This window comes from Dermochelys coriacea, chromosome 17 (genome assembly GCF_009764565.3).
Source record: "Dermochelys coriacea isolate rDerCor1 chromosome 17, rDerCor1.pri.v4, whole genome shotgun sequence".
In the NCBI taxonomy this organism is placed as follows: domain Eukaryota; kingdom Metazoa; phylum Chordata; order Testudines; family Dermochelyidae; genus Dermochelys; species Dermochelys coriacea.
In genome coordinates, this window is record NC_050084.1 from 4,649,981 (window position 1) to 4,937,713 (window position 287,733).

At 44.0% G+C, this 287,733-nt stretch overlaps 4 protein-coding genes, 1 long non-coding RNA gene, 3 other non-coding genes and 1 pseudogene across 8 annotated transcripts; 4 read left to right on the forward strand and 5 right to left on the reverse strand.

The window, feature by feature from the left end:
- Window positions 1-4,613: 4,613 nt before the first annotated feature.
- DOC2B (double C2 domain beta) lies at window positions 4,614-134,236 on the forward strand. The gene is made up of 9 exons (XM_038376239.2): window positions 4,614-5,026; window positions 34,495-34,574; window positions 61,050-61,124; window positions 75,097-75,206; window positions 106,107-106,233; window positions 108,761-108,918; window positions 130,147-130,228; window positions 131,485-131,581; window positions 132,773-134,236. Exons 1-9 carry the CDS (start codon window positions 4,711-4,713, stop codon window positions 132,907-132,909), a joined length of 1,182 nt encoding a protein of 393 aa, XP_038232167.1. The 5' UTR covers window positions 4,614-4,710; the 3' UTR covers window positions 132,910-134,236.
- On the forward strand, window positions 69,196-69,295 carry LOC119844878 (annotated as a pseudogene).
- Window positions 124,241-132,868, reverse strand: LOC119844853. Its single transcript, XR_006276198.1, has 3 exons — window positions 132,729-132,868; window positions 125,892-126,049; window positions 124,241-124,302 (listed from the first exon to the last, which is right to left on the reverse strand). It is a non-coding gene; the product is annotated as an uncharacterized LOC119844853 (long non-coding RNA).
- Window positions 134,237-143,123: 8,887 nt separating the features above from the next.
- LOC119844850 (pinopsin-like) lies at window positions 143,124-148,779 on the forward strand. The gene is made up of 5 exons (XM_038376240.2): window positions 143,124-143,551; window positions 144,940-145,122; window positions 145,805-145,950; window positions 146,251-146,490; window positions 147,609-148,779. The coding sequence occupies exons 1-5, from the start codon at window positions 143,203-143,205 to the stop codon at window positions 147,747-147,749; spliced, it is 1,059 nt and encodes a 352-aa protein (XP_038232168.1). The 5' UTR covers window positions 143,124-143,202; the 3' UTR covers window positions 147,750-148,779.
- Window positions 148,780-156,040: 7,261 nt separating this feature from the next.
- On the reverse strand, window positions 156,041-227,279 carry TEX14 (testis expressed 14, intercellular bridge forming factor). Its single transcript, XM_043499348.1, is given in 33 exon segments — window positions 156,041-156,684; window positions 157,177-157,240; window positions 159,383-159,492; window positions 160,604-160,699; window positions 161,917-162,034; window positions 163,626-163,703; window positions 164,841-164,927; window positions 165,362-165,461; window positions 167,571-167,761; window positions 168,211-168,338; window positions 170,477-170,539; window positions 172,485-172,575; window positions 173,460-173,538; window positions 174,111-174,230; window positions 176,639-176,739; window positions 178,216-178,488; window positions 179,947-180,026; window positions 182,058-182,164; window positions 183,874-184,871; window positions 186,109-186,259; window positions 188,076-188,266; window positions 190,080-190,231; window positions 192,388-192,566; window positions 201,367-201,490; window positions 201,956-202,069; window positions 203,635-203,765; window positions 204,379-204,460; window positions 205,363-205,499; window positions 206,445-206,610; window positions 207,974-208,088; window positions 225,202-225,220; window positions 225,222-225,339; window positions 226,642-227,279. Coding segments are annotated over 33 exon segments (4,785 nt in total). The 5' UTR covers window positions 226,827-227,279; the 3' UTR covers window positions 156,041-156,647.
- Window positions 211,373-211,589, reverse strand: LOC119844891. The gene has a single exon (XR_005289436.1). It is a non-coding gene; the product is annotated as a small nucleolar RNA U3 (small nucleolar RNA).
- LOC119844892 lies at window positions 215,986-216,202 on the reverse strand. The gene has a single exon (XR_005289437.1). It is a non-coding gene; the product is annotated as a small nucleolar RNA U3 (small nucleolar RNA).
- On the reverse strand, window positions 219,520-219,735 carry LOC119844893. Its single transcript, XR_005289438.1, has one exon. It is a non-coding gene; the product is annotated as a small nucleolar RNA U3 (small nucleolar RNA).
- A 1,700-nt stretch (window positions 227,280-228,979) lies between the features above and the next one.
- RAD51C (RAD51 paralog C) lies at window positions 228,980-249,192 on the forward strand. The gene is given in 11 exon segments (XM_038375527.2): window positions 228,980-229,225; window positions 231,750-232,008; window positions 232,289-232,328; window positions 232,330-232,456; window positions 233,085-233,218; window positions 235,663-235,794; window positions 237,997-238,063; window positions 241,819-241,879; window positions 244,721-244,781; window positions 248,332-248,456; window positions 248,659-249,192. Coding segments are annotated over 11 exon segments (1,146 nt in total). The 5' UTR covers window positions 228,980-229,107; the 3' UTR covers window positions 248,681-249,192.
- Window positions 249,193-287,733: the final 38,541 nt, after the last annotated feature.

The window sequence follows — 287,733 nt, forward strand, 5'->3', positions numbered from 1 at the left end:
ACTACTGTCCAGGCTGCCTGTGTATGGCTTCATGACCCATGGCATTAATGGGTAGGCTGGGTCCCCAAGGATAACTATGGGCATTTCAACATCCCCAACAGTTATTTTCTGGTCTGGGAATAAAGTCCCTTCCTGCAGCTTTTGAAACAGACCAGAGTTTCTGAAGATGTGAGCATCATGTACCTTTTCTGGCCATCCCACGTTGATGTTGGTGAAACGTCCTTTGTGTTCCACCAGTGCTTGCAGCATTATTGAAAAGTACCCCTTGCGGTTTATGTACTCGCCGGCTTGGTGCTCCGGTGCCAAGATAGGGATATGGGTTCCGTCTATGGCCCCACCACTGATAGAGAATTCCATTGCAGCAAAGCCATCCACTATGACCTGCACATTTTCCCAGGGTCACTGCCCTTGATATCAGCTGATCTTTGATTGCATTGGCTTCTTGCATCATAGCAGCCCCCACAGTAGATTTGCCCACTCCAAATTGATTCCTGACTGACCGGTAGCTGTCTGGCTTTGCAAGCTTCCACAGGGCTATAGCCACTCGCTTCTCAACTGTGAGGGCTGCTCTCATCTTGGTATTCTTGCGCCTCAGGGCAGAGGAAAGCAAGTCACAAAGTTCCATGAAAGTGCCCTTACGCATGCGAAAGTTTCGCAGCCGCTGGGAATCGTCCCAGACCTGCAACCCTATGCGGTCCCACCAATCTGTGTTTGTTTCCCGAGCCCAGAATCGGCATTCCACCGCATGAGCCTGCCCCATTAGCAACATGATGCCCACGTTGCCAGGGCCCATGCTTTGAGAGAAGTCTGTGTCCATGTCCTCATCACTCTCGTCACCGCGCTGACATTGCCTACTCTCCCGGTTTCGCTTTGCCAGGTTCTGGTGCTGCATATACTGCTGGATAATGCATGTGGTGTTTAATGTGCTCCTAATTGCCAAAGTGATCTGAGCGGCCTCCATGCTTGCCGTGGTATGGCGTCTGCACAGGTAACTAAAAAAAAAAAAAAAAGATTGTCTGCCCTTGCTTTCACAGAGAGAGGGAGGAATGGGGGTCTGACAATATGTACCCAGAACCACCCGCGACAATGTTTTAGCCCCGTCAGGCACTGGGATTTCTACCCAGAATTCAAATGGGCAGCGGAGACTGTGGGAACTGTGGGATAGCTACCCACAGTGCAATGCTCCGAAAGTTGACGGTTGCCTCGGTACTGTGGACACACTCCGCCGACTACATGCACTTAGAGCATTTGTGTGGGGGACGCATACAATTGACTGTATAAAAACGCTTTCTACAAAACCGACTTCTATAAATTCGACCTAATTTTGTAGTGTAGACATACCCTAAGGTACAGAGATGTTAAGAGACTTGTCCAAGATCACAGACTAAGCCAGTGGCAAAGACTTTGATTTAGGATTTAAGCACATGTGCTTTCCATTTCCATTCAGGGTAACACTTCACTTTAACATTAAGCATGTGCTGAATTGCTGTCCTGAATTGGTGCCAGAGTTGGAGAGATGACTGACTCCCAGTCCTCTTCTTACTAGAGGACCTCTTTGCTTTGGATGTCAGCACGTCGATCAATGCCATGATCTGAAATTAGTTGCTGAACTTTGCTTTTGCTTAGTGTCGCTCTGAGGAGCAACACAAGTTGCTGATCTGCAAGACCATGTGTACTGAGGTGGTGCTGTAATTGCCAACAATATACAGCTGTACATTAGGGTTGATGTATTTACTTCTCCATCATGGGGTTACAGCTTTGATGTCAATTTCGCCTTCTCAAAGGGATAACGGTCCCCCTCCCCCACTCTTCCCAGGATAGGATCTCTCAGTGCAATAGCAGCAGGGAGAGTCTGTGCTGAGAGTCTCTTCCTTTCACTGAAGAGTTGTCAGGCTGCTGAAGACCGCTCTGTAATATTTAAATGATCACGTATCTTCCTCCCTTTCATTAGGAAGGGAACATTCACCCCTCTCAGTAAAGAAGGAAGGTCCGTGCAGTATGGTAGCAGTGAATCGTGCTGCTGGAGCTAGGAGTCAAATAATGTTACTTTCCAGGCATTAGACAGACGGTGGGAATTAAAAGCTTTACCTGGAAACTGGCTCTTTATCCCCAAGCCTGCTTTTGTCTCCCGGCCCAATTAATACCTCTCACTATTTTTGTGTCTCTACCTACTGTATTGTTGGCTTGTCAGCATGTGTGTAGGTCAGGTCTGCTACCTGATTATGTAGACAGCCTAATCCACACTCAAAGAAGCACGTGGCAAGTCTGGTTGAGTACAGTACTCTGGTATAATCCTGTATACTGTGGCCTGGACATTCCAGCCTGTGTAAGTGTGAGCAAGGGAGTGAAATGCTAGGGGGATGAGTTGGTTGATAGGAAGAGTTTATTGTAAATAATCCTATACTTTGGTTTCCAGGTCATAAGATCTGATTCTAAGCACATTAAGATCAATGAAAAGACTCCCATTGACTTCAACAGGCTTTGGATCAGTCCCACAGGCTATAAAGATATTAGGTTATCTAGGCAGTTTCCAGCAAGAGATTTTTCTAATACTTCATCCAGCCCAGTTCTAAAGGTCCCCAGGACAGGGCTCCCATCTCTTCCTTCTGGGAGACAATCCCATAACTTAGTAGAGCTGGGACTAGTTAACCTAAACTTCCCTTTTCTAAATTTGATCACACTCCTACTTCCACCCTCTTTGTAGAACCCTATTCTGACCTTGGTGCTGTTCATACCCTTCCAGTCATGGTGCGTAGTAACAGTCCTATCACGCCTTAGGGCCTGATGCTGACAACCTCCTCTGAGTTTCTGAGCACCTGCTGCTGCTCCTGCTCGTGGGAGCTTGGGAGTCCCCCATTTAGCCCCTGATCCTGGCTTTGCCAAGTTGATTAGATTTCCAAGAATCATAAATTTACTACTCTAGGTTACATGGAGATACAGGATGGCCTCCTGGTTAAGGTTAAGCCAGGTTGGGCCAGTCATTCACCTCTGTGGGTCTGTTTCCCATTTGTAAAATCCTCCCTTTCTTGTCTATTTTGAAGGTAAGCTCTGTGAGGAAGCACTGAGAATAAGGGGGCATTAGTAATACAAATAATGATTATTTGGGCTTTTTATATAATGAATGAGAGAATAACCGCATTTTCCGGACCTCAGGCCTAATTCTGTCTGAAGTCCAAAAGCAGCCCCTATGCTGCACCTGGAAATGGGCACTGGATAAATGAATACATACTACCAGAACCAAGCCTAGAAGCAACTCTCCTTCCTGCTGTTCGTAATGTTCCTGTAGTGTGACCTTGTCGGTTTGGCCCCTAACCATAGGGTCGCTCTGCCTAAATGCCCTAAACACGAAGTATATATCTGAGGCTTCCATGTGGACAGTGGCCACCTGGGAATGAAAATATTCTGAGTCTCACAGCCGTGCGGAAACAGCAGTTGCAACCCTTAGGGTAGGGACCAAAGGGCAGCATTAATTTCTTTAAGCTGCAACCACAAACCATCTCTGTGCAGCAGGCCAGAACAGCCTTGAAGAGGGACCGCCCCTTCCCCCCAGCAGGAGATGGAGGTAAGGAGAGGCTCGCCTGTTTTCATGTCTGATATTCATCCCCAAAGCATCAGCTAGGTGGGAACAAGGGCAAGTGCGGCTGCTGCAGGCGAGGAATATGCTAAACGCGGAGCAGGTCAATTAGGCTTCGTGGGCGGGGTGTTTGCCCTGTGACTCCGGGACACTCATGAACGCTTCTCAACAGCTGCCTGAAAGCTGAATTGTTCATTAGGCAAAAAGGTCGAGCCTAGGTTTCCAGGGCACTTACCCTGCAAAGCTTGTGTGAAGGCGCGTATAGGAGCCCAGAAGGCCGTTAGTGATCCCAGCCCAGGAGCGGGAGCCGAGTGCTGGGCTTGCCTGGAGCACACTCCCTCTGGGGCTTGGGGGGGGGGGGGGGGGGAAGAAGGGCTTCTGTGTCTCAGCTTCCCTGGCTGGACACTGGGGCTGATCTGCGGTTTCTCTGTAAGGAAACCTAGTTTCCCTTCGGGCCTCCCTACCTTGCCCAGGTGCTGGGGCGACGCTCAGGGCTGGCAGGGGGCAAGAGGAGCGCGAAGGGTCCCTGCTGCGGTGCGCTGCGCTGCCCAAGACCCGCTCCGGAGCGGGGCTCCGTGGGAACGCTCTCCCCGGTGGGCGCTGCAGCCCATCTGGGCCGAAGTCCCCCTGCGTCTTCACAGCCCCGCTCCCCCCGGCTGCAGGGGAAGGCGAGGCAGGACTGCTCCAGCCCGGCCACCGGAGGAAGCCGCGAGCCCCGCACCGCGCGGGAAGCGACGATCCTCGCCCCCCGCGCAGAGGCTGGCGCGTGGCTGCCCCTGTGGGGCGCGGGAGCGGGAGCCGGTGCCCGCCTGGGCACGGCTGGGGGGGGGGGGGTCCGAGCCGCACACCCTGCCCCGGCCGCGTTCCGGAGCAGCGCTTGGCGGCGAGCCGGTGACATCACCCGCGTGCCGCGCCCCCCCTCCAGCCCCCCCCCGCCTCGGAGCCGGCCCCCTCTCCCCCCCGCGCGCGCGGGCGGCGCGGGCACTGTCTGCCAGGGCGGCCGGCGGCAGCGCGCGGCGAGGCTGGCAGGGGCCCGAGCGCCCGCCCGAGCTGCCCCCGGGAGCCCGCCCGCCTCGCCTCAGCCGCCGCCGCCGCCGCCGCCGGGGGGGGGGCGCGTCCCGCCCGCAGCCGCCTGCATGACACTCCGCAAGGGGGAGAGAGCGACCATCAGCATCCAGGAGCACATGGCCATCGACGTCTGCCCCGGCCCCATCAAGCCCATCAAGCAGATCTCCGACTACTTCCCCCGCTTCCCGCGCGGCCTGCCCGCCGCCGCCAGCCGCCCCGCCAGCCGCCCGCCCCTCAGCCCCGCCGAGCCGCCCCGCGACGACGACGAGGACGTGGACCGGCTCTTCGGGGCGTACGGCGCCAGCGGCCCCGCCGAGCGGCCGGCCCCGCGCCCGGCCGAGGAGGAGGCGGCGGACGCCGAGGGCTACGAGTCCGACGACTGCAGTAAGTTGCCGCGGCCCCGCCCCGCCGCCCGGGTCTCCGTGCCCGCCCGCGGCGCTCCCCGGCCGGCCGGGCCCTGGGCTCGAAGCTCGCCTGGGGCCGGAGGAGGGACCGCGCCGCCGGTGCCCTCGCCCCCGGCTGCAAAGAGCCACCAGTTGCCGCGCCTCTGCCTGGCCGGGGCGGGGGCGTCGCGGCTCAGCTCGCTGCGGGGTTTCGGGCTCTCCAGGCTCGCGGACCGGGGCTCTTTGTTCCCAAGGGGCCGCTGCCCGGCAAGTCTCCGGCCAAACCCCCTCGGGCAACTCCGCACGGGCTGGGCGTGTTAAGTGCTTCCCTTGCAGAAGGCACCGTCCTGTTACATGCGGGTGTTTGCGGCTCGGTTTAACCCCTCCCCACCCGCAGCGTCCTTCCCGCCCGGTTTTAGAGCCGTGGAGGTCTGGCTGCGTTGAACAGGGCGGCTGCATGAGCAGCCGCCTGTAGTTAATGAAGAGGGGCCCGATCCTGGCAGGCATTGACGCCTATGGGACTTGAGGGTGCTTGGCTCCTTTCAGGATCAGGCTCAAAGTGTGAAACAAGGAGATGACTAGGGAAGGAGACCTGTTAAGAGCCGACATTGCCCGGCGGTGCTGAGCCTCACTTGGAGGAAAGGAGGACCCCCCCCCCCCAGGAAGCTGCAGATGCTTTTTAGCGCCCTGCATTAGAAGTTCTCTTTGAGAAATGTCATAGCCCTCTATTGCTGCTTCTATGCTTCCTTGCCAGTAGCTGGCTAACCTCAGGCTGCAGACAGGTGAGCCAGATCCTGATCACTCTGGAGTAACTCCCCTAAAGTCACTGTAGTTACCCTGGAAATTGTGCAGCGACCTCTGAGATCAGAATCTGCCTAGTATGAATCCAGTGGTCCAAACTGCTGGCAAAGTGGCAGAATTTGGGCTTTGGTGACTCTGAGCAAGTGTGAACCCCAAACTACTCTTTTCTGTGTTCATGGCCTTGTAACCTGGGTTTGGTGGCACGTGCCCTCTGCTTGGGAGCTGTCTTGCTGAACCATTCTGGTCTGCAAGTGAGGAAAGTGCAATATTAAGCTGAACTCCCAGCCAAACTGTTAATAACAACTTTAGCCGGATTTGGGTTATTTGCTGCTCTAATTATTGGATCATCTTTGTTCATCCTGACAATAGAAATTGGAGCATTTAGTGGTAGGGGCAGAGATGCATGCAGAAGCAAAGTGCTAAGGGGCTCTGCATCTCTTTTCTTGGCTACTGGGAGATCAGGATGTTCGACTTTGGGCTCTAAAACCCACTTCCCACCCCCCACTAAGTAGTCATTTGGAAGGACTAAGGGCATCCTGGTCCTTCTCATTGACACCATGGAATCAATTAAACTGGTTTCCAGTGGGCCAGCTGGTGTTTGTCTTGTTGCAGTTAAAGTTAAAAATATGTTTCTTACAGTATAACAGGTGGCAGCAAAACTGCTGATGCTGGTTTGCCAGATGTGGTTATTTTTCCACTAGTAAAGATGCAAGAACTAATAAGCTCTTCCTGCTTGTGAGAGATCAGTTAATGCTTGGTGGTTATTTGTATGACAGCAGCACCTAACCGTCCCAACCGAGTTCAGGGCCGCATTGTGCTAGGCACTCTACATACACATAGTAAGGAACAGCTCCTCCTCTTCAGAATTTACAATCTAAATAGAAAAGACAGGTGAAGGAATGATTATTATCCCTATTTTAGGGATTGGAAACTGAGGCACAGTGAGGTTGAGGGACTGGCCCAAGGTCCCACAGGAAGTCAATGTCAGAGCTGGGATTTGGACACGGATCTCCTAGGTCTAAGTCTGGTAGCTTAACCTCACATCTTCACTGACTGATGCATGAATCTGGAATGCCCTTGAACACCTAGATTAATGTCTTTGCATAGAAATAACAGTGATGATTTAGAAGCGTTGGTGCCTTTACTCCTGGAGCAGTAAGTGCTGTGAGCAAAGTGTCTGTGCAAGATACAATACAAGGACCTTCTGGGGTTACAAAGGTCAGAACACTTCCCAGCTGATTGGACTCTCTACAGGCTTTTCCAGGGAAATAACATTACCACTGAGACAGCATCTCGCCAAGCCCTGGATGATCTGAGCGAAGAGATGTCAGGCATCATCTGCTCAGCCCAGAGGAGCAAGGTCACTGCCCCACATGGGCCTCAGTGTCAAAAGCTTCTCTCCTGGCTTGTGAGATTCCTTCCTGACCATGACATAGCAATGCTAGTGATGCATCAGGTAGATACAGGCTGCTGATCACATCTTGCACTCAGCCTCTCTTGTTGAAATGCAAGTCTTGCCCGGCAGGAATCCTGCAGGAACTCAGGGAAACGTCTATTACTAGATATTATCTCCCACAGAGAGGATTCACAGAGCTCTCCCTATGGCTGCACTTCTCACCTAGCTCCAAGGAGATGCTCCCAGTGATGGATAACAGCATTCAGCCTTCGCTGGGGATGAACTGTGGGTATTGGCACAGCCTGAAGGGGAAGGATGATGCTGTGGCTAAAGTCTGGTCAGGTGATGTGGCTGCAATTCTTGGCTTGGCCAGTGATTCACTGTGATTTTTAGACAAGTCACTTCACCAATCCGTGCCTCAGTTTCCCTACCTGTAAAATGGGAATAATGAAATTTACCCACCCTTCAGGGGGTAGTAACTCCCTTCTGTTTGGAAGGCCCTTTGGGATTATCAGGCAGCCTTGTTCTGGAGTAGCCCAGAGTCTCCTTTCCAGCTCGATTTACTTCTCTAGCCTGATGTTATTTCATCACCACCTTTCTTTTTTGCTCTTCTCAGTTTGACCGTTCCCCTTTGACACTGGGGTGTTTCCCAACCCTGCTCCTGATAGTTCTAGAGGTAGTAGGAGGGGGATTGGAGGTGGCAGGAGGTGGCCAAGTGGACCAGCAAGCTGCGGCCCCCCCCACTGAGATCTCTGTTGAAGAATCAGTTCAGACAGAAGAGAGAAATGGAACAGACCGGTTCAGTCTTCTGGCCCGGCCCCCAACCCTGCCACCCATATAAGAATGTCTCCACTGTGATCATAGAAAGAGACATTCCAGAAGGACCTGCCAGGTCCCATCTGGTCCATTCTCTGGACAGTATGGGTTTGCTCCTTACAGTGGAGATTCCAGCCCTCAGTCCAATCCCATTTGAAAACGCCATCAGTAATCTACTTTAACCTATCTCCTAGACACCCCCTTCAAACGGTCTGCTTCTCTAGCAGGCAACTCCCCTCCTTCCAGAGGAGTGCAGCCCTCAGGCAAACTCTTACTGAGGTTGGGGGAGTTTTTTCTCTGAGCAAGAAGGGAAGAAAGACTGAGTAAGGACTCCACCAGGGTTTCAGCCCAGGAGGCAGAAGCCTTCAGTTACATTTTGTCTCCTTCCTAGAGATTCTTCTAAATTTCCAAAGGCTTAGAGAATGCAGGGAGAAAACCTGCTGTCTGCATCATTGCTTTTAAGAGCAGAACTGTGTGTTTAATTCTGGTGCTTTGCTAAATCAAAACCATAAGGAGCAAAGAGGAATAAGGATTCCTTCAAGGGAGTGATGCAGACAGAAGGCTTAGGGGTGCAGAGAGAAACCCACTGGGACTGGAATTTACAGCTGCCGGAGATGGTGCATACCGGATGGGACCTGCTGCACTGGGTCTTCTCCACCAGGAGAGAGGGGCCCAAGGCTCAGCCTGGGCTTTACCCTGACTGGCAGAGAGCAAGGAGGAATAGACCAGGGAGAGAGCCCCCAGAGGAGGGAGCAGACGCAGATTGCAGTGAAGGGGAATAGAACAGTGGCCTGGTTACAGCAGCTCTTCAGGGAGCTGTGGAAGATTTCAGAGGAGCTGAGGAAAACAACTCCAGTCCCCACAGACCAGCGAAGGAGAGGCGATAATCAGCCTGTTGAACGCCAGCTGCGAGAGCTGCTGTGAGCAAGCAGGCCTGGAGAGGCCCAGTGGAGTGGATAATGAGGGGGAAATGTCAGGGTGGCTCTGGGAGAGATGGGAGTAGCGTGGAGCCAGCCCTTACCATCACATACATGATGGACATGCTGGTCAGGGCAGGGGACACTTGCAAGGTCCTTTATCATACTATAATGACACTGGGTCTTTCTGCAATACCTGTTATCCCTGGATCACCAAGTGCTTTGCGAACCGGGGTGAAAGAAACCTCGCAAATCACTGACAGGCAAGTGGGCCTGATCCCTGGCTTACAGATGGGGATGCTGAGAAACAGAGAAGGGAACAGCAAAGCCCAGACCATGTCTCCTGCCCCCTTGCCCTGTGCTCTGGCCCCAGGGAAAGGTTGATGCAAAGGCAGGAGAAGCCAGTGAAGTAGCTGTGACTGAGGAATAAAGTTCCTGATGGATCAAAGGGGTGAAGCTAGAAAGTTAAGGTCAAAGGAGAAATCTCTCCCAATGGGGTAGTTTGTGGCACACCAGGCCAGCGGGAGGGAGGAATAGCACTAGACAATTGTACTCTGAGGTCCACAGAATTATTATTATTTATTACTAATTGCATTATTATAGCCTGTAGAGCCCAGTCATGGACGGACCATGACCCCATTTTGCAATGCTAGGGGCTGTACAAACACAGAACACAAAGACGGTCTCTGCCCCAGATAGCTTACAATCTAAGTATGAGACAAGAGATGGAAACAGACGGGGAGCAAAGGAAAACATTGAGACAACGTTGGTCAGCATGCTCAGCAGTGGTCTCAGCACACCAACAGCCTAACATTGTCAAGAAGTGGGTTTTAAGCCTCAAGTGCAAATGCTGCCAGCCTAGGGGTGGAAGGGAGCCCTGAACTAGGACTCAAACAAGATTCTTTGGTTTTATCACTGCTCTGAGTTTCCCTGAGACCTTGGATAAGTCACTCCCCCCTCCCTGTGCCTAAAGTGTTTTGTAGAGATAATAGAAAGAAAAGGAGGACTTGTGGCACCTTAGAGACTAACAAATTTATTTGAGCATAAGCTTTCATGAGCTACAGCTATCCGATGAAGTGAGCTGTAGCTCACGAAAGCTTATGCTCTAATAAATTTGTTAATCTCTAAGGTGCCACAAGTACTCCTTTTCTTTTTGCGAATACAGACTAACACGGCTGCTACTCTGAAACCTGTGGGGTCTCAGTACCAATGGAACATGCCGGATTTTTATTCCTGTACTCAGGTTGCTTGCTATGCATGATTCAAAATCTGGCTGAGACTTTGAGAAGTACTACCCTTTGTTCCATTGAGTTTGTTTTCATCAGATGGTTTTCATTGTTCATAATTGAGCTGCTAATGAGGTGTCAAAGCACTTATGCAAATTGAGGAGAAGAGAGAGTTAGAGGGTAGTGACTGGAGGGGTGGAAAAAAGGCAAACACCCAAAAAATCACAGTTTGGTGCATTTGATCAGATCAGAAGTAACTGTAACATAATGTTCTTTTGACAGTGGGGAAGGAACTCGCTATAGATTTATTGGAACATCATAGTTCTCTCTCTACTTCCCAGTAGCCTGCAACCTTCCAGTGAAAGAAGTCTCTGTATTGCTCCCATTACCATGGTGTCTGGGCACCAACATAAGTATACGCAAAAAGAAAAAGAGTACTTGTGGCACCTTAGAGACTAACAAATTTATTTTAGCATAAGCTTTCGTGAGCTACAGCTCACTTCAGCTCATGGATGCATTCAATAAATAAATAAATTTGTTAGTCTCTAAGGTGCCGCAAGTACTCTTTTTTTCATTTTGCGAATATAGACTAACACGGCTGCTACTCTGAAACCTAACAAGTATAGAAAGCAAAATAGATTGAAAAACTGTCTTCTATGGTGTTTCCTTTATAATACACTGCAAAGAGTGCATGTGCATGGATTTTATTATCAGTTATTAATTATTGCTATAGTATTTGCTGCTGTTAGGGAAATTATGCCAGATCATCCTTCAGGGTTGCATTCACATTGTTACAGCTGTTGCTCATGTTTCCTTTTGCTGCACAATCAGCTCGCTAGTCCAGAGTAATTGGTTATTCCCAGATGGTCTGTCAAACACTAATGATATCTTTGTTTACATATAAAGTAAGCCAATCTTAGCAGCATGGCATCATGTTTGGGGCATAGGGCTGGGAGCCAGGGAAACTGGGTTCTGTTTGTGACACCATCACTAACTGTCTGTGAATTTTGGCAAGTCCCTTATCCTCTGCTGTAGTTCCCCACCTGTAAAACAAACATAATAATACCTAACTACCTTAGTAAAGTGCTTTGGGATCCTCTGATGAAAAGTGCCATACGAGTGCAATATAGGTAGGCATCATAGGAACACTGTAACTCTCAGAATTGTTAAGGCAGGAGTCACCGGAGGGCACTGTTACACATACTTTAATAATCGTTTTTCATAGTGTGCGAGTGAGCTTTTAGTTTTTGAAGAAGTGCTGTGTTGTTGTTCGTGATACGCTGGTCTTTGCCAGAGAGAAGCTGTGGCAGATACCGTAGAGTTTGCTCAGTGCTTTATCTTTGAAGGCAGTTCTTGCGACGAGGTAGTTTCTTGGGAACATGGTCATTGGCAGGTGGGTTGAGATTTCTGGAAGAGGAGACTGCTAATGCTGCTTGTGCCTGTCTCTGTCTCATTGTGGGTGTGTATGTGTAATCGAAGGAAATTACATTTAGAATATACCCAAACTCCTCCGACAGGAAGCTGACCTGCAAGGCCCTGCAGAAGAATTCTGCTTCCACGCAGCACAGCCATGATAGTGTTATAAATATCAGCTGTAGAAAATATTATTTCTAGCCCAGATCGCAGGCCTATTCTGATGTATTGTATCTTGTGACATCTGCTACAAGTGATTCACTGAGAGAGGTTTCTTAGGAAGACACTTACTTTGGGTGAAGAAAATCATTAAGCAGCCAAAGTCATAATGAAGATATTAACTATCAGCTGTTTAAAGGTGGTGATAAGAACCAAAGTAGCAAGGGATGCAGAATCTACAGATGACACGGCAATGTTAGCAGACAACACAGAGTTGCTAACATAGATGCTGAGAATAAGCAAGGGGGAGAGAAAACAGTTTGGAAATTATCAGGATATTTACATCCGCAAAGCAGCTCCTTAGCATATGTTGCTGCTGCTATTAATAACCTTTCATTTGTCTTTGCAATCCAGATTATGCAAAAATAATATTTTTACTACACAAATTGCCATTGATTTCAACAGGCGTCTGGATAATATTATAGTAATTTTATTGACACTGTATCAAGTCCAACTTGCCAGCAGTCCATAAAGTCAATGGAAGTGTTTTATATGCACAAGTGAGATGTTAAATCCAAGGTTTAAGTGCATTAAAGAGCTTGTGACCCTTTTTTCCAAGTAGAGAGGTGTTAAACCTAGGGGGCTGGCCAGCTTCTAGCTTGAGTAATGAACCAATCAGACCTGGAAGTCTCCTTGCAGTTTCACTTGAGATATTTTACTGATTGAAAGGCATTTATATGGGATAAATATATATCTTCTTTACTACTTACCCTGAGACATAGTGCAGTGTTGCTGCATATTGTTGAAAAGCTGCCATGTTCCACACTAAGTGGTGGCTGCATTTCAGTAGTGGGGAATGTGATCTGTGTACATGTATAACGACATTGTCAGAGTAGCAGCTGTGTTAGTCTGTATTCGCAAAAAGAAAAGGAGTACTTGTGGCACCTTAGAGACTAACACATTTATTTAAGCATAAGCTTTCGTGAGCTACAGCTCACTTCATCAGATGCCTTGTGGCACCTTAGAGACTAACAACAAATAGCTCACGAAAGTTTATGCTCCAATAAATGTGTTAGTCTCTAAGGTGCCACAAGTACTCCTTTTCTTTTTGTGGCACCTTAGAGACTAACAAATTTATTAGAGCATAAGCTTTCGTGAGCTACAGCTCACTTCATCGGATGCATCGGATGCATCTGATGAAGTGAGCTGTAGCTCACGAAAGCTTATGCTCTAATAAATTTGTTAGTCTCTAAGGTGCCACAAGTACTCCTTTTCTTTTTGCGAATACAGACTAACACGGCTGCTACTCTGAAACTTTTCTTTTTGTGTACATGTAGTTCACCAAGAGCTCTGGTAGCCTGTGGGCTCAGAGCTTTTCTTTGGGAGTAGGCCAGTGTTCCTTTCTGAGGTGTTTTTTGCTGCAGTTTTCAGGGGGGGCACTTGTTGGCACTGTAGCTACTGTGAGAAGCGTTCAACAAAACAGCTCAGAGGTGAATGGATTTTGTCTAAGTTAATCAGACTCTTTCCTGATAGAGAACTGTTAGGCTGGGACCAGGCTGGAATTCCCATCTATCTGAGGTGCTTATTTGACCCCCATTATCTTTGTATCTGAGCACCTCACAATCTTTAATGCATTTCTCTTCACTACACCCCATAAGGTAGGGCAGTATTATTATCTCCAGTATATAGAAAGGAACTGAGGCAGAGAGAGACTTGAACCTGGTCCACACCTAAAACTTAGGTTGACCTAGCTATATCAGTCAGGGCTGTGGAAAACCCTTTGTGATGTAGTTAAGTCAACCTACACTGCACTGTAGATGCAGGTAAGTTGTTGGAAGAATTCTTCCGTCAGCCTAGTTACCCCCTCTCAGAGGAGAAAAACCCCATCCATCGACATAGACGTACCCTTGCCAAAGGTCGCTCAGGAAGTTTGTGGTGGGCAAGGACTTGAACCTGGGTCTCCTAAGTCATAGGCTAGTGCTTTAATCACTAGACTGTTCTTCCTCTCTACATCCAGCTACATCTTCTGTCCTGACATGTCCCCAGCTGGTTTACAGTCGTGAGCCAAACTCAGCCCCCAGAGAAACCAGGTGCTATTACCATGTAAGACAGTGGGAGTTGCCTCCACTTACACCACGGTTGAATTTGCCCCAGCACATCTTCTGTATGAGCTAAGGGTGGCGTGTGGGAAAGCCTGATATTATCTGCCTCCACAAAGTGGTAGGGGTCGGGGATCAATCTAGCTTGTGTTCTGTCTCCCCAATTCCCAACCTTCCTCCTGAGACCCCAGGCGGGGAGACTCGGGTAGGATCTCTAGGGGCAGTCTGCACACAGTGCTCATGTCTGTCCACGTGTCCATCTTCGTCCTCCTGGCTGCAGTGAAGATCTGAGCACAGGCCTGGAACCATTTCGCTGGTAGCCTCAAGCAGTTCAGGCTAATGAGTGGGCCATGTGGCATCATCTTAATAATAGGCCTAATTTTGAGTGGGCGGGCTCTTCCCACCCCCTGCAGTGTGCCATTTGTTTAATCTTTTCATCCCATCTCCTTCAGCGCAGGCTGTGCAGGAGATCAGCACTCCAGACAAGCTCCTTTCCAAGGCAATTGCTAGTAGCAAAATAGGTAGCAATGGATCAGAAGGGATTCTGTAATCAAACTTGCTGACTGGAGAGAATCATCTCCCAAGCCATGGATTTTACTCCCGTTGGCCATGAGCCTAAGCAGAGTGGATAAAAATCAATGATTTAAAAAAAAAATTAAAAAATGAATTTTTTATATTTTAAATTGGATTTTTTTAATTAAAATACTTTTTGAGGGAAAAAAACCTATCTAAAGATAGTTTTAATTGAGGTAAATTATAGCTCAAAGATATCTCATCATGGAATAGGGATTATAAATTCTAATTCTATAGTATGAGACAATATATTCATGTAATGTTTAAGAAAAGTTTTGTAAATGCATTCCAATAGTTCATGGATTAGGGACCCCAATCTTATGGGGTTCCAGGGGCTTCTGTATAGTTTATTTAGGTTAATCTTTCTAGCTACCCAATGGGACTCAGTGCTAAGTCTAGAAGATACTATCAGAGATGCGTAATTTTGCAGTTCTCAAACTGTGGGGTTGTGTCTCCAGAGATAACATGCTTGTTAACAGCAAAAATGTTTTAAAATAAATAAATAATATATAGAGGTGAGAAATAACAGACTACAACCTCAAATTGTCCCTCTGCAAATTTGTGTACACAGAGTCCATCTCTTACCTCTCTCTAAAAGTGCAAAGTTTCAAAAAGCTCAATGAATAGAAGATCGTTGGGGACGGAATAGATCTGGACAATGAGAAGTCTGGAGATAAATGTGAGAAGGGAGGGACAGGCAATAGAAACAAAAGTGAAACTGTTTGAGCAGCATATTCCAGAAGTCTTGAAGTCTTTCTGACTGTAGCCTTCATTGATTTGAGATCTACCATACCATTCTCTCACTAGACACCAGTTTGGGTCTCATCTATCTCTGAGTTGTGAAGAATATGTATTAAGGTTATAACAATCAACAAGAATGCACTTTTATGTAGAAATCCATAATTAAATAGTCTTCCTGTCTAGTGATTTAAATCATGATTTAAATCAAATCCACCCTGAGCCAAAGCCTACTGGAGTCAATAGAAGATTCTTGCCAACTTCAAGAAGCTTTCAGGCAGGCCCAGGTAATGCAGCTTCCTCCTTTTCCCCCTTCTCAGCTTTTTGCATGTGCTCCTGGGCACTGCATCTTTGTTAAGCATGCCTGCAGCGATGGCATGGGTGATCATTAAGGATAGTGCTGTATTTTCTTAATCCACCAAAAATAGCTATTAAATTGCATCTGTGTACACTGAGACCACTACTGCACTGCCAGCAAGAGACTTCCCAAGGATATGGTCTTCCAAAATGTCACACAGGTCCAGTGCTGAAAAGCAAAATGACCAGCGTAGCAGGATGTGCGCACAGGAAGGAGAATCACAGTTGTGATTGCATCTGCCTGATGACCCTGAAGAGAGCTGGAGTTAATGGGAGTTGAGGGCGCTGCAGGAACAGGCCCTAGGGACTGCCAGGCGCTGAGTGCCCTCAACTCTCACTTGGCTTGTAGAGAGTGAATTTCCACAGGCAGCTCCTTGAAGACCAGTCACTTGGTTTTGGTTTGTATGAGCTTGTAGCTATCAAAGATTTCCTCCTCCCTATATTTCTGCAGGATAATTTCCTGTACTTTGCAGTTATTCTCTTGTTGCTCAGCAGTCAAACGCCGTGGAAGGTAGGAAGAGCATCTCATCTCAGTGTGGCTCTTAATGCTGAGAATGATCAGTGACCCCTGTGCATGGTGTTGTGCCTCTCCTCTGGCCCCTTAGCAGCAGCACTGCTGTTGTACTGTGTTGGTGAGTCACATTGCATGTGTGCAGGAACCTCTTACCAGCCGCTCCATGACTGATGTGTTCATTCATCGCTCGGATATTCCAAATCCCAAGTGCTTGCTAAGCTTTTCATCTTTATATTTAACACTAAAGGCAATTTTTTTGGTTGTTAATTGCAATGCTGAATTTCATTAAAAAGAGAGAGAGAGATTTGAAGGCCATTTCTAAATTGAAATTGCTGAAAGTGTAATTGCTCATGACATCAGGGACCATTTAGTACTGTAAAACATAATTGCATCTCTGAACTGTTCTGAGCAGATAAGTGAATGCTCCTAGTTTGAGAAGATAGAAGACTTATGAGCACTCCATCATCTGGCTACACAAAGAATGGGCTCAGCAGGCGGGAGCCCATCAGAGGTTCGACATTATCTTGGTCCGTAACCTCTGGAAAATGGGGAAGTAGTCATTAAGTCTGTAGGCTTAAGCTTTTTTTGGGAAAACAAACAAACAAAAATCTTCTGAGAAGGTGGAAGCTTGAAGAGTTTTGTTACTTTCTCACTCCTGATTCCACTGAAGTAAACAGCAAAACATCCTTTGTGGCCGAAAGGAGTAGAATCCGTTCCCACAGGCAGGAAAGGACCCCTGCCTTGTGTGGTAAATGCTGCTCTCTCCTGTTTGCTTGAAGGCATGCACTCTCTGAATTGAAATGTTTTCTCCTGTGTCCCAAAGAGCCTGCAGTCAGCCAGCCTTGGACTCTGACCTTACCAGAGCTCACCAGCTCAATGGAGTAAACCAGGGGCAATCCAGGGATAGGAGACCTGCATGGAAAACTCAGGTGTCGCAGCAAGGGGAGGTTGGTAATCCAGAGGAGGGTCCTGTCCTCTGAATCTGTGCTGAACCCATTCCCAAGGATAGTGCTAGCATGCCTCTTGGATAGTCTGAAGGGCAGGATTTTCAAAAGCACTCAGTTTCAGCCTAACTCTTCCCCCCCCCCCCCCCGCCCCCATTTGGAGTCAATGTTAAAACTAACATTGACTTCAACAGGAGCAGTTAGACCAATGATAAGTCCCACCTTAAAGCCCTGACTGCTTATGGTCATCGAGGTCTAGAGGTGTTGTGGGCACACTCCACACTTGCAGGATCTGTCCCCAGAAGTCCTTTGGAACTTTTTACCAAGGTAGACATGTTAGTTGCAGTGTCATGTGCAAACTGTTCTCGTTCCCTAGTAGCTTCGGTTCCCTTACCTACCACGGACCCGCAGCAAGTGCTGTGAGACTATGCAGCGGTCACTGTTGGGCTGGAGAGATCTCCCTTTATACTTCAGTCTGGAAAGGGCCTGGGGTTCCTGTCTGTATGAGAAGCGCTATAGATGTAGAGGGTGTTACTGTTCTGACTGTAATCACAGCTGCTGTGGAGAAAGCAGGCAGCTCTTCAGTCATCCCTAGTAAACTGCTGGGCTGGATTACACAGTGTAACTCCATTAACTTCCATGGATTTATTCCTGATTTACACCAGAGCAGGCCGGGGTGAATCAGGCTTTGCAGCTGTGTAAAAAAACAAACAAACAAACAAAAAACCCACCCTGTGGATGTGCAACAGATACACGAATGTACCTACATGTCAGCTCGCAGCATGCAGTTGATTCAGAATGTAGCATTATCTCATCCCCCAAAAGTCCTTGATGTTCTGTAATAAGGTTACAAAGAGAGGCAAGAGCGCCTGAGCCTCTACCTGCTGAAGAGATCTTGGGTAATACTTGGCTGAAATTGCAGCAAATTATCTCCATTCCTTCTGAGGAGTCATGTACTGACATTTGCATGGGGCTCTAAATTGACAGCTTTACTTATTGCTTTTCGGGGCCTTAAAAATTAGTTCCAATGCGGGGAGGAATTAAAGCAGCAGAAGAACAGGGACCTATCTTTTATAGTGCATTTAAAAAACCCAGTTTCTGAAGGTTACTGAACCTGTGCTTTCTCCGAGGGCGAGCTAATCCAGCCAACCCGCTCGCAGTCTTTTCATGGCTCCTCTGATCTGCCTGGCACAAAATCCATGAGCAGATTATCTTGGGAGCAGTATTGCTGATAAGTGTAGGGACTTAAAGCTTACAGACTCCCTTGTAATTAGTTCTACAGCATTTTTTGGTACACACCTCCTTCTCTCTGCCACACAACCTTGTGGGTTTTTTCCCCAATAGTCGTTAGTTCCTGAAATGTAAAATTTAATAGGAATGGCGGGGGGAACCCCTCTCAAGTCATAAATTCCTTCCCCTTTAGTTGGAGCAAGACTGTTCCTTACAATTGCTTTGCTAAAGTTTGGTCCAGTTATCCAAACAATAGGGCTTCGTCTGCATCCCACTAGGGACCTATTTCACAGCTGAATAGATCTCACCATCAGGAACATTTCACCTTTACTGAATAGCCTCCCATTGCTTCTAATGTCAGCACCTTGCACTGGGCTAAATAATTCTTCTTCCTTTGTGTCATGGACACCCTGCAGATAGTCTGAGATGGTTCTAATATCCTCCAGCTGGTTGCTGCTTAAGCCAAGTAACACCGATGCAAGTTCTTTCCATCTTTCCTAGGCAGTCAAGCCCTGTAGCCCTTTAATTGTTTCATTTGCTCTTCTCTGAATTCCCTTGTGTCTCTGGTAATGAGATGCCCAGAACTAAACCCAGTATGATGCCTATCCATGTCCAGCTGGATGGCCAAGGTTAGCCAATCAGTTCTGCCCTATGTGGTCCTGGTTAGCTGCTGTTTATCCTCGAAGGTTGAACCTCAATGCTGCTAGTTGAGCGTGTAAAACATTTTGTTTGCGTTGTTGTTGTTGTGTTGGTCCCAGGGTATCAGAGACACAAGGTGGTGGGTGAGGTAATATCTTTTATTGGACCAACTTCTGTTGGTGAAAGAGACAAGCTTTTGTGCTGCACTGAGTTCTTCTTTGGCATTATACAGCAAGAGGGCACCTGACTTATATTGCAAGGGAGGCATTTTGGTCCCAAGATGAGAGAGGGCCTGTTTAATGTCTAGACTGAGGTGGGTCAGAACGGTTGTCCTTTCCCTTGGGGTGCTCAAGATCCAAATCTCAATTCTGTGGCAATCTCTAGCTTTAATTGATTCTGGCAATATTCCAGCGCCCTTGCACCTTTCTGACCTGTTGGTCAGTGAAAGCTATCTGAAAGAGCCTATGCATTCTATCATCCCTTATAAACTGAGGCCCTAATAGTTTAGGAGACAAATAGAAATTTATTGTTGCACTTGCCTGTTCATTCAGAGGGTATAAATAGAAGCCGCCTGCCTCCGCCTCTCAGTCACCCAGCTTGCTGATAGGAAATGCCAGCAATAAACAGTTTATCTGGACTTTGCCAGTAATAGCCATATAAACTGCTGCTCCCTGACACCTCATTGGCTGGTAGGTTCCAAAACAGATGAGAGGTATCTCAAGGCCAGGTTCTGAGATGCATCAGCATTTTATTCCACCCTGTAATTCTTTTGTGTCCTGTTGAATTAATCCTAATGTCCAAGGACCGTCAATAAAAGAGACCACATTCCTGTGCACTTCAGATTTATTTCCCTTTTAAATCCTGTGTTAAATGCCAAACTTGGCTAGCACCTTCCCATCAATCTTTCATAGTTCATAGATGGAAAAAGGATCAAAACCTGCTAATGAGTTCAGGTCTCCTAATGCTTATTTTATCATAGGAGCAGAATTATAATGTAATAATGTATCCTGGCTATTGTCTTGAGATTTCTATGTGGTAGTTTTATAATTCCTTATGGAGGCCTGTTTTATTTTATTTTAATTTTTTTTATTTGTGGTCTGTATGATTAAAGGTCAGTGCCAGGAATAGCCCAGAACTTTCTAAAATATGTCTAGTAAGCAGTGTTTCCGGTCTAATTGCTGTCCTTTCATCTTTGAGAAATTTGCTTCTCAAATGAAAAGCACCATCCTAGTTTTCATCTCAAATGTGAAGTTTGGTAAGAACTGGGGGGGGAGGGGGGGAAATAACAAAGCAAGCAAGAATTCTGCTTAGATTCACTAATGGCCCCATTCAAAGCCTACATAGCCATTGGGAGTCTTTCCATTAAAGTTGATAAGCTTTGGATTCTAATTCTGTCCTCTAATAGAGAAATCCTGCTGCAGGTCCTGATATATGAAGGCCCATCACTTAAAGGTGACTTGAAAAAAAAGGGGTGGAAGTACTGAGGTTGGGTGCACATTGTGCATTGCCTGCTGCTTGTCTGTGGTGTAGGTATTTTGGCTGTGAATTTTTGCACCATCTGCTTCCATTGCTGGGTTGGGGATATTATACTCCCTCAAGTGCATTTGCTGTCTCTTGGCTTTGAATAGTTTGAGTGCAGAGGCATCTCAATTGCATTCTCTCTCGTGAGATCTAAATTTGATGGCATCTTCTAAGTCCTTATCAGAAATGCCAGCTATGATTTTGACCCAAATGTGCTTACTTTTACTGGCCCCAAATTCCCAGTATTCCTCTAACTCCTAATAGACTTCTAACACATGCTTTGACTGGTTCTCCGAGCTCTGTACTGCCCTGGTGAAAGTCCTTTCCTGGATGACGGTATGTTTTGGCTGACAAAGCAACCATCTGATGAAGTGAGCTGTAGCTCACGAAAGCTTATGTTCAAATAAATTTGTTAGTCTCTAAGGTGCCACAAGTACTCCTTTTCTTTTTTCCTAAGGACTGTGTCTCAGTCCCTCAGATGTGTTTGTTCCTCCAGCACATAAGTGCTGAAAACGTACTTGGCTTCTCTACACAATGTATAAATGAGAGAGCTCACCTGGAAGCCACCTTTCTCTCTTCTGAGCTTGATGGTCACCTGAAAGCATGTGTCACGCTGCTTCCATTCTGGCCATTCTGCAAGTCTGGTAAAGTTTAGATGCTCCAGCTCAACAAATGTAGGCATCTTGTTTACAGTCATGAACACTCAGTCTTTCACAAGTTTACTTCTGGCACCATGTCATGATATATGGAATCCACAAGTTTTCTGAAACAGTAGGTATTTATTAAAGAAAACAGCTACAGACACAATCAAACAGATGCCCAGCATAGCTTGAGTTCCAGCTTTTTCTCCTTTGTTTACCACACCCTGCTTGGAACTCTGTACAGCACACAGAGACCTCTAGTGGCTGAATAATATACTGCAAGTAAACACATGATTACAGGAACTGTCATCCTATCCACTATAAAGCCCTTTTCTCAGAGATATGCCATTATAATTTTCTCCCAGGTGGGTTGCTGAGGGTGGAGGCATTAGGGAGTCTTTCACAGAGTCCTTCTCATGTGCACCTTTTAGAGCTGCACAGTCATACCCTTTCATGGGAATGGTCTGCATACGGGTAGGGTCTGGATCCTCAGTGTCAAGTTTTGACCTAGAGAGGGGAGTTTGACTTTTACCCCTCTGCACTCCCAAAACATGGGGGCTATGCTCCAGTCTGAGCTCCTCTCTAGATGAAGACTGATGTGTTATTCCAGCCTTTGTGCTATGTTGCCCTCATAGATACCCCAGTAAAAAGGGGAAAATAGCCATCCAAAGACTAAACACATGCTTCGTGGAGGGTCCTTTAAATTAATTACACCAAAATGCTTTGGGGTCAGGCATATAAAATTCAGTAATTTCCTGCGGGTATACTAGCTCTTTGTGTCTTGACATGTGAAACAAATACAGCTGGATGTCACCAGATAGACCTGTTGCCACAACCAGTGAAACAGGATAACTATCTTTAATTAACCTTCCAGGGACTTCTTTATGGTGGGTCCTTTTTTTCCCCCCTTCCAACAAAAGAGGATGCTGTATGCATGAGAGTTCTGGTAAGTGAGGCTGGCTGTGTGGACTGTCCAGACCTTTAACTTTGAGTCGCTGGGTAAAGGAGGCTTTGCAGTGAGTGGAAAGGGCTGTGGGAACCCCAGAGGAAACAACTGATTCAGTACCTGATATCAGGGAAGCCGAGCTGGAGAAATTGGGTATGGATGGGGAAGGAACAGACAGACAGCTGATGCTAATGAGCGGTATCTTGTGAATGCTTAAATACGTTAGGTGGAGCAGGTGAGCTGGATCTGTCGGGATGAATGATTCTCACAGAAGGCAGAGAACTAGTGTAGTCCAGTGGGTGGCGTACTGGGTTGGCAGAGGGGAGACGTGGGTTCTATTCCCAGCTCCACCACTTACCTGCTGCATCCTGGGGCATGTCATTTCAACTCTCTGTGTCCCCATTTCCCCTTCCACTCTTAGCTTAGCTTGTCTATGTAGACTGTAAGCTCTTCCTGGGTGTCTGGGCAGCCCAATGGGATGCAGCACTCAGCTGAGGCCTCTAACAGCTGTACAATCTGAATGATAACATTTGTAGAGCAAAAGCTGTTTCTAGATTGGCATCTGTGCTCTGACATGGTGATTGGTAACAATGGGGGAGTCTTAAAGCCACTAAAGTCAATGGAAGGACTCCCAGTGATTCCATCGAGAGCTAGATCAGACCCTAAAAGGTTCCGAGTCTGAGGATGATCTGCAGGCCAGTTTGACCTGTAACAGAGGTGCCAATATGGACAGCTGCCTGCCAGGAACTGTGCTGAGACCTCTGACCAGCCTTGAAATAAAAGGTTCCCTATCCCATTGTCAATCACTACATAAGAGTTTGACTTTTAAGACCAGTCGCTTAGCTTGCGGTTCCACTCAAGTACATTAGTAAGGTGATAATACCTATCTCTTGTCTTCACCCAGCTTTTCATCTGTAGCTCTCAGAGCCCTTTACAAAAGAGGCTAGTATTATTAGCCCCGTTTTACAGATGGGAAAACTGACAGGTGAAGTGACTTGCCCAAGGCCTCACAGCAGCAGAGCAGAATAGAACCCAAGTCTCTGATTCCCACTCCAGTGCTCTGTCCACTAGGTCATGCTGCCGCCTCTTAGAACTAACTGTATGGTGCAAAGGCGCTATAGGATATAGACTGCAACTTGTCTGCTTACAACCTTTATGGAACAGTAGTGCTGAATGGATACAAACAAAAGTTTCAGGCCCCACTCTGCAGAAAGTGCTGATCTCAGTAGTCATGATAAAGAGGAGGCCAGATTCTTCCACCAAGGGGAGAGGCTGCAGTTCTTAGCACGCTTCACTTGTTTGTTAAAAGAAACGCAGAAACATATGAGCATCTGCTTCAGTATTTTATTTCCTTTAAATTTTGTCTGCCTTGCTGGAACTAGGATTTCTGTGATCCAGCAGCACCTGAAGGCGAAGAGTCGTTTCTGGGAGGATGATTGGTTTGTTCATTTCCTGGCCAAATTCCGGTTTCAAGCCAAGCCTATAATTTGTTTTTTAGATTACAGAATCCGTCAGGCTAAAAGCTCCCTTCATGAGATTAAACTATTCTGCTGAGCTCAGGACAATTAGAATTCAGGGATCTGAGCAAATGAATGATTAAGGGGCCTTCTCAGCAAACACGTGGAAATAAGCAAACTCCAATTCTGGGAGATTTCTTCAACACCTAAGGTGACCTGAAGACTTGTGAAGTTCGGCTGACTCAGCTTTAGCAGATGGGATAGTTGGCATTGGAAAATGGGAGCTATGTGTCTCAATCTGCTGCTGGGATGCCTGTTTGTCATGGAGGATTCAACTAATTATAGCCACAGCTTGGAGGGCTGTGCAAGACTTGGATGGAGCCCACCATTTTCTGGCGTCTGAATAATAATGATCTTATGTTCTATAACTCCTCATCTCCAGGATCCCAACGTGTTTTACAAACTATATGCAGAGATCACTTACCTGCTCCTGAAGTGCAGCCACCAGTAGTTGGCAGCGTGGCAATGTATGATATGGGAAGTTACTCTCTAGAGAATAATAACTAGACTCTGTGGGCCAAATTCAGAAATAATGTGCAAGGTGATGTAATCTAGTCCTCATCCTGCTTTAATTTACATCTTCAAGCTCTCTGTTGTATGTTATATTGATTTAGGCTCTTCTGCAGTAACAATTCCAGACTAACTCCCTGCATGGATACAGTATTCTGGAATAAAAGTGGATTTGGAAGCACACTAATTATTCTGCAGTAAATTGTGGCTATAATTAGCTGAATCCTTTGTGGTAAACGGGCACCCCTGCAGCAAACTGAGAGACATAACTCCCATATTCCACTGCAAACTAGCCCAGTTGCTAATGCTGAGTCAGCAGAACTTGACAAGTTTTCATTTTAATGTAGGGGTCTGTCGTGGGCGTGCTACTGTTCTATATTTTCATTAGGGACTTGGATAAAAGCATGGAGAGTATGCTTATAAAACTTGCAGATGACCCCAACCTGGGAGTGGTTGTTAGCATTTCGGAGGAGGATTAGAACTCAAAATGACCTTAACAAATTGGAGAATTGGCCTGAAAGCAACAAGATTAAAGTCAGTAAAGATAAGTGCGAAGTACTACACTTAGGAAGGAAAAAATCAAACACACAGCTACAAAATGGGAAATAACTGGCTAGATGAAAAAGATCTGGGGGTTATAGTGGGTCACAAATTAAATGAGAATCAGCAATGTGATGCAGTTCTGAAAAAGGCTAATATCATTCCGGGGTGTATTAATATGAATGTCATATGTAAGATGCAGGAAGTAATTGTCCCATTCTACTCAGCACAGGTAAGGCCTAAGTTGGAGAACTGTGTCTGGGCACTACTCTTTAAAAAAGATGTGGACAAATTAGAGAGAGTCCAGAGCAGAGCAACAAAAATGATACAAGGTTTAGAAAACTTGACCTATGAGGAAAGATTAAAAATCTGGGCATGTTTAGTCTATAGAAAAGAAGACTGAGGAGGGGAACCTGTTAAGTCTTCAAGTATGTTAAGGGCTGTTCTAAAGAGGACTGTGGTCAATTGGTCTCCATGTCCATTAAAGTAAGTAACTGAAAAGAAGTAATGGTATTAATCCCCAGCAAGGGAGTTTTAGGTTAGATATTAGGAAAAACTTTCCAACTGTAAGGATCGTTAAGCTCTGGAATAGGCTTTCGGGGACTTGTAGAATCCCTGTCATTGAAGGTTTTTAAAAACAGGTTAAATAAACACCTGTCAGGATGGTTTAGGTATACTTGGTCCTGCCTCACTGCAGGGGACTGGACGAGATGACCCCTTGAGGTCCCTTCTAGCTCAATATTTATATGGTTAGAATCATGTAACTGATTCTCTGAATAAAGTCACTTTTATTGCAAAATGGAGTGTCCACATAAAGAGCTACTCTGGAATCACTGTTGTGGAATATCTAATTTTGCAATAGCTATTCTGCTTGATTTCCTAGTGTAGACAAGCCCTCAGATTCCTTTGGATATCACTGGAGTGGGTACAAGTAGGCCTGATTACTCACGAGCTCTAAATTTGTGTGTATGTAAAAGTATACGCATATGGAATATATGTGATGGTTGGGCCTGGATGACTGCTGGTGCCCTCAGTGGTCTGTGAGTGACAGAAGCATCCTAATTCGAGAGGGAGATGCTGTGAATTATGCAGTTCTTTCCTTGGCAGTCAGGTCCTCTCAGCACCTGTAATGTGCACATTGCTTAGATTATCATTATTTTAGGCATGCAGAATTCATAGATTTTAAAGCAGAAAGGATCATCTAGTCTGACCTCCTGACTAACACAGGCCACATAATTTCACCAAGTAAATCCTGTTTCGAGCCCATATCTTGTGGTTGAGCTAGAACACATCTTTTAGAAAGACATCTGATCTTGGTTTAAAGACTTCAAGTGATAGAGAATTCACCACCACCCTAATTTAATTGCTCTCCAATGGTTAATTACCCTCACTTAATAATGTGTGCCTTATTTCTAGCATGAACTTGTCTAACTTCATCTTCTGGTCACCGAGTCTTGTAATTTTATTGAAAATGCTTTGCATGTTGGTTTTGATTCTTTCCATTATCTGAAGCCTGTATATGATGTCGAGGAGAGTGCTGTTACCTAGAAAACAGTTGTGGGATTCCATTTGTGATTGGGTGTGGTGTTAGATCAGAGGGTGGAGTTCGAAAGGGTAGATGTGCGTGTACAATGCACAAACAGAAAACGTGCCTGCTGGTGAGTTCATGTCCCTTTGAGCTTGTGACCTGAAAGAAACTTTGTTGAACTTGAGGAACTGCTGGCAGGCTCTGCTGTACTTTGGAAAATATTGTTAGGGGATGAGTGAAAGTGCTCGAATCCAGGGCTTCATTTGGCTGGAGTAGGGGAGATGGTTCTGAGTGCTCTGAAGAAGGACAATTTTAAAGGGACACCTTAGAATAACCATAGAATCCAAGAAATGTAGGATTGGAAGGGACCGTCACCTAGTCCAGTCTCCGCCCTGAGGCAAGACCAAGTAAACCTAGACCATTCCTGACAGAAGTATTACCTGTTCATAAAAGCCTCCAATAACAGGGATTCCACAACCTCCCTTGGAAGCCTGTTCCAGTGCGTCTATCCTTAGAGTTAGATATTAGGAAGAAAGCTTTCTAATTTAAATTTCCCCTGCTGCAGATTATATAAGTATTCTAAAGGACAGACGTCCAGCTCTGGGTTAGTGACAATCCATCTGATCATCCGAAGAGAAAGGAATTTAAAAATCCAGTTTGCTTTTCACCACTCATGCTGTTTGTTTGCTGTATTTTGCATTCCACTCATCTGTGACCATGAAACTTGGCCACTCATTGTCACTTTGGTTTCCTGTCAGCTTTACTTTCATATTCTTATGCATTTTACTGGTGCTGAAGTGTCTTGGTTGCATGTACTTCAGGTGAATGTTGATTTGTTTAAAATATATTGTGTTTTTATTTATTTAACCCCAAAATATTTATATCTTTTTCAAGTTTAGTTTTACATTTGGGGTCCAGCAGGATGTCAGAATAGTGCCCATTGGTGGATCATTTGGCTAGAGGGGTTAATATACAAATGTGCATTCTGTTTATGCCAAGAATGGTGGAAATTACAGCAGGTGTGTGGAGCAGTTATTTCAGCTTACTGTGGAGTCGTTTCCAGCATGTGTATGTGGGAACAGATCTGATCCTACCTCCATGGACAGGCATGTGGTCAGTGCATGGACAAGATCATATTTCAAGGCATGGTCTCTGGTGCAGAGCATTCTTTAACTCTTACCAAGATGGAAAATAATGAGTTTGGCTCTCTTAACAGAGCGGCTCGGCAGAATTTTGAGTCCATGTTAATAGATTGCTTGCCTCTCATGTGGGGAAATGCCAGATTCCTCCTGACTGAAAATTACTTATTGGAGCTCTGTTTGTTTGGAGCCTCGTGGTGTTTGCAAAGACTCCTGGCAGCAGGTGCACTTTTAAGACTGGGAGCAGCACATTTCAGCTTGAGGCAATGGACACTGCTGCCCATAGTGCACCTGCCTCTGTCCTATTAAGAACAACCACCACACTGAATGGCATTCACAGCAGTGCTAATTATTCTACATCTGGAGCCATTAAAACCTGCAATAGCAAACGACACGACGGCAGGGCCATGCGCTGTTTGCTTCCTTCAGGGCAAAAGGTATAATACTAAGAGCAGGAATGAATTCCTCTCTGCAGGCTCAGCAGCCATCTCTCTCTGTTTCTAATCTCTCGTCTGTGTTGTATCCCTCTGACGATTCAGGAGCAGTATTGATGGTAATTTCCACTCCATTTACCCAAGGGAACGGTGCCTATAGCTGCAGTGTGGGTCACCTCCTCCTCCAGAGGATGTAAATCAGGGGGTAACGGGGTTGGGGCAGGGTATTCGGGGCTCCAACATGGGAGGCAGAACATCCTTGGAAGGGAAAAGGTATTAGTTATCGTGCAGTGCAGGTTCTGTTTTAAAATAACAGCCAGGGACGTATTGTTACCTGGTGCATGGCAGGGATGGGACAGGCCAGTGAGCCAAATCTGTGGCAGTCTTCTCTATCTTAAGGAGTAGGGACTTGTGTGTTTGGAGCAGAAGAAGCTGAGTTGTAATCCGTCTCCCCAGGAGAGTGCGTGGCTTATTCAGTAGCTGCATCTGTTGCATGCAGCAGACGGATGCACTGTGTGAAATTCTTTAGCTTGCGTTCTGCAGTCTAGACAGTTGTAAAGATACTTGTGGCTTTGAAATCGATGAGGCTATCAGGTTAGCTGGAATTCTGTGGAGACGCAAGCTCCGATTCCAGCAGCACTGGCTCAGTCCTTCATCCTTCCACAAGAGATGAAGTGAGCAAACTGCAAACGGTGTGTGTGGCTTTTGGAGGGGACCTGGTAGAGTGAGGTCCTTTCATTCAAGATCCCACCCCCTGCACCCCAGAGGCGGCCACATTTCAATGTTAGTGACTCTGGGATGCCTTTGTGGGCATAGTAAGCTGTAATTACTATTACACCTGAACAGTTCTTAGGCTCAGTGGCCAGGCAGTGAACTGTACCAAGGGGATGGTGGTTGTGCAGTGGGCACGCACAATTACTTTGTTGCGCTAATTGCTCTCAGTTCTTGCTGTTTCGGCAAGCCGAACTACACACAAGCCCCCGCTTCACCTTGCACCAGTTGCATCAAGAAGGAGTAAAAGATACTGGTGTCCAGGAAGGATGTACATGAAACTTAGCAGCAGTTGTGGGGGAAAAGCCTCCATGTAGGAGCCTCGTACTTAGCACACAAGGTACAGAGAGAAGTAGACTTTCTGTCTTAGCATGAGAGTCAGGAGTATGGGGAACAAGGAGGATCTTGAGGGTGACAGTGGATAGACTTTTTTAAAAGAATTTGGGACCAAATTCTTTGCTAGTGTAAACTGAAACCAATGGAGCTACATCAGCCAGCAGAGAGCTTGACCCGTGAACTGTTATATTTGTTGATGAAGTTGACTTGACAATCAAGTAAAGAAACAAGAGGGGGATGGGTCAGCGTTCATGCTGGTAGCTGGAGGGTACGAAGCCTACAACCTGCCTGAAAAAGGGCACGAGAATGCAAATGTTTCCAAAGAGAATGAACAAGAGCCAGACAAAATTGCTGGCCCTACATAAACAACCATCTGGGAGACCCTGTGTAAACAAACCACAGGTGTTCTCTCAAGGATTACAGGCTCAGCTCCCCTAAAAAGCAGGCTGTGAGCAACCAGCTTGGGGGATCAAACCTGCATCTCCCATGTGGCACTACAGAGCAGTGCAGTTAAGCCAGGCCATCTGGCTCTGACTTGTTTTAAAGGAGCAGCGAAGTAAATAATACCAAGGCAAACACCCTCTACAATTTCCACAGGTGCTGAAATCCGGATGGCATCCTCCTGCTCATCCAGCTGGAGCTCTGAATGAAACGCAGATTTCCTTTGTGCCCTCAGACCCGCCTAGACTCGAAACCAAGGCACCACACAGAGTCAGAGTTTAAAAAGCAACAACAACACAGGATGTTATTCTGTTCCCATTAAAGCCTATTCATCATTTTCCCCATCTCATCATTATTATTGGTGCTGTTCAAATGCTTTCCTCTGACTGTTTATGCTAAAACCAGTTAAATTTAGCAAGTCAGTTCCCCCTTGTTTTTAATCTTTTCCCTGCATTCAGCTATGGCCCAATCCAAAGCTGCTTGAAGTCAATTAAGGTCTTTTCACTGATATCACAAAGAGAGCGCAACCCCTGCCGCGGAACATGCTTGGTGCTGTGTCTGGAAAACCCACTCCTTAGCTAGTAAGGCAGTCACAAGCTCTTTAACATGAGTCCTCTAAACTCCTGGGTGATCCCAGGCTAAGCTGATGGGACGGACAGTTAGGAAAAACATCTTGTAAACTGACTGAGTCTGATCTGAGAGGCACTGAATATGGGACTTCATGGTGCTGTTTATTTGGTGATGATGTGTTGTGAACGTCTGTTTCCTCTTGGGGAGACGAGTGGATGGGTGGTGCTGTTAGGCTGAGTAGTAGAAGGTGGCAATGTGGTCTAGTGTTTACAGCCTGAGCCTGGGAGTCAGAACTGGGAGACTCAACATGCAACCTGGGACAAGTCATTTAACTTCGATGCCTGTTTGGTAAAATGTGGATCGTAAGGTGTGAATTCTAATGTGCCTCTGTTTAAACCATCTGCAATGGCTTGATAGGTCAAAGGTAAGTACACAGCATAGTGTTTAAAGCATACCTGTTCTTAGACCTACATTGCGTGGCTCCTTCTCAGTGCTTACCTTGCTTGGAAGGGGACTGTCATGGGGTGCCTGCCCCTCTAAGGGCCAGGGTACCTGGGGAGAGCCAGCCCTGTTCAGTTATCAGACCCAGAATTGGGAAGGGGTTAGGTCAGGCCAACGGGAGCTGCGGGGGCGGTGCTTGTGGTGGTCGCGGGCAGTGTATGGAGACTTGCTGTCCTTCTCCCCACAAGGGGCGCGCAGAGACGTGCCAGCAGCAACTGGCCGCAGACGCTTCTGGGAGCGGCATGGGGCCGCGGCATGCAGGCAGCCTGCCTGAGCCCTGCTACGCTGCTGGCCGGGAGCTGCCTGTGGTAAGCTCCTCCCAGCCAGAGCCTGCACCTCACATCCCGTCCCGCACCCCTAACCCCTGCCCCAGCCCAGAGCCCTCTCCTGCACCCAAACTCCCTCCCAGACCTCGCACCCCCTCCATTAATATAGTAGAAATGTGTGGCCCATGATGACTTACCAGAATTTGTGGAGTGGCTCCCCCTGCAAAAATTCTTGCCCACCCCTGGGTTAGGTGATCCCTATAAAGGGCTGAGAGAACTCAGTTGAAGGGGGAGCTGCTGGAGGGAGGTTTGCTTCTGTGGCTGGCCCTGGAGCAGATAGGGGTGCACAGGGCAAGGTCTCTGAGCCCCTGTAGCTTGTGGGGGTATGGGGATAGCTGTGTTGAGTGTTTTAAATTTATAGACCATGGTCTGAGGGAGGGCCTGAAAGAGACTTGGGTTGAGGGAGGCAGACCAGGAGGAGCTTTACAGGAACCAGAAGGGTACAGAGATTCAAGTGCATCTCATGCTATGCCTAGGGCTGGAGAGCATGTGCATGGGAGGTTTGTATGGCAAAAGCTCTCTGAAAACTCACCTTGGGGTAGTTATTTATTCTAGTGATGGCCCAAAATAAGAACGATTCATCTAAACCCTCACAGCTTGGAGATGTGGATAAATGACATCCGGATCCCAGGAACTCCAGTCTGGGTTTTGTGGAACAAAACTTGCTCTGAACAGATTTGGGGAGAAAATTACCCCCCACTCATTGTACCATAATTATCCATTTGCTGCCCAGAAAGCTGTGGGACACCTTTCCCCATGACAAACCTCAGAAAGTGAGAGACACTAGACTCGGGTGATGGGCGCACGAGGGGTTCATAGATAGCTAAACTGATAGAGGAGATTAGATTGGACTGGATGAAATAGAGCACAGAACATTTGGGAAACCTTGGAGAGCTTTGGCTGTTCTGAGCTCTCAGACTCTTGGATGCTTATCCAGGCCTCTTGGCTCTGCAGAATTAAACTGGAAACTGTGGTGTTTGGATTGGAACCTGGGAGCTCGGCAGCACAGAAATGCTGAGCAATGTTATCTCTGATCTTGCTGTGTTCAGGGAAGCTTTCCCAGGTGCCTGGCTTCATTCAGACCTGGGCCCTCGTCTGCACACTAGGACTACACTGGGGCTGGTGTGCCTGATCAACCTTAACCCCAGAGGATTGACTACAGGTCACCCCAGCCTCCAGGAATCCTCGAGTGGTGTGAAGCCTCCATAGTTACTCTTAGGGCCCTCCCTCCCTTCCACTGGCACAGGGTGCCATGGGAAATGGGGGTGAGACCAGGGCATCCTTATCCTCTGGCTGTCAGAACAGCTCCTTAGGGCTGTAAGCAACATGGTTACCCATTGGCTGCTCTAATTTATGCTGGAAACTGGTCCAGCTCTCAGGTGGCCTCAGGACTGGGGGTAGGGGGATGTGCAAAGTGGGGTTTAGCTTACATACACATATGCACACAGGTGCACAGGCATACATGGACTTGTGCTGAGAGCTGCTTGGCTGCACTAAGGGGCCTTACTGAAGTCCCTGGAGCTGCAGCTGCTCATGCCTGTTCTGGATTTTACCTATCACCTGCAGTTATCGTTGCCCTTGGGAGCCAGTAATCAATGATCCAAGAGCCACACCCTGCAAACCTCAACACATGAAAGCTGCACGATCTGTGCTGTCTAGAGACAATCCTGGAACAGAACCTCTCCCTAAAGACTGGGAGATCTCAGACCTGCTGTGCCCCACTAATACTTTAGAGAAGGAGAAGGCTTTGGATTGCATGACTGAGAAGCCAGGAGATTTTCCATTTATCAGCACCGCTGGGCATTTGCTGCCCTTGCTGGTTCCTAATGCCACTTGTGGTTGATAAAATGGGGATCAGTGGTCAAGGAAACAGCATCCTTAATGCAGCTAAGGCCTCTCGTGCAGGCCTGATCCCTGAGGGTATATCTACGCTGTATCTGGAGGCGAGCTTCCTGGCTCAGATCTACAGACTTGTGCTGGCAGGGCTTGCGTTAGCATGCTAAAAATGGCTGTGTAAATGTTGCGGCTTGGGCTGGAGCCAAGCCTGGGGAGATGAGCTGCAATGTCTACATAGCTATTTTTAGTATGCTAGTGCGAGCCCTGCTAGCACAAGACTATGGCCCTGGGGTGGGCGGCTTGCTCCCAGATGCAGTGTAAACAACCCTTCGTGATTTTCTTTTCATGGGCCCCAGCGATGGCAAACCCAGCTGGAAAAAGAGCAGCATTAGGAGGTGGCTGGCAAGAACGAGTTTGTTGGAGTAGATGAGGCCAGCGAGGTTGCAAGGGGAGGGGGAAGTGAGAGTAGGATCTGGCACCCCCAAAGGCAGCTGCTGTCATGGGTGTTAGTTTGCACCCATCTGCTACACCAACTGTTGAAGCTGCTGTGCAGCCAAGGTTATTCTGGGTTTCGCTCGTTATTCAGGGCGATCACAGATGGCAGCTCTGCGGTTCTATCAGCGGGTCTCCCATTTTCTCAGCTGCAAGGAATGCTTGGGGCCAAACAAGGCAAGCAAATTCCCATAGCTGTGGGTCAATTGCAAACTGCCAGCCCTCCCGATGCAATGGTAAAGCGCATCTTTCTTTCCCTGAGGGTGGAAGGGTGTGCTTGCTAGCCCACTGACTCCCAAAGGTCGGGAATGATTGTTTGTGGTTGTATTGTGTGTTCGCTACCTGCCCCACACTGTAATATCCAGGCACCTTGACCTAAATTGAAAGTGCATCCAGTGTCCTGTCAAGGGCTGGAGCCAGTTCCCACGGCACTTGCTCAACGCTCGCGGGAATAGCAAGAGTGTCATGGTCTGGGAGGTGCCTGGCAATCGGCGGCCAGGGGGATTTTGTCTGCTGTTCCTGCTTTGGCCACTAAAGTCTGCTTGTTGAGCTGTGGTAGCTGCTGCCCGCAGTCCCTGTTTGCTCTCAGGAGGGCACCCTCCAGTAGTGAGAGCACGACAGAGCTGAACCCTGCCACTGAGCTCAGCAACAGCTGCCCTCTCTCTCCATTACACTGCAGTAAGGTAGGGGGATCCCAGCAGGGTGCCTCCCCTGTTTGCCTCCTGCACAGAAGCCTCCCCTTGGTGGGAGTGGGGCTGAGGTAAATCTGGAACATGGGATGGGGGGGCAGTGGAGCTGACTCCTTGTTGGAACCTGGGAGGAAGGCAGGGTGGGGGGTACAGCTGAAGCCTGACAAGGAGTGGGATTGTAGAGTGGCTGGAGCCTGCCAAGGTTGGGTGTGAAGGAGGTGGGGGCTGTTGTGGGGGGGAGTGAGGAGTAGGATTGGGGTGGCAGGAGCTCAAGGCTGCCGGGGTGGGCGGAATCAAATGGGTGGAGAATTAGCAGTTACATTATGTTAACCAAATTCAGCCATGGCACAGGTGGGCGGAGCTCCCATTACAATGGAGGGATGTTATGCCCGCTTGGTGTGGGTTGAACTTGTGCCATAATACAGTGTTACAGGAGAGAAGGGTCGGGACTTATTCCCAGTCCAGCAGGGGTGACCAGCCGTCCTGTAAGGGAGATGGCTTTGTGAGAGTGGGAGCTCAGTTTCCTAGACCCAGCTGAGGATGTCCATGGTCTTGGGCGCAGGTGGCTGAAAGCATCAGTGTCTTAAGCGTCATTGTATATGCTAGTGTCCGATCTGGTTCCAATGGGAGTTTTGTGGATTGCTCCTTGGAGTTGTATGTGTCTGGTCCGATTGTCAAAAGTGCTGAGCACTCACCGTGAGTTGGGTCAGCGGCACCTGGGACTGGTTAGCATCTCTGACAATCAGGCTCTGAGTTTGCAGGCTATTTTACACCAGGCTTGTAGCGGAATCTTTTGCATCTCCCTGGGTCGCTTTCCCCAGCAGTCCTCCACTTTATTCCCCTTTAGTGAGAGTAAAAACAGCATTTGCTGGGCAGCTCACATTAACAAGGCTCTTTTGTCTTTTTCAGCTACGCTGGGAACACTAGATTTCAGTTTGCTGTACGACCAAGAAAACAATGCTCTCCACTGCACAATCAGTAAAGCCAAGGTATGTCTCAGTGCTAGTCTACAAGCAGCAAGAATTAAATATGCATAGATCTAATGACCTCTACTCTGGCTCCTATCTGTTACGGAGACAGTGACTCGTGGATCTGTAATAAGCAATAGGCTGCGATGCTCTGTGAATTTCCATTGCACGGGCTGCAGCTAAATCCCCAGAGTTCTAGGTTCTCTTTTTTGAAGTATTTGCTAAAATTAAAATGCAATGTGGGAGTGGTGCAGGGGCTGAACATGCTGTGGCATTGATGGGAGAGTGGGTAGTTAGATGACTGGTCTCCCTCCAATCTCCAGGGCAGCACTGAAAGGCTTCATATCAGAGTTGAAGGGAGAAAGGAGCGGGGAGGATGAGTAGCTATCCCTTGCCTTGATCTATCACTGTCTCTCTATCTTGCTTTCCTTTACCCTCATCTCCCTCTCTCTTTTCTTCTGGCCTCATCTCAACTCGTTCCTTTTCCTGCTTCCCTCCTCCTCTTTCTGTTTGTGTTTTTGATGCTCCTGTATATCTTTTCTTTCCTTTGCCCCCTGGTCTATGAAAGATTTCTATGGGTTTGACTCTCATCCCATAGCATTTGCTGATGTTAATCACCCCATTGGCCAATGGCCGTTTGCTGATTCAGCCCTTCAGGAGGTAGGACCCACTGACAAGCAATGATATGTCCAATGGTACTGACTTGGCAGAGAAGATGATCAGTGGACTCCTGAAAGCTGATGCTCTGGTTGTTCCTGCTAGGACATGTGATGCCTTTGGCCAGGTATCCCATAGAACTCAGTTCATGGATAGGTGATCATTGACCCTTCCTGTACTGTATAGCACCTTAGTTGAGTTGAGAGGCATTGAGCTGCCACGCTCCCACCATGGCAGACACAAGCTATGCTACTGGCAAGCCCAGGGAATATGCAATCCAGAAGTAGTGGGGCATCGGTGGAGATCACATGGTAGATGGGATCTAGTATATCCTATGCGAACAACAAATCCGATTGCTTAAACTTTTGATTCCTCTGTTTTCAGAGGTAGGAAGTGCTGTTGGCATAATCACTGGGCCCATTCTTAGTCTGAATTTGCCTTCACAATCCTATCTAATCCCTGGCCTCTTTCAAAAGATCCCTCATATGATGGAGTGTCTTGAGGTAAAACCTCTTAGCCCAAATCTTGAGTCAGTTCATGGCCAACTGGAGTAGCTAGGCCATCGGTATTGACAGCAACATTGCCCTGTTTAGCATCATGCAACCAAGCCCAGATTCTCAGCTGGTGTAAATTGACATCCATGGAGAGAGACCCATTTAGGCCATCTGGTCACTAGGCACCTGGATTTTCCTGTGGTGTGTGAAGAAGCTGTGAAATGGCAGCGTACAGATAGGAGCAAGAGCAGGGATGGTCCGGTGATTAGGCCTCTAGATGGGTTCAGTTCCATTGCAGTGAAACCCCTACCATTCTCATGTGCAAGTAACTGGGGGAGGAGGGTAGGTGTCTTTGCAGGTTCAGAATTCCCACCAAGGATCCTAATGGTGGCTCTGCTATTCCAGTCCCCAGGCCAGCCCAGGCAACCCTTCCCCAGCTCCCCTCCCTCTGGTTTTGTTGTTCTTGCTGTGGCATTTTCAGAGAGAGATTGATGGCCATTTGCTTTTAATGGTTTTTAAACTAGTGCATCTAGGAGATGGTTAGAGCTGGGGGAAGGAATAGCTCAGTGGTTGTAGCATTGGCCTGCAAAACCCAGGATTGTGAGTTCAATCCTTGAGGGGGCCATTTAGGGATCTGAGGCAAAAATTGGGGATTGGCCCTGCTTTGAGCAGGGGGTTGGACTAGATGACCTGAGGTCCCTTCCAACCCTGATATTCTATGATATTTATACCAAAAAAAAAAAAAGAGAGAGAGACCAATCCAACATTATGATTATTTACTTGACGCTGTGACCGGCTGTCAGTTTATAAACGGCTCTGTTAAATGCTGCTAATCGTTGCCACAAAGCACTCTGCCTCAGCGCCTTTGCTGGCGGGGAAATTGAAGCGATTAGGTTTTTATGCTCATTTTGGAGCAGAAACTGCCTACGTAGGGCCTGACTCTGTTCCTGCCGAAGTCAATGAGAAAGGCGATCAGTAGGTTTTGTGAGAGGATATGATAGCCAAGCCTAGAGCGGTTCAATAAATAATCCAGTAAAGACGATGGTGATAAGCTGGCTAGGGGTATGCCACCAAAGATGGTGGCTGGGATAAGTGAAATTGTTGCCTTCTCTCTACCATTCCATTTAACTCCTGGGGGTCAGCGTCTGCAGGCAAACTAGGGCTCAGTTGTCATCACAGTAGGGATGAATTTGGCCTCCTACTGAGTGCCATTGGTCAGTACATTGTCAGCATATTAGTTAAACTGCCTGCGCCAGAGCAGGGGTCCATTTCAAACAGCTGGCGGCTTAGAAAGAGCATCTCGAGAGAGGATAGATTTTTTTTCCATATTGCAGCTGATTGCTGCTCTGTAGAGTGGAGGAGAATGTTGCCTATGATTTCCTGCCTGCCTCCTTTGATTGAAGATGATGAGATTTTCACAGATGGAGGGAGTTAATCCCTGCTGTGAGGAGCACAAGGTCTGAAAGGGGACAGTGCCAGGGTGCTAACATCCTAGTACAAGCAGCTCTTGGGCATCCATTGCAAGTTGAATCTGCCTCGTGGTTGCCAAAAGGACTGAGTTAGTCTCCCAGGAGTAAGTGGCGAAGTGGGACTGAAAATAATGAGAATTGTTTTATAGTATTCTCCCCACCCAAGCCTGATAAGGTTTTTATTTATTTATTTGTACTTTATGGTCATGGGCCAGAACCTCATTGTTCTTGGAGCTGTACAGATGGAACAAAAAGATGGTCTCTGCCCCAAAGAGTTACAGTCTTAAGCAGGATGTCTTCTGGCTGACAAGGATCTAGGATAGCAGGACCTCATTTAATGTGTGAATCTGGCAGGATTGTCCCTTGTAATCTGGGCTATCCAGAGAACTACCATCCTGCTATCTATCTATGGTATGCGTCCCATCCTTTGCTAGTCACCCAGCCTTGCCTCTCAAACAGCTGCAGTGAAATCAAGTAGCTCCCGGTATTTCTAACAAGTTGCCTCCCAAATTTTGCTTGATCCATTGTATGTGGCGCAGTGCTACATTTGTTCTGTCAGCTTTAAGTCAATTTTCTTTAAGTCAAGAAAATACAGCTTCCTGGAGCTCTGAGGAGGTAGATTTTGACCCTAAAAAAAACACTGTGAAGGAAAAGGTCTTAATTTCATCCTGCAGGTGGATATTCTATGTACGTGTCAGATAATACGTGTTGCTTCAGCACCATGCAAAGTGGAGCAGTGCTGTGTCTTTCTGGACAAAGGCGATGATCCGCCCTGTGCACAGAACATGTCCAGATACTGTACCCGCTATGCCATCTCCAGCTCTAAAATCAGTTTTCCCCTCAACGTGATAGGCATCAGAATTACTGCCTTCCTCCTTAAAGAAACCTCCTCTTAAACTCTGGGTCGGAAGATGTCCTGTTGTCTAATCAATATCCCGTTTTTGATCCTCCAACACCTTTTTTTTTAATATGAATGTGTAACATACAAGATGTTATTTATCCCCCCTCCCCCCATAGCATAAATGCTTGAGGCAGGGAAAAGAGAGAATGTGGTTGAATGAATCTCTGTGCTGTTTGAGTCAGGTGGCTGAGTGGAAAGCATGGAGCTGCATTCCTATAGCTATAGAGAGGTGTAGCTGTAGAGGCAGAATTCAGGGTAGTATTATAGATCAATAAGAGAAATGAATGGTGGGATTTCTTTTCCTGTCCTCCTAGCCATAGTGAGTGAATTTAATATGCTGATGCTCAAGCAGTCCTCATTGTCAGGCTGCTCCTTGGTTTATTTAGAGAGCTGTGCTGAGGAAGATATTTATAATTGGGTTTGTAATGGGAGGAAGACAAGGAGGAAGGAGACCTCAAGGCAGAGAGAAAAGGAGTACTTGTGGCACCTTAGAGACTAACAAATTTATTAGAGCATAAGCTTTCGTGAGCTACAGCTCACTTCATCGGATGCATTTGGTGGAAAAAACAGAGGAGCTCTCCTCTGTTTTTTCCACCAAATGCATCCGATGAAGTGAGCTGTAGCTCATGAAAGCTTATGCTCTAATAAATTTGTTAGTCTCTAAGGTGCCACAAGTACTCCTTTTCTTTTTGCAAATACAGACTAACACGGCTGCTACTCTGAAACCTATCAAGGCAGAGAGTGATATATACTGATGGTGAAGGAGAAGTTGACACAATTTGCAGGTATGGGAGAGGGGAACCCATTCCTGTTCCAGAACGAAGCCATCTGCTAAGGTCAGAACTTATTACCCGGATGCTCAGTGTCTTTCAGCTCGTTCTGACAGCAGCCATTGCACTCTTTTACTGTTTCCTTTAGTGGCCATGGTTGGGTTTTTTTAGTTTTTCCTCTTCTTGGTGCTGCTGCACAGGCCTTATTCACCTGATCGGCGCAAAATGAGGCAGACCCAGCACACAGCTGGGCGTTGAAGGGGTAAAGACAGACACACGTGAAGCCCGAAGTTATCAGCTATGAGGACTGATTTGTCTATAGAGCTCATCCCATATCCCCTGGTCGTGTCAATTGGCACAGCTCCATTGGAATCAGTGGGCTCAGATCCCCAACTTGTGTAAGTCAGCACTGCTCCATTGGAGCCAGTGAGCCAGATTCGCAGCTGGTGTGAACTGATGTCGCTCCCATGTGGCGTTTCAGCGCAACCATAATACAGATAAAGAAGAATAAACCCCTGCATCTGTGAAACAAGCCCAAACTCCAGGCCATTTGAGGTGCCCCCATTGTTAGGAAGTGCCACAGCCATCCTGCCTGGCGAGACAGCTGGAAGGGACCCACCTGCAAACTGCAGAAGGCAGGTCTTGTCTACAGGTGGAAATTGACTGGAATAGCCACTGCAGAGTCATGTCCTGTATCAACACTCTCCTTCCTGAATAGCTGTAGCTATTTAGATCCCACCCCCCCTTCCACCTTATTCCGGAATCAGTTCTCCATGTGGACAAATCCATAGCGAAAACAAAAAGTTTCATTGTCATTGGCCTCGAAGAAGAATGGTTGTGTCTGTGACCAGCCAAGAGCGGCACAGCATGGGCCATTCCCCACCTGCTGTCAACCTGCCATGACCATTGATGGGCTCTTTGATAACTGAACAGGGCCTGTTAAGTCTGCTTTTGATCTTACCACCAGTCTCTTCACAGGACTCAACTCCCTGAACCAAATTAAGCCCATCCCGAATGACAAAGGGTTTGTTTTTCCGTAGCCTGTCTTGGATCTGAAACAGAGGGGTTTTCTTCCCCCAATTGATCTTGTGGAACTGTTAGCTGGGCAAAAAGGGATTCAGAGCCATTTTAATTTATTCTGAAGGCTGTATAAAATTATGGGCCCCCTTGAATTTTTCCCATTTCTCTGGTGCTTGGCAGCTTTTGGGTACCAGCAAGAACCCTTGTTTACACACAAAGGGAGATGCGCACAAAACTGCCCTTCCATTTTCCCTGCATTGAGCACTCTTCGGTTTATGAGCTCGTACAATAATAAAGGAGAGTGAAACATGAGTGAACCTATTAAAATATGCAAAAAGAAAAGGAGTACTTGTGGCACCTTAGAGACTAACAAATTTATTAGAGCATAAGCTTTCGTGAGCTACAGCTCACTTCATCGGATGCGTTTGGTGGAAAAAACAGAGGAGAGATTTATATACACACACACAGAGAACATGAAACAATGGGTTTATCATACACACTGTAAGGAGAGTGATCACTTAAGATAAGCCATCACCAACAGCAGGGGGGGGAAAAGGAGGAAAACCTTTCATGGTGACAAGCAGGTAGGCTAATTCCAGCAGTTAACAAGAATATCAGAGGAACAGTGGGGGGTGGGGTGGGAGGGAGAAATACCATGGGGAAATAGTTTTACTTTGTGTAATGACTCATCCATTCCCAGTCTCTATTCAAGCCTAAGTTAATTGTATCCAGTTTGCAAATTAATTCCAATTCAGCAGTCTCTCGTTGGAGTCTGTTTTTGAAGCTTTTTTGTTGAAGTATAGCCACTCTTAGGTCTGTGATCGAGTGACCAGAGAGATTGAAGTGTTCTCCAACTGGTTTTTGAAAGTTATAATTCTTGACGTCTGATTTGTGTCCATTCATTCTTTTACGTAGAGACTGTCCAGTTTGGCCAATGTACATGGCAGAGGGGCATTGCTGGCACATGATGGCATATATCACATTGGTAGATGCGCAGGTGAACGAGCCTCTGATAGTGTGGCTGATGTGATTAGGCCCTATGATGGTATCCCCCGAATAGATATGTGGACAGGAGAGTACCCAGAAGTCACCTACTACAGGACAGGCCCAACAAAGAAAACAACAGAACGCCACTAGCCATCACCTTCAGCCCCCAACTAAAACCTCTCCAACGCATCATCAAGGATCTACAACCTATCCTGATGGACGAGCCATCGCTCTCTCAGATCTTGGGAGACAGACCAGTCCTTGCTTACAGACAGCCCCCCAATCTGAAGCAAATATTCACCAGCAACCACACACCACACAACAGAACCACTAACCCAGGAACCTATCCTTGCAACAAAGCCCGTTGCCAACTCTGTCCACATATCTATTCGGGGGATACCATCATAGGGCCTGGGAATGGATGAGTCATTACACAAAGTAAAACTATTTCCCCATGGTATTTCTCCCTCCCACCCCACCCCCTACTGTTCCTCTGATATTCTTGTTAACTGCTGGAATTAGCCTACCTGCTTGTCACCATGAAAGGTTTTCTTCCTTTTCCCCCCCCTGCTGTTGGTGATGGCTTATCTTAAGTGATCATCTCCTTACAGTGTGTATGATAAACCCATTGTTTCATGTTCTCTGTGTGTGTGTATATAAATCTCTCCTCTGTTTTTTCCACCAAATGCATCCGATGAAGTGAGCTGTAGCTCACGAAAGCTTATGCTCTAATAAATTTGTTAGTCTCTAAGGTGCCACAAGTACTCCTTTTCTTTTTGCGAATACAGACTAACACGGCTGCTACTCTGAAACCTATTAAAATATGACAGGTTTCAGAGTAGCAGCCGTGTTAGTCTGTATTCGCAAAAAGAAAAGGAGTACTTGTGGCACCTTAGAGACTATTTATGCTCAAATACATTTGTTAGTCTCTAAGGTGCCACAAGTACTTCTTTTCTTTTTATTAAAATATGCTTCATGGAAGGGCAGTGTGCAGTGGGGCAAGACATCATGCACCCAAACCAATCTCCTGTGGCTGGAACTTTCCTATCAAATGCATCAAATTACCTTCAGTCTGGAGCTCCCAGGAAGCCAAGTTTCAATAACTCTACTGGTCTGGAGCTGGTGCAGCTGCTCTTGGCATCCCACCTGAGGGGGGTGGGCCTGGGGGCCTCACCTGAGGGAGCTCCCTTTGAGAGATGAAGCCTTGAAGCTGCCATTTTGCCCCTCTGGTTGATCCTGTGTGTTTGGGCTAGTGAGGGGCAAGAGATTCACTCTGAATAAGCACCCCAATATCTGGATGCTGATTGACAGCTGATCCAAACTGCACTGATCCAAATAGCCCGTGGTCTGGGCTGACATTTTCTTGAGAACCAGCTGTCCAGGGACTTTGAAAAGCCCCAAGTGTCTGAGTGGGTTGGTTGGTGATCTTCTGGGAGGAGCCTTTCCCATGGAGCCTGATGCTTCTGTTTCCAGCCCCTTACTCCTGTGGCTGGGTCAGAAATAGCTTTGTCTCATTTCCAGATAACTAGCCGTATCCTCCTGCTCCCTTAGAATGGATTCATGCTTCCCTCTTCCACACCCTCCTTTGCTCTCTGCATGCATGACACTGGGTCCTTAGGAAGTGAGATTGAAGCAGCAGTCGGAATACCAGGATTAACATGAGGGTTGGGGGAGGTGCCATCCTTTGGCCCCTGTGCAGGGAAGGCAACTTGCTGCAGGTTGCCTGAAAGGATCCAGGTGTTGTGGGTGATGTGTAAGCTCTGTGGGGCAGGGATTGTCTCTTTGTTCTGTCCTCTTTTAATACAGGAGGCCTAGTGCCATCCTGTGAAATTCAGGCTTGGGGCGGGAGGGGGGTGTATTGGCAGGGAAGGCCCAGTAACTATACAGGCAGTGAAAGAGGCCAGATCCCCAGCCATGGAAGGGCTCCCACTCCCAGTGCCTCCATTCATGGACCCAGGGAGGAATGATGGTCTTCCCCAATGGCTATAGCTGGGGAGATGTCCCAGCTGCCTGCTCAGTGAGTTGCAGATACCCTGCTGGTCATCCTGGGGTGACTCCCAGACATAAGCCTTGCTCCACCAGAGTAAGGGTTGCAGATTCTCCTCTCCTATTATTCTCCTCCCTCCCTTGCTATGCTGTGGGGAGCTCCTGTTCTGATTAACATGAGGGATGCCCGTGCATCCTTATTTGTACTGCAGTCGCTGCTGGCAGCCTCCGTCAAGATTGGGGCCCTGTTGCGTTTGGTGCTGTACAGCACTGTGAATGGTGGGGACAGGCCTTTTGATACTGGGAAATCACTTTAAAACTCAGCCTGTTTGTGCCATGACATTCAAATGTTACTGTTCTGTTTATTTCTATCCTTCTCTCACTCTCTCCACTTTTCTGTTTTATTTATTGTGCCACCCATCCACTCTCATTTCATCTCTTGGCTGGGGAAAGCTGCCAAAACTCACTCACAGAAAGGTAAGGGTCAGGATCCGCATCTCCCAGATGTAGCTTTTATGTAGATGCAGAGATGTAAAACTAGATGTAGACCTAGAGCTGTAATCTAGTTGAGCTGCACCCAGAGCCTTGCTAATCCAGTTGAAAGATGTGAGTGGTATTCGGTAATGAATTGCTCTGATAGCATTACAAATGCAGTTTGCTGGATTGACCCAGTGTGACTGTGTGTAGATATTGGGAGAACCTTCACGTTAAAGCTTGGTTTGGATAAAGCTAATGGAAAGGAGCATTCTCTTGACTGCCAAAGCTGCTGAAGCTTATTATAGGCTCCTGTCTATGGCACTAATATGTATACTCTAGTCTTCCTGCACAGAGAGAGAGGGAGGCTGAGTATTAGCTGTGCTGAAATGTACAGGGTTAACAAACACATGCTGCACTTGGTAACAGTTAAGGCTGCAGCAGGATACATCCCATTCTTCCCAAGCCTTTAAGTCCTGGAAATAAGTGGTTATGTGGCAAGACTCTTGCATTCTTGGCTCCTTCCAAGTGCCTGCAGTGCTGTCAAGTATGAATTCCAGCATGCCCTCAGGCTTCCATTTCCATCTCCAGTGCGTATCCAAAAGCAACGTGTACCCCCAGCATCATTCAACTCGCATCCCAGTGACCTCACTGCTTTTACATCCACTATCTCAATACATCATCAGCACAGCTGACTGTCACATACTCCATGCATTTGGAGGTGCTGAGGTCACTGTTAAAGGTTTTGCCTTTGAACGTGATCAAATCTAGACAGATTGTGAGAGAATTGGGGGCAGAGGAGGAACGGGTAAGTCGATAAGGAGGGAACCATTTGGATGATCTGTGTTTGTACAGCGCCTGGCATCTGGGCACTACCGCAATGCAAATTAATAGTAATACCACCTTTGGCCAGGGAGATTGTTGGGACAACTCCGTGTACGTCCATTGGCATCAATGGAGGCTACACCAGGGACGAGTCTAGTTTGTTGTCTCTCCAGTTCGACACATCCTTGAGGCTACATCTCTGCTTTTACAGTCAGCATTTAGAAGCCTTCAGTATTTACATCCATTCTTGGAACATTCCCCACCCCCTCTTAGATAAAAACTCCTTCCCCTTTGATCTGCTCCTGCTATTCTCTATTTATTTTGATCTTCTGCTGTTTTATATCTGTTTATGAGTATCTCCTGAGTCCTTATAACCGCTCCTTGCTGGGGCTAGGAGGTCCTGGCCTGCATTTACTGCAGGTTGAATCAATTAACGTGTGATGTACTGAACCCTATTGCTGGCAGTTCTTTCCTCTGCAACCTTTGTCCATTGAATTCGTTGGAAGGTTAGGCCATTCAGCCAGCACAGTGCATGTGTTCTGTGGTACATTTCCTGGTACTGGTTAGGGGATTTACTTTGTTATTATTTATTGACAGTGGGACCATCCGGATGCTTGGTGCTTTTCAGACGTTCAAGAAAAGGCACTACTGATTTCCAAGGGTTCCCAATGTAAACGTGCCGTGAGTTAGATAAATGGGAGGTTTGGGCAAGTGGAGAGGTGGAGGAAGGGTTTTCTGGTAGTTAGGCAGGACTAGGGCATGCTTAGATGCTAAGAGTCCTGAAGCTGCTTAATTTACACTGGAAGCTCGGCAGGGTCCTTCATGGGCCCTGAATTGTGGGAGTGCGCAGGTGGCTTAAAGTCCTCCCACTCCATCCCTTCCGCTAGCTCAGGATGCAAGTAACTGTAAATCAGGCCTGTTGTGTTCTCAGTCATACAGAATGTGCCTCTCGGGAGGCAGCTCTGGCTGGACTAAGAGTCTCTCTTCCTCCATGCTCCACCCCTGCCTTCTGGCCTGTATCTTGGGCAAGTCGCTTCTTCTGCGGGCGGCTCAGTTTCCCCATCTGCAAAGTGAGATTCATAACGATACCAACTGATCTTTGCAAAAGCGACTTGAGACGGATGGCTGAAAAGTGCCGTTTGGTGGCCAAGCGTGATTGTTATTGGCGATTAGATGGTAAAAATGCTTAACTCTTATATAGAGCCTTCCAACTCTAGAGCTCCGCTTGTTTTGCATAGAACAGCCAAGTGTCACTGTCCTCATTATACAGGCAGGAGAAGTAAAGGACAGAGGGGGAAGTGACTCATCTGTAGGAGCTACTGGAAATGTGAATAAATAGATAGATACCCGGGCACTGCTTGAGCATTTTTAAAAAAATAAATAAATAAAAAGTGCTTTTGAGTGGCATCGTTTCCCAATGGCCTGTGGGCTAGATGGAATTTACTAGAGCATGGAGTGGGGGGTTGGGCAGAAAGTGAAATGAAGAAATAACCCAATAAACACTGCTGTTCCATCTGACATTGCTTTCCCTGATACCCCAAACCTGCAGGAAGCGCCATGCTGCCGCATGCAACCCCCACTGACTGAAGCTGGCCTCACGGGACCATACAAGCTTTTGCCAAGCTCTTTTCCTCCAGAAGTTCCAGTTCAGTGAGCTGGCCTCTGTACAGACCAGTCTCTCCTTAGTGTCCATAAATAAGACACATGTTTAGAATGCGCCAGGTAACGAAGCCCCCTCCTTTCCCCTCACTCTGCAGATGGTGGTTTTTATTGTTGGAACTCAATTTGTGCCCATGTGGCAGGTGGAGAGGGATGGAGAGCAGTGTCCTGCAGACTCTCCTGGGCAAGTCAGGACACATAGCAACTTCTGGGCTCTGCTTGGCAAGAATTGAGTTACTATGGTTTCATCAGCAGGTGGTTTGTGTTTTTTTTTCTTTTTTTCTTCTATTATATTAAAAAGTTGCCAGAATGAATTAGAGAGTTGACTTCAGCAGGTTGTGCTTTATATTGAAGGCACAGTTATGAATAGTTTATAAAGGATTAATAAATGATTAATAGCTGTTTAATTAAATAGTTAATCAACTGATATAGAATCCAAGAGTCTAACCATCTAGAATACCTTCTACAGATGTCTTCCAGCCAGCTGGAATACAGACTGTTCAGGTCTGTAACATGCTTGTAATGTCTAGCAATTGTTTATTAACACTTTATCAGTTCTTTATAGATGTAACCTCAATATAAATTGTGAGCATTAAAGGAATTAGGCCATGATCCTGCAATTCTACTTAGATTGTTAGCTCTTTGAGCAAGTGTGTCTTTTTGTTCTGTGTGTGTCACAACCTAGCACAATGGTGTCCCTGTGTGGATCCCATTACACGATTGGGGCCCTAGATAATTATTGTTTTTAAAAGTACATAGAAAAATAAAACGAGCAGAAACATGAAGGTCCTTTTCTCAGACAGCAATGGGTAGGAGTTGTCTGTCAGCCTGGAATATGGTCTTGGGACACAGTCATGATAAAATCATAATTCCATGACCTTTGTCCTTGGTCGAGATGCGTTGCTCATGGCCATTCCATTCTAAGTGTGTGCGCACCCACGTGTACAGTTGTCGGTGTTTGCCTTAGCAGTATCCATCGGGTCAGCAGTGGCACCCTCTGGACTGCCACAATCGTGCGCTGGTATATTAGGAGCCGCCGACCCTATGCCCTCTCACTTCCTTCTTACCCCCTCCCATGAGGGTTGGTCAGAGCGCCTTGTCTTGCTTTGCAAGAACGTTAGCAGTTCTTAACAGCCCATTGTTATTCTCTTTATGACAGGTTTCAGAGTAGCAGCCGTGTTAGTCTGTATTCCCAAAAAGAAAAGGAGTACTTGTGGCACCTTAGAGACTAACAAATTTATTAGAGCATAAACTTTCGTGAGCTACAGCTCACTTCATCGGATGCATTTGGTGGAAAAAACAGAGGAGAGATTTATATACACACACACAGAGAACATGAAACAATGGGTTTATCATACACACTGTAAGGAGAGTGATCACTTAAGATAAGCCATCACCCACAGCAGGGGGGGGAAAAGGAGGAAAACCTTTCATGGTGACAAGCAGGTAGGCTAATTCCAGCAGTTAACAAGAATATCAGAGGAACAGTGGGGGGTGGGGTGGGAGGGAGAAATACCATGGGGAAATAGTTTTACTTTGTGTAATGACTCATCCATTCCCAGTCTCTATTCAAGCCTAAGTTAATTGTATCCAGTTTGCAAATTAATTCCAATTCAGCAGTCTCTCGTTGGAGTCTGTTTTTGAAGCTTTTTTGTTGAAGTATAGCCACTCTTAGGTCTGTGATCGAGTGACCAGAGAGATTGAAGTGTTCTCCAACTGGTTTTTGAATGTTATAATTCTTGACGTCTGTAGCTGTAGCTCACGAAAGCTTATGCTCTAATAAATTTGTTAGTCTGTAAGGTGCCACAAGTACTCCTTTTCTTTTTGCGAATACAGACTAACACGGCTGCTACTCTGAAACATTTAGTTCAATGTTTGTTGATAGTTTAATTGTTAGTCAGGGCTGGGACTTTGCCCTGGAGCCGGGCATGCCCCGTTCCCGGGCTTCAAGCCATGTTCTTCATGCAACAGGCTGATGGCTGTTAGAGACCCCCACAGCAGCTGTTTGAAGTGCTTGGGGGAATCCCAAATAAAGGACAAGTACAAGAACATCCCAGAACTCAGAATGAGCGGGATATCCTCTTGAAGGCCCTCCTCATGGAGGTTGCACTCCATCCAGCGTCAGAGCCCTCTTGATTGGACTTCACTCCTATCAACTCCTTGGCGTTGGTGCAGAGCACCCCGCCGGCACTGGGCTCTGTTTGGCACTGTTCCCCCTCGCCAGTGCCCAAAAAGCTGCAAAAGAAGAGGCTCCTCAGTGGTGTTTAAGGAGGGGAAGGAGGCTCAAGGGCAAAGGACCTAGCTCAAGCCACCTGCCTGCCCTGGAGCTACAAGGCGGTACTGCTACAGTTGGACCCCCCAACCCAATGAGGGATCCGATTCCTGCGAGTGGCAGGGGACCCTGGCTCCTATTGGGACCTTCAACACCCAAAGCTGCCCAGGCGGCCAACAACCTCATGGGCTTGCTGGTACTGCCAGCCATGGGACCCCTCCCCCAGAGAGTGGTGAAGCGCCATCAGTTCCCGGATCATAGACATATATCCCCATCCCCACAGCCTAGGACCCTGGCCCCACAACCTTGGTCTCCGGCCAGAAGACCCAGGTCTCCGGCACCACGTTGTCCTTCCGCGAGGCATGCAACACCAGAACTGAGGCACCAGTCTCCATATTCTCTGTACCAGCCAGCCTCTTGACAGAGATCCCCCCCGGTGTAAGTACCTATCGCCTAGACAATCTCCCAGGCGTTGGTCTTGCTGTTGCGGCACTGATCTCCACTATTCCGGTACCGCTTGTTGGACAGACGCCGCTCTCTGCCTCCTAGGCATTGGTCTCTGACAAGGGTCCTCCTGCAGATTTAGTCTTCCACAGCCCCGCCTTGGTCACTGGAAGGGGAATGGTCCGAGTCAGAGCCAGAGTTCAGCCCCTTGCTGAGAAGACATGGATCCCTATTGGCCTCAGAAACTGGCCCAGCATCCACCGTGGCAGCGGTGTGGAAGCAGGGCCAGTGGCCTGCTCAATGGCCTTTTGGAACCCTTGAGGTGTGCCCATGATGCCGGTTCCATATTCCCACTACTCCTCCGTGACCACCTCAGACAAACAGTCTCCAGCATTTTGAGGTTACACCCCCGTCACATTCCAGGATCCATCCTCCTGTTTTTTCCTCAATCAACTGCTCCCCTTTTGGTGGGCATATTCGCGAGTAACTTTGGACCATTAGGTGCTTGACATAATATCTTCGAGTCGCACTCTACAGTTCCGGCCAGACCTGCTGTCTCAGAACCAGGGCAGCCTCCTGCACTCGACTCTGGCAGTCTTGCACCTGGTGGCTTGGCTGCTGCATGGTTGAATGTGGAGGAACAGGAATGCTCAGCCCATGCCCAACAAGTCCTGTTGGGAAGCAGAAAGCCCTCCTCCAGGGCGACCTACATGGCCAAATGGAAGCAGTTTATGTGCCGGACCTTGGACCAAGGTATTCAGCCTATGCGGGCCTCACTGCACTCAATCCTGGACTACCTTCTGCATTTCAAGTTCCAGGATCTGTCTCTTTCATCTATTAAGGTCCACTTGGCTGCCATTTGGGCCTTCCATCCTCTGCTCCAGGGGAGGTTGGCTTTCACTCAGGACATGGCAGTCAGGTTTCTCAAGGATCTGGCACATCTTTACTCTGACAGCCAGGACCCCATCCCTAAGGCAAAAATCTCCGACAACTGTGCATGTGGGCGCGCATGCACCTAAAAGGGAATGGACATGAGCAACGCATCTTGAAGAACAACAGTTACGAAAGGTAGGTCACCTCAGATTTTTTACTGCGGATGTTTTAGATTTAGAATTGAAATGCGTTTTGCAGATTTGAATATTGAAGAAGCTCAAATAGCGCAATGTTGCCATTAGGATTACATGCATTATGGTAGCTGTTGGGGCCCAGCTCACATCTTGGCCCCATTGTGCTAGATGCAGCATACACACATAGTATTTGACAGTTCCTGCCCCAAACTGCTTACAGGCTAAACAGACAAGAAGGGTGGGAGAAGGGAACCTATGGCAGTGGTGAATTAGGCCCTTTGATGCCACTGGACAGCCTTGGTAGATGGATTTCCCCTTCTCTCCTGCGTTGGGTCTGCCCCTTTGGCTCTCTGCAAGGATCTAAACTCCAGCACTTCCAGGTGGCGAAGAATGGGTGTCTAGTCAGGAGAAGCAGCATGTCTTGGATTCAGGAACTCCTCTCTTCCAGTCCTGCTCTTGTCGCTGATTTGCAGTGTCACTTTAGGTGCCTAAAGTTGGGTTCCTAAGTCCATAATGGGTAGCTTGATTTTTCAGAGCTGCTGTGTACTATGAGAAGCTGGGGGGCCTCAGTTCCTTTGGAAATTAGGCCTGTTCTTTACGTGCCTAATTGTGGACTTGGGTGCCGAACAGTTGAGCTGTCTCATCTCCGTGCCTGAGTTTCCCCAGCTGTTGAATGGGGAGAACAGCATACACCCACCTCGCATGGATTTTGTGCAAAGGAATTCCAGTTTGTAAAAGAGCTTTGAAAATGAAGAGCGCTTTCGAGAGCTGACTATGATTCTGAATGTATTAGCAGAGGGCGTTGGAGGATGGAGGTAGTAAAAGAGCTGGGTCGAGAGAGCAAGGAATGCTCTCAGTCCAGATCTGTCTGTCTGATGTTAGAGGATGAGTCACTCACCAGCACTCCAGGGGGCTCTGCATTTTAATTTAATTTTAAATGAAGCTTCTTAAACATTTTAAAACCCTTATTTACTTTACATACCACAATAGTTTAGTTATATAGTATAGACTTATAGAAAGAGACCTTCTAAAAATGTTAAAATGTATTACTGGCATGCGAAATCTTAAATTAGATTGAATAAATGAAGACCCGGCACACCACTTCTGAAAGGTTGCCAACCCCTGCTGTAGAATATAACAGAGAATTATACCCCTGCTATAGAAATTCTTTTGGGTTGCTCAGTAGAAAGGATATAGTTCTATGTTGCATACTATACAACCCTATTGGTTTCATTGCTATTAAATGCCATAGAATTTTTTCCTAAGTGTTGACCTTTCTAGTCTTGTTTCTCCTCCAGGACAGTGGTCACTGTCTTGATGCTTCAGAGGGAGACCCATTCATCCCTATTGTGAACCTTGTTAATTCTGCCATGCTGGAGAAGAGATTGAATTCCTTTCTGATCTTTGCAGCCCAGCAGCTCATACCCTGAAGCACGAGCTCTGATGATGAACCTTATCTTAGCATGCATAGCCACAGATGTTCTTGATGGTTATAAAAATTATCCAGCTTTTTCTCAATGCTCAGTAGGGTTACTGTTATTTGCTTAAGCCGATGGGACTATTCCATTTGATGAGGCACCAAATCCTGTTCCTATATTTTCAGATAAGTTTATTTATGAAACACGTACATCAGCAGAAAGAGCAGATCCAAACAGCTGTACTTGCCTTAATAGATGCCAAGGTTTGTGCCAGCAAAGGGTTTTTCATTCATTCACTTTTATCTCATTAGGATTCATCTTCTCATGGCTGCCTCCTCATTGGTTCCACCTTCAATTACCCCAGTATAAATTCAGGTTTCAGAGTAGCAGCCGTGTTAGTCTGTATTCGCAAAAAGAAAAGGAGTACTTGTGGCACCTTAGAGACTAACAAATTTATTAGAGCATAAGCTTTCGTGAGCTACAGCTCACTTCATCGGATGCATCCGATGAAGTGAGCTGTAGCTCACGAAAGCTTATGCTCTAATAAATTTGTTAGTCTCTAAGGTGCCACAAGTACTCCTTTAGTATAAATTCAGAGAGTCACTCTGAATTCACAGTGGGTAACTGAGAGCAGAATGTGCTCCCCTGTGTACAGACTCCAGTCAGTGTTTGATGAGGAGAGGGATAATACGCTCTCTCCTTGAATAGAGGAAAGACCATATGAGCCCAACTGTAGTGAATCGGGCAATTGCCTTAGCACTAGCTTGTAGGGAAGAGGCAATGTTAGCTGGAAAAATCCTTTTTTCAGCCAGCTCAGACTTTGGCTGTATAAAGTTGGCTCATTTCATTGAGCAAGAGGCTGCAGGGAGCCTTTTGAACTCAGAAGTGCAGAGACCTGAATTGTGAAATTCTGAGTAATTTTGAGCAGGCCCTGTAAAAGTCTGGTAATATCATTAGGTTGGACTTCAAACTCCTGGGATATTGAAACTGCCCCCAGCCAAGGCTTGCCTAACTTGTCACATTATGGTGACTTCCCATCTTTGGAAGCTGCAGGCTCAGCATGCTCACTCCAGAATGACATGCCAGGGGCAACACTCACAACAAATGAAGAGAAATAGCCAGGAAAACCATTAGGGATGATTTCACCCCAAGGTAAGACTCTGGGGCTGGATGTTTCCTTTATTAAAATGCACAGTGGATCCTTGTGCAAAACTACATTTGGAACTGGGGTTGGTAGCACTGCAGAGCCCATGTTGGCTGTACAAAGGGAGTATGGTCTAATGATTAGAGCCCGGCAGCCTCTCATTTTCATGTTGTCAGGCAGTGGGGGTCCATGCAGGGAAAGCCCCATTATCTAGCAGCCAAAGCAGGGGACTAGGAATTGGGAGCGCTGTGTCCCGTTCTCAGCTCTGCTGCTGACACCACTGAGTGACCTTGGGTAAGCCCCCGAAGGCCTGCTTTGCGGAGCGGCTGGTCACCTCTAGCATCCATTGAATTATGTGGGAGGCCAGGACTTCTAGAAACCAGGCTCTTAATCCCTCTGAGCCTCCATTGTTAGTATGTCTTCCCTACCTATGGGGGTGTTAATTCATACCCCCGCCTTACACTGCCGTAAAATCCTCTGACGGGAAGGACCAGGAGTATGGCTAGATCTCTAAGGCAGTCTAGGGAACTGTTGTGGTAACTTGATTAATGGCAGGAGCCCTCAGGCTCTGAGAGAGAGGTTGCTAGGCTGCCTCTTAACTGCCTAGAGTGCTCACTGGAAACCACCTTGTGTGCATGTCAAGGGTGGTGGAATCGATCTGTCTCCTGTGATTTCTATACAGTTCTAACGTAGTTAATAGACAGGCTGATTAGCGCTGCTTGTAATTAAATGCTATTGATCTGCCGTGAGCTATGTGTCATGGGTTCAGGGAGAAATGGGCAATGGCTAGAATTCAGCGAGGCCGTTGATCTCTGGAGAGTTGTGCGGTTTTTTTGCAGTTGGAAAATGAAACTTTTTCAGGAGAATCCCTCGCGGCCTGGCAAGGAGCATGGTAGATTGCATTGTTATGTTCTTCTGGGCTTGAATGGATTTGAATTCTCATGAAAGTGGGGGTGGATTCAACTTCTGTTGAAGCCAATGGGAAACTACATTAAAGCCCGTAGGAGTTTGTCCATTGACGTGTAAAAAGGAGATGGATCAGGGTATAATAGGATCACATAGATCCATGCATGCTATGATCAGCCAGCTTTGTCTGTGCAGCTGAACTCTTCTGTCCTAGTATACTTTGGTCCTAGGCTCCCTCTACCCAGCCCTGCTGATGCTGCTCAATTTCAACTCTCAGCTCCCCACGTGCAGCTCCGTCGATGGATATCCTCCCGGACTTGGAGCCCCCAACCTCTGCCATTCCTATCCTACGTCTTTTTCCTGAGTAGCCACGATAGTCACATCAAATAGTGCATTGACCTTGTGATGCATGACAAAGGGGCCTGGGAGGAGGTCAAACATGTTTTCACGTGTTGACCTTCTAAACCAGCATGGAGACTCGGATTCCGAGATGTGAAAGCTGCCTTGGTGACCCACTCCCCCAGTGAGGGCAGTCAGTATCCTTACCATCTAACTTTTTCTCCTCCCGAAAAAGCCTGTTTTAATACTGCAAATCCAACTGACATCACCCACCATTTCAATTGAAAGGTGTTATGCTGATCGGATTGTATCGCTTAAACACTGATCCGGCTGCAGCTGAGTCTGCACTTCACTGTGGGGATGCAGGGCTGGGCAAGGCACATTCGTGTGGGAGCGAAAGCACCTCTAGGGTATGCTTCGAGTTAATTACTTTGGGGAACTGAGCAGCCCAGATTGCAAGCTTCATTTCAGCAGGAACTGACCCCAGATCTGTCGATCCCTGTCCAGAGCCCTAAGCTCCAGACTCAACTTTTACCTTGACCTTTCCTAAGGCTTTGTTGCTCCAGAGATGGGGCAGCAAGAGCTGGGATGCTACCCGAGAGCTTTCGTTGTGGCACTGCTTTGGGTTTCTCTGAGGGCAAGATTCTGCAGTGAGGATGTGGATGGGCTGGGTTCTCACAATGGGAGCGCTGTGTCCCGTTCTCAGCTCTGCCTGGGGAGCATTTGCTGGGAACAGGGCCTGTGCTCCCCAGTGAGGTTCTGGCCAGCCCTTGTGCCAGGCACAGGAAGGTGGGGGAACTCCTTGTGCTTTCTTCCCTGCCCCATGCATAGAGGCTGCCCAGAATCATCTAGCCTTGAATGGGGATGGAGCTAAGGCCTCTGGTGGGTGCTGTCTGATCCTAGTGCTGGATGCACATTGGCCCAAGCTTCAGAGGGACCATTAGGGAGCTGGGGGTGTTTGAGGTCAGCTGGGAGGGGACTCACAGCAGACATGAACTGCAACTACTAGGCTGTAGCAAGGGCTTGTCTATTTCATGCTAAAATTAGCCATACCATGTGCCTAAATCACATCAAGCAGTTTGGGAGGGAGAGAGGAATGACATCAGGAGCTTCTGACCATTTTCCAGACCTCTGTCACTCAGCTTTCCTGGCTGCATCTGTTTAAAAAGCCCTTAATAGCCTACTCTGGAGGTAATTTAATTGAAATGAATCAGTGGGTGAATTACAATGTGGCTTGTCTTCCTCCATCTATCTTCATGAGGGATTCGCTCATTTACTTCTTTATTTGCAGCTTGGCATGACTGGCAAGTGCAAAGCACCTTACAGAGGGAGGCTGTGAGCAAGGCTGGCCCCCAGGGCTGAGACTATCAGTACTGGGGATCCCCCTTGAGAGCAGGAAGGGCGTGTTGTTTAGTGATAAAAGGCAAGCAGTAGGAATCAAAGCTCCTGAACTTTGGGCTTGTCCAAAACCTAGTAATGTCTCTAGAAAAACTCTGACTGAATTCAGCAGGCTACAGCTCAGGTTCTCTGTTCTCGGCAATGCCTTCTTCCCTCTGTGCCTGCTGTTGGGGTTCCCCTGAGATCTCTTTCACTCGGTTCCCCAAGAGGTTAGTCTGACTTGAGTCTCGTCGCTCAGGTTTTTTTATTTGGCATACAACAAAGTAGGTGCAGTTAATCAATGGGTATAGGGCATACCACACATTCAAAGTTACACAGCAGACCTCTTCCTTTATATACATTGACCCATTACATTGCATTTCCCATATATTGCATCACACGTTTTGGGATTGACTTGATCACTTTGTAGGAACCAATCCTTGTACAGTATGCTCTGTCCATGCACGACTTACTCTTTACCTCATCTTTGCATTCCTGACTTCTCTTGTCCATTGTGAACAGTTCCCTGGGGGTTCCCCCCTTATCTTCACTAGTACAGACATTCTGTTTCCAGCCTGCTGCTCCATTTACCTTCTTAATCCCGTCTCCCAAGAAATGAGCCTCAGCCATGTGTCAAGCTAGGTCTACCCCTGCATTAGCCAGTCTGTGAAATGGGGATAATACTGCGCCCAGTCTCACAGGGACTTTTAGTGTTTGGGAAAGACTTTCGGATTCTTGGTTGATTGGAACAATTTGTGCAAGGAGAGTGCTTTCCCCTGTGTATTTTATTAGCTAGTGTAAATGGGGGAGCAACTGCTGTCAGGTGATAAACACCAATGTTGCCTCCATCCCCAAGTTAACTCCATTGTCTTCAGCAGAGCAACTCCCGATTGACGGGGCAAGTGGGGGTAGAATCAGGCCATTCTCTTCATTAGCATGGTACTTCATGCGTAAGTAGCGAACTTTTCCGGTTAAGACAAGGGGTTAAGGAGAAGAGATTATGGCTTTCATTTCCTGTTTTGCAGTAGCACCGGGAGGCCAGGGCCCCACTGAGCTACACTCGTGCCATTTTCTATCTCAGTCACCTTCATTCAAGAGGGTTCGGGATAAAGCCATCATTTCTCTCTCCTCCTGCAGCTGGATTCTCAGCAAATTACCAGGATCCAAGCTGAAACCAGCGTGGGGTAGCTATGGTATGTTGTTGTAGGTTGGTCTTCTAAATTGGCCTAGAAACTCCTGAACTTGAATTCCCTTTTCTGTGCTCCTGAGCAGCTGCTTCTAGGCTTTATATTGCAAATCCTTAGGACCGAGATTGTCTCACACCTGTGTTTGTGCAGGCCCTGTGCCCTGGGGCCCTGATCCCAACTGGAGTGTTCGGAAGCTCACGCAAAATAAATATTTACTACTGCTGCTTCTATCTCCTGACGGAGGGCAACCAAGCTGGGGGGGAATTATGGGTTTGAGAAGGAGGATTTTTTAATTTGATGGGGAAGAGAATGGGAATTGATGGAGTTAACGGTCGGTTGGATTAATGCAAATGAGATGATGCATATTCATAAAATATTCCTAAAATTGGATCATTGCATCATTTACAAAAAGTATCTAGACCTGCGGCCTTTGGGTGTAACAGTAACAGCTTTGTGGGTTTGAAGTCACACGCATCACAAGCACCACTGGTTGCTCTCTAGTTCCCCCCAAGCTTTACTCTGTCAGTGAATAAATACTGCAAAGAGAATGCTTCTGCCCCCCATCCCCAGCTCTGAATCTTGTCTGCTACAGTGTGTTGTCAATAAAGCTCAGTGCTGGCTCAAAGTCTCTCTTGCAGCCATCTGCTTGGAATAAACAGTCTTATATACCTCCCTAATTATAACCCCATGGATTTGCTTGGTAATGAAATGTCAGAGACTGAAGAAAACGGTGAGTTTGGTTTATGAGGTGGATTATGGCGTCGTCTTGCTCTGCTGAGTTCACATTTGGCAGGTGGAATGGTGACACATTGTGAGAGGAAATATCTTTTATTGGACCAACTTCTGTAGGTGAAAGAGACAAGCTTTCGAGCTACACAGAGCTCTTCTTCAGGTGAACCAGTAACGCGTGCTGTCAGAGATTGGAGACTCCCCTATCTTATCCCACTCCAGCTTGGTCTCTCCCATCCTGTTCTTTATTATTAGCAATGGAGATTGGGGCACCATTGTGCTAGGCGCTGCACAAACACACACGGCTTGTCTACACAGGAAAGTTGTTGCAGTGGTATAAGCGAAGATGTGAATTTAAACTTATTTTAGTTAAATTGGTTCAACCCCTCTGTGTGGATGCTCTTATTTTGGTTTGAGTGTTTTTTCTCAGTTTAACTTAAACCTGTTCCCAATTGACTTTTCCTTAAGTTGACAGAGAACAAGTTTAAACTAAATCAAAGCAGGCCACTCTTAAGCCAAAATTAAACTGATGCAAGTTCGTGTGTAGACAAAGCTATACAAAGAGACATTCCTTTACCCAAAGCACTTACACTCTCTAAAGAGACATTACAGACATAGGATGGGAGAGAAAACGGGGGAAGAAAACCCAGCTCTTCTAATTCCCAAGCCAGTGCCTTACCAACTAGACCATGCTGCCACCTGTTATTTTCTTCTTGAATCCATAGAGTCAGATCGTTGATTGGTATTGGTAGAGCCACTGACGCTAAGCCAGTTTGTACTAGCTGAAGATCTGGCCCCAGGTTTTACAATAGAGGAGATCTGCTGTTCTGTGGTGCATCGTGAGCCTAGCTCCGGAGCTGGGAAGCCTATCAGGCAGTGGCTCCATAACTAATGTAATCGCCTTTCTCCAGTGGTTCTCTTTCCTTTTGTTCCTCACTTGCTGGGTTGAGGAGATTAATTGAAATGCAACATTGTTAAAGCAAATCCATTTAGCCTGTGTTCACCAATGATATTTTCATCCCTTCAACTGGCAGTTATATGGCTCTGATTTAGAAGCAAAATTCACTTTTCTGCAGACCAGAATGCTGTTTCGACTCACTCCCTGTAGGGTAGAGAGAGGTCTGCATGCACCAAGCCCACAAGAAGCATCATACTCCTTGCAAGAACCCTCAAACCAGAGACAGCCAGAACTCTTGCTCTGCAAATCCAGGACATGTGAGAATAAAGGACCTCCCCACCCCGAGGTCATGCACAATGTATGGAGCTAGGTGGATTATTCTATTGTACCCCAGTGATTTAACCCAATGTTTCTGCTTTGAGTTATCCACAAGCAGGCTTTGATCTCCACAAACCTATTAATTGTGTGCAATCAGTTGACCAGTAGTTGATGTGAATATTTTTCTGCCAGTGGTTTACTCTGATTAAACTTGGACAATACATATTTTGTCATGCAGGGGTTTGGTGGGTTACTGGGTCACATGGTATGGTTGCTGCTGCCTGACTGGATGATGGGAGGAGAGTGAACTGTTGAATACCCTGAGCTGGTTGGAGGTATAAAATAGTTCCTCCGAAGCTGTCTTATGTGGGCAGAAGCCATTCGCTCCAATGTTCGTGAAAAGTAACAAAGAAGGACTCGCCATGCTCAGATGGTCCCTAGGGCTGTTGGCAGCATCCACCTGGCTCCAGCCCCCACTCATATATTCAGCTTTCCAGCAAATGCCTGTTACAGGGTCCATGGGGTTTGCAGTATGGGAGATGATCAGGGGTTTTGGCCCGTGTACATGATCTGAACATTGCTCTGCACTTCCAAAGGTCACTGCTGACCTTTGCTGTTCTGCAGTTGTTTGGATGCCCAGGTGACTTTTGGGAATACAGGACCATCTGGACTGCATACCCTAGCAAGGAGCCTGACTGGGGCAAGTGAGTAGAATGGGGAAACCACGTAAGAGAGTAATCTGAGAGAGTGGTGCTTCCATGGGGCCATTTCATCTCGGGAGGGGAAGCTCCCTGGAATGTACGGGGATGGTTTATAAGGCCTGGAAGGGGACATGGTATCAGGGAAGGACCTATGTAACCTGCGTGGGTAGCTGCGTTGCTGATGTCAGGACTAGTGAGGCTTCCGGGGTGGGAGAATGCACCCATGCTCTCTCCTGGTCAGAGATAACGGGCTTTGTTCATCCCTCTGTTGGCACAGGGGCTGAAGGGAGGCCGATTGGTGCCTGTGCTCTTTGGCGGCTGTGGTGCCTGGTGTGACCATGAGCAAAGGGCCTGAAGGGTGGACATTGCAAACAGCCAGGAGAAGGAGAGAGCGGACAGGAGGAAGTCCTGGCAGGAAAAGGAGAGAGAGATGCACCAGGACATAATAGGGCTTCTCCAGCAGCAAAAACAGATGCTGCAGACTCTTGTGGTCCTGCAGGTTCAGCTATTGCAGGATCGCCTCCCTTTGCAGTCCATGGAGAACTCCATTGTAGCACCTCTCAACTCCCCCTTCAGCCTTCCACATGGCATCAGAGGCCACAATTCCTGCCCATCCCACTCCACCTGAGGGGACATTAAGGGGAACCACTGCTTCACAGAAACTGACCTGTGAGACCCACAGTTGCTAGATGTGTAGGTAAAATGGATAGGAATGTTCTTTCCCCTTGTTAAATTCTCTTCCATTAATTTACTAAGTTTTTAATGTATTTGCCTTTAAATTGCCCAGATTTTTCTTTGTGCTGGTTTTGTTACTGAATAAAATTCTATTATTTGGAAAATAAGTCGTCTTTATTAGCTCCCAACGTATGCTGCCGAGTGCCTGGCAGTTCTGAAAGCACTCACTTATTTGTTACTGTACAGTGTGACACAACTCACAGGATCAGTAACAAACACAGTGTAATCATTATCAATGCACAGCAAGCACCGCAAAATTAACAAGAGCACTGACAGTGTTATATTCACAGATGTACACCAAGCACCACAAAATTCCTAACAGGCTCCAGAACAGGCAGGGCCAGGTAGAGCACAGTGCACCACGATGCATTACTGTGGCTCACTGCCCAAGTGTTTTTTCAAACCCTCCCGGAGCTCTATAGCTCCGTGCTGAACTCTTCTAATAGCCCTTGTGTCTAGCCGTTCAAACTCAGCAGACAGTAGCTTGCCCTCCACCCCAGTGGCAGCTTCTCCCCACTTTGCAATGAAGTGAGCTGTGGCTCATGAAAGCTTATGCTCAAATAAATTTGTTAGTCTCTAAGGTGCCACAAGTCCTCCTTTTCTTTTTGCGAATACAGACTAACATGGCTGCTACTCTGAAACAGATTTTATGCAGGACACAGCAGGCAGCTATAACCATTGGGATGTTTTTTCAGTGAGATCCAGCCTTGTGAGTAATAATGCCAGCGTCCCTTCAGTCTTTCAAAAGTGCATCCAACTGTCATTCCTCACCTGCTGAGTACATAGTTGAATCTTTCCTCCGCGCTGTCAAGGTGGCCTGAGCAATTTGTCTCTGCCCCACCATTCATTGCCAGAACTTCCCAAAAGACAGTGCACTGGATGCGGTGGGACACTTACCCATAGTGCACAGGACTGTACATTGACATGAGCACTCCTGGTGAGTCCTTGCATCGGTGCTGTGTGTAGCCAAGCATGCATGCACAGACGTGATGTGCTAACTGGTGGCTTCATGCCAACATCACTTGTGTCAACCCAGATTTGTAGTGTAGACCTGGCTTTTCTGATCACAATGGTCTCCTTTAGCCTTATAATCCGTGTAAGGACTGTGAGAGGTTCATTACGTACATACTCTCTTGCCTCTGGGGTCTCACTGCAAATAAAGCATCAGGCGGTTGAAAGCAGCTTCCTGCTTGTTTGACGGCTGTTCTTTCCTCACACGGTGCTTTAATAACGGGGATATTAAATAGGATGGATAGATGGCATCAGCCCCTCATAGTGTACACTGAGTACCGCCACAACAGCAGAGGTGTGTTTGCACATAAGCAGTTATGGAATGGCAGAACCCTGTTATTTTATCTCCAAAATTGCTGAGCTGAGTTATCTAACTCTTGAATTAATTCTAATTTGGGTGCCAGGATTGGCTACTAAAATAACAGCAGAGATGCGATACAACCAATGCTAAATACTGGGAGTGAAGTCTTCCAGAGGCTCTTTCTTGGTCAGAATTGCACCCTGCATTTGACTTCCAAATGTCTGGCTTTTTGCTGCACAGCTTGGGTTCCATGGCATTGATACATTTCCATCAACCAGTTCCGGGGAAATGACATAATTGTTAGGTGGGTATATTTCTTGGTGTAGAAAATGGATTAGTAAAGAGCTGGCCTCTGTTGTAATTACTGTAACCTTTCTTGCCTTTTTTTTTTTTAATCTCCTCTTCAGGGCCTGAAGCCAATGGATCATAATGGTTTGGCTGATCCGTATGTCAAATTGCACTTACTCCCGGGCGCTAGTAAGGTGAGTTGTCTTTTAAATTCCATCTGAAGTCTGTGTTGTGTGCACAGTTCAGCTACACAATTCTGCCTGCCTTGTGAAATTATACCATATACTGACTAGCATATAGCAATATATAATGCTGCTGTTGTGGGTTGGGATCTATTTTCCAGTGCAAGTTGGCTATGTAAAATAATGTGCTGTATTTTAGGGGGGAGATTTTCAGCAAGCCTCCTTTGAACATGCATGCACAATCTGCAAGTACATCTATGTTCTAGCATTGCCAACGTGCTTGGAGCTGTACCGTACAACAAAAGAGAGAGTCCCCAAAGAGAAAAGGAGTACTTGTGGCACCCTAGAGACTAACAAATTTGTTAGTCTCTAAGGTGCCACAAGTACTCCTTTTCTTTTTGTGAATACAGACTAACACGGCTGCTACTCTGAAACCTGTCATTATGCAAGTCCCCAAAGAGAGTCTCTCCTTAAAGAGAGAGGGGCTGAGCTAGCACACTGATGAGTGACCGTGTAAGCAATGATATCAGTAGAGAGACATAGGTGAAAGGGTGCACGGATTAAATTGCATACACTCAAAATGTATATTGACCTTTTTCATTTACTATCTTAGTAAGCATCTCTGTTAGAAGCACATAGATATCTTGGAACCATTGAAGTCAAAGCTACCCAATCAAACGCCTCCTCCTTTCCAAAAACCAGAGAGGCCTAGCAGACTGAGCATGGGAGTTTTTGCCATTGACTTTAATGGAAGCAGAATTTTCACTTTTGGGGCTTAGTACAGCATCCAGCAAAAACTACAGAGCTCGGATTTGAGTTTAGGGTGTCCCTCCTAAATGTCTACGGGGCCTAAACTCTCCAATCAAAGAAAGAACCAGGCACAAGCAACAAGGTACAGTCAGGGCAAAAGTCTGACTGCACAAAAATGTAGCGTGATCTGGAGTTCATGGGCAACCTGAGTAGTGAGTGGAGCTGGTTGAAACAGTTTTCTGTCTGAAAATGTCATTTTGACAAAAACAATTTTTTTTTTTTTTGCAAAATTCTATAGATTTTAACAAAATCTTGTTTAGAGGAAAAAATTGGAAAAATTTCAAAAATGTCAGTGTCCCATGTTGATGCTTTCAGAACGAAGCTTTTTTATTTTTTATTTTGAAAGTTGCTTTCTTTATGCATATCTATGTCTGTTTTAAATGGTCAGATTCAAAACAATGTGCATCAGTTGACCCCAAACAAACAAACAAAATTGCAAATTTGTTTTGTGAAAAAAAGAGATGTGACTGTTTATTTAGAAAGTATTAACAGGTTTACAAATTCTTTCCATGTAAATATCTGAAAGAAAACAATAATTCTTACACCAGTGAGCTTTTGTTTAAAGAGACACTACACAGGAATATAGTCATCAGATCTGGTTTTCTTTTTCTAATGAGAGGCTATTAGTAGTCTAAAGTAACTAGAAATTTTGTCTTTTCATCTTGATCCAGAATGAATTTTGTTTTAAAAATCTCTAAATTTGTCATGGAGAAAGAAAATCCAGTTTTTGACCAACTCTAGTAGCAAGTGCTAACAGGAGAGGGAGGCCTTTAAATGAGACTGTGCCACTATCACCATCAAAAAGCTCTTGGCTGTTGCAACAGACGCAAACACACTCTTTTTAATAACTGGGTCCCAGACATGCTGGGCTTTAAAGATGATCCCTAGTACATTGAATTTCACCCAGGTTGGGGACGGTCACCAGTGAGATGTATAGATGTTATACCTGCATAGTGACCCACTCCATGGAATAGCTGATCATTGTCCACATGACAATCTTGAGCGATGGAAGTGCTCACAAGCTTCCTGGGCCCAGTAAGAAGCCTGTTGAAAACGAGCTGCTGAGTGACAGTAGAGCAGGCTGCCAGGGAAGTCACTAATACAGATGCTTATGTCTGTCATAGCTCACAACTCTGCAGAGGCTCCCTTCCCTCAGCACGGAAAGTCCTTCCCACGGTGAGCCTAGAGTTGCATGTTCACTCATGCAGTGCTGGCACGATCAGCAGAGCTCCTCTAGCTCACTACTGGGGCTGAGTGGATTGAGTTCAGGAGCTCGTTGGAAAGCAGCCAGGTGTGGAAGTGGTGTAAAGCCTATACAAGCTAGGCAGAAGGGCGTTTCTGGAAAAACAGCTCCTTTCTCCTCCTCTTTTGCATTTTAAGATCCGCAGTCCATAATAAAACAGATTACAGACTGGAAGGAAAATATTTCCATATATGTATGGTTTGAATTTGCTGGCGAGCGATGTAATTAATGATGCTGCAGTATAGTGAGAAGTCAGTGTAACTGATGAGGTAGATGAATTTAAATACTGTATGCATATATATAATGAATAATAATCTCGCTCTCCTTTTCCACCAAAATAGCCAGGCCTTTTTGGGGAGGTATATTTTTGTTGCAGTTCAGTTGAATTAATTCATAACTCCCAGGGCATTAGAGGGAGTTTTTACCATGGCGCATTTCCAGTTTCATTAAAGATAAGGAAAGCCATGAGCACTTTCATCAGTATATATTATCTGTCCCTTTTATTTTTGCAAACCCCCTGATGGAATTTCTGCTGTAGGTAATGAAGAGCAAATGAAAGTCTCCACATTTCCTATCCCATTTCCTACTCTTCGGTAGCATGGGCAAAGTAGGAGCAATGGAGCAGTCTTGAGAATGGCTGAATTTAAAAACGATGCAGCTGCACCTAGAATAACTTGCATTCTGAGTGTCCCGTTTGCTGCAAAAAGTTCATGTGCCAAAGATTTCTAGTTTTTTATAAGGTGCAGTAGTACTGTGCACTTACTATATGTAGGGCCTTTCATCTTCATAGCTTTGTGCTTTGCTTTGCTAAGCTTCATTAGGACTATTTACTCGTTGTGTAGCTGAAGCTAAAGATGTTTTAGAAAGTTCAGCCCTAAAGCTCTGAGTGTTAGGCCTCTAAACTCCATTACCCGTCAATAGGACTTAGGCACTTAACTTCCTCCAGTGTCTTTTAAAACCCACCCCAGTGACTGGCTCAAGGTCACCCAAGAAGTCAGCGGCAGAGCCGAGGTAGAACCAGGAGTCTTGGCTTCCAGTTCAGTCCTCAAAGCACTGGGTCATATTAGGAACGGGTCGGAGGCTCTTCTCAAAGAGAGGGAGCTCATTATAGCCCAGATGTGAACAACCCCTTCTCCCTTACAAGCTGTCGGGGTGCAGACAGTTTAAGGAAGAGCCAGCATGAGTTTGAAAAGGAGGATGCCTTCATTGCCTTGTCCTCCAGCAACAGAGTGGTTCTTAACCTTCTGCTTAAGGTAGTAGAATAACCTTCCTAGTGCACCTCCTCCTGCGGGACAAGATTCTGCTGGGGCGTGGAGGGGAAGGGGTCCGTCATGCCTTTTCTGTGTCTCGAAACTGGGATCCTCTTGGGAAAACAACCTGAAAATAAGGTCTGCATTAACCCTTTGTCTCCAAGGCACATTAAAATGGTGCATGGAGGGGAAAGCTGCTTTGATCAAAGGCTTACAGCACATTGCTTGGGTAGCATCACTGGCTCTGCAGCTCCATTTACTTCTCCTCCTTTTCCGTCTTAGACCCACCTCTTAATACCTCCCCACCACCTGCTTCTGTTCCACAAACTGCCCAGAACACCCCCCCACACACACACTCACACACGTATCGTCCCTCCACACCTTCAGCTAACACTTTAGCTCTTGTTTTCTTTAATTTGCTGGGCCTAATTTTCATATGGGGTGTAGTGCTCCCTCACTCTCCAGTGGGGAGGGAGGCCACTCTGCCTCTCTGTCTTAGGGTTTAGTCCTCAGCCTCAGGTTGCACTGGCAGGGCTGAGGGGCCAGAAGTCTAGAGCTCTGGGACAATCTGACAGAGGCAAACACACAACAGCAGTCTGGGCCCCTTGTCCCTGTCCCTGGGCTAGGTAGTGCCCTGTGTAGTCTCTAGTTCGCATGCCGCCCTGCAATAGGCAGGACTGGGCTAGTAGCAGGATGTAGCCTAAGCTTTCCAGCACAGGCAGCCAGCAGACATGTCAAGTCAATAAGCTCTAGCCCTTTGGGGCGGGGCAGAGCAAGGGGCAGGCTTTAGCCTCAGCTGGGAGCTCAGGCAGCTGGCAAAGAGGGGTTTAGGTAAGGGGGAGCGCCCACACAGTCTAGGGGCCCTGAAAGGACTTTGTGCCCCCAGCAGACGGTCTAGGGTGCTAGCAGGGGGATTCATGGAGCATAGGCCTCCTGGTCTAAGGTGGGGAGTCGGCCACCCCGGGGTGGGGATGGCAGGGGGACACGGGTCCATCCTACTCCACCGTGTCCCAGCCCAGGGCCTTAACAATGGCAGAGTGGTCCGCTGCTGGGTTGGCAGGGATCCAGCCACAACACGTCGAGCTGACTGAGACGTGGTCAGCCCGGCAGCCGGCCAGTCATCAGCTGCCTCTGGGCTACTTCCTACCTCCCCAGGGTTTGGTACCTCTGGCCTCCACAGGTCCTTGGGCGCCTCAGGGTATACAGCCAATGGTAGTCCTGGCAACTCCTCATCTGCGTTAGTCTCCTGTGGGGGCAGAGCACGGCAGAGTGCAGGTTCCGTTCCTGGGTGCCGCAGCAAGGCAGAGGCACCCATTGGCTCCAGTCCACCTGAGCTGCAGAGCCTTCCTTTTATACTTCTAGCCAGGGGGGTGGGGTGGGTTTGGCTCTACACACCAAAGGGAGTGTAGCGCTCCCTCACTCTCCGGTCCACAGGGAGGCCACTCTGTCTCGCTACATGTGGTCACCTAGGTCTGGCATCTGGATGTAGGTTCTCCACTAGCAGTTGGCTGGGCATCACATTTAGGTGCTAAATTGGGCATCTACATGTAGGTGTTCCAATACCAGTAGGTTGCAAAGAACATTTAGGTGTGTCAGTACCAGTCCTCAGTTCCCAGGGGCCTGCTTCAGTGCCCAGGTTTGAGATTTGGGTGCCCAGGTATGCTCTGTAACTGTGTTTCTGCACTTGGGGGAGACTGAGTTGCTACGAAAGACGCTGGGCAGAATTAAACTTGCTGTGTTTATATTTTGGAGGTGGGAGAAGCAAGTAGAAAAAGTGACCCAAATAGGAACTTGAAAGTGGGGGGGAAAAGGGAAGTTGAGCCTCTTCCATTACCCTCACCTAACCACCCCTGGCATGTCTAAGTTAGATTCTACCTGTGCAGACAGGCAGGGTAACTGTCACGCTGCTAGGTAGGCTGGCTTGCCCCCTGAATCCCCACTCTCCATAAAGCAAACCTCTTCCAAATCTTTTATACAACCGCTGTGGGAAGTGAACTGGAAACCCCAGGCATGAACCAAACAAACCAGGATTAGTCATGGGCTAGGGCTTAACAGCTGGGCACCTTTTAGCTGCTGGGTGATGAGTGATGATTGGCAGATTTCCCCTGTCTGTTGCTGATCTTGGTTTCCTTGATGAATTAGTAATGTGTTGGCTCACAGCAGGTCAGGGGATGGTGCTGGCACCATGACAGCACCGGCTCTCCAGGACTGGTCTGATGCTTAGCACACCGCCCATGCTGTTGTCACCCTGATGCAGCTCTGCTGGTTACTGTGCTCTTTGCAGCTTCTTCCAGGTCTGCAGGAGGAAACGCTGCCATCCGTTGTCTAAGTATCACTGTGCTTCGGGGACTAGTGATGTGTCCGTTACCACCTGATATCCAAAAAGCATCTCCTTAGCACCTGAGCCTGGGAAGGGATCACTGGAAACCCAGCTCGTTACAAATAGATGCCCCCTCTAGCTGGTTCTGTCCCATCCTGTGTGCTTTTTCTTTTTCCCTTTCTCTTCTCTTCCTGCAGTTGGGAGGGTGCATGTAAATGCCTCCAGTGCAGCAGCTCTCAAAATGAGAGCCACAGGGCCACACTGGTGATGCTCAGAGCTGGCTGGGCATGAGGTGCTAGCTCCTCTTTGCCTCTGGCTGCTCCTTGCATTAAAAGAAGCTACACAAAGGCATGGGAAAGGTCTCCTGATGTTACTCTGCCATGCAAGCAGCGACGCGGTGATGTGGGGTTGTGGCAGAGAGAGGAGTGGTCTGCACAATGGAGAATTGGAGAAGAGGTGAGGCCATTGTGGCTGGCACGCAAGAAAACTTCTCTGTTATGGTGCGCGGAGAGTCTGAGACAACTTACTCTAGCAGATCAGACCTCCCAAAGCAAGCCAGCCAGCTAGCCAAGCGATCACTAACTAAGCATCGGAGGTGCCCTAGAAGGAGCCTGACTATAACTGTAGATGATATAGTCTTTAGTAAGTGCTTGGGAGAGAAGGCACAGCATGTATTCACTGCCTTGCATGGTGACAGGTTTCAGGGTGGCAGCCATGTTAGTCTGTATCAGCAAAAAAAACTAGGATGACACCTTAGAGACTAACAAATTTATTTGGGCATAAGCTTTCGTGGGCTAAAACCCACTTCATCGGACGCATGCAGTGCAAAATACAGAGAACGTGAAAAAATGGGTGTTGCCATACTATAATTAGCATGGGGAAATAGTTTTTACTTTGCGTAATGACCCATCCACTCCCAGTCTTTATTCAAGCCTAATTTAATGGCGTCCAGTTTGCAAATTAATTCCAATTTTGCAGTTTTTCATTGGAGTCTGTTTTTGAAGTTTTTTTGTGGAGAATTGCGACTTTTAGGTCTGAAATCGAGTGACCAGGGAGATTGAAGTGTTCTCCGACTGGTTTTTGAATGTTATAATTCTTGATGTCTGATTTGTGTCCATTTATTCTTTTGCGTAGAGATTGTCCTGTTTGGCCAATGTACATGGCAGAAGGGCATTGTTGGCACATGATGGCATATTTTTTCCTGTACTGTTACTCACATCTTCTTGTCAACAGTTGGAAATGGGCCATCCTGATTATCACTACAAAAGTTTTTTTTCTCCTGCTGATAATAGCCTGTCTTAATTGATTGGTCTTGTTACAGTTGGTATGGCAACACCCATTTTTTCATGTTCTCTGTGTGTGTATGTATATATATCTTCCTGCTGTATTTTCCACTGCATGCATCTGATGAACTGGGTTTTAGCCCACGAAAGCTTATGCCAAAGTAAATGTGTTAGTCTCTAAGGTGCCACAAGTACTCCTAATTTATTCATTATATACTGACTCAGATCAGCTGGCTCTCCCCAGGTTTCTGGCAGTGCCCATTCCACTACGTGAAACAGCCAGCCTTTGATCACTGTCCGTCGGAAGATAGGCCCAAGTTTCAGATTTATAATGAAACCCAAGCCTGGATGAGCATTGCCTGCTTTTGAATTTCCTCCTCTAAGCTTTACTCAGGTCCAGGATCACGGCCCTGACTGCCCAGGGAGAGCCTGGGTTTGTGAAGTATGTTGGAAGAGCCACAGTGCTATGGGATGGTGTGTGGGAGAAGGGTTCGCACCCTAGGACCTATTCCAACTCCCACTAAAGTCAATGGAAGGAGTCTCTAGGATTGCAGCTCTCATTACCAGGCACTAGTGTGGAGATGCTGTACAGTAAGTTACATACAAAGGCATCAGTTGCATTTCCCTCCCAGTCAGCTGATCGGTGCTGGAATATTGGCCCTAGCAGAGCTGCTGGTCAATCTGTGTGGCTAGAACATGTCACGTTATTGACAGGAGAGGGAGGAGGAACCCCCAGAATGATCCACAAGATCAACAAATAAACTTCTACCTCCCTCCCCCAGCCAGCAGGCGTCCATGTGTTGGTGGGCCTGGTGAAGCACTAGGAGCCGCTTCTCTTGAACCCTCTGCCTGGAGATTCAAGGGCCATTCAGGAATGATGCCTCAGTCCCAGCCTAACTGCAGTTCAGGTGATGCTAGGAAAAACTGACACAGCACCAGCAACCCCCTCCCCCCATGGGGCCCTCTACAGGTTGCTAGTGCAATGTCAGCCCTTTCCTCCACTGATGGATAGAAGCCCTTGCATGTTTTAATAACCCCTTCACTTTGCCTCTGAGAAATGAAATAAATACTGACATCTTCAGTGAGTGTGGCTGAAAGTGGGCCATCCCTCCCACTCCCGTCTTCAGCCCAGTGTTCCCGCTGAATGGTGCTGCTTGTGCAAATAGGGGAGAGCAGGCTCAGGCAGGGGGATATCAAAAATTGGAATGATACAGACAAGATTAGCATGGCCCCTGCGCAAGGATGATACGCAAATTTGTGAAGTGTACCATATTAAAACAAGAAAATTAACAAGCAGGCAGAGGAGTTTAAGTTTAATCCCAGGTGGTCATTAACAGCCAGGAAAGCCCCAAACTGCAGGCCACTGTTATTGTAAAGCAAATAAAATCTCCACAGCTGGTTTGTCTCCCTGTTCTGAGTGATGCAGTTTTCTCAAATTGTCTGTTCTGTTCTCTTGCTAACGGTTAATGCTCTGTATGAGGAACCTTCGTGACCTCCTGTAGTGGGTTATTGCAACGCACTCCTCCTGGAGTCTGATGGGAAGCTTCAGTTAGTGCTTCCAACTTACTTGGCTGGGTTTCATGCTTGGATCCCCAGTCAATTGCTGGGTACAATTTAGGATGTTATGTTTGATCTATCATATAAAACACTGCGTTTTAGGTCCTTGGAGGCCACCTCCCCAGCTGACAGTCCCTCAAGTCACTTCTCTCTGGACATTGGAAGCTGAGCATGTCCTTGCTCTGACTGAATCCTGACTTTCAGCGGGTGCTGTCAGGCCTGTTAACCCAGGGCTTTCCTGAGGAAGTGTGTAGTTCCTTGCCTTGTCCGGAAGATTTTCTGTATCATTAGCTGATGAATGATCAGAGAGTTACTTTTCTTGTATCCACACCTTGAGGACTTGTTGATGCATTCGCCTATACGTTGAAAATGATAAATAACCCCCCGGGGGCTGGGGGGAGCAGAACTTCGGTATCATTGGCCTGTTAGGTACATGATGCAAACAAGCAGCCAGAGATCAAAAATATTCCACACACACCAACTGTTTAGCATGCGTTTTCCTCCGTGCTCATTTGGCCGTTCTGTCCTAATGCAATTCCTGCCTGTGACTGAGTTACTCTATCTGGCATCTTTCAAAACACACTGGTAATCAGCCTTAATGAACAGCTTATCTTGTGCCAAGCGAGCCTGGAGACTTACAGCCAGTCCTCCCCCTGGCCTGTGGCTCCCAGACATGCCTGGTGCCGCTGATAATGATACTAATAAAATGAAGATGATTAAAATGGTAGGGAGTGGTGCAGCAAGGTGCCCCACACTTCTGCTGCCCCACCAGTGGGGAGGAAGGTGGCTTGTTCTCCAGGGCCTGATCCAATGGCCAGTTAAATCAAAGGGAATCTTTCCACTCACCTCAGCAAGTTCTGTCTCAGGCCCCCATTGAGTACTTAGCCCCTCTCCAAAGAGACTGTCAGCTTGTGCAGGTTGGGATAAGCAGCATCTATGATGTGGCCACCTATCCCCATGGATGTAGCCTGAGACCCAACAAACTCATTTCATGCAGGCCCCTGGCTGGAACATCTTTCAACTCAAGTTTAAAGCAGGCTCTAGAAAGGACCATGAAGGGTGGGGATAGGTGGGATAATTTGCCATCCAGTATTCCTCTGAAAGAGCCTCTTTTGCTCCCAAATGGGCTGTGCGCAGAGGTAATAAATTTCCTCTAGAATAAGGGATGAAGCCGTCTTCCTCCCTCGCTTGGAAAGCGCTGGCGTTTCTTTCATTTGTGGAGACAATGGGGCACAATTGTCACACCAGTTCTCTGCTGCTGTGGTTGAATGAGCCCGGCCTGGGAACGTATTAGTAAACATCATCCATCTGGATCCCCCTGCCAGCTGGAATTGCGGTGCTGCGACACCTCACTTTGTGCTGCCAGCAGAGGGGTACATCTGATGCCCAGTCAAGTAGGTTGTTCTGTGCGGGAGATGTGGGTGATGAGGTGTGTGGCTTTCTTCCTAGCCCTTGGGAGGTCATGAATTTATGCCCCAATGCATGAGGTTTGGTTAGTCCATCTTACACCCAGCAGCAGTATTTGTGTCTGTGGTCCCCGCTGGCTGACTACATGCTGGGTAGGGAAGTATTGCCTTGTATTTGTTTGAATTCACATTCTGATCATTCGCTGACATCCCTCTTCCCCCGTGCCTCCCCCAAAAAAGCCTCTTTAGCCGACAGACCCAAAAGCTATGTCTAGCTTTTTCCAGGGTTTCACTGTACTCACAGGCTTGGCTTTCTTGCTTTTGCCTCTCTCTCGGGGTTTGTCTGTTCTCAGTTTCTGTGTGTTCTGCCTTCCTTCACACCCGCTTGGTCACAGTACTCATGCGATGCTGGTTTCTGGGCAGAATCTATTAGGCCTTGTTTTAGGTGTTGCACCCTAAGTGTTTCTTACAAACTATCTTAAGCGAAGGGTGAGTTCACACATCAGTTTGAAGAAGGTTTTACCTCAGCCCATGACAAGGTTTCACCCAGCTCTGAACACGTTTTCTCTGGTGTTGCGTCTTTTGTTATTTGTTCCTGTTACTTTGTAAATTAAAAAATAGAAATAAAAAACAAGGCTTAATTTATGCCATCCTACAGCTTGATAATGCCTCTACTTTTCCTGTCATCTGCTTTTATTTGCTGCAGCAGCACTTCACATCAGCCTTTGCTTTGGCCATGTGCAGCCTTGCCAAGAGTGCGATAGGATATCCAAAATACAGAACAACGGAAGTAACTAGTCCGTTAGTCTAGATAGCATTGTTTAAATCAGGCTTTGTTTGGCTTGTGCTGCCATTGCTGCATATTCTGGGCAGCTGAGGGCCTGCACCCAGTTTATTCCTGCTCTGTATTTTCCTACCGTAGCTAGAAATTGTTTTAAGTGACATGAATTATGTATCCATTCCCTTAATGCTTTATCGTTTTATTGCCCGTCGTCATCGCATTTTTGTTTTATTCTGCTGGATATTCTTCCTAACCATTCCATCTACTGTTCCCAATGGTTATACAATGGCAACATATGTATTTTCTTTTGGTTACCCTGGTATTGTCAATTCCAAGTGCTCAAAAATTACAAGTCAGCTCCTCCTTTCCCCCCAGTATCATGAGATTTTTTAAAAAAATGTTGGGTTTTGGGTGGGATTTTCCCTCCTACATTTTCAAGCTTTTCTATGCAACCAGAAGGGCTAGAAAGTTGCATTAAAAAAAAAAAATCTGAGGTTCTAACGTGATCACCTGACTCCAGGAGCTGGGACTTTGAGAAAATCACCAACTATCGTAAGAGTTGTGAAACAATCATCTGAGTTTACAATACTGCCCTGAAAGAGCAATTATAAGAGAGAATTGACAAGTCTCACTTTAAGATGATTTAAAAGGACTTCAGAGCTGGGGAAAGATGCAGGGTTGACAGTCCTAGAGTGTGAAGTCCCCTCTCTGGTCTTGATTCTAAGCAAGTGTGTTTGCTTTTAAAAAGATGCTGAGGTTCATCCTGTTACAGCATATGCACAAATCCCACTGAAGCCATTGGGGCTCAATCATTTGCTTGTAGTTAGGTATGGACTTAGGCCCTGATCCAGCATTCTCCTTTTCTCCACAGAGCAGGTACAGCATGGGCAGCGGCAGGCCAGATTGCCCTTCAGTTTCCCCTGGCTTGTTCTTTAAAGGACTGCCATAACTTAGCAAAGCCAATGGAAAGAGTCGTTATCCAGAATGATGCTGGCCCTTTACACGGGCCCTGCTCCCTCTTACCTGTGTTGCATCAGCTGATCCAAATTAGGCTTTTAAAGGGGGCGCCTGGGGGCTGTGGAGGGAGGCCTATTAATGAGCAAGATCCAGTGAGTCAGAGTTAGGAAGCTATAGGCACAGGAGCAGCAGGACAGTGGGAGTCCTGGGAGGGGAGGCAGTGGGAGCCTGAAAGCTAAAGCCTAAGGGGAACCATCCTTGGGTTTGTAGCCCACAGGGAACTAGGATATGGCTTTGTTTTGTTTAGGTGGGGACAGTAAAACTGCCTAAGAGAGACTGTGAGTGTGGTAGTGGATCCTTTGCAAGCTGGGAAGAAGCCCTTTTTACTGTCCCGTCCACCCACTGCAATGGGCTTTGGATCAGACCCATAGTTAGGAGATCGGTGTCGTCTCCCTTGCCTCTCTGTCCTGGGCACCGCTACCGAAAGTGCAGGTATTCAAGTCAGCTGGGGAGGTGGTTCGTGATGTGGCTTTTCTGTTCTACAACTTATGACCTGTAAACGTCCTGCTGGTCAGCAGGATTGGCCAGAAGCCAGTGCAGGGAAAGAGGCAGCCTCTTGTTTCACTGTAGTGGTATGGGGCTACTAAGTATAGATTTTCCACCATCTGGATTTGGACTCGGACACTTAATTTTGGCCTCTACATTGGCAACCCCTGGGTTTATTCAATCTCTGGAGCAAACTGAATGATCTGGCAGCCTTTTCATCAAGCGGTTCAGCCAAGGGGTATGAAAATGAGATCCTCACAAGCCTGTTTTCTGGCAAGGTTCCATAGGACTTGTATGCTGACGAGAGACCCTTAAACAAGCCAGTGCCTTGACTCATTTCATAGGCAGAAAGCAGCTGGGATGCTCTGGTGATCTCCATTGGGAGTGGAACACATTCCCAGTAAGCTTCCTAGTGCCTGTTCCAGGCTAACATTTAGATATCGGGTAGCTCTGTGCCCTAGGATGTAGCCAGTGCATGTAAGAAGGTGGAGCTGACTTCCCATGAGGCCTCGCAATGATTTAATAATGTGCATTGAGAGAAGAACAAAAAAAGGAAAATAAATCCATCCAGACAATGGCTCTTGGAAGCATCTCAATAATGCAGTAATAAAATATACTCATTGGGATGGTTACTTATTTTCAGAAATGGATCTGATGTAGTGGTACAGCAGTTTGCTTTTTAGTGACATTCAATTATGGTGCCAATGCTTTATGGAAAAGGCCCTGTGCTGTTTTAGAATTACATTCTAGTATCCTGCTGCACAAGGTGTTGTCCCTGGTTTGACACTGTTCTGCAGGAGCTGGACTGACAGTTTCTAGCTGTTATGGCCTTCTCTGTGCTAGAAAATTGGACCACCAACATTGAAACTGGTGGGTTAGCATCCCTGTCCGCATAGCCGTGCTGCTTTGGGTCCATTGTGTTTTTCTCCATGCCCACATTAGTCCTGTGAGACATTTTAGCTGTCACAATGTCCCTTGGGTTCCTAGACTCTGCTTTCCAGCGCAGTTTCTTGAAAGCAGTGTGCTAAGTGTAGTGAATCGGTCAGGCCTGTGAGGAGTTGCTGTGAACACTTGGGGACTCTGGAACTGTGGGTGGGATTTGGTAGAACACCATCACTGTCCCTCACAAGCTCCCACACTAAGCCTTGGCATGTCTCTCTAGTTTCTTCTTGCCTTGTTAGGATGGTAATTGCCCTCTGCTATGGTGCTGTGTCATGTCCCTCCAGTACAACCTAGCACTGTATTAACAGGCCACGTTGCAATCTGGAGTTAAAACAAGCTGCCATATCTAATAAAATGTGCATCCAGGAAACGGTTCTGGGTCTGCCAGGAACTGTAGCTGCACGAAACACAGGGATGCACATAAACATCTAGACTAGCAAACTATTGTTTGTTTTTTAAATAAGCCTGAGTTAATTCTTCCCCTGTCACCCCCCCTCCCCCGCAAAAATGATGTCCCTAGTGCCTTACTGCTCTTTTCCAAGCTGCCCATGATCTTGCTGCTTATTGTACAGGGTGTTGGATGGATAATTGGATTGCTCTATAAATGACCCACAAGGCCACTGTCTTTGTGCACCTCCAGATACCTGCTGCACCAGCCTGGTTGAGGGGGATTTTTGCCATCCCTTGCAGGGTGGATCAGCAGGGTGGTGCAAATTGGCTAGATATGTATTGGAACTGAGGGTCAAAGGAGAGCTGCTCGGGTATGTTGTGTCATCATTTCATGGACTGTGTTTCGTTTCCCAAGGGTTTATTCATTGCCTGCATCCTGAAACCAAAGCAGTTACCTGGGGCAGGCTAACTAACCAGGTGTATTATTTGCTTTTTCCAGGCAAATAAGCTAAGAACAAAAACTTTGCGGAACACTCTGAATCCCACCTGGAATGAGACCCTCACTTACTATGGCATCACGGACGAGGATATGGTTCGTAAGACGCTAAGGTAAGCGTAACCCTGGGGACATCTCGTGGAGATGCAGGCGGAGTGGGTCGTATGTCTCATTATTTGGAAAGAAAGCTTTCTTTATACTCACTTGAGTTATGTGTGGGAAGGGAAAGAATGCATATCGCAGTGATGCGTTGAGAGGGGAAGCCAGTAAAATCCCCACTCCATACTCCTGCTGTCACCAATCTGCACTGGTGTGAATGGCCAGCCAAGGTGCAGAGCACCAGAAAATCAGGCCCATTGTATTTCAGCTAAATCTGAGCACCTTCAGTCAGCCACATAGCGCATTGCACCAAGGTCCACCAATTGAGAATAGATGTTTCATTCTTTACCGGGCATCCAGCTTCAGTGGTCTAAAACTTTCACTGCTAGCAGCCATGGCTGGGATGCTCAAAAGAGCTGAAGGGAGGTAAGTGCCCAGTTCTCACTGAAATTAATTGGAAGCTAGGTTTCAGAGTAGCAGCCGTGTTAGTCTGTATTCGCAAAAAGAAAAGGAGTACTTGTGGCACCTTAGAGACTAACAAATTTATTAGAGCATAAGCTTTCGTGAGCTACAGCTCACTTCATCGGATGCATTTGGTGGAAAAAACAGAGGAGAGATTTATATATACACACACAGAGAACATGAAACAATGGGTTTATCATACACACTGTAAGGAGAGTGATCACTTAAGATAAGCCATCACCAACAGCAGGGGGGGGAAAAGGAGGAAAACCTTTCATGGTGACAAGCAGGTAGGCTAATTCCAGCAGTTAACAAGAATATCAGAAAAAAGAAAAGGAGTACTTGTGGCACCTTAGAGACTAACAAATTTATTAGAGCATAAGCTTTCGTGAGCTACAGCTCACGAAAGCTTATGCTCTAATAAATTTGTTAGTCTCTAAGGTGCCACAAGTACTCCTTTTCTTTTTGCGAATACAGACTAACACGGCTGCTACTCTGAAAAGAATATCAGAGGAACAGTGGGGGGTGGGGTGGGAGGGAGAAATACCATGGGGAAATAGTTTTACTTTGTGTAATGACTCATCCATTCCCAGTCTCTATTCAAGCCTAAGTTAATTGTATCCAGTTTGCAAATTAATTCCAATTCAGCAGTCTCTCGTTGGAGTCTGTTTTTGAAGCTTTTTTGTTGAAGTATAGCCACTCTTAGGTCTGTGATCGAGTGACCAGAGAGATTGAAGTGTTCTCCAACTGGTTTTTGAATGTTATAATTCTTGACGTCTGATTTGTGTCCATTCATTCTTTTACGTAGAGACTGTCCAGTTTGGCCAATGTACATGGCAGAGGGACATTGCTGGCACATGATGGCATATATCACATTGGTAGATGCGCAGGTGAACGAGCCTCTGATAGTGTGGCTGATGTGATTAGGCCCTATGATGGTATCCCCTGAATAGATATGTGGACAGAGTTGGCAACGGGCCAACCGCATTTGCTCCAACCCCTCAGACAGAGACAAACACCTACAAGATCTCTATCATGCATTCCTACAACTACAATACCCACCTGCTGAAGTGAAGAAACAGATTGACAGAGCCAGAAGAGTACCCAGAAGTCACCTACTACAGGACAGGCCCAACAAAGAAAACAACAGAACGCCACTAGCCATCACCTTCAGCCCCCAACTAAAACCTCTCCAACGCATCATCAAGGATCTACAACCTATCCTGATGGACGAGCCATCGCTCTCTCAGATCTTGGGAGACAGACCAGTCCTTGCTTACAGACAGCCCCCCAATCTGAAGCAAATACTCACCAGCAGCCACACACCACACAACAGAACCACTAACCCAGGAACCTATCCTTGCAACAAAGCCCGTTGCCAACTCTGTCCACATATCTATTCAGGGGATACCATCATAGGGCCTAATCACATCAGCCACACTATCAGAGGCTCGTTCACCTGCGCATCTACCAATGTGATATATGCCATCATGTGCCAGCAATGCCCCTCTGCCATGTACATTGGCCAAACTGGACAGTCTCTACGTAAAAGAATGAATGGACACAAATCAGACGTCAAGAATTATAACATTCAAAAACCAGTTGGAGAACACTTCAATCTCTCTGGTCACTCGATTACAGACCTGAGGGTGGCTATCCTTCAACAAAAAAGCTTCAAAAACAGACTCCAACGAGAGACTGCTGAATTGGAATTAATTTGCAAACTGGATACAATTAACTTAGGCTTGAATAGAGACTGGGAATGGATGAGTCATTACACAAAGTAAAACTATTTCCCCATGGTATTTCTCCCTCCCACCCCACCCCCCACTGTTCCTCTGATATTCTTAAAAAGAAAAGGAGTACTTGTGGCACCTTAGAGACTAACAAATTTATAATGCTCTAATAAATTTGTTAGTCTCTAAGGTGCCACAAGTACTCCTTTTCTTTTTGCGAATACAGACTAACACGGCTGCTACTCTGAAATCTGATATTCTTGTTAACTGCTGGAATTAGCCTACCTGCTTGTCACCATGAAAGGTTTTCCTCCTTCCCCCCCCCTGCTGTTGGTGATGGCTTATCTTAAGTGATCACTCTCCTTACAGTGTGTATGATAAACCCATTGTTTCATGTTCTCTCTGTGTGTGTATATAAATCTCTCCTCTGTTTTTTCCACCAAATGCATCCGATGAAGTGAGCTGTAGCTCACGAAAGCTTATGCTCTAATAAATTTGTTAGTCTCTAAGGTGCCACAAGTACTCCTTTTCTTTTTAATTGGAAGCTAGACATCTTATCTTCTTCAGACCTCTTTGAAAGTGCCAGCCCATGTAACTAGCAGATCTTTTAGGCTATGCCAGGCCTGGGATGTGTTTATAATGGAATATCAATAATTAGGGTACACCACAGAACTCTCCCTTTGGCCTGTGTCAAGCAGTCATCTGTGCACGTGCTGTTCAGACGAAATCCTGATAGGACATTCATAGCTCCTTCTCTCCAGCGGATCGAGAGATAATTATTATTTCCCAAGGCCCCTCATTTGCACACGCCTCCTGCAGGGATCAATCGCAGCCCTTCGGTGACAGACATTTGATTTATAAACTGCCTGGATTTGAATAGCTGGTGAAGAGCCCTGTAGCATTTCATCATTATAAGCTTCGTAATTTATCAACTTGGGGTCTGAGCTGCAATTTTTTTAACCTTATAATTCCCAAAGCTGCTAAACATACCTTATTTATTTATTGCTTCTTGCTGAGTTGCTGATCTCTATTTGAAGATGAGTTTTGGAGGAGGGCAGAAATGCATTTGTAAATTGCTGTAAAACTAAATGGAACTTGGTTTAACTTGGCAAAAATGAGGAATCTGATATCTTGCAAGCAAAGCAGTGTCCTGACTGGTCAAGAAGTGCAGGGAATGGTGGCAGTGGGTTCAGTAGATGGTATTCCTTTTTCTGAACCTGGTATGGCACTGGCAGTGTGGAAATGCTGCCTTTACAATGGGATGCAACACTGAAGTCCCTTTAGCCACTCAGAGATGTTTGCCACAAAGTCTTGGCTAACTTCCAGTTTGGGATAACTCCCTGCTACCTAACTACATCCCCTCACTTCAACTGGCTCTGCTTAACTGAGCCCCACTCATTTAACCCTTGCTCTTGCTATTAGGACCTGATCCAAAGACAGTTGAAATTAATGGAGAGACTTCTATTAATCTTTAGCTCTGGCCTTTTAAACCATTGCCGTGCTCAGTCCCAATGGTGGGTGTATTGAATCCTTATGTATATAATCTGTAAATCTCTTTGTTCTAGTGAGCTCCTCCATGTAGAAGGAAATCAATGTAAGATGTATTAAAATAAAGAAGGATTTTGCATATCGCATCTAGGATTGACAACTTTCTAGCTCCATGGCTGAAATCTGAATGTCTTTACTTAAAGTATGTGCTGTAAATTTATTTTTGCACGGAAGCCATGAAAACATATCACTGTAACAAAGTTATTTACTAGTAGGTGAATTTGGATTCTGAGCTTGCCTGTCATCCATAACTCACGTACTGATGAGAAATTTATCTCCCTGGATTATTAGTTCACATGGAAAATATTAGTCATGCTGAAAGTGCTGTGGGTTTCTCAGGCTGGAAAGCCTGTGTTTCATTATTTTTTTTCCTCCATGCCTTTGAAGTTTTCAGCTAGTTCGAGTGTGAAAATTGGTTTATAGAAAGATGTCTGGCTGAGTTGTTTGTTGAAATGCACTGGGAAGAAAAAGTGTTTTGGATCCAGACTTCACCTTTCCATCAATTCTCTTAATTGTTTCTTGCTGAGGAAATGCCATCTGGCCAGCCCCACTGGGGTGGTGTGATCATCTCTTAGGACCAAACAGGTGCAGTGTAGGAATGGAGCCTCCGTGTTTGAAAGTTTTTAATCTCTCGGTTCTCCTCCTGGTGGAATTACAATTCCTAGCACATCCCTGATCTTGGGATCTGACACAGCTATCATCTTCCTCGTCAGCTGGTGATGTGTTCGTACAGCCTCTAGCACAAGGGAGTCCTGGTCTGTGACGGGAGCTCCTATGCACTATGGCAATACAAATAATTATTAGTAATAATAACTGGCAGAGAGGATTATCTCTCTCTGGCTTCCCTCAGCAGGGGTCGAGAGCCCCAACTTTCACATGTGAGAAGGGGCTTTGTTACAGCTTCCTGCTGCCTCAAGCTGTGTTCTCTGTTCCAGGAGTCTGGAAGCAGGGATGCAATAGAGAATTTGAGCCACAGATGTGGGATGCTTTGGGGGAAGACGTTAATAAAATGTGGGGAGTGGCACCGTCTCGGTCCGATGGCAGATCCAGTGGCTAGAGCATTGGAGTGGAGCACTGGAGACCTGGGTTCTGCCGCTGGCTCACAGTTGGACCTTGGGCAAGTCACTTTCCCCCTCTAAGTTTCCCCCATCTGAAATGAAGATAATGATATTTACTAAAGTATTTTTGAGATCTATAGATTACAAAGTGCTGCTAAGAGCTACGTGTATATGTTGACGATTTTCCTACATCACATCTCAGCACGTAATTTGCTGCCCCAGATGATACCAGATGCTCTATCATCCCCAGATCCTGCATTCAGCAGTAGCCTCCCTCTGATGCTTTGGAGCACAATTAGAATCACCGGAGAGTGCAGCTAGGTGTGCAAACCCCTCTGTGAATTCCTTCCCAATCTCTAAGGTGGTCAGCTGAAAACCTTAATCGTGAGGCGCTGTTGCCCTGCCTGAACAGGTGCAACCTCATATGTTGTTGGTTATTAAATTATCCAGGGTTGGTGAGTCCAGATACAGGATCTAACTATAACTTCCAGCAGCAGTGAATTCCACAGGCTTCTGAGCATGCGTTAAGCAATGGTCTCCAAACTGTGGGGCCTCGGGGGATGTGGAGGAAAGTCTGGGAGGCATGGTGGGGCCCGAGTCAGCCCCCATGGAGGGTGGGAGGGTGCACTCTGGCCAGCCCTGTTCTGCCCCCTGCTGCGCTCCGGCCCCGGCAGCAGCTCCAGCCCCCAGCCCAGGGGGGCGCAGACACATCGCATTACTGGTAAGGGGGGGCATCCAAGGAAAAGTTTGGGTAGCTCTGGCATAAAGGGCTGACGAGGGCTATCTTGATCCTTATAACTAAGGCTGCGATTCTGTCACGGAGGTCACAGAATTGGCCGGCGCGGCTGACCCCAGAGCTGCCTGAGCTGCGGCTGACCCTGGCGGTCGTCGGGAAAGCAGTCCCTCGGGGCCTTGGAGCAACAGGCTGCTGAGGGCAGTCAGCCCCCACTGTTGGAGCAGGGGTTCCCAGATCAGCAGAGCCCCAGGGTCAGAGATTCAGTCTTCATGGATATTTATAATAAAAGTCATGGACAGGTCACAGGCAATAAATAAAAATTCATGGCCCCTGACCTGCCCATGGGTATTTTTAGTAAAAGTCACGACTAAATTTTAGCCTTACTTATAACCACACCAATGAAATGACAAAAAGAGACAAAAGAAAATGACATGAGGAAGCAGAGTGTCAGTGACTGGTGAGATGAGATATCTGGACCCCATGTAACAGCCTGAGAGGAGCAGAGCTGTGGTCTTGTTCTGTCACCGTCTTGTTGCTTAGGAGATTCTGGACCACGTCTGGGTTGGAGTCCCAGTGTCTGGCTGATGAGATTCCAAAGGCGATCTTTGGTTTATTTTACCACCACTTTGGTGCCTGTTTAACAGGAATCAGTCTTGGGAAACACACCAACACACGCAGCGCAAAGATTTTTTGTTTTTTCTCTCCTTTCCTGGGCAAAGTTTGACATTTCTCTCTTTATGTAACATCTCCGACTCTAGCCTATGGCATAAAACTTCTATGCTGCTTGATTGCACCCTGCTAACATTATGTAATAACAACTACAGTCTTTGCTAGCTGACTGGGAGACCAGTAACACCTCTTAGATGGCAAACCAGACCCTGTAGGGATGTGGTCAAGCAGCTGAGACCCCCTCTGAGTACCATCTGGGCTAGATAGGAACCTATATAGGAATTGCACCCTGCAGTTGCATATGGAGAAGAGGAGTCTCATATCCCCCAGCGCATCCATGCAACATAGCTCAGGATTTGGCCCACAGAAATTTGAGTCTCCTGAGCCTGATTCCGATCCATGTATACTGGTACAAATTGGGAGCAACTCCGTAGAAGTCAGGGAGTGATGCAGGTGTCGGTGAGAGGAGAATCAGTTGTCTTGTCCATGCATGTGCCAGAGAAGGATTGTGAACAGTAGTGGCAGCACATCAGCGTCCTAACCGTTGTCACTGAGTGTTTTGTAGGTGTTACAGGAGAGGTGAATTTTCAGGGTTTTAGTGCTTTGTGGTGCACTTATGGCATTGCCCTCCCCCAGGGCGAGGTTCTGGCTTTATCTGTGCATCAGTTTGCTTTCTAGGGATAGCTCATGAACAGTTTGGATGCCCAGATGGAGGAAATCAAAGCAAATCAATTCTCGCTTTTTGTCACTATGGTAAACAGGGACCCCCTAGAATTCAGGCAGATGGAATTTGAATGTGAAACATAGTTATTCTCCATTTGTGTTAATTAAGTTTCCCTTCCCCCTCACTGCTGCAGTCAGAGAACCTCTTTTAGCTTGAGTGTAGTCTCATTGCACCAGGCCCCTTTTCTACCCCATAGGATATGGGAGAAGATTGCTCCGCTACTGATACTAAACTGATCTAATTAGATATCAGATCCCACAATTTGCTGCAGTACTGGAGCTGTCCCTTTCATATACCAGGTAGAGGCAACTCTTCTGGGAGCTTGAGTGGTGAGTTTAATTCCGGTAGCCGATTATGGAAATCTCATGCGTCCCATTAATGGGCAGTTACACAGGATGCATTCACATTGAGGCTATGTAGCCATAACCTATGCTACTGGGTCAAAGAAAAGACCCAAGTTTTGGACAGGGTGTGAAATTCAACCGTGTGCGTGTGCGCCTCTGCCTCTTGATAAGATATCGAGAGATGGATACAGTTGCTAACTATGCTAAGATGATTGTAAAGCTTTCTGAAAAGCTGTGGTGGCTCCTCTAATTAAAAGAAACCCTTCAGCTAGGAGTAACCTCTGCTTGGATGAAAGCTCTCTATACAATTTGGAATCTTAAGCCACTTGCTTGTGTGACATTTTGAGCCACCTCCTTTTAGGAAAAGTTAACAACCAAACTTCTGAAAGTTTGTTCTTCTCTTCCCCGTTAGGTATTAAGATCACATCTTTGCAGCTGCAACTTCCTCAATTAATTAGGTGATAATTAAGGATTGAAATTGTGTCTCTTCTTAGCTCCACACTTCCTAGGAGCACCTGGAATACAGTTCTCACTTCTTGGTGTTTGCAGATAACTGACTGAAAACTTTTCTGGGCTCCTGCATCATGAGGAACCATACAATTTGCTCAGGGTAACGAATTGCCCACCCACACTACTGTAAGGGTGTGTATTGAATGGTAAATTGGGCACACCATAAGGGGGCCAAACTTCCCCCAACTTTCAGATTAGCTGCATGGCATACCATCCCTCTCGTTTTGGAGGGAGTGGAGTGTGCTTGGAGCATGGGAATTGGGAATCATGGATACTAGTCCCAGCTCTGCCACTAGTGCAACATGGTGAGACCTTGGGCAAGTTCCTTGCACTTCTGTATCTGTAAAATGGTAGTAGGACTTCCCTATGCTAGTGCAGTGGTAGTGGAGAGACCCCCACATATGGGGCAGGGCTTCCTGAGTCCCCAGCACTGCTCCTGGGAGCACAGCTCATGCTAGCCTGTTTGGCTCAACACAGAGCCAGCAGGGAGAGTGCCCCACTGCTGTGCTACAGAGTGTGACAAAGATTTTGGCTTTGGCTGTTGTTGGTCCTGGAGAGCCTGGCTCCTTGCCAGAGAGTGATGGAAAATCCAGAACAAGTGACCTTTATTCCACGTAGCCAGGCTGTCAGGAAACGGGGCCATTGCATTGGTGCCCAACCAAAGCTACCCAAAGGTTAGAAAGTCTGCCTGTCTGTGAGGTGTGTCGATCAATAGAGTTTAAGGTCAGACGGGACAATTAGATCATCTAGTCTGTCCCCTCCGTATAACACAGGATTTCACCCAGCTACCCCTGCACTTAGCACCCTAGCCTGCTTGTGGACACAGAGAGCAGGGACAGCCATTCTCCAAAGGGTGTTAGTGGACTTGTGCAAACTGATGCCCCGTGTTCCTGAAGGTCTAAAGCTACTGTCCTTCTTGCCCTTCTAGGAAGCAGAGTTGCATCCTGACAGGCTGGAGAGGAGGAAACGTTACCTATACAAGCCAAAGAGCTTGGCAGGGGAAGCTAATGACAGCAGCTTCCAGCTGGGGGGAGATCAGCTGCAGCAAGCCCCATTCCGTAATTCTGTTTGATACTGGAGCTCTGCAGTACAGCAATTGGGGAAGCCGGGTGGGCGTTGGGTTACAGCTGGCATTGGGAGTATTGAGTCCCTTCCGCCAGGGAGCAGTTCTGCTTATTTTAACTGTGGTTACATTTGCACTTGAATTTGAGGGTGTAATTCCCAGCATAGGTAGATGTAGCTGCACTAGCTCCCATCCAGCTAGCAGGCTAACAGCGTAGCTGTGATGACGCAAGTTGCAGGCCTGGCTAGCTGACCCAAGTCCGTACCCATCGGAGATGCTAGGCAAGTGCATGGGGCAGCCAGCCTGTCCCTCCTCTGGCTGCACGCTAGCTCAATGAGAGCTAAGCGCAGGTACATCTCTCTGCAAGCTGGAAATTTCACCCCCAGCTCCAAGTGGAGAGCAGCCTGTTACCTATTATGTAACCCTTCTCCAATCCTTTGCCCCTTTGGAGATATTGTCTACCCTTCCACCTCCATTTACTGAGGGTGGAGTTGTATGCATAGGAATTACCAGGGGGCCCTTCCAGTGTCCCATCACCTTCAGTGACAAGCACCATATGCCACAAGGGGAAGATATAAGACGGCCTGTGGGAAGTTCCTTCCTTCCACCTTAGTTAGAGGGTGACTTGTATACCTGCAGCTGGGAGTGTGTGTGTGTGTGTGTGTGTGTGTGTGAATCCACACAGCTGAATTCACTGCAAATCTATCCCCACCCAAAGCTGATGTGACAGCCTGCGTTGAGAGACTACAAGCCCACTTGCCATCCCCTGCATGCCTGGCATGAAAAATGCTCCCAGCCAAGCAGCCATTTGGAAAGGAGTAGCTGGCTGAATGTTGCCCACCCTGAGTCACTGAGATGCCCATCCTACCATCATTATTCAAGGCTCAAAGTTTAGGAACCCTCGCCGGCATCCCCCTTCCTCCCCCCCCACATGCAATTTAAGAGGTCTTTTCTGCATTGCTGCACCAGTAGTTAGGCTGATGGATTAGCATTTTATTGCATGGGATGGAAGGGGAAATTGCATTCTTGATATGTTACTATGGTGACTGGAACCACAAAGATAACCTAAACCTCAGAATGAATGTACCATGGTTTAAACAGGCTTAGATTCTCCACCATCTCTGCCTGAAGATTTTGTGAACAAAAACTGGGAAAGTTTGACTAGCGGTGCTTTGTTTGTTTTCCGGAAGAGGCTCGAGGAAGGAATTAAAGAATTGCAGTCCCTGAAATCAGCAGGGCAGAACTGCTCTTTGCAGCCACAGCTCTTCGCACCAGCAGTCTTTTTTTCTGGCCTGAGGTTTGTTCTGGTGCACCACTCTTTCCATCCCTCCTACCATGACACTAGTCTACAAGTGATGCCAACATTAATTTACTCATTCATCTAGGCACCGTTCACGAAAGCACTCATCATTCAAGACAACACTTAAGCACGTGCTTAACTTTAAGCATAGGTTTAAATCCTATTGAAGTCAATGGGATTTATGCACCTGCCTAAAGTTAAGCATGTGCTGACATGCCTTGCTGAATTAATTTAGCAAAATTCACATGGAAACGTTCACCGTTTTGGTGGCCAACACATTAACATGGCAGAGTGAAGTTTTCCATCACAGTGATCCTGTTTATCACGTCCATGGGGGAGCCAAAAAAAAAAAAATTCAAGTAGTCCTCATTTTCCTTAAGAATATTTCCCAACTTGCTCGTTCCTTTCCAGTTGCCTTGTAAGTGGGGAATTCAGTCAATACAGATTTTATTAAGTTAATTATCTTATTGTCAACCTGCAGATGAGATCAGACTTCTCACAGATTTGCTACAATGTGGAAATTTTCCTTTTTCCCCTCCACAGCTTGAGTTTTCATGGAGGATGTTAAATAAGGTGAATGGGTGTAAAGTTATGAAATATTGCACCTCTGCATGCAGCGAAGGTGTAAACTGCATCCTCAGACCATATGTTTGAAAGATCATTTACCTTTTCCATGAAGAGGAAGGACAGCCGTGTGGTTAAGGGGCTGGATGGGGCCTCAGGAAAGCGGGATTCAATTTCGGGCCTTGCCATAGACTCCCTGCATGACTTTAGTTGTTACTTTTACCTTTCTGTGCCTCAGTATAACAGACACAGAGACACCTCCTTTGTCACGTCTACTTAAAAGCACAGGCCAGGGCAGAGACTGCCTCTGACTATGTGTACGTACAGCACCTAGTGCAATGGGATCCCAATAGGGCCTCTAGACACTGCTATCGTACAAATAAATAACAGCAACTCAGCATGCAAAATAAGATGCTGCAGCTTGCACACAACCACACCACATACAGTGTGTGCATGTGTGTGCAAATCTAATGTGAAAGTAGCACTTGCTGAATATTGCCTCTCTCCAGTTCTTTGTATGACCATAATCTAATGAAAAATTCCTGGTGCTCCGTGGGTAACAGTGCGCTTCAAAGCAGCAGGGACGGCGGATATGCTCGTTCCAATCAACCCAGCTTCATTGAAAGGCAGCTGTAACAAGTTGGAAGCACCTGGGCGACGCCTCCTTGGTTTCAGAGGAGATTGCTTGCCAGGTGCCTCTTTGGTGCTGAAATTCACCGCCTGGCAGGGAAATTGATGTTGGAGTCTCTTTAATGTAAAAAGAACGGACCCAATCAGAGCTGCCGCCAGTCCCCACCTCCCTGCCGTTTGGGAGGCTGGGTGACTCAGCAGAGCAGGAATGGAACAGGAGCCAAAAATCTTCCTCCCCTCCCAAGCCAAGTCCTCCATGGGCTAGCGGACTCCACACTTGTCTTTAAAGGTTGATGGACTGGATCATGCCTTGGTATAATGCAGCAGTGTAGGGGTGAACATGCTTCCTTCATGGAGGCATTAATGCTGCCTGGATTATCCCTCCAGACCCTCAGAGGGAGAGCAGGGGCTGTTTGCCTCATGCTTTCCCTCCCACATGCTCCCACCTCATGAGCGAGAGCATGTAGAGCCATGGCTAACCTGCCTCCTATGCACCCCCAGATGATCAGAGTAGGGGCACCTCTGCAAAGGGCTGAACCAGATTACTCTCCCCCACACTTCGCCCCCGGGGCAGCAGAGACATTATGTCTCCAGGTGGCAGAGGAACATTGCCGCTTGCTGAAGGCTGGGCACCGGGAAAGTACCGGCCATTGTCAGCTCAGAGTATCAAAATTCAGCAGCGCTTCAGGGGTGGCTTTGCTCTAACAAACTGAGACACAGGAAAAGGCGACATTAAAAGAGAACAACGATGCTTTGAGGATGTGCTTTGGCTTCATCCAGCTCCGCAGGCCAGTGCAAGCCTCCACAAGAGAAATAAAATGAGGAAACAGCCTAGGAAATTCCCTTGGGAGAGAAGGTTTTATTAATGAATCAACCCCCTAAAATAACACTTCTACTTCATGGACTGCCTTAGCACTCAGGATTTTGAAGGGCCTGATCCAAAGCCTATTCATTGAATTCAGTGGGCTTTGGATCAAGGCCAAAGTGCTTTGCTAATGGTTAACCCATCCACCAGCCTGGGATGATAGGGAAGTAAAATTCAGGCCTGTAAACAAAGGCACAGAGAGATTAGGTGACTCTTTCAAGGCTATGCAAAAAGTCAGTTGCAGAGCAAGAACAGAACCCAAGGAGTCCAGTTGTGTGCTCTAACCGTTTGGACAGTGCCACAGATTGGTGCAGACAGTGTGCTGAAAGCTACCGTCCGGGCAGCTTTTTGCAAGACAGTGGGTTGTTTCATGACTTGCATGACTCTCGTAAACGAGGTGACCACCCCCTGCTGTCCTGGTGATGCCTGGGGTTGATCACCAATCTGGGCTGGCGGGCTGGCTGGCTTGCTGTTTTTAAAGTGCTTTTGAATATTGTGTTCGGGCTGGGGCCTTGCTCCTGAGAACCTGGCAATGAATGGAATTGCTGCATCCTGCTGCCTATTCATTTCATTTGGTGACCCCCCTCCCAGTTCTTATATTATGAGAAGGAGTAAATAACACTTCCTTATTTACTTTCTCCACACCAGTCATGATTTTATAGACCTCTATCATATCCCCCCTTAGTCATCTCTTTTCCAAGCTGAAAAGTTCCAGTTTTATTAATCTCGCCTCATATGGAAGCTGTTCCATACCCCCTAATCATTTTTGTTGCCCCTTTCTGAACCTTTTCCAATTCCAATATATCTTTTTTGAGATGAGGCAACCCAGATCTGCAGGCAGTATTCAAGATATGGATTTATGTAGAGGCAATATATTTTCTGTCGTATTATATATCCCTTTCCTAATGATTCCCAACATTCTGTTAGCTTTTTTGACTGCTGCTCCACGTTGAATGGCTGTTTTCAGAGAACTATCCATAATGACTCCAAGATCTCTTTCCTGAGTGGTAACAGCTAATTTGGACCCCATCATTTTATATGTATAGTTGGGATTATGTTTTCCAAAATGCATTACTTTGCATTTATCAACATTGAATTTCACCTGCCATTTTATTGGCCAGTCATCCAGTTTTGTGAGATCCTTGTGTAACTCTTTGTAGTCTGCTTTGGACTTAACTGTCTTGAGTACATCTAATAAATAACATACATTTTTAATGTTTTTTTTTTTGTTACTGTAGCACCTAGGAACCTTTATGGCCCCTGACCCCACTGCTATTGTTAGGTGCTGTACATTACAATTGGTATTTATTAGGAGTATTACAGTAGTCCCCAGGAGCCTCAGTCATGGCCCAGGACTCCACTGTGCCAGGTGCTGTACAAATACCAGACAAAAATCAGAGCCTGGACCAAAGAACTTACCATCTAAATATAAGACAAGAAACAACAGATACAGACAGAGAGGATGGGGAAAGAGGGTATGTTTCTGGAGTATCTTTCACTTGAGGTTCCCAAAGTGCTTTACTGACTTTAATGGGGATACCCCTAAGCCTTGGTTAGTGGAGCCCTTGGTAGTGGCCCATGGAGTCACAACAACACCTTGCTGTTATATTACACACAGACCCCAAAGTGCTTCACAAGGCAAGTCCATATCATTGTCCCCAGTGTACTGGCTGGTCACCTGACACTGGCTCCTCCTCCTTGTTTCTGGCTGGCAGATGTCCTTAAAGGACAGCTAGGCACAACCTGAACTCCTGCTTCTCCATTTAAGCACAGAGACACGGAGGGACTGCAGCTAGGAAGGGATGTGTTCATGAAAGGCATTATCTGTAAGATGTGAATCACACTATGAATAAGTTTGAGAACCCCGATGGGAATGCACTAAGTGCCCAACCTCTCCCCTCCTTCCCAAGCTTACGTAGGTTGTTACATCCATTATACAGTTGTGTGTTCTGATTTAGAGGTGGTGATGAGCCCAGGGTCACATAGTAAGTCAGCAGTAGTCAGAAATAGAACCCAAAAGTCCTGATTCAGTGGGAGGGAGAATAAAGTTTAATGAGCAATGATTGTTCACTTGTTTCTTCGTTTTCTCCAGAGATACTTCTTACTGTGACTAACCCAAGGAGCCAAAGACAGGAACAAGTCCCTATTAAAAGCCATCAAACCAAAAGGGAGACTCGATGGAATATGATTAGGGTTAGGGGGCTGGAATTTTTTTTAAAGGACTCATAATGGCCAAGTCAAACTGTCTGACAGATGCTCTGCTACTGCAGTTTGTCATGGATCAGATTTTATAACCCACAGCATACAAAAATCCATTGCATTGATTTCTTGTAATAAAATTCAAAAAAGTGTAATTGAATTACATCTGTTACCAAAGGGAAGGGCTAGGTGGGGAGCTGCAAACAGATCTGACACTCTCCCTGCAATGAAATACAAGACTCATACACTTCTAGTATAGCATGTTTAAAAAGCCCTGATAGGCAGAGAAGATGACATTAGCACACTTAACGTCCACATCCTAACCTGCAAATAACTCAGGTGCACCGAGCAGGTCAAAGGGATCGTGGTTGCTGATGTGAATTAAAGAAAGATCCTGTTTCAAGAAGTTCAAAGACACAAAAACTCCTGATACTCCTTGATAGATGGCTGTAGCCAAATGAGAATGTCGACGGGACCTCATCCTGTTACATCTGTGTCCATTTCCATTGCAGCCTCTGCTATCTTATTAACCCAGTTCTTACTGATGGGCTAATAACTGCATCCTTGGAGGGAATTGACTTTGCAGCACTTATGATGAATAGCTTTAATTCTCTTGGAACCCAGAGGGAATTCCCCACCCTGCCTCTCTGTTTTTTATAAAAGCCTAGGTTTTTCTAGCTGTCAGCCAACAGGATCCCTTCTGCTTGGGTGAAGAGCGTACCTGGTCTGTAGCAATGTGATATGGCTTGCTTGTGGGCGGGTTGACTCTCTCCACCCGTTTTTGCTGTCTTTGTCCATCCTGATGAGTTGCTTAGGGTGAGAATTCAGCTTTAGTGGGACTTGAGTTTGAATAGTTTTAATGGTTTGGCATCATTCAACATTTGCAACACAAGGAAAGAGGACTTTCTGTCTGTCCAATGCAGATTCAAGTGCTGCCCCTGGTGCTCAATGCCATCTCATGTCCAGTGCTCCGATAATGAAGTAACTAATGAACAGATGGTTGGTCAAACTTTTCCCCTTTACTGGTTAATGAAGTGACTGATTTTAACTTGGTTAATGGTAAATCTCTTAAGACGCTGTCCTCTTAATTTAAATAAATAGGTTATGTATTTTCAGCCTCTTGGGGATTGGTTGAAGGTTCCTAAACTCAAAAACTTGACACACAGAATTTCTGTTTTCTAAAGGGTTTTTTGCCTCACACTGTGACTGTCAGAGCCTGGATTTGCCAACCTTCCTCAAAGTAAAGAGTTGGCTGCATTTTACTGGTGGATAAGGTGTAAACTGTCCTTGGGCATTTGAGAAAGGGACAGGCTGAGGACTGGATGGGGTTCTTGATTGGTCAGGGATAATTGGGTTTTGGCACTGAACACGATGGCTGGATGGGCAGTGAATTTAAACAGGATTATGATTTGTTATATGCTTGCACTGTGCTTAGTAGTGGGGGCCTCCTGCCTCTGTCACAACGGTAGCTTCTATTATCTAACATATACTTGTACTAAGAAAGCTGAAAGCGCTCTCATCTGTTAAATGCTTCCTTCCCTGCGCTTCTAGTTCCCTTTCCCATCCTATCATACACATAGTAAGAGACAGTCTCTGCCCTGGCCTGTGCTTGCTAAGTAGACAGGACAAAGGTGGTGTCATTATGCCTGTTATGCTAAGGCACAGAGAGGTAAAGTAACTCAACTACAGTCATGCAGGGGGTCTGGCAGAGCCCAAAATTGGTGTGTGTTAACATTGTGCAGCTTAAGAGGTGTTCCAACACAGCATCCTTTCACAGCGTTGACAGGCCCTGATGCTGTATAGATCTTGCTGGGGACACAATTGTAAACAACCTAGAACCAGTTGTGGCACCCTGCCAGTAGCCCTTGCTCCCATCCTCTTGCCCAGTGTCTGTGGACACACAATAACAGAATGAAGCATGCCATGTTCAGCCTAAGACCCTTCCTTCCCTCCAATGGATCCGAAACCCTTTGTTTAAAGCCACTTTCGCTGAGAGCACACAGTCTTGAGCTGTTTCTTTCCTACCCAAAGGGGCTCACGTTCCTCCTTGTGTGTGCTTTGCCCTCTCCCTGCTCCTTACCATTTTATCTCTGCACTTGCTCTCTTGCAAGGCTGCCTCTGTCACGCACTTCTGCAGGCTGCGGGCTCAACAGGGGGCTGAGACCATTGTAAAGCCTACTTCAGATCACGTGCCATCAGCCCAAGACATCCTGATCTAAGCAAGCATACACAGCCTTTGTCGGGAGCATTCAGCACTCACAGTGTGAATCATGGACCCTTGGCCTTAAGTTGATTCAAGTAAACATCCATCAGTTTTGAAAGCATCACAGTTTAAGATGCAGCAAGGGAACATGATGCTCCACGTGCAGTGAGCATTTATCGTTCCACTGGTTTCTCTCCTGAAGCTCAGAGTGGTCTCTGCAAAGTAATGAAGACATGACTCATTAGCTGCCAGTGTGGAAAAGGCATTATAGATTTAGCATGGAGATGAAAATTCTCTGAGCACCACTGAAACTCTGTAAGCAAATTATTGCCATTATGTGTAATCAGCCAGCACCTCTGTTTGTTTGCTGTTAAGAGAGCCGTGTAGCTGGAGATACCTAATTGGTGGAGGATCATCAGCAGGATTGGAACATATTTGGGATGTGGTTGGCCATGTCCAACGTTAAACTCACTCTGAACTCCAGACCCCAAGAGAAAACCCTCAGCTCGCTCCCCACAGAATTCTTGGAATACAAGAAGGTGGATTCATGGCTCAGCAGAAGGAAAAACTTAATCACTGTCAGTAAGGGCTTTTCCTGAAGGTCTGGTACAAAAAAGCAAAACCATGAGCAGAAAGAAAATTGATAGACTCCTCAGCTTGTGAACAAGCTGGTCCTATGGGCCTGGCTGTGAAAGCCTGGTGTCCCAAAGACATTCCCCCTACCTTGTTTCTGGGGCAACCCATGCCCTCTAAGGTGCGAGAGCCTGAGGCAGTGTGTATCATTGCTCCTGTCCTGATGTCCTCCTGGACAGGACCCTTGGCACCTCTCCGCCTGCTTTTCTGCTTCATGACTTGTTACAACTCACACTTGCAAAGCAGTTTAACTGCACTGTGATAATATTGGCAAATCCTGTCCCCCTCCCCCAAGTTTGGAAAGCACTGATCACTGGGTGTTAAGCAAGGAGGCCTATTGCTTCAGCGCCTGCAGTTTGAAATGAGCCATTTGTTAGTTAACTGGCTGGAGCCCTCTTAGGAGTTTATAGCTGGAAAGACGTGCAGTCAGCAGACTCCTTGTATTAGCTGGACGAAAAGGAATTAATTTAAGGCAGTCTGCGGTCTCTGTTCAGCCAGGGTAACTTCATTAACAGCAGTGGGTTTACTCTGGATTCACACTGGTATAAGTGAGGTAGCCTGGGTGGCGAAGGTCTGTCCAAAGCAAGACATTAGAAGCTGCGCTTGTGCAGACTTCATTAAAGTTTAATAAAATTCGATCTATTGCTGAATGAAATCATGGTTCTCCTGCCCCTGGCGTTTGAAGACAATTTAATAAGAGCCCTCTCTGGCAGCATGGTCAGGCAGGAGAGGAAGCAGCCAGCCTGGCTCTTGGCTCAGAATAATTTTATTTTAGTCACAAATGACTTGGGTATTCCAATAGAGGAAAGGTAACAAGGCGACCAGCCCAGAGTTGCATGACTGCTGCTCGCTGTGCCAGGCTGCAGGCTGCTGGAGTCAGTTTGCTCTTAAGATATCTTGGGGGGCTGCCTCAGCTCAGAGTGAGTCTTATCAAGTGTGCTGTGTGTGTCAGGTGATTGGTCCCACTGACCACCCTGGTAGGTGTCCATTGCTAAATGCATTTTAGAGCTTTCCTGCTGCCTTGTCCATTTTTCTTAATTAGAGCTCTTTTAATGAAGCTGCTTCTGCAAAGGTATTGTCGCTACTCAATAAACTGCACCGTTGTCTGAGAAATCTCTCTCCACAGCTGAGGATTCTAGTGTCAGGAGCAGCTTAAACCTCTAACCAGCTAGGTACTAGTGTTTGATGTCACCTGGTAATAGCTGGAAAAGAAAGACCTTGCAGGCACTCGGGGCTCCCAAATTGTGGGTTTTTAGGGTTACCTTGTAGAAGGTATTGGGGTAGAGGAGAAGCATCCTGTGGGTAGAAGTGGAGACTGGGAAGGAGGGTTTCTAGATTCTTTTATTATTTAGTGTTTGCATTGCGGTCACACTTGGGGCCCCCGTCCTGGCCTGGGACCCTGTTGAGCTAGGCACTGTATGAACACACGCAAAGAGATCATCCCAGCTCAGCTCAGTTACTGACTCACTGTGTGACCCTGGGCAAGCCATTCAAAGATCCCAGGAGGAGGAGGTCCAGAGTTGTCATGATTAGTGGTGGTAACAATTCTGGAAGGGATATTAAACCTCATGCTTCATGGGCTTAAGCCAATCTAGAACTATCTAGACCAGGAAGAGACCTAATGGTGAGGGGGTATATTATCCTATATCTATTATTGTGGGAGTCTTCCACTAGGGATGTAAATATCGTTTAAAAAGTTAACTGTTTAAACCATTAAAATTATATTGTTTAATTGGTTAACTGATTAAAGGGAGAGGGGCTGGGGTTGCTCTGGCTGGCTGGCCCAGGGCTCGGGTTGGTGGGCCGGCCCAGGGCTGGGGTTAACGGTTAGGGTGGGTTAACCAGTAAGACTCATGCTTACCGATTAATCATTTAACTGTTTAATATTTTACATCCCTGTCTTCCACCTCTCTCTGAAGCATCTGGTGCTGGCCTCTGTCAGAGACAGGGCACTGGACTAGTTGGACCTGGGTTCTAATCCAGTCTGGCCATTCCTATGTTCTCTGTGGCTACATTGCCCATCAGTAATAAGCAGGCACTGAGTTATGGTTATCAACATATGTTGACCTGAGAGGTCGTTATTGACTGAGGCTTGGTCAATATTTTCTTCAAAGGGTAACAAACACTGATGTTCACTGAATCCTGAAGTCAGAGGATGGATTGCATGCCTGCAGCAGGAGTGTCTGAAAATCTCACCAGTACAGCCATGAATTTCAGAGGCATAACGGGGGGGTTTAATTTAGGAAAAAAATCATAAAGAAGCGTTAGTGGAACTTTTGAATCAACATTGTCAAAGGCAGGTCAGGTCCAAGAACCGTAGGGAGCATTACCTCTTATGAACAGATTAGGAAGTCGAGATTTACGTAGACTATTTAGCTTGTCGGAGGTAAATACTAATGTTCGCATAGATTCATGCGATGGTGTTGTAACTGTGCTGGTCCCAGGATATGAGAGAGACAAGGTGGGTGAAGTAATATCTTTTATTAGACCAGCTTCTGTTGGTGAGAGACAAGCTTTCGAACCACACACAGCTCTTCTTCAGGTCTGGGTAAGCTTGAAAGTTTGCCTCTCTCATCAACAGAAGTTGGTCCAATAAAAGATATCACCTCACCCACCTTGTCTCACTGGTTTTCACATAAACAGTCCCACTCTGAATCTCTCCTGAGAAGATCTAAGGTTGGAAATAGCTACATCTCCTCCTTTTGGTAGTGGCTGCTTGTGGATTTCTAGCACCGAAACTAGCTTGGCTCAGTTGTGTATTGAGTGTGGGTGTTGTGTCTTTCCTCATCCAAGCAATCTTTGATGCCTTGCGATTCAAGTGAATTGGCCTCAATGTCATTGCCAGATAGGGCTGGCTAGGGAAGGGGATTTCATTGGATTCTGTGGAGATGAAAGGCTTTTGGAAATGGTGCTAATGCAGCTCGATTGAGGTGGAGGAGCTCTGCATTGATCTCCAGCATCCTCTGACAGCCACAGGCGCCATGAAATAGAAAGGAGTCCAGCTAGAATTTTATAGGCTAGAATTGCCTATAAAATATCCCACCCATCCCTGCTTGGGAATGGCTGGGTGGGGGCACCCCAGTTGGATGCACCTTTCCCTCCCCTTCGCCTTACCCCGTCCACAGCTGTGATTAAAGTTAAGGAGAGTCGCCTACATAAATCCCTGTGCTTTTCATAACCAGGGGCTGGGCTCAGCACGTGAGCATTATGGGGGAGAGCAGGGTGTGGGGTTGGATTTCTCTGCCCCTGGTGGATTTTATCCCCTGTTCTGCACGTGTGTTCACACACAAGCCATTAGGGACTGACTTATAATGCTGCCTCCTGTGAGTGCTGGATGCATCAGTTGGGATGTATTGGGGAGGATGCCCCAGATCTTACCAACCCCCAGGTGTCAGCAGGGTGCAAAGTATCCAGGCTGGGATTTTCAGAGAGGCCTAAAGGAGCAAGGTACCCAAAGGCATGAGATTTGCATGCCCTAGCTGCCCTCTTCCCACTCCACACTGGCCCATGCTGGGTTCAGCTGTGGTGCAGCTGAGCCCTGTGTGGGTGTATCTGGAGGATTGGGGGAGGTGATTCGCAGGCCACCACAGAGAATGCTCCAACAATTCCAGCTGGTGACAGATGGCCCAGCTGGGCTGTACCAGGGAACAGTCCTCTGCTGACAGCAGGAAGCTTAGGAAACCCAAATGGCTCTCTTCTGTCTTTCATAACTCTGGGTCCATGGTGGAAAGATAAACCCCTAGCTGAGAGGCTGCTGTGTTTGGGAGCTTAGCGCTAGCCTCTGGAGTGAGGACCAGCCGCACATGGATAGCAGTAACTGGTAAAAGGTTAGCATTTGTACAGTGCTCCAAAGCGCTCTGCAAACAGAAACTCATTACTGAAGTCTGCCACATTAATTCTTCAGAGGGTGAAATAAGCAAACAACTAAGCCTTCAGCAAGGTTAGATATGTAACAAATCCTGGCTTTTGTCTCAGGTATCGCACCTCTGCACACCCTGACCACTCAGAATCCCAGGGCAGATTCTAGCGGGGCTAGAACGCAGATCCAGAATTACAATCCCCCACTTGAGCACAAGGAGATTCCCCGCTAACAGTACAGGGCCTGTGACCGACAGCTGAGCAATTCTGTTTCCATCCAGTAGAGGGGGATGATGCCCATATATGCTAGGCCAGTGGTTCTCAATCTGTGGGTTGGGTCCCCAAAGTCGGTCAACTCAGAGCTGGCATTACACTGGCTGGGGCCTGGGGTTGAAGCCAAAAGTCCGAGCCCCACTGCCCAGGGCTGAGGACTTCAAGGCTTCCCGGGCCACCCCCTCGCCCCCCTGGCTTTGGTTTTTGGCCCCTTGTCCTGGGCAGAGGGGCTTGGTCTTCAGTCCCCCTTCTCAGGGTTGTGTAGTAATTGTTGTTGTTAGAAGGGGGTTGCGGTGCAATAAAGTTTGAGATACCCTGCACTAGGCAGTTCAGACCCTTATTCTTTATGGGCGCTTCTGGCTGTGCTTTCTGTTTTTACTCAGCAGCTGAGGGAAGTTACTTTTGCAAGAGGTCAGCTATAATAATTGCTTAAAGAAAGTACATGGTAATTAAGTTACTCTGTTAATTTGCTGCTGGGCAAAGAATGAGAGAGGTCTGGGAAGCTTACTGGGCTCCTGCTTAATGACAGTAGCAGCCAATTACCACAGGAAGAAGGAGAGGGTTAAACGAAGGACTGTAGAACCCCGTGGCCCACTAAAGCAGCCACAAACTGCCTGCATAGCCCCTAGTTAGATGTGACTTTTCATCTTGCAATTGAAATGACTTCCTGGCTGTTGTAGGGGGAAAATAACATCATGGCAGGCTGTGATTCTGTATTGCATCAAGGAGGCTGATTTTGTTCTACCTGCCTGCTGTCCCAGAAAGGGAGCAAAGAGGACTGAGACATGCGCCTTGGGGGCTTACATTGTCTCTATGTACATGCCTAGGCTCAAGGGAAGGACAGACCAGTGGTTAGGGAACAGGCCTAGGACTTGGGAGAGCTGGGATCAATTCCCTGCTCTGCCACACACTTGCTGTGTGGCCTTGGGCAAGTCACTTACCCTGTTTGTGCCTTGGTTCCCATCTGTACAGTGGGGGTAAGAGCCCTGCCTCACGGGGCATTGAGCGGATAAATCCATTAAACGTTGTGAGGTGCCCAGATGTCGGGGCAGATAAGTACCTTGATAGGAAGCAGCAGGGGAAGAGAAGGTGCAAAGAGCCACATGCAGGCAAAGCCAACCAGAATGTCAGAGACTGAGCAATCCCAAAGCATAGCAGGAGTGGGAAGATAGAGGCTGGTGAGCTAGCCTGGCATGAGTCAGAGCAGGAAAGCTTGGGGCGTGGCTTCTTCCCCACCTGCTAGCACCCAGAGGCATGTTCTAGGACAGCATCCTTGTAGGTGCTGCTTCTGCACATGCAGTCCTTGGAGGTGAGCCGTCCCCTGGACCCATTCTCACACCAGAAGTTCCCCATCTCCTCCCTCCCCAACCCCTAGCCCAGCGAGTTGTAATGTTTTGGAGCTGCATCCGCACTTGGGGTGCTTTGCTTTAAGTTCATCTCTTCTAAGAGGGGTTCTCCCTCCCTGGGAGCAAAGCGGCCCTTGTTAATGTGGGGACTTTCTTCGGGGGTTACCTTGGGGTCCTTTCCTTGACATTAACCTCAAAAAATTCTATCCAAATTCAAGTTTATTCTAATGGGAAACAGAGGGGGGTGAGATGGGGGGAATCTGTCCCCTGCTGGATTTGTGCTGGATTCTGCTAGTAATTTGCTCCCCAGCACGAAATGGAGACTAGACTCCAGTATGATAAACCAATCTCTGGTGATTTCATTAGCTGCTAATACAGGCTCTGGAATTGTTAGCATACACATTAATTAGCACTCTTGCTGCCTTGATCATTTAGACTGGGTCACGTTTTTTCTTAATTGTTCTTCCCTGTACAAAAAAAAATGTATCCTACATGCATGGAAGCACTCGTCGTAACATTTAAATTACTCCAATTATGTTGGTTTTGGCCCCAGTTCCTCATGGAAAAGAACACTGAGCCACTGTAATTAAAATAAATGTGACAACCTTATCACATCAACTATCTCCGTGACTTGGAAACACAGGAGTTTGGTTCTCAACTTGATGCACAGGGAGGGCTCTCATCCCTTTTCGCCTACACACAGAGAGAGCATGCTCTGAAACCGGAGGGAGAGGAGCAGCAAGGTCCATATGCAGTGGCAGCCCAGGTGGGATGCCTTGGGTAGAGTGAGAAACCCAGCCACGTTGTCAGGATTTTGCGCATGTGCTTTGCAGGCAGTCTGCGTGGACTGCAATGCAGCCAAGCTATGGGATGAAAGCCCGGTGTTAATGCAGGTGTCTTGAAACTAAAGGGGTTGGAAACATTGTTAAAGCAAGCAGGTGTCTGAAGCACTCACCTCCAAAGGAAAGCGCCGACACCCAGAGCCATGTGACCCAGCCACGTAGTCCAGAGGGGAGTGTACAGCTAATGGGGTTTACTGGATTTCAAACTAGGGGGCTGGGACCAAATTGGCGTGTGGGCAGTGAGCAACAGTGTGTCTGTTGCTTGATGATCTACACTTAAAAGTTGCATTGCCTAGCCACATCAGTCAGGGATGTGGAAAAAAACCCGACTGACAGGGCTATGCTGACAAATCCCCCAGTGTAGACACAGCTGTGTTGGCTGGAGAAGGCTTCTGTCCACATGTGGTGCTCCTACACTGACAAACAAAATCCTGTTGTCATAGGCTCTCTCTCTCTGTTGAGGGGCCATGCCTGTGTGGATCCTTGGAGAGTGAGAGAGAGAGGCGAGGAGAGGCAGAAAGGCACCTGGCCTGAGGCTCTGGGCACAAGGGAGCTGTCTGCAGGCGGGTCTGTTCCCAGTACCATTCCAGGAAACAGGAGCTTGTGTCAGCAGAGGAATGTTACCCTGCCTCGCTTCACTGATTCCTCATCCAAACAGCAGTTGCCTTTCCAGGCCCTGAATTTCAGCCAGAAGCAGCGCTTGGGAGAGGCAGTGAGCTGCAGCAAAGGAGCCACGGCAGGTGTTGCAGCTCCACTGCCTGGGAGCCTGAAGCCTTGCACACACAACACCGCAACTTCTGCACCTCAGTGGTCCAATTGTTCCAGCCTAGCGCCAGCCACAGGAACCCTGAGTCTCATCCCCTGTGCCAGTGACTCACTCACACCTCGGGCAGCTCACGGAGGGTCCGATCCAAAGCCCGCTGAAGCCAATGGGAATTTTTCTGTTCACTTCAAAGGCGGCTGCATAGGCCTTGTCTCCTAACTTTCAAATCGGCAGCTGCCACTAATTTGCTGGGACTTGTGGCTGCTCAGCATCTCTGACAGTGGGTCATTAACTTTGGCCTTTCGGAGTCTGGCTCTGTACAATGGGGATCAGGCTGTGAGGCTGGCAGACTAGGTGGTGGCTCATGCCAAGGTCCCCAAGGCCTCAATGAATGCTGACAGTTACAGAGCATGGGAATCAGTCTGGCTCAGCTGTGTGCTGGTGGTGTTAAAGTAGGTATTAGAACTAAGAATTGGTTTAGCATTTAGACTTCATTGAAGGCTTCTGAGTTGCTGCCATCTATATCCATATTGTAAGGCATAAGGCATATTTGAGCATCTGCATTGTAAGCCACCAGACTGTGAAGAGGAGACATCAACTCCTGTGAAATGCTGGTCCCCCAACCAAGGTGGTGTGTCCTGCCTGACAAGGAAGCCTATCAATGCCAGACAGGCTAGACTGGAACATTAAGAGGACAAAAGACTTTGTTGTTACTCCCCCCCCTCCACCCTCTCCATACACACATGAAGATGAGTCTTGCAAGTTATTCCTCCGCATCAGCTGAGTTTGCAGCTCAGAGCAGGAGGGGGAACAAGGAGGAACTGGATCGCATTGCTGCTTGACTCTTGGAGGCAAGGGATTTCTAGGCATATGCAAGGGATCTTTCAATTGCTTAGCCTGTGGTTAGCCCTGTCAAGGTTCCTTCCCCACTCTGAACTCTACGGTACAGATGTGGGGGACCTGCATGAAAACCTCCTAAGCCTTACTTTATCAGCTTAGGTTAAAACTTCCCCAAGGTACAACTATTTTATCTTTGCCCTTGGACTTATCGTTGCCACCACCAAACATCTAACAGGTATATAACTGGGAACAGAGCCCATTTGGAAATGTCTTTCCCCCCAAAAATCCTCCCAAACTTTACACCCCCTTTCCTGGGAAGGTTTGATAAAAATCCTCACCAATTTGTATAGGTGAACACAGACCCAAACCCCTTGTATCTTAAGAACAATGAAAAGCATTCAGATTCTTAAAAGAAGAATTTTAATAGAGGAAAAAGTAAAAAGAATCACCTCTATAAAATCAGGATGGTAAATACCTTACAGAATAATCAGATTCAAAACACAGAGAATCCCTCTAGGCAAAACCTTAAATTACAAAAAGACACAAAAACAGGAATCTACATCCCATTCAGTACAGCTTATTTTCTCAGCCATTTAAAGAAAATCAGAATCTAACACATATCTAGCAAGATACTTACTAAGTTCTAAGACTCCATTCCTGTTCTGTCCCCGGCAAAAGCATCACCCAGACAGAGAGAGCCTGTGTTTCTCCCCCCTCCAGCTTTTGGAAGTATCTTGTCTCCTCATTGGTCATTGTGGTCAGGTGCCAGCGAGGTTATCCTAGCTTCTTACCCTTTACATGTGAAAGGGTTTTCCTCTGGCCAGGAGGGATTTTAAAGGTGTTTATCCTTCCCTTTATGTTTATGACAAGCCCTAAAGGACATCTAGAGCTTGCTTCTATTAACTTCTGAAACTTAAGACTTTAAACTCATTTGGGTGTGTACATTTACCTGCTTTAACCTTGTAAATAATTCTCTTATTTCCTTTTCCTACTAATAAGTCAGTACATAGTTTATTATAGGATTGGCTACTAGCGTTGTTTTTTATGTGAAATCTAAGGTGCAATTGACCTCGGGTGAGTGACTGGTCTTTTGGGACTGGATATAACCAGAATATTGCTGTGATTCGTGGTGTAAGGGCCCATCACTCATACAGACAGTCTTGTCTAGATGAAGAGACAGATGGGGATACCCAAGGGGGCTACTGTGACTACATGGTTTGGCTATTATACTGCCTGAGGAATATATACTCGATACTTGGTTGATGAAATCTAAATATAGAACTCGGCTCACTTGGGGGTTGTGCCCTGGGTCTTAGCCGTCTGCCGTGAGGTTGGTACTCATGCTCTTGAGGCTGCAGGACAGCTTGATCCGGGCTACCCTGTTTGTTGTTAGTTACCTGAATTGTGGTAGCTCCTGGAAGACAGACAGACAGACCCGTGCCAGTCCCAAGGAGCTTACGGACACACACACACGCACACACACAGCAGTGCCACCCTAAGGAGCTTACAGACACTGAGTGGAAAGGGAAGTGAGGTTCCCAGCATCCATGATGGGACTTGGGGATGATATGGGGACTGTGAGCTCTCCTGTCAGGAACCATTTTTTACGTCTATGCATTCAGCACAATGGGGCCCTGATCCAAATTGGGCTGCTGAGCACTAGTGTGATTGTGATTGTGTTTTTAAAGCACTTTGGAAATGTAGGACCCATTCACTTCAGGGGGCCGGGGCTGCAGGATTGGGCCCATAAATTGTTTGTTGTTTCTATTAACCAGTAGTGGCTAGAGACCTGCACAGAGGCTGGGCCCCATTGTGCTAGGTGCTGTGCATACATATAGTAAGAGGCAATCCTGCAAATTAAATAGTTTCCATAAGAAAAAATACCTGGAGATCAACGATTGGGAGCTGCACGTTGGCGGCTGGGAAAGTTTTTAATGTCAAATGTGAAACCTCTCTGAATACATGAATTCTTTAATTAAAATTAATGTGGCCATTTCTGCTCCTGGGCTCTAAAATTCTAATAAAACCCACATAACTTCTCTCAGACACAAAAATTAAAGTGTTCTGGATACAGATGGATTTTTCCCCTCAATATTTAGTATTTCTTTCCACTCGGAGCCAAGGAAACCTTAAGAAATAGGAATTTATATGGCACCTTTTAAACTGCAGGATCTCTTCAAACACCAACTGAGATACAGGTACCACTGAGGTGCAGGACAGCACCAGTTTGCGACAGAAAGTGAAGCAGAATCCTTTACCCAAATGAAACGCGAAGAGGATTTAGCTAGGCAGAATGTAATGTTCCAGAGTTGAAATGTGAGTAGACCTCACCAATGTTGTGTTTTTATTATTTGGTCGGTGGTCATGCCTAGGAGCCGCGTCATGGGCCAGGACACCATTGCACGAGGTGCTGTGCAAACGGAGGTGGTCTCTGTGCTCAAGAGCAAACAATCTGTTAGGGCCTTATTTTTGCCAATAGTGCTTTGTGATCTTTATGGATCAGCCTCTCCCCAAGAGAAATCTTATCTGAAGGGGACCAAAATATGACTGGAAATAAAACGTACATTTTTGATAGTGAGGGTAATTAACCATTGGAACAACTTACCAAGGGTCCTGGTGGCCCTGTTGCTGACCATTGTTAAATCAAGATTGGACATTTTTCCAACAGATCTGCTCTAGGGATTATCTTGGAATGCTGGTTCTCTGGCCTGTGCTATACAGGGGGTCAGACTAAATGATCACAGTGATCCCTTCTGGCCCAGGAATCTGAGTCTATGAAACGCTACTGCCAAAAATACAAACACAGCTACTTCTGGCTGAGTTGCTGGCTGGGATTCAGGCTGGCATGGCTCCATTCCAGCCCTGCCGCCGACTCGCAATTCTGGGTGAGTCACTTAGGGCCAGAATTTTCAAACGCATTCATAGTTAGACCAACTTGGAGTGCTTTTGGAAATCCCACTCAGTCTCTGTGCCTCAGCTCCCCACCTGTCACATGGGAATAGTAACACATCTCCTCCCCTTCCCCTCTGTCCTTGGCTGCCTTGTTTATTTAGTGTAGACTGGCAGCTCTTTGGGGCAGGGACTGTCTCTCCCTATAGGCTTGTGCAGCACCCAGCCTAGTGAGGCCCCAATCTCAGTTGGGTCCCTCTAGGTGCTACTGTAATGCAAATTGGTAAATATTAATAAGAATAAATTGGTACTTGATGGTGTGTCTCATCTGTAGATCTCAGAGCACTCTATAAGCCTGGCCCCAAGCATTAGGTGAGCATGAAGTTAAAAGACTTGCCCAAGGTCATACAGCTAATCGGTAGCAGAGATGGGATTAGACTCCAGGAGCCCAAACTCCATTCTCCCTGCAGTGCTTCGTGCTGCTCTATGGCCTGACCCTGCAACTCCCACTGACTTCAGTGGAGATGCTCAGGATCAGGCCTGTAATCTTCTGCAAACGAGCATGCATCCTGCAGTAGCCCATGTGCCAGTGTAGGAGTAAGCAGGTTTCACCTGTCTATCTCAGGCAATGAAAGAACCCCTCCGCTGTGCATCTCTTTCTGGGTATTGATAAGACGCCTCGGAATAGTAGGTGTGGATTTTCTGTCTCTTCGAGCCACCCATGACTGTGTCTGGCTTTGGCCTTGTAGGCTATATCAGAACAAGTTAATGTGTGTAATTTTAAATGTAGTGAGCAACCCTGACCAGAATGATGAATGCTCTGCAGCTGAAAGCAAATGAAAAGTGAATCGAATTGGCCAGGCATATTGAACGAGCCATCAAGGGGAGAGGTGGTGAGCCAGGGCCCTCTATCCTGATGTAGGGCCACGCGAGTGAGTGAGTGTGTGTGTGTGTGTGTGTGAGAGAGAGAGAGAGCTGTCCAGGCGGATTATATTGTTCTCGGCAAGCAGGAGAGTTGCATGCATTAATGTTTCATTGCTCACAAGGGGAGGGCTGAGGATGGAAGAGTCTTATTCCAGTTCACGCTCAGGTGCAAACTGGCACACACAAGAGTGAGCGTGAGTCCCATGCCTGCTTTGATCACCAGCCTGCCTCCGCCAGCACGTATTGTTTGAGAGCAGCAGGTGGTTCCCTTGACGCTGTGGTGGTGCTGTCACTCTCAGGAAATGAGCTATGAGCACAGTCTAACTCGGTCTGTCAGGTACAGGGCTTGGAGCTTTGAAGCCCCCACCCGGAGCTGTATCCACAGCACTGCCCCTAGTCAGCCTGCTGAGTTATTCTAGCTACATTTGGGTCTTGTTAGCTGTTTAAAAGCAGCGCCGCAGAGGAACAACATGCAAGGTGACATTTCCAGCTGCTTTAACTTTCCAGCATTGAGAGCATGTGGGGGCAGAGTGAGATTCCAGTCTGGAGATGCCTGTATTTGCTCCTTTTACTTGGCTGAGTTTAAAATTCGCAGTGAAAAGTTTGACTGGGCGACAGTCATCTAGCTTGGGCCTCGGCGGCAGGACTTGTATTAAGCAGAGAAGAGGGGAAGGGAAGAGTTCATCACCGGAGGTTTTGTGTTCTGACCAGTGTTTAATGCAAACTATGCTCTCATTCCCTTGCACTCCTGGGCCAGCTCCCCCACCCCACCCCAGCCTGTGCTCCTGTTCTCCCAGCGCTCTGTCCCCAACATCCATTAGGAAAAAAGAAAAGCAGTACTTGTGGCACCTTAGAGACTAACAAATTTATTAGAGCATAAGCTTTCGTGAGCTACAGCGATGAAGTGAGCTGTAGCTCACGAAAGCTTATGCTCTAATAAATTTGTTAGTCTCTAAGGTGCCACAAGTACTGCTTTTCTTTTTGCAAATACAGACTAACACGGCTGCTACTCTGAAACATCCATTAGGTTTGTTCTAGGCCCCAGGAGCCAGATAATGAAACTGACCAGCCTTGTTTCACCATTCAAGCAGAGTGAAATTCCAAAAGTCAAGAACTGGCACAGAGCCGTAAGGGGTGTCTTCACAGTGTGACCATCAGGGTCAACATAGCTGGAGCCAGGGTCCAGCGCAGCAATGTTGACTGCAGCCTTCCAGCCAAAGTGCATACGCTCAGTTCGCTTTGTGCGTGGAGGCTCATGTTTAAACCCTGAGGCCTTCCCGCTCTGTGAGGGAGTTACAGATCAGACTTGCTGTTGCAGGACTCAGTTTGCCCCAGGACTTCCGCTGACATTGTCTCACCCCTTCCACGGCTGTACATCAGCTGATGCCCCCCCAAACCAGAGGTGGCTCCATTTTAATGGTGGTACATGTATTCACACTTTGTAAAGTGGCCTGAGATCCTTCAAGAAATGCACTTCAAGGATACTGGAATATGCACCTATGGCTGCTCTGTTTCCCCTCTCTTTCTGATGGGGAGGAGTCGAGTATGGGCCCCCTTCTTTGGAGCACTGAAGATAGCTTCCCTCACTGCACTGAGAAATGATAAACCTCTGAGACATCCCGTTTCTGACAGTGCCCGCATAGCCCTTAGAGAAGGATCTGGCTCATCTTGGGGTGGAGAGTCGCTCATTTCAGGCTCTGGGCCGTGCTTTGAAGGCTTGGAGCCTTGGAGAACTCTTTGCCCATCGGGAGGGCATCATGGAGGAAGATTGCTCTGAAGCTGACCCATGCCATACTGGGTCTGGGAGGAGCAGAGGGTTTGAATGTGGCACTCAGTTCACCCCCCAATTAGCAGGAAATACAGATTGGCCTCTCCTCTTTTGCCAGCCTATCTTGGGACTGATTCCTCCCCCCCCCCCCCCCGTGTGTGTTTCAGAATTTCCGTCTGCGACGAAGACAAGTTCCGCCACAATGAGTTCATCGGGGAGACGAGAATCCCACTGAAGAAGCTAAAGCCAAACCAAACCAAAACCTTCAGCATCTGCCTGGAAAAGCAGCTGCCGGTGAGTGAGGGCAGGGCTCTGGGATGGGTGACCGGGCAGCAGGGTAGAATGTAGCTTTGACTGATCAGCTCTGCTTTTGGCCTCCTCGTCTCCTTTTTGCTTCTTCAGCCCTCCCTCAGCTGCTGAGGGGGTGCTTTGAGGGCCCCTCTCCCCAAACGGGTGTGGAGGGTGTGCCTCCTCGCCAGCCTGGCCATTGTGAGTTCTGCCTCTAAAGGCTTGTGCTTGGCTGCATGCCAACAGCAGAGCTGCTGCTGAGCCTCAGGGCTACAAAGGGGCCTGCAGCAACAGCCTGGTGGAGGACACTCTCCTTTCCCCCATGGCAGCTGACAGGCTAAGATGGCCTAGAAGGACTTGGGCCAGCCAGAGTGGAAAGATGCAAAGCCACAGCACCAGGAGGAAAGAGATTCCAGCTTGCGTGTTAATACAGCGCAGCCTGGTTTGATGGGATGGCCTCCAGACCGTAGCTTATTTAGCCTTGGAGGAACTTGCATAAGTGTGGTCGTGAGCAGACTAGGGTGTGCCACCGCTGCCTCCTATTGAATAGAATCAGAACGACTTGATGATGTGCCATAGACCCCATATTGCTAATGGAGATTCTCCTTTAGCTCACATGGTTGGGATTTGTGCTTTCGGAGTGTGTGCATCTGAGGGGGTCTGTTCACCAGCAGTCCTGTTTGCTTGGTGTGCAATGGAAGTGAGGCTTGTTACAGTAGGATAAACAAACTGCTAAACTCGGATCACCTAGAAATGCTGGCTTTGCAGCTCATCCCACTCTTCATATTGGAAGAGTGTGGGGCGGAGAGGTCATCCTGCCTGGTGTCCAGGCTAATTGCTCACACTAGCATCTTTGGATAAGAGGAGCAGAGCTGCAGGATGTTTCCCTGGGCAGGGACTCCTTTATCAGTGCGGCTCACTTCTTGGGGATATTAAGCCATGTACTTGTGCAGGAGACACAGGTCACAGATGCTGTTGTCCTTTAAAACCATCCATCCTTTTCTTCCCCTTAAGCAGCCCTGACAGCCAACCAATCTCTTTGTTCTGCCGATCAGCCCAGCAAGGCTTATTGGCTCCTGGGTCTCATGGCAGATGTCCTTTCTCGGGCCTGGGGGGCGGTTGCAGATGACGGCGGTCTCTAGTTCCGCTAGGGTGTCCAGGCAGGTGCACAGAGAAACCTGTGTGTTTCCTTGGCGTGTAGGCTCAGCAGCGAGTGGTCCATGAAGGATGTTGATACACTGAAGTGTGCAGCCACCTCGGCTGTCCTACCCTCCCAATAACAGCATTGGCTTCAACTGAGCGTCTCCTGCTACTCGCTGCAAGAGAGAGCGAGAGCCGCGTCAGACCCCTGGAGTGAAATCCAGGCCATTGAAGCCAGTTTGGCCATTGACTCTGATGGGACCAGAGCAAGCAGGCTGCCTGCAGGCTGAGCCTTTCCAAACCACCCGCTTCTCATTAATTCTCCCAAGTCCTTAGGCAGCTGGAAACCTCAGCCTTCCACCTCCCAATCCGTCTGCTGATTGGATCATTAAACTCCCTGGGTCCAGTTCCCTGCATGCCCCCGTCACACCCATTTAAAAGGGGAGATGCTCCACTGAAGCCACTAGCCTTATCCCAGCCTGAGCAAGAGCAAAGTCTGGCCCTGGTGCAGGGTTGCATTCAAACAGAGGGGTGGTGGACCAGTTGCACCTGCCCTGTCCTTGGTCATTGCAGGGTACCAGGTACCTCCTCTTTGTGCTCCAGCAGCCTCATCGTGCCCAGTCTCCACATTGCTTGCCTTGGAGTGAGTCATCTCCAGATTCCCTACCCAGGAAATCCTTGCCTGAGAGTGCATGGGAGAGGCACCGTGACTGAATCTAAAACCTCCTTAGATGTGCCACTAGTTATCATTTGGGCTGCTTTTAATCCCTGCTTGCAAGCAGGGCCTGGCAATAGCAAGCAGGCTTGAACTGCCCTCATCATAGCTAGGCAGTGATTTATCACCCCAGGCGAGCGCTGTCGGCTGAGTTTCATGCGCTTTGGCTCTGGGCCCAGGAGAGTTTCCCCTCCCATGCAGCACTCCTGAGCAGCCTTCCAGCCCATGGAGCTACGGTATTAGTAGCTTTCGGACCCCAGGCTGTAGGCAAAGAGCCACTGGGATAGCTCCTCGCCAGAGCAGGGAACTGGCTCAAGATGGGCCCATCTGCAGCAGGTGTAATTGGTGTAGCCGCACTGCCCGGGTCCATCAGATGCAATGGGCAGCCTAGACAAGGTAGCTGAAGGCTAGAGCTAGGTTCCTGGTGAAAAATGCAGTTTTGGTGACCCCGAAACACTGTGTGAATCCTTGTCCCTTTCACTAGATTGCTTCAGTTGGAAAAAAATCTGAAAAAATCCAAGTGTTTCAATTGTCCCATTCAAAATGACTTTTTGTTTTTAAATTTCCTTTCCTTTTAGTTTTTTAAATATGCTCCAGGTGGCAATGGGATGTTTCACTGTGGGTGGAACAAACAGCTCACTGAGTTGTACTTGTTTCTCTAACCCCCAACTCCCCCAGATAGATAAAACAGAAGACAAGTCCCTGGAGGAGCGTGGCCGGATCCTCATCTCCCTCAAGTACAGCTCCCAGAAGCAAGGCCTCTTGGTCGGCATCATCCGCTGTGCACACCTGGCTGCCATGGATGCCAACGGCTACTCTGACCCCTATGTGAAAACGTAAGTACGTGATGCGCAATTTGAAGATGGAGGCGGCCGATCCACCCAGCGACCAGGTGGAAGGGCCAGGGCTTGCTTCTGGCTTCGTTTGTTGCGGGGGATTCCAGCCCCATCCTGTGAAGAGTTGGCGAGGAGAGAAGGGAGCCTTGAGGTTACGTGCTGGGACCAGAAGACGATGCCCTGTCTCCTGACTCGGCGCATGCCAGCGAGGCTGGCGGCGGAGTGGAGGGTGTTGTTAGCCGCCCTAGCATGGAGAGATAGCACACGAAGACTGGGAGTGTCACAGGAGCCAGAGGTGCCCAGCGCCTAATGATTCCTCAATTCTATGGCCAAAAGGAGCCATTACGATCAGCTGGTCAGACCCCCTGTGTAGCACAGGCCTGGAAGCCCGCCCAGTGAGGAGGCGACCGCTGGATGTGTGTCCTGGCTGCTGTATCGCAGGCAGACAAAATCTTGGCAACGGGACAAGGTCCTGATTGTCCCTTCCATATCCCTGACCAGGACTTTGGAATAACCCGCTCCCCTCCCCCACCCTCAGCCAGAAAAGGCTTCCCATGTGTTACAGTGAGCCCAGCGCCTGGAGGGTGCTAGTGGGATTTGGGTGCCAAGTCTCCTAGGGTCAGATTTTTAAAGGTATTTAGGAGCCTAAATATGCCCACAGGCACCGTGGGGGGGGTTTCAGAAACTCTTGTGAAATCCCAGCTGCCTGGCTACAAAACTACAAGACGATGGGGCAGCAGGGAAATAGCCACTTGAAAGGGCAGAGGAATAACAGCACCTTCCACAGCCGGCAACGTCCTCTGGTTTGGGTGAGCCGGAACCGCCTCACTCTTTGAGTTGTAGACGCAATAACAGATGGGGCGAGGCAGGTGTCCCACATGTGATTTTAGTTGCCAGTGTGAGAACAGTAATCAGGCAATTGCTTCTGACATGATCCAGTGACTTTCCTTGCAAGCTAATGTAATGATTTAATTGTGCACAGTTAAGTTATTATTCAAGGCAATCAGGAAACATTATTCAGGGCTGGTGCCCATATCATGAGACAGGAAGATTTAATCCCTTGAGAGGAGCCTGAATAGCCTACAGGAGACTGTCCCCACCCACTTCTGATCCACCCACACTGATGAGCACTTGAGTGATCCAACGGCGCACGTGTGGTCAGATCAGGCAACTTAGCACGTGCTCTGGAGGCCTAGAGGGTTAGATCAGGGGCCTGGGAGTCAGACTTTCCCGGATTCTGTTCCCAGCTCTGCCTTTGACTCGTGTGTGGCCTTGAAAAACAGGGGTGGCTTTGTTCGCCTCCCTCAGAGAGGCAGTGTGGGGCGTAGCAGTGTAAAGCTCTTCAAGATCCATGGGTCAAAGGTGCTATGGCAGAGAAAAGCGTGATTAGTGCTGCCAAGTTCCTCATCTGGGAGAAGAATAAGCAGGAGTACTCGTCTGTGCGCCACTTACCTGGCCGAGTACCTGCACTACTAGGGCATATTAACAAAAACCTGCTAGGGCTGGTGCTTCCCAACCTACGGCATGGGCCATTAGCCACTAGTTTGCAGAGCAGACCTGGTGGAACCTGGGACATAGTATTTTGCGTACCAAGCACTGAGTGGGCGAGGGGAATTGGTGCAGGGGGTTGGGATCTCGGAATGGGAATGCTGACTCACTGTGGTGCTGAAGGGGTTTGGGAGGCATCTTCTCAGTGAGGGGGATTGAGGGGGTCTGTGCACTGTAAAAGCACCAGAGGAGCTGCTGGATGCATGGAGCCTTGAACCATGGGGAGGATGGTTAGCAGAACAGCGTGCATGGAGTCCCCCATCCGCACTCCCAAACAGCACGTGGTGTAATGCACCATGCCTGGGGAAGGTCACAGTGGTTCTGGCTTTGCATCGCTCCAATCTGGCTCCCTCATTAATGCCCTGCAGTGGAGTAATGAGTCGCAGCTTCCCTTTCATTTGTTCCTGTCCAATTCCTGGAGCCGTGGGGGGCCTGGGAGTCTGATTGGGAAGCTGTGTGAGACTGTCAGCAAAGCTGGGGGTAATTATCTCAGGGGCAACAAATCCCCCACCTCAGGAGTCTGTCCGGCACTGCCATTTGGCTTGGAGGCTTCCCATCATCACCCCATGGTGGCTGATAGCTACAAGCAGCTGCAGCAATCCAGTGGCAGTGGGGGGCATGTGTGTATTTGTGGAGCCCCATCACTTCCATTTCCTCCCTCTCTTTCATATCAGGGGCCTCTGGCTGTTGAGAAGGGAGGAGAGAGTTTGGGGGAATAATTGAGATGTCTAATCTTGATTAGGGCCCTAATTAATTCAGCAAACCTGATAGTTTGCATAATACGAGCTCATTTCCCTGTGTCGGGGAAGCCTGGAAAGATTCAGTCCAAAGAATAACTCAGGCCAGTTCTCTCCCTTGCAAAGATTTTAAAGCATAGCACAGGGCTATGCAGCAGGCTGATTTTGAGTTGGGGGTGAAAGCCAGTGCTTGTGAAAGGGAGACAGCAGCGAATGGAGCAAAACACGATGCAGCAAACTTATCCCATACATGTTCTCTGAAGGTTCTTCACTCCTGACCAGCAGCCCCCCTACTGTTCCAGCCCTTGGCTCCCCCCTGCACACATAGTTTTGCCGATGCTCCTCAGTTGTGACCCACAGTCACTCCCGGGATCTCTGCCAAAGCACCTCCCTCCTAACCTCTACCCCATTGCTGTCTCAGCCCTGAGCTTCCCCTGAGCAGAAACTTCCCATGTGTCACCATGGGGGGGCTGTGTGATGTGCATAGGTATCTGCTAAGGACAAGGCTGAGGCCAGGACACACCCTGTTGTGGACTGGGAGCGAACTAGGCGTGATATTGAAGCCCTGATGTTAGAGTGAATCTTATCTCGGAGCCTGGGCAGGAGTTAGGGGGACTGGGAGCCGGACATGGAGCCGTTCACTGCTGGTTCCAAGTAAGGCCGTCCGGGGTCCCGTCACAGACAGGTGCCTCCTTCCTGGTTTACAATTTTGGCTCCTGCTCCTCCCGCCTCCCTCCTCCAGGGCCCCAGGCCAGTGACCTGCAGGGCTAAGAGAGCAGTTGGTGATTGTAAGTAATCAGGACAGCGCTGGCTAAAGGGAAGCCAGAGGAGGACGTGGTGATTTCTTTGCTTGCAACTCGGCATCTGTGAACTGTACACACGGCTGGTCTCTTCTACAGCCTCCGGTTCCTGCTGCTCCTTTGTCCTGTCTGCCCGCAGCACGATCCTCTCACCCACCTCTTCTGTCTTCTCGCTGCCTTGGACACCTCACAGGGCAGGGATGTGTTTGTGCAGCACCTGGCATAGGGGAGGCCTCTGTAGAAACAGGCTGAGATTTTCCGAGCCATTGATAGTGTGGCATCCGGTTCCTGTTAGATCTGGATGGGCACTGGGCATCCCCAGCCGCTTTGAAAGTCTCACCCATAGCAAACCAGGAAGTCCCGCATGTTTCAGGCTGCACTGGTGATGCAAGAAGCCCGCAGCCGTTGGTGCGATAGTTCATGCTGAATTCCAGTTCAGGGTGGTTCATGTGCAGAGACGGGTGGGGGGTGAGAGATGGCCTGAGATGATCAGCCAGGCTGAAAAAAGCCAAAAGCCCTGTAATCCCTATGATCTCCCCCCACCCCTCCCTGCCATGGTGCATGGGCAGGTAGTGGGTAGTGCACCAGTTCTGAATGATCCTCCCCGCCCCCCATCCAGCTCTGTCCCACCACTTAACAAATAATTGGATCAGCTGACCTGTAAATAGCAGGCAGCTGCTGCTGCTGTTCCAGCCCAGGATCTGCAGACATCAGAATTGTGTCTTGGCAGGGGCATGCGGCTGGCCAAGGAGATGGGCTAACGGAGCCTGTTGGAGAGGGTAGACTGCATTTGCACATCTCAGAAATACAGCATTGCGGAGACATGAACTTCCTCCTAGCTCGCACTGTGCCTGTTGGGTCCTTAATTCTACACCAGCCTGCATTCCCCCCCCCACTCCTGAGTCCTTGCCCTTTGGGGGTGCATGTACACCCAAGAGGGATTGGCGCACTGTGCTGCTGAACATGTGTCAGAAGCGTGGCCTAAAGAGCCTGTGGTATTTTTATTTTTGCAGAGCAGGTGTGCTCACGCCGGTATCTACGGCTCAGTCCCAAACTGGGTAATTACATTCTGCCTATCCATCCACCCCTTTCCATTCAGTTAGACAGAGGCTTCCTGTCCTAATTGGAGGTGTTGCTGTGCACTACTTAGCAGCTGGTGTGTTTCACTCCAGAGGTGGCTGCATTTCAGCCAGTGTATGAAGCGATTCCTGTGTATGCCAATGTTGAGGTTTGCAAAATGCTATATAAGGCATCATTATTACTACTGCCTGACCCAGCCTGTGCCAATTGTATTGTTGATAGGCAGCTGGAGGGACTATTGGGAACTATTTCACATGTGTGACTCTGTTGCAGAACTTACAAGCTCACCAGTTTCCTGAACAGAGAAACAGGTGGTTGTGATCTGTGGGAGGCCCCAGATGTACTTGCACCTCGCTCTTGGGCTGGCCTGTTGGCACATTTTCTTTTTGTCTTGCACCTTGAGAGCCTGTGATCGTTCACTGGGAAAGAACTGTTATTCAGTAAAGCCGGACCCAGCTTCTTGCCCTGTAAAAGACTGATGTCTAAAAGCTGGAATGTGGCTCCCACCCCTGGAGAAATGGCCTGTTTGGGCAGAGTCGGAGTGCACCCACATGAGCTCCCTGACCTCATTGCTATTCCACTCCATGCTTGTAGGGTGCAATAACTTCCTATATGAATCCCTCAGTGGTCATTATTTTCCTAGGGGAATAGCTTTCAAAAAATAGGGAAACTAAAGGCTCTTGCCTAGGAAACCACACCAGTAAAGTCTGGAGAAGGTCCAAACCATTTGTGCACCATAAACTCGATGTGGCTAAATTACGGAGATGTGAATTGAGATGCTTCTTTCTCTCTCGCTGTGTCAGAGAGCAGGTGCAGCATGCAGCGTTAGCACAGGATCGGCTTTTATTTCCTTCCTGCGAAAGGGATTCTGCAAACCATAATTACAACGAAAAATAAAAAGGCCCAGGCCAGGGCCAGGGTCAGGGGGAAAGCGTGCTGGCCATGGAGTGCTGGCCTGGGGTGGATGGCTCTGTGACTGCCACCATCTTGTCCCACATCAGGGACTGAGTGAGGGGCCAGTGCTAAACCCATGAGACTATAACTTAAGCTGAAGAACTGGGCTAGCACTAGAGCTGCACAGACCCTATACTACAGTTTGTGAATGCTGACCGGGCGTTACATCTGTATAGGTATGTACAGTAAACTGTGCAGGGCAGGGGCTGTCTCTAGCGTGTACATGTGCAGTGCTCAGAACAACAGGGCCCTGATCTCTAACCATGACCTTTAGTGCTACCATCATATTACTAACGGGAGCTGGGTACTGCTGTGCAACCTAACTCTCTGTAGCTCTCACCATACGTGATCAGCCCCGTCCAATGCGTGGTACTCAGGTGTTATGACATTTTGTGGTTCCATACTGAGAGACAATTATGTCAGGAGCAAAACCAATCTGCATAATGGCTCTGTACAGGCAGTGATGCCAACTGTGAGCAGCCTGACCGCTTCTAATTACATGAGAATACCTCTTGGTCACCTCGCCATTTGTACTGCAAACACTTGCCCAGTGATCTCTCTCGCAGTGGGGCTACATACTGATAGTCCCCTATCAATTCAGTTGCCCGGTTTATCCCTTGAGGAATGCATTCTGGGGCGGGTAAGCAGGATTGCTTTCTAGTAACGACTGATGTGTCCACTTTGAAAGGGAGACTTCTAAAATAGGGGATGATGCTTGTCTGTCTCACATGGAGCTGTGTGGGTTAATTATTGTGGGAGAGTTTGGAATCACTGGGTTAGGGTCTCTGGCCTGTGTGATGCCCCTTTTGGCCTTAACAGCTAAGGCTGAAATTTTTCAAATCCATCTGTCAGATTTGTGCAACCAGTTCTCATAAGAAATTAACAGGAACTGGGGGACCAAACGCTGTAGCTGATTTGGAAATTTCAGTCTGAGTTTCTGCTCAGCACCTGGAAATCCCAGCCTCAGGGTGGAAGAGGCTAAAGGAATACAAAGAACGTAATGTCTGCCAGATTCTACAGTTGTTTTAGAAATCTGCTACCCTATGGCTATGATATTGGTGGGGGACACCCCATAGCTACCGTCTAACAAAAACAATAACTGTCTTAGACTCTTCACCTCGGACAGTAGATGGTGCCCCTGTTCACCAGGGCACGAATACTCCTGCAAGAGGGGGAAGAAGGTAAAGCCTATCAGCCAGAGAGAAGCAGTAGTTCTACCTTTGCTGATGGCATTTTGTGTGGGCTTGAGATGGACAATAACACCTATGGGTCTCCTTGACTACCTTTCTGTGGGATTGGTCGGCCTTGGCAGCTTTCATTCTGTGCGTGGTTCTGAGTACTTTTGTGTCTAGCTAGAGACAATAGAAAGGGGAACTCTGTGCATAGGTTAGGTGCTGCTTGGACAAAGGCAACTGTGTCCAAGAGTGATGGGAAAACAGATGGAAAAGCAGGTACGAAGTGAGTGATTCATCCTCAGAGGGCATCACAAGAGAATGGGAGCAGAAAGGGGGAAGGGTTTGTCAGATCACATGGAAGGCCTTGGACTGTGATGCAGCAGAGAATTTATAAGTTTCATCTTTACACTCTGTAGATAGCCATTCACTGGGACAAGCACCGATACTCACATGGGAATTCCCAGACTGGATCAGACCAATGGTCCATGTATCCCAGCACCAAGAGAGGTCAGCACAAGCTGCTTCAGAGGAGGATGAAAGACACCCTGCAGTTCTGGGATAACCAGCCTCCAGGGAGTTTCTTCCTAGTGTTTGGATTTCCATTTCTCTGCCATTTGTTGCTTTTATTGCGTGATGATTCCCAAACCAGTGCTCACAAAGGTGAATCACAAATGGATCCCTGTCCGCTGAAAATCCTTGGCAAACAATGACAGCAAATGCAGAAATCGGGAAGGTTCAAAAGCTGTTATGACCAGACATAAAGGTTAAATTCACTGGGCTATTTATTTGCATCCCGATCTAGTTACCCTGTAAGATTTGTTCCCATACAAGGTTCTGGATGATGACATTCCTCCCAAGAAATATTTTTTTTCCCTTGGAGAATGTAATGACAAAATCAGCAAAGTGGAACAGCTGAAGGGTCATTTGTAGGTGGGGTTCATTCACGCTGGTGCCGGCCCACAACCATCATTGACGGGCATCCCAGTCTTATCTCCTTCTCCCATCACCAGCAGTGAAAAAGGTGAGCTAAGGTAGCTCAACATGGCCAATTTAGGAAAACGTTCCACATTGTCTTTACTATACAAAAAGCCGCGTAGCCCAGCTGGTGTGTGTGAAGTCAGTGTGGAGAATCCTGCTCCACTTCCCAGTGCCAGTGGGACACAACCACTGTCACAAACTGCACTAATCGGCCCGATTGCACAGTTTCATCTGAAGCCAAGGACTGAATGAGCCAAGGGAGACTGAGCTCTCCCTTCTGTCAGCCCTAGAGGGAGCCCTCTTCTAGATGGGCCTTGGGGAATGGTGGCAGAGCAGGGTTGTGAGTGGCTCCCACTGCCTCCGGCTACAGCTACACTGTGGGGCCTGGAGCAGCATAGCTATGGTACCAGCTGCACCGGCATAATCCCGTGATGTAGATGCACCCTATGGTGACAGACGGGGCATTTCCATTTCTGTAGTGATTCCACCTCCATGAAAGCATTCTTCCATCAACCTACCTGTGTCTACACCAGGGGCTAGGTTGGTGTAGCTTCAGTTCTCAAGGGTGTGACATTTAGTGAGTGATGAAGCTATGCTGCTCTAGATCAGTGCTACTCAAAGTGGTGGTCCGTGGACTGGTGCCAGTCCGTGAGCCATCGGCTGCCGGTCTGCGTGCACATAGGAAAAAAAAATTGCTGGTCCCTCACATCAGATAGCTTGAGAAGCATGGCTCCAGATTATAGTGTAGGCCTCTGTCCTGTGACACAGTAAAATACTTTGGTTGCCAGGTCTGTCATCGCTAAACTCACAGCAGAGCATAAATGCTAATATGTTCTGGATGGGTTTTTGTTTAAATGCAAAAGACAGAGGGGTTTGGAGAAGGAGTATGTTAGCGAGCTGTTCAGATGTGACTGCCCTTTGTTTTACCAGCACTGTTCCAGTGCCAGAAGTAAAGAGAACACGCTCTCTGTGTCTGTGTCCAGTGTTCCCATTATTCATGGCTTGGCTTTGCAGGAAACAGCCCTCAATGTTGTAGTGTTGTTTTTGGAAGTTTACGCAGTAGGAACATAGACATTTCTCATCTAGTCCAGCCCAGAGGAAGTGGGTGGATGAAGAGGGGAGAAATGTTTAGAGCAAAGTGGTGAAAAGCAGAGTTCTTTATAGAACAACTGAATGTGAGCCTTTATGTTGCGCTTGGATTCTAGCCACTACTGTGATAGGTGCATTAGAAATGCTTCGCCCTCTGTGCCCAAGCTGGGCACTTGTTCCCTCGATTCTTTCCCATTCACTCTGGGAATTCCATTGTCACTAGAGAGAACCTGTCCAAAGCTACCCGTGATTGTTTCCCTGCTTTGTGGAACATCATCCACTTGAAGAAACAAATGCACTTTCTCTGCTCTCTTAACTGGTCACATATATTCTCAACCTCCTGTATTTCTTCTAGGTTTTACATTTGTGATCCCAGCCGTTGCCTGGCTCCTTTCCTTCTACTGTAGCAAAAGGCAGGTCAGCTGCTACCTGTGAATCTTGTGCCACTCTAGGTCTTGCAGGCAAGGCTCGCCATAGAATGATGCGTGTGCCTATGCTAACCTTGCAGACTGTGCCTTTACCCTATAGATCCTTTTCAACCTGCAGTATGTGGGCCCCAATTCAGATGCATGGCTGCTAGGTCTGTACAAAATGCCAACTAAATTCAGTCTGGCCAGCCTATGTTTGGAAACTCCACCTGCACAAAGCTGAAATTAACGGATCTCATTAAGATATGCAAATGAGGACATCATGGTGGCAGATTGCATTTCTTTACAAGAATGTTATTCCCCAGTGATTATTTTACAGCGCATCAAAATAATGTACATGCAAACCTGCCTTGTTTAATTTAAACCTCTGTTTCTTGCTCTTTTTTACCCTTCACATTTCATGGATGCTAATTTATTTAAAAATGGGAGAGGGAGAAACAAAGTTCACCAGATTCCCTGGTCTTGGGATTTTTATTACAGATGGGAATTTCTAAGTACCTACATGATTTAGGAGCCAAGTGCCAATGAAAGTCCACCATGATTTATGTTCCTAATCCCCTGTAGCAGGATGAGAAGTGTTATCAAAATTATGCCAGAATCTGAACACATGCTTCTCTCCTTCTCCTCTAGTGGCTAATGTAGAAGGAGCTGATCAGATGTGCCCATAGTGGGTAAGTTTGCAGTCCCAGTCTATGGCCTTGCCTACATTGGAGTTCATCAGGGTTACATCAGCTAATTATTATTTATTGTTTTATTACTGTAGCACCTAGGAAACCTAGTTATGGACCAGGACCCTGTTAAGCTAGGGGCTGGATGAACCGGACAAAGGGGTTTCAGAGTAGCAGCCGTGTTAGTCTGTATCTGCAAAAAGAAAAGGAGTACTTGTGGCACCTTAGAGACTAACAAATTTATTTGAGCATCCGATGAAGTGAGCTGTAGCTCACGTAAGCTTATGCTCAAATAAATTTGTTAGTCTCTAAGGTGCCACAAGTCCTCCTTTTCTTTTTGCGGACAAAGAGGCAGTCTCTGCCCCAGACAGCTTTCAGTCTAAGTATAGCTGTACCATCAAAGCCCCGTGTGTAGACAGGCAAAGCTGCTATTTGCACTGGTGAGTGGAATCAAGGGACAATTGCCATGGTACTAGTTGTGGTTTAGGAAGGGTTTCCTATAACTGGGGCAAATTCCCAGCGTGGGCAAGGCCTGTCTAATCCAGACGCTTGTGAGTCCAGCTGTCGCTCAGCTACAGACACAGCAGTTCATTATGTCTCCAAATAGAGCTGTTCCTCTCCAAGGCAGGCAGAGGAGGATGGGACGCCCACTAACTATCCGGAACTCTTTGTGCAGCACGATCCCATTAGCTCATTAAATGGCTTTATTCTCCAGGCCAGCTGTGTGTAGGTCTGACAGTCCAGATGAAGCCATTATGTGCTGTTCCCTCTTTTCCAAATGACTGTCTTCTCGAGTGTGATTAATGCTGGACTTTAGTGAGGTGGGGTGACTATGTTTAGATAAGTGGAGCGTCAAGTATTGCTAATAAACGGGGTTGAGCATGTGCACTGCCTGCTTAATGCAATACTGCCTGCCCTGGTCCTTGGTGTGGTGAGGACTGTCTCTGTTGTTGTTGTTATGTATTCTGGTGGTGTGTGTAGGCCCTCGTGAAGGTGCGGGACCCCAAGGCTTTACAAACATAGACTAGAATGGATGACAGTTCTAGCAAGACAAGGCTGATAGATGTAGACAAGCAACAAAATTAACCCAGAAGAAAATGTTGGCAGGTGTTTGTTCCCCATGGAGAGTGTGTGTGAGAATTAGCCAGACAAATAGCAGGGTTGGCTGGAAATAATTAGTGCTGGACATTCGGTCAGTAAAAAGCAGTACAGCAGCCATCCCTCAGTACCTAGCAGGCTCGGTCCAGAAAAGCGCTGCAGGTTAGGCCAAGCCTGTGGAAGCTTTCTAAGCACAGGTCTGCACAGTGCTTTACCAGTCGAGATGTAGACTTTTCCTTCCCACCTCACCCCAGATCTCAGTGCTGCATGTGGAGGTGGGAGCTATGTTATTATTTCTGACTTGTACTGCCCATCAGACTCCAGTCCCTGTTCCCAAGCAGGATCAGGGCCCCATTGTGCTAGGGGCAATACACACAGAAGGACAAGGCAGTCCCTGCCTCAATGTAATTCCAGTTCCCAAATTCCCTTTATCTGAAAATCCTAGTAATCCAAATCCACAGTGTGCCCCCTGAAGCCCTGTTACTTAATCACCTGCTAATAACTTCTCAATTAGCCTCTTAGCACCTGCTAGTGCTAATCAGTGGCTTTGTATTTGTACAGTAGATGTGAACAGTCAGCTGCACTTACTGAGGCTTGGTCTACACTACTGGAGCAACTAGTCCTATCAGCCTAACTCCCAGTGTAGACAGCCCTATGTCCACTGCAGGGCTTCTCCTGTCAACAGAGCTACTGTTTCTCAGGGAGGTGGAGGACCTATGCTGACAGAAGATGCTCTCCCATCGGTGTAGGTAATGTCTTCACTAAGTGCTACAGCAGCGCAACCGCAGCGCTGTAAGTGCAGACAATTCCTCAGACCTATCCCATTTCAGAACAACAGGACAATTGGCAGGACAGTGTCAATAAAGTTAGTGTTTTACACTTTAATATGGTACAAAGCATTAAATAAATGTCAGCATTACTCTCTTTATTTCTCTATCAGCGAAATTGCAGTTCAGCCTGTCCAGTTCTTTCAGATACCTGGGCATGGGATAAATGGGTCTCCCACGCCATTTGGATAAACAGGGATGTACCGTATCTGCTATCAAACCTCTTATCTCGGAGACATGGACTACACCGCACCTTGATGGCACATTCTGTTCTTGTTCTTTCTCACGGTCTGCAGTTCCCCACAGACAGAGACCTGTGGGCATCACCCTTCAGTTGCCACAGGGAGATCTCAGAGATCTCAAACCCACCTCTCTGGTGGAGGAGGCCACCCCATCCTTCAGGTGGTAGGGCTCACAGGGAATGGGGAGGTATTCAGATGCCTGTCACTCCTTGTGCCACTTCAGTGGGGCACAAGTATCCACACAGGGCCATCAAGAGGCTCCAGAATGGCTCCTAGCTTCCTGCCTCATCGCTCCTCCCTGTTCCTCTTCTCTCCTTTCCCTGTCCTGTTCTAGTGTCCCCTGACTGAAATTGTAGCTCTAACCCCCCCCCCCCCGCTCGCCCGGTTCCCCCCCCCCTGCCAGGCCCTGTGTTCCTGACGTTCAAAGTTTGCTCTGTTTCAGGAGGCAGTTGCTGCTGGACCAGTCAGCCCAGCTGCCTATTGGCAGATTGTGTAGTGGCCTCCGAGTCAAACATTTGAGCCAAGCTGGATCTTACCACAGTAGGTTGCTCATCCCTGATGCAGATCTTGTGGACAAAGGAGCCCAATTCTATTGCACAAGCTGTTCAAACCATCTCTTCCCCCCAACCCTTTAATGCACCATTAACCATCAAGCCTATAGTCCCAAACTGGTTTCAGCAGCAATGAGCTGAATGGAATCCCCTGTCCTGTTTTCACCCTGGATCTGATCAGATATTTTTTCCCAGTGCTTTGTTGCAGCTAAGCTCAGTAGCAGATTGCAGCACAGTGAGCAGGGCTTCAAGTGCCAGCTCTTTGCAGGAGATTTTGCCACACTATAACATACCGCATGCCCTTTGCAGGAGCATGCAAGTGCTTTGCTTGCTGACAGATGCCATCTGAATGGGAATTTTTTCCCATTCCAGAGATGTTGCTGTCTGGCTCCTGACCCTGACCTCGCCTACATCAGACTGGGTGCTTTGACATTGAATAAAAGCGACCGTGCCATGAACTAGCATGAATGAAAAAAATTTTTGATTTGATCTCCTTAGCATGATTGCAGTTTATTGGAGGGTTGGGAGGATGGGGAAGAAAAGCTCACCAGCTGTGAAGAGCAGAAAGTGAATGCAGTCTCCTCCAAACTCAGAGCCATTCCTCCAGGCATACCATTGGAAGGACCGCTGCATTAGCTGCCTTCGGTAGGATATTCAGTTTGGTTTATACGGTGAGTGGCTTTCAGGCACAGCAGCAGCAGCATTCCTGTGACTCCTTGTCCTGAACGCACCAGTCTCTCTCCCTCTGAGACATCAACAGAATGCCCTCAACGTGCTTCCTTGTGCCCCCTGCACAGTGATGTAATCGGGCCCCCAAAGACTAGGCAGCAGCAACAGCTGAAGAAAGGTGGAAAAACTTCTATTATCAGACCAGTAGATACAGTGTATGGCATGTGAATGTGTCCAAGCACCCCTGCAAATACCTATGCCCACCGGTGGAGTCATATTCAAGGACTGTTGGAAGATCTAGGAGTGGTTAGTAGGCAGAGGCCATTGGAGCGGACCTGGCAAACCTTCTGTAAAGAGTAGTTAGAGGCCTAATGAGGTTTTGCTTCTATGTGATTTTCCCATGTTGGAAGTGTGTGGGACTAAGTTGTGGGTCCCCTGATGAGTACGGGCTGTGGCAGCTCTCAGGGGGCCTGCAAGAGGCTGTCAGCGACATAGCCAACCAGGACATCAGGGATCTGGCAAAATGAATGCACTTCCAGGGTGACAATACATGGACTTTGAGAGACAGTAGGCTTGTCAGGAGCAGCAGCCTTTTCAGATGCAGTGCAATTTTTTCTCTGAGAGATGATAAAGTCAGTGATTCCTTCATCTGCTGGAGGGGATGGTGGGTCGGGGTTAGCGATGCTCTTGGCTCCGTCGGGGAAGAGAACCAGGGCAGCATTTCAAGCAGACAGTTTTTAGTTTCAAGAATTTATGGATGGGATCTGAGTTACCCAGGAAAGAATTTTCTGTAGTATCTGGCTGGTGAATCTTGCCCATATGCTCAGGGTTTAGCTGATCACCATATTTGGGGTCGGGAAGGAATTTTCCTCCGGAGCAGATTGGAAGAGGCCCTGGAGGTTTTTCGCCTTCCTCTGTAGCATGGGGCACGGGTTACTTGAGGGAGGATTCACTGCTCCTTGAAGTCTTTAAACCACGATTTGAGGACTTCAATAGCTCAGATATAGGTGAGGTTTTTTGTAGGAGTGGGTGGGTGAGATGCTGTGGCCTGCGCTGTGCAGGAGGTCAGACTAGATGATCAGAATGGTCCCTTCTGACCTTAGTATCTATGAGTTATGATTCTTCAGGACCAAACTTCTGGAAGAGTAAAGTGCTGGGTGTAGCCAGAGAAGTGCACATATAAAATGGCACCTCCTAACTGAGCAGATCCACACTCCTTGTGGCGCTGAATCTAGACCTGGCTCTGACAGGCTGCTGTGGAAATGTCTAGGAACATAGGAAGTGCCAGACAGAGTCAGATCCAAGGCCCACCTAATCCAGTGTCCTGTCGCAGCCAGTGGCCAACACCAGATGCTTCAGAAGAAGGTATAAGAATGCTGCAGATAGTGGGCACCTGGGGGAATCTTCTCCCATGTAAATCTGTTCCTTCATAGTTAGAGATTCCTATTCAGATGACAACACCTGCCAATGAGCCTATGGCCCAAGGATCAGACTCATCGGTCACCAAAGGATCCATAAAAGAGAAACACCTGTGAAAGAGGGATTGCCGCCACTGATAATATATTAGCCATTTGCTATCTAACCTTAGCTATTCTTGAAACATTTAATTATCTATATAACATGAATAGTTAAAATATAAATCAATTGTTTGTATTACACAATTTACAAACAAAATTTATCAAAATCTAACTAGTTAAAGAAAAATTAATAAGAGAAGATAAAAATAGAAACAAAATTAGATCTGGAATCTTTTGTGACGCAAACCAAGTCTTCTCTGTTATAACTAAGAGAATTAAGACGTGTTGACTCAGCATTTATTTCAGCACTTTCTGGAGAGGAGGTAGGGTGAGTGTATTGTGTGTGTGCACCCACACCTCACTCCAAACCCACTGCAAAGGGCTTTCACATGTTTAGTGCATCATCAAGTCTACATCTCACTCTCTTCTGAGTGTGATCCCACTCAAGTAACAATGTGTCATTTCTTCACCAAAGGGAGATCAGTGCACTCCCTGCTCCCTACTTAATTGGTGTCTCACTTGCAGACTGTCTTGTTTTCCTGTGTAATAGCCATGCCATTCTCACGGTGGCTGTCCTTGCCAAGCCCTTTCCAGCTGTGACAACTACAAACAATTAAAGGAGAGCGTGTAGAGCAGAGATGCCAATTTCATAAGTCAGTGGCATGTGATTTAGCTGGCTTCCTCATTCCTCAGGGCAGATTCCAGCAGGACAGAGTAGATTTATTTCCGTGAAGTTTTACCTTCCAGTCTCTAACTGATAAACATGCTAGGCTGCAAGATTTTGTTCCTCTAAAAATGTACTTTGATCCAGGATACCTGAAATGCCCTTTGGCTGACTTTTCACCTAGATGTATCAGCAGGAGTGTTGTAAGCAAGAATGAGAAGTGATTCTTCCGCTCTACTCTGTGCTGATAAGGCCTCATGTCATTGTGTCCAGTTCTGGGTGCCACATTTCAGAAGAGACAAATTGGTGAAAGTCCAGAGAAGAGCAAGAAAAATGATTAAAGGTCTAGAAAACATGACCTATGAGGAGAGGTTGAAAAAATTCGGTTTTAGTCTGGAGAAGAGAAGACTAAGGGGGGACATAACAGTTTTCAAGTACATACAAGGTTGTTACAAGGAGGAGGGTGAAAAATTGTTCTTGTTAGCCTCTGAGAATAGGACAAGAAACAATGGGCTTAAATTGCAGCAAGGGACTTTTAAGTTGGACAATGGGAAAAACTTCCTGTCAGGGTGATTAAACACCGGAATAAATTGCCTAGGGAGGTTGTGGCATCTCCATCATTGGAGATTTTAAAGAACAGGTTAGACACTCACCTGTCAGGAATGGTCTAGCTATTACATAGTTCTGCCTTGAGTGCAGGGGACTGGACGAGATGATCTATTGAGGTCTCTTCCAGTCCTACATTTTGTTTTAGACAAGCCCTTACTTCTAAATAACATGTACTCTTTTGAAAACTCCCTTCCTCCGCCTTAGCACTGTCTCTTGAAAATGCCAGTCTTAGGCCTGATCTACACTTAAAAGTTTTGCCAGCATTGCCATGTCAGCTGGGAGTGTGAAAAAATCACTTCCCTAGCCAACATAGCTATGCACAGCAAAACTCCCAGTGTAGACTGTTATACCAGCAAAAATGGCCTTTTGCCAGAATATTTTATTTCATTTGTGGAACTGGTATAGGTAAAACCAGCAAAATAACTCTTTAGCTGCTATAAGCTGTCTCTCCACTAGGAGAATTGGCCAGTATAGCTGTATCAGTATATCTGTACCGTAAGCCCTTTCTTGTGTAGATCAGGCTTGAGAAAATGAGATTCCAAGGAGCTTCCTAAAATATAAAACTATTGTATGAAGACTCGGATCCAGAGTTTCTAGCATCCAGAGAAACAGAGTTCTTTCCCTGCGTAGTAAATGGAGCAGTGGAAATATGTGCATGGTATAGAGCAACCCAATATTAAAATATTGTCTGGGTGCCATGCAATATTTGTGTGCTGCTGCTTACTCCTTTGGAATAGGAGTCAGGATATAAATACAGCACATGGGGAAAACAGCCCTCAGCTTTGGTAGCCTTCCTAGTAAATCATGGGGGAAGTGGCAGCCTTTGCAGTCCAATTTGGGTTCTATTTGAGTTTTAAATCTGTATCTTTCTGAATGTGATTTGACCTCCCCTTTCAAGTACAACTTGATTAGTGCCTGACTGATCTATTGCCCTGCTGGGGCTTCTCAGATTGTATGTTGCCTCTTATCAGCTGGGCACAGGCTGTAAGAGTGTAGGAACTGGGAACCACTGATAACTTGGCTTAACTTTAGATTCCACTGTGGAGTTCGGTCACTGAATTTCTGCTGACAAGTGCTGGCATAGCCATGCGTGCTGGGATAGCCATGCTCTGGCTAGCACCCATGTGCCGATTACCATCAGAGGGCGGGCTCTCCCTCCCCGAAACACACTTCTGTTATTGGAAGACCCAAAGAACTGTTTTAAAGTGATGTGACACCCAAAACAATGCTCCTATTGATAGAATTGTATGGCCTGAAGATAAAGGGGTCTGACAAAAATGCCCACACCCCCAGGCTAAAGGTATATTTATGCCATTTCCTATCCCTGTCGGCTGCATACCTGTAGCAGCAAGCAGAGTGTGGACTGGAAACCAGATGAAAGCATTTGCACAGGAGGGGCCATACCCTGCTCCTTAGCTAGGATGCACACAACTCTTCACTTGCTGTCTGCTGTGGGTCACCTGTGCCAGTCGTGGGTGTGACTCCTGCTCCACGCCCCTGTAAAAGGTGCCATGGCATTAAAGGGGGCTGCTATACTCCTGTGTATTTTACTATCCAATGCAAATTTGGTTGTGGGGAAGCACCTGGTTGTCTCCTTGGAGTTCTGGGAACTGCTGTTGTTCGGTCCCTTTGAAAATCAGGCCTTGAAAATTTCACTGTTAGCTCTTAGCTGGTTTGAATCCAGAAAGAGCCACTCACCTTTTGGACTGTTTTCATACAAAATATTCAAAAGGCTGCTGGCTGCCAATGCCCATGGTGATGTGAGAACACGCTGCAGGTATGGCCAGGGTCTCAGAGCTATGTAATGACCCTCCTCCTTTTCAGCAGAGGATGATCATGGCATTAACCCATTTTAGAGCAGGTTTGGATATACTTAATTTCAAATGGCCTTTGGCTTCATTTAGGGTGATATTACTGATCTAACTGTGTGAGCTGAGTCTATTCTACCAGCCTGTACACATTTTGGGCACTTAGGGGTAACCCATCAGCTAGAAACATTTCATAGCTATCATGTTAGACACGTATCTGATGGTCATCCCCAGCATGGATGGAGATGCTGCAAGTGGTGAAGTCTTTCTATACCACTGGATGTTTAAATGTTATTGGGCATCCAATCAATAACAAAAAAAATCATATAAAGGGCCATAGCTTGTAGAAACTTAGTCTAATTTTGACCAAAATTGGCAGAGAGCTAAATACAACTGATGATGCAACTATGTAATCAAAACAGTTCTGCTTTGGACTTGACTATCTTGAGTAATTTTGTATCATCTGCAGATTTTGCAACCTCATCGTTTACCCTTTTTATAGATAATTTATTAACATGTTGAACAGCACTGGTCTGAGTACTCACCCACCTCCCACGCAACTTCAGAGCAGGACGTCCCTGTTCAAACAGTCTCACCTTCTCTGGGACAAACGTCCTCCAAAGAAAGCCAGGAGATTCACACGGAGTTCCCACCTCACTGAGAAGTTCCCTGGAAGGCAGAGAATCCCACTGCAAATCCCTTTTACAGGCAGAACTAGGATTTGAACCAGAATCCCCCAACTCCTAGGCAAGTCCTCAACTACTGGACTAGAGAGTGTTTCTAACTCTTTGGCTGGCCCAAACGCTACTTAAGTAAAGTGGAACAGCTCCAACAGGCAAGAAGGGGGGCCCCCACCATCAGTCTAGCCCATCCCCCAATTAATTAATTACAGTAGAACAGCTTCAGCAAGAGAAGAGGAGCAACCCACACCACAACATCCCTTAGCTGATTAGGAAACTCACTTGAAAAATAGCAGAAGTCTATTCAAATTCCACCTCAGGAAGCGAGCTGGGGAATTGAACCACATCCTAGGCAAGTATCCAAACCACTGTGGTAGTTTACAAGAAGGCCTCTGGCTCCTTCCCCCTCTCTCCTCAGTTGGTTGGGGGTGTTAGGCAGCTGCCTAACTCTCTCACAAGAAACAGTTTAGGCCCCACAGTCACCTGCCTCCAGGAGAGGGGATCCTGTGTGGCTCACAGGCACTAACCTCTGTGAAAGGCAGGACTTAGTACCCACCCCTCTCAGCGTCTCCCAGTGGCTAGCTCAGACAGTTCCCTGCCTAGAGCGCTGGCTTTTGTGGGTCCTGTTCTTGGGTCACTATCTCTCCCCCTTCAGTGAAGAGGGAGCCTAAGTGCCTAACTCAGTCTTTGGGGAGCCTGTTGTTGCTCTAGTGATTTTTCTGGGCATCTAAAAGTGAGGTGTGGCAATATTCAGCATAGCCATCTCTAAGTCCCTTTGTGGATCTGGGCCACAGCGCTAAGACCAAGTCTACTTGGTCCATAGCACAGTGACTGTAAGGGAACTGAGAATGGGCATGTCATAGGCATAGAGCCCTGAGACCAGAGGAGAGGAGTTGCTGAGAGTGGGCATGCTCATTTCATATTACAAACAACTTAATAAGACCAAAAGAGCTGAAAATGGGCATGCTTTGTGACTGCCACAAGCACTGAGACCACGCCAGGGAACTGAGAACAAGCAGCCTCACTGCATGCATAAACACAAAGTCCTGAGCCTGGGTGTTGGGGTATCCAAATGTGTGCATGTGAGAGGCATTCTGGAGCTCCCCTCCCCCCACACTTTTCCTGGTTGGGGGGTGGGAAGGGAGAGGGCAGCGGAAGAAGAGCTTTAAACTCTGTCTCCAGACACTTCTCTGGGTGCTCAGCTGCTGTCTTCAACCATCTCTTTTTTTCCCATGCCACTGAAAGCTGAAATAGTCACATCCCCTGACAGAGTAAGAGTTGGCACCATGAGACACATGGCCAGTCCCAGCTCCAACGCCACTCTAGGCATGGGAATGAAGCTCTTCTTTTGGCCAACCCCAGTTTTGAAATAGAATTCATCTACCATGAGAATAGAGCAATATCTTGGTCACACAACTGCAACATCTGAGTCCAAGTGCCATATTAGCACCCTGTTTATTCTGAGTGCTTACTTTGAATGAGCAACAGGTAGGAACAGGAATGAATCTGCTTCCTCGTGATCTGCCTCGAGTTTTGGTATTGCAGAATATTTGCCAGGCACTGCTTTCACTTTTTGTGTTAGGTGGTGAAAGCCACCAGCAAGGTGCACTTCCTGGCCAGGTGACAATCTCTGTCCACACTTTACGTTCCAGTCACTGAGAAGAAAGTTTGCAACGTTAGATTTATTCTTTGAATTTGATGCCATCTTCAAGTGTTGCTTTGGTAATGGTGTTAACACAGCAATCAATCACATTTCCATGCAATATGTTTTCTGCTTTTTATGAATGGAGTGTTTTTCATAAAAATAAATCTTTGCATTTTTTTTTAAGTGTGCATCAGCTTTGGCTGCATATTCTCCAAAGTAACATAAGTCCCTGTTTGTTACAACACAGTCATTTTGGCAGTTGCCTATTGTGCTAACACAAACAGTAGATTATGGCTTCAGGGCATGACTAAGAAGCAGGAGCCGTTAGAAAAGGATGCTGTTTTCATGCATAAATCCTAAATCTGAGTGAGATACAGAAAACATGAGAGGAAAACAGAACTGATTTTTAAAGGCACAGTGTCAACTTTAACTACGGTTAACTCTTTGTGAATCTTAGAAGATTTCAGGCTCAATGCCTTCTTCTCGTATGATTTTATTTTTCTTTGCTGTGTGAAACACACACGTAAACAGCAGGGCAAATTGGCTACATGCAAAGTGCTGTTCAGTATATTTGTTCCTGCTACCCTCTTTGAGTTGAGATGACGCTTGTAACATTAGTAGGTAAAAAATGGTTCAGGCAAAAATGTGGGTTTTTTTAAAGTTAGTATTTCTTTAGAAGGCACCAAGACCTTTAGAAGGCAGCAGGACAGATCACTGAACTGGGACTCTGGGAACCCAACTCAAGATTTTTGAATGCTTGGGGATGGCAGTACTGATGTCTAATTCTCTCTCATTCATAAATGTTCTTTGTATCTCAGCAAGGATCTAGATTTGTGCCATTGGACGTGGACTGGTACTCTACTTTAGAGGCTTTGATGCATGGCTAACTAGGATTTAAGCCAGCATTTCTGGAGGCAGGAATTATTCAGAGCACACTTGTGCAGTGCATGCAGTTCTAGTGGCCTCTAGGGACTGGAGTGTGGTATAACCATTGCACTATGACAAGGTGTATAGAGTAGCAGCCGTGTTAGTCTGTATTCGCAAAAAGAAAAGGAGTACCGGTGGCACCTTAGAGACTAACAAATTTATTAGAGCAAACAGCTGCTCAGCGTGAGTTGAAGCAGTGCCTCTTTTTAACACCAGAGGCCAATGTACTACTTTCCACTGCTGCAATGACTTTCACTCAAGGATCTCAAAGAACGTTAACGACGGTAGGTAAGAAATAATACCACCGTTTTACAAAACAGGAAGCCATAGCTCAAGGCAGGCAAGAAGTTTACCTGTGGTCACACAGTGAGTCACCAGCAAAGCTGGGAATACAATTCAACTGATTGTGGGAACAACTTAGGTCAAACTTGTAAAAAAAAAAAAAAAAAAAAAAAAAAAAAAAAGAGAGAGAGAGATTCTGACAGTCAGCTAGATGGCTGTGTGTTCTGACCAAGATCTTTATTATAATTACAGCTACTTGAAACCAGATGAGGACAAGAAATCAAAGCACAAGACAGCAGTGAAAAAGAAAACACTAAATCCTGAATTCAATGAGGTACTTTTGCACCACACTGTATTTGATAGCTGCTAAAATGCTGCTCTCTCTCATGAGTGCCTCACACATCAAGAGGATAAGTCTATAAATCACATCCTGCTGCGGGACATCCAATCATATTCTGCCTCTGCTTGCCTTACTAAATACTTCTATTGCAATCTGAGCAGTGAATAAACACCCTTCTCTGGCACTCCTGGCTGGGATCCTTGCATCTGCCACCCCACAGTGGGTCTGGTGTAGAGGCACCTTATCCCCATCTCAGTTATGGAAATGGACACAAGTCTGGTTTATGCAGTTGTATTTTTCACAAGAGCTCAGTGAGGATGAGGGTAGTTATCTAGCCTGGCTCATGCTGGTGCAGCAGGGTGCACAGGATTTGCTTTATCTGCTTTGGTACTTCTATGGCCCCACCTCCATCACCATCACCTCCAAGCACCTAACCATCTTTAATGGATTGATTCTCCTCACTTCTGTGAGGTAGAGAAGTGCTACTATCTTCATTTTACATGCTGGAAACTGAGCCCCAGATCCTCAGTGGTATTTAGGTGTCTAACAGCAGGGTCAGGGCCTAAGTGACTTGCCCATGATCATTCAGGAAGGTTATAGTAGAGCAGGGAATTGAACCCAGGTCTCCCAAGTCCCAGGCTTGTGCACTAACCACTAGATAATCCTTTCTCTCATTCACCTATTTCTGTTAATGCAGGTGAAAAAGAAACCTTGCTGTGCACCACTTGCTAGGTTTCTCCATGATAGGACCACCTAGAATGGCTAATGAGTGTTAGTCATATACAATTAAAGCCCTCTCCTCCTCAATCGCCCGTGACACAGAGCATAAGCATTGGCTCATGATTCATCTCCCTTTGCATATGTTTAGTCATTGTTAAATGAGAATTTTCCTGGCCCAAAAAACAAATGACACCAAGGGACATATGCAGTGATCCCAGTAATTAGATGCAATTCTTTATGCACTAGCTCCTCAGAGCCAACTGCTTCTAACCCTCCTCAGAGCCAACTGCTTCTAACCCTCGCTCCTCTGTTCCATCCGGCTGACATGCTCTGCAAGCCACTCAGTCAGTCCTATTAAATAGCACTTCAAACCTTCCTTGTTGCTGTAACTTACAAGCATTTCCTGTGAAACATTTTGATCCTGCATTGAGCATGCTCTGTAAAACCACACCGCACTGCACTGCGCTAGCATAGCTAGGGTTTTGGAGATGACCTGCTGCCTCCTGAATTTGGTCTCTTCTCCCCACCAGGAATTTTGTTATGAAATAAAGCATGGTGACCTGGCAAAGAAGACCTTAGAAGTCACTGTGTGGGATTATGACATTGGAAAATCAAATGATTTTATTGGTAAGTAAGATGCTCTTGAAGTAAGTTTAAAGCTGCTTTGGGCATGTGCCCTTTAACGTTAATCAACTAAGGGCTTGTCTGTATGACCACTTAGCTTGTGGCAAGCGGGGGTAGAAATCTAGCGCACACTAGCCTGCCCACATGGACCCTGCTGCCGCACACATAAATTCTGTTGTGCACTTTGCTACCTTGCTTTGAAATGGGAGTAGATTAAAGTACCCCAGTGAACTTGTGTGGCAGGCGGGTGTAATTCTCATGCACTAAGCATTCATGTAGACAAGCCCTTACACTCAGCTCTGGCTTCCCACTCTGCTGTAGGATGAGCCTGTCTCCATCCACCTTGATTTTCAAAGCCTTTTCTACTGAGTGAAGAGACGAGTGAAAGAGGAGGCTTAATATGCCTTTGTTGAACGCAAAGGCTTCAAACCACCTTTGCAGTATTTAGAGGTCATTTTGTTTGTGGCCATAATGATTTATGGCCAAGGAGAATTCATTACCTCCTTATGCCTTTGGAATGAGAGGGGCATTTGCAGTCCCGCTCTGGGCCATCCTTAAAAAAGGACAGGCTGATCCAGCTTCCATGTTTGCTCCTCTGAGCCTAGAATACTTTGGCATGTGATTTAACTGGCTTTCCATTTCTTGGTCAGATTCTAGCCCAACCCCTCCCCACACGCTAAGGGACCTGTTAAATCAAGATGGATACTTCTAGAGCAACAAATTAGACAAACAAATCACTTGTAATTTGACATTGTTGAGAGTATTAAACTCAGAGGATGGGGGCAGCACCATAAAGGCAGCATGGGACAGAGCCAAGCCCGTTAGCAGTGCTTGAAAGATGTACTCCTTCCTCCATGCCCAGCTCTAAGTGAGTGGGGCCAGGATAATCTAGCCAGGAAGCTTTCATCTACCCAGTGATTGTGCCCGCTAGCAGCCGCCACCCATCCACCCACACTAAAAGGAAGAAAATGTACCTGTGTGTCAGAGTGAGGACTCCCTTGCCACTTGCTGCTCTAAACAGCTGTTTCCAATAGCTACCAAGGAGCATGGAAAGCTTTGCAATGTCACACTGCATATATCTCACTGGATAGCTGAACAAATGTCAGTAACAGACTTCTCTGTCTGTTTTTACTGGCACAGCTTGGCTTACCTCTGTGGAATGAGCTGACTGTCTCTCTCTCTCTCTGTGCTAAGGTGGAGTAGTGTTAGGAATTAATGCCAAAGGTGAACGGCTGAAGCACTGGTTTGATTGCCTGAAAAACAAGGACAAGAAAATAGAGCGCTGGCACACGCTAACGAATGAGCTGCCAGGGGCCATCCTCAGCGATTGACCCTAAAGACAGGCCCGGGACCCTGAAGATAGCCCAGCTCTCGCTCTCTCACAACCAGAACCAGGAACAATTCATGCCTTTGGACTTATAGTTTACTTACTACATTTAAAAGGATACTAAGTCAGCAAGAAAGAGTGGCTTGGTAAATTCCAACTGATGGTCAGACTGCAGGGAAATACCACTGAACAAGATACAATTGATTTTCTCTGTTCAGTGGGTGCGATCCCCTCGGGTTTTCTCCCAGGTGTCTCTGAGTGCCCCCCTCTCCAACACACACATACACACAGTCAATTGAAAGAAAAAATGGCTGCATGCACTAGAATTGTGACTTATTTACTAACTATTTGATATACTGAATTATCTTCTTGCTGCCTTGCAAAATGAATGGATCACTTTTTGTTTGTGTAGCTACTATGAGCAAAAAGCATTATTAAATGAAACTATTTTACTAAGGCGACTGTGCCACATTTCTGGTTGTCAGTTTCTGTGGTTTGGGCCCGAACAGTCAAAATGCACTTAAACATCACGGTTTGAAGTGATCATCTTCTCCAATAATCGATGAGGATTGTTCGCTTTTCTTTCAGAAATGTAATGCTTGTCCTGTCTGATAATCTATATGAAGTATACAAGTATGCTAAAAGGGCTGTGCAGCTATATAAGGCAATATATATATACTTCCTTATATACAGTAGGCACGTGCAGCCGCAGCAGAATAATATAAGGCTTCACATTTGCTAAGAGAAGTTTTGATATTTAAGAAAGATCAGAAAATCAACAGACCATTCCATTCCAGCACTTACTCTTGCTCTATTACAGACAGTGGGACTTCACACTAGCACTTCCATGCAGCTGCTATTTTTAGGAAACCATGAATCTACCTTTCTTCCTGTCAACTACACAGCTGGTTTGAACAGGACTATTTTTCACTGAAACTTACCTTCAGATTTTACTTTTAGTGCAGACCTTTCATTCAGGTTAGTGAGAATGAGCAGAACCCCCAAAGACTTGCCAACAGCTAGAAGGGCAAGAGGAGGCAGACTTGATGCTAAAGTAAGTGACATGGGTCAAATTCTGCCTTTGATTACATGCACACAACCTTCATGGACTCCAATGGGCATTGCACACGTGTTAGGGACAGCGAATTTGGCTTTGTCTCTTCCTTTATTCAGCCTTCTTAACAGTGTATGTAACTCCAGAACTCCCCAGGTAGGCCAATTATGCATTCCTCTCTAGAAATCTGTTCTTTGCATCTGGGCTGGCTTCAGTCAGTGTCCAAAGACTTAGACCCTGATTTTGCCCTACTGACATCATTGGTAGTTTTGTGGGAGCATAATCAATCCCTGGTGGAATGTGCAAGTGACAACTGCAAGTCTGAGTTATTGAGAGTGATCCAATTTAATAAAAAGCTGGTTCTAGAATCTCTCCCACTACCAAACACATAGCTCCCAAACCAAAATTCTCTACTCTGTCACACTCACACCATACACTGGATCAAAGTTTCCTTTCTTTCTTTCATTAACCACACTGTTCCATTTTCCTAACCTCGTCCAAGACAGTTCACAGGTTTTTCTGCAAGAAAAGTCACAAGAAGTCACAAATGAGCTAAATTAACTGCTGCAAAATGCTGCATGTTGTCAGAATTTTCAGAAGCCTTTAACCCATGCATTATTGAAAAGGTCCATAGTTACATTCATAGAATCATAGAATCATAGAATATCAGGGTTGGAAGGGACCCCAGAAGGTCATCTAGTCCAACCCCCTGCTCAAAGCAGGACCAAGTCCCAGTTAAATCATCCTAGCCAGGGCTTTGTCAAGCCTGACCTTAAAAACCTCTAAGGAAGGAGATTCTACCACCTCCCTAGGTAACGCATTCCAGTGTTTCACCACCCTCTTAGTGAAAAAGTTTTTCCTAATATCCAATCTAAACCCCCCATTGCAACTTGAGACCATTACTCCTCGTTCTGTCATCTGCTACCATTGAGAACAGTCTAGAGCCATCCTCTTTGAAACCCCCTTTCAGGTAGTTGAAAGCAGCTATCAAATCCCCCCTCATTCTTCTCTTCTGCAGACTAAACAATCCCAGCTCCCTCAGCCTCTCCTCATAAGTCATGTGCTCTAGACCCCTAATCATTTTTGTTGCCCTTCGCTGTACTCTTTCCAATTTATCCACATCCTTCTTGTAGTGTGGGGCCCAAAACTGGACACAGTACTCCAGATGAGGCCTCACCAGTGTCGAATAGAGGGGAACGATCACGTCCCTCGATCTGCTCGCTATGCCCCTACTTATACATCCCAAAATGCCATTGGCCTTCTTGGCAACAAGGGCACACTGCTGACTCATATCCAGCTTCTCGTCCACTGTCACCCCTAGGTCCTTTTCCGCAGAACTGCTGCCGAGCCATTCGGTCCCTAGTCTGTAGCGGTGCATTGGATTCTTCCATCCTAAGTGCAGGACCCTGCACTTATCCTTATTGAACCTCATTAGATTTCTTTTGGCCCAATCTTCCAATTTGTCTAGGTCCTTCTGTATCCTATCCCTCCCCTCCAGCGTATCTACCACTCCTCCCAGTTTAGTATCATCCGCAAATTTGCTGAGAGTGCAATCCACACCATCCTCCAGATCATTTATGAAGATATTGAACAAAACGGGCCCCAGGACCGACCCCTGGGGCACTCCACTTGACACCGGCTGCCAACTAGACATGGAGCCATTGATCACTACCCATTGAGCCCGACAATCTAGCCAGCTTTCTACCCACCTTATAGTGCATTCATCCAGCCCATACTTCCTTAACTTGCTGACAAGAATGCTGTGGGAGACCGTGTCAAAAGCTTTGCTAAAGTCAAGAAACAATACATCCACTGCTTTCCCTTCATCCACAGAACCAGTAATCTCATCATAAAAGGCGATTAGATTAGTCAGGCATGACCTTCCCTTGGTGAATCCATGCTGACTGTTCCTGATCACTTTCCTCTCCTCTAAGTGCTTCAGGATTGATTCTTTGAGGACCTGCTCCATGATTTTTCCAGGGACTGAGGTGAGGCTGACCGGCCTGTAGTTCCCAGGATCCTCCTTCTTCCCTTTTTTAAAGATGGGCACTACATTAGCCTTTTTCCAGTCATCCGGGACTTCCCCCGTTCGCCACGAGTTTTCAAAGATAATTCAAGTCTTTATTCTCTACTATGTAGTAGTTCATAAACATGTATTTTGGGGATGAAGGACACTTTTTGGCAACAATCAGATCTGTTTAGACCTACATTTATATTTCAAAGTTATAATAGTACACCTTGTTAGATAGGGGAAAACCTTCTTAGGGTCTTTTTAACAATGTAATATTTGTAGTTAATTATGCAGATATGCATGAATTTTATTTGAATGCCAACAGTATGTCAAGTTAGATGATCTCACCAATTCTCTCTTGCCCATGTATGTTACTTTTCCAGCACTTCAAAATATAGCAGGATATTTAGGGCTTGATTTCAGAAGTGCTGAGCCCCTACAGCTCTTACTGGCGTCCATGGGAGCTGCATGTGTTCAAGGGCTCTGAAAATGACGCTCTTAGAATGGCCAGGAATAATAGGGACTCTCCCTTTTTGTCAGTTATTTTAAAAGTACCATTTGTCTAAGCATATATTTTGCCATAACACTGGTTTATGCCTAATGTGGAGTGGGACATAATGCGTGCATTTTTTCATTTTGTATTGAAGTCTTTTTTTAACTGGGCTGTATATATAAATTGCATGCAAGATGGTGGTTGTCATGCAAGAACTTGTTAAATGTTTGATACCAATGTTTTGCTACAATGTGAAGGCTGCAGTAATTGTCCTTAACTGCATCCTACAACAATTTTGTATTTCAGTATTATCTATGTGTACTTTTTGTTGGATTTATTAATATTTATAAATAGAACCCAAAATAAAAAGGGAAAAAAAGGTGAATTCTAAAGGTTCAGCTCTGAGTCTCTCCCTGTTTGTACAGTAATCACTCAGTCCACTATGCCGCATTTTAAACTCTCAGATGCTGGAATGACAACGAAAATGACACAGACTTTCACCTCCTTTGAGGTTGTGTCAATTTTCACAGGCGCTAGACGAATCGTTTAGGATTTTATGCACTTTTTTTTTTATGGTCTTAACTTTTCAGAGCATTTCAGGGGCAAAAATTGCTCAGCAGCAGCTGATTCTACCTGGAAAAAAATGTTTCTTTTGCCAGTTGTAAAACCAAGGGCCAAATCCTGCTTGTTTTACTCATGTGAGTAATCCTACTGAAGTCAGCTGAGTGAAGAGCAGGATCTGGCTTCCAATTTGTATTGGGACAATGTTGGAATGTTACAAGTGCATCACGAAAAATGCTATTGTTTTGCTTCCTTAGGATTGTTTTACAAGACATACTGACCCCTGACAGAAACTCAGAGCAGATATTCTCTGTGACATTACAAGTACCTGCTCGGTTCAAAAAGGGTTATGAATCCACATGGGGGATAAGCAGCAGAAGCAGATGAACTAAGCAACAAAGAGGTATTTCCTAGTGAGGGAAATCAAAGATACAAAATTAAAACCCAGAGTAGAGCTAGCTAGTGGATTTATTTTTGGAGTTGGAACGTCTGCATTTTAATCTCAGCTCTGCCTGTGGCTTGCTGTGTGGCCTTTGGCAAAGTCGCTTAGCCACTCTGCCTCTGCTTCCCCATCTGTAAAACGGGGATATTTATCTACCTCACTGGGGCATTGTGAGGTTTGTACATCGCTTTGAAAATTTAAAGCACTACAATTGTGTGGAAAAACCCTGAGTGGGGTTCAGAGGTTTCCAGTAATGTCACTAAAAGGAGTTATTTGGTAACATTACCAGGGAGGCATTTTAAAAGGAATATGGCTGCTCTGAGAGTGCTTCAGTGCATGAGTGTTTTTAGCCAAATGGTACAACACGCTCTGTGGCTCTTAAGATGATTGATAAATAATATTTCCAATATGCGTCAAGGAATGCAGTGACAAATTTGTGAATTTCCTGTTCAAATAAAAGCTACATAAAGGAGCAAGGAAATATTTCTAAAGTCATTTTATCCAAAAGATGAGATTACAGCTACCTGTGGAATTCCACTTTGAGCTGAGTTCTGTAGATTTGGAAGATTTAACTTTGTTTGCCAAGGGTTTATATTCAGAGTTCAAGATGCTGAGTAGCTAAATTGGTACCAGAGGTGAAGATCCTATTTAAAGGGTGGCATCTAGCTTAGGGAGCACTGGCTCTTTAACAATACTAGCCTTTTTTATTCAGCATCTCAAATGAAGGCAGTAGCTTTGAATTTCAAACCTCCTACTGAATATTCCCAAGAGTCCCTTCTCATGAGTCCTTCTTTGTTACTGAATATCAAACTTCATGTGTTTTCCCATCAATGTACATAGGACCAACTTATCAACTGCCTAGCCTAATACAGGATATGCAACTAAATGTATACTAGATTTGGACACTTACCTCATCTTGGCTAGCTGTCCTCCGTTTGTTGCAAAGTGCGTGATTGTGTTCTTACAAAAAACAGCTCCAGTTGCAAATCAGAAGTTTACATGGCAATGCTCAGCACTGTTAACTGCTTCCTGTATTCATGCTTTCTATAGACAAAGAAATAACTGAGCATTAGGTTTTTCTTGATATTGTTTAAAATGAGCTAAATGACAACAAAAAAAATTCAGTGTCTATGTTTACACAGCTGCCCCAAATGCATTGCAATTTCTAACAGTTAGTGATTTTCCAGCCAACCACAGCAGAATCTCAGCTATTCAATAGTGCAAATATTTACTGGATTTTGCAGTAAGTATGTTTTTAAAAATTGACAGACTGAATAGGCATTAACAGTCTCCAAACCTTGTTTCCCCTCCCATCCGCCCCGCCCAAAGTGTCTGCCTTTCAGCTTTTAATCCAAAGCCTGTTTTGGTCTAAGGACAGCTTCATGTACTAGAGTTCCCCAGCTAGTACCTTGGGACAAATTTACCACATACACCAGGAGAAGGTTGTTTTTGTAATTTTCTTACTTGTGTCTAATATTCCTGCACCCTTATTCTCTGTGACCTCCATGTTTCTCCTGAGAATAGCGGAGATGCTTCGGTCTTGACTTGCATAGTAAAACTGGTTGGCTGGTGTTTTTATTGCAATCCTCTGTGTTTGAATCAATATTTGGTTGTAACTTCAAAGGTTTTCAGACTGAATTTATGAAGCAGGGAAGAGCATGCATTGTATTTAATGTACTAGGTTTGATTTGTCTTTTTTAACAAAATTAAAATAAAGAATGCTTATACATTGGCTTTGGCATATACTATTCAAATCAAGATTTCCCCTCCTACAGTCTATTTTGGGTAATGCTCTCATATACCAAAGTTCCCAAACCTATTCCTTTTTCGTATTTGCTCATTCACACACGAGAATTAATATTTCCAGTACAAAACGTGTCTGCCCAGGACCAGCACTACCTGCTGTATATCAGAGCCATATATTTCATATGTAAAAAAATTACTGAGTGCCTGTTTCACAGTGTCATACCTGTCACGCTGGTGAATAAGATGCTACATATGAAATGTCACAAATAATTTGATAAAGTCACCTTAAAATATCAGATTATATTTAATTCCATTGCACAATCACAACTCCATCTGCCAGATCCTCAGTTTATGTAAATCAAAGTAGCTTCATTCAAGGTAATTGCACTGTACCTATTTACACCTGCTAGGGATCTGGCTACTGGGTAGACAGAACATTGTACTGTGTTTTAAAAGGCTTAATTAATAATATTAATGATATTGTGGTAGTACGTAGGAGCCCCAGTCCTGGACCCCACTGTGCTAAGCGTTATACAAACACAGAACAAAAAGATGGTCCCCACCCCAAAGAGAAAACAATCTAAGTACTCTGTACTGCATTCCCTGCCTACTCAACCCCACCAGAGACTTTGAGTGTGCAAGGCAGTCAGGAGATGACCTTTCATGTATGTAAAATGTTGATTTGTGAACATATAGAGACTCAAGAAATAGACTCTACCTACCTTCAGTAGTCAGAAGAAGCACCAAGAGCGTGTGTGTGGGGTTGCGATTTCAAATACAGGGTTGGAAAGTTTGTCCCAAATGATTAAGAGCATTTCTGTGACCCTGTGCAACGACTGGTTTGTAATTCGGGGGGGGGGGGGAAATCACTAGAAGAGAACATTTAGGCTCAATAGCAGAAAAAAAACCCCTACCATCAAGATCTCATTGACTGTGCAAAACTCTCCAAGGAAGTGGGAGAAGCCCCATAACTTGAAATATTTAAAACTGTACTAGACAAGCAATAATAGCAGTGAACACTCCGTAATAGAGGGCTGGGAGCATTAATGTTGCAGATATCTTTTCACATGCCCATTGACATTTCCACAGTACAGACTCTACAAACTCTAAGGAGGATGTTTTCAATACACAAATGCAGTGTGCATCAGTGCACAAATCCCATTCAAAGTCAGTGAAGACGTTGCTCCTTTTGAAAACCTCCCCAACTAACACTGCCAAGCTGCATTTAGCTTGTATTCTGCTCTCTGTCTCTTTTCCTCCCCAGCAGGTTTAGACAATAAATCTCACTTTAATCAGATCATTAGAACAGCTCCTTAGATTTGTAGTACCCACGTCAGTCTAGGTAATGCATTTCATATATATTCTTTTCAATTCAGTTCTAACCTGTGACCTCTATTAAAAACATTGAAGGCCCAATCGTGCTGCAACCTTACCCACCTAAAATTCCCATTTATGTCATTTGGTAGCTTTGGGTGCAGAATTGGGCCCTCTGCTCTGTTCTTTCCTTGCTGTTTGTTAGGGCTTGTCTACACTGGCAATTAGCAGTGCTGCAACTTTCTCGCTCAGGGATGTGAAAAAACACCCCCTCCGCCATGAGTGCAGCAAGTTGCAGCACTGTAAAGCACCACTGTAAACAGTGCCCCAGCGCTGGGATCCGTGCTCCTCGTGGCAGCACTTTAGCATTGCCAGTGTAGACTAGCCCTTAATATACAGTCAGGAAGAAACTGAAGGGCTTCAAAGGAAACTATACATTATAGACCACACTGTACATTGTACAGTTGTGAGAGACAAAGGAGAAGATGGTCTAATTAAGGCAGCGGACTGGGATTCAGCAGAGGTGGAGTGGCTGCCTGGTTCTGTCACAATCATTCCCGTGTGATCTTGGCCACATCACTTAAGCCGTGTCTCAGTTACCCTCCCCCTCTGTAAAATGGAGACAATTGTTCCTTTCTTCACAGGAATGCTGGGGGCTAAGATCAGTAACAGGTGTGAGATGCTCAGCCACTACAGTGATGAGCATCTAACAGTAAAGTTAGACATCTATAGTTGCAAACAGAGAGCTAGTGGCCATTTGGAAACCTAACTAGGCTTCTAGGCCTAACCTAACTACGCTACAAACTTGGGTTTGAGCAGTGGGTCTACCAACACCAAAGGGTTAGAGTGTGTTTCACTACCCATAGCTTCCTGAATAGCAAAACTGATTTATCCAACCTCATTTAGCTCTCTCCTTAATCTTATATTTACACTGGTATTAAAAGACAAATACATAGTCAGTAAGAGCATATTTCCTGGCAAGCACTTGAGGACCACAGTAACTCAGCCAAAGGTTAGATGTCTATTACAGGGCTGAGTGGGTGAGGTTCTGAGGCCTGCAATGTGCAGGCGGTCTAGCTTAGCAGGATAGTCCCTACTGACCTTAGAGTGAGCAGCCCTGCTTTGGTCTCTCTCAGGCTGGACTCGCATACACATACCGCTTATTAACACTCAGCTCACTAGAGTAGGAACACTCCAATCCAAAACACACCAAGGTTGTTTGATATAGCTGCAAACCCCTCAGCAGCTGAAGCAGACGCTGTTCTCAAAAACCCTATTTAAAAAAAAACACAAAAAGGAGTCTGCATAAGCAATGGCACAAACCAAAGCACACACTATATGGGACAGCTTTGTGTGCCCAGCTATTTCATTACCAAGCTATGAAGCCAGCCCTTCCCTGGTTTACAATTGTGGCCATTCTTATGAGCCATAAACGGCTATCTGTGCCTGACCTTTCAGCCAGAGAAGAGCTGCAGGGCTTCTTTCCACGGTGGTCCCTTAAAAGACTTCACCCCAGTGTTAGTACATTTTGGGGCTTCCTGGCATCAATTCCCAAATGAGCCAAATGCAGTCACAGCCTCTGATTTTGGGATGGGGTGGCAAGTGGTAGGAAATGGAGAGTCTGGGGCCTGCATTAGAACATGATGCCCCCTTTAGAATTACAATTACCCTGCTGCAGTACAGGCAGGCCAGCGAGCCTCTCTGAGCCAAAACCACAGAAGCTCATTTGGGCCCACTACAGGTCAATATATTGAAAGATGATGTGCTCTCATTTAGAAAACGCTGACCTTCTTGATGACCATGTGTTCTGTGCAGTCATCAGGGTGCACCAGCCTAACTTAACACCTAACAAAGGGCCGCTGGTACTCAGTCAGCAAGACCGTATTTCCTTGCAAGCACTTTAAGCAAAAAAACCTCCACTCTTTCTCATTAGAGACCAAATGTATTTATTCACAGCCTTACAACAGCCAGGACGATTCTGCTCCCCGCACCCTTAGAGGGACCCTTAATGCTGATTGGTATAATCTCACTGTTTCCTACTGCTTGATTCCCCACAACTCTTTTAGCCACCTGTTGTCTACAGTTTTATACGTAGATTGCAGACTCTTTGGGGCTGGGGTCCTCTTGTTGTGATATGTCTGTATTGCACCCAGCTCAACGGGGCCCTGGCCTAGTAGTCTGTCTGTACTGTCAATACACATTAACAATAATAATATTACCAGAATTCATATATTTCAATCCCTGCACTCAGAGCCCAAACCCTGATTGAAATGCAAGTGAAATACAACACTGACCATAAGAACACAAGAGATTGTGATCATTTATATTCCAGGAAACTCAGATACAACATTGGTGGGGATTAGGCTCTAAAAAGGCTGTGTTTATAAAAAATGTGTCTGCAGCCATTTAACTACATTACTAGAAAAAGCACAATCAAAATCTACTCATTTAAATGATGTAGCTTTCATCCATCAGATTGTGAGTGACTCCCTATCCCCTTATGAGTACAGAGCTGATTATAAAAACTCTGTATTAAAACACCTTGAGCTTTTTTAATCTACAGATCCTCTTTGGAGTCCCTAAGCCCCTGGTTTTATAAAGAGAGTCCACTGCCCTTTCAGGTAGGTCACCTGCTTTGTCTTTGCGGGTGTAAGTTTTTCATCCCCTTGAAGAGAAATGTATGTTTCAAACACTTCTCAGGCTCCTCTGCAACATGGAACTCCCAGCGCCTTTGATGGTCCACAGTGGCCTCACCTAGCTCCCAGAAGCATCTACACATCGGTGGCTGTGCTCATGGGCATCGTAGTGTTTTCTGCCTCCTTTGTGAACGGTTTGGTCATTGTGGTTTCCATCAGGTACAAGAAACTGAGATCCCCACTGAACTACATCCTGGTGAATCTGGCTGTGGCTGATCTGCTGGTGACTTTCTTCGGAAGCACTATCAGTTTCTCGAATAACATCAATGGCTTCTTTGTGCTCGGCAAAAGGATGTGCAAGTTTGAAGGCTTCATGGTCTCTTTAACAGGTAAGGACGTTTACAGAAATCAGCTGGCTAGTCTCTTTCTCTGTCTTCTGCTAGTGCAACTGCACTTGATCTAAAGCTGGTCAGAGACTATGACATAGCAACTATGGCTCATTAGCTGTCCTTGGCCATCAAATGTCTCCTTGCCTCTTCTCAAACCATAGAACAAAGAGAGGGCATCATTGACGATGCTGAATTTGTTATCATTCCACATGCTCACAGGCATGGAATGGGAGAGCAAGTGCTTACTCACCTGGGGAGTTCAGAACACACTGGTTGAGCAGATCCTCAGGTTTGGTCTTGCTTAAAACAGGAAAGGAAGAAATAGAACATTTTTATATCACATGTAATTTATCATAATGCTATATGTTGTGATTGCATCACTTAGCGCTGCCCAGGCTGCTAGGTTGGATGTTCATGGGCTAACAAGGCAGAATGGTCAGGTTTTTGGTGATAGTATTGGTATAAAAATGAAGACACAAGCTCTCATACATTTTGCTGTGAACAATCAGTGGCCAGCAGAGGTGTCTCTGTGTGGGCAAGGGGCACTGAAACAGGGTGCATGGCATTTGCCCTGATGCCATTCCACTCTGCAGCTCTTTTATATCTATTTTTAAAAATATTTCTATGAACATCAGGAACATGATGCACCAATTCCAGTGTCATGGTGGAAACGCTCCAGTGGAGAAACTGCATTTCAGACACTCCTGCAGCTGGCGAATCAGAGTACCATACGTGGTATTGATATCTGTTAAGGCATCCTAGCTAAACTCCATTGAGAAATGTGAAAACTGCCTTAAAAAATGGAAACTGTATGTCCTAGGAAATACAGTGTATCATTTCAGACACCCCCAGATTAATTAATAGAGAGTTAAATAAACAAGAAATGCTGGGGCTACTGGGTGCAATCATAAAATAAATAAGAATAAGACTCTAGATAAAACTAGATAAATTCATGTAGGATAGTCCATCAATGGCTATTAGCCAAAATGGGCACGGATGGTGCCACTATCCTCTGTCTGCCAGAAGCTGAGAATGGGCGACAGGGGATGGATCACTTGATGATTACCTGTTTTGTTCACTCCCTCTGGGGCACCTGGCATTGGCCACTGTTGGAAGACCAGATACTGGGCTAGATGGACCTTTGGTCTGACCCAGTATGGCCGTTCTTATGGTAATACGATGCTATTGTGAAAGATTTTTTCCCTGCTGGTTTTGCCTGCTTGCTTGAAATCTCTATTTCAAGCATCTGCAAGACAGCTACTTGGAATATAGCTCATTCTATGGAGATGTCCTTACATGTCCTTACATGGACAAAGTAATATAGCTCAGAAAAACCAGCAATTTGAAATCATATTCCACACATACTAACCATTAGTGATCTGTCTCAGGCATTGTGGGGCTTTGGTCCTTGGCGATCCTGGCCTTTGAAAGGTATATCATCATCTGCAAACCCATGGGAGATTTCCGATTTCACCACAAACATGCAGTGATGGGCTGTGCGTTTACCTGGATTTGGTCACTTCTCTGGACAGCCCCACCAATGTTAGGCTGGAGCAGCTTTGTGCCGGAAGGTATGAGTGTCACATTCTTCAAAGGAAGCATTCAAGTCTGTAGCTTCAGCAATGGCTGATGGGCACAGTTTTTTCTTCAGTCATTGGTGGAAATTTTTTTTAAGTATGACATATTTGGGGAGAGACAACAATGATTTTACAGCTGTCTTTGACTGTGTGGCTGTCTTTGTTCTCCAAGTGCTAAGACTCCTTGTTTTCTCATTAATTGCAGGGTTTCCTTTCACATATCACTCTTTAAAAGTTAGCTGCTTATTACAATAAACTGCAGAACATCTGTTTTCTTATTATGCATATGCTTAACACAACATCTGATGAACAGAGGAGCAGCAGAGTGCTGTTGCTGACTACAGTCGCTGCACCCAGAATAGCTGAGCAAAATGGCTAAAGCACAGAACAAGCCTATTAAAAACTTGCTCATTTAGAAATTTACTTTAATTTTATTATTATGACTCATTGTGGTTTGTTTGTAAATTAATAATAATTGCGCTGCCAGCCAGAAATCATCCTGGCTGATGCCAGTGTTGTTCGTGTGATTTGGCTGGAATTTGGAGAGCTGCTTTTGGAAAACAGGCACAATTCAGCAAGAACAGTAGATGGTATTTGCTCTTTGTGCCTTTCCCACTGAAGTCCCTGATCATGCTTCAGGATTGTCTTAGCGTTGATTAAAATCTCATTGTTCTAGGTCTGAGAACCTCCTGTGGTCCCAACTGGTACACCGGAGGCAGGAACAACAGCAGCTACATCATAACTTTATTTATTACCTGTTTCATTATTCCTCTCAGTCTGATCCTCTTCTCCTATACAAATCTGCTGATGACACTACGAGCTGTAAGTACAAAGACATTTCAGTCTGAACAGTCACATGTATTGCTGACACCATTGCAAGCGCAGGTTTTCAGTGTAATTTTAGATGGCTGTTTGTGTGATGTCAGCATAGGTTGATCTCTACACTACAAACAGGTAACTGAACAGGAAGGGAGGACAATGTGGCTAACAAGTGTGCCACGCACCCATTTGCCCAGCAAATTTTTCCCTCAGCTTAGGCCATTTTATAGGGCATCAGTATTTTCTGTAGAATTAGGCAGTGACATATTAAAGAGCAGGCTGTTTCCCTTGTATTGCCTGTAGGTTGCAGCACAACAAAAAGAATCTGGGACAACTCAGCAGGCCGAGAGGGAGGTGACACGAATGGTGATTGCTATGGTGATGGCCTTTCTTATCTGCTGGCTGCCCTATTCCACCTTTGCCATGGTGGTTGCCACAAATAAAGACATCCCCATCCAACCAACTCTAGCATCACTGCCTTCATACTTCTCCAAAACAGCCACAGTTTACAACCCAATTATCTACATCTTCATGAACAAAAAGGTGAGAGCATGAAGATTATAAGAGAGGAATTGAAAACGAGCCTTCACAAGCTGGGGGCTTATAGGAATTAAGTGGAATAGCAGTAATGGGGCATTCTAATATAGCATAGCATATCTTTCCTATTGGGATTCCTGTTAAATGCTAGATCCCACTGATTGCATCTTTACAATAGGCAAGGCTATTAAAGCCTAAGGTATAAAATTGAGATGGAGCTTGATTTTCAACCTGGCCTTAACCAGAGATCCTTTTGCATACCCATTAATTTGTAGGGGCAACTGGCTTAATTTTGGATCATGAATTGCCTGATTGAGCTTGCACAACAAACAGACAGATGTTTATCAATCAATTGCCAGTGCCTGCAAAGAGCAGGGTCAGGCACTAACCAGTCTGACCCCAACATTATTATTTGCATTCCACGCTGGGCTAGGTATTGTCCACATCGCCCCTGCCTTGGAGGTTTACTACCTTCAATGTAATGCAGATTATAAAATCATGACTGGTGCGGAAAAAGTGAATAGAGAACTGTTATTTCCCCTTTCCCACAATTAAAAAACCCGGTGTCATCTATTGAAATTAAATTCAATACAAACAAGAGGCAGTATTTTTTCACACAATGCACAATTAAACTGTGGAACGCATTGCCATGGGATGTTGTGATGGCCAAAAATACAGCTGGGTTCAAAAAAGAACTAGATAAATTCATGGAGGGTGATCCATCAATGGCTATTTGCCATGATGGGCAGGGACACACAACCCCATGCTCAGGGCAACCCTGACTGCCTGAAGCCGGGTGAGGGGGAGACGAGTGTGGATCGCTCCAGCATTGCCCTGTTCTGTACATTCTCCCTGAATCTCTGGTACTGGCCACCGTCAGACACAGAATACTGGGCTAAATAGGCCATTGGTCTGAGCCAATACAGCAGTTCTTACACGTGTGCCAAAAGCATCCAGGCTGCATCTCACAGGAGCGCTACCAACAAACAGGTTACAGCATCGAGTAAAGCAAAACCTGGTATAGTAGTTTGGCATAAAGGGACCCAGGAGAGGTATGTTTAGCAGCCTGCCTTCTTCTATTATCTAGTGAATTTTCCTGTAACACATGTGCTTTCCCCAATTAGTTCCGGGACTGCCTGCTGAAAATGATGTGCTGCAATCGCAACCTGTCAGGGATGCAGGAAACCTCTCCTGCTATGCCTGGTGCCCCCAAAGGCATCTCATCAGCCTTGGAGGGATGTGGAAATAAGGTGACCCCATCGTAAACAGTGCAGATGCTTCAATTCCTGCATGGAGGAATGGCAGCTGCCGGCTCCATACATTTGTCTCATTTTCATTTGCCATAAACACAAAGAGGAGCAAAGAGGCTGGCTATTTTCTAACAGCCCAAATATACACCAGAAAGGAATAAAAAATTTCTTCTTAGAGCTCCCAATAATATTCACTGTACCCTGCCCTGTCACTGCAAACTTAGATAAAAGATAAAACACATTCCCTTCAATGGCAGGAAAGCAACCATATTAGAGAGTAAACATCAGAGAGAACAGTTCACACTCCCAATGGGAATAGCCCCCATTCCTAGTTCCTTACCCCCTGGGGGAAGTGTTAAAGCATGGTAATGGGGGACCTTTTACTAAGCCAAGGAATAATTAAACTATCAGCATTAAAGCCCAAAAGAGCACTTGTGCAGCAGTAATCCCATTAGGAAAAGCATAGGCTTCATTTCATTTAAAAATATATTTCACTGCACAGAGCAAAACAGGAGAGAGCCCTGCACATTTTCAATACACATTTTCAATACACAGTAGGATTTGTGTTGGTTGAGCCTTTTGTGTAACTTCAAGACAGGCTGTGAATCAATGAAAATTTAACAGGTGTGTTCAAGTAGATTGGGCTACTAAACATCCAGACATTTAAACACCACTGTCTCCTTGCCATGGGCAGTCAATTAGCAAATAAGCAATTAGCAAAGGGCCCCAACAGACAGCAGGGTGTAACCTCCAGTGACCACAACTGGAGTTTTATTTCACATGAAAAATGCTACACTGACTGAGACAAAGGAAAAGATCAATATGGCAAAAACAAGGGGCCTGAAGCCCAGCAGATTTGTATTTCATTTATAGCTGAGGCAATCAGGAAAGGCCTTAGAGTCATTGATTTTGCAATAAAGGTGAAACAAAGCCTGTAAAAGATTCTGTGGCACATAATAAAAAAAAACACAGTAAAGCCACCGGGGCCATAAAGGCTGAGACGATAGCAGAAAGCAAAAGATGCACAACATGAATAGGGAGAAATTCAACAACATTAAACGGATGCGATTTTTCCTCCAATAACCGTTACTTGACCTCCTTCATTACATCTAGTGGCTCAAGAACATTGCAAGCACTAGTGTAACATTTTCCAAAATGCTTAAGTGACTTAGGATCCTAAGTCCCCTTGAATAAGGGTCTGATTTTTAAAGGTATTTAGGCACCTAAAATGCAAGTAGGAATTTTCAAAAACACCCAGGTGCCTAGCTCCCAAATACCACTAGACACCTATCTGCATCTTTAGCCACCTAAAAACCTTTGAAAATCTGGCCCAAAGTGCCGAAGATCACTTTTGAAAATAGGCCTTAAGCTCCTCAGTCACATTTGAAAAATGTTACCCCTGCTCTCGAAGGAGTTTCCTTTCTGTGTCATGTCATTATGGTTTTTCCTGACAAGATGATCACGGACCTTCTCTTCCATGACTGTCTATCTACAGCCTTTGATGTTAGAACACATAAATGAAGAAGTCAGCGGGTAACTGTGTTTATAGGTTCACACAATTAAATGGCTCTTACCTCATTATTAGTAATTCTAAATCTGCTGATAATAAGCAGCTACAATGGCAACTGCTAAGCCTTTCTCGAGGTGCACTGATTATTATGAAATTTGATTTTTTTTAACCTCTTTAAAAGCTTTAGGAAGGAAAAATTATTTCTATTGCAGTGACGTATTATAATGAATGCCAAAGCTGTGTTTCCCTTCTCCTTAGTGAATACAGGTAGGGAACAAAGAGCAATGAGGTAACAAGTGCAAGCAGTAGTTGGGTTCATACCCTCTTTGACACCACCATTAGATCATTTGCTTTTTCTTGCTTTGCTTCATTTTGGGGAACTCTGGTTATCACACACCTTTTGCTTAATTGGAGACCTTCTACAATATTATGGCCATGCTAGCTAACACTTGCAACAAAGCAAAAATGATGCTACACCATGCATATACTGGATATGTATTTGTAATATTACGTGCTTGCACACACAACACAAATATATATCTGTATCCACACACATCCATATGCCCACATATACCTACGCAGGTATGTCAAATTCAATCCAAATAACTCCTGAATGAAACACTGGGCCAGGTCTTCTGTGGGTGTAATTTATCATAGCTCCCGTGAAATCAAAGGACACTTTGAGTTACACCAAAAGTCTTAATGAAACACTTGACCCAGATGGAGCTATGCCAATTTACACCATCTGAGATCTGTCTCATTATAGTTCATCTTTCTTATGTTAGTCTAATTGGGTGAGGGCTTGTGAACCCAGTTTAGTGCTGGCAAATATTTTATATGTTCTCAAACTGGTTCCAGAATCTGAAAAACATTGAGATAAATGCTGATCAGAATGTGCTAATTTAAACCATATCTCCTCTAGGAAATGGACTTTAGTCAAGGGAATTTTTCACAAAGATTACATCCTTCATCTGAAGATCCATCACAGTGCATTAACACATGGGTTCCAGATCCTCATAGGTATTTAGATCCCTAACTCCCATTGAAGTGAGGCACTCAGAAGGAAATTAGAATGCTTGGAGGGATAGTGTAAAGGCAAATCCTTTTCTACACAGGGCTGGGCTAGGACTAGGACGAAGAGCTCTTTGTCATTCCTGGCATACATAACACTAATGCTGTTCATACTGCACCATGAAAACAAAGGATCTTCTCAAAAAGGAATCCTGGAATTATTTTCCAGAAGCTGTGAACAATCCCAAGGATGCTAAAGCGTGCAGAGCCAGGCAAATATGCAGCTCTTAGAAAGACTGGTTAAAGCTGCTGATTGCACCATATTGCCAGATTTTTAACTAAGATCTAGCAGGCAATCACAGCATTCATTAAATCAGACCTCTCCCCCACCAAGAGGCTTCTAAATAGAAAACCGCAGATTGTGAAATCCCAACAGATAAGCCAGGCTTGCAGTAACTTACCTTGGGTTTGCACCATTCTCTGGCAGGATATTGACCATTTCTGATCTCTGGCAAGCTGGCACATGCAGCCTGTGAGAGAGAAAATCGATAGCACTGGGTAAAGGATAAAGATGAGTCCAAAACTAAAGCATCAGACAAAAACCTCACAGTTGCCTATTTATCAGCAATAACCCTAAATAGCAGCTTCCTACCAAACAAACAGTACACACCACAACCATTTGTACCATCTTACAACAGGGCCTATTCTCCCATTCACAGACCCAAGTCTTCCCATTGATGTTTATATGACTTACAGGCACCCAAACTTCATCCAGTCATGGGCCACATTGGCCATTTGCAAGAAGCCTGAGGGGGTGCAGCTTGTCTATGAGATGAAGCTACCCTCATCTATGAGATGAAGCTGCAGCCATGACAGATGACAGGACAGGTCCATACAAACAGTACTCCATCTGCCTGGCTTCTTGAATCATGATAGAGCACAGCATGCTCAGACCAGTAGGTTATCTGCAGATGGCACTGAAGAAAAAGGCAACAGGGGAACATGCTGTGGAACTCCATGAGCCACACTGCATTAGAAGGGCATGTTCTCATGAGCAAGCTCTTACCACACGGAGAGGTTTGGCCATCATAATTGTGATGATTTAGATATACACCTCCAGCACACCAGGCCTCCATCTGTATAATGTCATTCATATATGCAGCTCACTAAATGTGGCCTGTCAGGTACTATGGACTTTCAGAAGCAAACAAGGAAGTTACTCTTCACTGGGGCTACTTTATAAGTGCCCTCTCTGGAAGCAGAGTGAGAGCTATTGTAAACTTAAAAAACCCTCAGGTCAAAGGAACAAAGAAGAATGGTTTAGAAACCTGCCATTTTCAGAAGAAAACACTTTTTTGCTTGTTAAAAGAGGCCATTATGCTACAAAATGCCTCTCTGATTCAGAATAACCACAGGATTGTACACTAATACCCTGCACCCCGTTAACCCCCTGCTATCAAGTTCTGGACCATTGCTATAGAATATTGCAGTGCTGTTGGGAGAGGAAAGCCTGCAGTATTTTTAAATGCTTTATAGACAAATGTATTCCTATTAAACTGTCTTAACAATTATTTAGACTGCAAATGCTTTGGGGCAAACGCTGTCTCTTAGTATGTGCTCAATCTCAGTAGGAGCCCGGAGATGCTACTGTAATACAAATCATAAATAAGAATATCATCATTTTGTTTTAGATGGCAGTTGAGACACAAAAGGAGCCAGCTTTTCCCATTAAAGTCAGTTTATGTGTGCACCTGAACCCCTACTGCTTGATATTAAGTGACAAGAGAGAGCAAGTTACATTGACAAGACCATGCAGGACATAATCATGTAACAGGAGTTATCTTGAATCAATTAATTATTGTGCAATTCAGCTGTAATTCTATGCAGCTCTAACATTCTGAAATGCCACCAGTCACTAATTTTTCTCCCATCTGATGCATTACCCATTTTTGTTTACAGCTGTTGAACTTTAATCAATCAAATTCATTACATGTGAAATCTCTCAATTAGCAATAAATTGAGAATGAAATTGGCAAAAGTTGCAAAGTTAAACGAGACCCGCTGGTTTAATAATTAAGTAAACTTCTGAACAGCACTGCAGGTAAAATGAAAGGCTGGAACTAAAAGCAACTTAGGGCTGGTCTACACTGAAAAATCCACACCCATGGACGACATAGTTAAGCCCATGGTGCAGAAGGCGCTAGGCTGCCAGAAGAATTCTTCCATTGACCTAGCTACTGCCTCTTGGGGAGGTGGATTAACTACTGTGACGGAAGACTGCCTCCCATTGCTGTAGTGAATGTCTACACTGAAGCACTGCAGCTGTGCTGCTGTAGTGTTTTAAGTATAGACACAGTCTCAGTTACTCAGCATGCGGTTGTCTAGATATTACAACCTACATGGTGATTTAAGATCAATCCACTGTTCTGATATTATCATCAGAGGGGATAGTATAAGCTGCTCTCTATAAACATGGCTCATTTGAGTGGGCCACTGAGCAGTTAATATGAACTTAGACTATAATATCTTTGGAGCAAGGACTATCTTTTAGTTCTGTTTTGTACAGCCCCTAGCACAATAGGGGTTTTGGTTCATGACTAGGGGCTCCTAGGCATTATGGTAAATCAAATAATAAATAAGGATGCAGTCTATCACAGAGATCACGGAAGTCACGGATTCCATGACTTTCCGGCACCTCCGTGACTTTCCAGCAGCAGCAGGAGTTTGGGTGAATCAATGGAACAGCCTACTCCCCCACATACTTGACCTAATTCATCTTTTCTGTATAGCACAGAACAAGGAGCTACAATATTCCATCAACAAAACTCATTCCATTGTGTTTGAGAAAGTCCAGATACTGTCAGCTCCTGTCTCCATCTCAGGTATTCCAGCTCATCAATGATTTCTCTTAAACTGCTCACACTGATGTACAGACAATGGTAATGTTTCTCTCGTTTATTTACCTTTCTGCTGAGATGCTGTTGCCTGACTGGATTGCTCCTTCTTGTCCCAGAGTCCAGCTGCAGCTACTGCCCAGTTCTAGAGTCCGTCTCGGAGCATGAGCTCAGCATCCATTCCTGGGTAACTCCATGAAAAGGTTGTGAGCTGAGTATCAAAGAGGGGGGTTACCTCCCAGGATTTCTGCCTGATTCTAACTCATTCAGGAATGGTTTCATGTCTACAGGTCTGATATTCAGAAATGCTGAGCTCCCCACTCTCCCTGACTCATACCGTATGTCAGTACCAACCTACAGGTAAGTCAGTAAGTACTCAGCCACTATGTGTCTATTCACCAGCATGTCTTTGCCAAGTCACCAGCTACCTGTTTCCATAGATTTTTAAGGCCAGCAGCACCATTATGATCATCTAGTCTGACCTGCTACATAACACAGGTCATAGAGCCCAGTCAATAATTTCTGCATCAAGCCCATAATTTCAGTTTGAGCTAGAGCATCTCTTTTAAAAAGATATCAAAACACATCTTAAAGGCTGCCAGTGCATCTTACATTGTTAAAAAGTTGTGTGTTAACCAATCCTTCCCTCTCCCTAGTTAATTCCACCTGTCCCCTCTTGCTTTTTTAATACTGTGACCAATAGCTGAGTAGGCAGTGGGCCAAAACAGGGAGTGGCAGTCACGTAACTGAGAGCAGATTTTGACTTAATTCCTTCTGAATTTGCCAATAAAGCTCCTGCTGTTGGTCAGTAGCCAGGGGATCTACAGAAACAATGGGGCTGCATGTCTCTTTAGTCTCTCAGTCAGAGAAGAAGCAAATAGATGATGGTCATATGCAAACCCATTCCCAAATAACTAAGTCACCAGATATTATTTGCTTCATCAGGTGAAAACATAGGGAAAATAAGGAAATTCAGTACTTCACGCATTTTTAATATACTGAAATAGAAGCTAGAAGTTATAATACTTGCCCTTCAAAGGTAAGATTATCCTGGATTTGCAATACTATGTCAGATAAGATAATGTTTATCTCTATAGCGTATGACCCTACTCTTCAGAAAGGGAATGAAGCCTGAATAAAAAAGCTGGAAAGATGGAAAAATGCAGTCAAACATCAGCTGGTGGGATGGAATTCTCAGCCCCAATACAATACTCTGGGACCCATGGGTATACACAGCTAGTCCAGCAAGACTACTGCTCGGCATTGGAGGAGGGTAATGGACATAAACTGCTAGTTCCAGGGTATCTGGGGCCATTGGATTCCTGCTGCATACAGATCTAGTAGCCAATTCTGGTTCACGCCCCCATTTTTTTTATTATTATTATTTGCCTTTCACAACTTCAGTTCAATTCAGTGAGGCTTTATTGGCATGGCAATTTATGCACGTGCTGTCAAAGAGTAAGAGAGACAAATATCCACTGGTATCTGTCAGGAGTGGGTACAACCCATCAACGACAGGATTTCACACTGCATTTAGGATAGGAGCCTTTATGTCCATTGTCACTACTGTCCATTCGTGATCCTCTGGCAGATTGCAACATATTATGATGCCTTCCACAGGCCCATGTAGACACATACCAAGTCTTGCACCATCAACTCTATCCCAAGTCCAGAGTCCCCCTGCCTGGGGCAAAGGCACAGAATGTAGACATGGAAAACTGCAGTATTTGTAAAAAAGCTAATAAAATGAGCCCATCTGCAGAAAATAAAATCCTACCACAGAAAACGTTTATGAAAAAATAATTATGTAATGCACAAGAGTTCAAGTGAAATCTCCACCCCGCATGCAGTGCACTGAGCGCCACCGAGTGAAACATGGAATTGTGCCTACAACAAACTTCAGGATGCAGATTTGGAAACCATGAGCTCACTGTTGAGGTTGTTCTGTCAGTATCATTACTATGAATGAGAAGAAAACCTCATGGTACCAGCTTGGATCAAGGACTTCATTTTCTCAAAAGAGCTCACTGAAAGAACACCAACAAAATCTGACAAAGTCTGGGTAAGGATTATCTGGTCGGTGGGGCACTAGCCTAGGATTTGGGAGACGTAGGTGCAATTTCCTGCTTCACCACAGACTTCCTGTGTCACGCTAGTTGAGTCACTTCACCTCTCTGCCACTCGGTTCTCCACCTGCACAATGCGATAACATCTGGGCCCTGCCTCCCAGGGGGATTATGTGGAGAAAGTCATTAAAAAAAGATTCTGAAGGCTTTGAAATCTACTAATGAAAAGCATTACATAAGAGGTAGGTAATTATTATTATTTTCAAAAATAGCTCAGAACTGAAAAATTAGCCAAATGTATGGTCTAAAACAGAAATACAGTTATATAAGGCAGTAAATAGTAGCAAGAAATACCACATTGCAGCATGCTAAACTCAGAAGACTTTTATTAGTATTGTAAACATTCAGATAAGTAAACCCATGCAACAGCAATAGGCATGCATAATATCTCACCAAAATCGGGGAAGAGAGAGAGAGACAGACTCATGAAGTGCACAATAACAGCATGTGCAGCTAAAAACCTAACACAAAGTGGCACAATATTTATACTGAAGTGACCAGCAGCAGCTCTAAACTTCACAGGGTTACTGAACCAACACAGTGCTGTAGAACAGATATTCAATTCTAAAGTACTTGTGCCCATTTAGAACCTGGTTGGAAATCCAATTAAATCAATGGGACTCTTTTTGGATAGGCTTTGGATCAGGCCCATCAGAGGCATGGTTTGATTAAATAAGAGAGTTCTTGACACTATCAACCAGTTATTCACACATCGCTGCCTGAATGTATGTTATGTTGCCTTCATAGTACTCACTTTTTCTCAGACATTCGCTTTTGCACAAAGATAAATCCTCTAAATCATTTCAGTCAGTTCAACTTATGTCACAAGAATTCCACGAAATGAGAAAACAAGAAATTACCTTGTCACATCTAATGAGCAAACGAAGCAATGCACATGTGGACTGTAACACCATGTTCCACTCCCTGGCACTGAAAAGCTAAGGAGAGCAAGAGCAGCAGCAGCAATTTAAAGAGACTCATTTTTGTCAATAACAAAAACGGCATAATGCAACAGAGCAAGAAATGCTTTAACTTATGAAAGTGAGTGTGCATGCTAGGGAGAAAACAAAGCTTAGAAGGCTTAACAGGCACAGTTATATTTGGAAAACAATTCCATTTTACAGCATAATTCAGAGTGCTGCCTCTCATTTATAAGCGATTGCTAAATAAAAATGAACCAAAAAACTTAATATACCAGATGTACTTGGAGAGCAAACCATTCAGTCTCTTTGTATCGATTGTTACAATTAAAGGAAGTCTGAGAACTATAAGACTGCTTATTTGGTGAACAGCATTGCACATCACAGAAATAGGTACTGTATAATAGGAAGATGTCAAACAACTTATTGAAGGTTTATATGCTATCGACTGATCACTTAGGTGTGCTGCTCTGATCCAGGACAATTACCCTGAAATAAAAAAATGAGATTAAACAAAAAATACGTTTTTCTTTCACGAGCAGTTTATAAGCAGTGATGGGAATGGGATTCTAAAGCATTATTTCTGGCTCCAGAGTGCTAGAACAAAAGGTACACCTAGCACACACAGTAAAAGGAGAATGCGCAAGTTCTCTCACTTCGACCTGAGTGACAATTTGGTTTGGCACTACCTCAGGCCCAGATACTAAGAGGTATTTAGGCACCTAACTCCCAATGGGAGTTGAAATCAATGAGTTAGGCACCTAAATACTGTTGAGATTCTCGGCCTTAGGGCAGAATTTAACATAAACCCCCAAACTGTGCTAGGTTTTGATCCCATTTATTTTGCTCACTAGGCCAAACATCAGGTTGAGAAACTTCTTTGTCTTTCAACTGTATTAGCTAAAGTACAGTAGAGCACATATTTGTGCTGTCACCAGAACAACTGACTTTCACACATACAAATATCTAATAAAGGTTTACCTGAATGGAGAAGGCCAAGGCAACCGCTGCCATAAGCTGGGTTTTGGATCCTCAGGATTTGTAGCTAGAAAGGAAGTACAGAAGCAATAAGAACACACACATCCTACCACCACAATACTTCATTAGGAAAGCTTTGGGGTTTTTTGTCAGCATGTAAAAAAGCTGCAGAGATTGCTGCTAAAAATCCCTTCAATGGGCCCACTAAACTGCAGTTGTATTCAGAAACCAGTGGCTATCTGTTACTGTGCTTATAAAGGTAGATTGTACTGTACCTTCTCTGCAGAACCATTTGCTGGGGAAAACATTCCTGGCAGCACTGAACAAGTCAGGAGCTGATTCTGCCACCCTAACTCCTGCAGGAGTAGCCCCATTGAAATTGTCCTAGACTGTTAACACAGGTGTAAAGTTAGAATTTAACCCTTTCATTTCCAGACTTGTGTGTTTAAATATATTGCCAACATTTTCAAAAGTGACTAGTAATTTGGGAATTGCAACTTTTAGGCCCCCAACTTGAAAGCTCAGCATCCACTCTCTAAACATCAGGCTCTTATAAGTCTTCTCATGCTAGGCACTCAGAATCACAAGTCACTTTTGAAAGTCAAGGACTACAACCTTAAGACTGCATTAGCCTGTTTTTGCAGCGAGACCCTAGGATTCTACCATGTTTGTTTATACAATAACAAATGCAAACCTACCAACTTCCCCCATATTAAATGAAGTTCTCTTAACAAGTAAAGAATGAAAACAACTGGAAAGTGTTACTGTCTAATTTGACATTACTCACTAGCTGTAAAATTCCAGGGCATCTTTTTTAATTGCTTCCAATGAAGATCTAGACTTAGGGAGGATTATACTCAAGTGCAATTGCCCAAGACAGCCAGAGTACAGGGATGCTCTCCTGTCACTACCATCCCTAACCGCTTCTCTCATTTCTGCAGTTCCTTGTATCCGGGCTGGGGGTCAGCTGGCCTAGTGATTATGTGGTTGCTTCACAACAACTGAACTCAAGTCTAGGAACTTTGATTGGCTAAGGGAATATTATTAGTCACACTGTTTGACTAGGGGAAGCTCACTGGAGTAAAACCCCATTGTTTGGGTTTTTTATTTTCAAATCAGTTCTTGAATTTTAGAACCCAATACATTCTTCCCATTTTGCCCAACTGGCAGGCTGTTGGTTACTAGGGGAGGGTAACACCAACAGCTAAGTGCCTCAGCTGCCATGCTGTCACCAAGTGGTAAAAGGTAGCTCCTTCCTCCTAATCTAAAGAGCCTGTGTAAGACAGTGTGGATGGTACAAGTCAGTCAGCTGCAGCAAGGTGCTACAAGCACCGCTCAACAGAAGGCCACTACGCCTTTAAGAGGCATATAAAGCAAAGGAAGCTCCTTTGATCTGACTCTTTCGCCTGATGAAGAAAGTATGTCCTCCTCACCAACTCCTCTCCTCCGCCACCTCTAGCTAGTAAGAGAGGAGAAAGGGGAAGGATGGCTTAGGGTATATGTACACTGTGATAAAACCCCATGGCACTTTGTCTTAGAGCATGGGTCAGCTGACTCAGGCTGCGGGGCTAAAAATGGCAGTGTAGATGTTGGGGTCTCAGAGCCACAGCTCCAGCCTGAGTGTCTAGGCCAGAATTTTATAGCCCCTTGAGCCTGAGTCAGCTGACCTAGGCCAGCCAGAGGTGTTTTATTGCAGTGTAGTCAAACCCTCCGGGACGTGGTAGTGTTAATGCGGAAGTCACGTGTTCAACCCCAACCCACACCAATAGTAGCTGAAAGCCTTTATAATGTGAAGGCCTTAATGTGCCTTAGCAGATTAAATGGGATATGGACACTATGTGATCACAGTTCCTCCAAAGCACGTTGATAGCTCAGTGTGGGAAGCTGCACTCTCACTACCCACATGTAAGCAGTTCTTTAACTCAAGAGAGCAATGGGCTGTCAGGCTAACACCTTTGATCAACACTGGTAAAAATCAAAGCTTAATAACAAAACAGAATTTTACTCCAAAGCAGCTTCCTCTGTTCTAAAAGCTTGGGACAGAACTGGTATCAGTGTATTCCAAAGGGCAAAGGAATCAGTAAGAGAACAATAGCTAACAGCCTTGCTCAGTGCAAGATATTTATTACTAATAAACTCATCACTGCCAGGATAATAAACAAGTAATTGCCAAGCACAGTATATTATATCTTTACAAATTAAGAAAGACCTTCGGTATTCCCTGCACAGCTTCCGGTCTCTGTGCTTTCTGCCCTGGTGCCACCTTCCTCTATTCCGCTCTTCATTTCATCATCTCCTTGATCTTTAAAGTTTGTTGCCCTTCAATGACAGAGATTTGTGTGTCAAGTCACAATTTTATATTTTATTTGAGGGAAGTTTAATAGAGACCATTAATATACAAGTCCCTAAACAGCTAAGCATCTGCTTTTTGCTCTTGTCCTCTGCTGTGTTGAGCCAGGAGATCAGTTTGCAGCTGTGCATTACATTTACAATCAGACTCCAGTGATTCTCTATCCCCCTCCATTGAGAATCAGGAATTATCACTTAAGACATATGCGTACTACAGCACCAGGCAGCGGCAGGTAGACACCATACAGTATTTCACTTTGGTTTCTCTCAGCGGATAACTGAAACCTTAGACATTATATTGGAGCAATCCAAAGCCCATGGGCTTTGGATCAGGCCCTCTATCACATGATTGTGCGTATCTGAAGTAACCCTACCTGTACCTCCATCAATTTCCTTCCTTTCCATCAGGATATTTGGGCTGCGTGAGCAGAGAAATTTTGATGCCAAACAAATTAATGTGTATCCACATGGGACTGTGTGCATTCCTTTGACTCCAAAATGGAGTTGTATTGTAGGAGTGACTACTATACTTGACAGTTGGTAAGGAAGGGGCAGAATCTTCTGAGAACTGCTCACAACTATCACAGCATGTGCTAGACTCTGGTTGCTGGTGCTAACAAGGGGGAAAAGATTATTTGAGGCACACACAAAGTCTTTTTTAAACTATGTTTCTATGACATTTGCCATTTTCATAATTATTTCCCAAGTTGTACTGACAAATGATTTCCCTCATCAGAACATTCTGTTTATAAGATTCCCTTAATCTAAAGAACTTTCATGGCTCTTCTCTTTTTATATATATTCTTCTTTTCTATTTTTTCAAACTCTAGTAATATGGCAGGTCACCTCCAGCTTTTAGAAAGAAGATCCATGCCCTTTCACAGGTACTTTTACTTTCCACCTACCAGAGACTACCTTAATAACACAGTCACTTCTCTCTAGGTCTAGTAGTGAAAGTCCCAAATCCTGATGTCTCCTGCACAGTTTTCTAGAGCATTGCTTTCTAGAGGGCCCAGCATAGTCTCATGCACAAAATAAAAGTACAACATACTTATGAATGAAATATCCATTATCTCCTAACCTAACAAGGTGTCCCCAAGGTTCTCCTTGGACTTCGTCATCCTCTGGAATTGGTTGGAGAATTTTTTCTAGGAGATCATCAAGAGTAGAATGAGCTCTATTGAATGAGAGATTAAAAAGGAGTCTATAAAGTTAAATACTTTATGTTTTGAACAAACAATTTCTTTACCTGAATTACCCAAGATTACTAAAACTGAAAGAAAATTTATTTTAAATATCTAATTTATTTTTCACCATTCATGTTATTTACTACTTATTTCTCATATCTGGGGAAATAGGCCTGGCCGCTTTATTATCATTTATAGTCTGTTTCACTTGCAGGTTCTTATCCACCAGCACAGAGTTGCAGGGTTTTGGATGTTAAGCATTTATATCCCCCTTAAGGCCCAGTATAAAGGGCCCTTAATTTAAATGAGAATCAAGTCCTGAATGTTTGTTATCAAAATTACAATGGTGGAATCATACATGGAGCGGGAATTATCAGGTGTGTACTAGAGGAGTAAGCAGTGGTCAGAAGTAATGTTCAGGATAATGGAGGGGGCAACTTGCTATCTGCACGGAATCTCCTATAACATAGTAGCATTCTCTGAAATGCTTCTAGTTCCAGACGCAGGGCCAGAAAGACAGGTAGAACTGCAGGGTCTCAATGCATGGATGAAACAACAGAGCAGGGAGGAGCGTTTTAGGTTTATTAGGAACTGAGGAAACTTTTGGGAAAGGACGCGCCTATACACAAAGGATGGGTTCAACCTAAACCAAAATGGACCAGATTGCTGGCATGTAAAATGTAAAAGGCTGTAGAGATTTTTTTTAAACTAGGGGCTAGGGGAAAGCAAACAGGTGCAGAGGAGCACAAAATTCAGGCAGAGACATCCATTAGGGATTAATTTATTAAAGGGGAAACTCTATACCCTCATAAAGGGGATAGGAAAGACGTTGGTAAAATACAGGAGGGTGGAAGTGAGGAATAGTCAAATGTAAAACAGTCCCATTTAAATATAACACATGAAGGCAAGCAACAGAAAATTGACTCAACCCCATGTTCCAGGTATCCCTGAACCTCAGACTGCCAGAAGATGGGATTAGATGACAGCATTGGATGAGAGGATCACTCAAACTTAACCTTTTCTGTTCATTCCCTCTGAAGCATCTGGCACTGCCCACTTGTCAGAGATGGGATACTGAGCTAGATGGACCATTAGTCTGACCCAGTATGGCCATTCTTACGTAACATATTGAACTCTACTTTAATACTTTGCCTCCCAAGATCTAAAGTGCTTTGGAAACAGCCTCCTTACTCTTCTCTTTTAGTACCTTTCTGTTTCTTCTGCTAGATTCAATATCTCTTTAGTCCATAAGCTGTGATCTATCTCTCCCTTATTCTCAATTTCTTCTTCCTCCTCTTTGTCTTCTGGATTAATTTGAGTGAGAACTATTTGCATAAACAGAGTGACTTTTAATGTCAAAGATACAAGTGAAGTAGTTAAAGAAATTAAAATGCATTTGTACATCTTACTGTGCTTCAGAAACGTTCGCCTGCCCCAAATCATCTGATTTTCAATTAAACAAGTCCATTGTGGATCTACTTTTAGAAATGGCCAGTAGCAAGACCCAGATAAGTAGTGAAATCTACCACCTTTCTATATTCACAGAAGCAAACATATTGCTGCATGCTAAAATGGAAAATGCATGAGGAAATTAATCTTTCCCCCCTGCCCTTCTAGATATGGCAGAAAATCAAAAGGAAACCTGTAGATGTTGACTTTGCTGCCCTATTTAGCAGAATCCAACACTATTTATTTTTCCCTAGACTTATCTTAGTAAATTTTGTTCCCTGTAGCATATGAATTAATTCACAGCGACCTTCTGCTAAGCTATGATAAGCAGGCAGCAGCAGGATGTCACTAGAATGAAATCTGAAATAGCTATACTTTATGCAAATACAAAACCCATGCTGACTGACCAGCAAGCAACACAGAATGTTGCATTCCTCATCATCTAAGAACAAGATACCCCTGTGTATGAACACTCACAGTGGCTTCTTTATCCCAGGTAACTATTTTAAATGAGTAAAGATCTCTCACAACTTGTAGGGCAACACAAACAAGTGTCAGTATCATACTCAAGTATCTTTTTAGCCTCTATACAGAGTAACTCAGGTTTCTGACTTGCGTTCACCTGCTTTCCCCCTTTTCCTTCTGTCTCCCTAATAACAAATGCAGAGCTCATTCATTAAATTTTAGGTTTTCTATTCACCTGGTGTCTTGAGCTGCACATCTAAAACATGACTCTCATCTAGTATCATTCTGGGTTTCAATGGCATGAGAAATTCAGTATTCTGTTCTTTGGTCTCTTAAAACAGAATGCGAACCACATGATATTGGAGCTCTTGACCAAACAGCTGCAATTTTCTTGGAGTATGAGATCAGAGAGTTGTAAGAAATGTGAAAGGGTAATCTAAATACAAAATAAACTGCCACATCATTAGGATGCACCCTGGGAGAATGCAAAGAGCACTCTTTACTGATTTGCTCTCGGATTGACAACTTGAGCTCTCTTTTGCTGCAAAACCTGAGCCAGCTGTTCATTATCCCTCCTCTCTGGGTTACAGCGCCTATCTTAGGTGAAAACTGTAGTGCCATGATACTAGTAAAGTTACACTAAAAGAGAACAATCCTGCAGCCTCTCTCCATGCAAGACTCTCACAGACTTCAGTGAGAGCTCAGTGGACAGAAAGATTGCGACAATGGGAAAGAACCTCTGCTACTGATTTGAAGGGTTCTGATTTAGAAAGATGATACCCAAGTCCAGTCTGGAAATATTTTCAAGTTCTTCCAAATCTCTGTGTCAGGATGGCAACCACAGATCCAAAAAAGCCAGAAAATAAAAGGTTAGCACAACAGCTAAACATACCAGTAGTCATTATTTGAGTCATTCATTTTAGAATGCGAACTGCTCTGCATCAACAAAGTTTATTTGTATTTGCATCTCAATCTCATTGCTCTCTATTATCGGCAACTAACCATGCATTGGCATGTTGTGGGTATGGGATCCTTTCTCCTCAAAGTCCTGATAGGGGGCATCTTGCCGCTTTAAATTTTCTGTTGAAAAAAAGTAGCACTTGTTTCTTTACTGCTTGAAATATTGTTTCAAAATCCATTCCATGTTATTTGGGGAAGTGTGTTACTTTTTCTATTTACATGCAAGATAAACAATATGTAATCTGAAACTGATCCATAATTTAATCTTACAATTTGGCACAGGATCATAAGCTACCTTCTCTGTGCCAACCTTCCATTTGCTTGCTTTAGGATATGAGCAAACAAATGGACAAGGTATATATAGATATATAGATATATATATAAAATTCCAACTTTCACTAAGAAATTTAGATGGAGACATGACCAGAAGCAATATGTGACTTCAAATCTGTTTGTCACGTTCACTATCACATGTAAAAGCAATGACTTCTCCATAGTGCTGCTAAACCATGGTAACAAAACTGTAAATAAAGCTAACCTGGCAGAACCATTTTTTGCCAACCACTGTGACCTAAAAAATAGAAGACTCCTTTGAGGACGTATTTGCTCTTTGTTTGGGAATACAAAAACATTCAATTATAATCCTCAATTATCTGAATGTAAGAGTGAGGTAGGGGACATGAAGGAAGTAATTTTGTACAACCAAGGGAATATTTGGGGGAAACAATGGAAAAATTTCCACTGTATTTTCTGTCTGGTGGTATGTCCAAATAGGAGAAGAAACTTAAATAATTTAGGATGAATGCTTCAATAATGCCTGAGGAATCTGGATGCCCAGCTTCCATTAATTTTAATGGAGAATGGGTATCCAAATCCCTTAGGCATCTTTGAAGATTTTAGCCTTACTTCACTTGTGGAACTTGTTTCAGTGTTAAATTACAACAATGCTCAGCAACTTGATTGCCATCACCTGGCAGGATTACTGGTCACAACTGTTCTGTGATGTTTGTGAATCTGCCAAATCAGGAGCCCAAGGCCCAATTCATTATGAAGCTTGGTGCCAATTATTTAAGTTGTTGACATCTAATTTGTTACTCATCTCCTGGCAACAGCTGGGTCAAGATGTCCTATATCGTCACCCATGCATTTTGTATTAGTGCATCATGCTGGGAAATCCTGATCATTCATAGGAGGAGGACCCTGGATATAAAATGTAACTGGCAAGCCCCAAAACATTTTGGTTTTAATGCTTCTTACCAATTTCATCTAGTAGCTCCTGGGCTGGTGGTGGCAGGTCATTAATAAAGTGGTCTGATGCCTGGGAGAAAGCTGGGCTCGAATCAACTGGAAAAAAAAATTTCTAATTAACTAATAGTGATGAATAACTATAATACAAGCTCTGATTATGACAACATCTAACAACCCTTCCCTGAGCTGGGCTCACTCACATTCTATCAAATACCCTTAAATAATTTCATAATTTAAAGCTAGACATAAAGTTAGACTTGCAGTTACAGGCCTCAATTTTGTGGATGCAATTTGAAGCCAACAATTATTTGCACCTATAATTTAGGTCTATCACAGTAGGTGTCCAAATTCTTAATCTGCAGGTGCAAACAGGAAATCTGGGATCTGAGTTACTTAATTCAATCATTTGCAAATGAAAAACTGCCCACTGTTCTCTGCCCCTGCAAAAATAGAGATCTGGTTAAGGCCAGGTTGGAAACATGTTCCTTACAAGAATGCAGCTGTGAGATTTCTTTAATAATCTGCTGTACCTTTCTGTAGGTCACTCTGCTGAGTGTCAGGAAATGGGTTATGAGATTCTTTCCTGGCCTTTCTCAAAAGTGAAGAAGCACTGAGTGCTGACAAACCACTCTGTAAAAGACCATGTATAAATGAAGCATAGGAGTATAAACCGTTTTTCTGTGTTCTTCTCCTCTGCTAAGCCCAAAATGAGAGGAGGCAATAATCAACTAGCATAAAGTTCAACTGTTCTATTCTTTGCGCTGGCCCATAACCCCAGAGGCAGATCATGCACTCAGTGTGCAGCACAGAATACAGCAGGAAGACATGGAGCAAATGCAGCAGCCACCCTTCAGACAAACATTGTGATGGGTCTCCTTAGTGTTCTACCAGTCCTTAATGATACTATCAGATTATCCCATTTTCATCCGTTTTAACTCTTCCTTGTAGCATGATCAACAACCTTCCAGCCACAGACAACTGGACAGGACTCCATGAGGAGGCCAGTTTTGTCATCCCCTGAAAGGAGATGAACCCATTAGTCTAGCCTAAAGGATTCTCAGTGTGTGTGTGTGTATGTATGGATGCGCATGCAAATCCATAATTATAAAAGCTAGTCGTGACTGGATACAAAAATGTCCCAGTAATATACACAAGGAGGAAAGTGTGTAAACACAGACAAGACCACGTTTTCAAAATGGAAATAGAGGCTTAGTACCAAAACTTCATTCCAGAGGGATTTTTCAGGAGAGTAAGTGACAGCAATGTAAATTTCTCTGCAGCGCAAGCCAAGGCAGAATTGTGCTGTTAATGTATTTAATGAACTCCAGCTATCGGCCCTGCAAATCTAAAGATGCAGAGCTGACCTAAGGACAGTTAATGTGGCTGCCATTGTTCTGGATGAACAAACGTAATTTAATCTTTAAATGGCAACCTCCCCAATGAATAACAATAAGAAAGGCATTAAGGCAACTATTTATATATAATCCTCTTGAATAGCAGTCAAACTAATGTTCTGGCACCAGAATATTTTCAGCTCCAAAAAGATCAGAGGAAAAAGCTAAGGTTTCCTTGGAAATCTGATGTCTCTATACAGTGAGGTTTTTTTGACACAATAGAACTGATAATGTAACACCAATCCTGTGCATGTAGTAAAAGGACAAATTAAACCCCTTAATATAATGGTTTTCTGAATGTTGTGAATATCCAAACTACTCTTATGCCCAGGATGCTTCAATTTGTAACTTGTTTATTACGAAACCATTCCTCTTTGCCTGCGCATCCCTCCCCAACCCCATTTTAAGACACCCTTCCTAAGTGTAACTTGAAATTTACAAATCTGAAAACTCACACCTCTTTCTGAGCAGATGTAATTCTCACCCTCACCAAGACAAAAAGATCAAGGGGTTTATAAATCAGTTGCAAACACTACGGTACTGATATCTTCTGAGATACCACCTTCTACATGCACACAAGTCTTTTGGATAGAGAGTAGGAAGGGACTGATCTTAGTACCAAGAGTTCCCGGTTTCATTCTTTATCAAACAAACTGCTCAGTACACTCCAGATCAAGCAATATAAGAGCTAATTTCTAGGAGAGCTCAGATTCAATGCAAGATTTTACTTTCCCCTTTGTATTTCTATATACTGAGCTATGTGAGACATTGATGGGTGAGATGCACTGAGGAGTGCGAGATTTCCTGCCTACCAATAAGATGCCAAAAAAATTAGACAGATGAAACAAATTACTTTCTAAATTTTATCATGTCCTTCATAGCATACCAAGCCTATCCTGGGTTCACAAATTGTTTGAAGATATTATCATACACAATTATACTCACAAAGCATATTCAAGTATCAAGGGTTAGCCGTGTTAGTTTGTATCCACTAAAACAAAGAGGAGTCCGGTGGCACCTTAAAGACTAACAGATTTATGTGTTAAATAATAAATTAATTTGTTAACAAATAAATCTGTTAGTCTTTAAGGTGCCACCGGATTCCACAAATCATATTAACATACTTATTAAAAACAGAAGGTGACATCCTGAGCCCAGTGAAGTCAATAAATTTTGTCATTGGCTCCAACAGAGACAGGATTTAACCCAGAAATTTTACAAAACTATATGACTCCATATAAGTATCACTTCTTGCAGTTATATTAAGGCATTTTGAAAATATATGAGAGGGGAAAGAGTTTAGGAATTTAGCTGGCATAAAGGAAGTACAATTTCCTACACTTATAGGTTCAGTCAATCCAGAGGAGTAGGTTTCGGAAGAAAGGAAGGGAGTTTTTGAGTTCTTTTCCTTTTCATGGGCTGTAAAAAAGGTACTAGACACTGTTAGGGAAGTCTCCTGAGTAGCCCAACAAGAGGTATCCAGGGGAATTTCATGGCAATCTCTGCATTTCTTGATGGTTGATGACATTTTTTTCCCTGTGAAGAAAAGTCGAGAGAAAAGCTAGCAAGCGGACTTTGCTTTTTATTTTGTTCTAACTACGCTGCCATTGCATTTTAATATACACAGAGTCAGATTTTTAAAGAAATCAGGCATGTAATTGCATGGTTAATTTACATATCTGGTTGCATACCAAACTTTGAAAAATCTTTGCCCACAATAGTTGCTCCCTACACAGAAATTCAGTGATATTATAGCTGATTGTGACTGGGATCTCCAGTTCATCAATGACAAAGACGACACGCATTCATGAATCTTTGACTACTCTACTGATAGAGATACTGAGTTAAGGAATATGGAGCACGGTAAAGCAACATGTTATTTTTTAAAATAATATTTAAGCTCAATAATTAAAATGTAGTGGAAATCTTGACTCCTAGCCCCAAAAGGTTGAATAATTCTCTGATCCTCTCCGCTCTGCAGTTACCTGGGCTGAGTGGAGTGCTGACACTAGTTGGTGCATGACTCACTCTGGGTGTTTTACAAGTTATATCCTTACAAGAATTCTCTTGCTCACATGAAATACTGGACAAATCCTGAATATCTGTCAATGATCTAGAGGATTGATAGTGAAAGAGAGTCAGATGGTTAGAAGATCTATTTTTAACTGTTACCTCCTTACACATTTTGTGTTATTACATCATGCTACTCTCAGGTTCTAGAAGGTTGTTTAGAATTGTTTAATCTTGTTTGGTTTTCTAGAGGGAAGTGACAAATTCCTTATGACTGCATGCGGAGTTCTCAAAAGGCTACAGCAGGGGTCGGCAATCTATGAGAAGTGGCGTGTCAAGTCTTCATTAATTTAAGGTTTCACGTGCCAGTAATAAATTTTACATTTACAAGGCCCCCTGTCGGAACCCCAGACTGGCATCCGGCTGAGCGGCATCGGCAGCCGGGACCCCAGTTGGCAGGGGCCAGCGACCAGAACCCCAGACCGGTAGCGCAGGCAACAGATGGAACACCAGACTGGCAGTGGGCTGAGCGGCTCAGTGTGCTACCATTCTGGGATTCCGTCGGCTGCCCGTGCTGCCAGTCTGGGTCCCGGACGCCGGCCCTACTTGTCCCACTGCTGGCCTGGATGGATGGAACCCCAGGCCGGCAGCGGGCTGAGCAGGGCCAGCAGCCGGGACCCCGGCTGGCAGGGCCAGCGGACAGAACCCAGACCAGCAGCGGTCTGGGGTTCCATCTGCTGCTGCCGGTCTGGGGTTCCATCTGCCGCCTGCGCTGCCGGTCTGGGGTCCCAGCCCCGCTCATCCCACTGCTGGCCTGGATGGACAGAACCCCGGGCTGGCAGCGAGCTGAGCCACTCAGCCCACTGCCAGTCTGGAGTTCCATCCGCCGGCCCCTGCCAGCCTGGGTCCCAGCTGCCAGCCCTGCTCAGCCCGCTGCTGGCCTGGGGTTCCGTCCATCCAGGCCAGCAGCAAGATGAGCAGGGCTGGCAGCCGGGACCCTGGCTGGCAGCAGAGTGCCACTAAAAATCAGCTCACGTGCCTTTGGCACATATGCCGCAGGTTGCTGACTCCTGGGCTACAGAATGCCTAGTCCAGAGATCCAGAAGAGCTTAGAAAGAGGAAGGATACCTGAGCTACTGACCTTGAGTTTCTTTTCAAAACCTCTTCCTTACAATAATTCTAATCCACAAGGTGCTCAGTAGTAGGTTACCCCTCTACAAGAGAATGCTAACAAAATGGTCTCCACAGCTCAGGAAAGGATCTCAAGACTTAATGAACAAAAGAGACTTCAGTAGAACACAGACTAGTTTGGTGCTCTTGGTTCTTGCAGCTTTAGTTGTCCTCCAAGTGAATTACTTGGACTAAGTGGAACTTACACACATATACTCTAAAAAGAGACCTTGGTGTCTTCTTGAGGGCTTAAGTGCTTGCAGGACTGGGGCCAAACTGAGGAACCCAACATCCCCACCAGCTATACTCTGAAGTTAAGACTGTGCTTTAATATGCTTTGTTGATCAGAAGGGAAATTTCAGCTGTGGACCATTGTCTCAGAAGTTTTTTCCACCAAATGCATCCGATGAAGTGAGCTGTAGCTCACGAAAGCTTATGCTCTAATAAATTTGTTAGTCTCTAAGGTGCCACAAGTACTCCTTTTCTTTTTGCGAATACAGACTAACACGGCTGCTACTCTGAAACCTCAGAAGTTTATATGTGACTTTCACCCATATTTTTTTTTTAAAGTTAGCTTTTCAATTTAAAATCACAGTCCACAAGTCCATTCTGCCAAGTGCTCATGTCTTACCAAAATAATAGGTTAGAAACCTCCATCACATTAGTTGGGATCTGTATTTGTTTGCTGTGAAAGGTATTTAACTGGAAACTAATGATTTAAAATTATTTTGTTTGTATCTTCAATTTAACATGTTCAGAGGGAACAGTGATTTCCTAATACTTTAACTTTGATGCACAACACCCAACAGACATTCTCTTTCATTAATTTAATTACTCACGGATATAAAAATACTGTGAAGTAAGCTAAGGTCAACTGTAGATGTTTGATTTTTTGTACCTACCCACTCCGCTGATCATGATGAAATAATATCTCTGCAATTTGCATGGCATCCTGTTTTTGAATTTCTGAATTGGAACATCACATTTTCTTACTTTATATACATAGAAAAATCTTACAATGGTAACAAATGATTTGCTACAGTTTCACTATGAAACAATGTGTGTCCTTACATATCTTTCTCTTTGAACTCTTTCAGTGTCTCCTTAGGTATCATTTCTTGTGATGCTTCAGCACTGGAAAGAGAAAAAATTAAGAGCTCATAGTCATCTATTCTCTTGAAAAATCATGAAAATAAACTTTTAAAAAGAGCAAAAGGAAACTGAAGAAACTTTAAGGACTAGCTCTGTGGGGCTAGTGTGAAGCTCATCAAAATCAAAACTTGCTTAGTCTTGAAGCATAGGTATAGAGGAGTAGGAAAAAAGATTATGTACATAGTAGATATGAATCTGTACTGTATCTTACACAATCAATCAATGTATGCATTATAAATGCCAGTCGTTTCAAACAAAACTATTTGAAAATTAAATCAAAACTTGTTTAAGACTTTTCATTACTTCCTTTTCCCCACCTTTTGTCCGTCTTTTCTATATTCTAAGCTCTTTAGGACTCTTTCTTATTAGGTGTATGTACAAGACCTAGTGCAGTGGGGCCTTGATCTTGGCTGATGCCTCTACGTATTATTGAAATACAAACAAATGAGAATAATGGAAACATAAACACCCCATCTGAGAGTTAAACATGGCTGCAAGTCTCCAAACACTGAACTATTAACTGCAGACAGAGGTTATGGACGAGTCTACTTCAAATTCTGCCTCCTCCCATCCAAAGGAGGAGAAGTGGAACTCCACAGAGGAGGCAGGGAAACCATCCCTGTGGCCTCTGTGCACCTCTGCACCCTGCACCACACTCTTGATCTCCCCTCCCACAGAAGCTGTGCTGCCACTGGCTGTTACATTCATTAGCTACACCCCATTCCTCCAGGAAGGTGCAGAAGGGGACAGAAAGCTTCTTGAGTCACACTTGAATAAGGCCCCTACTCAGCTTGAATCACTCCAAGTAACAGCCCAGCTATGAGAAACAGTGCATACAAATGGGATATTGCATATGGACTTACCTCCCTGCGCCCCACATACCCACACATTAACTCTCCCTTATTTTGCATAGCTTTGTGGATTTTATGGGGCATACTATAGTACAATCCTTTTGATCAATGTGTCCTGTACAAGGCATGCTCTCTACTATGCAGCAAACTTGCCCAGCCAGTTACTTAAACAGCAAACTGGTGCAAAATGCAGTACTAATTCAGGTGGACTGAGTCTCTGCCCACTCTCCTCCCATACCCATCTCCCATCCAGGATGCAGATTAAAGCAAGGAATTGTCATCTGTGAATAGGGCTGACTTGTTCATGGCAAGTCCAGTAAGAGGTGAAGTCCAACAGCAGGCCCTCAGGCAGCAAAGCCTTGGGAGCCATTGCAATATTATTTGAAATGTAAATAAAAACACAGCAATACGGTTTCAATTAAAAGCCAAGCTCTGGCTGTGCCTCCGTTTGTAATGTATCAGGTGTTTACAGGTTGCAGAAGTTTCACATTTCAAATGTATTAAACCAAGCAAAAGAACATGAACCAACAAACCCCTGTCCATTGCGCTCATCTATTCCCTCCTTCCCCTACCACACACATCTCCTTCTATTTCTTTTTTGTCTTTTTAAATGGTGATCTGTGGGTCAGGAGCCATGTCTCTCTTCAGTTTTCTACAGCATCTAGTATGACCACAATATAAACAACGAATAGTGCCACCTGAGCTGCAATACTAAGGCACAACACAAGGCAAGAGCTCTTGATCTTAATTACCTGGCATTAGTCTGTTTAAGATGGTGGCATTTCAGTATATGTACGACATCTAACACACATAAAATTATTTTTTCTCTTTTAATCATAACTCTCTCATTAAGCAAAGACAGGGATAGCAACACAGTAAAAGATAAAACCTCATCCATCTGGCTTGTGAAAGCCCTTCCAATATTTCCTGGCTAGAAAATACATAGATCACCATTTTAAAAAAAAACACCACGGACAGTTTATTTGAGCATTAGGTATTTCAGCAGGATTAATAAAGAGAGAGCATGTTCTGTATAGCCTAATTTTTGTTTGAAGTGGCATAATAAGTCTTTCTACCTGGTTACAGGAGTATGGTTGACTTGATTCATTCCCACTTCGTTACTGCCAAGACCTTTTACTGCTGCGTTGCAGATAAATATTTTCTCTCCTGAATACAAATATCAAATGTTTCCTGTTATTGGGTTTTCAAATAAAAAAGTGAGACATAACTTATTGAACAGGAAATTACAACTTTATTATATTTTCAGTTCTTGTGACCTCTGTCTTGGTTGTTCTAAGAGACAAATGCATTTTTAAAGATGCATTTTTATAAACATATTCCAGCTGTCAGCCATCCTGCCAATTACAAATCCTCATTGAATAAGGACTGACAAAAGAAATGACACTCAGTGCTGTTCTTTGCATTCCAGACATACTATTTCAGATCTAACAGGTCTCACATCCAAGGGAAGTCTGGCAATCAGAATATTAGCGTAGATATAAAAACTCTAATTCAATGTCCATGTCTCTTGCTAGTACATTATGCAAAGCTGCCAACTCAGCAAAAGGTACAAAAGAAATTGGTCACAACAGATTTCTGGCTGCAGTGCTACAAGTGTATGATCAAAACATCACCACTCCAATACTTCATTGATTACCATGTATGGGCCTGATCCTACAAGATACCATGCGCCCTCAATTCCCATTAAACTCACTGGGAATGGAGGCAACCAGGCCAAAATGAATCCAGTTTCAGCTTCCTACTGGGAAAGTTGCTGACTAAATATTAGATCTGCCAACATTTGGCAGTCCTGCACCACAAAAGTAAGGACACGGGAGTACCCACTGCAAGGAGGAAACACAAATAACAAACATGTTTTTAACAGTGTTGTTGTAGCTATGTTGGTCCCAGGATACGAGAGAGACAAGGTAGGTGAGGTAGTATATTCTATTGGACCAACTTCTGTTGATGAAAGAGACAAGCTTTTGAGCTTCACAGAGCTCTTCCTCAGGTCTGGAGAAGGTAATCAGAATGCTGAAGCTAAGTATTACCTGACCCTGTATCAGTAGAGGTTGGTTTCTGTACACAGGCTTCTTGGGTTACTTCTAACTTATCTTCAGAACTTGAGGTCTGAAGAGACACAATGCATCAAATTTAAATTCTCACAGGCAAGCTATAATAGGAGAACTCTTGTCCCTGTGCAATGTACACCCTAATCAGCGTGGAAAGAAGCAAACCTTTCAGGAGCTTTTCATTTTTAGGTGCAATAATGAACAGCAAGCATTATATCTGACATCCTTCACAAATAATTTCATCTTCTCTAGGAAATAAATAAAAACTGTCTCCCAAACATGCAACAGTAAATGAAGAGCGCCGGGAGGGGGAAACTTAGTGTAAGAGTGGCCAAAAAAATGTCTTAGCCTAACAGCAGAGTTTTACTTTCAAGGTTACACAAAAGCTTTAATTTCCCTGTAAAAAAATATGCCAGGAGAACATGGGATTTTTTTTGCTTTTTCTTTAGGAATAGGGATAATTGTTGAGAGGTACAGATTTATCAGAGGGTATGGAAAAGGAGTGCTTGCCAATAAAGATGTCACAATAAAGATAGCTCTTTTCCACACCAACATAAACAAAACCACAGGTGTTTTTATTTGCCCTTAAGCTTGTGATACATTTTACTCCTGGGAAAACTTTGCTTTTACCTCTCGTTCTGAATTTTCCTGAGCAGCTGGAGAGAAAAAATAATCCGGATCAGGAGTGAAAAACTCATCTGATATATCAGGAGAGGAATTGGGGGAACAAGTTAATTCACTTGAATGCTCCTGTGAAAGATGTTATAAAACGTCATAAAGTTATGATGCCTTCACAACTATGTCCATATTGTATAATATACTCTTAGTCAACAATATTAAATAATAACATTTGTTATTTTATTGTAATTTCAGACTGAAACCAATGAGCTTCCTTCACTCAGGAGTATAACTTTTATTCTGCTTACATTTTCAGTAAGTCCACCTTTAAGATAGCTATTACGTTTACATTAAGAAAAGGGGTACTTGTGGCACCTTAGAGACTAACAAATTTATTAGAGCATAAGCTTTCGTGAGCTACAGCTCACTTCATCGGATGCATCGGATGCATCCGATGAAGTGAGCTGTAGCTCACGAAAGCTTATGCTCTAATAAATTTGTTAGTCTCTAAGGTGCCACAAGTACTCCTTTTCTTTTTGCGAATACAGACTAACACGGCTGCTACTCTGAAACCTACGTTTACATTATTACTCTGGAATTATCCCTTCAGCTATTATGGGACTATTTGCCAGCAGCTAGTGTACCACCTGGTGCAGTGGGCCCATCAGAGCCCAGGTAAGCAGAGCTGGAGCTATGTTAGAGGAGTGCTCCGAAAGACCTCCTACCAGGACATTAAGGCCTGGTCTACCCTCCAGGATTATGTCAACGTAAGGTGCCTTGTATCGACCTAGCTGTGGAAGTGTAGTCACTTAAATTTGGCTCCTGCCAATGTAAGTGCCCCTCTATACTGATTTAGTAACACTACATCCCTGAGTGGCGCAGAGTCATGGTCAAGGTAATTAGGTTGTCAAAGCATCAGTGTAGAAACTGCTTTGCTTATATTGACTGTTACTGGCTTTCAGGAGCCGTCCCACAGTGCCCCACACTGACAATACAATCAATACACGTGCTCCTGATGAGGATGCACACTGCTGACACAAGTAGCCAACTGTGCACACATGCAAGCAATTTAATAACTGCAGTGGCTGTATGCCGACGTAAGTTAGGTCAACATAATTCTGTAGTTATTTAAGCTTATGCTCAAATAAATTTGTTAGTTTCTAAGGTGCCACAAGTACTCCTTTTCTTTTTGCGAATACAAACTAACACGGCTGCTACTCTGAAACCTGTCATAATTCTGTAGTGTACACGTGGCCCTAGTACCATGAGAAGTGGAACTGTCAATTTAGTATATTGTATTCTTCCCTCTGAATCAGTCCAGATGCGTGAATCAGTGTCAGAGAATGCTGTGTTGCCAGAGTGACTATTTTTCTGACCTCTTAAGGTCATTAAAATAGCCAATGGCATTTTTTGTTGGAATAAGTGTCTACCCTGGCAACCGTCCAACTTGGATAATTACATACTGTCAACAGTACCTAAATTGCCCTGGAGTTTTTATTCACTTCCTTCATTAAACTGTTCTAATGTGCTGTTAAACCTCCCTGACATGTTGTAAAACAGATCTTGTTGGTCTGCCAGATGTACTGTAAGGCCCATCTCTTTTCCCAAGTATCTGGGGAGGAGTTGGGTTTAGGGGAGGAGTATTATTATTACCTGGGCAATTTAATCAATGAGGCCAGATTTTCAAAGGTATTTAGGCACCTGAAGTGACTAAGCATGTCAGTCATCTAGCTCTCATTGATTTCAATGGGAGTTAGTCCCTAAACTGATAATCTGTATCTTTGGGTGCCTAAAGACATTGGGGTATATATAGACAGGTTTCAGAGTAGTAGCCGTGTTAGTCTGTATCTGCAAAAAGAAAAGGAGTACAAGTTAGTCTCTAAGGTGCCACAAGTACTCCTTTTCTTTTTGGGGTATATATATATAATTAGTAATAACTGTCTATACAGCAGAAACTATTTTTATTTTATAAAAAGCAGCTCTTGGTGTTTCACAGTATTAAAAAACCCGTAATTCTGCAATATAAAATATGCATCACATATTGACTGAGCCATATAATAATCGTACATATTGCAAACTTGAAGGGGCAAAATCTCATCTCTCTATGGGCTGTGCATGCAAAAAGGATTTCTGTAGGTGTTTTGGGGTGCATTCATGCCTAGTTTTTCTACATTGCAGAAGCATACATGTGCTTTGCCACCACTCTGAAAATCACTTTTAAAAGCACAAATCAATTTCAGATTTGGACATACCTTTTGTTCTCCTATTCCCAGTTTCTTTAGATTCTCGATGCTAGATATTTAATTTTATTGCTGTATATTTCAGCCTACCTTCCACTGCTCACATTGCCTTAGTGGTTTTACAGACCCAAACAACAAATGGAGGACTCCTAGGGAACTCATAGCTAAAAGATCAGCAATATCTGGCTGCCTTCATTTTTCAGTATGCAACGCACACAAAACAAATATACAACTACCTGTCACAAAACTGATCTCATAGATTACTAATAGTAATTATATTTCTTGGATTACTGAACGTACACAGCAGGGATTCTCAGCTTCTGTTGGACTGATTGAATTCTTAGGAAGGTTTGCTCCGCACTCTGCTTGCTCTTCTTTTGCTAGAGACTGCCAACTTCTGCCTGACAAATTGAAGCATGTCAGAATGGAACACAATTATGCAAAGGATAATGTGGCTTGAATGGTTTGTGCAACTGATGGAATATAAATGTGAATAAAGCTATGAACAGCCATAAAGCTACATGATCTATCGGGAAATGGAAAGATAATGACGATTAAATGTCCAATTCATAAAGCCAAACATGTGAATCTTCACTGAGGATTGTCCTGAAAATGTTCTTCAAAATGGCATCCATGTGCATGTCACTAATTACTCATTTTTGAAAATCTCAATTAGCAACTTATTAGGATCTAAGCTAGCACCATGCAGCAATAATGCATTGTATAAGGAACAAATCTCAGGCTCCATGCACATCAAATGCAAACCATAGGACAAGTCAGTCAGAACTCTGTCCTATTCCTAGTGGCATTTGTCACTGCGTAGGGAACGGGTCATTGGTTTCATCTGGGGTGTGACTATTTCACTGACAAAACACAGTCATTTTTATCAATGGTTCTGTGTATGTGTCTTTGCCGAGAGGCCTGTCTTTGGTCATTACCCAATGCGGTTGTGAGGAACATGAGTTTACAGTGAGACATATAGCAGCTGGATTCCTCTTTTGCAAGCCATCAACCCGATTTCTTCATGAGATCTCAGGAACAGAGCCTCCAAGTGGGGGTCCACAGTCAATTAGATATTGATTGCTAAAACTTCCTTTGTGAACTTAGCAGTGGCCTTTCTGTGTGGGGGGGTTGGGTGTGTGTGTGTTTTAATGTCTTCACACCATATTTAGCAGTAGCTAAATCCACTTAGGAAGTGAAGATATAGCCCTGATTGCTACAAAGTTTAAAATGGAGATTATATTAGCAGTACCTTTGGACCAATTCCCAAGGCCTTTGGAGATCGGTTGGGGCCAATTCAGATACAATGCAGAGGCTGGGGAAATCCATATCTGGAGCACCTGATGAAGCCACATTAATCTATTTTGGCTGTAACATGGCAATGCATCTACTGGACTACCTTAGATTACCCCAGACTTGTAGGAGACCACAGCTCAGGAAGAGAGAAAGTGAGTGTCATGTGACTTTTTTTTTTACAGGAATCAGATTAACCGTCTGCCATGACAGCTACCATATCACTGTCCAGTAGACTTGTATAGACATATGCAGACATTAAAACTGGGGAAATATAGGCACGTGACCCTCTCTATGGGCTCTAACATGATAAGGGCTTTGGTCCCTCAATTCCCATCAAAACCTATGGGAGCTGAGGGAGCTCAGTACTCCCCTGGATGGGACGCCTTATCTGCCCCTTAGTGTATACTTCTCAGTTCAGTGCATAGTCTATACTCTTCACTGACCTTCTTTAGGGGGCAACTTTAGAAGCAACAGTGGCCAATGATCACTCCAAAAGTCAAATAATCTCCAGTCTCCCTGTGCCATGCCATCTGTGACCAGTCTGACTGGAAAGGCAGGAAGACCAATTCCATCAGCATTACCTGCAAAACTTCTGAATACAGACTCCAAGTCACTCTCCTCTGACTCATCCATCTCCTTCCTGCCCAGATCCTGGGTTTCAGTGCCATCGCCTGTGTACCACCTGTCATCCTTTCTCTGCCAGCCAGCATATTCTTGGCCCCTGAAGATGATATGTGGAAAGGCTTCCTTCACGCTTTCTGCCTCGCTTTCTGAGGTGCATTCACTTGGCGGATACGGAGGGAGAAGTCCCAGCTGCCCAAACGCCACTCTTTTAGCCATTTGCTTCACTTCGGCTAGGCAAAAAGTATATACTCTAGGTTCACCTTCTTGGAACTTTGGTCACAAACTAGGGTCTCTCGGTACCCTCTTGCAGAACTTGCCTGCAATTTGGATGTTCAGTCCTTCCCCCTTGTTGCTTCAGGCTGACTGCAGACTGCCCCAGAGCCACAGCCAAAAGGTTTTACTTTACAATCATACTGACTAGAAACTTATTTCTGTTTTAATGAAAGCTTAAATCCTGCAGACACTGATTGGGAAACCTCTATACATACACATTCACCAAGGAATGTTTGAATGGGTCAATCTCTGGTAATATGAACTTTCTATTACTCATGTTATACTGCCATCTAGCAGCTGTTGCAATGACTCACAAGGGAGAAATCCCATTCGTATACTTCGCTGGATTCATTCCAGGCTGTTCTTGTTACTCCTTCAAGAACAGTGGGCTAACATTTCCTACAGCATCTTAATGTGGTTATACTGAACCCACATATGCTGGATTTATTGGGAACACAGGGTTTCCCTTCAGAATGCACAGTGTTTCCTCAAGGGGAAGATGAATGATGCCCTACACTGAAGATGCCCCTGTTGCATACACAGTATCTTTTTTTTTTAAACCACAAAAAAAAAAATTAGAAAAGAAGACACCAATGGCCTGACAATTAACTGCCTGGACTATGGACTCTATCTCGAGTACCCTATTCCATTTTTAATCAAAACTCCCAGTAAAGTAGATTGGAGCTGCAGGTGGCTCAGCACCTGTGAAAATCAGGCTGCCTTTATTTAGGTGCCTACAAAGACTTTACATTCAACTCGATGGCACTTATAAGTCTGTCTGTCTTGCTGTAAAGTGATAATTTCTGAACACCACATGTCATCAATTCCAAAATTTCAGGGAATGTTTTAAGTATCAATGGCCAAACCCCGCTTAATATGGGGGGAAATTAGAAAACTGAGAGGGAGAAAATGGAGGGTGTGTGAACTGGTGGCTAGCTCAAGCACCTCAAGCAATTGTTTACAGATCAAACAACTTGTCCATGGCACCCATTAACACTTTCCAGCATAACAATACTTCTATTTCCTCTCTGCTTCTCCTCCCAACTGGGTTGAGTAGGTTGACACCCTGAATGATTTATCTCCACACAGAAAGAAGAATTATTGGAGGGGTGGGGAGAGAGAATGGGAGACCCTGATATGGGAGGAGGAGGAATGGGGCACACAGAACCCCTGGCTGGGTGAAGTTGCAGGGAATACCTGTAACAGAAGGTGATGAGAGAGTGGCACAAAGGGAGCTTGTGGGGGTGGGGGGAATTAGGACTGTCTAAATGCAGGACGATAGGGGGGGATTCTAGGAGCCCCAACAGCAGCATAAAGCTCTTTCATGAGGGACAAAAAGTCATTGGAAGGTCTAATAATGTGTTTCGGACATGTTAGTTAACTCCAGTGTTTAATCAACATTGCCATTTACTCACTCGTCCATTCTGACTGCACCATCCTTCGCTCCTCACTTCTCCTTGTGTTATAAATTTCAGATGCCGATTTTGGAAAAAACCTACAGTAAATTGTTACGAGATGCATCAAACAAATCTCCGTTAATAAATACAGAAATGTATCATTAACCGTTCCCCATTTAGCAAAACACTAAGAGCTCTGGGATGCAAAGTCGATACTTTAAAATTATATCAGCATAGCTATGTTGGTTGGGGTGTGAAAAAATGATATAGCTATGCCAACAAAAACTCCAGAGTAGATGTTTCTGTCAACATAGGTAACATCATTTGGGGAGGTGGTTCTCCTATACTGTCAGAAAAACTTCTGTCGGGATAGGCTGCAGCTAAACCAAGCGGTCATACTGGCATAGGCTCCGCTGTGTAGACGTAGTCTAGGTCTCTCACCATACAGGTTCTAAAAGCCCCTCAGAACTAGCACATTGATTTCCCAATGGCCTAGATTGCAGCGGATGACTTAAAACCATTATGGATTAGCATGACACCATCAGTGCTTTAGAATCTGATCCCACAAGGCTCTGGGCATCTCCAAAGGACAAACCAAAAAATCTTGGCATTATGCCTTCCTCATCACCAAGTCCTGCTTTGAGCAGGGAGTTGGGCTAGATGACTTGAGGTCTCTTCCAACCATAATCTTCTACGATTCTATATGATTCTAAGTGTCAAATAGATATATACTCTGTAGGTCAATCAGCTGATCAGTGGAGAACTGAAAACACTTGGCACCTCCATTTTGGATACCAATGGTCCCATTATCAATTCCTTGGCTACCCGCCTATTAACCTGTCACCATTCTAAAGTGCAGTGATTGACATGACTATGTCACCTGTTTTTAACCCATGACAAATCTTTCCCATTTATCATCTGGTAATTTATTTCCTTAACAAGGGGATTTTAATCCATAGGGTCACCTTTACTTACTCTTTGATTAATTTAAAAAAAAAAAAAAACTAAACAGGTTAGTGCAACATGATTTTTTCTAGCTGGTTTAACCTTATGAAGTCTTTCTAGGGTTAGAACACGTGTCTGTCACCATTCCCAGCTCTGCCATTGACTCAGTTTTGTCGTTTACTTTGATGTCTGTATGGAAATATCAGGTGCAGAGAGATAAGAAGAACAAAATACAGCTTATCTCACTAGGTCAGGGGAACTGCATATAATGGAGTATAATGCTGAGGTTTGCACTAGCTGCTACTGAAGGGCTGCACAGGTTCTCTGTTCTTTGCCACTGGGTTTAGAGGGAGGATTCAGTTTCCATTACCCACATCACAAGGATTGATGCAACACCCATGGAAGTCAATAGAAGTCTTTACTTTAAGCTTTGAGTCAGAATATGCACAGGGACCAGGATTTGGCCCTTACTATCTACACAAACAAAAATATGCACATACACCAAAAATACACTTATTCTATTGTACTTTAAAGGGGACAAGAAATAAAAATAATAATTAGAAAATCAATTCCTTTAACTGTGGTGCTAATGGCACCTCAGAATATTACAAGGGAACTTTAAACATCCTGCTTAGTTGCTGACAGACATGCTATTTGGAAATTTAAAAAAACCCCTTCACTGAGCAGTGACAGTGAAACTAGACTGGTTTCCTTAGTCAGTTTCACAGTTTAAGACTAACTCACTTGGCACTCTCCCGTTCAGTATATTGATGTTTCCACATACACATTATATATGCGAACAGATATTCGTGTATAAGTTACAGAAAAGAATTGAAAACTTCTAAAACCATTTTAAGGTGCTGAGATATCATTTATCACGTCAATTCCTACCTGTTTCACCTCTTGGCTGGTGAGCACAGATCCCAGAGGGATAGGTATTCTGCACTGACAGATTCTGACTCCGTATTAAGCTCTCTTGGTTGATATCTTGTCAGCTCTGTAGCTGACAATGAGTTTGTTTCATGGAAGGCTCTTAATTGGATGGATGGCTTTTTGCTTGCTGAGAAAAACGCAATGCCAGTTTTAATCCTAGAGGTGTCTCCTTTTGACAAAGGTTTTAGTGGGAGGAATCTACAGGAATTTATTTCTTTGTGACTAGAACTGAAGTAACAGACAGAACTCACCATTTCTCTTCCTCGATTCCACTTCCTCCAGAACTTGAATCAGTTCCTCTATGGTGTTGCAAGTTGACATTTTTTTTCCGCCTTACCGTCAACCATGGATGCAATCGCTGAAAAATCAGGCCATCACACCATGACTCAGAGTTTGCCTGGCACTACATTGCCAAATGTGCTTATTATTAGCTTAGTTTTCTCCAAATGCATACAAAGGACTGGATCTGGCACTCTTTATTAACTGGGCTCCATTTCAGTGACACTACTGACATGAGTAAAAGTGGCAGGTTCAGACCCTGGAGTAGGAAAAAGTACACTCTAAAGCTCCTAACAGGTTCTTTATATACTAAAGGGCCCAATTCTGCAAGTGCCTCCTGGGAATTACTGGTGCTAGACAATTTACGGAAATGTACATAAATCGTAGAATTAGAGGGCTGGAAGGGACCTTGAGAGATCTTCTAGTACAGTCCCCTGCATTCAAGGCAGGACTAAGTATTATCTAGATCACCCCGGCAGGTGTTTGTCTAACCTGTTCTTAAAAATCTCCAATGACGGAGATTCCACAACTTCCCTAGGCAATTTATTCCAGTGTTTAACCACCCTGACAATTAGGAAGTTTTTCGTAACGGCCAACCAGAGGTTAAGGAGAACAATTTTTCTCCCTCCTCCTTGTAACAACCTTTTATGTACCTGAAAACTGTTATCTCCCCTCTCAGTCTTCTCTTCTCCAGACTAAACAAACCCAAATTCTTCAATCTTCCCTCATAGGTAATGTTTTCTATACTTTTAATCATATTTGTTGCTCTTCTCTGGACTCTCCAATTTGTCCACATCTTTCCTGAATTGTGGCCCCAGAACTGGACATAATACTCCAGTTGAGGCCTAATCAGCGCAGAGTAGAGCGGAAGAATTACTTCTTGTGTCTTGCTTACAACTCTCCTGCTAATACATCCCAGAATAACGTTTGCTTTTTTTGCAATAGTGTTACACTGTTGACTCATATCCATCCTTCAAACCCATTTTTTTAAACTAACAGTCCACCACTTTCATGCTAAACATGTTAAATCATTCTTTCAACATCCAAAAACACCTATAAATCCCCATGACACAACATCTCAGATGTCTGTAACCCAAAAAACACCTCTCCCTTTCTGCTTGCTCTGACTCACGGATATTCCTCCCTCCACCTTATGACAAAATGTTTTCTCTACTGTGCCACTGGATTGGTCTCAATTAAACTAAGCAACAGGAACCTTGTCTGATTGCTGCATCTGTGAAGCATCATGCATACCAGAAGGTTACTCAAATAAATAAAAAAGCAAAACAACTGTATGTGCAAATAGAACTAAGGCCTCCCTATGCTTTTATACATGGGCATTTTCAGCCATCTTCAAAATCAGCCTTTAAAATTTGTATGTTCAAACAGATTTGCGCACACCAATGCAAAAATGATGAGCACAAAATTAGAGGCCAATTTTTAAATGTATGACCCAGATGATCTTGCTACATGTACTGTCAATTACAAGACTCCATGGGATACAAGTTAGCAGAATGTGGCCATAAATAAAGATGAAATATATATATGAAAAATTACTATTTTGATAAAGCAAAAAAAATCTGACATTACTGCACTCAGGACTAGACTGATCATTTTCTATTCAATGCACAACATGTATAGTACACAAACGTTCAAATAAGCGATAACCAGTGTGCTCTTTTGAAAGAGCATCCAGACCTGTGCATCTTGTCAGTGCTACACTCCTGATACACAATATAGTTATATGAGTAATAGCTATATGGCCAGTCATACTCCTCTCCCCTTTACCTGATAGTCTGGCACTATTTGAGCCTCAGTACTCTTCACCATGTTGGAGCTGAAATCATCCTGGCAGTCATTATCTGTATTCTTATGCCTTTGATCAAAGCACTCAATCTTCTCACTCTGAATTGCCCTTGGTTCCTTCACAGCTTTTGAGATAGCCTGGAAATGGTCAACCTCCAAAGCACTTTGCACCCCAGGCACTCGCAGTGGTGGTGATATATAGTTCCTTGATGGAGGGCCTACTGCCTTCCACAAAAAAGCATCAGCTCCTGAAAAGGGGATCTTGATATTTTTGAGAATATCATCAATTTTATCTAAGTAGCTCTCTATGGACTTCTGCTTAGAAACTTGATCTGCTTGGATTTCCTTAAGCAGCTTGTGTTGGTTTTGAACAGTCTCTAATTTGTCTAATTTCACTTCTGTTCTGTAAAGGGAATCTGTTGCCTGCTGCAATAAAGTCTGAGAAATCTTGAGATTAAGGACACATTTGCTGATGTGCTGCTCAGTTTTGGATGGGCTACGCATACTTTCCTTGACATCTGCTCCCAACCAGGGCAGCATGCATGACTCAGATGCTTCACTTAGTCTCTCTACCTCCTCTATACTGTACTCTGTACCCATTTCTGAAGAGCTGACTTCCTCACTAGAATTTGGCTGCTCCACTAACTGTATTTTAGGAGGTGGAGGTAAGATTTGGGAGACGGCCTTGTCCTCGTCTACATTTTGCTGCTTTATTTGATCTTCCAAAGCACGATCTAATCCAGCTAGTTCTTCCAGAACATCTTCATGTAATTCTGGATAACATGCATAGATTTCATTCATTTCAAAACTACAGAGGCTGTCGTCCATATCACTAACACTGTAGGTCCTCTGGAGTTCAGAAGCTGTATCTTGGCTCAGGTTCTGTGTAACTGGCTGAATACAAGTTATACCCTCATGATCTATGATGGTTTCTTTTTCAGCAGGAGAAACTGAACACTTTGGTGCAGTAAAGCTGCCATCTGAAAAATCAGATGTTAATATTAAGCTACTCTTTTAGGCCTCCATTACACATATTGCTTAGACATTTTAATCCCTTTTTGTTATTCAAGTAGCAGCATTCAACTCCTCTGTGTATAAACATTTCTATTATCATCATCACACACTGTCTTGAAAAGTAGACCCTGTTTAATGGGGTCTGTGAGGTAGGACACTAGGCTTATGCCTTATTCATTTCAAAATGCACCGCAAGATCTTTAGTGCTGACCTGGAAGAGTCACATTTTAACAATTAATGTCCATTTTCCTTCCTCTACATATGTAAATGACTTTAATCAGAGCTGGCCAGAAAATGGAAATCACTTCCCACAAAAAAATTCACATTTTTGAAAATAATTTCCTCCCAGACCAGAACAAAAAAGCTAAGGGAAGGGATTTCCAGAAAGATTCCATTTCAGGAGAACCAAAAAGGATTTTTTCAGCTTGCTACCCATCTGGAATGCTCTTGTGAACTTCACTTGCCACATCCCGGCTTCCCCCTCAACAAAGTTGCTGGACAGGCAGAAAGTCAGGGAGGCAGAGAGCCATCATTTCGATTTTCCCTATGAAAACATCAAAAATTTTCAGCAAAACTGAAATGTTCCCATGGAAAATTTTGTACAAAAAAGGCATTTTCTGTCAGAAAATCATTCCAACAGAAAATTCCCAACCAGATCTAGCCTGGAAGTGAGCTGTAGCTCACTTATGCTCAAATAAATTTGTTAGTCTCTAAGGTGCCACAAGTACTCCTTTTCTTCCTGGAACTTATGGTTCCACTACAGAAGCAAAAGGAGTATATGGGGACTTTGCATATGGGTCCATATTCTCTGCAGCCCATGGAGCTCTGAAAGCTGAGGTGGGTCCATAATTCTCTTCTGCAGAGAGAGGGTGGATACAGAAGGGATCTACTGCAGCCCTTCGCAACCTGTTTTAGAGTGGAGTAAGGAAAGAAGGAGAAACATGTCTTGCCCCAAAGCCCTGTGGGAATTCCTTCCAACAGCTCTGCTAGTTCCACGATTTGGCTCTAACTCAGTGGAGTTACACCTTCCAAATGAAAGGATACACTTTACTAAATCTTCTACTGGCCTATGTCTATTGGCAGCACAAAACTGTTTGAGTGCCGGTGGCCAGGTTGTTAAGATTTCTCTTATGCCCCCAGGATGGGGGGGAACAAACACCAGTGTGAAGGTTGTTGACATGCCCTCCATGAATAGAAACGTACCAGTCTTTATTATCTCCTCTCCTTGCAGCTCCAGCATTTCCCTCTTGTAATTAGATGAGGACCCCAAACAGATGTTTATATCTGGAAATATATCATGCCTTTGTGCAGTTGAGCTTTCATCAGAGCGACCAATTCGAGACTCGATCAAGTCCTGTAACATAAGGAAGGTTAGGAATACTTGTGGCACCTTAGAGACTAACAAATTTATTTGAGCATAAGCTTTCGTGAGCTACAGCTCACTTCATCGGATGCATTTGGTGGAAAATACAGTGGGGAGATTTATATACACACACAGAGAACATGAAACAATGGGTTTTATCATACACACTGTAAGGAGAGTGATCACTTAAGAAGATGAGCCATCACCAGCAGCGGGGGGGGGGGAGGAGGAAAACCTTTCATGGTGACAAGCAAGGTAGGCTATTTCCAGCAGTTAACAAGAACATCTGAGAAACAGTGCGGGGTGAGGTGGGGGGGAGAAATAACATGGGGAAATAGTTTTACTTTGTGTAATGACTCATTCATTCCCAGTCTCTATTCAAGCCTAAGTTAATTGTATCCAGTTTGCAAATTAATTCCAATTCAGCAGTCTCTCGTTGGAGTCTGTTTTTGAAGTTTTTTTGTTGAAGGATAGCCACCCTCAGGTCTGTAATCGAGTGACCAGAGAGATTGAAGTGTTCTCCGACTGGTTATTGAATGTTATAATTCTTGACATCTGATTTGTGTCCATTCATTCTTTTACGTAGAGACTGTCTAGTTTGACCAATGTACATGGCAGAGGGGCATTGCTGGCACATGATGGCATATATCACACTGGTAGATGCGCAGGTGAACGAGCCTCTGATAGTGTGGCTGATGTGATTAGGCCCTATGATGGTGTCCCCTGAATAGATATGTGGACAGAGTTGGCAACGGGCTTTGTTGCAAGGATAGGTTCTTGGGTTAGTGGTTCTGTTGTGTGGTGTGCGGTTGCTGGTGAGTATTTGCTTCAGGTTGGGGGGCTGTCTGTAAGCAAGGACTGGCCTGTCTCCCAAGATCTGTGAGAGTGATGGATCGTCCTTCAGGATAGATTGTAGATCCTTGATGATGCGTTGGAGAGGTTTTAGTTGGAGGCTGAAGGTGATGGCTAGTGGCGTTCTGTTATTTTCTTTGTTGAGCCTGTCCTGTAGTAGGTGACTTCTGGGTACTCTTCTGGCTCTGTCAATCTGTTTCTTCACTTCAGCAGGTGGGTACTGTAGTTGTAAGAATGCATGATAGAGATCTTGTAGGTGTTTGTCTCTGTCTGAGGGGTTGGAGCAAATGCGGTTATATCGTAGAGCTTGGCTGTAGACAATGGATCGTGTGGTATGATCTGGATGAAAGCTAGACAGGACCAACAAAGAAAATAACAGAACGCCACTAGTCATCACCTTCAGCCCCCAACTAAAACCTCTCCAACACATCTGTTCCTCAGATGTTCTTGTTAACTGCTGGAAATGGCCTACCTTGCTTGTCACCATGAAAGGTTTTCCTCCTTCCCCCCCCCTCCCGTGCTGCTGGTGATGGCTCATCTTAAGTGATCACTCTCCTTACAGTGTGTTGTTTAAAACCCATTGTTTCATGTTCTCTGTGTGTGTATATATAAATCTCCCCACTGTATTTTCCACCAAATGCATCCGATGAAGTGAGCTGTAGCTCACGAAAGCTTATGCTCAAATAAATTTGTTAGTCTCTAAGGTGCCATAAGTACTCCTTTTCTTTTTGCGAATACAGACTAACACAGCTGCTACTCTGAAACCTGTCATAAGGAAGGTTGTGAGGAGAAGTTTATTTGGTTCTCCAATGTCTTCAACTTTTATTTTAAACTGATTTGCCCAAATAAACAAAAGAAAACTCAGACCCAGACTTAAACAGAACAACCTGCCCTCTAGGAGACAATTAACCAATTACGATTTTAAAAGCATAAAGGCTACAATCCTGAGAGTTACCTTTAAGTCATTCTTCAATATATAGCGAATATCCTGAAGACTCATGGAGCGGTCCTTTTGTTTAGGCTCTAGACCTGTCTTTACAATGTCATAGTATGGGTTAGGAAGCCTGACATCAGTTTCCAAATGTTCCCCAGAAACTACGAATTCTTTAATACCTGAGCTTTCAAGCCCATTCCAGGGAAGAGTTTCTGTAAGACATATAACAAATACTGTATGATTTACAGCATGGCCCTAACCAAAGAAGGGGAAGAATCACAGAAACAACTGCTACTGTAAATCAGACCAGCAGTCTGTCTAGTCCAGTATCTTGTCTCTGACAGTAGCCAACACTGGATGCTTCAGAGGAAGCTGCCACAAATTTCCTAGTGGACAATTATGGAATAACCTGCCCAGAGGAAATTTCTTCCTAAACCCTCTCAGTAGTGGTTGGTTTATCCCTAAGATAATTTTTTTTCATCCCATCTGTTATAACTGTGGATGTTCTCATTATTAATATAAAAGTCTAATCCTTTTTAGAATTTTAATAAACTCTTTGCCTCTATAATACCTTGTGGCAATGAGTTCCATAAGTTAACTGTGTGCTATGTAAAGAAGGATTCTCTTTTATCTGGTTTCATTTGTTACCTGACATTTTCATTGACTGTCCTCTTGTTTTAGCATTACGAGAAAAGGTAAATAGGAAGAAGTGCCTCATTTACCTTCTGTAAAACATTGTTTGCTCACCTTCTCCTCTCACCTCCTCTTTAAACAAAGCAATCCCAATTGTTTCAGTTTCTTTTCATATGAAAATCTTTCCAATTTTTGTCATTTTTGTTACCCTTCTCTGAGCCCTTTTTATTTCTGATATATAAAATTTTTCAGATAGGATTATCAGAACTGAACATAGTATTCCAAGTGCGCGCACCACACGTTTGTATCATAGCATATTTTTAGTATAATGTTCTGAAACCTGTTCTATTCTGTTCTTTACAGAGCCTAATATTTTGTTTGCTTTCTGGACCAGCAGTGCATGTCGAGTTTTCATTAATTTCTCCACAATGATGGCTATGTCTTTATCCTGAGTTATTATAGTAAATTTAGATACCAGCAACATGTACCTTTAATTCCAATTATTCCTTCATTCAATGGTGATTGTCAGCCTGGAATTTTATCTGCCATGGTGCTGCCCATTCATTTAGCTAGGTAACAGCTTGAAAATTCCTCTCAGTCTTCTCCAGTCTACACCAGCCTATCTAATTTTGTGCCATCTCCAATTTTGTCATCTCGCTTTCCCCCCATCATTGATTAATGGTACAAGTACAACTCCATAATGAAATGCTGATACATTGAAACAAATGCTTCTAGACAAATTATCTATTATTTCTTCACTCTCCCTCCAGAAACTTTGCTGAATCCAATGTTTATTTCACTAGTTAAAAAGGGTGTTCCTAGCTTCTCCCCAAATATCAGCAGGTTATACAGAAGGTTACAGGAGCACATATCATGCAAATAAGACATGTAATGTCCTTCTTTTTTTTGCAACTTTCCTTCCCATAAAAAGAAAACTTAATCACTAAAGGAGCTTTGCAGGGGGTATGCAATCACCTAAGGAGATTGCACTCACACTTTGTGTATTCAGGGTACTCCATGATAACTCAGGGTATGTCTACACTGCAATTAGACACCCACAGCTGGCCTATGCCAGCTGACTCGGCTCAGGCTGCTGAGCTGTTTAGTTGCTGTGTAGACATTTTGCCTCAGGCTGCAGGCTGAGCTCTGGGCAGCTGGGCTCCTCTCACCTCACAGGGTCCTAGAGCCCTGGCTCCAGCCCAAGCCTGGAAGTCTACACTGCAATTAAACAGCTCCACAGCCCAAGCCCCACGACCCTGAGTCAGCCAGCATGGGCGAGCCGCAGGTGTCTAATTGCAGTGTAGACATACTCTCAAAAAGAATACAGACTAACACGGCTGCTACTCTGAGACATACTCTCAGTGACAGAAGTCTGAATGTCTTTAACTATACCTGTTAGGGCTTCCTGCATTACTATACAGAAGCTATAAATGTCTGATTTGACTGTGGTGGCCTTTTTGAGGATCACTTCAGGAGCACACCACTTATACAGCTGAGCTGGGACAGGAACACGTGTGAGATCACTGTGGTCCCCTCCATCCTTGCTGCCAGGAGAGAACACAAAACAGGGTCAAATTTGGAAAACCATAATATGTGATGAGTAGTCAGAGACAAAAGGATTTGATAAATCGTGTTAAAACTGGGAAACAAACCAACCAATGTCAACTGAGTTGAATGTTTGATTAATTCTGTCCAGGATGTTAAGTTAAAAATAGACCTACAACCGCAGTGCCTCCTTTGGAAGCTCTGACAGTATGGGATCCAGCAATTCATTTCTTTATTTTCATATATGCATTTATTTTAAATGATCCAAGCTATGCACAAAATTTACCAAAAAAGCTAAACCAGCTCAAAAACAGCTTGTATAGGCACATTATAGAAGAGATCTCTGTTGGTAAAAATGAGATATAGCAGTCTCTTTCAAAGCTTTATCCTCAAATAAAGACAAACCAGAGGTTAAAGATGTCCAAACTATGGAGTATTTACAACCACGTCTTTCACTCTGGTCAGCATTCATAGCACAGGTGAAAGACTAGCGAGTTGTGCCATCTAGCTTGTTTATATTTATTTGGCTTCTAAATGACTAAAAGTTAACTTCCCTCTACTCACACAATAGTTACATCTCATTGTTCTTCACTTTAAACTGAGAATAAGTGTTCTTTAAAAATCACTGTCCAGGACAAAGGTTTTTTTCTCATTCTACAGATGCTCATTTTCCCTTAATTTAATATTGCTCAAGGGAACAGGGTCAGATATTTTAGGTAGAGACCCCATGTTAGTGAAAAGCAGTGCTGCAGGCTACACTTCAGGTATATTCAAGAGACACAATTGACTTAAACCACATTTCTGTCAGAAAATATTGTACCTATCATTAATACAAGTAAGACCTAAGACTTATTTATAACTGAAAGAAGTTAACAGGAGTGGAGAGGAAATGTCTATTTTTTTCAGTTAATTTGCTTTGTATATTGGGCAATTTTTTTGGCTTATACTCAATTTCACTCTTTTCCTTTATAATCTTATCAGCCAGTTTCTTCTTCTCTCAGCAAACACCTATAATCACCACGTGGGAAGTGGAAAAACCCGTCTGCACTTTTAAAAATTTTAAATGGAACTTTAAAAAAACAACTAAAGACATACTATTTAGTACCTAAAACCATTTAAAAAAATAATTATTTTTTTAAAAGTTCAAATTAACAATATCCCTTCACATAGGAAATACATGTGTAGAAAAGACAACAGGAAAGTGATAAAGCTTGGCAAGAGGCTGCTATATCTCATTTTCACCAACAGAGGGCTCTGCTAATATATGGCAATAATAACTGGCTTCAGAGTAGTAGCCCTGTTAGTCTGTATCCGCAAAAAGAAAAGGAGGACTTGTGGCACCTTAGAGACTAACAAATTTATTTGAGCATAAGCTTTCATGAGCTGTTTTCTTTTTGCCAATAATAACTGTATTTCTACAGAAGCTGAAAAAAGATAACTTGAGGTATGTCTGTGAGCACATGCATATATATATACACCCTCTTTCTGGGTCTGATTCAATTCCCATTTAGCCAATGACAGTCCTTCTATTAACATTAATGGGAGACGGATGGATCTCATAGTGAAATAATGTTATTCAGAGAGAAACTGCACCATGTGTGTATATATATGCAAGGTGCTGAGTATCCCTAAAATAAGTGGGAGTTGTGGGGCCCCCAGGATCTTGTAGGATCAGATTTCATAAACGGAGGTTTATTATAATCTGAATACATTGAAACTATTTACACTAGAGAAAGAGAATTAAAGTCTCCAATAGGATTTCTGTCTCTGTATGGTCACTAGATGCAGGTTCCATTTTCTGTTCTAAGTCTCTACTGCAGAGCCTTTACACTAGAGTGGAGCAGAGACCTTTCTTCTATTGTTAACCACTATTTTCAGGTATTTATAGGGAAGCCATAAAAATTGAGATCACCTGAAACTTATGTCACTGAATGAGCACTGACCATGTATCTGAGTAATGGAGATGTGAAAACCCCTCTCCCTACAGTCAAATCTGCAACGCTGTCAAAGAAAGATTAGAATGGATCTCTGTGCCCTTGCTCATGCACCGCAATCCACAAGTAATCAGGAGAGCTGCAGGATCACCCTGACCACAGAATTCAGTCCTCAATTTGACCCATTCACCTTTCCAAGTAACAATGTGATAATTCTTTACCTTTCTATCATGTATTCCAAGTTGGTTAACTTTGCTTCACCAGCAGAAACAATTTGTATAGCATAAGAGGTGAGTGAACGGTGGATAAATCCACGTGAGTGCAAAAACCTCAAAGCATCATTAACCTGAAGCAGCAGATGCACAATTGTCTCCATGTGCAATACTGGGAATTCTGAACGCTGCAAAAAAACAAACAAACAAAACACACAACAGAAGAGTTAAGCATTCGCATTGCTGATTACTGAAGATCAACATAATGCAAAAGTTATGGTTAATGTAACATTAAAGGTGGAGAAATCAAAAAGGGAAGGTTTTGACTGTAAAGTTAACTCAATCTCGTTGCTCATGAAGAATATTATATAATATCTATGTGAAACCAAACAGTAATACACTAAAAAGAACAGAAAATAATACATATGTGCAACATGCCAAAATTAACATTGTAATAGAAAAACAGCTTTTGGAATTTCTCAACTTTGTGTTTCATTTCTCTACCTCAGTGATAATATTTTGCATGTTTCCTCCTTTCGTTAAGGAAAAATAAGTAAGCAATCAGTCATGGGAAAGGGAGAGGGAAAACAATCAGCATCAATAACAGAATGTAAAACAGCTGATAAAACCTACTACTCAGTGTTGTAACTCAGCTCTAATCTGCCCTTTGATACATATAGAACCATAGAAATATAGGGTTGGGAGGGACCTCGAGAGGTCAGCTAGTCCAGCCCCTTAAGATGAGGTAGGACAAGTAAACCTAGACCATCCCTGACAGGCATTTGTCCAACCTATACTTAAAACTTTCCAATCATGTGAATTCCAAACCTTATCTGGAAGCCTATTCTAAAGTTTAACTATCTTTATAGTTAGAAAGTTTTTCCTAATATCTAACCTAAACTCCCTTGCTGCAGATTAAGCTCATTACCTTTAATCCTACTGTGTCACTAGGCACCCCTTCATTCACACACTACTGAAATAATCTTTGTACAAAATATAACTTGCGAGGTATCATTTGAAATCTAATAACTCATTGATCATTAATGTTCTTGTGTGATGTATGTATACAGTGTGTATAAAGAGTTATGGATATATGCTAGAATTATGATTAACGTGTGTTTAAACCAGGCACAACAGTGGGAATTGTGAACCAGGTCTATCCTAAAGAAAATCATGTGTGTTTACCTCAATTTACATATAAGCAGTAAACTTGCAGCTCTTCCCAAACCTGTTCTGTGCTCCCGGGAGGTACGATGCTTGCAGGTGTATCGAATGAGCTACACAAAAGTCCCACAGCATGAGGGCTTCCTGGCACAGGGGAGAGGAGCGTGCAGCTCCCTGTTTGTTGATATAGAACATTGCTATGGTGTTTGTCATAACTGATACACATTTCCCTATCAAGTGGGCTCGGAAAGTCTGGCATGCCAGGCGCACAGCTCTGAGCTCTCTGACATTGATGTGGAGAGCCAGTTCTGCCTGAGACCAGAGGCCTTGTGCCCTGAGGTCTCCCAGGTGTGCTCCCCAGCCCAAGTCTGATGCATACATCACCAATGAGAGAGTTGGCTGGGGGCTGGTGAAGGGAACCCCAATACACACCATCTGTGGGTCAAGCCACCACAGAAGAGTCGAGGACAAGGCGAGGTAGAGTCATGGCCCTATCCAAACTGTCCTGAACCAGCCGATATACTGAGGCCAGCCATGATTGGAGTGGCCGAAGTCTGAGCCTGGTGTGTTGCACCACATAGGAACACGCGGCCATATGTCCCAGGAGTCTTAGGCAATTTCATGCTGTGGTGGGAAAGTGCCCGAGACTCCGAATGTTATCACCCACGGCCTGGAACCTTGATTCCAGCAGGTATGCACTGGCCTGGGTCGAGTCCAGCACTGACCCTTAAACTCTATCTGCTGAACAGGGGACAGAGTGGACTTCCCCACATTCAGGAAAAGGCCCAGAGCGTCGAATGTTGCCATGATGAATTTGACTTCCGCCTCCACTAGAGCCCTGGAGCAGCCTTTGATCAGCTAGTCGTCTAGGTACAGGAACACCTGTACCTGGCGCCTGTACAGGAACATGGCCATGACTGCCACATACTTGGTGAATACCTGAGGCGCCGCTGACAGACCGAACGGGAGGATGGTGAACTGGTAATGGTTATTGCTCACCACAAACCTGAAGTATTTCATATTGCTATATGAAAGTACGCATCCTTCAAGTTGAGGGCAATAAAAGCCTCTGTCCCTGTAGCCCTGAGGAACCTCTTTCACTGCTCCTAGTAAGAGAAGCAATTGCACCTCCTGGATAAGGAGTTGCTCGTGAGAAGGGTCCCTGAAGAGGGACAGGGAAGGGGGGTAGAAGGGTTGGAGGGCCGAGAATTGGAGTGAATATCCCCTTTCTACCGTGAGGCACACCCAACACCCCGATGTAATGTGGGCCCACACAGGGCAGAGAGGGGATAGACAGAACGAAAAGGTAAGGTGGGGAGGATCCAGTCTCTGCACTGTGCGTCGCCCCCTAGCACACCTTCAAAAGGCCTGCATCTGGCCTAAGGAAGGTTTAGACTAGCCAGAGCCCTGGCCAGAGGAGGGGTGAGGTCTCTTCCTTGAGTTCCTGTTCCTCCTACGTGACCTTTCCTGTCTGCCCTAAGGCTGATAATTCTTTGGGGGTGGGGGAGGCCTGAAGTACCTCCTTTGGGTCTCAGGCATGTGGAGATCCAAGGACTCCAGGGTGGCCCATGAGTCCTAGAGGCTGTGCAAATACGAGTCAGTCTTCTCTGAAAACAGCGACTGACCCTCAAAGGGGAGATCCTGAATCGTCTGCTGCACCTCAAATGGTAGGCCTGAAACCTGCAGCCAGGAACTCGTTCTCATGGTCACCCCAGTAGCCATCGTGCGGGAGGCCGCATCTGCTGTGTCCAAGGCCACCTGCAGGGACGTACAGGAGATCAATTTGCCCTCCTCTGCTAGTGTGGAGAACTCTGAACTAGAGTCAGAAGTTCAGTGAAATTTTGCATAGCTCCACAGGTATTATAATTGTATCTGCTAACCACCGCCTCATAGTTAGCGATACAAAGCTGCAACCCCCCAGTCAAGTATATTTTTCTCCCAAAAAAGGTCTAATTTCTTGGCCTCATTGTTCTTGGGAGAGGGCCCCTGGTAGCCCTGTCGCTCATGCTGGTTAGCAGCATCCACTACCAGGGAGACCAGCTGGGAGTGGGTGTACAAATGTTCATATCCACACGAGGGAACAAAGTACCTCTGCTCGTATCTCTTGGCAGTAGGTGGCAGCGAGGCAGCCACAGTGTCTTGGTGGCATCACTAATCGTTTTGATCAGTGGCAGCGTGACACGGGATGGCTCAGGAGGGGAGAGAATATCGACCATTGCGTTGGCTTCCTTCACCACCTCTTCTGTTTTAATATTTAGATTCTGGGCCACCTGTTTCAGCAGCTGCTGAAGGAATCTAAGGCCAAAATGGTTGAGGTACCTGCCACTGCGTCATCTGGCGATGAAGAGGAAGAGAAGGCGGCCAATACTGGGGTCTGTTCACTGCCCTCGGCCTCCCGGGATCCCACGGGGCAAAGAGGACAGCACCATGGTAGGTGCCATGGTTGGTGCCGCCATGGCCAGTGCTGGGATCGGTGCTGGGGTCAGCACCAGAGTGGGTGCTGCAGTCGGCGCCGAGCGTTGTGCCTCAGTTGGGGCAGGGATCAGTTCTGGATTGGGGCCGTTAACTCCTCTGGAATTGGGGCCATGGACACCACCACAATCGGTGTTGGGAGTCGTGCAGAGGACTTTGGGAGCTGGCCCCGCTGTCAGAGTGCCCAAAACTGAGGCCACTGAGGCCAATCTGGAACCCTTGCTTTGATGATAGTCCCAAGGTGTCCAGAAGAGCCACTGAGGAGATTGCCACTGGCCCTGCCAGGGCACCAGGTAGGGATGATGACCATGGTAGGAGCAGGATCTTCTGCTCCTGCTAGAGCGCAAGGACTCTGCCTCCAAGGTCTCTGACTGTGATGAGGAGTGGAGTCTCTTGGTGCTGGGGATCAGTGCCAGCTTGGGAACCAGAGCATCTCCCCCGTAGAAACCCCTGGTGCTGACAGTCAATGCAACAGAGATGGCCTCATGGCAGACATCATTGCCAGCTTGCCCACAAAATGTATGGGGCCTGGGATTGGTACCAGCGACCTCTCCCTCCTGGGAGACAAGGGCGGTGCTGAGTGTCAACAGACCTGCTGCCACCTCTAACGCCTCTGGCGCGGAGGGGAGCTGTATGTCCTCATGGCGACGGCCCAGTGAGCAGCGCAGGTCGGGACTCGAGGCTACAAGAGGGACACACAGCAGTGCCGCGTGAAAGTCAAGGAGCTCAGTCAAGCCTACCAAAAGATAAAGGAGGCAAACAGTCGCTTTGGGTCAGAGCCCCATACATGCCGCTTCCATGATCAGCTGCATGGCATTCTAGGGTGGGACCCTACCACTACCCCACCACTGCCCGTGGACACCTGCAAAGGGGGAGTCTCACGCAACACGGAGGAGGATTTAGTGGATGAGGAAGAGGAAGAGGAGGAGGAGGAGAATGTACAGCATGCACTCGGTGAATCCGTTCTCCCCGGCAGCCAGGACCTTTTCATCACCCTGGAGCCAATACCCTCCAAAGGCGGGATCCCCAACCCTGAAGGCAGAGAAGGCACCTCTGGTGAGTGCATATTTGTAACTACAGTAAAGGGTTTAAAAGCAATAGTGTTTAATGTTTTATTTGCCCTGAAGACTTGGGATGTATTCGTGGCCAGTACAGCTACTGGAAAAGTCTGTTAATGTGTCTGGAGATGGAGCGGGAATTCTCCAGGGACATCTCCATGAAGCTCTTCTGGAGGTACTCTGAAAGCCTTTCCAGAAGGTTTCTGGGGAGGGCTGCCTTATTTCGTCCTCCACGGTAGGACACTTTATCATGGCAAGCCAGTAGCAAGTAGTCTGGAATCATTGAAGCACAAAGCATGGCAGCGAATGGTCCTGGGTTTTGGTCGCATTCAAGCAACATTCGGTCTATATCTTTCTGTGTTAGCCTCAGGAGAGTGATATCATTCATGGTCACCTGGTTGAAATAGGGGAATTTTTGTAAGGGAACAGTAAAAGGACCCCATTCATGACAGGCTGCTAAAAGGAATCATCCCTGAAGATAGCCATGCGGCAGGGGGAGGGGTGAAGGGCTCATCCCAAATAGCCACGTGGAGGGGTGGGGGGGAGATGTGTGCTTCATTAAATGGCAACCCAACTGTCATTGCTTGCTATGGGAAAGGAGGGCACTGCAGTTTGAAAACATTCCCACATGTTATGAAGGCATTAGAAGCCACGTACCCTTTGGCTTACTGTGGCTGCCTAGAAACCGAATTCTGTTGCCCAGCTGTGTGTGATGTGTCACCATACCGGCAGGTGCTCAATATAAAAGGCAAAATGAAACCTTGTACCTAAAGCACATGTGCCGTCTGCTGTGAATTGCTTGATTCACTGTGAAAGAGTCTCCCTTTTGTTCTCAGAAACGTATCATCTTAAATTTTACTCTCCCTTTTTATCCCCCTGCAGGTGCAAATGTTTCTATGTTCCCCCTATCATCTCCATCCCTGAGGTTATTGCAGATTAGAAGGTGAAAAAAAACACACTCGCAATTACATGTTTTCCAAGCTCATGCAGTCCTCTCGCACTGATAGGGCACAGCTGAATTCATGGAGGCATTCAGTGGCAGAGTTAGGAAAGCATTAAGTGAGCACGATGAGAAGAGGCAGGATGCAATGCTGAGGCTAATGGGGGAGCAAACGGACATGCTCAGGCATCCGGTGGAGCTGCAGGAAAGCCAACAAGAGCACAGACCGCTGCTGCATCCATTGTACAACCGCCTGTCCTCCTCCCCAAGTTCCATATCCTCCTCACCCAGACGCCCAAGAACGCAGGGCGGGGAGGTTCCGGGCACCCAGCCACTCCACTCCAGAGGATGGCCTAAGCAACGGAAGGCTGTCATTCAAACAGTTTTGATTTGTAGTGTGGCTACAATAAGCAATGTGGCCTTGTCCTCCCCTTCTCCCCTCCTCCCCCACCCCACCCTATCCACCCCACTCAGGCTACCTTATCAGTTATTAATAAAGAAAGAATGCATGGTTTCAAAACACTGGTGACTTTATCTCCTTTGACAGCTGTGATTGAAGGAGGGAGGGTGGTTGGCTTACAGGGAATTAAAATCAACAAAGGGGGCGGGTTTGCATCAAGGAGAAACACAAACAACTGTCACACCATAGCCTGGCCAGTCATGAAACTGGTTTTCAAAGCCTCTCCGATGCGCAGCAAGCCTACCTGTGCTCTTCTAATTGCCCTGGTGTCTGGCTGTTCAAAACTGGCAGCCAGGCGATTTGCCTCAGCCTCCCACCCCACCATAAAAGTCTCCCCCTTACTCTCACAGATATTATGGAGCACACAGCAAGCAGTAATAACAATGGGACTATTGGTTGCGCTGAGGTCTAACCTAGTCAGCAAACAGCACCAGTGAGCTTTTAAACGTCCAAAGGCACATTCTACCACCATTCTGCACTTGCTCAGCCTATAGTTGAACTGCTCCTTACTACTGTCCAGGCTGCCTGTGTAAGGCTTCATGAGCCATGAAAGCAAAGGGTAGGCTGGGTCTGCAAGAATAACTATTGGCATTCCAACATCCCCAACTGTAATTTTCTGGTCTGGGAAGTAAGTCCCTTCTTGCAGCTGCTCAAACAGTCCGGAGTTCCTAAAGATGCAAGCATCATGCACCTTTTCCGGCCATCCCATGTTGATGTTGGTGAAACGTCCCTTTTGATCCACCAGTGCTTGCAGCACCATTGAGAAGTACCCCTTACAGTTTATGTACTGGTTGGCAAGGTGGTCCAGTGCCAAGATAGAGATATACATTCCGTCTATCGCCCCACCACAGTTACGGAAACCCATTGCAGCAAAGCTATCCACTATGACCTGCACGTTTCCCAGAGTCACTACCCTTGATAGCAGAACGTCAGTGATTGCACTGGCTACTTGAATCACAGCAGACCCCACAGTAGTTTTGTCCACTCCAAATTGATTCCCGATTGACTGGTAACAGTCAGGCGTTGCAAGCTTCCACAGGGCTATCGCCACTCACTTCTCTATTGTCAGGGCAGCTCTCACCTCGGTATTCCTGTGCTTCAGGGCGGGGGAAAGCAACTCACAGAGTTCCAGGAAAGTAGCCTTACACATGCAAAAGTTTCGCAGCACTCTGAATCATCCCATACCTGCAAGACTATGCAGTCCCACCAGTCTGTGCTTGTTTGCCAGAATCTGTATCAACCAGCCCCACTGCTGCCATGATGTCCCAATTGCCACATCCCATGCTTCCAGGAACATCTGTGTCCATGTCCTCCTCACAATCGTCCTTGTGCTGCTGTCTCTTAGCCAGGTTCTGCACATACTGCAGTATAATGTGCGAGGTGTTTACAATGCTCGCAACAGCAGCAGTGAGCTGAGTGGGTCCCATGCTTGCTGTGCTATGGCATCTGCATGGGTAATCCAGGAAAAAAGGCGCAAAATGATTGTCTGCAGTTGCTTTCACGGAGGGAGGGAGGGAGGGAGGGAGGGGAGACTGACAACATGTACCCAAAACCACCCACGACAATGTTTTTGCCCCATCAGGCATTGGGAGCTTACCCCAGAATTCCAATGAGCAGCGGAGACTGTGGGAACTGTGGGATAGCTCCCCACAGTGTACGGCTCTGTGAGTCGATGCTAGCCACGGTAGTGATGATGCACTCAACCGACTTCATGAGCTTAGTGGGGACATACACAATCGACTGTATAAAATTGATTTCTAAAAATCGACTTCTATAAAATCGACCTAATTTCGTAGTGCAGACATACCCAGGATAATTCACTAAGTCTATGGGTATGTGCAAACCAAAAGACAAAAAGCTAATCCAGTCAACAGTCTTTGGCAAGGACCAATATTGTTAGTTCATGATACCAGAACCCCTGAAACTTTATTAAGCAGACTTGTCATTCTTACTTCCCAGTCTGGATTGATTTCAGAATTCTCCCTGGTAGGCAACCAGCCAGAAGCGGTAGGATTCTGTTATTCCAGGTAAACTGTTATTGATGTTTCCAAATACAGAAAACAAGCACTTTCCCAACACACATGCACATATCCAACATCCTTATTTTGAACAATAATGCAGACCTTGTCATGCTTCTATTAAAAATCAAGCAAAACCATGCTCCTCTGTTTTTTGAGGCAATAATTCAGTCTCCAAGTCAATTACCACAATGTGGGAATATGGTAAATGGTGAGCAAAACACAAGAATAATGGCTTTACCGCTGTTACACAGTCATACAAGCTTAATACCAAACTACTAAACCTTGAACTCCTACACTAACAGCCAATCCTGACATTTCCCTGGTATCTGCAATGTAGGGCAAGTCACGGTGAATGTTCAGGAAACAGAAACGGATTCATACCCATCATTGTATTTGTCAAAGAACAGAATATACTCCCTGTTATGGGGAGCGGGAACAGGTGCCTATCCTAGCCTGCTCTCAAACAGTCCACCCACGATGTAGAGTCAAAACTCAACCCTTCCTGGAGCTTGGCTTTGTTAAAAGAAATTACCAAGAAGCTAACATAGCCTAAACCTTTTCTCCACAACTAAGACCCAAAAGAGCCACTCCTTTATTAATTTTCTCCAGCTGGCTCAATAGCTGCAGGATGGGGTGTAACAGGGGTGTAACTGCCAGCCTGTTAGAGGGAGTGGCTATTGCTATGTGATGAGACAAGTCCCTAAGTACATAAAAGGAGTTAGGATTTCTCACATTTTGTTTCTAGGTCAAGGATACTTCTCTCAATGAGATGAATTTAGCTCAGAACACAGGGGATGCTGGTATCCAGTAAAATCTCTTAATTATGGGTAATTTTTATTTTAAAAATAAATAAAAAACAATCGTTCCATTTACCCTTTCATGAAGGATGCTGTATAGTGAACCAAAGTTAACTCTCTCATACACCAAACGGGTTTTTTCCAGATCATTGGACAGACAAACTGCCATCAATTGCAACAAATGAGGATGACGAAGTTTACTGCAAAGGAGAAAAATCCCAATATTACCACACAAATAAGAATATTATATTAAAAGAGAAATGAATGTCTGGCCTCTTGGATCTTTTCACCCACAATGTTTTTAACTTACTGTTAGAATAAGCAAAACAAGCTGGTAGGAAAACTGTTCATAGAGAGTCACTGATGTTTTTATTGTTAACACTATAAGAGCCTGCAATTATGCTTTCCAGGATCTGTACAGGAAAGTACTTTTATGGGTCAGGAGGGAATCCTGCCTACTCCTGCCTCCCACTGCAGATTTCCGAAAACCTCAAGAGGGGAAAGAACAGTAGAACTGTAAATCCCATTTCCAGAGGAAGGAGTAACCCTGATTCATTATTTTCTGAGCCAGTCATTAGTTAGGCTGAGATGTCCTGTACTTTCTTGCAGGCCCCAGGGATGCCCAAAGACCTGACACATTGTAGGCATTTTGCATTTTCTCTTACCTGCTATATTCCTGTTCTGCTATTAGAAGATCAGCTAAACGTAGCTTACTACAGTTCTGATGTGGTTTAAGGTTGAGCTCCTTCACTGTGACTCTGCTGCTGCCCCACATTAAACTACAGGATGAGAAGAGGAAACTCTAGTCACTCCATGTGTCCAATAGGTTCTTTGGTTACAGCATCTCTTACAAATAGCAGCAAAGTTTCCCAGGATTACAAATCTGTCTCCTGGTGTTAGTAACGTGCCAGCGCTTCGATAACCCTGGCAATAGGCTCACAGCTTCCTAGACAAGCAATAAACTCCCAGCTTGCCAAAGACTAGCTGCAGTGAGAAAGAGACGTGTTTTGGGGAGAGAAAGAGGAGTGCAGCTTGACAAACCATATCGCTACAGTCCTATGCAAAAAGCCATGACACTATGAAGCACTCCTCACGGAGGCAATATTAACCCATGTGAGACAGGCTAGATCCTCTGGGAAGGAATGAGTCACCAACCCAGCTGACCCACTGAATGCTCCTTTTCTGGCAGAATTACTTGCTGTATCAGCAGAAAAGGCGAAGAAGGACCTGATTTGTACTTGCAGCTCTATAGTCAGCCCACTCTGGGTTTGAGCAATTGGGCCACACCCAGGTATACCCTGGAGCTTGAACTCATCCTACCTAAATACAGTCTATGAGCCTCACCCAGAGGCCAATATTAGCCAGAACATTTATTATTATTAAAACATTAATAGACCTAAATATTTGTAGGCTGGTTTAACCATGAATGGGGAGGGGGCATGATAATGGTCAACGAATATTAAAAGGAGGCAAGACAACACATTAGTCTATGTATAACAGAGGACAAACCTCCACTGGTCGGGAGATGGACTGGGTGAACTTAGGACTTTTCCATCTCCAACTTCTATGATTACTGGGTCTTTACGGGTATATCTATACTGAATTGTAAACCCAAGTCTGTGGGAATCAGGCTTATGAACATGGTGTTTCCAAGCATGCGCTTGAGTATCCAAGTTGCATTTTAAACCTGTGTTTACAATTGCTGAACCCAGGTCTCACAAATCATGCTAACGTGTCCATACTGCATTATGCAGACCTTCTGACTCAGGCCTGTGGTTTGACCTGTGTCAAAATGACAAGGTTTGGACCTAAGTTACAGCAGGACTCGGGTTCTGACCCACACCCCTAGCAGGGTCCTAGATCCTGAATGCTTACTGACACAAGCAGACTCTATTTGTGTGTGGAAAGAAGGGGAGCTTGGGCTCAAACCTGAGTCAGAGCCCAGGCTTAGGACTTGTCTACACTGCCACATACAGCGTTGAAACTTTCCTCACTCAGGGGTGTGAAAAAACACCCCCCCTGAATGATGCAAGTTTCAACGCTGTAAAGTGGCAGTGTAGATAGTGCTACAGCGCTGGGAGTGGGAGCTATTCCCCTCACAGAGGTGGTTTTTTTACAGCACTGGGAGAGCTCTCTCCCAGCGCTGGAGCTGCGACTACACAGCCACGTTAAAAGCTGCCGCAGCAGCACTTTACTTTCGGCTGTGTAGACATACCCTTAGTGTGCTGTGTAAACATACCGTATAAACACATGGAAAAAATCCAGACAAGCCATCTGGTCCAGTAGTTTGCTGATGATAATGCATATTAAACAACACCTGAAAACTGTTGAAGTGTCCACTCACTTTGTCATGATCATGTACGGTCCAGTGTGGAAAGAGAATGTTGGCTCATCATCTGCTTGAACCACTTCTTTATCCCAAATGATAGGGAGAGATGCCAGGTACCCTAGCTGCCTACTGCCTGATAGATAAAACTGAGACAAAACCATACATTGTATAACAAGGAGAAATATTCAACAATTCCTCGGTTCTATGCCCAGCTCTACCACAGAGCAACTATGTGATCTTAGAGTGTTGTGAGAATCAGGTAATGTTTGTCAAAAATGTTGTGAAGCTGAAAAATGTTGCCTCAGTGTTACGTATACATGCAAACAACAACTGACCACAAGTAAACATTCGCCAAAAACCATAAAAATTGGGATCATTCCAAAAGGCTTTCAGTGGCTAAGGGCTTTATGGAAAAGGACCTTTCTACTGAATCTTAACTGAACACAGCAGAAGCAGCCACCTCAGAGTCACACAGGTGGGATCCTTCCACCTACTTCTTGAAGTATCTTTTCTTCGTTTCAAAATAAATCCCTTTATCAGGACTCAATAATGACTATAGACCAGGATTTCCACAGTCATTTAGGTCACTGCCCATTTATTTCCCACCATCTAGTGAATAGTAAGAAATATCTAACAGTGCCTGAAAACAACACAGATGGGACCATCTTTGGATTTAAATAAAAACAATGTAATTCCAATTGAGTTCAACAAACAAAAAGAAGTTACACAGTTTGGAGCCCACTGTCTCTAGTGTCTTACCTTCCCAAAGCCAAAACTGTAGATGGTTCTTGATGAATTCGCTCCACCTTTTAGAAGTCTAGTCAGAGGCCTGTCGGCATTTCTAATGTCAAAACATACAAGCATAGCTACATGTAGATTAATAGTGAAGGCCAAGGTTTTGAGAAAGGTTACATTCCATCTTCCAAAGGAGATAATTTACAAAGAAAGAAAGAAAGAAGTCCTACAGCAGCTGCCTTTCAAATACTTCACTTGATATTTGGCCTGGGTCAGAAATAGTGAGACTACTACTACTCTCACTTTCTTGGCTGCCACCACCCTCAGCCCCTACTAGAGCGGAAAAGAAGTCTCGCAAGCACAGCAATGGTAACCCCATAGCCTGCTGAAACATGAAACATGGTTATTTTAAAAAAAAGGCAGGCATATTTTAACAACTTGATTTTAATGTGCAACTATTATCTTGTATATGCTTTTGTTTAAAGTCACTTAGTGTATAGCAATGCAAATATGCAGACATCTTGAATTCACCTTGAATCTTTTCACTAAAGTATTTTTCTTAACAGAAAGCTATTTCCCACTAGATACATCAGACTTATCAGTAAAAAGCGTTAAACGGTCAGACACATCCTCTAAGGACTGGCAGCGACTTACAGATAAAGAAACTAGATTTATTTTATGGTACACAGTACCAGATATCTTAACTCTAATAAAATACAGAATTGTCTCTGGTTTATTCAGTGAATCATTTCCTTTTAAATAAAGAAGAATATTTAAGTTATCACCAACCATTTGGCTCTACAGTAGCAAGAAAAATTTAGTACTAATGACCACATATAAAGGTGATCCATCCAAATACACTAGAATGTCTAAACAAGCAGCTTTGGTTTTAAAATAGATAGTCCAAAAGAAAGAGACAGACAACAAAAAGTAAAACATATGATAAGTTTCAGGATACTTAAGTATGGGATGGAACTTCCCTGAATCACTATGAAGTTAAGTTCTTACCCTTGAGTAATACCACCAAATCTAGATGGGTTGCAGACCAGTACTTTTGATGAACCAACCTTTCTAAGTAAATCAGAGGGGAAATTCTGAATTGCAGCCTGCATGTGTGATGCACAACGCCGTATAAATTCTAATATCTGAAAAACATTAAGCATTCAAGAACTACTAGGTTATAAATGTTCCTATTTTAAAGTAATAGAGCAGGATCATGAAGAAAAGTTGTCACTTACTTCCTGGTGGCAATATTTGGCACCAGCAAAAATATTTGAGATATTAAAATTTTTATTAGAGTCTTTACTGTCCATAAATGGTCTAAAATTATAATGCAGATATCAACCAAAATTCAGCACCTTCAAAAAGAAACTGTATCCATTGTATACATGTAAATTTAGAGAAAAATCAATGGTATGAATATGTAAATAAAACCAAACCTTAAGCCCTCCATATGACAGAGGCAATGCCAATAACTGACAATTCCCAAGGTGAAAATGATAAAACTACTGGATTCAAACACAATTAATAATAAAGGAATAATCTATCTTGAACTATTCTGACTAGGTCTCTCCGTAAAATATGCATACTGAAAGACATCAAATTATCTCGTACCAAGACATGGGATAATTTTAAAACAACAGCTTGCTTGTAACATTTTGCAGATATTTATTAAATAAGCAATATTTATACCAGAAATTTTATAGTTCTAGGCCTTGGTCCTGCAAACACTTACACGCATGTATGCCATTACACACGTGAGTAACTGCAGCTCCAAAGGGACTACTCATGAGTATGCAGGGGATTGCAGGATCAGGACCTATCGCTGTAGTTCTCATCACTGCACATTTACACATTATGGCTCTGATCCTGCAAGCTTGTAAGTACAGGCAGACCTCTTCCCCCAGGTAGAGTCCCAATGAAATCATTTTGAGTTTGCATGATCAGGACCTCAGAATATAATCTGAACCGGAAAGTAACCGGCAAATCACTTCACATTATCTTAAAAAGCATCTGTTTCCTGGGTATGGAGTTTTTGTTCCCAGACAATCTTTCCAAGATAAAGTTGTGAAGTTCACATATATGTGTACCTGAGCACTACTTTCCTTTCCAGCTGACATAGCCCAGCACTGCGGATTTCTTCCATTTTTATCATGTACTCGCAGATCACCTCCTGCATCCAACAATTTACTGAGAATCCACTGATTTCCTGAGAATGCTGCAGCATGTACTGGGGTGCTCCCATCATAACAGCGGCTGAGGAATATTAGAACAGAAACATTTCAAAGTACCTTCACTGTGGTAAACTACAGATACCTCTTGAAAAAGAGCATACTTACAATTACATTATATGTTAGAGCAAAAGAATCTATCTGATCTTGCCAAAGGGGATTCCATGTATGGACTGAGGACTGTGTGGCCTTTTATTGTTACCAGAGGCACTAGAAAACTGCAGGCATGAAAAACTCTCTTTTTCAACACGCTTATCTGCACTTTGCCTGTCTTCTGCAAAAACCAAGCTTTACCTTTTTACTCTCACTGGGGAGGTGCTTCTAAGGCTATGATTAATATTTTTAGTGTTTAAAAACTTCCAATTAGATTTTAAAGATTAATTCCCTGACTGAAGTGAATGAGAGAAAGAAGTGGAGTTCACACCTTTGCTTGCCCTATTGTTTGGCTGGAGACAGCGCACTGATTATCTGTAAAGTGTGGTTATTGCTGGGACTAATGTAGTGACTTTCCTTTCAAAAATAATCTTCTCACTACAACCAGTGCACTGCTATCTTGTTGATTCAACCTAGTGAAAAAACTGCCTCCTGAGGGACAAACAATTGCATTAGAAAAAGTTGTGAACAGTATTCCCTTCTGCCATTCACTTCAATCATGCATTCATATCAACACCTAGCTGGAAACACAGAGCTCTGGTCTACACCTAAAATACAGATTGAACTAGCTATGTCACCCTGGAGTTCTGTAGATAAGCATACCTAACCCTGCTCAGGGAGGTGGATTATCTACATTGACAGAAAAAAACCCTTCCATTGATGTAGGAAGCACCTGCATCTGAGAAGCACCTGCAGTATGAGACTATAGTGGCATACCTGCAGCTGTGCCACTGCAGCATCACTTTGACCATCTCTGCACTGCTGAAGTGCCATAGTGTAGATGCTTCCTACAAGGATGTAAGGTGTTTTTCTGTTGCTGTATTTAATCCACCTCTCTGACAGGCAGTAGCTTGGTTGACAGAAGAATTCTTCTGTCAACCTTGCCACATCTACACCTCATGTTAGGTCAGTATAGTTATGGCACTATTTTTCACATCTCTGAGCATCATATCTATGTTGACCTAACTTTTAAATATAGAACAGGCTTGAGGCCATGCACCACTGAGCAGAGCAAAGCCTAAATACTTTTTAAAAGTCAGGGCCCTGGGCTTTTTCTTTCCCCAACTATCAGCTCTGTAACAATTACAGTTTGGATGAAGGCTGTCTCTCTTTCCTCTGCTCATTGACAATTAACTATTAAGGAAAATCTTGTGCATTATGATAAAGTTGATGCTATAACAAATTTAAGTTTGTTTCAATTTATGAAGGATGTAATTCTGACTCTTATACTTAACTGATTTGGGTCTGATCCATAATCCAAGAGCACTCCTACTAGTTTACCAAGACCTAGCAATGCAGCAGTAAACAGAGCCGTCTGGCCCAAGGAGTTAATTGTGTCAACACAAATACCTGAAAAGTATAAATAAATAAGTAGTCATGCCTCTTATGACTATACAATTTCAAACATACCACCCATTATCAATCTTTAACTTTTTCAATTAAATGTTATATAAATAGGGCCCTACCAAATTCAGGGTCTATTTTGGTCAATTTCACAGTCATAGGATTTTAAAAATTGTAAATTTTATTATTTCAGCTATTTAAATCTGAAATTTCATGATGTTGTAATTGTAGGGATCCTGACCCAAAAAAGAACTGTCGGGGGCAGGTCGCAAGGCGATTGTAGGGGGAGCTGCGCTACTGCTACCCTTACTTTTGCGCTGCTGCTGGCAGCGGTGGTGCCTTCAGAACTGGGCAGCTGGAGAGTGGCGGCTGCTGGCCGGGAGCCCTGCTCTGAAGGCAGAGCCGCCACCAGCAGCAGTGTAGAAGTAAGGAAGGCATGGTATGCTACTGCCTCCCTAACTTTTGTGCTGCTGCCTGCAGAGCTGGACCCTCAGTCCACAGCCACCACTTTCTGGCCACCCAGCTCTGAAGGCAGCAGCACAGAAGTAAGGGTGGCCTGGTATGATATTGCCACCCTTATTTCTGCACTGCTGCTGGTGGGATGTTGCCTTCAGAGCTGGGCACCTGGCCAACAGCCAGCGTTCTCCAGCCGCCCAGCTCTGAAGACAGCACAGAAGTAAGGGTGACAATACGGTGACCCCCCCTAAAATAACCTTGCGACCCCCCTGCAACTCTCTTTTGGGTCAGGGCCCCCAATTTGAGAAACACTGGTCTCCCTTGTGAAATCTGTATAGCATAGGGTAAAAGCACACAAAAGACCAGATTTCACAGGGGGAGACCAGATTCCATGGTCGGTGACATGTCTTTCATGGCTGTGAATTCAGTAGGGCCCTATATATAAGTGTAACTAATACAGAAATAGTTAACCTAGATCTGTCTAATATGAACACAACACAACAAAACAAAAAGCTTTTTCCTAATTTAAAAGAATAAATAAGCTACTGTCTATGAAAAAGGAGCATTTGATACAAATGGTAAACTATTTTAGCCTACTTGTTGAATTTAAACTTCTGATAGTCACTCTGGACATTTCAGTACTTTCAGTTTCAAATGTATTATTTTAGAGAGACAAGGTGGGTTAGGTAATATCTTTACTGGGTAAAGATATGTTTAAATCTTTCCTGAACTCCCTCTTCTTGCCTTCAAACCCCCCAACTTTGCCAAATTCATAATGAGAAGTAAACTCCCCACAGGCCAGGACCCATCCATTCGAAGTGGCACCAGACCATGCCATAACATGCAGACATATCTCACTGCTAAAATGATCAATACATACCTCTCACAACACACCTTTCAAGATCCATGGGTCCTACACATGCCTATCACAACATGTGATGTACCTCATTAAGGGTGCCTGGCAGAACCTGCCCAAAAGTGAGTTATCCCTCCTCTTCCGCTCAAGGCCCTGCCCCCAGCCAAGGTGGAGTGGGCTGGGAGCTGCCTGAGGACACTCCACCTGCTGGGAGTCGGTAGGTGAGGGGGTTGAAAACAGACCCCGCCCCATGTCCCCACCCCACAGCCCCCTCCTCCGCTCAGGGCAGGTGGAGGGTCCATGGCGCGATTCCCCACACCTGCTCACAAAGCTCTTACCATAGCCAGGCTGCAGCCCCCCAGCCAGAGCCGGGTCCAGGTAAAAGCTGTGCATGGAACGCAGGCAGCTGTGGGGAGCGGTGGACTCTCCTGCCCTGGATGGGACGGTGGGGTGCAGGGCAGGGACATGGGCTGAGGACTGCTCTCGACCCCCCACCCCAGGCAGGTGGAGGGTCCACAGCACCCCACAGCTATCCGGGCTCCCTGCCTGGGCTCAGCAGCCAGCCTGGCTAGGTGGGGGGGGGTTCGGGAGAATGAGGTGGGGCAGGGGAGGGGCCATGCCCCTTGAGCCCCCCCCATTCCCGCACTGCAGTACCTCATCCAAAGTACTAAATTCCTCAGTAACAACTATGTGGGTGAAATGAGACAATCACTATGCTCTCGAATAAACTCACAGAAAAATTATAAAAGACAAAAACACCATACCACCAGTAGGAAACCACTTTGCAAACTATGACCGCTTGATATCTGACCTCTCAGTCCTCATGGTGAAAGAAAACTGGCACACCATCAGTAACATTAATAACAATTTATAACCCACTAACCAACCTTTCTCCTATGATTGCAGAGGTGTTAGCTGAGCACTTCACCTTGAAAGGTCTCTTACAATGTGTGAAAACTCCTTACCAAACAACTGTCCCACCTTGTATTTAGTTGTGACAGTCTGAAGAAGAGCTTTGTGTAAGCTTGTCTCTTTCACCAACGCGAGTTTGTCCAATAAGAGATTTAATAATTTTATTAACATGATGTTGAACTAAAAAGAAAACGGTACAGAGTTTAAGCGTAGAAGTTTCTGGTTATCAGGGAATAAGGTACAGATTATCAAGGGGTGAGAAATTCGGTTTAGGAATGGGTGGCATACGGAATACATAATCTACAATTTCCCTGATTTGGGGTAAAAGGTTAACGGGTCAAAGTACAGACATCGAGATATGGGGGTATGTTGTTCCTATAATGGCTATGTTCATGTGTGGAGTATAATGAGTGGATAGGATGATGAAGATGGATTTATCCTCATTTGGTGAGATTTAATGTTCAGTGACAGGTTTCATAGTAGCAGCCGTGTTAGTCTGTATTCGCAAAAACAAATTTGTTAGTCTCTAAGGTGCCACAAGTATTCCTTTTCTTTTTGCGAATGTTCAATGAGTTTATGGTTCCAGTTCATATGGTCTAATGGAAAAAGTCTCTCAGTCCCTTTCCCATAGTTGATGCACGATGTTGTTACATCACCCACTTTGTCTCTCACAACCTGGGACCAACACAGCTACCATTACTGTTTTAAGAAAAGGAGTACTTGTGGCACCTTAGAGACTAACAAATTTATTAGAGCATAAGCTTTCATGAGCTACAGCTCACTTCATCGGATGCATTTGGTAGAAAAAAACTTTTTTTTGCGAATACAGACTAACACAACTGCTACTCTGAAACCTGTCATTATTGTTTTAGTAATTTTAATTAAAAATACAATACATAATATTTCTATTACACTTAACTCTACATATCATATAGATACATCTAAAAGAATACTCAAACATCAACCAATTTTTATATTTTACTAGATTATAAGTGAGGTAGGTTACCTACACCACACAAATAATCGTAAAGAAAAATTTTTTTTTTCTAATAACATAAAAGAACTAACCACTCAGTCTGTGTTCTCTCCCTCCCAGCTTCCCAAAAGGAAACAAGGAACGGTCATCAATAACAGACAGCAGCTGCATTAAAGCAACACTGTCTGCTTGCTTCACGCTCAGAAGAGAACACTTTAACTCCTCCTCGTGGTTAGCGAGGTCAGACACTTTCGGCTACACTTCTCTAGTTACAAACTATAGAAATGATCCCTGAAAGTATAGTCTTAACAAAATGCTCCTCGACTACACATCCAGGCTAATATGCACAAGCTTTCTTCCCATGGTGAATGTTTTCATACAACAGGTTTCACCCTTAGCAAACTACAGGACAAAATTCTAAAAGCAAGTGCCCATTTCATTAAAGCACAATTCAGACAGCTTTAGAACACTAAACATTAGAAGATTTTTATGTCTCTATTTACACAAACACACCTCCTGATTAGCATGTGGAGCTGCTAGCACCCAATCAAACCCTCTTGCTTGTACTTCCTGAAACTGGGATACTTCTCACAGGCTCCTCTGTACCACATGACAGCTTGTCAGGCGCAGACAATGCGGGCAGGTCCGCCCTTTCTAGCGTGCTCTGCAGCTGTTTCTCTCTGGCTTGCTCTCAAATTCATCTGAACTGAAAGTTTTTGCAGGGTTCCATGTTACCAGTACCGGATTTACCATGGCGCCGGGCCCAGAGTCAGAAGGGCGCCGGCCAGCCTGATCCCCCAGCCGGCTAAGCCGTCCAGGAAAGCTGCCCCTGCTCTACCCCAGCCCCGCCCCGACTCTGTCCCTTCCCCCCCAAACCTCCTCCCCTGAGCTATGCGTCCTGGAGGACTGCAGCAGTGGTTGGACCCGCCCCCGCCCTCCACGCAGCGGGAAGCGTAGCAACTTGGCCCAAACCCGCTCCGCGGGTTCCCAGCCGTGCCGCTGGTGAGTGCTGGGAGTGCTCCCCAAAGTCCGGGAGCCAGGGAAGCAGAGCGGAACGGGCTGGGGCCAGTCTCTCCACTTCCTGCCACCCCATGAGTGCGGGGTCGGGTCCGCCCTGCAATCACCGGCGGCAGGAAGTGGAGCGACCCGGCCCCAACCCGCTCCACTCCACCGGCTCGTACTGGGGGGGTAGTTTCCCTCTGTCCCCGAAGCCTGGGGAGGAGATGGAGGGGTGTGTAAGGGGCATGGGATGGGGAAGCGAAGGGGGATCGGGAAACGGGGGCATGGGATGGGGAAGAGAAGGGGATGGGGGAAGCTGGAGCCCACCATGCGGCATTCCCTTGGTAGAAGCTGGGGCTCCCCTGTTAAGCAGGCCCATCCAACCCTCACCCTATCAAGCCCCACCTCCCCTGCATCTGTACCATACCGATGAGCCCCTCAGACACCCTCCCCACAGAGCCCCAACCACCTGCACCCCCACCCAAATGAACCCCACCTCCCCTGCACCTAGACCCCCCCCCCCCCCCGCTGAGTCCCAAACACCTTCACCTGGATCCCCTGCAGAGTCCCACTGCCCCTGGAACCCCCCCAATGAGCTTCTGTGCATCCAGATCTCCCACTGAGCCATGTGCACCCAGACTGCCCCACAGAGAACTCTCTTATCCCCACCTCGAACCCCCCACACTAAGTCCCTCTGCACTTGGATCCTGCTGGGGGGCTGAGCCTGCTCACCCACAACTGGTGCGCCTGGCACAGGGGAGCAGGGCCCCAGGGTGTTTCTGTGGCAGGCCTGGCCCTTGCACTGTGTCAGGGTCAGGTGCAGCCTCACTGCCAAGTTCCTATCCTGGGGTGGGGTGGGGGGAGGCTACAGGGTAATCTCCCACCTCCATGCAACCAGTGGCCTGTGCTCCCCACTGTCATGTTGGAGCCTCCCCTTTATTTATTGATAAATAAAATTTGCAGAATTTTAAAATATTGTGCACAGAATTTTTAATTTTTTGGTGCAGAATCCCCTCAGGAATATGGGGTGCTGTGCAGCTGTGATTGTGGGACTGTGTGGAAGGTGGTGGGCAGTGGGGAGGTCTATGGGCGGGGGGGAGCTGAGTGAACAGTGTGGTGTGCAGGGTGCTGTGCAGTTGTGGTGGGAGGCCAGTGGGGGAAGTCTCTGGGATGAGTGGCGGCTGGGCATAGAGATCTGTGGTGGAGGTCTCTGGCTGACGGGGTGCTGGGCATAAGGGAGGGTCACTGGGCAGCGGGGTGGTGTGATGCGGGCCAGCCATCAAAGGGAAGGGGCAAGCTGGCAGCACAGGGGTGGGAAGGCCAGTGTGTGTCTGTCAGCTGCAGGTTTGTAAACGGTGCCCTCCTGCTGGGCTGTGCAGAGCGGGGCTGCTCCCACCACGCTGTGCCTCATTGCCCCCAGCCCGCCCTTCATTCTGGAGACTGACTATCTTGTCCCCCTGCACCTTCCCCATGGGAGCCCACAGGTATGTTTGGCGCTGGGCCCACAAAAAGTTAATCCGGCCCTGCATGTTACCGGTAGTACTGCACTAAATCAGTGGCTCTCAACCTTTACAGACAACTGTACCCATTTCAGAAGTCTGATTTCTCTTGCATACCCCCAAGTTTCACCTCACTTAAAAACTGCTTGCTTATAAAATCAAACATAGTACAAAAGTGTCACAACTCAGCACGAAAAATAAAAATATAGCCATAGGGATATATTACTGACCACCTGACCAGAATGGTGATAATAACTGCAAAATGCTCAGGGAGATTAGAGAGGCTATTAAAATTAAAAACTCAATAATAATGGGGGATTTCAACTATCCACATATTGACTGGATACATATCACCTCAGACAGAATGCAGAGATAAAGTTTCTTGATACCTTAAATGACTGCTTCTTGGAGCAGCTAGTCCTGGAACCCACAAGGGGAGAGGCAATTCTTGATTTAATCCTAAATGGAACACAGGATCAGGTCCAAGAGGTAAATATAGCTAGACCGCTTGGTAATAGTGACCATAACATAATTAAATTTAACATCCCTGTAACAGGGAAAACACCACAGCGGCCCAACACTGTACCATTTAATTTCAGAAAGGGTAACTACACAAAATCCTTTCATGGATTGAGAACTGGTTAAAAGACAGGAAACAAAGGGTAGGAATAAATGGTAAATTTTCAGAATGAAGACGGATAACTAGTGGTGTTCCCAAAGGGTCAGTCCTAGGACCAATCCTATTCAACTTATTCATAAATGATCTGGAGAAAGGGGTAAACAGTGAGGTAGCAAAGTTTGCAGACAATATTAAACTGCTCAAGATAGTTAAGACCAAAGCAGACTGTGAAGAACTTCAAAAAGATCTCACCAAACTAAGTGATTGGGAAACAAAATGGCAAATGAAATTTAATGTGGATAAATGTAAAGTAATGCACATTGGAAAAAATAACCCCAACTATACATACAATATGATGGGGGCTAATTTAGCTACAACTAATCAGGAGAAAGATCTTGGAGTCATCGTGGATAGTTCTCTGAAGACGTCCACGCAGTGTGCAGGGGCAGTCAAAAAAGCAAACGGGATGTTAGGAATCATTAAAAAAGGGATAGAGAGTAAGACGGAGAATATCTTATTGCCCTTATATAAATCCACGGTACACGCACATCTTGAATACTGTGTATAGATGTGGTCTCCTCATCTCAAAAAAGATATACTGGCATTAGAAAAGGTTCAGAAAAGGGCAACTAAAATATTTGTGGTATGGAGCATCTGCCATATTAGGAGAGATTAATAAATAATAAATAATAATAACTTTTCAGCTTGGAAAAAAGACAACTAAGGGGGGATATTTTAGAGGTCTAGAAAATCATGACTGCTGTGAAGAAAGTATTATTTACTCCTTCTCATAACACAAGAACTAGGGGTCACCAAATGAAATTAATAGGCAGCAGGTTTAAAACAAAAAAAAAGGAAGTATATTTTCACACAATGCACAGTCAACCTGTGGAACTCCTTGCCAGAGGATGTTGTGAAGGCCAAGACTATACCAAGGTTCAAAAAACAACTAGATAAATTCATGGAGAATAAGTCTATCAATGGCTATTAGCCAGGGTGGGCAGGGATGGTGTCCGTAGCCTCTGTTTGCCAGAACCTGAGAATGGTCAACAGTGGATGGATCACTTGATGATCACCTGTTCTGTTCATTCCCTCTGCGGCACCTGGCATTGGCCACTGTCGGATGACAGGATAATGGGCTAGATGGGCATTTGGTCTGACCCAGTATGGCTGTTCTTATGTTCAGTATAAACAAGTGATTGTATGAAATTTAATTTGTTACAACTTCATTAGTGCTTTTCATGTACCAACCAATTGCCAGAGCAAATGAAAACAAGGGCTTGCAGAAAAAAAAAGGGGGGGGGGAGAGAAGAGTGGAGAAAAAAGTAGAAAAGAAAAAGAACTTGCAGAATCAGGCCCCTACCTAAATTTTGAAATAGATTACAACAACAAAGAAATATAGCAGCATAAAAGAACTTTAAAATTCTTTCAGTAACTACTGAATAAGAAAACCCCACCAGAAATTTTTCAAAATAAAATTAAGATTTACTATTAAAAGTACCCTAGATCAGCATCATAAACAATACCATAACAAAAAAAACTAAAAGCTCTAAAAACCTTTTTTTAAACTTGCTTTATAAGAACTAACCACTCAGTCTGTGTTCTCTCCCTCCCAGCTTCCCAAAAGGAAACAAGGAACGGTCATCAATAACAGACAGCAGCTGCATTAAAGCAACACTGTCTGCTTGCTTCACGCTCAGAAGAGAACACTTTAACTCCTCCTCGTGGTTAGCGAGGTCAGACACTTTCGGCTACACTTCTCTAGTTACAAACTATAGAAATGATCCCTGAAAGTATAGTCTTAACAAAATACTCCTCGACTACATACCCAGGCTAATATGCACAAGCTTTCTTCCCATGGTGAATGTTTTCATACAACAAGCTTCACCCTTAGCAAACTACAGGACAAAACTCTAAAAGCAAGTGCCCATTTCATTAAAGCACAATTCAGACAGCTTTAGAACACTAAACATTAGAAGATTTTTATGTTGCTACTTACACAAACACGCCTCCTGATTAGCATGTGGAGCTGCTAGCACCCAATCAAACCCTCTTGCTTGTACTTCCTGAAACTGGGATACTTCTCACAGGCTCCTCTGTACCACATGACAGCTTGTCAGACGCAGACAATGCGGGCAGGTCCACCCTTTCTAGCGTGCTCTGCAGCTGTTTCTCTCTGGCTTGCTCTCAAATTCATCTGAACTGAAAGCTTTTGCAGGGTTCCATGTTACTGGTGGTACTGCACTAAATCAGTGGCTCTCAACCTTTACAGACAACTGTACCCCTTTCAGGAGCCTGATTTCTCTTGCATACCCCCAAGTTTCACCTCACTTAAAAACTACTTGCTTACAAAATCAGACATAATACGAAAGTGTCATAACTCAGCACGCCATTACTGAAAAATTGTTTTCGTTCTCATTTTTACCATATAAGTCAATTGAAATATAAATATTGTACTTACATTTCAGTGTATAGCATAGAGAACAGTATAAACAAATCACTGTATGAATTTTAATTTTATGAATTTTACAAATTCACTAATGCTTTCTATGTAGCCTATTGTAAAACTAGGCAAGTATGTAGATGAGATGATGTATCCCCTGGAAGACTATTGCATACCCCTGGTTGAGAACAACTGCACTAAATCACCCTTACTCTTAGAACTGGTGCCACTTGAACCAAGGCATTCTGAACCATTTCAAAAAAAAGAAAAGGAGTACTTGTGGCACCTTAGAGACTAACAAATTTATTTGAGCATAAGCTTTCATGAGCTACAGCTAACTTCATCGGATGCCACAAGTACTCCTTTTTTTTTTTTGCGAATACAGACTAACACGGCTGCTACTCTGAACCATTTCAGTGCTAATAGACAGAGACAACACAGCTGCACTAAGTCTGTTTTTGCTCCCTGCACAATCCCCGCTTGGAAAGAAGATAGCTTCTGGGCCTCACCCTATTTACCATTATGGGCTTCATATGCAGCTTTCTCTGTGTTACGTGAGCCACATCCACAAAATATATATACTATCTGTATGGCCCTGAGGATGCCACATGAGCCGCACCTGTATGCTGATTGGGCCACAAGTTGAGAATCATTAGTTTATAATTTTGCAGAGTCCATTGCCACAGGGTTTTTTCTTATGTCTGCCATGAGACAAGAGCACATGAAATTCACTGCAATATAAATATGAAAAAAAACCAGTCGGAGAACACTTCAATCTCTCTGGTCACTTGATCACAGACCTGAGGTTGGCTATCCTTCAACAAAAAAACTTCAAAAACAGACTCCAATGAGAGACTGCTGAATTGGAATTAATTTGCAAACTGGATACAATTAACTTAGGCTTGAATAGAGACTGGGAATGGATGAGTCATTACACAAAGTAAAACTATTTCCCCATGTTATTTCTCCCACCCTGTTCCTCAGATGTTCTTGTTAATTGCTGGAAATGGCCTACCTTGCTTGTCACCATGAAAGGTTTTCCTCCTCCTCCTCCCCTCCCCCCCCCGCTGCTGGTGATGGCTCATCTTAAGTGATCACTCTCCTTACAATGTATGATAAAACCCATTGTTTCATGTTCTCTGTGTGTGTATATAAATCTCCCCACTGTATTTTCCACCAAATGCATCCGATGAAGTGAGCTGTAGCTCACAAAAGCTTATGCTCAAATAAATTTGTTAGTCTCTAAGGTGCCACAAGTACTCCTTTTCTTTTTATAAATATGAGTGAATCTACCCAAATATATTTACATAAAAACTAGACAGTCTCATTTTAAAACACAGGCCACACAGGGAGTGGGAGCAAGAGTCTCAAATGATTTATACACCCCCCGCCCACCATTCAGCATAAGAATTAACCTAAATGGATCATGACTATTTAAAGTGTCTCCTTTTCTTTTTGCCCAAAAGTACTCCTTTTCTTTTTGCGAAAACAGACTAACAAGTCTGCTACTCTGAAACCTATTTAAATAGGTTAGAGTGCCACAAGTACTCCTTTTCTATTTAAATAGAGTATCTTCTACTACAAAGCAGAGTAAGACAAAAGATTGAGGCTGTTCCCCTTCAAATGGGGGACAGGGAGAGTAGATCCTAAAGCCCCTTCAGATTATGAAAGAAACCAAGTAAACTAATGATTTACTCAAAACCCACTCCAGCAAAAAGAAAACCAAACTACCCACACCTAAGCATTATACAAGCTTCTAAATAAAAGCTATTTTAGCTAAGCTTCCCCATAACTAGATTTAAGGAACACTAAAAAACCTCCTTTTATTCAGTATACAAAGCCTAACCACTCAGTCTGTGCTCTCCCCTCCCGCTTCTCCAACTAGCACAGTCTACAGCAGGGTTTAGGTCAGCTCAGCTACATCTCTCAGGGGTGTGGATTTTTCATTTACCTCAGACAGAAAAAAAGGGAGTAATAGAAAAGAGAAGAAATATGGAAGGAAAACACCCAGCGGGTGAGGGAGATGTTGACATATGCAAATCCTTCATGTAAATCCCTTCCCCCCATGTCCTTCATTGTCTCCTTTACGCATTCCAGGGTTCCCCAGTCTTCCTCCATTGCAGGGGTTCTGTGTGCTTGCTATCCACCCATAGCGGGGTCCTCCATTCTCCCCAATGGCAGGGATTCTGTGTAAGCCTCCTTTCTCCCTATTCCACACTCTACTGACTCCATGGACAAGAAACAGCAATTCTCATATCCTCTGTGGATTGCCGGATGTGCTTGGGGCTAAGAGCAAACCATGTACCAATCAACTGCCAGAGCAGTAGAAGTGAAAATAGGTGCTTTCAGAAAAAAGGGGGGAGAAGAGAGAAAAAAGTGGAAAAGGAAGAGAACTTACAGAATCAGGCCCCTACCTAAATTTTGAAATAAATTGTAACAAAAAAGAGATATAGCAGCATAAAGAAATTTTAGAATTCTTTCAGTAACTACTGAATAAGAAACTTTTAAAACAACCTTTCACACACTCCATTTACTTCTCTTTCAAACACTAACAGAAACCTTCCAAAATAAAATTTTTACTATTAAAAAAAATACTCTAGGTCAGCAGCAAACAATACTATATCATAAAAACTAAAAGCTCTAAAAACCGTTTTTTAAAATTGCTTTATAAGAACTAACCACTCAGTCTGTGTTCTCTCCCTCTCAGCTTCCCAAAGGGAAACAAAGAACGGTCATCAATAACAGACAGCAGCTGCATTAAAGCAACACTGTCTGCTTGCTTCACGCTCAGAAGAGAACACTTTAACTCCTCCTCGTGGTTAGCGAGGTCAGACACTTTCGGCTACACTTCTCAGTTACAAACTATAGAAATGATCCCTGAAAGTATAGTCTTAACAAAATACTCCTCGACTACATACCCAGTCTAATATGCACAAGCTTTCTTCCCATGATGAATGTTTCATACAACAAGCTTCACCCTTAGCAAACTACAGGACAAAACTCTAAAATCAAGTACCCGTTTCATTAAGCACAATTCAGACAGCTTTAGAACACTGACCATTACAAGATTTTTATGTTGCTATTTACACAAACACGCCTCCTGATTAGCATGTGGAGCTCCTAGCACCCAATCAAACTCTCCTGCGTGTACTTCCTGAAACTGCGATACTTCTCACAGGCTCTTCGCTACCACGTGACGTTAGAGCGAACGTTTGTCAAGCAGAGCCCGGCACAGACTGAGCTCTATCAACTGTGCTCTGCAGCTGTTTCTCTCGAGTTCGTCCTGCCTAAAGACTTCATGTTTCACGTTACCGTGACAGGCGCCGACTCTGAGGGTGCTCCACGGCTGGAGCTCCAGGTGGTTTAATTAGCCACCCACCGGCAGCCCCCCCATCAACTCCTCTCCCTCCCCCAAGCGCCTTCCGCCTGCCCCGGATCAGCATCAGGAGCGCTGGGGGTGGCGGGGGAAGGGAGGGCGCAGCGCGCTCTGGGAAGGGCAGAGGCGGGAGGGGGGCATTGGGGGCGGGGCCTCGGCGGACACGGGGGAGCACCCCACCAGCAGATTAGAAACTCGGCGCTGCTACGCTGCACTAGTGCAACCTCAGCCATTTAAGTGCTGCAAAGTGGAGATAGAGCGGTGGGATTTGGTTCAGTTCCGTTCTGCACAATTCCTGAACATCATGTACGGTTTCAGAGTAGAAGCCGTGTTAGTCTGTATTTGCAAAAAAGAAAAGGAGTACTTGTGGCACCTTAGAGACTAACAAATTTATTTGAGCATAAGCTTTCGTGAGCTACAGCTCCGATGCATCCGATGAAGTGAGCTGTAGCTCACGAAAGCTATGCTCAAATAAATTTGTTAGTCTCTAAGGTGCCACAAGTCCTCCTTTTCTTTCTTGTCATGTACGGGTATCCAGAAGACAGCAAGTCTCTAGTTTTGCAAGTATATCGTCACAATTTTTCCTCTTGAAACAGCAGCACGCATAATTCATAGCAATATAAATGTCAATAATTGTTAGCAAACCGATCCAAATGTTCTTAAATCAAATCTAGAGAGAGCTGATATCGGAGTCAATACTTTATACGTTTGCCTCCCTGGAGAGTATTGTGTTAGAATAATCTGTAGTGGGATCTCAGGTATTTAACTGCAGTCCTCTCCTGAAAAATGGAAAAAGACAAGACTTAAAGCTGCTTTTGGGAGAATTTTCAAAACCATCCAGGTGATTTTGGACACTCAATACCCACTGATTCTAAACTGGCTTTCAAAATGCCACACCACAAAAAAAAAAAAGTGTGGGGGTAAACAAAACCCCTCACAACAACCCACAGAAACTAAGTATTGAATAGATTTAGAAACAAACCCAGATATTATAAACTTCCTAAAGCATAATTTTAAAAGTAATATTTTAAAGCTTTTTCATTCATTCAGTTAATACAGACAAACCACCCAATCTGTGCTCTCTTCCGACCGCTTGTCCAGCGGGAAGAAGCAACTGGCATCAGTGACAGACAGCAGCTGTATTAAAGCAATCCCACCTATTCACATCACGCTTGGAAGAAAACATTGTAAAAGTCATCCGATGAAGTGAGCTGTAGCTCACGAAAGCTTATGCTCAAATAAATTTGTTAGTCTCTAAGGTGCCACAAGTCCTCCTTTTCTTTTTGCGAATATAGACTAACACAACTGCTACTCTGAAACCTGTCATTGTAAAAGTCGTCCTCCTAGCAGTTCCTTTCGATAGCACTTCTCTAGCTAAGCGCCGGCCCTTTCTCCTGCAAAGACATCCTCCCTACTTGCCAATCCCCATCTACCCTGATAACCTCTTAATACTCATTTTTTAAAAACAAGTGGTCATGAAAGAAAATGAATAATATCTTTTGCAATCAGAGCCTTTTTGTCAACAGATGTCCATATTCTTCACAGAAGTGGGGGGAACACATTTTGTAGTTTGTGCAGGTCAAGTTTACTGCCCACCCCAGGGGCTCCTAGCACCCGTCAATTCCCTCCAACAAGCTCCCTATGTGCCCCGTTTCATCCCACTCTTTTTAGGGACTCCCTGAAATTCCCCCAAACTCATACCTTACCAGAGAAATTCTGTACCCTCATTCCCCCCCCATACCAAGTTCCCCACATTTCTTCCCACACCAAGAGCTCTGTTCTCACCCCCATTCCCACTTCCCCATGGCAGGGACTCTGTGTTCCCTCTATTCCCCCATGCCAGGGGTCTTTGTGTACCCTCCATTTCCCCCATGCCAGGTTTCTCCAATCTCCATACCAGTACGGGTTCTGTGTACTTCCACTTATCCCTTTGCTCCATTTCAGGGCCCCCATTCTTTCCACTACTGTAGAGACTGTGTGCACCCCATTTGACTCTTCTTCCCCATTCCTCCCTCCTTCCCAAGTCAAGCTCTCCCAGCCCTTTATCTGCCAGGGGTTTTGTAGGTCCCATTTTTCTCCTCCCCCACTTCCACCTGAAGGCCTGCACTAAGGGCTCAGAGATCTCCAAGAAAGTTGCATACCAACCAACTGGCAGAGCATTAGGAGTGGAAATAGGGGCTACTCAAAACGGGGGAGAGGGTGGAGAAAAGAAGAAAAAGTGGAAAGGGGAGAAAATTTGCAGAATTAATATAATCCATGTGCCTATAACTTTGAAATAGAATGGGGGGAGGACAAAAGAGAGGGACACTGCATAAAAAAGTGGAATAAGAGGTTCAAGAACTCTTAAGCAATCATTAATAAAAACTGTTGTATTTTTACACTGTATTTTCTTCTCTCAGGCTATTAGAAAACTCATTGAAAAACACCCCCATCCTCCCGCACTACAGAAATTATAATATTAGTTACAATCCCTACATCCCTTATCTAAATATACACATCGAAAACAAAGCTAAACACCAACTTCACAAAAACTGTTTTTTTAATTTAGTTTATACAGACTAACCACTCAGTCTGTGTTCTATCCATCCTACTTCCCCAGAGAGAAGAAGGAAAGATCATCAATAATAGAGAACAACTGTACCAAAGCAAATTAAAAAAAATCATTAAGATGTTTAAAAAAAGTTAATGGTACAAAGTTGAAGCATAGAAGTTACTTGTTATCAGGGAATAATGTACAGATTATCAAGGGGTGTGAAGTTTGTTTTAGGATCGGATGGTGTAAGGAATATATAATCTGTAATATTCCTGATTGGGGGTAAAAGGTTGAAAGGTCATAGTACAGATATTCGCAAAAAAAAAAAAAGGAGTACTTGTGGCACCTTAGAGACTAACAAATTTATTAGAGCATAAGCTTTTGTGAGCTACAGCTCACTTCATCGGATGCATTTGGTGGAAAAAACAGAGGGGAGATTGATATACACACACAGAGAACATTAGGTACTCATTAGGTACTGTTTTCTTAACATTGTTCTCTGTGTGTGTATATCAATCTCCCCTCTGTTTTTTCCACCAAATGCATCCGATGAAGTGATCTGTAGCTCACGAAAGCTTATGCTCTAATAAATTTGTTAGTCTCTAAGGTGCCAAAAGTACTCCTTTTCTTTTTGCGAATACAGACTAACACGGCTGCTACTCTGAGTACAGATATTGAGATATGAGAGTATGTTATTCATAGAATAGCTATGTTCAAATGCGCAAAGTATACTTTAATGCATCCTTAAGGTTAGCAAGAGCCATCACTTTCAAATACACTCATCTACTACAGAAAGGACCCCGACAGTATAGTCTAAAAACAACCTCCCACGGCTACACACCCAGCCTAAAGCACCTATATTTCGTGGTTACAGTGTGTAATTTAATACATCAAATCTCTCTATGATCACAGACAGCGAGACTGAGAAACAGTACAGTGTGTGCATGTCTCATCGTGGAACTTTACATCTGAGGAAACTTTTTAAAATGCCCTCTCTTTAGCTTCTATTACAAATAAACTTTTTCCCGAATTTCACCAATCACTTCTTCTAATTAACAGAGGAACGCCCCGTCAGGCAATCAGATATTTCTTCCATAGCTCGTACTCATAGAGGCGGGACTAACAAACTGGAACTGGCTACGTAGGGAGGACGCATTGGAAACAGTTTACGCACAAGAAGCACGCATTGCAAGAGCCAAAAGCGGTACGTGCTTCAGAAGCGATGTAGGCAGTAAGCAATCCGCTCTTAAAGCAATGAACGTCTGTTCCCCAGACATCGCTGTTAGTCTTCCTCCCATTAGGTACTGTTTTCTTAACATTGGCCCAACTGCTTATCACCCCGCACTCCAAAGTCACTGGCAATAATATATATTATCAACTTGGTTGTTTGCTTTTCGAGCCTCTCTAGCTTTGCCGTTGAGGCGTATCTACACATGTGGCTCCCCTTGGTATTAATACAGTTATGTTTCTCAAGTTCACTGAAGCCACTAAAACTGGTAATGGGGTGAATAAACTCCCTGTTTTTCCCCTATGCATCTCTCTTTCTATTTCAATATCCGTACACAATTTGGATACGTTTCAGAGTAGCAGCCGTGTAGTCTGTATTCGCAAAAAGAAAAGGAGTACTTGTGGCACCTTAGAAGACTAACAAATTTATTAGAGCATAAGCTTTCGTGAGCTACAGCTCACTTCATCGGATGCATTTGGTGGAAAAAAAAAATTGGATACGGTACGACTGTAAACATCCAGTATTAGGTTTCAGAGTAGCAGCCGTGTTAGTCTGTATTCGCAAAAGAAAACAAATTATTTAAGCATAAACTTCGTGAGCTACAGCTCACTTCATCGGATGCAGTCCCACGAAAGTTTATGCTCAAATAAATTTGTTAGTCGCTAAGGTGCCACAAGTACTCCTTTTATCCAGTATTAGGAACGTCAGATTTTGGATAGAAAATACAGAAGCAATGTTTTTTTTTAATAATAGCAAAATAAAGAGATGTCAAGTATTAGACCAAATTATTTAGACCAAAATATTTACATTCGCATAGGGTATCACCAGGTTGCCGAAAATTACAGAGAAATAAACTAGACATGAAATGCTTTTCAGTTTGAACAATATGCTGTAAATTTATAGGCGTATACCTACATTTCCTCCTAAAATGTGACTTCCACAATCTTCAAAATTACAGCCGCAGCATTTTAATTATTAACTGGTTCTATATTCAACTACATAACTTCTATTCCACTTATCACTTTTCAGTTCATAATTGTTTTGTGGCTGCAATAAATAACTAATGCCATTTGCCATACAGCCAAATATGTACATCAATCACAAAAATGGAGTAAGCTTTTCATATGGCATCCTAATTTCCTAACACAAAGAAGTATCATCCATTGTCAAAAATACAAAAGGTCATGATATTTCCAAACACTTGTCTAAATTCCACTCTTACCTTTTTTCAGGATTTTTTTTCACTTTAACATAGTTTCCTTGTTTAACATATTCGTGCAGTTGAGCTTCCAATGAATCATTTTTGATAGTACCAAGCTGGACTGGACAAGGTATGGGGAGAGGGACAGAATGAGCCATCCTGTTTCAAAGAAACAGACTAATAAATTATACTGAACCCAGGTCACAGCTAGAAAATGCAATGGTACAATCCATTTATTTTAGATTCAAATAGCTTAATAGCTATAATAATCACTACTAAGCGACTTAACAGGTTTCAGAGTAACAGCCGTGTTAGTCTGTATTCGTAAAAAAGAAAAGGAGTACTTGTGGCACCTTAGAGACTAACAAATTTATTTGAGCATAAGTTTTCGCTGTAGCTCACGAAAGCTTATGCTCAAATAAATTTGTTAGTCTCTAAGGTGCCACAAGTCCTCCTTTTCTTTTTTACTAAGCGACTGCTTCTTCATCGCGAAATAGAGAAAGGGGGAAGGCTAGAACACGGAAAGCTCACTCTAATGGGCTCATCTGCAGTTCAGCTGATGATAACAAACCCACATGAAAATATGGTCTACACAGAAGGTCCAAATGTACTCATTAGAGACTTTGCTTATTGGACCCCGTGGCATCATAATGGAAATAGACTGAGCTGTGTGTGGGAGTGAGACTGGATTAAGAGGACCCCGCTGAAGCAACGGTCAGAGTCCATCTAAGGGAAGGATCTTAGCCCTGAGAGGTGCACAGACCTACAGGATCACAGGGCTCTGGATAAGGACAGTACAGAGCGAGTAAAACAGGCTACAGTTACTGGGTGTCTTCTGCTCACAGCCAGAGCCCCCAAACGCTTCTAATCACAGGACACTCAGCACCTTCCCTGTATTCAGCACTTCCGCCCCTTTTATCCCCTACTCACCGCGGCCGCACGCAACCGCCTCCCTTACACCGCACCATCCCACGTGCCCTGCCTTCAGCACCCCCGCCCTACACCCCCACCTCGCGCGCCCCGCACTCAGCACTCCCGCCTTCACCCCCCACCCCGCGTGCCCCGCACCCTACACCCCCCCCACCCCGCACTACACCCCCAATACCTCCTGCACCCCGCACTCAGCACTCCCGTCCTACATGCCACCACCCCGCGTGCCCCGCACTCAGCACCCTCACCCTACACCCCACGCACTCCCGCCCTACACCCCCCACCTCGCGTGCCCCGCACTCAGCACCCCTGCCCTACACCCCCCACCCCATCCTACACCCCCACCACCCGGTGGGCCCGCACTAAGCACTCCCTCCCTCACCCCTGTTACCCGGGCTTCAGGCCAGCAAACACCCGGCACGCCGCCCCCTTACCCCCGCACAACCGTTGACCGCTACAGGCCCCTCTTCGCCTCACTCCTCCATCCCGGCCCGCTCTCCAATCCGCCCCCCACAATACCTCGGGCCCCACCTGGCAGCTCGTGGCCGCGGAGCAGCGGCCAACCGTCGAGGCAGGCGACCGTTACTGGCGCGGGACGGAGGCCCCCACAGGACACAGTTCCTGGGGGTGGAAGCTCCACGGGTGCAAGGAGCTGCGGGAGGGCGGGGTGTTGGGGGTAGGTATGGGGGCTGCCCTGGGCCACAACTCCCTGGCATGAAGTGCGAAGCGGGGGCTTCGCACGGGTTTTCATCTGAGGTTTGTCCAGACCACGCTTCTGCGGAGATTAACCTGCCCCATGGGCAGGGGAGCAGTCGGAGGGCTCGCTACAGGCTACGCCATCCACCCAGACTCCTGCCACGTGCACACCATGCCTACCACACGCTGCCCGGTCGGTGCATACCAGGCATTGAACGCCTTGCCGAGTGCCCCTCCTGCATTTGACACGATGCCGGGTGTATCGTAAACATACAACACACACTGCTCTGTGCACTACAACGGGGGGGGGGGCGGCAACGGAGGAAGGGGGGCAGCAGTACATTTTAGCCACATTTCTCTGGCAGCGGCATGTTTTTCAAACTGGATCTTTCATTTTTAAAATATTACGCGGAGCCACGCGAATCAGTTTGCAGAACCACAGCCTAAGTTCCCAGTCGTCCTTCTTGCAAATATAATTATATAATGTACCCCCGCCATGCAGCACTGCTTGCATCAGAATGCAGAGACACAAAAATAACCAAGGTTTCAGAGTAGCAGCCCTGTTAGTCTGTATTCGCAAAAAGAAAAGGAGGACTTGTGGCACCTTAGAGACTAACAAATTTATTAGAGCATAAGCTTTCGTGAGCTACAGCTCACTTCATCGGATGAAGTGAGCTGTAGCTCACGAAAGCTTATGCTCTAATAAATTTGTTAGTCTCTAAGGTGCCACAAGTACTCCTTTTCTTTTTAAAAATAACCAAGAAATATGAGCTGCATTCATTAATCTCAGTGGGGCTGTTAACTTTGAAGCCTACGATAATTTACACGTCTACACTGTTGAGATTTCAGCAAGAACAATGAGCTCAATTAGGGCTGTGGGTCAAGACTGGGATATTCTGAGCAGAGGTTTCTTACACAGCTATTTAATTTTCCACTGTGACCCCTGTTCCCTGGAGATATGTCACCTCAAGTATCCATTGTGTAATTGGCTGCTCACAATAGTCATGGCAGGATTAAACGAACATTTCTGCCTGATCAAATGGACTTCCCAGCCTGTGGGGGCAACTGTAGCATTATACTCAATTAAACACAACCAAATTAAAGTATCTGCTTGTCTGTAGTCTGGTGTCTCAGACAAATCCTGCAATTCCTAGGCTGTCCTTGTCTCTCTCAGAAGATGAAGGACTAAATGGAGAAATAATTTACCTGTCAGGTCTTGTATTCTGATCACACTTCCTTGCCCTAAGGACACAGAGATTATAAAGCAAGCTCTAAAGTCTGCTATACCAGCAAAAATTTGTCTCTCTTTCAGCTATATGTGCCCTGACTCACAATGGAGTTTGGACTAATATCACAAATACCAGTCTCTCACTCACAAAAGCAGCTACAAATTTTGTTGCTGATTGAAACACACATCTGAGGTGGACAAGGGTACTGTGCCAGGGCCCAACATGTAGGTTTGAGTAGGGTAGGTGACTATAGCAATACTTCCAAGCATTGTGATACCATGAGTCCATCCACTCTAAGAATGGCTTAAAATCATGCTTTTTTCAAAATAACATGTTTGGGGTTCTTTTTGTTGATCATTGCTTATACCAGAGCTGTGGAACTTTCAAATGTAGCTCTTCACCTCACCTCTTTTCTTCACTGCTGCACATCTAGCTGCAAAAGATAGATGACAGGTTTCAGAGAAGCAGCCGTGTTAGTCTGTATTTGCAAAAAGGAGGACTTGTGACACCTTAGAGACTAACAAATTTATTTGAGCATAAGCGTTCGTTACTATTTGCATCACAATGGTGCCCATGATTTGCTAGGTGCTGCAAAGACAGCCCTGACTCCTAGAGTTTATTACCTAAAAAGGACAGAGCAGAATACACACGTTGTGGGGAAAGGGATATGTCTCAAAAGCTGCGGCCTAGGGGCAAGCAGCACCTAAGGCTGCCCCTCTTTCAGGGGTGCCCAACCTAACCTGTGACTAGGGCCAGACACCCACTGGCACCTGACCTAGGCCCCGCTATACGCCCCCAGCGCCTCATGGCCCGAACTGTGCGCCCTCCCCCGGCAGAAGAGGCTCCCTGCTGCCCGGCCGGAGTCGCTAGCCGCGGGCCGAGCGCAGGAAAAGGATTTAGGGCCACAGTTAAAACTAGACAGGGCAGCGCCGGCGGGATCCCGGGTCGGTGGGAGGGGATTGGCCGAGGCGGAGGCGGAGCGTGGGGCCGGCCCGGCCCGGCCCGGGGCGGAGCCGAGCCGAGCCGAGCCCAGGCCTAGAGCTCTGGAGGCTTTGGGCCCAGCCTGGGGACCATGCAGCGGGATGTGGGCAGCTTTCCCCTAGCCCCCGGCCTCAGGGCTAAGCTCATCGGAGCCGGGTTCCAGACGGCCCAGGAGCTGCTGGAGATCGGGCCCTGCGAGCTCAGCAAAGGTACCGGACTGAGACCCATCGGGGGAGGGGTCTGGCTTCACCCCACCCCCCGCCAAGGGCGCCGACCCCACGTCTCTCGCTTTAGCTCAGCGGCGGTGCTTTCCCCCTTCGCACCCCCACTGCCCCTCCTCTTCCCCAGCCCAGGCCTGCACACGCCCTGACTGCCGCTTCCCAGCAAACCCGGACCGTCTACTCACTCTGTAGCGTCTTCTAAAGCCCCATCTGCGCCCCCAACGAGCCTGGCGTTCTCTCCCCAGGACCTCTTCCTTACCAGGGGTGCTGGCTGGAACAATTTTTATAGTGGGGGTGCTGAGAGCCAAATTGTAAACCCTGTATATAATGGAAACCACTTCAGTCCAGGGGGTACAGCAGCACCCCCAGCACCTCTAGTTCCAGCACTTATGTTCCTTACCCTCTACCTAGGCACACTTTCGTCCTCCCCAAGACCCTTCTCTGCAGACCAGGTGTCACCCTGAGCCACCCCCAAGCACCCCTCTAGCCAAGGACCTCCCCACTTCTTTTTTCTTGGGAGCTTCCTCTCTTAGGGACCCTAGGCTGGGATTCCCCTCATTGTTCCATCCCCAGACACCACAGCCCAGGTTTCATCTTCAGTCCCCCTATCCTATGGCTTTTCTTGGGGCTCCTTTCAATGTCCTCCCCCAATTCCCCCAGTCTGTTCTGTGATTTTGAGAATTGATTATTAACAGAGCTCCCCTGCCTACATGGGAAACCAGGCTAACACCTTGCTGGTAAGAATGGGGTTTTAACAACTGACTAGTTTAATTAATTGGTTCATGTGTATAAAGCACTTCACTTCAGCAGTGCTTAAGTATTGTGTTGGACTCCCTGAGAGGATGGTCTTATCTCATCCAGTCTTCATACAAGTCTGAAGAAGTGAAAGGAAAACGTTTTCCCATGTTTAATTTTTTTTTACCTATATCTCAGTAAAAAGGATCTGACTCTTTGACAGAGGATCCTACTTTTGCTGAGAACTAAATGGAAACGAGACACTGAGAAAGGAGAGCTGTAACAGGTTATCCTCACACATACACATCTCAGGTTCTAAACCAGGGGTTCTCAAAGTGGGGGTTGGGACCCCTCAGGAAGTCACAAGGTTATTACATGGGGGGTTGCAAGCTGTCAGCCTCCACCCCAAACCCTGCTTTGCCTCCAGCATTTATAATGGTGTTAAATATATAAAAATGTGTTTTTAATTTATTAGGGGGATCACATTCAGAGGCTTGCTATGTGAAAGGGGTCACCAGTACAAAAGTTTGAGGAACCACTGTTCTAAAGCAAGTAAAGGGGTGTGAAATTGGTTACAAAAGTAAAGATCACAAGAAACTAGAATAGATCTTCCAATCCACTAAGATAAATGTATGAAATATATTATCTCAGCTTTTACCTTTTCTCAGATCAAAGTGAAATAAATATATCTTTTAGTTGGTGGGCAGTTTATATATATTTATCTGAAATATTAATATATCTTGCATTGTTCCATTACTGTGTATAACCTCACTTGGATTTGAAATAGACGTAGGCCCTTGAATATGCTTCTGTGTTATTTGCTGCTTAGGACTACTAGGTGTCACTGTCATTTAGTTAAAACTACTTTATTACCTGTAAAAAGAAAAGGAGGACTTGTGGCACCTTAGAGCATCCGATTAAGTGAGCTGTAGCTCACGAAAGCTTATGCTCAAATAAATTTGTTAGTCTCTAAGGTACCACAAGTCCTCCTTTTCTTTTTGCGGATACAGACTAACATGGCTGCTACTCTGATACCTGTCTTTATTACCTGTGATTCTGATTCCATTAACCAGAAGATGTGTTTTTTCAAGTGAGCAGTAATTTACTACATTAGTCCCTGATGATGTGACAACAGGGAATTTGTCCTCCCAGGTCCCATCGAAATCTATGACATAGGTCACTTCTGGTCTCTCATTTGGAGGTCCCTTCTTTGGCATGCACACTCTCACCTGAACTTGAATAAACCACATTAATTGCTGTTGGAGTCACTTCTTTTGTGTTTGGTTCAGCTCCTGCAGATCTTATTAATGGTGTCATGTTGGTATGCTAAGCTTCTACTGGGATAGAAACCAGTAGTCAGTCTCTTTTCTGGCCATGATATGAACCTTTATCTTCTGAAAAAAAAAATCCTGTCATCACCAAAAGAGAATGAATGAATATTAAAGAAAGCTGGTGTTAAGTGATTGGAAGAAGAAATTTGTGGTCTGATTTTTCAGAGGGGCTGAGTGCCTGCAGCTTCCATTGACTTCAGTGGGTTTTGTGAGTCCTTCGTACTTCTAAAAATCAGGCCACTAGTTTTTAATTCCAAAGATGGAGACAAATGGGTAAGCATGAGTAGTCTGCTTCCATCATGAATCCAAAAATATTAATGCTTTTTGGCAGGTCTTTTTAACTGGTCTAATTGCAGAGCCTATAAATCCAGCAGAAACTGTCTTCTTTATTTATACTGGGACCTGTTTGTAAAAAATATACTGTCCCATGCTTTTGTTTTTTTCAGAAATTGGAATCTCTAAAGAGGAGGCACTAGAAACCTTGCAAATTGTAAGAAGAGAATGTCACAGTACTGCAGCAAAGACTGCTGGTGAACCTGAAGCTGTTGGGAAGTGCACAGCACTAGAACTCTTGGAACAAGAACAATCACAGGGCTTCATCATCACCTTCTGTTCAGCACTAGATGATATTCTGGGAGGTGGTGTGCAACTAACAAAAATCACAGAGATCTGTGGAGCACCGGGTGTTGGGAAAACCCAGTTATGGTATTTTATTTTTATATTACCTCTGTGCAACTAGGCATCTAATAATATTGAATGTAACTAGGACCAAAGTCCTTTTATTCTTGTTGTTATGGCTGCAACCCCAGATTCCATGGTGTATTACAGAAATATCTAGGTACTGGTAATATCTCCTGCTCAGTTTACCTCTCACCAGAACAAACTGTCACTTTAGAGATAAATTGGGAGTGGGGGATTGTAGACAATAACATTATTATTATTTAATTATCCTTCTATCTTTAACTCTTTTTGTTTCTTCTGACAGTATGCAGCTGGCAGTAGATGTGCAGATTCCAGAATGTTTTGGGGGGGCTTGCTGGAGAAGCAGTTTTCATTGATACAGAGGGAAGCTTTATGGTAGACAGAGTGGTAGACATTGCAACTGCCTGTGTTCAGCACTGCCAACTTATTGCTGAAACACATCAGGAAGAAGGTATATTACCAAGCTATGTTCCCTTTCAGTATGATAGGCTAACATTCTTATACTGGTGTATGTGCAAAACTAATTAAATGTAGGCAAGTTGTATTACATTTAAAAGGTTTATTTTGCATATAGAAAGCTAGGAGGACAAGTTGTCAAGGTGTCAGGTCCAGCAGCCTTGGCATATGAATATTAGGACCACATTGAGCAAAGAACTTGTTGATGTTTAACAGATCTGAGGGGACACCTATATCACATGAGTTAGTACCCACACATTAAATATTGTCTGGTTAATTTTGACTAGTGTCATTTTGGTCAGCTGGCTTGACAGTTACATTACTGAACAAATTTGATTTTTTTTTAAACTTAGTTTTCATTTTTGCAGCAGTCTTCTCTGCAGGTTTCAGTGAATGTGTGTGCATATCCTGAGACCACTTCTGATACAATTTCTAGAAGGTGATTGTGCTACCCACTTTCAAGCCAGATGGAAAGGAAATTTCCTTCCACTCTTAATTGTTGACCGATAACTTCCTTTTCCTTTTTTACAAATTTTCAAATGTTGTTTTTGTTGTTGGAGGAATGATGAGAGTGATAATGTGTTGAGCACAGATTTTTTTTTTCTCTCCCCCCCCCCCCCCAGACTTTCAAAAATCCCTGGAGACTTTCTCCCTTGAAAGTATTCTTTCTCATATCTATTACTTCCGTTGTCATGACTACACAGAGCTGCTAGCACAGGTCTACCTCCTCCCAGACTTCCTTTCAGAGCATTCAAAGGTAAGGGTTACTGCAGACTTAGATGAAAGATGCCTTACGTATTTGGAGATGTATTGAAGACATTGAGGGTTTGTTCCCTGGTGTGAGAAAAGGTCGATCCATTTGAGGTTCCAAGCAGACCGTGAACCTGGGAACTGAGATTTGGCTGCTGCCAAACCTTAGATGTAAAAATTTGTGCTTCTTTTTTCTCTCTCAACTCTTGCCACCAATTTCCTCTTCCTAATAATTTCTTTCCTTTTAACCTGCTTAGTCTCCATCCTAATGCTACAACTCTTGAGGCACCATACCACAAATACTACATTTTCTTAGTGCAACAGATGCCCTTGGAAAATGTATCTCTAGGTCATGTTTGCACTTCATCAACATGATGTAATGATGCCTGGATGACACAGTGCCAGTTTTCTCCCCCAAGGACAGCATCCATCACCAAAAGAACCCATCTACATCTTGGCAGCCAGAGGCTGACTCTTTTCTGTTGCTATGAGCAACTTGAGCATGCAGCTTAATTGTATAGTGGACAACTGCTGAAAAGTTGCCTAGGTTCTGAGTGTAGCAGTATTGTAATGCAGATTCCCTCCACCTCCTTTCAAGATTTTTAGATTCTTCAGGGCAAATCTCTCCCCAACAGCTGCTCTGTCACTCCGTTTAACAGAGTACAAATGACTATTGTTTAGGAATGTTATCCAGGATACGGGTTGTGTCTAATACTTCATTTTCCATTTTTGGATGATCTTTTTCGTTTTAGTTGTGCTCAGAGTGTACTTGCCTCTGGTATTGCCCTCTCTTTGCCAGGTACTAAAGATGCCTTGTTGTGCTGGCCACCCAGGAGAGCACACAGCCTCATTAGCACAGTGGCAAAGGGCTGCCATTCTGTTGTGCCATCTATGCAGATTAGTGATGCTTGATTTTGAATCTGATATTCTGATGGTTAGGAACTACAAGACACTATGGTGATTCTTTCTGCAGTCTAATATGTGACCTTACAGACAGTGGCAGTGCCATTTTGTGTTAAAAACTGGCCCAATCTCTCTAAGCAGCCTCAGAGCTAAGAGACAGTCTGGGACCTCCAGAACAGCTCCTAACTTTATTTTGTATTATGAATGACATGGATCCTTTTTTCAGATAGCTGTGGAGGGCAGCAGTGTAATTTACCTCTATAGGTGCTGTCTACACTAAAGAGAAGACTGATTTATAGTCATAAAAACAGCTTCAGCTTGAATGGGTTTGCCATGGTATGGACAGGGCAACTGTTATCAAGATTAGGTTATTGTCTATTTTGAGTGCCTTAAACCCACAATGCTGCTAATTTTGTAACAAATGCAATAGAAATAAATCTGGTAAATTACCATCATACCTCAGTATCTATTAATCTGATAGGCATGTAGATGGGATAATATAATTTGCCTCTCTAGTCTACTGGATTATTGTACTGTTAAACTGATTTGCTCATTCCTGTAAGAGCAGGAGTGAATTTTATAGCCAAATATGAGGCACCAGACAGACACTTAGAATCTTGTGAAAGAGGATCCCTGGGGAAAAATGAGAGAAAGCAAGAGGGTCTTGTTTTAATTCTGATGATTTCAGCTCTACCTCCCATTTCAAATTCTTCTTTTCTGTCGGATTCCCAGTGCCATTTCCCAGAGTGACATTTGCTGCAGGCTTGTACGTTCCAGCCCTAAAGCTATTTTCCAGTGATGGGAAAACCTTGTTGTTGTACTATTGATTTAACACATTGTCATTTTCAAGCTTTTGCCTTGCCCAGTAATGCAAGAATTTGCAGAATCCCATGATTGTGCTGTTTTAGCAACCAGGCACTTGAACAATACAAGACTACCAGGTCTCCCTCCTATACTTGAAGCAATTTTGACCATAACAGCTATTGCAAATGAAATTGGAATAAATCAAAATCCTCATTTGCTATGGATGGTGATGAGCCTGTAGCAGTGTTTGTTTTCTAGTTTTAGCTAATGCACGCTCCAAAAGAAACTGTTCAGCAAAGCAAACATATACAGGGGAGACGGACACTGAACTCCGTAGCGTAGTGCCTGGTATATCTGTACATTTCTGTTAAAATCCATGTTTCTAAGCTTGATCTCTGCTTATAGCCTCAGTACCTTGATGAGCTACTTTAACAGTGAAGTTTATCCTGTTCTTTTGTGAGGGTGAAATTAAAATAATAGGAGTTCAAGTTGAGTAGGATGAAAAGTAACAACTGATGCTTAACTTTCTCTTCTCAGTTTCCATTCTCAATCACTACTGTTGTCCAGCTTTTTATCTTAGTGTATTATTGGTTATTGGGCACACATAAATAGCAAATATAAGACTTTAATTATTTTATATGAAATAGATTCTGACACACTTGAAATATTCTGTTGGATATCATCACTAGTTTATAGGCTACAAGCTTAACACCTTTTTTTTTTTTTTTTGCTTTCTATGTTTAGGTCCGATTGGTTATTGTGGATGGAATTGCCTTTCCTTTTCGCCATGACTTTGAGGACCTCTCACTGCGAACGCGGCTTCTGAATGGCTTAGCACAACAGTTGATCAGCATAGCAAATGCTCATAAGTTAGCTGTGAGTTGGGTATGAGGTTGAGTCAAAGGAGATGCAGTTTTACAATATGCAAAGTACACAGCAGGACTCTACTAATGTGGTTATCTGCTGCCTGAAAACAGCAAAATAAAACTGCAGGCATGCAACTAAAGCTTTTGTTTGCACCTGTTAACAGATACAGTAGCTGGATATTAACAACAACCTGTTAATAGCAATATAGCTAACCCGTGGAGGGAAGGGGCAAAGAACCACAAAGCTGACTACGCCCTCTCTATCTGAGAGGACCAAAGTGGTGCTTATACCTTGTAGTGACGGAGGGGGTGCAGAAGAGGGTCTACCACCATCAGTAAGGTCAAGAGGGAATGTTTTCCCATGGCAGCTGTTTTCTCTTACAGTGAAACACCACTTAAAGTGAAGTTCTTTTCACAGATGTTTAATTCTGCCCAGTTGAACTGGCCTTTTGTTACTGGTAGCTTTTCTCATTAACAACACCTAGAAAAAGGAGATCTAGAGATTGTGCCTTCCTTCTGCTTATCCCCACGTGTGTGCACATTTAAATAAACTGGGAATGCTTAATTTGTCTTCAATTGGGCCTGTTGGTTTGGAAATAATCACTATTTTCATGAAAGGACCACATCGAGGGAGGAAAACCACTTTCCTTGCTGTGGTTTGGCTCATTGCTCTGGCATCCATGGAAACTCATAGTTTCCTGCCTGTAGATTGTTTCTGCATCATTTAGCTCGGTATGAAAGTCTGCAAATGTGTAGCCATCTAGCCAGCAGATGGCACTCAGGAGCTACAGCTAAATATAGGGGTGTTTTTTGGGACCTTACAACACAGAGAAGCATTGTTCAGGAATTAAAGCTTCCACAGTCTCAAAATGGTGCTTGTCTACACAATTTCCAGGTGACTTGATTCCTTGTCATCCAGAATGCTGTCATGCGATTGGCTTTTGTCTGTACTGCTAAAAATAAATCCTCCCCCTGTGTTTCCTTAGATAACCACAGGAAGGAAAAGAGCATAACTGCATTCTGCCAGTGTAACACATTTGTGCCTGCTGATGACAGTAAGCCACATGCATGAATTATGAAGGGCTTTCCTTCATATGTACGCACCAGGGGATACATGTATTATGTGACTGTGTATTTTGTACAGTTTTTTCTCTTATCCAGCCCATACATTAGTTGTCTCGTGAACTTGAAAGAGAATAGCTTTCATCATATAGGTCTCTTTCCTTCACCCAAATGATACATATATGTATTTTTTTTTATTGAACAGGGAAGCAGTACAGCACAAACATCCCTTCCTAAAGAAATGATAAATCACAATGTATAGGAAATCGTCTAATGAATTAACTAGTCAGGCAAGAATTGCACAGCAGTAATAAAACCAAACACTGAAAGACCTTGGGTTTGGGATAAATGCTGTTTTTTTTCCAGTAAACTGAAATGAACATTACAATGAAGAATATCTGCAAAATTATCAAATCTAGTGTAGCAAGTCAGCTGTTACCTCGCTTGCTCCTTTTTTATCTTTCTCCACTACTACCTCCATTCTACCAGGAATCCAATCTAGACTGTCTGTGAGCCGCCTACAAAGATTCATGCTGTAAAAACACTCCCCCACTCTGTCTGTTCTCTTGCATATTGCTTTGTATTGTACCTTCTTGCACGTTTTTAGACTAGAAGCTGCAGGGATTCTGCTAATTGCGGAGCACATGCACACTTTGTACATCACTGTGTACATTTATGGCACATTGGGTGATGTCTGCCCCTGTGCCAAAGGGCCTATGCATGTGAATAATAGAATTTGTGCTAACTACTGTTTGGATGTCTGTGTAACGTAACAGCTTGTATGATGTTTGTGCATCTAGGATGAGGAGAAGGTTTAGCTTTAGAGTTGCAGTCCTGAATGAGAGCAATACCCCCCTCCCTAGGAGACTGAAAATAGTTTTGCAGAGTTCTACTAATCTGCTCTGGATAGTGATACCGTAAATTTTCCCAGCCTCTCTTTACTTGTGCAAAAGTCCCACTGCAGTCAGTAATAATGAGTGATGAGTGATGAGTAATAATTGAGTAATAATGGCAGCATTAGATTATTAATATAGCTTTTCTTGATGCAGACTTGGAAAATCAGTTTTTTATTTTCTTACATGACAGTTTCCCTGTATGTTTCTTTTTTTCCTTTCTTTCCCCTGCTCCCTCCTCCTTTTTTTTTTTTTAGGTAGTTTTGACAAATCAAATGACAACAAGGATTGGACAAAGTCAGTCAATGTTGGTACCTGCTTTAGGTAGGTGTTTAGCCAGCAAGTTGAAAATTACATTATCCTTTGGATGTTTGTTTTTCATGAACAAAAACCTGAAAATGTTGGCTGTAATTTCTGTGGCTGCAGGAAAATGCTGAGCATTGGCAGTAAAATTACCTGAACTTGTGATGACTTAGTGCTGCTGGTGGAGAGACCTGAAATACAACAAGCCATGTTGTTTTCACTACAGGCCTCAGTTGCTGTTATTAAAACAAATTATAAGATCAAATATGGCATCTGAGATCCCAGCCTAAAAAAGGATTTACTTTTTATTTTTTTACAGTTTGTTTTGAAAGCGATTTTTATAATATTTTAAGTTGCAGATTGTGAATGTTACTAGTTTGAGCCTTTTTTCCCCCCTCTCCTTTTTTAACTCCAAGTAATGTTTTATACTAAAACCTGAAATTAGCTTTGTTAGGACTCCTGAATTTGATTGAATTGCTTCTTGAAGGGAGATAGTATAGGTTTGCTGCTCTATTAAAAGGGTACAGTAGCTAGTTTCCAGAATCTGAAGCTAATGTCTTGCAGCATGTCCCACAAAGACATAAGGGCTAATGGCCCCACCATGCTTTCATTTTCTTTCCCTACAATTGCCTGAGAACTTCCTATCCCCACCCCTAAATATATTCAAACACAGTGGCAAAGTAAACCTTTGAAACTGTACTCATTAATAGTTTCCAAAAGTGTTTCAGATTTGGTGCACACATTGAACCATCGGATAACCTGTTCTTCACCCTGTGTAATCATGAAAAGGTGGTGAGATTTTGTATGGGACACTCTACTTTGATTTATCCTATAAGCAGAGGAAAGATACCCATACAAATTACTCTGGTCTATCCCATAAGCAGGATGATCTGTATGGGACTGTCTACTGTGCTTATAGGGCAGACTGGAACAGTTTGCTGAAAGGATGAAGATTTGGCCTAATTAAGCTTTAAATTTCCTATCTTTCTTGATTTATGTTGTAACTTATTATATTTAATGTTGCAATTAGAAGAGGAAACATTCTCTGCATACAGCTTCAACTTCTGTGAATCAAGTAATGATTCTCTTGATTATTCAAGGGGGCAGGGGGAGGCAGGAGGGAAAGATGTTCCCAATGTATTTTCAGCCCTTGAACCGTTTGGGACAGAAGTAAGATAAAATGAACAAATACAAGGCATCTCCATGGACAACATTGGATTTTGAACTGTGCATGCAGATAAAGACCTTGCTTTCAGTATCTGACCCTTTGTCATCTTTACCTCCTGCTCTCAGCTGTAGTCATTATTTTTGGCAGCCTTTCTGCCTACAAAATGAATTCAAGCTAATAGATTTAACCTTGTTTTACAGCCAGTGTTTGAAAAACTGCTCTGTTTACTGGGTCATAGGGATAGTGAAGGATGTGGAAGGAGTCCATTTAGGTGATATTCCCAAGGTGTGTCAAACTGTCTTGTGCACAGTTTTGAAATTAAGGATCTTCTGATGTGACATAGCCTCCACATTGCAGAAGACATAAACTGTATGTCTGCCCTAAATATGTGTGCAGCCATATAGATTTGTTAAACTAAATTGCATCTTCTGCTACAGTGAAGGTTTGTCCTCAGCTGGTGAAATATTCAGGCTAAGAGGGCCTCTGCTCAGCCACATTTCAATATTAAGCAACTGTAGCTCAGAGGCTGAGGATTCTGAAGTGGCACAAGGCTGTGTGCAATTTGATTTGTATATACTCTGTAGATCCTATTTTAGATACTGTAGATACTATTTTAAGTGTTGCAATAGAGAATTAGGAGAGTGATTTGAAGGCCCTGTAGATCAGTGGTTCTCAACCTTTCCAGAATATTGTACCCCTTTCAGGAGTTTGACTTGACTTGTGTACCCCAAGTTTCACCTCACTTAAAAACTACTTGCTTACTGAAAAAGTGCTTACTTTCTAATTTTTACCATATAATTATAAAATAAATTGATTGGAATATAAACATTGTACTTGTATTTCAGTGTATAGTATATTAGAGCAGCATAAACAAGTCATTGTCTGTATGAAATTTTAGTTTGTAATGACTTTGCTAGTGCTTTTTATGTAGCCTGTTGTAAAACTAGGCAAATACCTAGATGAGTTGATGTACCGCCTGGAAGACATCTGCGTACCCCCAGAGGCGGTTGTACCACTGGTTGAGAACCATTGTGTAGATGGTACATCTGTGGCAATGGTCTCACAATGAGGCTAAAGTATACTTGTTCCTCAAATGTGGGTTACAGCTGAAGAGTGATGGCTTGGTAGAATCTAATCTATTTGTATCCAAGTCAGTGATTTTTCAGCCCTGCTGCCTCTGGTTGTCTATCTTTTTATCTCCCCCATTGAATGTTGTTTCATTGATTAATAGGCCCTAGAAAATCTCTCTTAAGAGTTCACAAGAGCTTTAATCCCTAAAGTGTTCCTTTCCTAGTGGAAGGGAAGCCCTAAATTACGACTAAAACCCAGATGCTGCAAGATATTGGGTCAGGAGCATTCTGGGAAGGGGGCAGCTTTCTTTCCTACTGCTGAAAGCTAAGCTGGGTGTCCCTAGACATTTTTATGTGGTATACTTATCCTTTAGGTCCAATATTAATCTGCAGCCAGTTTAACTCAGAAGCATCTCATTTTGTCATTTTTAAATTAAATATGCATGGAGATGTTGTTAAAATGGAAATTGCACCCATTTGTAAAACTCCTGTTCTGACCTCCAGTTCAGAACCATGTCCAAGAAACACAACCTTAAATCTTGCTTTGGCATAGAGATGATGGAGTGGGGTCTGGCAAGGTGCCTTGAGGGCCTAGATATATTAAGCTATTTAATTTGAGTATCTTTTTTCAGAGTTGTATTGCTTTCCCCCTTCTGTGTGCAGTAATGAAGATGTGATGGGGTGGGACTGGTGACAGGTCAGAGACAGACAAATATACTAACTTGACTCAGAAGTGATGGGGTTACGTTGGGATGAATAGAGGATGCTTGCAGTACTTAACCAGATAACTGTTTTAAAATCCAATACATCTTCTGACTACTGAATGTCTCCTGGAACATATAAAGAAAAACATCTGCTGGTGCTATCTGTAAATTGATTCACATTTCAGCTTGTGGTCAGATGTAAACAGAAATAATGGGATTACTTCCCTTGAAATGGGGCAATTGCCCCAATTTCTCAAGTTTCTGAGCATTCTACTCCTTGAATAAGTCAGAAGAGGGGTCTCAGAAATGGAGGATTTAGCATAACAGTCTTAAGCACTTTAATGGTCATACTATTCCCTTCTTATGATCCAAGATTTGGGGAGGAAAATAGCAAAGTTTGTGCGTTTACAAATAGAATTGAGAGCCAGATTATAGCTGCCTTGAACTTAGATGCCGCCATATAACCACTATACTTTTTTCTTTAAAGATGGGAAAACTCCTCTTAGTCATACTTTCATGCTATCATGAGTGTCTGTCTTCTTGTTAAATGTATATAAAACCTTTTTCTGAATATAAAGGTGTTGCTTCAATCTTAAAATCACACACAAAAATCCAGGGGAGTAGATTTTATTCCTTGACCCTATAAACTGGTAAAAAAATTAAGAGATCCTTATAAAATTATTTCTGGGGGTATTAAGTCAGATCACTTTTGTTTGTGTTTAATCATCTTTGTGGAGGAATGACTTTTTTTTATTTGCTGTTTAAATTTATTGATGCTAATGCATTGTAGGAAACAATAAAGTAGCATGTGGGATTTTTTTTTTTTTGTCTCAGGGGAAAGCTGGGGACATGCTGCTACCATCCGTTTAATCTTCCACTGGGAGAACAAACAGAGGTAAGTGAAAGTACAGGCTAGTAAATTTACCAAGTGTGCCTACTGCATCTTCTATTTGAGAATCTATTTCAGGTTGAACCAAGCGGCCAAGTGGAATCTGAATTTGGTAGGGCCCAGGAGTACTACAACGGTTCTAGGTCAGCCCGTCAGTAGGGTGTCGCCTTTCTGACAAACTCCTCCCTCCCCATGTGATCAGTATGCTGCAGCGCTACACTGTGTTTTTGACAGGATGTCATGTAGCATCAAAATGTCAGTCTGGTGACGACAGCCTCGAGCAATTTGGAGACTGATGGATAATAAAAGACTGTACTTGACATTTACAGCTCTCTTCATCCATAGACCTCAAAAAGCTTCACTAAATAAGGTAGTAGGGTGGGACCCCAAGAAGGGGGACTCAGGCCTGAGCCCACCTAAGCCCCACTGCCCCAGGTGAGGGGGCCAAAGCCAAAGCCTGGGCGGTAGGGCTTGGCCTTTGGCTTCAGCCCCAGGTGGTAGGGCTCAGGCTTTGGCCCTGGGTGGTGGGGTTTGGGCTTTGGCCCTGGGCCCAAGCAAGTCTAACGCCAGCCCTGGCGACCCCATTAAAACGGGTTTGTGACCCACTTTGAGGTCCCGACCCACAGTTTGAGAACCATTGACTTGGCACAATGGGGTCCTGGTCCATGATTAGGCATTACAGTAATAAAACTAATTAAGAATAAGATCTTCTGCCTCCCACTCCCTGGCCCCATCCTTTGGACCATTCTGCCTCCCAAAGCAGGATCTCCCTACTAAAACTGAAGCATCCCTTTCCTTTCTGAAGATCTCCCTTTAGCTCTCCTGCTGACAGATGGTGGGAAACTGAAGGGGAACCTTCAGGGCTCAAAACAAAGAGGATCACTCCCATCACCCACCCCAGGGAGCAGTTCAACTTTCTTTCTGTCTGCTGCAATGTGACTTCCCCCACCACTTCTGTTATCTGCTTGCTTGACTTTGTCTTGCACATAATATCAGTGTGTAGATATAACTTTGGCAGCATGAAACCTCCCTTCTACTCCCTAATCCTCTACAAACAATGAAAAAACTAGACCAGCTGCTGGGATTTTGTTGTTGGTTTTTTTTAAACTGTGGAGAGAGAGCAGTGAATTTTTTTTCCTGCATTTGTGAGAGACATGGAGTGATTACACCAGGCTCTTTGTTTTGGAGTTAACTTGACATCCCTGATCAACCAAAAAGCCCTTAGGAAGAGGAAGCTGCATCAGCACGTGGACTCCTGATGGAACAAAAGTTCTTAATCATAAATACTCACTGAAAATAAGTTTGCAGTGACATTTTGACTGTGAGGCCTGCCTCCTTCATGAATCCATTGGAACGACTGTGATAGATTTAGCAGATAAAGAAAGCAGAAGGGGTCAATATGCATAGAACAACATTCTTCTTTGCCTTTATATGTGGCATGCATCTCCTTATGAGTGACCTGCAAAGCCATTACAGTTTTGAGTGCTGTTGACTATTTTAGACATGCAACAAACTGCAATAAACAAATTCTGCTGTATCTGTAAATGATCCAGATATAGCTAACAATCCATGTAGGCTTTGCTATCCTTGTTTCTGTAGCTGTTGTTGTAGAGCTCATGTGACTCTTAGTGTTTTCCTGCCTTGTCCATTATGCTTTGGTTAAACATGATACCTGCCTCTCTTTCCACCCTGCCAACACTGGAAAATTCAGTGCTTAATTACAGTGGGGCTTGTTGCTGTGACTCAGTTGACTCAGAGGCAGCTAGCAGAACTCCAACTGAGTGCCATAAAATAGATTTAGGCTATTTTGTAAAGTACAACCTACACTTAAATATTCTGAGGAATTCCCTATATAGTTCATATGAAGTGGCACTCTTCCTTAGGCTGTAATTACGTGCTCTTTAATAGAATGGCACCTAAGGGAGAAAAAAACCCTAAAAATAATTAACAGGATCCTTGGCAGGGTATCACAGTGTGGAAGGTGACAAATTGTTGCAAGGCAGAACTTCTTCCTTATGTTTCTCAAGGGAGGGTGTAAGCTTTGGGGAGATATGTATTCCCAGGGCTGGTAGACAAAATCTCTTGCTTTTCAGATATTTTCTAGTTATTTTTTTGGTATTACAGTAGTATGTAGTAGCCCCAGCCAAGACTGGGGTTCCATTGTGCCAGGCACTGTACTAAAACAGTACAGAGATAGTTGCTGCAGAGAGCTTATAGTCTAAATTGACAAGAATAACAAAGGGGGGGGGGAGGCACAGAAGGAGTAAGTGATATGCTCAAAGTTGCATAGGTCACTGGTATGGATAAGAATAGAACAAATGTCTCCTGTGTTCTAATCCAGTGTCCTAGCCTCTACATTATATGTATAAACCTGAGAAACATCTGGGATAAAACTCCTTGTTTGTTTTCCAGCTTGTTGGAACATACTAGATACAGTTAAACCTGACTTTCAGCTGTTTCTCAAAGCCAAATCTATTGCTTAATGGAGTGGAGCAGAATTGTACTCAATGTCTTTCTGAAGTGAAACACTTCCATTATTATCTGTATAGGGCCAACAGCACCTCACGTACATATAAGTAAGGAAGCAAGGTCTCCACCCTAAAGAGTTTACAGTCTAAATAGAAAATGTGGTTTGCACCCAGAATTCCCATTGAGAACAGTGGTGAAACTCTTGAAAATATAGCTGTTTTATTTAGATAGCTAAATGGGAGCTGTTGAATGTGGTGCTCTTTTGAAAATCTGGCCCTGAAGACCTAAAGATCGCTTTATATTGTACTTTGAAACATTGCTAAATCTTTTAGCAGGGTATACTTGCTAATGCTAACAAAACCTGTTTTGTTTGACCAGGTTGGCAACATTGTACAAATCACCGAGTCAGAAGGAGTCGACCGTACCTTTCCACATTACAGTTAGTATTCATTTTGGGGTGGGGATTCAGAGATGGGAGGAGGGGTTTATCCAAAAGGAAGCTTGCAGAAGGTGTGTATACAGCTCTGAAGGCGCAGTTTGGTCCTTTAGAACATTGTGTTCAAGACAATACTGGAAGTAGCCACATTCATACAATGCTGAGTGACAAATTACATGTTGTAATACTCACCTTTATGAAGTGCTATAAGATGTACAGGTCCAAAGCACTATATAGGTACAAAGTAATAATAATATCTAACTTCTGTTCAGATTAAATGAATTCCAGACTCATCTCTTCAGTTGTCATTTAGGTAGCTACATGTAACTGTTTGTCACAGGTGCTCATGGTAATATGTTGCCATGGCATTTCTTGCAGATTTTTAATGGTGTCCATAATATCTGAGGTTTTCATAGTGAACAGAAATTTAAAGTTTTTGTTCATTTAATTTACAAACCTTGGGAGGAAAAAGTCATTTAAAACATATCTTAATCCTCTAGTCATATTTCTAGGTGCCTTTTCCTGTCAGATTTATTTTGTAAAATAGACCAATTCCACTCCATCCCTCCATACAATCTGAAAATGTGGCTCTCTGGTGTGCACTGTTATCAAAGATTGTTTGAAATTTTAGATTATCCAGGTGTTGTCCTTTAGTATTGTTGAACTTCTTCAGCATAGACTTCAAAGGATAGATAAATTCCATGAGTGATAAACTCTGTATCTATTTCTTCCATTAAATTCAGGTTTGGTAGTAGCCATCCTATGCACCTATTCTTAAATATCATCTTAGTAGTTAGACATTCAATGCTGCAAAATACGTGATTGAACATATCTGCACCAAGATACAAAAAGCTGGTCTTATAGGGCAATGTTTCTTAACCTTTTTGATACCAGGGACCAGCTTCCTTAAATTGCATGAGTGAGATCTCAGAGATTGACACTGGTCCACAGACTAGTCGTTGAGAAACACTGTTATAGGCACTTAAATGCCTGTAAACAGACAGGCAAAAAGGTGTGGTCTGAGGCACTGGCTAGTAACTAGGCACTTCTGGTTCTGATCTGGACAATGACCTCCCTCCAGGATATTGGCAAGTCAGTTCACATCTGTCCCCCAGTTTTTCCACTTGTAAAATGGGGATAATACTTATCTGTCCCACAGGGGATTTGTGGATTCATTAATTAATGCTGAACATGTAAAGCACGCTAAGTGTTATGAATTTCAGCATGAAATTTCACTCATCTTTCCCAGATTTTGTCACTTTGTAGCTTCGCAATGGGAGACTGACACACAACCTATGATTCTGAGTGGGCAATGAATGTTTAAGTTCTATGAACACAAGAGCTCCAGGTCTCCAGGACTGGTGATGACATTCCCTTTCAACTGGTTTATAAAGTTAACTATCCTTAGTGATTCTCCTGTCTGTAGAATAGAGATAAATTAAAGAATAACTCACCAGGGCCACATTATCCCTATCTAAAAGTACTAGCACACTTCATGAAGCTATACAAGAATGATAGCTTTTCTCTGATGACTGAAAAGCACAAGGCTGAAAGCTAAGTACCTTCAACACACACACAAGGTATCCAAGAACTTCATACTTTGTCATAAAAAGAAAAGGAGTACTTGTGGCACCTTAGAGACTAACAAATTTATTTGAGCATAAGCTTTCGTGAGCTACAGCATCTGATGAAGAGAGCTTGTTAGTCTCTAAGGTGCCACTCCTTTTCTTTTTGTGAATACAGACTCACACGGCTGCTACTTTGAAACCTGTCATACTTTGTCATGCCACTGCTTACATAACTAGTGGAATGCTTTACCTTGGAGTCTAGTGTGTTAGATTAAATGAATTCTTGGCTACAGGTCAATCTTTGTGCTGAGGGTAAATGGCAGAGATTAGATGCAAGCAGCAGTGAAACACTAAACTGTAAGATTCCCCATTATACAGTTTAGAAGAAAACTTGAGATGCTTAAAATAGTAGATGGATGGTATAAGTTCTGCCCTTGTGGGATCTCTTATTTGTTCCTTTTTAATTTTTTAAAAAATTAAAAAGCCCCAGCAAACTGTATGTGGTGAGACATTTAGAAATACACAAGAACTATAGAGATTGGAGTTCAGTGAAATCCTTTTCACTGGCTTTGTTTCATGGATTGAATTGGTCTTGCGCATAGGACCCACTGGGATTTTATAAAAGTCACATACTTGATTTTTCACACTGCACCAACCTGAAATGTCAACTCTTCAGAAATGCTCTCTGCCTCTCTCTGTGTCTCCCTGAGCATTCAGGATCTGGGCAGCAATATTTCCTCCTGATTAACCCCTTTCCTTTTCCAAGGCCCTGCATTGTAGTCACGATCCTTCCATAAGAGAACAACTGTGTGAGAGTCAGCACTGACCCTTAACTATCTGGAGAGGTCAGTGTGAGATGCTTCCTGCATAACATTGACAATCTGGTGACAGGAGGATAGAGAGCCAAATCCAGGGCTCCCACTTCATAGTGTATAATATCCTTTTTCCTCACATGCATGTGTCTGAAACGTTCTTTGATAGACACACAACTAACAAAATTCATTTTCTGGACCTCTGTTAGTTGTAAACTTTTTAAATCCAGAAATTCTGAACCATGAGCTAATCCTAAAGCAAATGCCATTGATGCTAAACAATTAATGCTCAATCTAAGATTTTTTTTTTTTTTTTTTTTTTTTCTTCCCTGTGTCTGTCTTTGGTCACTTCTACATTCTGACCCTCATTTTGCCTTTGGCAGATGAGGTACTTCCCATCATGCCCCATAAATCACAGTTGTTGGCCATGAGCGCTCTTGTTCCTGAAGGATGATCAGAACAACTTGCTAAGACAGATTCAGACATGCTTTTCTGTAACTGTATTTTCCACCAAATGCATCCGATGAAGTGAGCTGTAGCTCACGAAAGCTTATGCTCAAATAAATTTGTTAGTCTCTAAGGTGCCACAAGTACTCCTTTTCTTTTTGCAAATACAGACTAACATGGCTGCTACTCTGAAACCTGTAACAACAGGAGTGTCTTGTTGCAATTTTCAGATTAAAAAAAAACAAACCCTTTTGTCCTGGGGTTTAAAAGTTCCTGTTTTTGAGTGCAAGTGTGATTCTAGCACTGAATCCTTCAGTGCTTGTGTCTCACTTTTGAGGGAGTTTTGCTTGAGTGAGAACCAAAGGATTTGGCATTCAATAGGCTGTGTATGTTAATTTACAAAGTAGCAGTGCTCCATAGCCATAGTGACAAAAGGAAAATGATGGCCTGATTGGGGCTAGGAAAATACCTTTAAGCTCTCTCTCCTCATTTTACTTTTAGTTGGCCTGTAGACTAAAGAACTTTCTTATAATTGTGATCTTAGCCTGGATTAGGAACACTTTTTAAACAACTTCTGTAAAATAAATGACATTTTTCTGACCCGATTCTGATGTTGGGTTGCACCGGTGTCATTCCATTAACATTGAGTTACTCCTGATTCTCATCACTGTAATTGAGATCACAGTCAGGTCCACTGTTTTTGTTGGTTTTGTTTGTATCTTACAGCCTCATGGCTTCCGTGATGTGCATCCTCCACCTCCAAGCCAGACCCCAGCAGAAGTTGAAATTAACCCTCGAAAACGGCCACGTATAGAAGGGGACAGCGATACAAAGGATAAACTTCAACAAAGGTGTTACATATGAAAATGTTTGCACTATAAACATGGGTCCAACATCCAAGGGAGCCTGAGAGACTGTTTTTAACCAAAATTGCTGTGTCCCAAATTACTTTATTAAACCCAGAATATCCAAGTTTGCACAATGGCAGTGTCATTAAAATGTTTATTTTTATGACCTAATTTGGCTTTACTAATAAATGTTTTCTACAACCAGGGACTTCAGCTTCTTTAGTTGAAAAATATTCTAGCTGCTGCTACTTGTATGTCTGAGCACGAGAAAGGGAGATACTTGCTCCATGGAACAATGAGATACAATTCAGTACATCAGATGACATAAATCTTGATCATGCATTCGCTTCTGTGTGCAGCTGAACTTCGAAAGGGCTCCGTGCAGTGGTCTGTCCATATGGAACAAGCTGCAGGATAAGGGCCTCAGTCAATGGAACTGAATCACCTGCTTAAAGATAAGAATGTGTTTAAGTGCTGTGCTAAATCAGGGCTTTAGCCCTTAACTACTGTGATGTCCCTGTTGAAGACCAATCAAAGCTTTCTAACAGCTGAAGCATTTGTTACTGGCCACAGTCAGAGCATACGGGAGCAGAAGGACATAGGAATTGCTGTACTGGATAAGACCCAATCTTGGTGAATGGGAAACATTTGAGGTCTAATCTACATGGCTGGATAGTCTTCAGCCTCTGTTCTACCTTTCTTCTAATAAAGGATTTAGTATGGTGATCCTAATCACTAGGGCATATTTTGTTTGTGGTCCTAATTTAATTAAGAGAAGAGAGATGGTTTTCTTAAAAGCCAGCAATGTACTAGCAACTCCAAAATCTAAACCAAAGGGAAGAACGTAAGTGTACTCACTGAAAATACAGCAAAGATCCAGTCTCAGCTGTAGCTCACGAAAGCTTATGCTCTAATAAATTTGTTAGTCTCTAAGGTGCCACAAGTACTCCTTTTCTTCTCACAGAAAATAAATGACTAGAATGACTGCATGGCAATTCAAAACATTAATCATTGCAAGAAAATGGGGGTGCTGGTTACCATAATATCTGGATGCATTTTATAAGGTTTAGATACAAAAGCAAATATTTACAACAAGGAGAGTATGTATGTATGTATGTATTACTTGACCCCCTTGAAGCACAGAACTTGCTAACATGATTACTGGGGAAACCTAGCCAGCAGCCTAAATAGGAGATTCAAGTTGTGGGAGTCAGTAGCTATAATGTTTAATTTAGTAATTCATCCTAAAATTGACTTTGCTTTGAAACAAAATTCAGTGCTGTGAGTCACAAAACCTCCTTCTTTTATTTAAACTGCTGAAAAAGAGAGTGACAGTGATTTCTGGATCATTATAGTGTTTAGATGTAATTTGCATAATAAAATACTGAGGGAAAAATATTTTAGTGCCATCATGAGAATGGGGTATTGTCAAAATTAAAAATCCATGAATCAGGGAGAGCTACGTCACAGAGGAAGAAAGACGGCGGGGCTTGTGACTCAGACAAACATTGCAATGCAGGAGACACGGGCAAACAAAAGAATTCTACTGCATCTGATGTCTGCAACCAAATGCTTCATTTGGGAATAATAGCTTCCTACGTCTTGCAGTGCTAGAGAAGGGGGAGTCTGACAGTGTGCGTACCTGCTTAGCCACATGGAAAACTGCATTGATTAAGGGTCTTGTAGCTTTAAAAAGCACTGTGGATTACTACTGATGTAGATACTGATGGTTGCTACTCTGTAAGGATACTTACGAAAAAAAAATTTCAGTTAATTTATTCTATCTTAAAGTGTGCAACAATTTCTCCATCTTCAAGGGGTGTATTTAAAGCTCTCATATCATGCTAAATTCAGCTTAATTACAATTTTACAGTAGCACTTGGAGACCTCACCTGAGACCAGGATTCAATTATGCTAGGCATTGTACATAGAATAGTCCTTCCTCTGAAGAGGTTACCATCTAAATAGACAAGACAGACAAAGCATGCCAGGGGAAACAGAAGCACAGAGAGGTAAAGTAACTTGCACAAGGTCATACTACAGCTCAGTTGCAGAGTTGGAAATAGATGATAGGTCTCCTAACTCCTAATGCAGTACAGTAGCCAATGGATCATATCATCCATAGCATTTTTCATCTAAATATTTGTCATTTACAAATATTTATTAAGCCTTACAACTCCTAAACAATGTATTCCACCTTGTATTTAGGTGTGAAACTGAGTACATTTCCATGACTTAGAGAAGAGTTCTGTATAAGCTTGAAAGCTAGTCTCTCTCACCAACTGAAGTTGGTCCAATACAAGATATTACTTCACCCACTTTGTCTCACTAAACTCCTAGGTGAGTCATGGAAGTATTATCATCCCCATTTTCAGATGGGAAAGTTGAGATGTAGAAAGATTAAATTGTCTAAGGTCTCACAGTTTAACTAGCATAGCTGGGAATAGAACTCAAGCCTCTTGACTCCCAATCTCTTCCTCTAATCATTAAATATACTCCCTCTGATTTTACAAGTATATGTATTTGCACTAATATTTCAATATGGTTTTGTTGCCTAAATATCAACGGAAACCTATTTGGTGTAGAAGGGTTCAGACCATTAGCTTTATGCAAGAAAGTATAGCTTCTGGTGTCAATCAGATTAATTTTTTTTGGAAAGTGCATTACATAAGGATAGCTTAAAGGAATATATCTTTGTTTTCATAACTGATGGATTTTTGCATTGCTCTAGAAGGTGTCAGATGTAATAATTTAGTGGCTAACAGAAATCAGAATATCCCCTCAAGGCAACGTGGTCTTGTGGGTAGCTTCTGTTGTTTTGGGTTGTTGCTTTTTTGGGGGCCCAGGGGAGGAAGGAGGCAGGTTCCTGGAGAAAACCACACTGGTGTATAACTTACTCTGTTGTATCTACACTAGTAAAAATGCCCGATATAAGCTAACCCTAGAGAGAAGGATTTAATAGCCGAGATAAAACTAGACTTAGTGGGCCTGATTCGATACTTATCTGCATCAGAAACTCTGCTGGAGTCCATTGAGTTATTCCAGATATACACGTGTGTAAATGAGAAATATTTGCCCATTGTCTCTCCCATGAACTCTCTGTTTATGGCAAGGTGTTTTCTTGTGATTGTGGCTGGAATCCTTTGTTGCACTTTTTTACTTCAAAGCAGCAGTGTGCTTAAAAAAAAGTGGCATGGGAGAATTTTATGATTGCACAAATTAAGATCCTAACTAGCCAAGTTTGCAGCATTGAATAAAACAAAAATCAGCTTGTTTGGTTTGTTGCTTGAATGCTAGTCATCTCTAAATGCAGGAACTGAAAAGATGGGGCTGAGTTTACCATTATTCAGTTTGGCAATACCTCATTAAACTTGCCTATGGGGAGAGGAGCTAGTGTGTTACTACAACAAAATTCCAATCTCTACCACAGGGTTTGGCAATAAGAAAACGGTGTCTGTGATATGCCTCATCTAGAAGCAGACTGCTGCTTTGAAATTCTTTATTCTAAGAAGAAAAAATTAATTTATTTCTTCCTGACTCTCCACATTCTCTGCTTTGAAGACCATTTTTTTCATTAAGAAGCACTGGGAAACCAATTAGCTTCCAAGAAGAATAAACTTAAAATGCATGGGGGTGGAATAGTTTTGACTATAAGTGTGGATGTGGAGTCAGGGTTAAAGTTATGAGACCAAATATGCCTCCATTTAAGTCAATGGCAAAACTCCTATTGGGGCTCATCCGGTCCCTGATGAGGTAAAAATTTGAAATACAGTGCCGGGGGGGGGGGGACACCAATCTAAAATGTGAAACCAGCTCACTTACTGATTAATTTAAAGTATTTTTTCCTTTGGCAGTGGATACTGGAAGCTGGTTATGGTTGGAAAGCTTTATAAAAAGTTTGCAGCATGCCCTGCAGGTGGTCAGATTCTGGACACTCATTCCTCAGCTGAGTCCTCTTACCCCAAAATGTCCTTTTCTCCGACTCTCATGCTGTAAAAAAGTGATGCTGCTGGAAAGTGGGTTCTGCTGTGCTGACTCGCCAAGTCAAGTGTCTTATTGCCCCATAAGCTATGAGGAAAGTGGGAGTGGTGTTATAAAAACTGATGATCTAGGGTGACGGCTGACCAATCAAGACAGAGGAACCCAATAGGCAGCCAGGCCAGGGGAGAAGGTTTGAGCTGAACTTTCTCTTTTTGATGATCTCTGTTTTAAAGTCATCCCGAGGGAGATGTTAAAGTTTCTGACTCTAAACATTTAGTGAGAGGTGCTGGGGGGGGGGGAAATCATGTCAGATGAGATTAGTCATTTATAATCGTGGTTAGTTGACTAGTTTTTAAACTTTTGTCACTATCAACATTTACAAAATTAATGTACTTTTTTTAGGACTAGGTTTAGAATGGGATTATAAAACATTTCACTGATAGAGTGTCCATGGGAAAAATCCTTTCCCCTTTCCTCCTAAGCTCATCTTTTTTATTTGGTATGAAATGTGTAAATTGGAATGGGAAATCACTGAGACCAAGGTTTTAGTAGATGGTTTATACTGTGTTCAGAATCATAATTAGGTAAAAAGACACATTAAAACAGTATTATTCTGCCCTAATTTACAGTGATATTTATAAATTTATTTTATGAGGTAATGTGTTGGTATGATCTGTTTTTACTAAGGCAGTGGGGCTTAGGTGAATTTTATCCATAAATATATTTACTATTAAGCACCGAATGACAAACTTGTCTTCTACAAGCAAGAAATATTTAACATCTGTGCTACTGTATTATAGAAATACTAGTCTACATAGTCATGTAGAAATTATACAAATAGTGATCAGTGCTAAGAGCAAGAGATGAAAATTACTGTACGAGTAGAAATGTTATATCGTGCTGGAAAGATTACTGTACTTTCAACAGGACAATATATTATGTCTTACCTGCGGGCATTGTTTTCCAAGCAATATTTTATAGCTGATTCTTGCCCGACGTTCATTTTATTAAGGCCCAGTTTCTATGTTCAGTGAAGTCAGTGAGAGTTTTGCCATTGACTTCAATGGGAACTGGATAAGTGTCAGATTACAGAAATCACATAATTTGGTTTCAACCAATCAGAAAGCAAGGACATGTTTAAAAAATAAAGTTTTAATATAGTTCATATAAGAAAGAAAGGAAACTATGCAGAGGTGATAAAATGGCTCTTACTAGATCTTGGCACTTCCCATGCAGCTTCTTTGCAGTTATGCTGTTGAAATTCTAGTTTAAAATTAATGTGAGATACCATACTAAACCCCTTAAAAAAAAAAAAATCAATCACTGGAGTTTTACCAGCAAAGTACCAAATACATTTGCTCAGTGTTTCTCAAAATAATTAAAAAAAAAAAAAGCTTCAAATCTTTCTGGATAAAAGAACAAGTTATTTTTTACATGCAAATGGTGCCTCTTATAAAATATTGCATGTCAATATGAGATAACAGTAAATTACAACCTTTATACCACCACAGGCCTCATTTTACATTTGCCTGGTAAAAGATTTGGAACACATTACACAGCAGGTTGTATTAATCTCTCCAAGAGAGTCACTCATTTTATACATTTCTGTATTTAAAATATACGCTCCTATGTAGCGAGGTGCCAAGTGAAATTTTCAAAAGCATCTTGGCACCTTGTTCCCACAGAAATCACTCTTGAAAATCCCACCAGGCACCTATCTGCATCTTTAGGTGCCTAAACACCTTTAACAATCTGACCCTTAACCTCTCTCTTACCTTAGGATGAAACTGGATCCTCTGCACTGAGGTGAATTTCTCTCTTAGTGATTAAAATACTACTACTTTATCCCTCAACTGACAGGTGCTATAGAAATGAAAAGTATGAAGGCAGGGCCTAGCGCAGCAATACTGTCAGTAAGCCTTGTTATTTGCCGATAGCCCAGAGCTCTGCTCCACTCATCTCCATTTAGTAGAGGGGAGAAAACTGATACTCTTATGCGTGACTGATTAGTGAAGTGGATCAGCCTCAGAGGGAATTTACTGGATTCTGGTATACTCGTGTGTGTGTGTGTGTTATATGATCGCAGGCTTGACAGCATCCAGCACACACAACCCATTGTGTGTTAATGAGTGTTTCCAAGAGACTGAAACCATCCCTTTGGCACTTATCTGCAACCACACTTCAATCACAGATGATTTTCTGGCATAAACATATTTGCCTTAGCTTAAAAGGAAACACCATGACACGTTTGTCTCTGCTACTCTGGACTTTCTTGTTCTGTTCGCGAGGACTTTCCAGGGGGAGGCCTTTTGGGGTGCTGCTTTTCATTCATTTTCCCTCCTGTGTATCCCTCTATTTTTTCAAATCTAAGTAGGGCTATGTCTACACTTAAAATGCTACAGTGGCATAGCTGCAGCTGCGCTGTTGTAGCACCTCAGCATAGCCACTCATTACAGCAACAGGAGGAGTTCTCCCATTGCCCTAGTTAATTCACCTCCCAGAGAGGCAGTACCTTGATTGACACAAGGGTTCTTCTGTTAACCTAGTGCCATCTACACTGAGAGTTAGGTCATCTTAACTACATTGCTCATGGGTGTGGATTTTTCACACCCCTAGGCAACATAGCTGGTCAATTTAACTTTTGAGTGTAAACCTGGCGTCAGTAACAAATGGACTTTTTCTCACTTCTGCTATTCAGAAATAAGCTGAATGTTTTGAGTAATGCCTCTATAGGATGAGAAGGAATGGGACGTTAGAAACCCCTTGTTTTGAAATGCAGCTAGGTATTTGAGCATCATCTATGCACCTGAATCCTTAAGAACAGACTTGGCCTGGGAGAAAAGGAACAAAAAGTTATAGACACAGATCCTTAGGAGTGTGCCAATACAATACTTACTGTGGTATAAGGACAGTAGTGACTTAGATTACTGTGTCTTTAAGACCTAGGAAATTCTGGATTCAGTGTTCAGAGACTTGTCACTTGAAAAAAGTTGTAGTTGTAGGTTATTGGAAACTGAACCTAAAAAATTAATTGGAGCTTGATGTTGCTTGTAAACAAAGTCCTTCTCACTGTATTAACTTGGTTCACTTTGTTGCTGCACTTGTTTGGATCCAGTTACTCCTCAAACTATAATGATTTTAATTGGCTTATTGGATTTTGTGAGACATAAGAATATAGAACACTTATGTCTTATGTGTCACTCCTTTCAGAGTGATTCATTATACCATAGTGGTATATTTTTGTGAAAAAGTGGAAGTCTGTTTTGAATCACTGTCTTTCATCTCATGCTTGCAAGATGCACAAATAATGCAGTACAAGGATAGTAGTATCTTTCAACAGTATATTACAGAGTGTAATGCAATATAGTCTCATGATACAAATGTGTACACAGTGCTGTTGTAAACTTAAGCTGGTCAAACCCAACAGCAGTAGTCACTTAAAACTGAGAACATTACATTCTATGTGCAAAAGTTTTGGTAATGTCTGCTTTGACAGGCTCCATTTGACCATGGACACAAAAGTTACCTTCCAAAATGCCTTCTTGTTTGTTGCAAAGATCTTTTAAAAGATCATGTCAAAATAATTTGTTTTTAGGCTTTTCTGTGATAACACACTATTGGAGCACAACAGTAAGTATATCGAAACACCTCCAAATATTTCTTGATGTTCCCAAGTAGATTCTACAAGCCAATGTACTAAAGTTTTCTTCATGGTTAAAAAGAAGCATTTCATCATGCTCTTCCATACAATTCAGGTCACCTCCCTAAGGCCTGCTCAAATCCTGCTACACTGTTCACTTGTACTTCTGCTTTTTATTCAGGACATCAATTGGGGATTTGACCATGAGATTAGGATGTGGGTAATATTAAAAAATGTTACCTATGACATGAAGTTTCATTCTTGTTTTCGTGCTTTGAACATTTGGCAAATGTGTTGATAAATATGCCATACCCCTCATTAACTCTAAGTAGGAATAGTATGTATCAGATTATAAATGTCAGTTTTACTAACACTGTTTTCCACATAGGCCATAAAGAAAACTAATGTGTTATGTAAAGGAGGCCCTCGGGGTTAGATTGCATCTCTGCAGGAAGATATTAAAATATGAATTTTTTTTTTAAAATAGGTACACTTTAAAGGTAACCGAGAGAGGATAAAAAAATGTGCCATTTATTTATTGCTTCTATATGTTGAGTAAAGAAAGCTTGAAAAGTAGAGGGTTGATTTTTGGGGGGAGTGGGGTATGCTGTATGTTTTCTTTCTGCATAGCTTTTTATATTTGCATTTCAGATCTTGCCTACCCTGTTTTTTCTGGAAGACACTATGAACCATTGGACTCCTAGTAAGACTGTAATATCACATGTACAAAGAGTAAAAAAGAAAAAGGAGTACTTGTGACACCTTAGAGACCAACAAATTTGAGCATAAGCTTTCGTGAGCTACAGCTCACTTGTTGCATCCGATGAAGTGAGCTGTAGCTCACGAAAGCTTATGCTCAAATAAATGTGTTTGTCTCTAAGGTGTCACAAGTACTGCTTTTCTTTTTGCGAATACAGACTAACACGGCTGCTACTCTGAAACATGTACAAAGAGTGAAACCCAAACAATTTAGAGGGGCAAGGAATTTTTAGTCAGACTATTTAAAACTTCTTGGGGTAGATTCTCTGATGAATTCTGGCCCCTTTGTGCTGCTCTGGAAGAAAAAAAGCAAATTGATCTGGCCTGCTGAGAATTCCTCCAGCATAGGGGAGCTCTCAGCTGGTGCTTGCCTGGCACATCCAGTTCCTGAGCAGTTGACGACCCTCTCTACCCGAGCATAAGAGGTAGGAAGCTGTCAGGATAGGGTGAGGCTGGAGCGCACTGCACTACTGCTATCCATTCTTGGAATATAGTCCTTTGGGCACTCTCGACAGCTGATGTTAAGTTAGTGACCCAAGGCTGCTCTTACCTACTCCGGGGTTGACAGATCCACCCTGAGAAATGGGGAGCCAGAACAGGCTCCCTGGTACCTTTTCTCTCTTTGCTGGGCTGAGCAGAAACTCAGTGGATCAGAAATTTTTGTCCTTGTTTTTAATTTTAGTAACGTTGCTTTAATACATTAGGAAAATTCTTGCAAACAGGTAGTAGAAAATATTTCTTTGTGGAAGTCTCAATACCCTTCCCTTCTTCACTCATGAACTGAGAAAACTCCTACTCCTGTTCTCTAGTTGTCCAGCAAAACTAGGAAGGACAACATGACATTCTTTATATTTCTAAAGCTAAAATAAAGGAGAATAAAAAACATATTTGGGAACAAAACCTTTCTAACCTTTCATATACCATGATGAAGTCAAAAAAATCACACAAGCATCTTTGATTTTCTTTGGCGGTCACCTTTAAAACTCATCTTCTATTTGACAATATGCTGCAATCCAAAGTCGTCTACCCCAAACTGCCTTGATTTGTGAATCCATTTGCTTCAGCTATGCTTGGGGCACAGGAACCATTCATCATACTGATACTCAGCAATTTGGAGTTCATCAAAGCACTCTAGAATTTAGCTCCCAGGGTTGCTGGAAAACAAACATACATACATATAATGTAGGAGCCAATCATGTGACTTAGATTAGTCCTATACAAGACAGAAAACTATTTGGATTCTCCTTTTGGGACAGAAGCAAGATAACAGTCAAGCTACTTTGTGTGGTAATTGAACATCCACAGTGTCTTATTATGAATCAATGGCAGACTCTTGGCTGCCTAATGCAGCCACACCACCCACGATTACCATATGGTCTGTACTGTAGGTTAATGAGAAAGGTTCTTCATCTTCCCCCCCCAGAAACAAATGTCACCTTGTCTTGGATCCATAACCTCTTAATTTAATACTAGAAACAAAATAATGCTAACTTGATCTGTAGTACCAAAAATCTAACCAAGTATCCCGAGTACAAAGTTATATGCTATTTAATTTAAATTAGTGTCCTTTGCAATTACACATATGATGGAAAATACATGAGGACTGCCAAGGTGATTCACAGACATCTGGCAACTTTAACATAATATGAAACAGAACTGCTATTCTCAAATATTTTCATATGCTGTTAAAGTAGACTAAGAAATGCATTTTTTTTTTAAAGGAGTTAAGACAAAATGAAGCAAGAGTCAAAATAAATTTGTTTAAACCTTCCTTGGCAAATCTTAGTTGCTGTTTTGTAGTGCCTTATGAAGATGATCAGACAGCTTGTTGAAATATGAAGTGCTTTCTTAATAGTATTAGTGTAATGGTAATTTTTACAATTGTGTATTTTGTATGTGACAGAAAATACATTAATATTTGCAGGAGCCTAACCCATTGGAAACCCTAATATCCCATGATTTACCAGTGGACTATAACCAATGATCAATGGCTCACTTGCAGCCCATTTTTAACACTTATAGTCTCTTCACGTCTTTAACTCTTTCACTGATGTTGCAGTACTGTACACACATGGACTTTAAAAAAAAATTCAACTGCAGCTGTGGACTGTCATTAGCAAAAGCAGAACTATTATTTGGCTCTTCAAACCTTGCCTGACAGACTTATAGAAATGCATTATAAATTAGAAAGGATGTAAGTGATATACTGAAAATACTGGAGGGGGGGAAGGAATGTATCATCTACATCTATGTATAATTCATATATCACTTTAGTGATTTTTGGCTGTGAAAAATGAAAAAAAAACTTTTGCTTTTTTACATCTGTGGTTTTCACATACAAATTTACCACATGATTAAGCAATAAGGTTGTCAGAGATATCATAAAATTAGTTTGGGCCCTGGAATAATATTCCCCAGAACAGAAGTCAGATTTACTGCAGCACCTGAACTGAGCCGTAACTCACGAAAGCTTATGCTCAAATAAATGTTAGTCTCTAAGGTGCTACAAGTATTCCTTCTCTTTTTGAGATTCAATGATAATTGCTAGGGTACTGGTGCAGTAAGTTCTGCAAGCTATTGTCCTTATTATAATCAATTAAAATTTAGAATATTTTTTAATATTGGCCTGTAATTTGTAATTCCACAAGGTACATATAATGTTAGGGATATCTGTCCCTTCCTTTGGAAACAGGATATTTTTAATCTCTGTGACAATTATACCTGCACATTGTGGATGTTTAGAGACCGGATAGCTCTGGTCTGCTTAGTAGCAATGAACAAAACAAATCAACATGCTTTTCATAAATGAAGGATATTTATTAGACTGCAGTAATTTATCAGCTACAGATAGAATTAACTTCTTAAAAGTTGGTGAAAGACTATGTGGTCTGGTGGCACCTTAAAGACTAACCGATTTATTTGGGCATAAGCTTTTGTGAGTAAAAAAACCCTACTTCTTCAGATGCATTGAGTAAAAATTACAGATGCAGGCATGAATATACTGACACATGAAGAAAAGGGAGTTACCTTACAAGTGGAGAACCAGTGTTAACAAGGCCAATTCAGTCAGGGTGGATGACACCCCCTCATCAATTATTGGGAGTGGACCACGTCCACCCTGACTGAATTGGCCTTGTTAACACTTGTAAGGTAACTCCCTTCTTTTCATGTGTCAGTATATTCATGCCTACATCTGTAATTTTCACTCCATGCATCTGAAGAAGTAGGGTTTTTTACCCACGAAAGCTTATGCCCAAATAAATTGGTTAGTCTTTAAGGTGCCACCGGACTCCTCGTTGTTTTTGTGAAAACAGACTAACATGCCTACCTCTGTGATATATTCTATCTTTGACTACTGTGAATTCCCATTATCCAAACCATCTAATGTGAAAGCATAATTCATATCACTTCAATCTTGAAAATAATATCAGAACTACAACTACTAGTCAAATCATACTTCAGAGGATGAGAACCTGATTGCCTGAAATCACTCATTCCAATATGAGGCCTGAAATTTGGTGACTGTTTCCATAAACTTCCACATTCCTTTGTTCCACAGAAGGCTGGATCTAATTCTCATTTAAATTAATTGGTCTCTTTCCATTGACTTCAATGGGCTTTAGATCAGGCCCAGAAACTAGGTCCATAATCCATCAGACAACTTCTGATTCTGCAGTAGTCTATGGCTCCACATGCAATAGTTGACAGATTCCAGATGAGTCATTTTCTTTTGTAATGCTTTTCCAATGGCTATTAATTTGATGTTTCCACCATGCTAATTAATTTTGACTTGAAAAACTTTGAGACTGAACATAGCAAAAACTATTGTATGCTCAGGTGGGTAATTACACCTTTAATTACAGAAAAATTAAAGCTGGGTTGCGCTTTGCTGTTTACAGAATTTTGTTTACTGTCTTGATCTCCTATAAGTGAAAGACTGATCATAATGGTCCCTTCTGACCTTAATATCTATGAGTCTATGACTAGTGCAGTAATCTCTAAGATACTAGAATAAATGATGGTGGCCATATAAGAAATTCCATTACATAATAGGAATTTGTTCTCTAGTTTCTGTTGAAGTTATAATACAGAATACTGTGATAAATTTGCTTGTCTCTGTTACGTTCACAACACACACACAGAGAAGTTAGGTTAAAAAACAGAAATACTCTTAGTGGAAAGTTGCAACAGAACACTATTTTATTTCTCAGAATCATAACAGACGCAGGAACCCAAAAACAGAGAGAGAAAAAACAGGCTGCTCCCAAGGTCAGTGAGGAATGAGCCCCCCCCCCTTTAAGCTGGTTCTTTTCAGGTGGCCTGTTGTTGGGCCCACACGCAGCCCTGCAGCCAGGGCTAGGGGAAGCCTCTGAGCGCTTACCATACCAGCAGAGTCTCTCATCCAGCTGTTTGCAGCGTTGGCGCCAAGGTGGTAGAGAGAGAAAGCGGGAGCTCCCCGGCTGGCAGCAGGAGCACGACTGAGTATCCACCCCTCTCTCTAGGGCTCTCTCAGCGCTTGTCGTCTGTCCGTCTCTCCGCCCACTCCCCTTCCCTTTTTTTCACTGGAGAGACCAGCTTCCCTCTCGGCTCCTCTTTCTCCAGTCTCGCTCTCCCCGCGGGCGTGCTCTTCCATGCCCTGCCTGCCTCTCCCCGCCTCGGTGTGGCGCTTTGCCGGCCGGCTCCCTCGACGCCAGCGGCTTTTCCCGCGCGGCGCCCGCGAGCCTCGCTACCCCCCCCCGCGGCCCACCCCGCCCCCACAGCGTGCGCGGTCCCGCGGGGCCGGCTCAGGAGCGCGCGCGCGCGCAGGGAGGCTGGCCGGCCGGCGGGCGCGGGGGCGGGCAGGGAGCTCTCTGCGGGCTCAGTGCTGATCCGCCGGCAGGCAGCCGGGAATGCGAAGCGATGGCCGCTGGCGGCTCTGAGGAGAAGACCTACCGCCGCTTCCTGGAGCTCTTCCTGGGCGAGTTCCGAGGGCCCTTCGGGGCAGAGCCGGCCCCCTCGCCCCCCGCCGCCGGGGAGACAGGGGAGAGCGACGCCGCGGACCCGCAGCCCCCCACCCCGCCGCTGCCCCTGCCCCGGCCGCTCTCCGAGCACATCATCGAGGAGGAGGTGGAGGGCGAGTGCCTGGACCTCTGCCTGCAGCAGCTCTACAAGTAGTGAGTGCCGGGCCGGGGGGGCAGGGCAGACCGGGCTGAGGGGGTCTGGGGGAGTTGCGGGGGGCAGGGCAGACCGGGCAGGGGCGGAGGGGGACCTGGGCAGCCCGGGTGGAGTCTGGAAGGGGCAGTGGGACCAGGGCAGAATGGGCTTGGCGTGGAAGGGACACTTTTGGGGGTAACGAGAGTAGGAAAGGGGGGGACCAGGGAGGGCAGTGAGTGGCAGAGCTCCACAGGGGAAAGGGTTGGGGACAGGCCACTTTTGGTGTTGAGATGCCTAGGACAGGTCAGCAGTGAGAGACCCATGGCGGCTTCTTCCTGCTCTGTCTCTCCCCCATTGCTTTTGTCTCTTTCCTTCCATCATGCTGGGACAGGGAGCGAGTTGAAGCCGTGGGCATCAGTCTCTAGAGCAGCTTGGGTAAGGGGATAATATCTCATGATCCGGTGCCAGAGCAGGAAGGGATTCTACCATGACGTCTTGTTTGAGGTTTGAAACTGAATGTTCCCAACAGAAGGTTTGTAAATGTGGAATCAGCTGCCAAGAAGTTAGTTTCTAATGCCAGGGGAAAAAAGAGGCAATGTATTTACAGACCAAGAGGCAACATCAGGAGAAATCCCCACGAGAAAGCTATTAGTGGTCTTGGGGCTATTTGTACTGTCAGCCAGAGAGCTAGGAAAGCCACCTACTGTCTACTGCCTTCTATGCAGGGCGGAGGCAGTTTCCAGATCTGTGATTTGTAAAAGACTAGACCATAAAGGGAAAGCACATGGGACCTATTCTCAGTGTGAAAATGTCGGTGGACTGAAACCTAAAAATCAGTTACCAGTGCTGTGTATTGTGTTTGACTTTGTAGGGTTGAAATAGGCATGGTTGTTAATGGTGTTTCTTTCAAAAAGAATCTTTTTAAAACTGATGCTGTAGGAGGAGACAAATGAACCTGTGAAAATATGCACAGCACGCTGGGGAGCTTTTTGACATTGAGCTGATAATTTAATGAAAGGTGTTACTCTATTTCGCGCACACACACAAAAGGAGAGAGAGAGAAAAGCAAGTTTTACAACTACATGATCTGCTTCTCTTAAATTTTGATCTGCCTTCTGTATTTGTGGATGACAGGGACAGCAGAATGAGGACCATAAAGGACAAAGCTTTTCCATTCACACACCTCCTAACTACCTCCCTGAGAGTCATTCCCTTCAGTACACTAGCAAATTCATAGGATGTGATAGAAAGGGTGTGAAAAGTCTTCTCTTCATTTTGGAAATATCTTTTTAAAAGCCAGACTTGTGCATGGGGAAAAAAAAGGAAAAGTAAATCTCAATAGGATGTAAGAAACAGGAATAGGTTATTTATTTGCTTTTTGGTAGAAATAAACAGAGTTTAAAAAAATATTGTGGGCCCAATTCTGTAAGCCCCTCTACACTTGAATTCCTCAGTTAAGTCAGTGCTTGAAAAATTGGGCTCTATAGCACAATTTGTATGTCTCTCTTTTCAGCCTCAGCAGACAAGAGTTTTAAGCAAAAACATTCTGAAAGGATCTCTCGATCCTGGACTGGTCTTCCGCTCATTTTTCACCTTTGTGTATATCTCTTTATGGGCTTCAGAATGAACTGCTTTATAGGTATGGTTTTGTTTCTGGTGATGGCAGCACAAAATCTCTTTCTAGCTACCTGTTTCATGAAGCAGAAGGCAGCATCTGCCTCAAAAGCAAGGGAGTAGAGGGACTATGCAATAGTCCTCTGTCTGAAGAGGTTTTACTCACAGTTTTAATTGTTAAACTCCAATTTTTGCAAATGGAATTTCTGTATTAGATTATGCAACCATAACTGTAGATTTATAGCTGTTGTATATCCAGCTATGTAAGACAGCATTTAAAATAAATAAAAAAGCAATTTCTCAAAGCTAAATGTGATTTACATTAAATATCGAGCACTAAAATGACTGAAATAGCTTTTTCTCAAGTGATGATGGCATATGAAGTAAGGGCAAGTAATACTAAATGGTCTTCAGATGTAGGTGGCACATTTTTAGTTTCTTAGCAAAAAAAACAAACAAAAACAAAGATTCTTTTCAACAAGCACATGTATATAAAACAGAATGATTTCTACTTGCAAGCTAAGGGCTGAATTCTGCAATTGCTTACAGAGATGAGTAGCTATATTCATTTGAGTTAAGTTACTCACAGGCACAAATGGTTATGATGGTCTTAAATTGAATGTGAAAATAAAAATTAAGTGATGTTTTACTGCTGTCTCACTGGCAAGGAAGTATATGTTGTCAAAGCATATTTTCTGTGACTATAACTGTATAGTAGTTAAATGACTGGCTTGCATAATATGCAGTCAAGATCCACTACTGTGAAAAATTCAGCAGCTGTTTTTCAGTTATTTCAAGCATTCTACTTTGTTCTTTTTTTAATTAGAGAGGGCATGGCTCAGAAATGAGATCATACCTCCAGTGATGACAAAGTCTAGCAATTTTACCTTACTATGTAGCTCAGCCTCAGAAGAGCTCCTGTTTCTTGATTTTCTGCTGTTTTTTACCTTTACATTTCTCCTTGAAATTTCCAGTTCACAGTTTCTTTCTAGACACACCATATATTTGGAAAATTAGATGTAGGTAATCTTTATATCTGTACTATTCACTTTCTGAATGATGCACATCAAACTGAGCAGTAGAAGATAAGGTACAAGAGGGAGAGAATCTAATAGGAGTCACTCTTTCGAAGCATGCATTGGAATGGTGGCTTTGAAAGCCTTCATCCGTTTTCATATTCTGTTGTGTAACTGCTTGCTGGTTGTGTAAAATGTGTATTTTGAAAAGTTTCTGCATAGGAACAAATCGTAAACATTAAGGTCCCAATCCTCCTCTCATTGAAATCAATGGCAACAGTGCAGTTGATTTCAGTGGGAGCAGGATCAGGCCTTAAGTCTGACCTTTTCTGGAAGTTTTTAATAGAAAGAGTGGTTAAAATTAGATGTAACAATAAGTTGTGTATAGGAAAAAAATTAGCATTCACTATCTTAATACTACTTATTAAAATATACAACACATATTTGTAAAACCATTTCCTGACAAAACCTGCACAAATCATTAAAACAACAGAAAGTTTGTACTATAAAAGCGAATAAATGGATATTTGTAAAGTGGGTAGAGGGGTGGGGTGAGGAGAAAAAAATGAGAAACAGACTCTAGGACCTGATCCTGTGCCCGTTGAAGTCAATGGCAAAGGTCCCATTGACTTCTGTGGTCCAGTATCAGCCCTCTGAAAATGATCTCACGCCCTTCTAAAACTTCCCGTGTCAAACTTTAAATACAAAATACTAGTCTGATTCTTGAATAAGGACTAGAAACAACAGTAAGTGAAGGATCGGTTTTCTAACAGACAAAGAGATGCTGTCTGTTTAAAAGTCATATGTTGTCATTGGAAAGAACAAATGTTGCTGTTATGCCTTTCAAAGTCAAAGAATTTAAAAAAATCCAGTTGACCTGTCACTATGTGCTTTTGCATTTCTCTCAACTTGGACAATAATAATCTTGGCAGTCACTTTCACTTCTGTTTATGTTTTGTTTCACTTTCAAGTTCTTAATGGTGCAATGCCCTGCTTCTAAATTGGTTTAAAACACAGTGGTTTTATTGGAATTAAAAATATAGAAGCATTTATCGAGTCTTAACTTCTGTAAAAGCGTGTCTTTACAAAATCTAAATTTTAGGCCCCATTTAACTTGAAAGTGACAATGACCAAACAGTTATTTTGAGGAAGGCAGAACGTTCCTTGCAATTTCTAGCTTGAAAAGGGAAACATGTAAGCATTATCTCTTTACTTTTCTTTGCAGAAGATAAAAGTATAAATGTGGCTAGTGAACATTAAAGGAATACTGTTGGGACAGTTTAGACCCCAAGTTTAGGATTGACAAAAACAAAGTTTTAGAAAACCTAAGATCAATAGAAACATTTAATTGAGTGCAATTTATTTGTCCAAAAATAAATATTATTATGCAATATTTGCAACCAAGACATTGCAGCATGAGGTTAGTGCTCCAAGAACTAGAAAGTCAGTTTGACTTAGCTGTTTTTAATTGTTCAAGTTGGACTGAGTGAACGTGAACTGTAAACAAACAGCATAAACAGTGACCATTTTTACAGACATTTTAAAAAATTTCAGTTTTAAAGATCTTGGGTCTTACTAAGTGCACAGAAAAATACATTTTATAGTTTAATATTAGTTTACATTCAACTGTCTGTTTTGAAAATAAACTTCAAAGCAGCCATTTTGAAAATGTACCTTCATGGGAAGGGGTGATCTCCACCTATATCTTACCTCATAAATAAAGGTTCATCTCTCTTGTTGTAGAGGGCAGATGTTGTTTTCTTTTCTATCTGCTGTAATATTAACCAATATTTTATTATCCTTGTATCTATTGTAGTCATCCTAGATAGTTACATGGCAAGCTTATAGATATTTCAGCATTTCACGTTGTTCAGATGTTTGTGGTACACTAAGACATTTTCCTCTGTTTTATGGCTTCCTGTTCTATACTATAAAAAGAAAAGGAGGACTTGTGGCACCTTAGAGACTAACAAATTTATTTGAGCATAGGCTTTTGTGAGCTACAGCTCACTTCATCGGAGCTTATGCTCAAATAAATTTGTTAGTCTCTAAGGTGCCACAAGTTCTCCTTTTCTTTTTGCGAATACAGACTAACACGGCTGCTACTCTGAAACCTGTATTATTACTAATTACTATTACTGTTAATTAGAAATAACTCCTCCAAAGGATTTGTGTTTCCAACTTTGTGCATAAAACACTTGTTTGCCCAGAATAGTTTTACTTTAAAAGTCCTGATTATATTTTCCCTCTTCAGTGCTGGAGGTACTTCCCCACATATTCATAGAAGTAATAGACCATTCAGTTGTAATTCTGAGGAGGGATTTTAGGTAATTTTTTCTTGACCCTCCAGCTAAACCTCCAGAGTGCTTTTAATAAGTATTGTAATGACTGTCTGTTCTGAGTGTCCTTGTCTTCTTACTGTTTTTCTGCCAAACTGCTCACATGATTGTACTAAAAGCAAAAGCGGCTGTAGCATGTAGGAAAATTGTATAGCCAATGTCTCCTTTTTCTGCTGTCATTGAGAAATTACCCTTGCTTTTCTAGGTCACTTTTTCCTCTGTGTTTTACTTTGTGTTTTTCTCCTTTGTGATATTGTAGTTGTCCAGAAAAAAAATGTTAAAAATTGGATGATATGGAATTAGGGTTCTAAAACATCTGATGCTCTTTGAGTCATGTTTACAGACTGTCTTATGCAATACTATCATGATTATGTAATGTGAGAGGTTATAGAAATAACATGTGTCCCAGGACAGTATAAGGTACATGTCTGCTTACAAGTTAGTAATCCATGACACATTACTAAAACTGATTGTTGTCATAAACTATAATGTAGTAGTCTGCCTCTGGTTGTTTAACTGAAATATTACTATCCAAATATTTTAGTGGCTTTAACATTACAAGATATTCAGTGATCCTATAAAATGAATGCAGATTGCAAGCTAATTGTATAAAAATATTTCAGTTATGCCTTTTTTACTTAGCTAGGAAGAAAAAATTACACCCGGTTCTCATAAGGCATTTTGTAGAGAAGTAAACACCAGAATCATAAATTAGAAATGGCAAGGAAAATAGCTGCCCTTGGGTACTTCAATAATTAATATTGAAATTGAAGTTAACTAGATTTTGGTATTAGCTCTGTTCATGTTTCTACTGAATGGAAAACATAGCTGCAGGCAACTAATAACTGAACAACCCAAGGTTTTCAAGCTCTGGCACTGCTCATCGGTCCTGAACTTTGCATGGAAAGCTTCTAGATATCCAGTGATCCAGCATGATTGAAAAGCTGGCTGGTAAACTTTGCCTGCTGTTATCCCTCTGATCATAGGAAAAGCTTGCTTGAGTCTAGGCAGGTCTGAATTGGGAAGCACTTAGACTTGTCTTTTTTTAGCAGATTTTATTACAGGAAGAGAAGTGTGCTATAGATTGGATACATTAGTGGTGAACCCTCCACAAATAAAATTAGGAATATTAAGATCCAGTCCCCATATAGCATAATCTTTACAGTATTTTTGTTGGCCTTTTTCCTTTAAGGAGCAATCCAGTAAATTCATTACTTCAAATTTGATGCAAGTTCAACTTCTCTTGCTGTGTAATTTACAGTAAAGAATTGGAACTCTTCATCTCCTTTGAGAACACCTGCTTGTATAGGCTCTGTATTTCCAAAGAGATATGTTTAACTAAAAAGAAAAGCAACATATCAGAATAAGAGTTGGCATCTTAATTCCTTAGCCAAACTCTAGGGCTCTGCTGTCCCCTCAGGTTAAGAGTTTCTTACTGAGGTACAAATCAACCCCTTAAAAAAGAGAGTGGAAGGTGACCCTTAACTATAGTTTTATGAATATTGTACCGTATGCTTTATAAGTGCTCCGCTCCAGGATGGATTTTCTTCCCCTACGGCCCAACCTGAAGTTGAACCTTAACCTGTCCAAGTGTATCATATTGGCATGGAAGATGTTCTTGTTAGATTACTCATTGGTTTGGGATTGAAGATCTTTAGTCCTTACAGTTTTATAATTGGATAATAATGTTAATACAACCTTATTAAAATACTTTAATTCTCATTTTCTTTTTTTAAAAAAAGAGAAATTTTAAAAATCTTTTAGGTGACCTGAAAATTAGGGAGAAAGTAGGAACTGATGTTCATTCCATTCAAAATGATTTGGAAATGCAACAAATTTTATGTAACTTTTTCCTAATTCCAAACTTTTTATTCAATTCTCTCCCACTGAAATCTTTAGAAATATTGTCATTATCTTTAATGGAAGCAGGAATGAGCACATTGTTTCTCTCTATCTAAAAAGTAAAAGTTCAAACCCAAATCCTGTGCATAGGAAGCACAGTATATCATCAGACTATTAAATATTATTATTGAACTATAGCTACCATTAACCTTTTGTATTCTTATTGCAGTAGTGCCTAAGGGTCCTGATCGGGGCTTCATTGGGCTAGCAACTGAATGAATATATGCCAAAACATGGTTCCACCCTCAAAGAGCTTACAATATAAGTAATCTTTGTACTACTAAAAGAAAAGCAGTACTTGTGGCACCTTAGAGACTAACAAATTTATTAGAGCATAAGCTTTCGTGAGCTACAGCTCACTTCATCAAGCTTATGCTCTAATAAATGTGTTAGTCTCTAAGGTGCCACAAGTACTGCTTTTCTTTTTGCGAATACAGACTAACATGGCTGCTACTCTGAAACCTGTCTTTGTACTACTGTTACTTTCTTCTGTTGAGCATGAGATATCTAAGAGTTACAATAAAGCCTGTACATTGACCAAAGTAGAGGAGTCGAGAGTTCTACTTATCTAAAGATTGATAGAGACCTACTGGTATGTTCTGAGTAGATATGGCTTCTATTTATGGAGTAGTGGATTTTTCACTTGAGTTGTCCCATCCCACATTCCTGAACAGTTCAGCTAAATATTTTATTAAACTGTAATCCATTGCTGAGAGAGACAGAGAGAGAATAACTAAACAGTCCTAGCCATTACAAGGTGAATTTAATTGTTAATGTTTTTCCAAAAGTATGTTGTTAAATCATAGAATTTGGGAAGCTTAGAGATATTTACAATAGATTTTACAAGGAGGGTCCATCATCTCAAGCTTAAATAGAAACACAGGATGTTTGGTGGATACCGTTACAGTGCAGAAAGCCTCTGGACTACTCTGGAAAACTATTATAAAGTTTCAGAAAGCAGAAAAAAGTTAAGTTGTGCTACCAATACATAGGAGGTACCTCAATGAGAGACAAAGGAGGAGTGGGGACAAATAGAAATAGTATTCACTTAAGATATGGTCTGCCAGAAAGGAACTAAACTTGTGGTTGCCCAGGTTCTGGAGGACTAAAGTAAAGATGAGACCTACTGTTACATTGCAACCTCTCTTGGGCCAGAAGAGTGAAGGAGCAGCTTTGTATTGTTCTGCCTGACCACATAATGAACATTTGCACCAAGAAAAGCCTGTCATTCTCTTATCTTCCCTTAAACTCCCTTCTTCCCGCCCCCATCCTTTGTGCTCCATAAAGATAATTCTGTAACTCTTTACTATCTGCACAGAAGTTCATATTTTACCCAAAGTTACTGAACATCTGTGCAACTTCCATTGAAGTCTTTTTTGGAGAAAAAAGGTAATTTAGGAGAGAATTTGGCCCAGAGTGTACCCCGGGCTGTTAGTTGAAAAGGAGAAGTGAACCTGCATTTACTAATCTGATCCTCTTCCCTGGTGCATTGTTCATTGGAGAATAAACTTGAAATGGTATAAGCTTTTCTGGTTGGTGTTAACCTTTCTTCAATTTCACTGATTACAAATGACCCAAATGATCACGTAAAATATTTAATATCTTGTTAATTAATTGTATGTTAGTTTTAGAATAACAATTTTGGATATTGGTATGAACTGTATAGTCCCTCACAAAATGAAGTCATTTCAGATCACATGCATTTAATCTTAAATTCTGTAAAACAGGCATTCCACACTGATAGCTGTGCTGACATATGTTGCCTTTTTTAGTAAATAGAAATAGAAAACAGAGGGCAAACAACAAATTGAGTTCTAAATCTATCTCCTGGGATTAGAGAGAGAACTGTTTTCTCTGGATTAGGTATTGATCTCTAAAGGATTATTGAATGTCCTAAAATACTTTCCAACAACAAAACTCACCTCTGTGTGGTGGGGGAGGGGAGGAGTCCAAATAAGGAATTAAGACACTTTCTAAATGATGGGATACCAGCATTATACAGTAGTATGCATAAACACAAAACACGTTTCTGATTTGTTTTTTTGTGTGTGACCTAAATATTATTTAAAATTTAGCACAGAATTCATTTATTTTAATTATTGTCTGATTTATCTGTTAAATGTTTTCTTATTAATAATCAAAATGAGCAGACTCAGTATCCTTTCAATATTTTTGTTGCCTTGTTAGTTTCAGGATCTGAGAGACACAAGGTAGGTGAAGTAATATCTTTTATCGGAGAAACTTCTGTTGGTGGATGCTACAAGCTTTTGCTATACAGAGGTGGTATTCTGGTCTCTCTCCACCTTGTGTCTCTCAAACTCAGTATGTAAGTTTTTGTACAGATTTTATTTTAGACCTGGTTTTGAAAAAATGTATTTGAAACTATAACTTCATCAGAAAACTGATGAAGCAACATACAGTGGAACCTCAGAGTTACAAGATTCTCGGGAATGGAGGTTGTTTGTAACTCTGAAATGTTCATAACACTGAATAAAATATGATTGTTCTTTCAAAAGTTTACAACTGAACATTGACTTAATACAGCTTTGAAACTTTACGATGCAGAAGAAGAATGCTGGTTTCTCTTTATTTTTTTTTAGTAGTTTATGTTTAACAGTACTGTACTGTATTTGTTTGTGTGTGTGTGTGTGTGTGTGTGTGTGTGTCCTGCTGCCTGATTGTGTATTTCTGGTTCCAAAGGAGGTGTGTGGTTGACCAGAGTTCGTATCTCTGGTGTTTGTAACTCCGAGGTTCTACTGTAGTTCCCACCTCTACACTGCTGCTGTGGCACTGGACAGCATGTTGGTAGTTATGGATGTGCTCATAGCTGAAGATATGTTATAGAGAAGATATTAAATTTGTCCCTTACCTTGACTTTAGAGTCTGTTTTTTGTTTTGTTTTGTTTTGTTTTGGATTCCAAACTCTGATCTTTTCCTTACTTACATTTCCATTTCAAATTCTATTCTGTTCAGTAATTCAAAAGTTCTGAAGATGGCGTCATCCTATTTACTACATAATGGCACAAGAAATTAAATCTGGAGCACACACTTGCAAAAAGCTATTAAGTAGCAAAATTTGCCAGGGGAAAAGTTAAATACTTATATATTTTTTTCAGTTCCATGGTTTTATTCATAAAACCTGACGCTTACAATTGTTGGATCTCTTTCCTGCAAATACTTTAAGTACTGAACATATATTTTGTGTGTTTTATTTAGGTTTTTTAAAAAAATCCTTTTCTCTTTGTGTCATGCTTTTATTTATGATCTTGGAAAATAATGGGAAGTCAAGCATACGTTAGTCAAAAAAGCACCCAGTGAAATGAAAAGCAGTGTCATCTGACACCTAGAAATTCCATTATTTAAAATACTGCAGTTACTTTGGAGATGACATACCAGTGCATACATAGATTTGGGCGCAAGCAACAGCTTGTGTAGCCTTTTTTATTTATTTGTGGACCTGAAGGCTTGACCTAACAAGCCCTTCATCACAAAATTTGTATACTGTTTTTAAAATCTGGTACTCCTTCAGAATGGAATACAGAGTTCAGAACATGCAGGTGACAAATGTTGTTGTTTTTTCCAGGAACAAACCTATTTTTCCTTGCCAGAGGAGGCAGGCTGGAATATGAGGCACTGGTAGCAACAATTCTGTTTAAAAAAAAAAAAAAAAAAAAAAAAGCCTCTCCCTCAGTTCATATCCCCTTCCGAGAATGTGTACTTTTTGTAACTAAATATTTACTCCATTGTGCACTTGAAATTATGCACTGGATGGTGCTGCTCCTTGTTTCTGTTATATATTCAGTATGATCTCTAACTTGAAATTTGACAAATGCATTTGGAAATAAATCAGCCACTAGGATTCCCTAAACTTAAGAGTTTGGCTTTGCCTACCAAAGTTTAAAATTGGACAGTTTGTTTAAAAATCAAGCAAGTTACTTTCAGAGGTAGATATCACAGAAAACATTTGTTGAGGATGCACAGAAAGAAAGATGAATGCATTAAGGAAGCAATGCTCAGCATTCAAAGCCACTGTATTTAAATATAAAAATAAGCTACCAAGAAGAGTTAGGATTAAAAAAGTAGAAAGGGGAAGAAAGAATAGGCTAATGCCACAACTCTAGATAAACATATGGCACCCATAGTGTTCACAAATACAGTAAAATCCCCAAAGTACCAATAAATGGTAGAGGTTCCAAACCTTTAAGTTCCACAGAGCCCCAAAAAGGAGATTGCCTGTTTTCCTTCCCTCCTACCTTCATGGAGTGGTTGCCTGCCTGACAGTATAATGAACATAGGAAATGTGTAGAGACTTCTGGAAGCTAACCTTTTCTAATTCTTTCATAGTAGGCTCCCTCCACTCAGTCCAGGCATCAAATGTTCGTTCTGTCTTACTTTAGCTTCTATTTCTTTGACCTGTTACTAGGCTAAGGCAAGGTCTCTGGGTTTCCCCATCACCATATTACTTTTGGGTCACATGTGGCTCTGATATTTCCCTCTCCCTTTTATCTCCCTATTGATGCATTCTAACCACTGTCAGGGCTGTCTTCAGAGGGGCTCTTTATGCTGCACTGCAAGCTACTGGGGAACAATGAGAAACAGATTACAACCATCATTCTTTTTTCCCACCCTACAAATGTGTTCTTTTGTTTCCCACTGGGAAAAGTTTTTGCCTGCTGCACTGCCCAGGTAACCAAAATCAAGAGTTGTTGAATGCTTTCTGGAAGGACTTTTCAACAGATTGATTAAACCAGAAATCAAGAACTTCAGTAGATTACTTTTTGACAGGTTTCAGAGTAGCAGCCGTGTTAGTCTGTATTCACAAAAAGAAAAGGAGTACTTGTGGCACCTTAGAGACTAACAAATTTATTTGAGCATAAACCTTCGTGAGCTACAGCTCACTTCATTGGATGCATTAGATTACTGTAGCACTAATTTAGAACTGTTCGTTCAGATTCTTTTAGAACAGTGACTCTCAACCTTTCCAGACTACTCTGCCCCTTTCAGAAATCTGATTTGTTTTGCGTACCCACAACTTTCACCTCACTTAAAAACTACTTGCTTACAAAATCAGACATAAAAATACAAAAGGGTCACTGCAGACTATTACTGAAAAAATACTTATTTTCTTATCTTTACTATTTAAGTATAAAAAAATCAATTGGAATATAAATATTGTACTTACATTTCAGAGTATAGTATATAGAGCAGTATAAACAAATCATTGTCTGTATGAAATTTTAGTTTGTATTTACTTTGCTAGTGCTTTTGATATAGCCTGTTGTAAAATTAGGGAAATATCTAGATTAGTTGATGTGCCCCCTGGAAGACCTCTGAGTACCCCCAGGGCTACACATACCCCTGATTGAGAACCACTGTTTTAGAACACTTATAGGCCTCAGTCAAAGTACACAGTCCTTAGACTTGGAGGAGAGCAACAGCTTTGGCAGATTACCCTCTGGCACAGATAGCGTGAACAGTATGTCCCAAATGCCTTGCCAGCAATAAGAGCAAACACAAAGCCTCTCAGTGATGTACACAGGAGCAATGTCATTTTGTCATGTCCATGCCCAGATAGCACATAGCGAAGACATCGTCCAAAAGGGGCTAAATCAGTTGTTATCTGGATGTGCAGAATGAAACCTATTTTCTAAAAGATTTCTATTAAAATGGGAATAGGAATCTGCATTTTTATAGGCTGAAGAGGATGGAAACCAAAGTTGTTAAAATTAGGTAATTAACAATAAGATCACTTATGGGAAATAATAATTAGAAGTATATGTACATGTAAATACGTGCACCTTATGTACCCAGTAGCACAGATAAAACAATATGTGTGTGAGTTATCCTGATGGTTTCATGATGTGTTTTGTAGTTCAAGTCAGGGTCTTGCAGTATGTGAGAATTTAAGCATGGAAAGGTCTAGAATTGAGGAACTGATTAGCCACGAGGAAACTGTTAGGGAAATATAGTTCTTTAGAACTGTAAAATTGTTCTCATGAAGGTAGTCAAGAAATTAGCAGATTTTACTAAAGTCCTGGTCAGAATAACAGATGTGCAGGAATAGAATTCAAATGGTAACTCGGGTAGATTTTGTTTGATTGGTTTTTTAATTGTCTTTTAATAATTTTACTACTCAGGTTATGTGAAATTTCAATAACAGATAAAAAAGCAGTGTTAATGTCTTTATAGTGGCAATTTGTTTTTAGATTTTGCATTACAGAAATAGCTTTTGCTGTGAAATATAAATACTTATGTAGTAACTTTGTGCTGTAGTCCAAAACTAAAAATCCAGAATTGGTAGCCTTGTTTGGTTTGTGGGTCTCTTATGACTTTGCTATTACATAATTTTCAGAGGGAGGGAAAACTTTGGAGAGAAATATGTAGAATAAAAAGTAAAGTCGTATTGCCAGCCTTGAATGTAAAAAACCATGTCAGCCCCCCAGAAATCATGAGATTGACTTAGAATTATGCAGTTTTTAAAAATATAACAAACTCTGGGTTCTTCTTATTTGTCTTCTAGTTTTTGAGCCAGCAGGGTGTACTGTCATCACATTTTCAAGCTTTACTCCTCAACGATGTGAACTAGAACCTTACTTTCTTTAAATGAAAACAGAGAATCTCAGGTAGTCACTTTGTCTCCAGGAAAGGGGCTCTAAGTAAAACATCAAATATTGCTAGACTCATGACAAAATCATGAAAGCTGATGACAAACAAATCCTGGCCCCACTGAAGTCAATGGCAAAACTCCCACTGACTTCAGTGGGGCCAGAATTTCTGTGTAGATTTCTGTTAAGTAAAGCAAGGTGTGACAGGCTTCACTTAAAAGTGGTTGGTGCCCAAGACTGTGAGTCACCTTTGTTACGCTTGACCCTTGTAGCCCTTGACCTACTTCCCTTCTGCTTCAGAATTTAATCTCGCAGGACTTTGGGGTAGAGAAGGAATTTAGTGCAGTTTGCCCATGCAGCTCTATATATCCTTGGTACAGAGCAAGAGGATGTCTGGAATGTATGTGTGGGGTGAACAGGCACTGCTATGGAAAATCTCAGATCAAAGGTGCATAAGGCACATGTGTATCTGATGTGGAGTGTTCATAGGGACATATGTGTCAGAACTCTAGTTACTACACCAGATGAGTATCCTCTTCTTTGATTCAAGCCTTATTTATCACAATTAAGTATGAAAATTACAAATTCATTTTCATTAGCTGGTGTCAAGTGAATCTCAAGAGACAGGTGCTGTGGACTGTGTTTGTATTCTGCTAGTGGATCTGATAGGCAGATTCGATCAGGATTCAAAACTGCAGCATAGGGGCTGGGTCCCAAAATCTTAATCTGACAGCTAACAAGGGAATTATTTTTCAAAGCAGCTGTCTGCAAAAAAAAAGGGAAATTGGAAACAGTGAATATAGACAATCATGACAGGATTGTAGGAATCTGGGATTCCTGACTACATAGGTCTTTAGAGACCACCCACTGAGCTTTGGCAGGTGGTAATGTAATAAGCTATAATAACATAGAAGTCCTTAATGAAATTTGAGAGCTGTTTTACCAAGATCTTCATTACAAATACAATAATCCTTTTGCTTGTGTTCTATTACCAAATGATATAAGAAATGGGCAGAAGAGACCCCAGAGATGGGACCACTAACTATGCAGTACTCAACTAGTTGAGGCTGTATAAATGATCAAGTCCAGCTGTGGAATTTGACCACATGGTTTTCTGGCCCAGAGGCATGACATACTTGTCTGAGCCCTTCCATACTGAATGTGATTTCCCCATCCCATCCTCCCAATAATCACATTGTACAAATCTAAACATGATGTGGGGTGTGGAAGGGACTCTGAGGCGGAGGATACTGGAGGAAACTGTTACCATTTGAAAAAATGCCTTGTGATCTGTAATGGCTACATAGAAACTCATTTTCAAAGGACTCATCTGAAATGCCTGCACACATAGTAAATTGTTTAGAACTCTGTTTTTCTACCTTGGAAGGATGAATGGCAGAACTGACTCTGCTAGCATTTGAACCAGTGCCTCCCGGGGGTCTGTTTTCTGAAATAAACACTAAGCCACCTGCTTAGTAAGCACACATAGGTCTCAAATACTGCTGCTTGAAATAGGTGCAATAGGATGGGGGTTGAGCCACACGTTATATTCCCACAGATAAGACTTCCTAACTCTTAATAAGAGTGCCTAACTACTTTTTGCCTTGATCAACACAATTTATAGCTGAGTGTTGTAAGGGGAAATCACTCTCAATTTTAAATGTATAATTCAATCTTTTCTTAGCAGTGGCTCCCTTTTTGTTGCAGTTTGTAGCTTAAGGAGACACAGCTCTTGTTTGTAGAGATATTTTAGGGATTACTGCTTAATTATAAACCAAGTTAACATGAAGAAAAAGCTATTTGCAGTGAACTGTATAACCTGATTCCCTTGGCACAAAGCCACCAGACAGATTTTCGTCTTAATGCTCACCAGATTAAGCATTCTAGATCGCAGAATGCTTTTATAACAACTTCCCACCTGCATTGCCCCATCACTTCTTTTGGATCTAGAATATAATACATAGTGAGTATATTTCATCTGGGGGAGGCAGGAAAAGTGTTTTGTGTCTTTTGCTTTCATTGGGAGCATATGGGAATATGTAATAGGAGGTCCATAGCATATGGGTAATAGTTGCATTGTAAAAGAATTCATGTCAGAGACTGTGGTTCTGATAATACTTACCAAAGAATACATACTACTTATCTTTCTCTGGCATAGTATTCCAGCCCCATTTAACTGTCAGTGTATGCCTTTATCTATAATCCTTCCAAGTCTGGAATTCTTGATAGAGTGCCAACTGTCTTGGCTTATATATTGTCAGAAAGGAAAAAGCCTATGATAGTGGTACCAAACAGGGCCAGTGTAGTTATTCAACCACCTAGTGACCTGCTTCTAATAATGATAATTCTATAAATCCTGGCTGTCTTCATATCTTTGGTAATGTGAGATATCATAAACTGCTTTATGAGCATCTGAACTAGCTGCATGTGAAATACATTACTGTTTTATCAAAGATTGATGTTGAATCATTTTGATGACAAAATGTTAGTGCTTTATTAATGATCAGAGTAATATACTGTTTTTCCTGACAATTTTGTTGGTAGCTTTTACTATCAGGCTCAGTGCAGTAATACTTTACCATGGTCATTCTATTTGCCCAATTTCCTCCCAAGCTCTTAAACAGTTTACTAACAAGCAGTTTTTCCTTCCAGAATTTCAGTGGGATAGTATTTGGATTTGTAGAATAGGCACGTTTATACTTTATTGAAAACAAGCATTACTTTGGTCATAAGATTTAGATTTGTCACTAACTGGAATTTGAGATTTATTATTGTGCCTGTGGCTAAATATTAATCTGCATAAAGAGGTAGCTTATTTTCTTATTTTAAAACTTCTTTGAATACATGAAGATCCTAATATATGAACGAATGGTTCTACTGGAGGGATCAGTGGAGCTGATTTATTGAATCAACAAATAATAACGGTTGAAGTGAATGGACAAGACTCCTATCTTTCTGATAAGCAGTCAAGCACTGCTCTGCTGTTAAGTTTCAGTAAAAGAATACATGTTTCTGAAAGGTTGAGCTGATTATTTGAAAGCATTATTTGTCCTTGATCTTTATCATTCAGAGTGAAGGAGTATTGTGGCACCTTAGCGACTAACAAATTTATTTGAGCATAAGCTTTTGTGAGCTACAGCTCACTTCATCGGATGCATTCAGTGGAAAATACAGTGGGGAGATTAATGTACACAGAGAACATGAAACAATGGGTGTTACCATACACACTGTAACAAGAGTGATCAGGTAAGGTGAGCTATTACCAGCAGGAGAGCAGGGGGGAAAAAACCCTTTGTAGTGATAATCAAAGTGGGCCATTTCCAGCAGTTGACAAGAATGTGTGAGGAACAGTGGTGGTGGGGGGGGGAATAAACATGGGGAAATGGTTTTACTTTGTGTAATGACACATCCACTCCCAGTTTTTATTCAAGCCTAAGTTAATTGTATCCAGTTTGCAAATTAATTCCAATTCAGCAGTCTCTCGTTGGAGTCTGTTTTTGAAGTTTTTTTGTCGAAGAATTGCCTCTTTTAGGTCTGTAATCGAGTGACCAAAGAGATTGAAGTGTTCTCCGACTGGTTTTTGAATGTTATAATTCTTGATGTCTGATTTGTGTCCATTTATTCTTTTACATAGAGACTGTCCAGTTTGACCAATGTACATGGCAGACGGGCATTGCTGGCACATGATGGCATATATCACATTGGTAGTACTAGTACATCAAATACTACTACAGGACAGGCCCAACAAAGAAAATAACAGAACGCCACTAGCCATCATCTTCAGCCCTCAACTAAAACCTCGCCAACGCATCATCAAGGATCTACAACCTACCCTGAAGTATGACCCATCACTCTCACAGATCTTGGGAGACAGGCCAGTCCTTGCTTACAGACAGCCCCCCAGCCTGAAGCAAATACTCACCAGCAACCTCACAACAGAACCACTAACCCAGGAACCTATCCTTGCAACAAAGTCCATTGCCAACTGTATCCACATATATATTCAGAGGACACCATCATAGTGCCTAATCACATCAGCCACACTCTGAGGCTCGTTCACCTGCACATCTACCAATGTGATATATGCCATCAGGTGCCAGCAATGCCCCTCTGCTATGTACATTGGTCAAACTGGACAGTCTCTACGTAAAAGAATAAATGGACACAAATAGCGGTATACCCTGATTAATACTCCCATTTCTCTTCAGATGACTATCCTTGGGTCACAAAACCATGAATGAGATTACTTTTGTAGCCTTTTAGCACTCCTTCTTTATTCATCTGTATATGCTATTGAGATAGCCCCTGTCCTGGGGGAAGAGTAATGCACCTGTCAATCCTCTGCTGACCGACTAAATATGACCTTGCAAGGCCTCCTCACAGAAGTTGATGGTAGAAGAATAACAGCTAGAATTTTGGGAATCTGTTTGTCAGAGCACAGGGGGCCTGGAAGACCCTTTGAAGCCAGGGAGTCCTCATCATGTAAGCTGTTTCATCACGTCTTGATCCATCATTTCCTCTTTCTGTCCAGAAGCACAAAACTAAGACCGAATCTGGATTAAAATAGGTCATTTAGTGTCCAGAATGTTACTTTTTGCTTCTACCTACCATCATGCATGTCCATGTCCCAAGCTTTTTAGCTGAATAAGCAAATGTTCTATTGCTTTCACTATCAAGTATTACTTACATGGAAAAGCTACATCAATGACAAATGATATTAACATTTACTTGCAAATATTGGACTTTACCATGATACATGTTTTGAATCAGTAAATTTTTTGTTATGTATTACAGCCTCACTATAATTTATAACATTTCAGTGGATAATGTTTTAACTTTATATTCTGTGGAAATTATCATGTTTATATCAGTAACTTCATTAATTTTGTGATAATTCATCATAGTTTTTTAAATAGAAAGTCACTTTTTAAATTAATAATTTTTTATTCATAAGAATGGAAAGACTTGGTGTATTTGACAGGGGTTGCAAAGGTCATTGCAATGAAAAATGTCAGCATAATTTGTTCCTCTCATCGTGTACAAAAGTTCTGAAGTCAGAGGTAAATGTTTTGACATGAAATTCTACTGAATCTCTTTAATACAGTAAATCTTCTCAGATCAGATTAGTGTCTGTAGGATATCTGTCTGACTTTGGGCCTCTGTTGTAAGAATTTGACACTAACATTTATATTGCACAGTAGGAACAATGCTAGTGCAAATGGCAGCCTCCTGACTTGCCAGAGATGGTTTTCTTGCTGTTCATCACCCACTGCCCAGTATTTAAATAATCACTCCTAATTCTTTCTGTGGGTGGTGACTCCTAACCCAAACATGATACTATCAACTCGGTACAATTTACAAACTCCAGTTTTGGAGACTGACTCATACAATGGGTGCTTGTCTGGATTAAGGGGTTTTTCAGTTTGGTGCAGATCATCTCTTGGGAATGGGTAAGGGTTAAAATGAGGTTGTAGACATTAAACATAGTTTTCACCTGTGATGTTGTAAGATATCATTGTATCAAATTGTGATGTCTTATTTGAATATCTGCCAATATTTCCACACAATGTGGCCACATTAATTTGGAGTTGGCCAAGGGCAATCTGTTATGCTGCACACCCAACAGCTACCCTTATATGACACCTCATTGCAGGATCATCACTGAGAATCATTAAGGCTGCAGTCTGGGGCTATTAGCTTTGATTGACCTTGAACTACTGGCCCCCTGTCATAGAACAGTGGTCGTTCTACATTAGGGTCACATTTGATTAAAAAATTTTTCATAAAATATCTGCTATGAACAAGGTATATTTTTCAGTTGTGAACAAATTCAGAAGGTTTCAAAACTTTTCTGCAAAGACAGACATAATCTACAAGACAAACAACTAAGAATCCCTATCCTGAAGAACTTATGTTTTAGAATACAAAATATGGTACAATGCTTCACAAACAATTAGAGTCAGCACACTTTACAGCATTTGGAGAAAAGGGGAAGGGAGATGGAGTAGAGGAAAACTAGATGAAATGTGGAAGTTGTAAAAAGGTAACTGAATCCTCTGGTGGGCTAAGTGCAATGAGAGAATGGAAGGAAAAAGTTAGTGGGGTTTTGTGTTACATATTTATACAAATTAAGATGAACAATATTTGAAGACACAATTGTTGAATAAGGTGCTGCAACATTTGACCATCTTTCTTTCAATGCCCATTAGTTGAGATACTTTGTAGGAATCTGTTATCACTTTGAAAATACTAAACAAAATATATTACTGAAATTTCTTTTGATTTAATGAGCTCTTAAAATATCTCTGATCATTTATTATATCCACTCAATTTTCTGAAACCAGGTCACATGGTGACAGGTTCTGGATTGGACTCCAACTTCTGAACTCTAAACCTGGCCCCGACACATTCCTACTGTTGCCTTGTCAGGTAATTTTAATCTCTTTGTGTTTTAGTTTTCCCGTGTGTAAAATAGGGATAACACTTGCCAACTTCAGAGGAGTATTGTAAGGATTTATTAGTTCGTGTGTAAAGTGCTGTGGAAGTGGAAAAGGCAATACAGGTTGCTATGTAGTAGTATTTTGAGAATGCAACTGCAACACAGCCCTCTCTGTGGGGAGAGCTGCAAACTGCAGTTTAGAAAACTGAAACAGGCTCTCCCACACAAAACCCCATTTGTCAACATGAACAGTTTAATTGTACGAGTGGGGAGAAGAGCCTTGGTTAGTAAAATATTGAAAAGAGGTTGAATTTTAGATTTATGTTTCGAAGATGCATGAGCATAAAGCAGCCTATTCAGTTTTTCTGTTTTATCGGCTCAATGTGACTTTTTGGTGATACAAATTGTGAATCCTCTTTTGAGTATGAAGTGTTCATTACTGATAGGTTTCAGAGTAGCAGCTGTGTATAAATTTGTTAGTCTCTAAGGTGCTACAAGTACTCGTGTTCATTACTGAATATCCAGGGAAGGATTTATCAAATCCTAAGCAAAACATAAGAAAAAAACATTTCCCCTCCATTTTACATTTCCTTGGACTGGCTGATACTTTCCCTTTAAGAAATTGGATCTTCAGGGGTAGGCTTAACCTCACAGTTGAAGCACCTCTGCTTGTGAGGATGGAAATAGCATTTTTCTTTTTGTTAGTATTTTTTCCCAGTTACCCCACCACTTTGCCAACAGCATTGACCTTCATATCATTGTACTATGTATTTTCTCTCTCTCTCTTTTTTCTTTAAAAAAAAAATTGAGAATTTTTATTTAAATTTCTTATGAAGACAGTGTGGCCACTCCCTTGGCTACTAAGCACTGCACTTTTTTCAACTTTAAAAGAAGGTGTGCGCATATACGGCTGTGTTTAAGTTGCTTTTTCACAGATTGAAGTGAAAACAAATAGTTGTTTTTAAGTATAAAAGAGTGCACATGAATTTTAAATAACTGGCCTGAATTATCCTTCCCACTGTGGAGCTTTCACAAAGATAAGCCTACAGAAATGTTCACTTGAACTAAAGCTGTCTGTATTCTGTGGTTTCTCCATGGAAACACAGTCATCAGCCATAGAAAACAATTCAGTTCAGAAAGGCTGAGTTTTCTTTCCAAATAGCCCCTAAAATACCTCTTGGTAGATTTAATTCAGATTCACATGTGCTGACCACTCGTTAACTATGAAAAGACTGCACGATATCTTTAGAACCATTTTCAGAAAAAGTTAGAGACATTGTGAGCTGCTCATCCCTAAGTCCATGGGAAATTTTGAGGTGATTGCCAAAGCAATTGTGCAAATGAATTGGCCACACTCTGACAGAAGTGGAGACAGAAACCGTGGGATTGTCTTCCTTTTATCCTTACTGCTGTGCAGAAATAGAAAATATTTGCCCATTGAAATGTAATCATTTCATCAGTGCTTCAATATCTAACATTGTCTCAAAGAATGAGTCATTAGTTTGCCACTGCACGTCCATCCTATTGCCATTTCAGAATGCTGAACAGAGTGGGTTTTTTAACTGGGCTAACAGTACTGGCACTGAATCCTGCGACTACTGAACTATTAGTATTCTTTTCTTCCATCCTCTTCTTCCATACCTTGGGCTCATAAGGTTCTGTTAAGATTCACTTATAGCTAATACTATGGCTTCTCTGTAGCTGTTTCATTGGCTAATGTTAGCACCCATACTCTTGCATGCTTCATGTTCTCTTCGCACTTCTGCATTTTAAGCCTTTCCTTCACATACTCATGTCACATGCTTCCTGAAATTTTTTGAACCTTTCTTTCACTCTCTGAGTGGACTTGAATCTTGCCATATGTTTACATCATATATAATGTAATTTGGGCCAAATTATGCTCTCATCTGCATTTGTGTAAATCTGGAGTAACTTTTTAATTTCTATGGAGTTATGGATTTACACTGGAGTAACACAGTAAGATTAAGATATTTTAAGAGCTCTGTATAGCACTGGTCATAGAAGGATTCAAAATCCCTCTACTTTGACTTTAAAGACCATAAAACATTAAGGTATTAGAGCAATGATTTTTAAGGACCGTTAAACTATTGAGGTACTGGAATAATTTTATGGGTAGGTGAATAGAGTACATTGAATCAGTGTCAAAATTGAAAATAATCCAGTTCTCTGCTCTAATTATTAAATTATCCTGTCTCTCGTAAGGTAATTAGATTACAAGGAAAATCAGTAGAATACAATAAATAGTATTCTTTTTCCCAAATAATACATCAGATTCTAGGTTTGTAAGATCTCCATCTTGTGCAGAGAAATGGCCTGCACAAAGCACAAGGTTCATAGAAAACATAGAAATATAGGATTGGAAGGGACCTCGATAGGTCATCTAGTCCAGTCCCCTGCACTGAAGCAGAACGAAGTATTATCTATACCATCCCTGACCTGTGTGTATCTAACCAGTTCTTAAAAACCTCCAGTGATGGAGATTCCACAATCTTCCTAGGTAATTTGTTCCAGTGCTTAACTAGCTTTGCAGTTAGAAAGTTTTTCCTAATATCTAACGTAAATTTCCCTTGCTGCAATTTAAGTCCAATACTTCTTTTCCTGTCTTTAGTGGTTAAGGAGAACAATTTATCATCCTCCTCTTTATAAGAACCTTTTACATACTTGAAGACTGATATGTACCCCTTCAATCTTCTCTTCTCCAGACTAATCAAACCTTTTTAAAAATTCTTTCTTCATCGGTCATTTTCTAAACCTTTAATAATTTTTGTTGCTCTTCTCTGGACTTTCTCCAGTTTGTCCACATCATTCCTGAAGTGACCAGAACTGGTCACACTACTCCAGCTGAGGCCTTATCAATGTTGAGTAGAGTGGAAAAATTACTTCTTGTGTCGTGCATACAATATGCCTGCTAATACATCCCAGAATGATATTCAGGTGTTTTTAGAACAGTATTACATTGTTGACATTGTATTACATCATATTTAGTTTGTGCAGTATAACCCTCAGATCCTTTTGTGCAGTACTCCTTTCTGTGGAGTAATTTCCCATTTTTTACTTGTGCAAGTGATTATTCCTTCAGCAGAGTGCAAGGTGAACTTTCAGCCATCTTTATACATACTCCTTAGCTTGCACTGTTTATAGTTTAGCCTCACTGTAAGGATATATCTGCACTGGAACTGGAGATGTAATTTGCAGCTCACGTAAACATACCCATGCTATCTCTGATCAAGCTAGCATACTAAAAATAGAAGGGTGGACCCAGTAGTGTGAGCAGTGGGATGAACTACCTGCTGTGAGTATGATCCCATCTGAAACCCTAAGTGCATTACTCAGGTGGCTAGCTCTCTAGCTTCTGTGTAGACATGCCCTAATATCTGTACATATTATTTGTATTTGTACATATTATTTGTACAGATTAGCAAGACAAATTAAAAAAATATTCAAGTAGTCCTGAATATAGAATATACTATGTCCAACACTAATCTGTTCAAGAACAATGGCAATCACCTTAAATATTTTCCACCTCATTTTCTGCATCTTGCTATAAGATTTGGAAGAAAGCCATCATTCTGCAGATTATTTTAAATGGACTTGCTACAATTTGCCTGAATATCAAACCCAACAATTAGTTTTAACAGACATTAGAATTAGAATGGTATTTATGCTGCAAGTTTCTTCTGCATGAAATATTGGCTTATTTCATGACCTTTTCCCTTCATCATTATAGTTCTTACATAGTAATTTCCCTTCAAAGTAGATCATGCAAAAGAAAAGAACCCAAGCTGCTTTGACAGAATATACCTTACTTATCCCAGATGTTTTATCAATATGGTATCTTGATCCAAGAGGCCTTAGCAAGGTTCCTACCGTTTACACATTTATAGTACTTTTCTCTTCAGTGAGACTCTGTGGAGGCAGAAGAGTCTGTTCATGGGGATCCAATTGCAGTATTAGGGCTATGATTATCATCAACTAGACATCTCCCTTGCTGGTTAGCAATCAAGAGGCAAAACAGGGAGTCTGAACTCCCATCTCATTCCTCCTGATGCTACTTCCTGGGTGGCCCATTGGATGGTCAATGTAGAGAGAACTTGAACTGCTGTTATTCATTCTGTAGATACCCTTTTGATCAAGTCAAATACTTCATTCTCCAGGTCTGTCAATCCAAGACCTATCACAAGCACTAAAATTAAGGAAGAAAAATTGAAATATTTTAGAAATGTGAGTGCACACATTCTAATCGGTATAATTGCTCTCTAACAATTTGAAATCAGTTTTTAATGTACGCTGTTCAGTAAAATAATAATTACCATAGCAACACATGCTGGCTCTGAAACATAGTTCATCCTTTCAAAAGGATAGAAACATAAAGGCTGAACTCTTGGCACAGCTCAGAGCAATTAGTGTTTCTTCACCTTCTTTCAAATCATTATCTTTGAAAGATGCAAACAGAAGTCATAAGGTAAACAGCAATCAAGTGTTGCTCTTGCAGTTCCTGTTTAGTTAGGGTTAGATTAGGTTTGTATATCTTGTGCTGAATTTAGCAAAGTAATAATACTAATATAACCCATCCAGAGTAAGAATTGCTATTGATATGGGTGAGTATTATGGGAGTTTCCTTGGTGCCCCTAAACTCCTACCCTTATTTATATTATCATAGTGCCTAGGAGTACTAGTCATGGATCAGGACCCCATTGTGTTATGTGCATCCAGGGTAGTGAGGCAACTCACCACCACCTTCCCTTAGCATAAAGAAGTCTTGTCTGTGCCTGCTGTGGATCAACACCTTGAAACTACCAGCCTCTGACAACACAAACACTGATTTTCAGGTCTCAACAGGCTTTGCTTTCTCAGTACAGGTTAGGAAAAAGTGCAAGCCAGCCCTCAGTCCTCTGAATATTCCATGTAATGTGCAGTCCCTGATCCCCTGACCGCTGACAGAATTACCAGGCCTGCTGTTCCCATAGGAACAGTACACATCAGCTTGTCAGATTCAATTTAGGATCCCTACTTTGCTTAACACCACAGTATTTAGATAAACTTATTCTTATTTTCATTATAAATGTATTAGCGAAGAGTAGATATTCAAGTGATAGTGAATAAGACTATTGGAAACAAAATGGTTACATATAAAACAAAATCATAACACTGTTTCTAGAGACTAAACTTTAACTAACAAGTTACTCTATTGTCTAAGCTTATCTCATCCAAAATTCTCTCCAGAATTTTTAACCATGCCTGGTCAAGACCACTCTCACTCTCCGGTTACTTCCTAGGTGAAGGATGACAGGGTGTCATCTTTGTCCCCCAAATATACCAAAGCAAACCTCTGATGCGCACTTCCAGATAGGTTTCCCCTGAACACCTGAGTCTTAATTTTTTCCTGTTACTTGTGTCTGTCTGAAATTTTCTCAAACCTTCATTAGTAAGGCTGCGAGTTTGTGACGGAGGTCACAGAAGTCCTGGGTTCCGTGACTTTTCATGACTTCTGCAGCGACCAGCTGTACCGGCTGCTGCTGGGGCAGTCTCGAGCCACCGTCCCACCCTCAGCAGCAGCAGGAGTTTTGGTGGGGGGGTTCAGGGCTGGGGGTTGGGGTGCAGAAGGGGGTGAGGGCTCTGGGCAGCGCTTACCTTGGGGGTGCTCCCTGGAAGTGGCAACATCCCTCAGCTCATAGGGCGAGGCATGGCCAGGGGGCTCTGTGTGCTGCCTCAGCCTGCAGGTACTGCCCCCACAGCTCCCATTGGCTGCGGTTCCTGGCCAATGGGAGCTGCGGAGCCAGCGCTCGGGGAGGAGGCAGCACACAGAGCTGCATGGCCATGCCTCTGCCTAG

Excerpts from the sequence above, each read along its gene's own strand:
- LOC119844850 (XM_038376240.2), top strand. The coding sequence starts at position 143,203 with ATGTATGTTTCAAACACTTCTCAGGCTCCTCTGCAACATGGAACTCCC. Across the intron at positions 143,552-144,939 it reads CTTCATGGTCTCTTTAACAG|GCATTGTGGGGCTTTGGTCC; the intron begins GTAAGGACGTTT and ends GATCTGTCTCAG. Across the intron at positions 145,123-145,804 it reads GAGCAGCTTTGTGCCGGAAG|GTCTGAGAACCTCCTGTGGT; the intron begins GTATGAGTGTCA and ends TCATTGTTCTAG.
- DOC2B (XM_038376239.2), top strand. The coding sequence starts at position 4,711 with ATGACACTCCGCAAGGGGGAGAGAGCGACCATCAGCATCCAGGAGCAC. Across the intron at positions 106,234-108,760 it reads GCCTGGAAAAGCAGCTGCCG|ATAGATAAAACAGAAGACAA; the intron begins GTGAGTGAGGGC and ends CAACTCCCCCAG. Across the intron at positions 130,229-131,484 it reads TAAATCCTGAATTCAATGAG|GAATTTTGTTATGAAATAAA; the intron begins GTACTTTTGCAC and ends TCTCCCCACCAG.